Source organism: Cervus elaphus, chromosome 22 (genome assembly GCF_910594005.1).
Source record: "Cervus elaphus chromosome 22, mCerEla1.1, whole genome shotgun sequence".
Classification (NCBI taxonomy): domain Eukaryota; kingdom Metazoa; phylum Chordata; class Mammalia; order Artiodactyla; family Cervidae; genus Cervus; species Cervus elaphus.
In genome coordinates this window covers 15,904,241-16,176,835 of record NC_057836.1, presented here as the reverse complement: position 1 = coordinate 16,176,835, position 272,595 = coordinate 15,904,241, and the positions used below count along the sequence as shown (strand labels likewise).

The following is a 272,595-nucleotide window of genomic DNA, read 5'->3' as shown; positions in this document are numbered from 1 at the left end:
GCTCCTTGAAATGATCAAGGGACAACAGGAAGTTCTTAAGACTTAAAACTCCAGTGCTCATGCCAACCATTAATGTTAGCATATCTACCCAAGATGATCCAACATCTCATATCTGATAGTCGAACTAGCCTCGGGATTCCTGTATTCCTCTTGCCCTCCTCCTGCTTCAGGTGGCTCAATCTAAAGAGAAGACTGTGGGACTTCCCTAGTGGTCCAGTGGTTAAGACTGCGTTTCCAAAGCAAGGGGGCGTAGGTTTGATCCCTCATCAGGGAACTAAGATGCCATGTGCCGTGGCTTTAAAATAAAATACATAGATTAAAAAAATAATAATAAAGAGAAGACTGTCCACTCAGTTACCCTGTGTAGCCACGTGGTCAGGATCACAATTTCAGCTAGACGTAATTTCCATATGTTCTCAAGCCTGTCCTGATACAGAATGGTCATTTATTTCTCATTCAGATTGCCCAGATTAAAAAAAAACAAAAACAAACCTGGAGTCATTTAGAAATTTTGTTTGTTTTTATTTTATTTATTTTTGGCTGTGCCTCATGGCTTGTAGGGAATCTCAGTTCTCTGACGAGGGATTGAACCTGGGACCACAGTAGCGAAAGCACTGAATTCTAACTACTGGAAAGTAAAAAACGAAAGTGTTAGTCGCTCAGTTGTGTCCAACTTTTTGTCACCCCATGGTCCTGTGACGCTCCTCTGTCCTTGGGATTCTCCAGGCAAGAATACTGAAGTGGGTTGCTATGCCCTCCTCCAAGGAATCTTGCCAACTGAGGAATCGAACCCACGTCTCTTATGTTGCCTGCATTGGGAGGCGGGTTCTTTACCACTATCGCCACCTGGGAAGCCTCACACAGTAGGTATTCAATAAATATTTGTTGAGTGGACATGGATATAAAACAAACTGAAAAGCTGGACTTAAAAAACTGTTCCTAAGCCATTTTTCAATCTCATTCTGACCTGGTGTCCACTATACAACTCACTCTCTCTTCCTGGGGCAACTTAGTGCTCAATGTCAGGATTTATCTCCCTCCTCCGATACACACACACACATACACTCAGTCACACCCATTCATGTTAGCTCAAGTTGGAATCCATTGTCCCCTAAGTCCACCATCACCCCAGAAGCCAGCTGCCCTGGGATTGTTCCAGATGCCAGACCTCACATCTGACAAGGGCACTTTTCTGACCTAGATCTCCCCTCTGAGTTTCCCTAGTGGCTCAGATGGTAAAGATTCCATCTGCAATGCGGGAGACCTGGGATCAGGTTGGGAAGATCCCCTGGAAAAGGAGATGGCAACCCATTCCACTACTAGTGCCTGGAGAATCCCATGGACAGAGGAGCCTGGTGGGCTACAGCCCATGGGGTCACAATGAGTCTGACATGACTGAGCAACTAACACTTTCTTTCCCCTCTCAAGGACGTCCCAACTTTGGCTTCATCACATAAAGCAGTGAGGAGAAACTGTTTCTCTTCCTCCCAACAATGCTTATCCTGTTCAAGTTCAGCCTCACCCAGGACTGGGCACACCCTCCCTCCTACATTTTATCATCTATAGGAAACTCTGATGACTGAGGAATTTCTGTTCATCAGAGTTTACGAGACAGAGACATATTTGAGAAAGGAAAGGAAAAAAAAAAGGAAAGAAGGAGGGATGAAGGGAAGGAGGGAAAGAAGGAAGAAAGGAAGAGAAGGCAGTGAGTAGGGGAGGGAAGGGAAGGAATAGGAAGGTGACAGAGAAGGAAAACAGATACAAACTCTGTCTGGAGAAAGGTTGCTTGTAAAATTACATTCCTTCAATTCCTGGAGTGGATGGCTGCCTATATAGTCCATTGCTGGGCATACTGAGAATGAACTCTTGCATCTCCCTCTTCATCCCCACCTCTTCAAAGCTCTCTTTTTAACCTGAGAGAAAGCCTAGGTTTAGACCTTTGTGTCATAGATGGATGCTAAACTGTCATTTGTAGTTATTCTTAGGGGAGGTGATTGATTAAAAATCATGCAAAAGTAAAAATGACTGATATCAGAGTTTTCTGTTTTTTCTTTTTTTTTGCTATACCTTGTGGCATACTGGATCCTTAGTTCCCTGACCAGGGATGGAACCCATGGCCACTGCAGTGAAAGCAGAGTCTTAACCATTGGATGGCTAGTGAAGTCCCCGATATCAGATTCTTAAGTCTTGGAAGGAAGAAGAAAAAGAGCTCTAGGCACCTTCCCCCAATGGCTCAGTGGAAAGAATCTGCCTACAATACAAGAGACACTGGAGACACAGATTCAATCCCTGGGTCAGGAAGATCTCCTGGAGGAGGAAATGGCAACCCACTCCAGTATTCTTGCCTGAAAAATCCCATGGACGGAGGAGCCTGGAGGGCTACAGTCTATGGGGTTGCAAAGAGTCGGAAATGACTTAGTGACTAAACAACAACAGAGAACACCAGGTAATGGAATAAGACCAAAGGAGAAGGCTAGAAGACTAGCTGCATCTGCTATCCAACTCTGGGTAGGCTGAACATAATGAAACGGGGACAGAAATGCTGGAAGGTGAGGTCCACACTTCACTAAGTTTGGGCTGCAGAACTCTGACCAGGATAACTCTTAACCACTTGTCACACTGCTTTTGTTTGGAGGCAAGAGGAAAGGGGCACTGGCATGGTGGACTGTTCAGAGATAGAGCATTTGGAAGACAGAAGCTTTTACCAAGTCTATTCCCCAGAAATATCAATGGCAAACACATTTTCTTTTATTCTTTCTTTGGCTTTGCCAGTCTGCCAGCTTCTAATTTCTCTGTCTCTGTTACCCTCTGTTGCCACTATTGTTTTTGTTTTTTCCTCTCTTTAATAATAATCAAGTCCAAAGAAACCTGAGAAGCCCCACTCGTAACTACCTTTTCCTGAGTCACCAGGGACCAACCTCTCTTCCTCTCCAGGGAAGTGCTGGAGATGGGAACAAGTCTCTCTGGCTGTCAGGCCCACAGAGCACTAACATGGCTAGCGGCCAGTGTAAAGAACCAGGCGAGCTGGCGTCTGGATGAGTCCGGTCTAAAGTCCAGCCTGGAAAGCCCAAATCCCTGGACACCCAGGGGGAGGGCCCGTCTCTCCAGTTAAGCCGGATTTTATGCAACACATTTAGTATGTCAAAGTGTCAGCCTCTGGCCTTTCAGTCAGGTCTCCTGGGCCTGTTCGCAACTCGGCCCCTCGGTGAGTTTGGTGAACCGGGAGTTCTCTTCTCCCTTCTCCCTCGACCTACCTACCAACCTGACTGACTAGAGGCAAAAAAGATCATTGCGGACTGGGAGCTCCTGAGGATACTCAGAGAAAAGAAAGTGAAGGTTGGCATTCAGTGAAAAGATTTCAGAACTCTCTCCCCAGTCTGACTCCTCACAGCAGGGTAACTGGGGGCGGCGGGGGCGGGGGGAGTCCCCCAGAGCCCCGCCAACGCCAGATCCCCAGGGGCTGCAGTTCCAGCCCGGCCGAAGGGCGCCATCTGGCGGCCAGACCCCCAGCCTGGATCCTCCGTGCCCCAGCCCGAGTTCTCGAAGCCAGAGGAAGACCTAGGCAGCACTGTCACCTCCTCCCGCTACGTCACTCCGAGGACGCCGCCCCGGCCTGGAACGCGCCTCCTCCCGAGGGGACTGGCCCCAGCGCCTCCCCCGCAGAATTGCCGTCCATCCTCCCGCTCGGAATGAACGCTTCCCCGGTAGAAATCTGCTGAAAGCTCTCCCAGGGATCCGCCCCACCTCGTCACCCACTGGGAGCCTGCCCTGCCCGGGGGAACCTGCCCCCGTCCTCTTCCCCTCCCGGCGATGGACTCCGCTGCTCCTTCCCCCACACCCTGACAGGGAGCCTCCTCGGGGCCACAGAACCCAAATCCAGGTTACTAAGGAGGCCTCCGCTCCCCGAGTCCCGGAGGACCCCGCGGCCCCCAGCAGCTAGGCCTGGGAGCCGGCCCCGCGTGCGCCCCAAGCCCGCCGGTGGGCGGAGCTCCGCAGGCCCGGCCTGGGGTGGGCTGTCCCGTCGTGACGTCACTTCCGTCCGGGCCTGGCTGGGGTTCGGGCTCCGTGGGCCGACGGCGCGGGGGGTGCACGGAGGTGGCAGCTGTAAGAGGAGGCGGTGCGGGAGGCCGAGGAGCTCACGCCCGGACCAGTCCCGCGTCCCGGGCCGCTAGCCCCGATCCTGCCGCGCACCGAGAGGCGAGACCGGCCGGATGGGCCGCTGAGCCCGGACCGGGGACCGGTGAGGCTCGAGCGGAGCGGGCAGCCAGTTCGGGGCGGGAGCGGCCAGCCGGGCTGCAGGGTCCCCGGGAGCCTGGGATGCGGGGAGGGGAGCGGGTCAAGCCTGCCTCTCCTGCTCACCCGGCAGGAAAGCAGGGTGAGGGGTGAGGGGGCGCCGCCAGGCGCGGCGGGGACGATGAGGCCCACCCGGGGGAGGTCTGGCGGCGGCCGGGGTGTGAGAAGGGAGCGGAGTGGTTGGGGTCATTTATGGGGCGGGGGTGGGGGGCGGCACTTGAGATTCGCATCCGGAAAGGTGGCGTCGGGGGTTAGGGGAGTGTGCTTTGGCCGTGGCTTTGGGAAGAGGATGGCTCTGAGTGGGGGAGGCAGAAAACAGGCTCGGGAAAATTTTCCACGGTCCTCCTTCGGAGAGAGGGTTGAAGAGCTCTGCTCTCCCTAGAGGCTGGTGTTGAACACCTGGAGAAGGGTCTCCCTGGAGTTTGGGGGCCAGTTACAGTGTTTGGAAGGGACCACGCTCTGAGAGTCCCTGCCCTGAGCGGGTGTGCAAAAAGCCTGGCCGCTTCCAACCTTTAAGCCTCCACATCTTCACAGTGTGGAGCTCCCTGGAGCTGAAATCAGGATGTTCCGCTTCATGAGGGACGTGGAGCCCGAGGACCCCATGTTCCTGATGTGAGTATCCCCTCCCCCTCTTGCTCCAGAGCACACATCGGTCCACTTTAGTCCTTGAGTAGTTGAGACAGACACCTGGGCTCCCGTTGCCGGCTTGGATCACACCTGGGTGGCCACTCTAAGCTCCAGCTTAGACTTGGAGTCTGTGCTGCTGGTTCCCTATTGCTCTTTTCTTTGGGGGGGGTGGGGGTGGGTGGGGAGGTGCTGACCGCTGCCCCTTCTACCATCTGCTCTGTACTCTCCCTGCACAGGGACCCCTTTGCCATTCACCGTCAGCACATGAACCGGATGTTGTCAGGAGGTTTTGGATATAGCCCCTTCCTCAGCATCACAGATGGCAATCTGCCAGGGACCCGGCCTGCCAGCCGCAGGATGCAGGTAATGGTGCCGCCACAGACCTGAGATTCAAGGAAAGGTGGGAGGGTGGTTAATGCAGTGCTTTATTTTTCTTGCATGCTGGCTCACTTAGCAAGTGGCATGCCTTCTAGGAGTGGGGAAAGGGGTGTGGAAGACAGGCTTTGTGATGCTCCTTTGAGAGGAGGATGGAAAAAAGCAATGGAGGCCATGGGCTTGGTTTGGGAGGGTGAGGTCGCATGTGGCCTCTAATTTCTATTCCTGGCATGTTCCCGTAGGCTGGGGCTGTCTCCCCTTTTGGAATGCTGGGAATGGTAAGTCTTCATCTCCCTGCATCCGTCCATCTCAAACATGCTCTGTAACCCTTAGATATTAGTTCCAAATTTGCCTCTCTGAAATATAGGCTAATTGGTAACCCTAGAGTCTTCATGTGCTCACAGATCTCTGGGCCTGCTGTGTGCTGAGTCCTGTGAGCTGATGACGCTAACTTACTGACTCCTGGGCTTCTAGGAGTCATGCCCATTAGGGAGATATAATTGCCTGGCAAGATGTCTTCTTTTGAGGAGGGAGGTGCTGTTGGAGGGCCAACTAGAGATGATGTGTAGATTTTTCTACAGCTTCAGAACCAACCCCTTTATAGGTTAAACTTCAGTAACACAGACTCGCTTCCTAAAAGTAGGAGGAAATGGGTCAGGCAGGCAGGAAAAAGGTGGGATCCTAGTAGCCGCAGAGCCTGAGGAGGAGGGTGGGGTGGGTGGGAAGAGAAGCGTGGAGAGAGGCACACCTGTCCTGCTCCTGCTCACGAGGAATGAGGAAGAGCCGCTGCCAGATGTGAAGGAAGGGGAGAGAGGGACGGTGTAGCCAGGTGACCTGTGGGAGCCTGAATTCAGCAACTTGACTCGGTTTCCTTTCTGCTCCAGTCAGGCGGCTTCATGGACATGTTTGGGATGATGAACGACATGATCGGCAACATGGTAAGGGTCTTGTGTCCACCTCCCCTGGCGAGTCCCTGGTGGTGGGAGTGGGGAAGGCCGTGTTCATGGAGGCGTGCAAGCTGGATAAGATGGCCAGACCCAGAGAGTGCAGGGGTCCTGAGTGGAAAGCGGCCGGCATCTCATAAAATGGGCAGTTAAAGCTCGGTCTCTCCAGGTCCACCTGGCTTATTGTTGGACTCAGAGGGATTGGGCGGTTGCGGGGGGTGATGGTGAGTCCTCACATTTGCTCCGAGGCTGCAGGGAGGGATCCCTGCTCCAGAAGCCAGCCCCTGCTCACTCAGCCTTGACGTTCCCTTCCCTCCCCAGGAGCACATGACAGCCGGAGGCAATTGCCAGACCTTCTCCTCCTCCACTGTCATCTCCTACTCCAACACCGGCGACGGGGCCCCCAAGGTCTACCAAGAGACGTCAGAGATGCGCTCGGCCCCAGGCGGGGTGAGTTGGAGGGCTCCTCCTATCCCAGGGAGGCACGGTCGGGTGGCCTGGCTGGCTCTTTTCAAGAGGGGATCCCAGGTGGTGTTTCCGGGCTGGCATAGCCAGGTTTGGAAGGATCCAGTGAGCATGTGGCGCTCCACCTCCCCCAGATCCGGGAGACTCGGCGGACCGTGCGCGACTCCGACAGCGGGCTGGAGCAGATGTCCATCGGGCATCACATCCGGGACCGGGCTCACATCCTCCAGCGCTCCCGAAACCACCGCACGGGGGACCAGGAGGAGCGGCAGGACTACATCAACCTGGACGAGAGTAAGCCCCCTTCCAGCTCCAGCCTACCGGCTTCCTGCCACCAGCCCCCGTCTCGTGAGCTGAGAAATGGCAGCTTTTTCTCGCTGCTTCGATCCCTAGGTCGAGAAGATCCCCTGGAGAAGGAAATGGCAATCCACTCCAGTATTCTTGCCTGGGAAATCCCAGGGACAGAGGAGCCTGGTGGGCTACAGTCCATGGGGCTGCAAAGAGTCAGCCACGACTGAGCCCTCACGCATGCTCCCTAGCTCTGTACCTGTTTCTTGGGCAACATTATGGATGAGCTCCATGTTCTTCACTTACTTGGAGCCTCTTTGTCAGCTTAGGGCTAAGTCAGTGCAGGAGATGGCCTCACCAGGGAGGGCAAACTCTGTCACCTAAGTCAGATATTGATAGTAATCTACCCTATTCCGTCAGTGCCTTCCTTTCTCGTCTTTATTTCTTTCAAATTAGTCAACATTTATTAAATACTTATGGTGTGTATGGGACCATGCTCCTTAATTAAGTATCCACTCCTGATTTCCTACTCATGGCCTTGGGAAACCATGGTGAATCCAACTTCGCCTGTCCCCTCCGCACCCGCTCCCTGCCCCAAGGCCTTTCAGCCTTCTCCCTGGGTGTTGGTCTCAGAGCCTGTGGCTCAAGCCTGCATCGGGCGCGGGTCTGCCTGGGAAGTGGGGTGGTACTCAGGTGCCCCGTGTGGTCTCCTCTGTCCTCTTCAGGTGAGGCCGCGGCGTTTGATGACGAGTGGAGGAGGGAGACCTCCCGATTCCGGCAGCAGCGCCCTCTGGAATTTCGGAGGCATGAGGCTTCCGGGGGCGGAGGACGAAGGGCTGAGGGGCCTCCCCGCCTGGCTATACAGGGACCCGAGGACTCCCCATCCCGACAGTCCCGCCGCTACGACTGGTGAGGGCCCTGAGCCCTCGGCCTCTCTTGTATCTCTTGTAAGTACCACCGGGCGGGCAGGAACAGGACGGGGTGAGGCGTGTAGTATGTGAGCATCACTCAGCCTTGCAGCAGAAGCAGCCTAGGTACCCAGCAACCACCACCCTGGTTGGTAGAAGAGGTTGGTTTTTTATTTTTATTTTTTTGTATTTATTAAAAAATTTTTTTTTTAATTTTGGCTGTTACCAAGTTTTAGTTGTAGCATGTGGGATCTAATTCCCTGACCAGGATCAAACCCAGGTCTCCTGCATTGCGAGCACAGAGTCCTAGCCACTGGGCCACCAGGGAAGCCCCCAAGTAGAAGTTCTAATTGGTACAGAAAGGCAGAACTCCTGGTTTCTGTATCTTGTCTTCCTTTTAATTTGTGTGTTTCTGTTTCCCACCCCAGGTACAAGCTGAGAGGCTGAGATGTCATCCCCTGAGATAACTTTTCCCCTTCAACTCCCACTCCCAATTTAATATTAAATTAACAGGCAAGCTGGCCCCAGCCCCTCCCTGGGGGTCTCAGGGAGAACCTTTCACCGCCCTTTTTCCTTTCCTTCTTTAACCTCTTTACCACAATGACTTGATTTTTCACTTTGCTACTCCGTCTCTGAATCTCCTTCCTTTCCTCGTTCTGCTCCTGCCATGCATTGAAGGGGCTTTGAGGTGAGCTCTGGGTTTAGGGGCCCCAGTGACCCTGGCTCTCTGCCCACCTCCTCCTCATATCCCCTACTGTAGGGGCCACAGCCCTCATCCAGGGCTGTGTGTGGAGGGAAAGGACCTGTCCCCAACCCTTTTTCCCTTCCTACCTGCTTCACATCACAAAGGTCTTCCCCACACCCTCTCTGCCTTTATTTTTTGATTTGTGCAACTTGTAACTAGGTGTTTATGAAATAAAGGAGAATGGAAAAAAGACCAAGTAGGCGTCTGGCTTTACTTTTTTTTTCTTTTAATGTATTTTATTGAAGTATTGTTGATTTATGGTGTTGTGTCTGGCTTTGTTGATCTCTTCCATGTTCAGTTTCAACCCTCCTGTCTCCTAGTCACCTTGTGTTTAGTCTCTGAGTCGTGTCCAACTCTTTGCGACCCCATGAACTGTTTTCCAGGCAAGAACACTGGAGTGGGTTGCCATTTCCTTCTCTAGTCGCCTTACCTCCCTCTATCTCCATGCGTGGCCTTCTTAACTCATTCAAGCCCAACACTGCAATGGTCCCGCAGTGGGGCTGTCAATGCCTCATGAAAAGCAGCAGTGCATGTGGCCAGGCCGGGTTGGGGGTGAGACTGACAGCGACTGTCCTGCAGGCTTCCTCGCTTTTGAGGGGGTGGCAGAGCATGCATGTAGGTGTCCGACAAGTTTTCTGCCCCTTGTCGCTTGGGCATTTCTTGCCTAGACTGTAGGCAGGAACACTTGGGGTACAGAGCAGGAAGGACCCCACTCCGGTCTTCAAACGGGAGGAACTCGAGGCAGCAGCGTTCTTCAAAACCTCCAGCCCCAGTTGTTGAGAATTTGAGCCCAGGGAAGAAAACTAGCCTGGAACCTGAGCAGCTCAGGACCAGCTTGAGGAGCTCTAATTTCTCAAAACATTCGCTCCTGCTTGACCTGGCTCAGCAAATGGGTCACCCTGTCCCTCCCAGAAACTCACCAGTGATGGAGAGTGCCTATGAGAGTCTGAGGGTGGTTTCTGCTTTATAAACATCTGCTGCCCTTGTCAGTTGATAAATCAAAGGCAAAAACAGCACCGGGTCCTCTCTGGGAAGGAGATTTTCCCGTGTCCTTGACGGGCAAACAGATTCAAGTGGATTTATCCAGACACACAACGGGCAGATGAAGGTGAGCTCATCAGCAACCAAGTAGTGATGTCCTGTCCAGATCGGGTACTAAGTCTTAGTCACCCAGCCACTTTCGATGCACTTCCATGGTCAAAGGAACCAACCAGAAATCCCAGAAGTCAAACAGGAGAGAATTCATCTCCACCTGGGATGCTGAATTGTTGGAGCTCAAAGCATCCCCAGTCCTCAACTTCCAGTGTAACCTGTGCCCTGTCCAGGTCACCCCTTTCTTCCTCTGGGAGTGGAAGAATTGTCATCAATCTCCAGAGGCAGCAGGTGAAAGAGCATGGGAGGAGGCTCCCATGGGAGCCTGGAGGCGCCCCCAGGCTCCTTGGCTCAGCTCTGCCACCAGCCCAGCCATGTGGCCTTGGGCAAGACCTCCCTTCCCTGGACCGCAGCTGTGGGTGTCCCTTCTCACTCCAACATCTCAGGCTGCAGCTCAAGCCCAACCTCTCAACCTGGATTCCAGCTCCAGGGCCCACGCTCCTGGGCGCAGTTCTGAGTGGGGGCTGGAGCAGGCCAAGTGTTGCCCTGGTTTCAATCCAGGTGAGTCATCCAGGGTTTCACAAGCATTGCCGTTTGGGTCCTGGCTTCAGACGCATGAATAAATCAATTTTCACCCCTGCTCCCAACTCCTGAGTGATGACCACCCTGCAAACCCAGCTCATATTTGCAAGGCCTGTGATGGTATTCTTCAGCTAAGATACATGGTGGGAAACTAAGGACTAGCAAAATTGAATGAAATGCCCTAAAACCAGCCCCCTGGCACTTTCCTGTCCTGTCTGCTATGGCGGGTGAGGGTCAGGGAGCAGGACAGCACGCAGGAGGAATGCTGATGTTTCATTTCCAGGTCAGCTCTTTGAAATGCATCAGTCGCCATGACCCAGCCTCAACCTGCCAGGTGTCCAGAGGACGTGGCCAGACTCACTTGGACGATTTCCCCCACCCAAGAAAATGACAGGGTGGGAGAGTCTGAGACTTGGTGGGAGACTATGAATTAGAGAGAGGGGTGAAATTAGGAGTACAGACCGGCAGGAGCAAGCCCGGGGGAAGTCTTCACCTCTTAGAATCGGTGTCCTGCTTTGTAAAATGGGCCTTTTTCCAGGCCCTGTTGGCAATGGGGACACGGATTCATAGCTCAGAATTATGAGAGTGGGGTGCATGAGTACAGAGGACATGTTTGACTCAGTGCATGAGACAGACGCCTGATTTTGCCCCTGTGACCCTCCCTGCCCCTGTCCTGCACCTTTGGTCCACCATCTGGTGGCTCAGACAGTACAAAATCTGTCTGCAGTGCAGGAGACCCAGGCTCAATCTCTGAGTCAGGAAGATCCCTTGGAGAAGGAAATGGCAACTCACTCCAGTATTCTTGCCTGGAGAATCCCATGGACAGAGGAGCCTGGCGGGCTACAGTCCAGGGGGTCACAAAGAGTCAGACACCACTAAATCACTGGTTTCTCCCAGCATCCAGCCCATTCTCCTCATCTGCTCTGTTACCTGCCACCTGGATAGTGTGCAGGGTCTGAACAATTATCCCCGAGATGTCAGTTTTCTCTAGATGGAGACCAACCAAGTGTCTGAAGGTCTGAGGCTAGGACATCTGGACACAGGAAGCTGGGGGATGTGAGAAAGGGCCATGGAGTGGGGTTGGGTCTCTAAAAGAAGGAGCAGAAATACCGGGGGAAAGGTTAAGGTGACACTGATGTGGGAAATGGTTTGATGAAAGAAAACAGAGCTAGGGCTTCCCTGGTGGCTCAGTGGTAGAGAACCCACCTGACAACGCAGGACACACGTTCGATCCCTAGTCCTGGGAGATCCCACGTGCTTCAGATCAACTAACCCCGCGCACCACACCTACTGAGCCTGCACTCTAGAGCCCGGAAACGGCAACTACTGAAGCCCAAGCGTCCTAGAGCCCGTGTTCCACAACAAGAGAAGCCACTGGGATGAGAAGCCTGCACACTGCAACTGGAGAGTAGCCCCCGATCACCCCATCTAGAGAAAAAAGGCCCTCACAGAAACTAAGACCCAACACAGCCAAAAATAAATAAATGTGTGCTAAGTCACTTCAGTTGTGTCTCACTCTTTGCAACCCTATGGACTGTAGCCCGCCAGGCTCCTCCATCCATGGGATTCTCCAGGCAAGAATACTGGAGTGGGTTGCCACGCCCTCTTCCAGGGCATCTTCCCAACCCAGGGATCGAACCTGCATCTCTTTCGTCTCCTGCTTTGGCAGGCAGTTTCTTTACACTAGCGCCATCTGGGAAGCCCTATAAAATTATTTTAAAAGTTGTATCTTTAAAAAAGAAAGAAAAAAAGAAAACAAAGCTAGAGTCTAAGAAAACCACCGCTGAACTTAGATAGCCTAGATTCCGAGTGGGGGCAATTCCCAATTCACAGGGAAGGTGGCACAGATAGACCTTAATTCCAAGCAAACCCAGTATATAATATAAGTAACAGTTGTAGAGTTGAAAGAGACCTTTGAGATCACTTTCTCTGGATGTTCCCCAAAGTGGCAGCTGATCAGAACCACCACCCCAGACCCACTAAAGCAGAATCTCTAGGTTGAAGAGCATTTCAGTACAGCCTAGCAACAATTACAGATGCCCTCCAAACCCGTGCTCCTGCTTCACTGCTTAAGTAACAGGTGATTTGAACCCCATACAGCTACCTCGCAGAACTCAAGAGCCGGGACTCAAAGTCCAGACAGACACAAACTATACTAACATGCTGTGAGGCATGATTCCCCATGGGGGTCCTTTAAATAGAACGTTCCTTGATTTTTTTTTTTTTGTTTATTTCAAATTTATAACATTTACCCAAGTCAAAGCATAGTGTTTAAAATGATGGATGCCAGTGGCTCAGTATGTCTGGTTTATTTGTGGGTTTTTTTTCAATATTTTTTAACATACAATAAAATTTCTGTGCATGGGTTCTATGAGTTTGAACATGTACTGACTTGTGGAAGCACCACCACTATCAGGATCAAAATAATTCCCTCACAGGACTTCCCTGGTGGTCCAGTGGTTAAGACTCTAAGCTTCCAGTGCAGGGGACCTGGGTTCGATCCCTGGTCAGAGAAATAGATCCCACAGGCTGCAACTAAGAGTTCAAAGATCCTGCAGGCTGCAACTAAGACCCGGCATATCAAATAAATACATACATAGATATTTCTAAAAAAAGTTCTATCATCCCCAAACCCTCTTCTGCTACTCCTTTGTGGCCACCCCTCCCCCCAGTCCTAATCCTTGGCAACCACTGATATGTTCATCATTGGTACAAATGTGCCATTTCCAGAATGTCATATAATGAAATGATACACAGGCTTATGTTGTTTTATTGTGCTTTGCTTTATTTACTTCACAGATTCTGGTTTTTTGTGTTTCTTTTTTAAACAAATTGAAATATTTGTGGAAGCCCAGCACTGAGCAAGGCCACTGGTACCATTTTGTCCAACAGATTTTGCTCACTACATGTCTCTATGCCATGCTAAGTCGCTTCATTGTGCCCAACTCTTTGCTATCCTATGGACTGCAGCCTGCCAGGTATCTCTGTCCATGGGATTCTCTAGGCAAGAATACTGGAGTGGATTGCCATGCCCTCCTCCAAGGTATCTTCCCGACCCTGGGATGGAACACATGTCCCCTCTGGTTCCTGCACTGCAGGTGGATTCTTTTTTTTTTTTTTTTTTTTGGCTGTGCTGGGGCTTAGTTGAGGCATGTGGGATCTTTGTTCCCTGACCAGGGATTGAACCCAGGCCCCCTGTACTGGGACCATGGAGTCTTAGCCACTGGACTATAAGGGAAGTCCCTGCAGGTGGATTCTTTACTGCTGAACCACTGGAGAAGGTAATTCTGGCAACATTCAAACTTTCTCATTATCATTACATTTGCAAAATTCACAGATCTGTGGCCAGTGAGCTTTTTTAAGTCTTTACTGAACTTGTTACAATACTGTTTTTTATGTTTTGGTTTTTTGGCCAAGAGTCATGTGGGATCTTAGTTCCCCGACCGGGGATGAAACTCGCATTCCCTGCACTGGGAGGCGAAGCTTTAACCACTGGACTGCCTGGGAAGACCCCGATCAGTGATCTTTGATGTTACTGTTGCAAAAAGATTATGACTTGCTGGAGGCCCTGATGATGGTTAGGATTTTTTAGCGATGAAGCATTTTAAATTAAGGATGAGGCGTTTCTAAATTAAGGTATGAAGCATTTTAAACTAAAGCATTTTTAAATTAATTTTTAGACATAATGCCAGTGCACATATAATAGACTATGGTACGGCGAAAACATAATTTTTATGTGCACTGGGAAACCAAAAAATTCATCTGACTCACTCCAGAACCAAACCAGCAATAAAGGTGTTGCTATGCTATGCAACCTTTAGAGAATGACTCTTATACTCAGCATAAAGCCTTTTAGACGCACTCATGTTGTTGTGTGTATTAATAGTTCACTCCTTCCTACTGCCAAGTACTGTTTCACTGTGGGTTTATAGTTTATTCATCCATTCATCTGTCAAAGAACATTCCAGTTGTTTCCAGTTTTTGGCAATTATGAATAGAACTGCCATAAAAAATCATGTACACATGTGTGAACATGTTTTAGTTTCTTTAGGAGAGAAATGGCATGGGATTTCTAGGTCATATGGAAGTGCATATTTAACTTTGTGAGAAAATGCCAAACTGTTTCCCAGAGTGGCTGGACTGTTTTGCAATCCCACCAGCCATGTAAGAAGAGTTCCAGTTGCTTTGTATCCTTGCCAATAGTTGGTATTGTCAGTTTTTATTTTATTTTACCCATTCTATTAGGTGTGTGGGTATTCTTTTATGCACAGTGAAACGTTTATAAACATCTCACCATGGTTTTAATTTGCATTTCCCTGGTGACTAATGGTGTTGAACATCCTTTCATGTGCTTGTTTGTCATCATTATAGCCTCTTTGATGAAGTATCTAAGGCTTTCAGCTGTTTTTTCAAAATTGGGTTATTTTCTTACTGTTGAGTTTCAAGCTTTCCTTAAGTATTCTGGTTAGAAGTCGTTTGTTAGATAGGGATTTACAAGTACTTTCTCCCATTCTATAGTCTGTTTTTTCCTCTTTTTGGTGTTGTCTTTCTCAAAGCAAAATTCTAAATTTCGATGAAGTCCAACTTCTCACTTTTTTTTTTCTTTTAAGAATCAAGATTTTGGTATCATATCCAGGAACACTTTGCCAAACTCTTGGTATGTGACTAAGATTTTCTTCTGCTATTTTCTGAAAGTTTTCTGGTTGTACATTTGTATTTACATCTCTCTTCTTGGTGGCGTTTTGGTAACTTGTGACTTTCAGAGTTGGTCTGGTTCATCAAAGCTACTGGATTTGTGTGTAGAATTGTTTGTAGCATTCCCTTACTAACCTTTAATCTTTGTGGGGTTTGCAGTGATATCTCCTTTTATTCCTGATATTGGTTATCTGTACTTTCTCTTTTTTTTTTTTGTTTTTGTTCAGTATGCTGCTGCTGCTGCTAAGTCGCTTCAGTCGTGTCCGACTCTGTGCGACCCCATAGACGGCAGCCCACCAGGCTCCCCCGTCCCTGGGATTCTCCAGGCAAGAATGCTGGAGTGGGTTGCCATTTCCTTCTCCAATGCATGAAAGTGAAAAGTGAAAGTGAAGTTGCTCAGTCCTGTCCGACTCTTAGCGACCCCATGGACTGCAGCCTACCAGGCTCCTCCGTCCATGGGATTTTCCAGGCAAGAGTACTGGAGTAGGGTGCTGTTGCCTTCTCCTTTTGTTCAGTATAGCTAGAGGTTTATCAATTTTATTGATCATTTCAAAGAATCAATGTTTGTTTCACTGATTTTTTTTTTTTTTTTTTGGTTTTCATATTCATTATGTTCTGCTCTTGGGTTTTCCTCCTACTTGCCTTTGCTCATCTTTATGTACCTTCTCAAGGGAGAGAAGTACAGATTGTTGACTTTAGACCTTTCTAATGCAAGCATTTGAGACTCTAATTTTTCCTGTAATCACTGCTTTAGTGATTACATATGTTTTTAATATTTTATATCTTCCTTTTTGTTAAGTTCACAGTATTTCCTAATTTCTTTTGAGACCACCCCTTTGGACTCTAGGTTTAGAAGTGTGTTGTTTAATTTCTGAGTGTTTGGCAACTTCCTTTTTATCTTTCTGTTACTGATTTCTAGTTTTAATTATATTATGCTCAGAAAATATACTTCGTATGACCTTTTAAATTTGTTAAAGTTAATTTTATGACCCAGGATATAGTCTATCTTGGTAAACATTCTGTGTGCACTTGGAGGGGGAAAAAAGTGTATTCTACTGTCTGTGGGACTGTTCTAGAAATTTTAATTAGTTTCTGGTGTTTGATGGCATCATTCAGTTCTATGAAGTGAAATTTATGTCTGACTATTTGCAACCCCATGGACTGTAGCCTACCAGGGTCCTCCATCCATGGGATTTCCCAGGTAAGAGTACTGGAGTGGGTTGCCACATACAGCTATATATTCACTGATTTTCTGTTTACTTGTTCCATTGATTTACTAAGAGAGCAATTTTGACTTTTTTTTTTTTTTGCTGTAACTATAGACTTGTCCATTTTCTCCTTGATATGTATCAGTTTCTGCTTCATGTATTTTGAAGCTCTGTAGTTAGAAACAGAGACATTTAGAATTATGTCTTCTTGGAAAACAACTTTTTATCATTGTTCTTCAGTGTTCTTCATCCCTGGTAATTTTCTTTGCTCTAAAGTTAATTTGTCTGATATTACTACAGCCACTTCATCTTTCTTTTGATTAGTATTGCATGGTACTTCTTTTCCCATCCTTTTACTTTTTTATTTAATATTTGTTCATTTAGTTAGCTGCACTGGGCCTTAGTTGCGGCATATGGGACCTAGTTCCCCGAACAGGGACTGACCCCAGGCAATGGACGCATAAATTCTTAACCACTGGGTCACCAGGGAAGCACCCCTTCCTTTATTCTTGACACCTCAAGTCTCTTCTGTTATTTCTCTTCAGTCTCAAGACCACCCTTTAGCATTTCTTTTACAGTAGATCTGATGATACCAGATTCTCATACTTCTCCTCCACCCAAGAATGTCTTTATTCCACTCATTCCTGAGTGATATTTTCACTGGATACAGAATTCTGAGTTGACAGTGTTCTTTCAGCACTTTAAGCATTGTTCCACTTTATTCTGGCTTCTGTAATCACTAATGAGAAATCTCCTGTAATCTGAGTCATTGTTTTTGATATATGTTTTTGTATATGAAATGCATTGTCTTTCTCTGAATGGCCTTAGAATGTTTTTCTGTCTTTAATTTTCAGCAATTTGATTATGATGTGTCTGGTCATGGATTTCTTTGAGTGTATCCTGTTTGCTCTCACCAAGTTTCTTCAGTCTGTATGCTTATCTTTGAAGAAAGTAGGGAAAACCACTAGACCATTCAGGTATGACCTAAATCAAATCCTTTACAGTGGAAGTGACAAATAGATTCAAGGGATTAGATCTGATAGAGTGCCTGAAGAACTATGGACAGAGGTTTGTGACACTGTACAGGAGATAGGGATCAAGACCATCCCCAAGAAAAAGAACTGGAGGCCTTACAAATATCTGTGAAAAGAAGAGAAGCTAATGGCAAAGGAGAAAAGGAAAGATAAACCCATTTGAATGCAGAGTTCCAAAGAATAACAAGGAGAGATAAGAAAGCCTTCCTCAGTGATCAATGCAAAGATATAGAGGAAAACAACAGAATGGAAAAGACTAGAGATCTCTTCAAGAAAATTAGAGATACTAAGGGAACATTTCATACAAAGATGGGCACAATAAAGGACAGAAATAGTATGGACCTAACAGAAGCAGAAGATATTAAGAAGAGGTGGCAAGAATAGACTGAAGAACTGTACAAAAAAGATCTTCATGACCCAGATAATCACGATGGTGGAAACATTCACCTAGAGCCAGACATCCTGGAATGCAAAGTCAAGTGGGCCTTAGGAAGCATCACTACAAACAAAGCTAGTGGAGGTGATGGAATTCCAGTTGAGCTATTTCAAAACTTAAAAGATGATGTTATGAAAGTGCTGCACTCAATATGCCAGCAAATTTGGAAAACTCAGTAGTGGCCACAGGACTGGAAAAGGTCAGTTTTCATTCCAATACCAAAGAAAGGCAGTGCCAAAGAATGCTCAAACTACCACACAATTGCCCTCATCTCACACACTAGTAAAGTAATGCTCAAAATTCTCTAAGCCAGGCTTCAATAGTGCGTGAACCGTGAACTTCCAGATGTTTAAGCTGGATTTAGAAAAGGCAGAAGAACCAGAGATCAAATTGCCAACCTCCCTTGGAGGATCAAAAATCAAGAGAGTTCCAGAAAAATATCTACTTCTGCTTTATTGACTACATCAGAGCCTTTGACTGTGTGGGTCACAGAAAACTGTGGCACATTCTTCAAGAGATGGGAATGCCAGACCACCTGACCTGCCTCTTGAGAAACCTATATGCAGGTCAGGAAGCAATAGTTAGAATTGGACATGGAACAACAGACTGGTTCCAAATAGGAAAAGGAGTACATCAAGGCTGTATATTGTCACCCTGCTTATTTAAATTATATGCAGAGTACATCATGAGAAATGCTGGGCTGGATGGAGCACAAGCCAGAATCAAGATTGTCGGGAGAAATAACAATAACCTCAGATATGCAGATGACACCACCCTTATGGCAGAAAGTGAAGAAGAACTAAAGAGCCTCTTGATGAAAGTGAAAGAGGAGAGTGAAAAAGTTGGCTTAAAGCTCAACATTCAGAAAACTAAGATCATGGCATCTGTTTCCATCACTTCATGGCAAGTAGATGGGGTAACAGTGGAAACAGTGACAGACTTTATTTTTTGGGGCTCCAAAACAACTGCAGATGGTGACTGCAGCCATGAAATTAAAAGACACTTACTTCTAGGAAGAAAACTTATGACCAACCTCAAAAGCATATTAAAAAGCAGAGACATTACTTTGCCAACCGAGGGCCTCTAGTCAAAACTATGATTTTTCCAATAGTCATATATGGATGTGAGAGTTGGACTACAAAGAAAGCTGAGTGTTGAAGAAATGATGCTTTTAAACTGTGGTGTTGGAGAAGACTCTTGAGAGTCCCTTGGACAGCAAGGAGATCTAACCAGTCCATCCTAAAGGAAATCAGTCCTGAATATTCATTGGAAGGACTGATGCTGAAGCTGAAACTCCAATACTTTGGCCACCTGATGCAAAAATCTGACTCATTTGAAAAGACCCTGATGCTGGGAAAGATTGAGGGCAGGAGAAGAAGGGGACGACAGAGGATGAGATGGTTGGATGACATCAATGGACTTGAATTTGAGTAAACTCCGTGAGTTGGTGATGAATAGGGAGACCTGGCATGCTGCAGTCCAAGGGGCCGCAAAGAGTCAGACACGACTGAGCAACTGAACTGAACTGAACTCATGTTCATCTTTTGCCAAATTTGGGACATTTTTAGCTATGATTTCTTTTTTTTTATGTATATATTTTATTGAACTATAATTGACTTACAGTGTTTCAGGTGCACAGCAAGGTGATTCAGTTATACATATACACATATTATTTTTTAAATTATTTTCCATTCTAATAATTTTTCTGTTCTGTATTTTTCACCTCACCTTCTGAGAATCTGTTGACACAAATGTCAGACCTTTAATATTGTTCGACAGGCCCTGAGGCTCTGGTCGTTTTTTTTTTTTGTTTTTGCTTTTTATCTTTTTTATCTGTTTAGATTTCATAATTTTTTTCTGGCTGTGCCGCTCGGCTTGTGGGATCTTTGTTCCCTGATCAGGGCCTGAACCCAGGCCCTGGCAGTGAAAGCTCAAGTCCTAATCACTGGACCACTAGTGAATTCCCAAGATTGCATAATTTATATTGATCTACCTTCAAACTCACGCTTTTGTCTGTCATCTTCATTCTGCTATTAAAACCTACCCAGCAAAGATTTTATTTTGGTTATTCCTATTTTTTTAGTTCTAAAAATCTCCATTTACTTCTTCTTTGTACCTTTTACTTCTTTGCTGAAACTTTCTATTAATATATTTTCATTTGTTTCAAGAGCATTCTCCCTTTCTTCTTCCAGTATAGTTACACTAACTGCTTTGGAGTCTTTGCCTTCCAAAACCTCTGTCATCTCTGTCTTTTCCTGGAGAGCTCTTTATATACTGAGTAATTTCAGATCATACCCTGAAAGTCTGAATACAGTTTGGAGACTCTGGGTCTTATGAAAAAAATACTAAAGATTATATCTTGTTTCAGCAAGTGATCAACTAGGTTAGAATCAGGCAGCAACCTGCCTTTTTTGCACTGTGGTTCCAACGTCAATTTAATTTTCAGTTCGCAGTGCTATCTGGATCAGTCCTACGTGTGTGCCACCCAGTGGCCAGTCAGACCTGGACAGTGGCCTGTCTTATAGCTCAGCTGACAAGGCTTCAGGTAAGCTGTTCAGGGTCAGATTCATGCTTACACAGCTCAGAGGTGAGCCCAGGAGTTTGCACAGAGCTATCTAGGCTGCTATCTTGATTTATCTTTCTGTGATCTCCTGGTACTTTCTGGTTCTCTGGAGCTTCTCTTTCCAATCCTCTGGCCCAAAAGTCAGAGCTTTAGTTTCTCTGCTCTGCTGGACATTTTTTTTTTTTTTTTTAACATTTATTTGGCTGAGCCAGGTCTTAGTTGTGGCACTTGGATCTTCTGTTGCAGCATACTGGATCTAGTTCCCTGTCCAGGGATCAAACTTGGCCCCTTCTGTATTGGGGGTCCTAGCCACTGGACCACCAGGAAAGTCCCTCTGTTGGACATTTCTCACTATGTGTCTGAGTCAAGCAATAAGAGAAGAGAGAACGGAAAAAGAAGGGCAGATTTGCTCCACATTTTTGTGACCAGAGCTCCAGTGGTCAGAGAGAAGGGTTCTCCTTCCCAGAGTTTCCAGTGTCTGCCTGGCCACCGTTGCTGTCACTGTGCTGCCGTAGCTACCGCCACCCTGGTGTCCCGTGGGGCTGGAGGGGAGAGGGGACTTCCCCCCCACTGTCAGAGCCCCCTTCTTAGATCTGCAGCAGAGGGCTCCAAGGGGAGCCTTTCAGCTCACACCAGATGTGCACTTCTAGGTTTGGGCTGCCTTTGAGTTCATTCCGGGCGATACTGAAGGGGTGGGGGGAAGGAAAACTCACCACTGTTTTAGTGGAACTTTGAATTCTGGTGTCTTTCTCCCAACTACCATTTACTTTTTGTTTGCTTGTTTGCTTTTTGGGTTTTTCTGGTTGCACTGTGTGGCTTGCAGGATCCTAGTTCCCAAGGATCAAACCCCAGGCCCTCAGCAGTGAAAGCGCATGGGTCCCAACCGCTGGACCACCAGGGACGTCCCTGCTGTGTTTACTGTTCACCACAGATCTCAGATAACTGTTGCTGTGTGTTCTGTCCAGGACTGTCAGAGAGACAGGGTGGGGTGAGCCTACTCCATCATAATCTGTGTGACCCTAGGCAGGTTAAGACGACTTCTCTGTACCACGTCCATCATCTTTAGAAGCAGATGGTAGTGATATTAACCTCAGAAGGTTGTTGTATTAAATGAGTTTATATCCATAAAGCACTAAGAGTGCTTGATCACAGTAAGTGATTCATAAATATTACTAATAGTACTTAATAATAAATACTATTTTTCATTAGCAATTATCATAGAAAGATTGGAAAATAGAGATGGGCAAAAAAGATGAAAGTCACCCAAAATCCCAATGCTGAGAAGTATAATATATACATTATGATTTGTATTATTTCAGATTTTTCAGTCAAGATATATTTATCAATTGATTAGATACATGAACAATTGGTAGAAGCATAGGACTGTATTCCCTGTCCCACTCCCCAAACAGCACATTTCACTTTAGGGAGCCAAAGCAGGTCACAGGAAGAAAACTTTCCAGCTCTAGGCCTTCTTCTGATTCCTCCCACTCAGAATGCTCATCCTCCCATTTCTTTATCAGGTTAACTGCTACTTGGGTATCTAGTTTCAATTTAAAGGTCACATCCTCGTCAGAGGCTTCCCTGACCCCAGATGAGAAGTTGATTCTCTGGTAAGGGCTTTCGCGTCACCCTATACTTCTTAGTACTTACCACACACTTAATTATGTAATCGTATAGTTAAGAACCTCAGAGGACAGACAAGTTCTGTACTCAAGAGTTTCACATTTGCTCATTTTTCTCTCCCAGATGGTGCCCCTGGCCTCCTCATCCGTCCTCCAAGGCCCTACGGTTGAAGCCTTTTCGGCTGATCCAAGGTGGCACTAATCTGGGCAAGTCTGCTTACATAAATGGGCCATCACAGCTCCGAACTGAGCAGTGAAGTCCCATTTCCAGTCCAACTGCAGAGATCCGAATTCAGTAGGAACCGTGGTGCGAGTGGGGTTCAGCAACATGCATTTTCAAAAGCTCCCCTGATGATTCTGACACTGGTGGACCAAAAAAACACTGCTTGTGGTAGGACACCTCCGACACACCTTCCAAAGATCCTTGCCTTCTAATGATCACTAGGCTGGACTTGGTGACTGGTGAATGACGGGATGTTTCCTCCCCAATTAGGTTACAGAAGACTGGACCTTGCTGAAACGGTCTCTGGCTCTCGCTCTGACGAAGAGGGCAGCCTCTGACCTACAGTCAGCCAAGGAGTGAGGACCTCGGCCTGACCACCCAGAGGTAGGGAATCCTGCTGACAATCACTGGCTATGCCTGGAAGTAAGTCCCACACACCGGAACCCTGAGCTGAGACACCCTCACTCACAACCTGTGGTAGCCTTGGAAGTGACCCTGAAAACTCAGCAGAAAACTGTAGTGCTGAGTTGTGCAGATTTCCGGGCCGTAGAAACCGAGATAATAACCGTGTGTTGTTTTAAGCCACTAGGTTTCAGGGTAATTTGTTACACAGCAACAGAGAACTCACTCACTGCCTAGACTTGCCCCTCTCAACTACTGTCTCTCCACCGATGTTGCACTTAAGCAGAGAATTTATCACTTCTCTTTAACAGGATCTCATCAAACACGGGCTTCCCAGGTGGTGCCAGTGGTAAAGAATTTGCCTGCCAATGCAGGAGATACAAGAGACATGGGTTTGAGAAGAGGGATCTGGGAGACCTGGGTTGGGAAGATCCCCTGGAGAAGGAAATGGCAACCCACTCCAGTATTCTTGCCTGGAGAAGCCCATGGACAGAGGAGCCTGGTGGGCTACAGCCCATGGGGTCAGAAAGAGTTGGACACGACTGAGCACGCATGCACACATGCACATTAAATACTGACTGGAGACACTGTCTTTGCTTTTTTTTTTTAAATATTTATTCATTTATTTGGCTGCACCAGGTCTTAGCTGCAGCATGTGGGATCTAGTTCCCCGACCAGGGATCGAACCTGGGCCCCCATTGGGAGCTCAGAGACTTAACCACTGGGCCAGCAGGGAAGTCCCTGTCTTTGCTTTTTGTGTATAAAGGTCCACCCCCTTTTACACACTTTCATGTTTGTATAAATGCACTTTTTTTTTTTTTTTTAGTATATGTGCTGCCGAAGCGAGCACTAAATGCACTTTTTATGTCCAGAGAGTTTGGCTTAACCTTCTAAGAGTTACCTGTTTCATGTGTGTGAACTCTGAATTCACATGAAGGCAAGTTCTCTTTCCCCTCCTATCACAGTGGCCCAGCCCTAAGTTCCTCTAGCTACGGTTGCCATAGAGTTGGGATCAGCGTGTAAGAATGTACAAGTGATGAGAATTTTTGGTTGGGAGAATTTTCCTGGAACCCTAGGCTTTGTTATACATGAAATCCCTAATGTGCTAAGTCACTTCAGTCCTGACTCTGTGATCCTATGGACTGTATCCCACCAGGTTCCTCTGTCCGTGGGATTCTCCAGGCAAGAATACTGGAGTGGGTTGTCATTTCCACCTCCAGGTGATCTTCCAAACCCAGGGATTGAACCTGCATCTCTTGCATCTCCTGCATTGGCAGGCAGGTTCTTTACCACTAGCACCACCTGGGAATCCATAAATCCTGAACCAAATTCCATGGTCAAAACAGTTCACAAATAATCCATTCCCCCACCTCTAAGACTTGGGAGGCAAGTGCCCTGTCTTTGTAAGTCAAAGACAAACTGCATTTGCATGTCCTTGAGGCTGTGAATGGCCCCTTCTCCCTCTGGGTATAGGACCTGGCAGTCCAAGACCACCCGCACCACACCCTGAAGCCATTCACTGACAGTTGGAACTGCAGGGATCAGGGCAGTTATGGAGTCATAGCTGGAGGCAGCTTACAGGAAAATGAGATATTAAAGCTCAAGAAAAAAGTGGGGTATGGGCAGAGGGAGGAGACACAGGCTTGAAGCACCAGGAGTTCACAACTTCTACAGAAGTGGATGGTGTGGGAGAGCAGAGGGATTTATTTCAGAGGTAAAGACTTAGAATCAAGATGCAAAAGTCTCAACAGTCTCCAATAGTTGGCAACCATCTGATGCGAAGAGCCAACTCAATGGAAAAGACCCTGATACCGAGAAAGACTGAGGAAGGGAGAAGGGGGCGACAGAGGATGAAGTGGTTGGATGGCAACACTGACTCAATGGACATAAGTTTGAGCAAACTCTGGGAGATACTGAAGGACAGGGGAGCCTGGTGTGCTGCAGGCCATGGGGTCACAGAGCCAACTTAGAGACTGAACAACAGGCTAGTCTAACCAAAGCTAAAATGAGAGGCCAAGAGTGTCAACTGTGACGACAGGGCTCCCTGGACTTGTCTCAGTAAGTCTACACTGCCCCTCAAGACAACAGACTCACCCAGCCCACTTTTAACCAAACACTCGGGATCCACCCCTACTTCCAATTCGATTTTAACTGATACTTTTAGACCAGTAAATGATGGTCTCCCCCTAGAGGAGAGCACAAGCTAGGGAGAGCGGCTCGGTCAACACTGGGACCCTCAGGAGGCAATTGTCTCTCGTGCAGGTGGGAGACCAACTGTCCCTTACACTAGAGCACCCCGAGTTTAGGGTGTGCCAGCAGTGCACTGGGCCAAGGGGACCAAACCTCCCAGCACACCTCTCGAATGCTCTGCCATGGACAGGGGACAGGAGTCCAACTACAGCTTCTTACTGACACCTGAGAGTGCTGTGTGATTTGTTTTCATTTATGTAGTTTTTGGCTGTGCTGGGTCTTCACTGTTGCTCAGGCTTTTCGAGGGTTACTCTAATTGTGCCGTGTGGGCTTCTCATTGCGGTGGCTTCTCTTGTTGTGGAGCATGGGCTCTAGGGCGCACAGGCTTCAGTAGTTCTGGCACGTGGGCTCAGTAGTTGCAGCTCCCGGGCTCTAGAGCATGGAGTCGGTAGCTGTGGGGCACGGGCTTAGCTGCTCTGCCGCCTGTGGGATCTGCTGGATCAGGGATCGAACCTGTGTCTCCCACACTGGCAGGCAGATTCTCTACCACTGAGCCACCAGGGAAGCCCTCCTGTGTGGTTTTGATGCAAAAATCGAAGTTTACTATCAACTCTTCCCCTACAATTCTATGAGGAGGACATAAAGAGGCTGAACTCAGAGTTCCCTGAGAGCAGGGACAGTGACCATCATTTTGTATCTCCAGCCGGGCACACGCTGGTGCTCAGCAAGCGCCCTCGGCTCCTGAATGAATGCCGACATACTGAACAATCTGTCCAAGGTCCAACTGGGTGCCTAGGTCTCCAGACAGGCACCTAGTTGGCTTCGGCATAGTACCTGGTTCTCTTGTTTTTCTGGCACTTCGCTTTAGAGTGGGCAGGGAAAGAGCCTTCTTTGCGTCCACAAATACCAAAGACAGAAGACACCCCATGCAAGGCTGGTGAGATAGTTTGTAGATAGACTTCTCATAGATTTATTTCTGTGTCATGTTATATATAGATATATGTATATATACTCTTTTTATACAATCTATATCCCCTCCCGTTCCCCACCAAACTCACAGGAGGAAGTATAAATCCTTCCAGGATGGCCATCAGGCTTTTGAGGACAGCCAGGGCCAGGAAAGAACCATCTCATGACAGCTTGAGAACAGCTGTCTTGAGGCTCTGGGGTCACTGGAGCAGCAGTGCTCCCAGGACCCGACGGGGGGGAGAGAGGATGGGAACGGCTGCAGAGGGACAAGATTCTAGGCTACAAGTGTCCAGCAACTCCTAGAATGGCAGGCTGGCTCCCAGAGCTCTCCGCGTGGGAACAAAGGTGGGAGCCCTATGGCTCTTTGGATGCTGCCTGAACAGGCTGCAGGGCGGGGGCGGGGGGCAGGCGGGGAGAGGCATGCAAGGCATGGGCGGCAGGGAAGAAACTTGCAGGGGGGGGCGGGGGGGGGGTTTATGCTGGGGATGGTGGCGTGTAGTCAACAGGGGCAGATGCTGGGTCCTAAAGAAACAGGGCAAAGAGCGTGGCGGGGAGGAGGAGGGGACAATGGAACATGTAAGAAAGTCATGTGAAACAAAAAGTACCAACAAAACCATGACCCTGGAGAAGATGTGGCCTATGCTTGGGGGTGGGAGTGGAGGAGCAGGGAGGGGAGCCGGCAGGGGTGGGGGTCAGGAACCTAGATTATCAGCTGGCCAGGGGCACAGGAAGGCTGAGGACTCCTACAGGGTGGGCGGGTGGGCAGTGAGCACCCCACATCCCAAGAAGAAACGACAGTCCTTTCAGTTCGACTTGGACCAAATCTTGGCGCTCCCTCGGAGCCTGGCAAGGGGGAAAGAGAGACAGCAGGGGCTGTAGGGAACTGCTAGGCACTGCAACCCCCCATTCCTGACCCCCACAAGCGCCTGAAGGGATGAGGGAGGCAGGAGAAGGCAGCCTGGACTCGAGTGGCCCCCACACCCGCTCACCCCTTGCCCTTGGAGGCTTTTTTGCTGGGCTGGCGCTGGTTGGTGCCCGGGGCCGGCTCCCTCAGCTCAGCCAGGTGCTGCTCGGGGTCCTGAGACGTGGCCGCAGCTGCTGCGGCTGTTGTAACCTTAATGGTTTTCTTCAGGTTGGCGACCTACCCAGAGGAAAAGGAAAGGGGGGGAAACAAGGAAGGTTCAAGACCCTGACCGGCCCTGCCCAGCTGGTGTGTCTCCGCCGCCACTGTCCAAATCCCTCTGCCTGGGACAAGCGGCCCGGGCCGGAGGAGGAGCTGGGTCCGGCCGGCTGGCCCCCCAGCCGCTCACCTCGCTCTCGATCTGCTGCTTCAGGCCCAGCTGCTGCTCCTTGTGCTGGTTGGCCCGGCTCACCTGCTCCTCGATGCCTGACAGGACCACCTCGCAGCCCAGACACCTGTGGGAGTTGGCGGGGAGGCGGTCAGCACGGGAGGGCGCTGACCACAGACTCACGAGGGAAAGACTCAGGGAGAGCCCTCGGTCCTGGTGTCGGGAACCCTGTCTGAGCGAGAAGCTTCGCCAGGGCACCTGGAGACCGCCTGTGACAAAATTCCCAGGACAGAAGGACACTCAGGGAGGACATGGGAGGAGACAGGCAGTGCCTGCAGTGACATGCAAGATGGGAAAGGGAAAGGGTTAGTCGCTCAGTCGTGTCCGAGTCTCTGCGACCCCATGGACTGTAGCCCGCCAGGCTCCTCTGTCCATGTAATTCTCCAGGCACGGATACTGGAGTGGGTTGCCATTCCCTTTTCCAGGAGATCTTCCCAACCCAGGGACTGAACCCGTCTTCTGCATTGCAGGCAGGTTCTTTACCTACCATGGAAGCCCCTTCAAAATGGGAGTAGGAGCTAAAACAGAAACTGGGTGGGAAAAGTTACAGAGGGAAAAAAGGAAGGTGTGTTAACAAACTGAAGTCAGACAAGAACACGAGAAAACAGACTTGGCAGAGGCCAGTGGCCTGTGGACAGTGCTGGTCACAGATGGGGGGGCTGCATCCAGCCTGAGACAGGTGACCCACCCCTCAGGGGACTACCACTCAAGGCTACCACCCCCGCCCACACCAGGTACTCCAGGCATGCTTCCCCCTCCTCCTTCCCTTCGGAAGTCTCCTCCGTCCTCTGCCCTGCCCAGCCCTCCTCCCTCTCCAAAGCGCCCCTCCCTCTCTGGGGTCTCACCACTCCTGTAGGGTCCGGGCGATGGCCCTGAGATCCTGGCGCTGGATGTCCCGCCCAATGCTGTAGTCGACCTCCAGCCGCTGGTGGCGCTGGTCCAGGGAGCCGCGCAGCACATCGGCGTACACAGCCTCGATGACCAGGTCTTCTAGCTGCCTCACGTTGCGCAGGGCCAGCGCCTCCAGCAGCACTGCATAGGGGATACACTGGGGCCCAAGGGCGGTGGGGTCTGTGTGGGGCCGCAGCAGAGACGGGCTTCCAAGACCCCCTTCTTTCCGTCCCCCTGCCCACCCTCCACTCCTACTCCTGATCACCTCCTCTAAGAGGCTGGTTCTAAAGCAACATAAATAACAAGTATTCCTACTTGAGAAATAACAGGGTGAGGAGGACAATCTTAATAAAAGACATATGGTCCCCTGGGCTTCCCAGGTGGCGCTAGTGGTAAAGAACCCGCTGACCAATGCAGGAGACGTAAGAGACCTGGGTTCGATCCCTGGCTCGGGAGGAGCCCCTGGAGGAGGGCATGGCAACCCACTCCAGTACTCTTGCCTGGAGAATCCCATTGACAGTGGAGCTTGGTGGGCTACAGTCCAAGGGATCACAAAGAGCCTGACATGACTGCAGTGACTTAGCACATAAGCAGGCTCCCCGAGTCCTCTACTGCCTCCACCACAGGGGGACATCTGCCTAAATGTCCATCCTCCAGCTCAGCTCAGGACAGCACACGGACTGGTGAAGACAACCCTGACATCTCGGGAGGATGTGGTGTGGGGGAGGTCTGGAGTTACTCCATCTACTTCCAAAGAGGCATATCACAGGAGACATCCTGGTTTAAGTAAAACCATAAGCATGACGGAGAGTGAGGTAACAACTGGGAGATGCAGATGGGCGGGGGGATAGTCAAAAACAGGACCCAACAGGGAATACAAATATGTAACACTTCTGGGTTATAGATTTCTTTCTTTTTGGTCACATGCTATAGCTTGCAGGATCGTAGTTCCTTAGGAGGGAGGAGGGGGCTGTTGAAGGACACAGTCAGCAGCATCCTTGCTGCTATTCTGAATCCAAACACAAAAGGTGTTTTCCTTAGAACCTGAGTTGGCTGAAAAGCAAAAGAGAAAACTAGGAGAATCATATTCAGCCCCAAAGGCCGAAGGTAATGGAGTTCAGATGTAGGCCCTGGAGGGCCTTGGCAGGGAGGCAAGAAGAAGCAATACAGCGATCGTTTCCTTCCGATAGACCCTCGAGAAGGGACATACAGAAAGGTGTTCTGTGACTCAGGACCCAATGGGGACTGTCACTCACCTTGACTTTGGCAGCCAAGGTGACGACCGATAGGTGTCGAAGCTTATTCTTCTGAGCCTCTGTCAGTGGGGGAAGATTCCGGGCTTCGGCTAGAAAAAAATAAAGTGTAGGAAATCCTGATTTGCACTTTTGTGGGAAGTCCTAGCCTCCTTCCTTATTATTTTTTTTTTTTTTGAGTTTTCCATGCTAATTCAGGTCTTGACCCTGACCCTGTGTATCCAAGGGATCTACGTCAGGTACCCCAGGAATGTCTTCTAAGTCCCTCTGTAAACTGCCTTTCTCCCACCTCCAGTCTCCAGAGCTCCACCCCATCCAGTTACCTAAGTAGTCAGCGTACGTCCCGTAAGCAAACACCGTCAGCAGCCGAAACGTGGAAGCGAAGTCGCTCTCAGCCAGCTGCGGGAAGACGAGGGGAGAGAAGTGGTGACAGGAAGGGCCTCTCTCTCCACCCTCCAGACTGCCTGTTTGAACTCCAGTCTCCGGGCCCAACTTTCCCCTCCAACATTAGCTCTCCCAGCTCACCGAAAGGAATTCTCTGCCTTTCTGATTGCTCTCCCCAAGGAAGCCTCAATTTCACCTCCAGGCCTTTGTTGATTCTGTCCCCCAGACCCACAACACCCTCTTCCTCCATCTGCCTCCAATTCCTACCCTAAAGTCAGAGTTGAAAACTTTCATAGTGTTTAGTTATCTAACACATCTCACACATACACACACACCCCCAAGACATTACAAACTGTGTTGTTTCATCCTTAGAGTATATTTAGTATTTCTGAATTTGAATACCTTTAGGGAGCTGCTGTACTCCCCAATTCACCAAGGACTTCCGCCTTAGCCTCACTCCCTTGACAGCTGCAGGATCTGGGCAGGCATTAGGAGGTGCCTCTGCTTCAGACTGGCCTCAGCTGGGAGTGTGCATCACCCAAGCCAGTCCACCCAGACCTCCTCTCCTCCTACCACTGATCACCCACTTAGTCCATCAAAGCCGTTACCTAACAATGTCTTTTCAACAAGATTACAGACCTGGTTCCTGCTATCCAACTCAGGTCTAGCAGAAATGTGCATGTACTTGGCTCTGCTGATAAATACTTGCTAAATAAGTGATTTATACATGGATATCCATTCGTCTTAATTCCGCAACTGGAACGTACGTTTCAGAAGGGGAGCCCCGTGGCTTGTACTTTTCTGGTATTCCCAGATGACTAGCAGAGTGCTAAACAGGCACCCAAAACCTACCTCTTTTCCTTCCCCTTGATTCTCTTTTATTCCACTGCAGAGGAAAGCAGGGAAAGAAGGCAGCCAGTTTTCTTTGGGATGAGAAGGATCCCGAAAGGCTAACTGCATTGACTCAATCACTGGCCCTCAAAAAATTTACTCCGAGTTCACCCACCTACCACTGTCATGGTATCTCAGGGCTTGGGCTGGTGCCCACTTACTCTGGTAACCTACTTACTCTGGACTTTTAACTCTATCACTTCTGTGTGAACAGTTCTCTCCCCTGTGTTCCTAGCATCTTATTGTGTGTCTTGAAGAAAAAGATAACTTCTACCTTAGCTAACTTAAGTGAATTCGCATATGCTGTAAAGGGAAGAGAACTGGTCATGACTATTTCACAATCATTCCTTCTATTTGTACCAGACTTTACACTTTCGCATAATCTCACCGGATTTCTACGACACTGAGGGGCAGTAACAGGTCTCTTTTGTTTTGTTTTTGTGGCCATACCATGTGGCATGTGGGATTTTAGTTTCCCCACCTGGGATCAAACCTCCACCCCCTGCATTGGAAGGTGGAGTCTTAACCACTGGACTTCGAGGGAAGCCCCCATGTCCATTTTTTAAAAAGAAAATGTAGGTCCTAAAATAAAAGTGAGCTGATTAAGGTAAAAGGCTTCTCTGGTGGCTCAGCCAGTAAAAAATTTGCCTGCAATGCAGGAGACCGGGGTTTGATCCCTGCGTGGGGAAGATCCCCTGGAGTAGGAAATGCCAACCTATGCGAGTATCCTTGCCTGGAGAATCCCACGGACAGAGGAGCCTGGTGGGCTACAGTTCATGGGGTCATAACGAGTTAGACACGACTGAGCAACTAACACACACTACAATCAAGGTAATATAATTATTAAGAGCTATGACATTGATGGAGACAAGCTGGACTCAGGTCTCCTATTCTGAATCACAAGCTCTTATTCAGCTGAATGGTTATGGGGTTGCAAAATGAGCCCTGTCCACCCATTCTCAGTCTTCAGCCCCAAGCCTCCTTGGGAGCTATCCAGGTCAGGAACCCACCTCTCTAACATTAGGCATATCCAGCAGTTCCCCAAACACGTAGACACCAGGGGCCTCCAGCACCTGGTGGATGAGTGTGGCCAGCGCTGCCCCCTTGGCGGACTTGGCCAGAAGCAGAAATTGCTCCTGGTTCTGCCCTGTCACCTTGACTTCGGCACTCATGTTGGCGATGAGCTGGGGGGACCTGGGCTCAGGAAGTCTGGAGCTGCAAGGAAAGAGGATGGGAAGCTGGAAAGCACAAGGCCTAGGGGCTGGATTGCAGAGGCAATGAGCCACTTTGTAACCACAGAGCAACCCTCGTACCTTAGGAATCCTAAGATCAGCCACTTCGATGGCACCCTGGCTGATAAAGCGTTGTCACGCCCACCTCCCCCATGCCTGAGCCTATCCCCAAATCCCACCACGTGCACCCCATGGAACTCCAAGGCACAAGTCTCAGTGGGGGAAGGGATGTCACACAGTGTCCACCCCAAAGACGACGCTCCCCCAAATATCCAGTGTGCCCCGCAGGTGCCCCACACCACGTGACCTCACCCTAGAGATCCTTTCACGTGGCTCCGCCCCCTCCCTTAAAGAGGCCGCCGAGGGACCGTGGGCTCCCGCCGGCTACCCCGTCGTACTCTGGGTCAGACTCTGCGGGCCGCTACCTGGAAGCTCCGTCTTCCAGCGCACCGGGCGGGGCCACCGCTCCGTCACCTCCGGCAGCTGTTCTCAGCTTTTCCTGCCACCTCCCTTCAGGGTCACTCTGGCCCCTAAACTCTATGGCTGACTTCCGGCCGTACTTCCGCTCTTACGGGGCGGATTTCGGGCGCGACATGCTCCGCCCTCGCCTCTGACTGATGAAGCTCCCGAGAGCGACGCGGGCATTCTGCTCTCTGATTGGCTGTTGAGGAAAGACTGATGGTCGGCTCTTTTTCCTGCTTTGTTTCAATAAAACTTTATTGTTGGTCGGGTGCTAGACGCTAAATGAGGAGGGGGCTCCTAGTCTTAGGCAGTTCAGGGCTTGTTCATAGTTAGATCTAAGCTGCCTAATAGCTCGACTTCTGGCTTCATGGGGGTGCTTGAGGTGAGAGGGAAGCTGTGATCGGAAGAGAGGGTCAGAAAGAAAAAAGGAAGGTAGGATGAAGAAGGAAGGTAGAGAAGAAGACATCAGTAATAGACGTCCAGTAGCAGAGATCACCTGGGTGTAGCAACCACTCATTTTTTTGGAGGAGCAAGAGAAAAAAGTGGAAACAATAAAGGAGATAGTAATAACTAGCATATATTGAAAATTCCCTGGTGGCTCAATGGTAAAGTATCTACCTTGCAATGTAGGAGAGCCCGGTTTGATCCCTTGGTTGGGAAAATCCCCTGGAGAAGGAAATGGCAATCCATTCCAGTATTCTTGCCTGCGAAATCCCATGGACAGTGGCCCCTGACACTCTAGTCCATGGGGTCGCAAAAGAGTCTTAGCGACTAAACAACAAATTGAATATTTACTATTGATAAGACATATTTTAAAATTAAAATTGTATCCCATTGAATCCTTGTAACAGTGTCCCCTTTGTGACTCCAGGAAACCATCTTATCATGATTACAACATGTGCTTATAGAGGGATGCTTTTCTGTAATATTGACTCTTTTACTTCCTGGGGAAGGAAAAAAAGAAAGAAAGAAAAAAAAAAAAACTAAGGAGGGAAGGCATATATTGTTACTCTCACTCTACAGCTTAGAAATTTTGAGGCTCGTAAAAATTCGATTTTACGTGGAACCCATGTGTTTTCAAACCTGGGTTTTCAAAACCCATATGTTTTCAAATCTTCCCAATTCACCATGATACTTTAGGTGAAAAAAATAAACAACTAACATTTCTATAGTGTTCCATATTTCATACTGGCCTTGCAGAAGGTCAAATGAGAGCAAAGTTAATGATGTCTTGGAGCTTTTGGGTGAGGCACTGAGCTAATAGTTTTACTTATTCATTTGATACTTGAAACAATTCATTATTGTTTCTCTTTTCCAAATGGAAAAATGGCCTCGGGGAGTTCAGTAAATAGGGAAAAGAGAGAAGGAGATGAAAAAAAATGAGGAAGAGGCAGGGGAGGAGAAAGAAGGATAAATGAGTTGGCACCTGAAAGTGAGAAGGAATCAAAAGGATAAGAAACCATCCAAAGTTTGGAGGAACCAAATAATTAATCGATCTAACCATATCTATTAATATTTAAAAAGGAAAGAAAAAAAATATGAGGAAAGAATGAGAAATGAGACAATATATGTTCTATTATGTGCCAGGTCTTTATTTGTTCAATGTTTTAAAGACCACATTTTTAGAACAGTTTTAGGTTTATAATAAAATTGAGAGGAAGGTACAGAGGTTTGCCATATAGCCCCTGAGCCTACACGTGCATAGTCTCCGTTATTAACATCAGTCATGAGGGACTTCCCTGGTGGTCCATTGCTTGACATTCCATGATCCCACTGCAGGGAGCATGAGATCCATCCCTGGTTGGGAAGCTAAGATCCTACATGCCATGCAGCACAGTCAAAATTTTACCTAAGGGTTGACTCTTGGTGGTATACATTCATTGGGTTTGGAAAACTGTATAATGACATATCTATAATTATTATATATATAATATCCTTGCCCTAAAATTTCTCTATGATCTGCCTAGTTATCTCTCTCCACCTCCCACCCCTGGCAACCACTGATACTTTTGTCATCGCCATAACACTACCTTTTCTAGATTGTCATAGAGTAGAAATCATTCAGTATGTAGCCTTCTCAGATTGGTTTCTTTCACTTTAAGTTTCCTCCATGTCTTTTTGTGGCTTATTAGCTCGCTTCTTTTTAGTGCCAAATAGCATTCCATTGTCTGGATGTATCACTGTTGTTGCATTCAGCTATTGAAGGACATTGGTTGCTTCCAAGTTGAGGCAATTATGAATAAAGCAGCTATAAACATCCATGTTCAGGTTTCAGTGTGGACATAAGTTTTCTCATCCCTCAGGGAAATACCAAAGTGCACAATTCCTGGATCATATGGTGAAAGGCTACCCAGCTAGGCTGTCCAACTTGTATTCCCACCAGCAGTGAGTGAAAACTCCTGTAACTCCACACACTCACCAGCACTTGATGCTGTCAGTGTTCTAGATTTGGGCCATTCTAATAGGTGTGTGGTTGCATCTCATTGCTCTTTTATTACATATTTTGCATTTCCCTGATAATATATGATGTGGAGCTTGCCATCTGTATATCTTCTTTGGTGAAGTGTCTGTTAAGGTCTTGGTTCACTTCTTAACTGGGTTGTTTGTTTTCTTATTTGTTGAGTTTCATTGATAATCATTTTAAAAAATATATTTTGGATAACAATCCTTTATCAGACATATCTTTTGCAAATATTAATATTTTCTTCCAGTCTGTGGCTTGTCTTTTAAATCTCCTGATATTATCTACTTCAGAGCAGAAGTTTTACATTTTAATTGTTGACCTTATCAATTATTTCTTTCACATATCATGTCTTTGATGGTGTATCTAAAAACGTATCAAGTTCATCTAGGTTTTCTTCTATGTTATCTTTAGGAGTTTAATAGTTTCGCATTTTACATGTAGGCTTGTGACCTATTAATTTTTGTGAAGGGTGTAAAGTCTGTGTCTAGAGTCCTTTCTTTCTTTTTTTTTTTGTAAGTGGATGTCCAACACCATTTGTTGAAGAGGCTATCTTTGTTCCATTGCATTTCTTTTGGTTCTTTTTCAAAGATTAGTTGGCTCTATGGGAGTCTATTTCTGGGTTCTCTATTCTGTTCTGTTGATATGTTTGTCTATTTTTTCATCAATATCATACTGTCTTGATGACTAAAATGCTTTATAGTAAGTCTTGAAATCAGGTAGTGTCAGTCCTCCAACTCTGTTCTTCCCCTTTAACATTGTATTGACTATTATGGGTCTTTTTGCCTCTCCATATCAACCTTAGAATCGGTTTGTTGCTATCCATAAAATAACTTGCTGCAATTGTGGTTGTGATTTACTGAACCTATAGGCTGAGTTGGGAAGAACTGATATTTTGATGATATTGAGTTTTCCTATTCATGTACTTGGACTAATTCTCCATTTAATTAGCTCTTCTTTGATTTTTTTAATGAATTTTCTAGTTTTCCTTATAGATCTTATAAATGCTTTGCTATGCTAGATTTATACTTACGTATTTCACATTTCTGGTTACTAAATGGCATTGTTTTTAATTTCAAATTCCACTTGTTCATGGTTGGTATATAGGAAGCAACTGACTCTTGTATACCAACCTTTGTATTCTGCAACCTCACTATCTATAATTGCTCATTAGTTCCAGCAGACTTTTGTTGTTGTTGTTCTTTCAGATTTTCTACATAAATGATAGTGTCATCTGTGAACAAAGGCAATTTTATGTCTTCCTTCCCAATCTGTGTATCTTTTATTTCTTTTTCTTTATTGCATTAGCAAGGATTTCCAGTACAACAGTAATGTTGAAAAAGAATGGTGAGAGGGTATATCCTTGCCTTGTGCCTGATCTTCTTTTTTTTTTTTTTCTTTTTGGCCACACCTCACAGCATGGGTAACTTCCTTGGCCAAGGATTAAATCCACATCCTGTGCAGTGGAAGTGCAGGGTCTTAACCACTGGGTCACCAGGGAAGCCCCTGTACCTGGTCTTAGAAAGCTTTGAGTTTCTCACTATTAAGTATAATGTTAGTTGTAGGGATTTTTTGGTCTGGGTATGTTTTTGTTGTTTTTATTTAATCTTAACAACCCTTTGAGGTGCACCTTTCTATCTCAGGTAACCTGTGAGGACACTGGAGTGAGGTGAAAGTCACTCAGTCGTGTCCAACTCTTTGTGACCCCATGGACTATACAGTCTGTGGAATTCTCCAGACCAGAATACTGGAGTGGGTAGCCTTTCCCTTCTCCAGGGGATCTTCCTGACCCAGGAATCAAACCGGGGTCTCCTGCATTGCAGGCAGATTTTTTTTTTAATTTTTAATGTATGTATAATTTTTAATATTTATGTTTATTTACTTGGCTGTGCTGGTCTTAGTTGTGACATGTGGGATCTTCAGTTGCAGCATGTGGGATCTAGCTTCCTGACCAGGGATCAAACCCAGACTTCCTGTTTTGGGAGCACACAGTCTTAGCCACTGGACCACCAGGGAAGTCCCAGCAGGCAGATTCTTTACCAACTGAGCTATCACGGAAGCCCAGTGAGGGCACTGAGGATCACAGAAGTTAAATAATTTGTTGAAAATCACAAGTATAAGTGATAGAACCGAGATCCAAATGCAAGTTTGTCTGACTCCAACACTATGCTAAGAAAGAGAGGAGAAAGCAGAAATGAAAGAAGCCAAGAGGGAGAAAGAGGTAATCTGAGATCTCGTCCTGATTCTTTCAGTTTTACTCTAGCTGTGACCTTAAAGGGAATTGTGCCATCTTGTGGTGTCTCCTCTTTCATGTGTGCAAAGTGAGAGAAAATTAAAAAGTGAAAGTGAAGAGATTAAGGCCAATTCTGATTCTGATGCTCCATGGTTCCATGAGAGAAAGAGGAATAAGAGGAGAAAATGAGAGGACAATAAATAAATAGGAAAGGAAAATTTGGAGAAAGAAAGACGAGGGGATGGACTAAACAAGTGAGATTAGAAAAGACAGAGAGAGAAGAGGAGGAGGGGTAGATGTGATGGGAAAAAAAAAAAAGAAATGAAGCAAGAAGTGGGGAAAGTGGGAAGAAAAGTAAAGATCTTCGAGGGAGAGGAAGGGAGCTAATTAAACTCAAGCAAAGCCTAGGATGTAACAGTTATTTATTTGTTACTAAGTGACAGTTATGCATAAGGCCATGTGCCAGGTGCTATGTTTTTAATGGAAGGGTAGAAAACAAGATGCACTGAAATAAAGCTAGAGAAGCAGGCTGCCGTCTGAGGAGTCAGACGCTTAATAAAATATTCATCACTGATTCAAAGGAGTATATTTAGCACCTCTCATTACCAGGCATTGTTCTAACTACTAGGGATACAGAAGAAATACCTGCCCTCTTGGTATTTACATTCTTGTGGTGAGACTCGGGCCATAAATACACAGATCCACACATAAAACTGGTCAGAAGCAAATTATGAAGCAAGCATAACAAGGAAGGTGGATGGACAATGCAAGAGATATTTCCTATGATGTATATGGTGGTAAGGAAAGACCTCTCTGTTAAGGTGACAGTGGAATAGAGATTTTTAAAAAAGAAAAAGGAGCAAGTCACATGGATTTCTGTGGGGACCACATTCCAGGCATTTCAGTTCACTCATTCAGTCGTGTATGACTCTTTGTGACCCCATGGACTGCAGCATACCAGGCTTCCCTGTCCATCACCAACTCCCGAAGCTTGCTCAAACTCATGTACATTGAATCAGTGATGTCATCCAACCATCTCATCCTATATTGTCTCCTTCTCTCCCTGACTTCAATCTTTCCCAGCATCAGGGTCTCTTCCAATGGTCAGTTCTTCGCATCAGGTGGCCAAAGCACTGGAGCTTCAGCTTCAGCTACAGTCCTTCCAATGAATATTCAGGACTGATTTCCTTTAGGATTCACTGGTTGGATCTCCTTGCAGTCCAAGGGACTCTCAAGAGTCTTCTCTAACACCACAGTTCAAAAGCATCAACTCTTCAGCGTTCAGCTTTCTTTATGGTCCAACTTACATCCGTACATGACTACTGGAAAAACCATAGCTTTGACTATATGAACCTTTGTTGGTAAAGTAATGCCTCTGCTTTTTAATATGCTGTCTAGGTTTGTCATAGTTTTTCTTTCAAGGAGCAAACGTCTTTTAATTTCATGGTTGCAGTCACCATCTGCAGTTTTTGGAGCAGTTTTCTTGGGTTTTGGAACCCCAGAAAATAAAGTCTGTCATTGTTTCCATTGTTTTCCTATTTGCCATGTCGTGATGGGACCAGATGCAGGCAGAGCAGACTACAAGTGCAAAGCCTCTGTGATGAGAACATACTTGATGAGTTTGAGAAACAGCATGGGGGGACCTGTGTGGCTAGAGCTGAGTTGAGACCAGATGGGATCTGGGACCTGGGACTGCTTGCCGCAGCAATGCAATGCTTGCACCTGGACACACGTCTCCTGGAGCAAGCAACAAAATATGAAGAAACTATATGGGGCCAAAAATAAGTGGGTGCATGCACAGTTGGGGCAAATTATGAACAAAAAGATACAAAAAGACCAAAAAAACCAAATGGCCACTTCTGCAGATCTGCGAGAAAAAACCGTGTCAGGAGCAAAAGCAGGGTACTGGGAATGCCCCCTGCACTCAACACCATAAAGGGGTGGACAGACCACCTGACACCCCTCTGCCAACCCCCTGAACATACCTCTATCCTCATCCGATGTGAGAAACCAGAAACCAGCTTCCTCCTTCTCTCCCAGAGGAGGACAAGAATCTGTTCCTTGTTTTTGCTCCCTCCTGTGGCCGCAGAAACCCCAGTGAAAGCTTGCCTGAATCGCTTGTTTTGCCTTTAGTCAATTTCTATTGACTGGGGAAGGCCAAGAACCCTGGTCAGTATCAGAGTGAGCAAGGGAGAGAAGTATGGGCTGAGATGGAAGAGAGAGCATGGTGGTCAGGTCATATCAGGCCTTGTGGGCTATTGTAAGGACTTTGGTTCTTACTTTGCGTGAGATGGACAGCCTCACGCAAAGATGAGGAGGAGATGGAGGGTTTGACCTTTGACCAATGGAGGATTTGACCTTTGCTGCAGTGCTGCAATGATTGCACCTTCAGTAACAGGATCTGACCCACATGTTTAAAATATTGTGATGGTTGTGTGAACAGAAATGAGTTTATTTAGGAGCCTACTCCAATGGGTGGTTTAGTCACTAGGTCATGTCTGACTCTAGGTCCATAGACTCTAGCCTGCCAGGCTCCTCTGTCCATGGGATTTTCCAGGCAAGAATACTGGAGTCGGTTACCATTCCCTTCTCCAGGGGATCTTCCCAACCCAGGAATTGGACCTGGGTCTCCTACCTTGCAGGCAGATTCTTTACCGACTGAGCTATGAGGGAAGATCCATGACCCCTCCTAAATCTAGTCTACGGTGCCTTGTTATAACTGCTTGAACTAAGACATTCTCTTTGGATTCATGAAGAACATATCATAGACTCACAGAATGTCAAACAACTTGGAAACAGCCTCTTCCAGGCACCTCTGAATAGAGGCTCATTTCACTTCCTTGAGAGAAGCTCTTCAAATCTCTGAAGACAGGACTATATTACGTCTTCCCTTCCCCTGGCTAAACACTGCTGGCTCCTGAGATCTCTTTTCAGCTGAAGTGGTTCTGGGCCCTTTGCCCTTCAAGTTGCTCTTTTCTAAGCACGCTCCAAGTGACCTTTATTTCTTTCAAACTGTTAAGACTCAGCACTGAATAATACACAGCCCTTGATGCTGCCAATGATCTATTCATCCACACCTTTTGAATATGATCATTTGACCAGCTAAGAATATGCCTGCAGTGCAGGAGATGTACGTTCAATCCCTGGATAGGGAAGATCCCCTGGAGAAGGGCCTGGCAACCCACTCCAGTTTTCTTGCCTGGGAAATCCCATGGACCGAGGAGCCTGGTGGGCTACAGTCCATGGGGTCACAAAGAGTTGGACACGACTAAAGTCACTGAGCATGTACTCCAATGACTCAGGCGAAAAATAGTGGTGGCTTAGGTGAAGGTGGTAGCAGTGAAGGTGAGTAGTAGTTTAAAGCTGAGGTGAACAGAATTTGCAAATGGATGAGATATGAGATGTAAAAGGAAAATAGAGAGTTAAAAATTACATCCTTCATGCAAGTTGCACCAAGCTTTCAAAGTGCAGCTCATTTTAACCTTATATAGACTTGTCCAAAAATTAGGAAAAGAAAGGACACTTTATGGGGCCAGAATTACTGTGATAACTAAACCAGAAAAGGGCAATACTAGAAAAAAAATTACAGGTCAATCTCACTTATTAACATAGATACAAAGATCTTCAACAAAACACTAGCAAACTGAATCCAGCAAAGTGTAAAAAAGATAATACATCAAGACTAACTTGAGTTTATGTCAGGAATTTAAATGTAGCTTAATATTAGAAAATACTTTCATTTTATTCATTTTAGTGTATTAAAAGAATAAGTCACACAATCATCTCAATAGAAAAAGCATGTGATGAAATCAACATATATTTGTGGTAAAAAAAAAAATCTTTTAGAAAACTGGAAGGGAACTTGTGCGAGTTCCCCAGTGGCCTGGTGGCTACAATTCTGGGCTTTCATTGCCGTGGCCCAGGTTCAATTCCTGGTCAGGGAACTGAGATCTTACAAGCCACACAACATGGTCAAAAAAAAAAACTAGAAGGAAATTTGTGGCTGATAAAAGAATGCTTGGTGTCACCAATTCTATTTAAAGGAAACAAAGCAGGTATCATTTACATAAAATGTGAAATTGTGATTGCATATGTAGAAAATTCAAAAGAATCTACAAATAAATTATTAGAATAAGAGTTTGCTTAAGAAAATATAAAATCAATTAATATATTTATATATGAACAACAATTAGATGATGAATAATTTTAAACATTATCACTTGCAATACTATGAAAAATATCAAATATAAAGGTATAAATGTAACAAAATATGAGTGAGACTCACATGCTGCTGCTGCTGCTAAGTCACTTCAGTCGTGTCCGACTCTGTGCGACCCCATAGACAGCAGCCCACGAGGCTCCCCCGTCCCTGGGATTCTCCAGGCAAGAACACTGGAGTGGGTTGCCATTTCCTTCTCCAATGCATGAAAGTGAAAAGTAAAAGTGAAGATGCTCAGTCGTGTCCAACTCTTAGTGACCCCATCCCCCGTCCCTGGGATTTTCCAGGCAAGAGTACTGGAGTGGGTTGCCACTGCCTTCTCCGAGACTCACATGCAGCATATTATAATTTATTGTGAGACACTGAAGACCTCAAATATATGGAGAGGTATTTCACAGTCATAGATTAGAAGTCTCAATATCATGAAGAAGTCAGTTCTCTCTAAAGAGATTCACAGATTCAGCACAATCCTAATCAAAATCCTAACAGGCTTTTTTTTGTGGGCGTATGAAACTGACAAACCGATTCTAAAATTTACATGGAAATGCAAAAGGCCAAATATAGCCTCTTGAAGAGAACAAGGTGGAAAGACTTGCTTTACCAGATACCAGGCCATAATTACAAAGCTACAATAATTAAGATGGGCTTCCTTTGTGGCTCAGATGGTAAAGAACTAATCAGCCAGTGCAGGAGACACCGGTTCTATCCCTGGGTTGGGAAGATCCCTTGGAGAAGCAAATGGCAACCCAATCCAGTATTCTTGCCTGGGAAATCTCACGGACAGAGGAGCAAGGTGGGCTACAGTCCATGGGGTTGCAAAAGAACTGGACAAGATGGAGCAACTAAACCACCACTATCACCAAGGATTAGAATAGTATAGTGTTGACACAAGATAGATAAATTGACCACTAGAACATAAAACAGGGCTCAGAAACAAATTCACAAATATATAAATGTGATTTCTGATAGAGTTTGCACATTTGAGCAGGAAAGAAAGATACAAATTTCAATGTTGCTGTGACAACTGGATATCTATAAGAAAAAATAAAACGGAAGCCCTATCTTAAGCCGTATACAAAAATTCATTCCCCACTATGCTACATTTAGTCTTAAAGCAAAAGTTTCAGAAAATAATGTCAGGGAGTTTTCGGTCACTTAATGATTAAGATTCTGGGCTTTTTCTGCCTTGTCTTGGGTACAATCCCTGGTCCAGGAACTGATACCATCAAGCTGTGCAGCTTGGCCAAAACCAAACAAACAAACAAATTAACAAACAGATAATGTAGAAGAATTTATTCATGAATTCAAGGTAGGGAAATCTTGCTCAAGACAAATACACTAAGCATAAAGGAAAAGACTGATACTTTTGACTACATTAAAATGAAGAACATCTGTTCATCAAGACAAACTACAGAATAGAAGGAAGCATTTTAACATCATCACTGACAAAGGATGTGTCCCGGATGTGTGAAGAACTCCTACAAATGATTAAGAAAAAAATCCTAACAATAAAAATAAATGTGAACTAAAGAGTTGAACTGGGCTTCCTCAGTGGCTCAGACAGTGAAGAATCCAACTGCAAGGCAGGAGATGTAGGTTCAGTCCCTGGGTTGGAAAGATCCTCTGCAGAAGGGAATGGCTACCCACTCCAGTATTCTTGCCTGGGAAATTTCATGGACAGAGGAGCCTGGCAGGCTACAATCCATGAGGTCCCAAAAGAGTTGGATATGACTGAGGGACTAATACTTTTCACTTTTTCAAAGAGTTGAACTAGCCCTTCACAAGAGGAAATCCACAAGGTCAGTGAACATATAAATGAACATAATGGCCAACCTTATGTGTGATTAAAGAAATGGATGTTAAGACCATAATGAAATATGACTGTATACACCAAAATTGGAAAAAAAAAAAAAAAAAAAAACAGGAACAAAAGAAAGACCCAGTGCAGCCAACATTAAAAAAAGAAAAAGAAAACAAGAACAAAAGAAAGAAGCCAGCTATTATAACAACAACATTGTACTATATAAGTCCTGGCCAGCACAAGCAGAGGGAATTAAAGGCATAGCGTTGGAATGGAAAACGCAAACAGCTGTCATTTGCAGATGACATGATTGTCTTTGTAGAAACTTCCAAGCGTCTATGGAAAAGTTAGTATACATAAAAGAGAGCTTATTGATTTTGCTAGGTCTAGAAACCAACATTAAAAATCAGTTGCATTTCTATATACCAGCAAAAAGCAATTTGAAATGTAATCTTAAAAAAACACCATTTACCATAACAAAAGCAATAGAGCACCTGCTGCTAAGTCACTTCAGTCGTGTCTGACTCTGTGAGACCCCATAGCAGCTCACCAGGCCCCGTTCCTGGGATTCTCCAGGCAAGAACACTGGAGTGGGCTGCCATTTCCTTCTCCAATACATGAAAGTGAAAAGTGAAAGTGAAGTTGCTCAGTTGTGTCTGACTCTTAGAACCCCATGAACTGCAGCCTACCAGGCTCCTCTGTCCATGGGATTTTCCAGGCGAGAGTACTGGAGTGGGTTGCCATTGCCTTCTCCAATAGAGCACCTAGGAGTACATAAAACAAAAGATGGGAATTACCTGTATGTGGAAAATGATGCAAGTTCATTGAAAGACGCTGTTGTTGTCGTTCAGTAGCTAAGTCGTGTCTGACTCTTTACAACCCCATGGACTGCAATACATCTGGCTTCCCTGTCCTTCACTATCTCCTGCAGTTTGCTCAGACTCAAGGTCCACTGAGTCAGTGATGCCATCCAACCATCTCATCCTCTGTCGTTCCCTTCTCCTGCCCTCAGTCTTTCCCAGCATCAGGGTCTAAATAAATCGAGATGTATCCCAAATTCATGACAGGAAGTTTCAGTATCAAAAAAGGTATCAATTTGTCTCCAATTGGACTTTATATTCAATGAAGTTTTAATCAAATCCTGTAGAACTTGACAAGTTGATTCTCAAATAGAGCAAGAGTCAAGAAGTGTCAGGATACTCTAGAAGAGTATATTGGTAAAGTTGTGTTCACTGTAGGATATATCTAGATTTATTTTAAAGCCATAGGATTTAGGAAAGTATGCTTCATGTGCAGGTTTTTAAAAGCTGACCAGTGGAACAAAATAGTGTCTCAGAAATAAATCCGTATATATATATGGAACTTTGATATCCAACAGAGTCAGTGAAGCAGAATAGTCAGAAAAGAGAGACTATGTAATAAATAATAGTGGATAACTGATTTTCCATATTAAACAATGAAAAATAGACCCTTGTAACACACTATATACAAAAATTGATTCTAGGTAGGTTTAGAACTTAAGTATAAAGAGAAAAAGTTTAAAATCTTTTAAAGATCATGTAAGAAAATGCTTTCCTGACCAAGAGGGCAGAGAGTGATTTTTTTAAATACAAGATGCAAAAAGCTTAATGATAAAATGAAGGGTTGATAAATATGCCTTTATTAAAGTTAAGAAATTCTGATAATCAAAGTATATGGTGAAAAAAACAAAAGGACAGGTCACAAATACTTTCACAGAGGAGAAGACATTTATAACACATAAAATCGATAAAAGATTAATGTCCAGAATATATAAAGATCTTCTGCAAATCAATAAGAAAAACATAAAACCCAAGTGATCAGGCATTTTCCCAAAGAAGAAACCCAAAAGACTGTTACATATATGAAAAGATGCTCAATTACATTTTTAATTAGAGAAATGCCAAATAAACCACAAGAAGATATTACTGTACATCTGCTGGATGGGCAAGAATTACAAAGTCTAAAAATACAAATGTTGGAGAGAATGCAGATCAATGGGAACTCAAATATTGATGGTAGGGATGTAAACTAAAAGAACAATGTGGCATTCTTTTTCGAAGATAATTATTCTTACACCTCACAACCTAGCAGTTTCACTGTTATATTTATACTCTAGAGAAATTCTTGTAGCATGCAGAAGACACAGTTATGTTCACAGAAATACTGTTTATTATAGCAAGAAATGGAAACAATTCATAAATCCATCCATGGGAGAATACATGAATTATGATACATATCACATATCCACAGTGGCATAGTATATTCCAATGAAAATCTATAAGCTCCAGCAATATGCAACAATATGGACAAATCTTAGAAGCATCATATTATGTGGAAAAAATACTTGTATTAGAAAGCTACATACAATATGATATTTTTATAGAGTTTGAAAATAAGCAAGAAAGACTGGTTCCAAATAGGAAAAGGAGTACGTCAAGGCTGTATATTGTCACCCTGCTTATTTAACTTATATGCAGAGTACATCATGAGAAACGCTGGGCTGGAAGAAGCACAAGCTGGAATCAAGATTGCCGGGAGAAATATCAGTAACCTCAGATATGCAAATGACACCACCCTTATGGCAGAAAGTGAAGAAGAACTAAAGAGCCTCTTGATGAAAGTGAAAGAGGAGAGTGAAAAAGTTGGCTTAAAGCTCAACATTCAGAAAACTAAGATCATGGCATCTGGTCCCATCACTTCATGGCAAATAGATGGGGAAACAGTGGAAACAGTGGCTGACTTTATTTTTTAGGGCTCCAAAATCACTGCAGATGGTGATTGTAGCCATGAAATTAAAAGACACTTACTCCTTGGAAGGAAAGTTATGACCAACCTAGACAGCATATTAAAAAGCAGAGACATTACTTTGTCAACAAAGGTCCGTCTAGTCAAGGCTGTGGTTTTTCCAGTAGTCAAGTATGGATATGAGAGTTGGACTATAAAGAAAGCTGAGCGCCGAAGAATTGACGCTTTTGAACTGTGCTGTTGGAGAAGACTCTTGAGAGTCCCTTGGACTGCAAGGAGATCCAACCAGTCCATCCTAAAAGAGATCAGTCTTGGCTGTTCATTGGAAGGACTGATGTTGAAGCTGAAACTCCAGTAATTTGGCCACCTGATGCGAAGAGCTGACTCATTTGAAAAGACCTTGATGCTGGGAAAGATTGAAGGCAGGAGGAGAAGGGACGACAGAGGATGAGATGGTTGGATGGCATCACCGACTCAAGTTTGGGAAAACTCCGGGAGTTGGTGATGGACAGGGAGGCCTGGCGTGCTGCAGTTCATGGGGTTGCAAAGATTCGGACACAACTGAGTGACTGAACTGAAGTAACATATTGTTTAAACTTATATCCATTTGTGAGAAATGATATTTGAAAAGAGTGGAGGGAATTGCTGTCTGTCCAGTTAGGACTCTGCACTTTCACTGCCTGGTTTGATCCCTGGTCAAGCACTAAGATCCTAAGAGCTGTGCCAAAATAATTTGGACTTCCCTGATGGTCCATTGGCCAAGACTCTGAGCTCCCGATGCAGGGGGCCCAGGTTAGATCCCTGGTCAGGGAACTAGATCCCACATGCCTTGTGTCATGGACAAAAAATAAATAAATGTTTTTTAAAAAGGATGATTCCAAGATTTTTGCCCTAATCAACTGGAAGAAAGGAGATGCCATCTATTAAGAGAGAAAGTGGACTTTCCTGGTGGTCCAGAGGTTGAGAATCTGCCCGCCAATGCAGGGGACACAGGTTCCATTCCTGGTCTGGGAAGATCCCACATGCTGCAGGGCAACTAAGCCAGTTTACCACAACTAGAGCCTCTGAGCCTCAACAAGAGACGCCCGCAGTGAGAAGCTGTAGCACTGCCACTAGAGAGTATCCCCTGCTCACCACCAGTAGAGAAAGTCTGCATGCAGCAACGAAGACTCAGGGCAACCCCAAATAAAGAAACTTTTCATTTATTTATTTTTAAAAAGAGTAAAGATGTAGAACAGTGTAGACAGTATGGCAAGACTATGTCAAATATATGGGGGAATAAGAACTTTCATTATTATTTGCTTGTGTGGGAATAAAAGACTCTGGAAGAATATGTAGAAATGAGTCACACTGAAGGCAGAAGATGGGAACTGGACAAGCTAGTAGACGGGCTGAGAATGAGAACTTTCACTACACAGATTTTTGTATATTGGAAAGGTTTTTTTTGTACATGGGGAAATGTATTGCCAATTCAAAAGAATACATTACAAAAATTAAAGTTTAAGTTGATAAAAGAGAAAGAGAAGGAATGGGAAGAGACGTGAAAGAGCGTGTGAACAGAAAGCATCTTCTGTGATCTTTGCTGTAACGGGAAGCAGAGAAGGACTGATGCTGGAGGAGAAACCTGGAGCTAAGGAAGTTTTGTTTCAAGCTAAAGCTGCAAGAAGTACAGTGTGTTTACATGCTGCTGGGCATAATCAAGCAGAGAGAAGGAGGTGATAGTGCAGGAGAGGGAGAGACAATCGCTGGAGTGATAGCTTTGGGTGGTTGAAAAGAGCCTGGGATCCCCCACAGAAGGAGAGGTGCAGCTGGGATGAGGTGGTGGAAGTGGGGAAGTTCTCTTCTCCCTCTATTTTCTCAAAAAAGCAACAAGCAAGATTATCAGCTGAAAGTGAGAAGAATTCAGAAGAACTGGACATTTGAGGACAGGAAAGCGACAGCAATTTACTCTGACAAATACTGGGAAGCCCCAGTCAACCCAAAGAAGTTGATAAAGATACCAGCAGAGCCAGACACGAGGAGAGAATTTATAGACTGTGGCGTGTGGGAAGGTCCTCAAATTCATCTAAAGACACATGTATCACTTTGTGTTTCATTGTCTCCCTGGCTCCATTCTAAGTTTCATGAAGACAGTGATGGCTTTGTTCCTGCTCTCCACCATGCCCCAGGCTGTAACTCAGTACCCAGCCTATAGCAGATGTTCCAGAAATAGTCCTTGCAAGAATGAATCAATCAGGAATACCTGAAATAAGTCATAATGACCCAAAGTACTCAGCATAAAAGGCACTTAGACTGATAGTGAATATTCACTTGATAAATTTGACCCACACTCATCATATAATGAGGCCTCTTACAGCATATTCTCAGGATACAGCTGGGGCTCACTGGGGCCCAGGACACAGCATGGGTTGCACACCCAGTCTCACATGACCATGTTTACATAAAATGTGCACCATTTTTCCTGGCCACAGGGAGACACTAGGAGGAGGGCTCCCTCACTGCCTTTTGACCTCAGAATGAAGGGCTGTCAGGGACAGATGAGCAGGAGGGCAGTCACCGCAGATGCCGATCAGAACAGCAGGTTTCCTTCCGGGAGGCGAATGTGTCAGGTTAATAATAGTAATAAGGCAGGGGATGAGGGGTGAGAATCTAGAGAGGCAGGAGTGCAAGCAGAGACTTGACTGAGAGCATTCACCACAGGGCAGAGATCAGAGAGGGCAGGCAGATAGACAGAAAAGGCAGGTGAAGAGCAGGGGAGAGGATGAGTGGGCAGGAGTCCCAGGTGAAGTTCACCAAGCAACAGATATTGAGCATCTACTATGTGCCAGGCACGGAAGAAGGATACTGATGAACAAGGCAAATGAGGTCTTTGTTCTGCAGTGTATATGGGGGTGGGGTGGGGGTGGACAATAAACAGGAAACAAATATAAGATCATTTCAGAGAGTGATGAGTCGGAAAGACAGCGAAACCTTCTGAAGAGACAGAGTGGGTGGCTGAATGACAAGAGGGACCCAACAACAGGAAGATGGGGGGGTGGGCAAAGGATTCCAGGAAGTTGGAATGAAAAGTACAGGGGTGTCAAGAGGATAATTTCAGATGTTTAGAACTTTTAGAAGTCCGATCTGGCACATCATTTGAATATTGAGGAATACTAGTGGGTGGGCCTCTCCTAACAAGGAATTTTACTCTAAGTACAATGAAAAGCCCCTCAGATGTTTTAAGGAAGCAAGTGTTAGTCGCTCTGCTGTGTCTGACTCTTTGCGACCCCATGGACTGTAGCCTGCCAGGTTCCTATGTCCATGGAATTCTCCAGGCAAGAATACTGGAGTGGGTTGCCATTCCCTTCTCCAGGGGATCTTACCCACCCAGGGATTGAACCTGGGTCTCCCGCATTGCAGGCAGATTCTTTACCATCTGAGCCATCAGGGAAGCCCAAGCAGGCAAGAGAATGATATAATTTAGATTTTTCAAAACATGACTAGATATTGTGAAGACTAGTTTTTAAAGGGCAAAGGCAGAAGCAAGGAACCAGCTAGGTAATCACTTTATTATTTCAGAGAGAGCAGATGCCTTGGATCAGGGTGATAGCAACAATGACAGAGTGGATTTCCCTGGTGGTCCAGTGGTTAAGATTCTGTGCTTCCACTGCAGGGGGTCCGGGTTCTAAGATCCCACGTGACACTCAGCATGACCAAAACACAATGATGGAGAAAAGGAGATGGATTCGCGGTATATTTTGGAAGTAGAGCTCACAGAACTTGCTGGTAAATTAGATACAGGGTGGGAATCAGAGTGAAAAGGAAAAGGTGGGGAGGGTGTTTCCTCGGTTTTTAGCCTGAAAAGTGGAAGCCATCGTATTCCAGGATGGGGAACACTACTCAGACAGAAATGGACTGACCGGGGCGGAGGGTAATTCAAGACATCTATTTTAGCCACATGAGCTTTGCATGGCTATTAGACATCCAAGTGGAGATGTCAAGTAGGCTGTTGGATAAATGAGTCTGGAGCGTTGGATATAAATTTAGGACTCGCTGACATTTACATAGTATTTAAACCCTGGGACTGGATGACATCACTGGACAGAGAATGTGGAACGAGAAGGGGGCCAAGGACTAAGCCCTAGGAAGCTCTATCATTTAGAGGTCGAGCAGAAGACAGAGAAGGAAAAGCCAGTGAGAATGAACGGAAACTAGAAGAGCATGGTGTCCGCTCACAACCCAAATAAAATAGGGTAACCTGAAAGACACAGGAGGGGTAGGACAGGGTGAGATTAGGGGCCGGGGAAGCCCATTTAGCTAGAGAGGCTAGGGAAGCCCTCCTAGAAGGGGTGACATAGGAACTAAGGGAAATTTTAATGAAATGAGTGAATCACTGTGAGAAGCCAGGGGAAAACGGTCCAGGCAGTGGGAACAGCAAGTGCCAAGGCCCTGAGGCAAGTTCACCTCCTCTGATTCTAAGAACATAGATCAGGTCCAGTGTGGCTGGGACATGAAGAGCGATGGGAGGGGAAATCCGAGAGCTCCCTGATGGGCCAGGTTATGCGGGGCCTCCTAAAGCACAGTAAGGAGCTGGGATACTCTGAGTGCTAGAAAAGCTGAGTAATGCAACTCGGTCCACTTATTTGAAAGATCGTTTGGGTTGCTCTGGGAAGGATACACTGCAGCTGGGCCAGAATGGAATCAGGGGATCCAGCTGTTGGGATGATCCGAGGATGGTGCGAGGACATCACTCCCACCCTCACCCCACCTCATCCCCCAGCAGAGGCGAAACAGAGTAGGGAACCCAGAGCTTCGGGTGACTCAGAATCTCAGAAACTCACTGGGGCAACCACGGTGTCCACGGAGTTGGGGTGAGGGTGGAGAATCCCGCCCCCGGAACCTGGGGAATCGGACGGTCGCTCACCCTACGCTGCCCTCTCCCACCCTCCACCTGGGACGCGGCCGAGCGCGACTCCCGAGGCGCGGCAGTGGGAGGGTTAAACCGAGCGGGGGGAGGAGGAGAGGCGGGGACCGCGCGCTCCGAGCTTCCGCGCCGAGCCCAGCCGAGCCGAGCGCAGCCCGAGCCGAGCCGAGCCGAGCCGAGCATCTCCCGCCGCCGCCGTCGCCGCCGCCGCCGCCGCCCCGCGCCCCGGGCGCTCGCCCCCCACCCTCTCCTGCACCCCGTTGCCCGCAGAAGCCCCCGACCATGCCCCGTGCCCCACGCGTTCCCGCGACCCCCCAGGCCGGCGCAGCCCCGAGCGCCCGCAGCCGTCGCGCCGCCGCGCCAGGCATGCAGGTGAGCGTGAGGGCCCCCCACGCCCCCACCCGAGGGAGCCCGGCCCTGCCCTCCCCGACTCCGCGCCCTTCGCCCCCTAACCCTCCCGGCGCGGCCCCCCGCCCGACTCGAGCCTCCAGCCCAGAAGCTCGCCTCGTCCGCCGCGCCCCGCATCCCACCGCGGGTCCGGACTCCGTCCTGCCCTCCTGCGCAGCGGTCCCGGCGGCTGCCTGTATCCCGCCTTTGGCTCGGCCCCTCGCATCCTCCTGCCTCGGCTTCCTTTTCTGCTCTCGGCGCTCCCTCCCACGGAGCCCCTTCGCCTACCTCCTGGTCCTCGTTTCCACACCCCCCCCCCACCCCCACTCATCGTTTTCCAGCGGGGTCCAGGGAGCGCGGGCCTTCGGGAAGGGTGGGCTCGCGGCCGCGCTGGGGATGGGCCCGGCTCCCCCAGCCCCAGACTCCCGCCCCACCCCCAGCTCGTCTCCTGCGCACAACAGGTCGGTGAGGAGCGAGGGGAGGGTGGGGGTGGCGCGCCAGCCGGGCGACTGCGGGCTTCCTGGAGGGGGTGACTAAGGGGTGCGGGGTCCGGGGACTGGAGTTGACGTTGATTGGGGCGGGGGGATACACAGGCAGGAGAGGCGAGTGGGTCCCGGCGTCAGCTGGCCACAGCTGTCCCTGGGAACCCCTCTCCGCTCCACCGGCTTCCACTCCTGCCTCGGTCCCCGCAGCCTCGCTCTCTTCCTGGCTTCCTCTCGTGTCTTCCCACCAGGCCCCCTTCCCTGCCTCTCTCCGTAGCTCCGTGTCTCTTTACGTTGGAAGAAACAATTTCCAACTCCTCCATCTTTGCTGTTCCCCAGTCCCTTCCTTGTCTCATTCTGTCCTCGGTACCTTGTCGTCTCCTCCCCCCTTTCATCCTCCCCATCCCTGGTCTCCTCCGTCCCTCTTCTCCCCTCTCCTTCCGCGGTCTCCACTTCCCGTCCTGCCTGGACCTTTCTTTCCTCCTTCTCCCCGGCTCCTGCGACCCCGGAACCCTCTCAGTTTCCCTCCCTGACCTTCCTCTTATGCTCAGCATCCTACAGCTGTCCATCTTTTGTGGGCGCCCCCCACCCCAGTCCATTCTTTCAGGGACCAGCCCCCCTCACCGTCTGCCTCTTCACCTTTCTCCTCCTTTCTCACGCCTCACCAGCCTTCCATCTCTCAGCCCGTCACTCTTCACAGCTCTCTCCACAGCCCACTTTCCCAGTCCCTTCCCCAGACTCTCCCACCTTACTCCCTGTTATTCTCTGAGAGCGCTTCATGTCCAGATCTGGACCCAGAAACCAGAGGACACTGAATGTCACATCCTCATTCACTGGGGAGCCTGCTGCCTCCCCCTGGGTCTGCCACCCTCTACTCTGAGAACGTGTCCTCCTCTCTCAGAACCCTCCATCCCGATGATTCTCCCAGACTCTTTACCCCGGAGAGCGACATTTGAGGGTCCAGCTTCTCCCCAACTCCACTTTTTCTCAGAGGGCACCTATGCGTTTGGATGACTGAACACTGAGCAAAAATTACATTCTGTGGTTTTCTCCCACCCACCTCTCCCTTTCTCATCTCTTTCCTTCCATCCCTTCATCTCCGTTTCCTCTGCTCCTGAAGATGCAGATTCCTGGGGCCATTCACTCCCCAGAGAAAAGCCTCGGAGGACAAGTGGGGTGGGCAGTCTGGGATGCTCCCCTCTGTGCAGCCCCACACGTTCACACACTCAATCCGATTGACTTCCTCTTCCCTCCCCCTCTCAGACGCCCTCCCTCGTGGTAGGTGCTCAAGGAATCACAAGGTTCTTGGCTCTAAATTAAGATCCAAGAAAAGCTAGGAGCTGTGGGCAGAGGAAGTGAGAAGGAAGGAAGCCAGAGAAGAGTAGACCCTGGGGTGGGGAAGTAACAGGGACCTTGGAAGTTGCAGATAGGGACTGAGGGCTAGACAGGGGACTGGTCTGGGAGTTTCCTCTCCCCTCCGCAGGACAGTGCTAGAAAACTGAGGGTCCTGAGTGGTGGCAGCATAGATGGCAGCTGCAGCTGGGAGGGGAGATGGAGGTGAATGGGGAGGATGGATGAGCCGGGGAGGTCCTCAGAGCAAGCTTGGGATGTGACAACCCCTCTCTCTCTCAGTAAAGGCTGAAAATCTGAGTCACTGCTGAGGATCTCGGACATGGAGTCCAGGATGCGGTAAGTTTGAAGGAAGCTTAGAGGCCACTTTCCCTAGGGTTTTGACCCTTTCCCTCCTAGGCCCACCCAGGGCTTTCCATCCTGAGGGCTCGACCCTTGGAAGATGGGAAGTGAGACATGTCTTCCCAAGGCCACTTTTTGCACAGAGGAAGGAGGCAGCCCAAGATGGCCTCGGACTCATCGCTCTCTCTCCCTTTCCGCAGGCCTGCATTGCTGCTGTCCCATCTCCTCTCTCTCTGGTCACTGCTGTTGCTGCCCCTCCCACCGCCTGCTCAAGGTTCCTCCTCCTCCCCTCGAACCCCACCAGCCCCAGCCCGGCCCCCCTGTGCCCGGGGAGGCCCCTCAGCACCACGCCACGTGTGTGTGTGGGAGCGGGCACCTCCACCAAGCCGATCCCCTCGGGTCCTGAGATCACGTCGGCAAGTCCTCCCGGGCACCGCACCCCCAGCCACCCCATCAGGCTTTGAGGAGGGTCCACCCTCATCCCAGTACCCCTGGGCTATTGTGTGGGGCCCTACGGTGTCTCGAGAGGATGGGGGGGACCCCAACTCTGCCAATCCTGGATTTCTGCCCCTGGACTATGGTTTTGCAGCCCCCCACGGGCTGGCTACCCCACACCCCAACTCAGACTCCATGAGGGCTGATGGAGATGGGCTCATCCTTGGAGAAGCACCTGCCACCCTGAGGCCCTTCCTGTTTGGGGGCCGTGGTGAAGGTGAGTGGGAGAGGCTGGGAAGGGATATGGACGGGGCACTGGTTGAAGACTCTCAGGGCAGCAACAGGGGTCCTGTGTGTCAGCTGCTTCCACAAGTGTGCCGGGCCCTGGGCTAGCACAGGAGGCCGAGAGGAAGATGTGTCTGAGCCCCAGAGGAGCTCAGGTCCACTGGGGAAGACAGACGCGTAAACCCTCAGGGATGAGGCAACAGTAACACACACTTAATAGAGGTGTGCACAGCATGTTTTTAGGCAAAGAGAAGGGGGAGACTACTTCTGCCCGGGGATCAGAACACCTTCCAAGAATTGACATTTGAGCTGTACCCTGGAAACAGTGGGAGTAGTCCAGGCAGAGGAGGGCCCTTCAGGATGACACCTCTACTCAGGGCGCGCAGACAGAGGGCCAGTGGTTTGGGGGCGGGGCCAGGGCAGAGATGGACATTTCCACCCGCTAGTTTCTGTGCAGAGAGAGAGAGGTTCTGAAAGGCTCTTTCTGACCTTGGAACTCCTTCTCATGCCATATATACAGGAGATTTGGGGAAGTGGAGAAAAAAAGATTTGGGAGGGAAAGAGCTGAAAACTCTGGGGAAAGCTGATGATAAAAATAAAGCAGGGAGGCTCTAAAGAAGCAGAAAAAGAGTTGGATGATGTGGCTTCCAATGACAACACCGCTCAAGCTTCCTGAACCTACAGCCTAACCCCACCCCCAATCCCGCTTGGCTCCCCCGGCCCCAGGCCTGCCTCCCTAAGACTTTCTCCCTGCCCCCAAGCAGGTGTGGACCCTCAGCTCTATGTCACAATTACCATCTCCATCATCATTGTCCTCGTGGCCACCGGCATCATCTTCAAGTTCTGGTAAGCCAGCAGGAAGTGGATGCTGACATCCCCATGAATGGAAGGATGGAAGGATGGCTCCTTTGGCTGGAAGGAGCCTGGGTGGCAGTTTGGCTGGGGGTGGAATAGGAAGTGATGGATTAAGGCAAGACCTTGGGGAAAGGTAGGAAGGATCTGGGCAACAGAAGCTGTGAGAAATGAGCTCAGGTTCCTGCTGGGGAAATACAAGGAGAGTGGGAGAGGTAGGGAGATCACTGTGAGCACAAGTTGGGGGGTCTAGGGTAGCCATCCCTTTTTCCCATTTCCTCCAAGACCCATTCTGCAGGGCCCTTCTTAAGGCCGCCTTAAGGGGAAGAGGGAGAAAATCCCAGCTTTTTGCATGAACTTAATAGCAGCTCACTCAGTCCTTCACACTTTACTGCAAGACTCATTAGACTCAGGTGTCCAGGTCATCAGCTGACTTTGAACTAGAGCTAAACCTGCCAGGTACCTGCCGAGGAGAGAAATGGCTCTCTGGGTATGCGTGGGGGAGGGGCAGATGTGGGGGACTCTGTGTGTCCATGGGGAGGGGGTGTTCATTCTGTGGCTCTGGACCAGGTGGGAGGGTGGTTTAGATTCCCAAGCCCCCCAGGGGCGCGGGGACAGGAAGTGGTTTTGTAGACAGGGTCTCAGGATCTGGGGCTTAGGGAACAGTTAGAGGCTGGTTTCTCTGCTGTCGGATGCTGTGGGTGCCTGGGGGAGGCTGGGGGGTGACAAGCGCCTGAGGGGGCCCAGGCTGGGGACTTCTTGAATGGGTGAGAACCTCTCTCCTTCCGGGGACTGCCAGCTGGGACCGCAGTCAGAAACGGCGCAGGCCCTCGGGGCAGCAAGGGGCCCTGAGGCAAGAGGAGAGCCAGCAGCCCCTGACTGACCTGTCCCCAGCCGGGGTCACTGTGCTGGGGGCCTTCGGAGATTCGCCCACTCCCACTCCTGACCACGAGGAACCCCGAGGGGGACCCCGGCCCGGGATGCCCCAGCCCAAGGGGGCACCAGCCTTCCAGCTGAACCGGTGAGGGCAGGGCAGTGGGCAGGGAGGTGGGTAGGGGCTGTGGGTGGGGCGCTCCCCGCCGGGTGGGTGGAGAGGAGGCACACTGACCCACCCCCAGGAGACTGGACCTCTGCTGTCTGGGGGGTCCCACACGTTTCCCTGTAGATCTATGTCCTGTTCTTATGCTGCTGTTTCACTCCACCTTGCCCTCTTAACCTCCATCCCTTTTATTTCTTGAACTGCCCTCCTGATTCTGGCTTGCCCCTTGGTTCCTGACTGTGCCCTTTCCCTTTTCCCCTTAGGATTCCCCTGGTGAATCTGTGATGTCCCCCACGGTTGGGGCACCTCCAGGCAGGGGGCCAAGGGCCCGGCATAGCCCCCATCCTGCTGAGGGCACAGCGGCTGTGGGCGCTGCAGCTCTGCCTGGGCTCACACCTCGGGAACACTCGCTGGCCCACAGGCAAGCCCAGCTGCTCACCCTCCTTGAGGTGGGGGCCTCACTTATCTGTGGCTTCTGGCCCCCCGTCCCCACCCTGGCACACTCACACAAGCCTTGCACACTCACCTCTCCCCTCTCAGGCCATCGCACACTCACGCTCTTGTACAGCCAGTCTCCCCACCCACATCCCCCCTCTGAGGATCCCCCGTGTCCTCCCTTTTGTCTCACACTTTTCACTTCCTGGATTCTTACTTCCTCTCCTCCCTCGTCCTGCGCTCGGCCCATCACTCTGCGGTCAGTGGGTGTACCTCTCATGTGCATTTCCCGGCCCCTCGTGGTGGTGGTGTAAATGTCGTGCTCACACTCCACTTCGTGAACACCCACGGGTGGAGTTTCTATGTCCCCTGCATGCTGCCCCGGAGCGGGGTGGGAGATGAGCTGGGGACTCTTTGGGTCCCCATCTGTCCCGGTCCCACCCCACTCCATGTCGTGGGTTTTACCATGTCCCCCATCCCACTCTAAGGACTCCCTTGTGGAAATGGGGAGTCATGAGGCCCCCAAAACTCCTCCCTAGCCCCACTGCTAAATTCTGTTGTCTGGAAGATGGCTTTTGGGGAGCCTCCTGCTGCACTGCAGGAGAAAGGGGCCCCCATTTGCCCTCCCCTGCCTCCCAAGTCCTTCTGTCTCGTCTTGTCTGTCCTGGCTGTCTGTGCGTGTCACTCTGGAACTCAGAGCCCCCTTTCCTCCCCACCGTCCCCCCCAATCAAGTCCTCCAATTCCCAGTCCCCCTGAGGGCCTCCCTAATTCCACCTAGGCTGCCAGGGACCGGGGCCAGCTGGTTTAAGGCCATCGGGGAGCTCTGCCTCCCAACCTGCCCCTCCCTCCCTCCTTGGTTCCTCCAGCTCTCCTGCCTTTTGTTCCCTCCACCCCTCAGGTTTGTCCCAACTTCTCATGGCTTTCCCACCTTCCTTCCTTCTTTCCTCTCTTAACCTGGCTCCTATGCTGTGATATATATTTTTGTATTATCTCTTTCTTCTTGTGGTGATAATCTTGAATTCTTGTGGGATGTAAGTTTCAAAATTTTCAAATAAAGCCTTTGCAAGATACCTGAGTCCCCTGGTTCTGCCTCATGAGCCCTGCAGAGAGGAAAGGAGGAAAGGCAATGGGCAGCCAAGAGGGAGGAAAAGGAGGATGGAGGGGTGACTCTCCAGACCCGAGTGACCTGGCCTGCTCTGACCCCGAGTTGGGGTTTGGGGGCTTTGATCTGGGATGGAGCTGAAGGAAGAGACACTGACGGGAGCAGACCTGATGAGGAGCAGCTGGAGCAAACTGGAAGAGTGGCTAGTTAATTACCAGCGAAGGTCAAGAGAGACCATGAGAAAGGAGGCCGGAGCAAGGGGACACTTCTGTAGCAGCTCAGGCGATGGTGCCAGCCAGAAAAGGAAGAGGAGAGCTGATAAGGCAGGTGGAGGGTGAAGGGCAAAAGGAGAAGAAAAAATGGAGCAATGGAAGCAAGACGAGGGAGCCGCAGGAGAGAAGCTGGCTGCCCTGCTTGCTTTCTTTTCAGCCTTGCTCCCTAACCTGCCCCCACCCACAGCTGTCCCCCAGAAGCCCTGTGGTTAACTCTCATTAGCTTTTCCTGCTCTGCCCTCTTGAAGAGGCACTGCTGGGGTGTGGGGGAGGCATCGAGGGGTGTATTTGAAGGAGGGAACACAGGCTGCCCAGATGGGATCAGTCACCTCTGAGCCCCCAATTCTAGGTTTGGCTCTTGTAACAGCCCTGCAAAAGCCCACACAGCAGCCTCTCAATTGTTGCTAGGCTTTGTTGCCATGGTAACCATCCAGGTCCTATTTCTCCCCCCACCCCCATCTGCGCCCCACTTGCTCCCTGGAAATGGGGGAGCTCCAGGGAGGAGAGGAGACAGTCACAGGTAAGTGGGGACTGCCCTGGCCTCTGTTGGCCTTTGTGTATTTACTTTTGCAGCTAGAATCAGGAGTGTGTATGTGGCCATAGGTGCGTTTTAGGGGTTGGGGAGCTTTAGTGTGTAACGCCAGTGAGGTGTGGCTGAGTCTACGCGGCACACAACGGTGAGAGGGGAGGAGGGAGTGTATTTCTCAGGACCAGAGCAGTATGTGGATTCAGGGCATCAGACTCCCTAAGAGAAAGAGGCAGCAGAGCCAGGCCAAGGAGTGATGAACCAACTAAAAGCAGAGGTTCGAAGCAAACACACTGCTGAGGGAGCTCAGAGTCAATCCAGTGGGACCTGAAGAGACCCCAGCCTGCAGCTGGTTAATGGGACAGGGCTGGATGGGACCTGAAATGCAGGAAAAGGTGCTGCTGGGATGGGCTGGGGCAGCGAGGGAGGGACCCAAGGAATGGGGGAGGAGGGGAGAAGGAGGAAGGGAGAGGAAGCCTCATGAACCTTTCTCTTCCCCAAAGGAATCTAGTCCCTGTTAGGTCAGGGTTGGGGGAAGAGGAGGCACTGAAGGGGAAGAGCTGAAGTGCCTGGACAGCACTTGTCTCTTACCACCTTCCTCTTCAGAGGGACAGTGTGACCCCGAGGCTCATCCATATGCAGAAGGCATGCATAAAGGCCCCTAATGAAGAGTGAATTAATTACCGCCTGATTAGACTGCTGTTTCTCTAAATTTAAATAAATTAAAACACACCAGCGAGACACAGGAAATCCTTAACCTGTTCTTTCTCCCTAAATGCCCTCCTTCCCTAGGGAATGTCAGATGGTGGGGGAAGGACAGAGGAGAAAGATGTCTCAATCTCCTGAGTTGTCTTAAGGAATGCCAGTGGCTCAGTCATGTCTGACTCTTTGCAACCCCATGGACTGTAGCCCACCAGGCTCCTCTGTCCATGGAATTTTCCAGGCAAGAATACCAGAGTGGGTTGCCATGCCCTTCTCCAGGGGATCTTCCCAACCTGAGGATCCTCCTGACCCAGGGATGGAACCTGGGTCTCCTGCACTGCAGGCAGATTCTCTACCATCTGAGCCACCAGGGATTCCTGTCTTAAGGAATGATTCCCAAACTATATCCCATTACCAAGCTAACTGGGAAGAAGCCCTGGAGAAAATCCTAACTTTATCTCTTGTAGAGTTGAAACTGAAACTGTGGGGCCTGGGAAGGTCCTGGAGGGCTGCAAATGGCAGAGAGTCACTGCTCAGTCACAGACCAAAAACACAGAGTGGCCACACTACCCCTTTGGTTCATGGAGCCCACACATCAGTACCTACTGGGACGAGTATCTCTCATCTCTATGCTTCCTTTGCCTCCTGAGCTGTTCATCAAATGACTAAGCCAGACTTCTCTTAAGCATTTTTTCTGGAATGCTTACCATTGTGGCTCAGACCAAACCAGGGAGTGGGGAAGCCCCCAGGAGGAGGGATCTCCCAGGCAGAGCTCAGGGTGTGGAAGTGATTCAAGATGGAAACACTGTGCCAGCTGGAAAACCCCAGGCTAAAATTAACAGCCCTCCTCCCCCTACGCCCCACATTTCTTTCTAAAGCTTTTCTCTAAGGAGTTCAAAGCACTTAAAACTTGCTTCTTATACCAAGGGCAGGAGGAGCAGGGCTGACAGTTGGAGACACTGAGGCCCAAACGGGTACCAGTTATTGCAAACAGGAAAAGAACAGGAGAACCGGGACTTACAGTGACTACTGCCATTTTGCTCCCGCTTTTCTCTCAGTCCCCAAAGTCAAGGTTTCTAAAATCATCCATCTCTAACCCATAGAGCAACTAGGTCTGTTCATATCTGCACCTTTCAGACCCTTATTCTGCCAACTGTTGCTCCTGGCTTAACTCAGGCTGATTAGAGAGTCCCAAAATGTGATAAAGAGAGCACTCTAAAAAAATTTTAATTTTTTTTAACACCAAAAACATTTTATATTGGGGTATGGCTGATTAACAATGTTGGAATAGTTTCAGGTGACCAGTGAAGGGAGTCAGCCATACATATACATGGATCCATTCTCCCTCAAACCCCCTTCCCATCCAGGCTGGCACATGACATTGAGTTCCATGAACTATACAGTAAGTTTTTGTTGGTTATCCATTTTGAATATAGCAGTGAGTGCATGACCTTCCTAAAGTCCCTAACTATCCCTTCCCCTGGCAACCATGAGTTCAGTTTTCCAAGCCTGTGAGTCTCCCTCTAAGAGAGCAGACACTTTTAAAAAGATACAGTTAACAAGCCAAAAATATGTATCTTCTCTTTAAATATTTAATTGAAATTTTTATTTTTAGGTGTCTTTTGCTACTTCCTTGCTGTGACCTTGGGAAAAATCAAAAGTCTTTTTACAATCTTAGTTTCATTTTCTGTAAAATTTGGCATTATAGTTATTCCTATACAGGTTATTTTGATCTCTAGGCAAGGAACTATTACTGCTAATAGGAGGCACTTTGATTCTGTTTCACTCAAAATAGAGCTGAGCCCAGAGGGATTTGGCTCAGATCTGGGGCAGCCTGGTGGCAGCATTCATTTACTCAAATAACATGTATTTATTTAGCATCTACTGTGTGCTCAGCAAAGCAGTGGGAGAGTACCATGTATGAGACAGTTTTCCTGAGCTGCTGATAATTTTGCTGAAAAGTTACATGAAAAAAATTGAAAGTGAAAGTCACTCAGTCCTTTCCGACTCTTTGCGACCCCATGGAATATACAATCCATGGAATTCTCCAGGCCAGAATACCTGAGTGGGTAGCAGTTCCCTTCTCCAGGGGATCTTCCCCACCCAGGGATCGAACCCAACGCGGGTCACCCGCATTGCAGGCGGATTCTTTACCAGCTAAGCCACCAGGGAAGCCCCATAAATCATAATAAAAGTCAATAAATTTTGTTCATGAATGAATGAAATGGCTAAGCTGAATGACAATAAGAGGAGTGCTAATGGGGTTCTCTGCTTGGATTAACTTCTTCACAGTCCATATCTCTGAGCCACTAGGGAGGCGGGTCAGCTGGTAGAGAATCCGCCTGTCCTGCGCACGACCAGGGTTCGATCTCTGGGTTGGGAAGATCCCCTGGAGAAGGAAATGGCAACCCATTCCAGTATTCTTGCCTGGAAAATTCCATGGATAGAGAAGCCTGGTGGGCTACAATCCATGGGGTTGCAAAGAGTCAGACACGACTAAGCTTAACACACACACATACAAACATATGTGTGAGTACTAAGTCGCTTCAGTAATATCTAACTCTTTGTGACCCCATGGACTGTAGCCTCCGAAGCTCTTCTGTCCATGAGATTCTCCAGGCAAGAATACTGGAATGGGTTGCCAGTGCCCTTCTCCAGGTATGTGTATATATATATATATATATATATATATATATATATATGACTTAATTAAAAAAAAAAAGCAGGGACTAAATGCTGTTGAAATTTGGTGAACGTGGGACCCTTACAGGTTGGAACAACCAAGGAAGGCTTCCTGAGAGAGTTCACATGAATTGTTCACTGATGCAACAAACGTTTACCAACCGCTTACAAGGTGCCAGGCTCCGAGAACACAGCAGTGAACAATTCAGAGTGCTTGCTCTCGTGGGGACGATATTCCGGTGGAAAGACAACAGACAATAAAGTATCAGTGAGAGGTGACTGTTGTATTTAAAAGTAAAGCCGCGTAAGTAGGAAGTACGAGATGTGCCACAGGAACTTAGAGACCAAAGCAAAAGGTTTAAGGGCTGTGGTCAGACAGGGATCGGATTCTGATGGTTGGGAGAAGTTATTACTCTTTGGCCCTGAGGGATCTCAGAAAACTACTGGCACATTCTTTTCCTTTCCTGCATATTCAAAGCATTGAGACATCCCTGAGAGTATATAAGAAAAAAGAATGGTAAGTCCCTAAGTCAGCCTATCGCCCCTTGGGGTTAGGGAACCAGGACCGGTCTTTAAAGAGTCCATACCGCCCCTCCTACCTTGATACATAATTCATGAACCTGTCGCGTTCCCACCCTCCCACTTCCCCAGAAGTCCCTTCCGGAAGCCGAGACCGCTGTTCTGAAGGTTCGGCTCCTTTCCTTAGCAGAACCTGCCTTCACTTCCGTGGTGTCGTCACATCCCTGAAAGGTCTACCCCGTCCCCCGGGCAGAAGCTACTTCCGCCCCTACTAGTCGTAACTTCCGCCCGGGGTGTCCTGGAGCCCGGGCCGCGCCGGATGTGCTCTAGCCGCTCCCGGAAGTGACTCGACCTTTGCATTTCCCCCTCTTTCCCCATTGCCGCCCCCCCACATTGCTATTTCCCTCCCTCCCCCCTTTTCGTTTCCGGCGCTCCCGCCTTCTCTCCGCTGCGGCTCAACTCCGAGTCAGTGGGGGGAGGGAGGGAGGGGAGGGAGGGGGCGTGGAGGAATCGGGGTTCTCGGGAGCACGAGCTGCAGCACCACTTCCGGGTGAGTGTTAGGGGAGGGAGGGGGCCACCCACTGCCTCGCGCCCCCGCCCTGCGGGTGTCTCGCGCGCGATCCTTGCGTGTGAGTGTGTGGGTCTGTCTCGCGCCTAAAGTGCGTGCCCGCGCGCTCGCCTGACGCCCTCCCCCTCCCCTCGCCCCCTCCGGGTCCTCCCACCGCACTCGGCTCCCTCCTTCCCAGCAAACGCCGCCCCTCCCGCGCTCTGGCTCGGCTCCGGCGCCGCCGCAGCCGCCGCCGCCGCCTGGTGAGTCTCGCCGCCGCTGCAGCCGGCGCGCGCCGAGCTCTCTGCTCCTTCCCCCTCCCCTTTTCCTTGGGGGGGGCGGGGAAGGGGGGGGGGGTCCACGATGGGACTGTACGTGTGTCCGTCCCGGAACCGGAAGTGGTTGTGGAGGAGCGGGCGATGGGGAGGAATGGGGGGGTTTAGGGGGCGGGTGTCTGTCTGGTGGGTGGCAGAGTTCAGCTCCCTGGAGGGGAAGGAGGGGCGTCCCAAAGAAGGGTCTTTGAGGAACGGCTGGTGGGCGACCTCAGGAGAAGGCGCCCAGGGGCTGTCTCAGGGCAGAGAAGGTGTTTAGGGCACAGCCGGGGACTCCTGTAGCTAGACCACTGTGCAGGCTGAGGGAGGTACTTCTTGGCGCAGGGCCTTGGGTAGGCAGGGGCGAAGTCCTCGCAGAGTGGGGGGAGGCCAGAGGAAGTGCCTGGGCCTGAGCTGGCACTGTGCCTGACACAAGGCCTTGTGCATCCCCCCAGTCCTCAGCTTTGCCTTCTGAGTCAATCCTCGGGAGGCAGGGACCCTTCTCTTCTTCCAACTCTTCTGTTCTCTGACCCTTGGTCACCTGGGGGCCCCCCGGGAACTTAGAAGAACCAGTGTCTGAGCCCAGGGGTGGAACCCACACAGGGGTGGTAGAGTTCTTCTCAGTCGCTGGGAATTGGGTTTGTTTTCCTTGTATCCACATAGGGGGTGGCTCTGCACTCCTGTTACTGTATCCTTGCATCTCTGGATCCCTAGGTTGAGGTGGGGTGGGAGATCTGCCTGCCCTCCAGTCTTGAGTGCTGACAGGCAAAGAATTCCTGAGCTTCTCCACAGTTCCCTGGTGGCTGCATCCTCACCGGCCCCTGTAACCCCGACAATTTGTTTACAGAAAGTTCAGGAGCCCTGGAAAGGACAAGGAATAAGACGACAGGAGGAAGAGAGAGAGAGGGTAAGACAATTTGGGGGTTAATGGCTTTTCTGGTTTGGGGGAAGAAGGGGGTCATCATCAAATGGGCCTTTTTTGAACAACGTGACAGAATTTTTCAAGTAATAGCAATTGTAATCCTGGGGTTTGCTGTGGGAGAAAAATCAGCCTCTTCCTGTTATCTCTTGAGGATACCCAGGAAGTTCTGTGCAGAAAGTTGCCACTGTAACCCCCATCACCTTCCATTCCCACCAGTTCTCATCACGAATGAGTTGGGAAATGCTCAAGTGAAATCACTAAGCAGTTGCACTAAGCGTTGCACTGTTCATAAGAGATTTATTCTGCTTTGGGGACACATGGGCCCTAGTTGCCAGTGTAGCCTTTGTGGCATAGCTTATGGAATTGCCTTCATGTGTTTGGAACAAGCAGAACTGAGTTTGGAGTGGAGTTTGTGTCTTTAATATTGCATCAGTGTTTGGAGTGGATCTGGTGAGTGACTCGAGTCTGTGACAAGGAGTTATTTGAATTTGATATATGGCAGGGTGAAGTTTTGGAGGGGAAAGAACTGATTCATGGGTAGTTTGAAATAAAAATGGATAAAACAGTATGGAATGGATTCCAGAAGTAGTAGGTCTGAAAGAATTCAGAATAGGAGGCTTGATGGTGATTGGGTTTCAGGTGGTCTGAAAATGACAATATATCAACCCCCAAGAGCTTATAATTCTAGCGGTGTCTTCTGAGAACCAGTTCCAGGCTGGTTTATAAAATGTATTCCCCTGTAGGTTTCTGAGCTAAATTGATGATTAAATATTAGGTGCACATCCTCTCATCTCCAGCCTTTTTTTTCTTTCCTGCCTCATGTTGTCCAGGCCTGTCAGTTACTAGTGGAATAGGCAAGGCAAGGAGAACCTCTATGGTGTGCTTCCTGCAGGGTGTAGGTGCAGTGATCCAGTGGGGCCCAGGGTAGAAGGTTGCCAGCTTTAAGGTTCTGTTGGTCTTTCTGAGCCTGGTGTGCTGATCTTTCCAACAGAGTTGGGACAAACCTGTTCTGAATTTATTTTGTATTTGGAAGAGTTCACGGTAGCAGGGCCCCAAATCCTGTTGGGATGGCCCTTCTCCAAGGCCCTTAGGACTTGAGAAAAAGATTTGTTTCCTAACTCAAAAAAAATGGTCCTGGTGCTTCTTCACTTCAAGTTCTTACCTAATATTGCAACCTTTCTGCAGTTGTGCATCTTGGAGCAGTTAGTGGAGAGTCTGAGATCCATGTGTCATGGATCCATGTGTTTCTGTAGTTGAATTCGAGTTAGTTATTCTTTGCATCTCTCTTGTTAGTGCTTCTGGTTGGTCATTAGTAAGCTGGAGGCTATAGTTGTGATACTTTGGGATAGTTCCTTTGTAATTTTGGAACTTTTATGTAACTTCTACTAATTGTCATTACTAAGTCTTCATTAGGTGGAAGTATTTCTCTAACACTCTTCTTTTTAGGAATACTTCGAGCATTTGATTCTTTTTTGTGTTGTCTCCATCTCATCTCCATATGTCTTATGAATTTGTTTTAAGGGGGTTATACTCTTCCATCCTCCACCCAAGTAGAAACTTAGTTGAGTAGTAAATTATTCAGAGTCATCCACTGATGTGTAGGGCCAGATGTAGATTCTCGAAGCCTTGATTCCTCGGTTCATCCTCTGGCCACTAAATTTGGTTGGTGTATTTCATGATTTCCTAAAGGTTGGTTGGGTGAGAGAATGTTGTTTTCATTTCCTCGGTCTTCCAAGAGTTCTTTTAAGATTGAAAAAGGAATATGTAGTTTCCTGAACCTCTTGAAAAAAATATGCTCTCCAACTTCTCACTGGTGAACAGTGGAGGCATGGTGCAGTAGTGAAGTTTAAATTAAAGTAAAGTTGGCAAATTTTCAATCTGCCAACATCTTCTTTCCACGTATTGTGTTTTCCTTCTTTCCTGCACTTTGGGGCTGTGATAGAAGTCTTCCCCTTCCTTCCCAGTGTAGGGTCACATGTTCTGTTTGCTTTTGTTTTTAATGTATTGGCATAATCATCAAACTTAGTGCTCTATGGGGAGTTGCCTGGTGGTCTAGTGGTTAGGATTCAGCATTGTCAGTACCATGTCCCAGGTTCTATTCCTGGTCTGGGAACTGAGATCTCACCAGCTTCCTAGCACAGCCAAAATAGAAAACAAAAAATAAGCAAAAGAAACAACAACAAAAAAACCTGGCACTCTGTATGGAGATGAAGTTTCTCTGTAATATCATTACCGTCTTTGGGTTTTAAGACTGTTGACATGTGCCTGCTTGGATGTCAGGATGGTTTGGTGGAATTCCTTCGTGCAGCATAGAGAGTTGAAAGGAGAAGGGGTAAAACAACAGTTGGCAGGTATTTGAGTGACCTGGCACCTGCTGGGGCGCCCTGTGACACAACCCCAGGGGGCGCCGTTGACATGTCTTCTGGCAGCAGTTTTCCTTCTTGGTTTCTGTCTGATCTCAGTTCAAGGATACAGAGATGTAAGTCGGCCTCATCAGGACAGTGTTGACCCTTCTCAGGTGTCACCCTGCTGGCAAGTATTGCTTCTAGTTGGGTGAGCAGGGCTCCCCGTGTACCCCCTTTTTGGTCCAGTATATTTATCAGAAGCCCACAGTCAGGTTTGTCATTCTCTCCTGGGAACAGCCACGGTTCTGATCTGCAGCTTTGTTCTTTTAAGGACGAGGGCAGAGTGAACAGAGTATGAGGTGGGGGTGGAGGGGCCTGTATTCCCTTCGTCTGGTCTTTTAACTCAGACTCCATCATTCTAAAATCTCTTATTTTGGTGGCCAGGTGAATATCATCTTTCACTGCATTTTGCGTCATTGAAAGATTCATTTTGGGGTTTGTTTTTGGCTGAGCCGGGGCTTCTGGGATTTTAGTTCCCCAACCAGAGATTAAACACGCCCATGGCAGTAAAGTGCAGCGTCCTAACCACAGGACTGCCAGGGAATTCCCTGAAAACTTCATTTTTGAAAGCATTTATTGGGAACTACCTGCACAGTGTATAGCCCATCCCTGGAAATGGTCTAAATTTTGAGTCGTGAATCACCCGCAGTATGAGAGAGCACGTACTAGAGCGGGTCTCACCTAGGACCCTTTCCCAGCATGCTCTTTGGTCCTGAGTTCAGATTCCTGCTCTGCTGTTTACTGTTTGCCTCCAATTTCATCATTTGAAAAATGGGTAACGTCACATTGGAAATAACTATTTCAGTAAAAATTTTTAAGGAAAAAAAAACAGGGATTTTGGTATCCTGCTTCATAAAATTGTTGTGGGATTAAATGGTGTGATGGTTGTAAAGTGCTCTGAACAGTTCCTTGAACACAGTCGGCACTTAATTAATGGCGGTGGTGATTCCGTCCACCAGATCACTTGGCGTCCCTGTGTAAGAACCAACAGGCCATGTTTGACCCAGAGACCGCTTCTCCAGAGCCGCCGGTGGACACTATGAATGAATGTAGTTGGGAGGTACAGGGGGCCTCGTGCGCAGGAATCCTGTTGGAGGAAACCTCATTTTCAGGCTCTCAGTTCCTCCCTCCTACATTGTCACATCCATAATGAGTTGACTTCCTTGACTCTTTAGGGGGAAATTATAGTTAGAGCCTCCTTTCCTTTATTTAAAAAACTTTTTTTTTAAATTGTATGTATTTATTATTTGTTTGGCTGCATTGTTGTAGTCGAGGCACTGGGGATCTTCCTTGCGCCGTGTGGCATCTTCTGTTGCACTGCAGACTCTCTAGTTGTGGCGTGTGGGCTCAATAGTTGTGGTGTGAGCTTAGTTGCTCCGAGACATGTGGGATCTTAGTTCCCCGACCAGGGATCAAACCCACATCCCCTGCGTGCAAGGCTGATTTTTAACCACTGGACCGCCAGGAAAGTCCCAGACCCACCTTTCCTTTACACGCCAGCATAATTCTCTACTTCATTTCCAGCATAGTCACCACCTTTGTCTATTTCACCAGCCTGTCTCTTAGCCAGAAAGAAGGTGGGGGCCGAGGTTCAAGTTGGAGCCCTGGGCATGGCTTTCAAGATCCATCTGCTGTCACTGGATTCGCTAAGTACAGAATTGCTTACTAGGAGATGGGCCCTGTGTTATAGAGTCAGGAAACAAGTTCAAGATGTGGCCCCTGTCTCTCACCAAAGCTGGGCCAGATTGGATCCCCTGATGCTGTGATCTCATTGTTTCTCAACTTCCAATGCCTGCAGGGCCCTCCCTTTATAAACCAGCACGGGTGGGCAAGCGGGTAGCACCTGGGTGGAGAGTGTCCAATTTTACTGTTTATACCTCAGGGAGCTGGGTGTGCCTGTGCCTGACCCTCGAGGCATTTCAGGTTGAGCCTCTCATGTGAGGCTGTGGTTGCCACAGATTTGGTGCATTCCTGTCCTCTCCTTTCTGGGGAACGAATAGGCTGAAATTCAGTTCTGTTTCCACTCACAGGTTTTAAGAAAATGGAGAGTTTCGTTCAATTTTGAGAGCAGTAAGTGTGCTGAGACTTCTCAGAGGCTGAGGAACAGAGTTACGTCTCAGTGAGATCCTTTGGCTCCCCTCCCTTGTTGGAGCACTTTCCTGGTTTGCTTAGTCACTTCTTGGGACCCGGTTTCTGTGCCCAGTCTCCCCTCCAGCTATTGGTATCCCTGATGTCCGCCTCCAGCGTGTCCTTGGCAGGACTGTGGCTATAAGTCAGTGCCTCCTGCGAGTCTTTCACCCCTCCTGGAGCTTCATTGCTCTTGGCCCAGAGCAGGTGTTCATGTTTGTTCCTGCTTTGCTTCACATCCCTTCCCAGCGCTCTCCTCTTTCCCCTTCACCTGCTTCTGCTGGCCAGGACGTCCCCTGGTCCAGACTTTGGGGAAGCTACTGTGGACCAGCAGCCTGCAATTAAGCCTTGCCAGGCAGAGTGATCAGAGTGTGAGAGCAAGCAGTGGGTCAGCTGCACCCCAATTAAAACAATACATTTGAAAAATAAAAACAGTAACAAAAAAGAGAGTGAGTGGTGGGATCCCTTGCCTGGGTTTCAGACCCATCGGTGACTTGCAGTGTGATTCTAAGGGATTCCTTTTCTTTTTTCTTATTCCTCACTCCCAGGGTTTCACGCTCACGCGTCATCTGCACGCAGAGAACTTGAGCTCGTAGAGGCAGTGTTTGAGAACTCCAGAGGGGTCTGGTAACGTGTGTGTGTGTTCCCTGTTCTGAGCCCTTCAGGTGGCGATCCGGGGTCCTGCTGCTACTGCTGGAGCCAGCACCCCTTTTAAAACTGCATACTCCAGGGACTTGCCTGGTGGCTCAGTGGCTAAGACTCCACACTCCCATGGTTGATCCCTGGTCAGGGAACTAGATCCCACATGCTGCAACAAAGGTCCCTCCAGCCACAACTAAGACACAATGTAGACAAATAAATATATATTTACAGAGCAAATTGGTTACCACATGTTCTCGCTGCTCAGTCCAGGGTGTGTGGTACGCAGTGCAGCACTGAGTTTGTTCTTACACCTTGAGGAGATCTGGAGGGGGGCGTGGCGCCCAGATATCATATGGAGCCCCAAAATATTGTGATTCTGATTCTCATCAGTTTCATTCTTTAATTTTCTTGGGCATTTTGTGTTCTGACCAAGAACCTTTTCAAGCTGTGTGACCTATAGACATGTGGATTGGAACCCTTGGAATTTTTTTTATTTCAAGGAAGATGGGTTTGAGGGATGAAGGGAGAGGAACAAGGATAGATGCCCCGGCTCTTTTCAACCCGATCTGTGATCTGCTTTGTGTGTACATGGGCCCCTGCCTTCCTCTCTCATGGAAGGACTGCAGTTTCTTTCTCTTTCTTCTTAATTTCTAGTATACTATTTTATTTTTGTCTGCACTGGGTCTTTGTTGCTACAAGGGCTTTTCTCTAGTTGCGATGAGCGGGGGCTACTCTCTAGTTGTGGTGCGTGGGCTTCTCATTGCGGTGGCTTCTCTTATTGCGGAGCACAGGCTCTGGGGCGCATGGGCTCAGTAGTCGCGGTTCCCAGGCTCTAGAGCACAGTCTCAGTAGATGTGGTGCTCAGGCTTAGTTGCCCCGTGGCATGTGGGCTCTTCCCTTAGACCAGGAGTCAAATACGTGTTGCCTGCCTTGGCAGGTAGGTTCTTTACCACTGAGCCACCAGGGTAGCCCATGACTTCAGTTTCTCTTCTTGTCAGCAAAAGAAAGCAGTGCCAGTTCTGTTTCTTTGGGCTACAGGAAGCACTGTGTGGGTAGACAAGCTCTCTCCCCAGCATCTGATCCTGGGAGCCTCGGTTGGATGCGGATGTAGTGCCGAGGGTCCTGACTTCAGGGACCTGTGTGCCAGGTCTGAGGGCTCATTCCCAGCCCTGTGCGAAGAGATCAGGAGCTCCTCTGCTCCTCTCCCCGCTGCTGAGCTGGTTTAAGTTATTCCTGCCTGTGACATGGTGTCTCTTTCCATCTTCAGGTAGAATGGAAGAGTCTCACTTCAATTCTAACCCGTACTTCTGGCCTTCAATCCCCACGGTCTCAGGACAGGTAGGTGGTGGTTGGCTCGCTTGTGTAATTCTGTCAGCTCTGAGTAGCAAGTTCTGTGACTGTGGATGCTGAAGTAAGATAAATCCTATGCTGTCTCCCCGGGATTATATAGCGTTTCCACTCAGCTAATCTCTGGAAGCGCAGCTATTAACCACCGCCTTTTGGTCTCCACGGAGCAGGGTGCCAAGGGAGCAGGCGGGCTGGACCTTCTCTCAAAGGCTGCTCTCCCCTTCCTTTCCTTTTAGATTGAGAACACGATGTTTATCAACAAGATGAAGGATCAGCTGCTGCCAGAGAAGGGCTGTGGGCTGGCTCCGCCCCACTACCCCACCTTGCTGACAGTGCCTGCCTCGGTGTCCCTGCCCTCGGGCATCAGCATGGACACAGAGTCCAAGTCAGACCAGCTGACCCCACACAGCCAGGCGTCGGTCACCCAGAACATCACGGTTGTCCCCGTGCCGTCGACAGGACTGATGACCGCCGGTGAGCACCTCTGCTCTTCTCCACTCTGAGGTGTTGATCTTTCGCGATCAGTACCCCAGGCTGGAGGGCGCCGGGGACATGGGGAGTGGGAGACGTGTTTTGATTCCTCAATCAAATCTTTATTAAGTGCCTACTGTGTGCCTAGCAATGCGCTAGGCATTGTGGGGGAAACAAAGAAGTAGAAGATGCGGTCCCTGCCTTTGAGGAGGTGACATTCTTTCCTTCTCTGAATCAAGGCGTCTCCTGTTCTCAGAGGTGGAGAAGAGAAGGGAGTCAATCAAGGGGTAAATCTCACTGTTACCGGGGCGGGGCGGGGACAGGGGTTAGGAGACCGTTGTTTTTCTACAGGGCTTGGGGTTTCCTGTACACTCCGGGCGGGGGGATGGTGGTGAGGGGCTACATAGACAATGATCTGGGGAAAATGAAGTAGGACCAGGGTGAGGACCAGACAACATGACACCATCTCCTTTTTCTCGCAATCCTAGGTCCCGGCCTGGTTATCACGTCCCCCTCAGGCTCCCTCGTGACCACAGCCACGTCAGCTCAGACCTTCCCCATCTCGGCTCCCATGATTGTCTCAGCTCTTCCCCCTGGCTCACAAGCCCTGCAGGTGGTCCCCGACCTCTCTAAGAAGGTAGCATCGACCCTCACCGAGGAAGGCGGCGGCGGCGGTGGCGGTGGCGGCGGCACCGTGGTGGCCACTAAGCCCCCCCGGGGCCGGAAGAAGAAGCGGATGCTGGAGTCGGGGCTGCCCGAGATGAATGACCCTTATGTCCTCTCCCCTGAGGACGACGATGACCATCAGAAAGACGGCAAGACCTACAGGTAAGGGTAGAGCCGGGGGCTGGAGGGGTTGCCGCGCTCTCAGCTTCCCCACCCCATCGGGCTCGGCACTCTGGCAGCTTCCACTTCAGGTCCATGTGCATGTCAGGCATTCAGTTGAGGGGGAGGAAGACGGGGCTGCTGGCCCTTCTCTGTGGCCTCTTCCCCAGGAGGCAGACCCATTTTGCCCCTTCATTTTTGGGGGTCGTCAGCATTGACTTATTCGGGGGTGATATAATGGAATTTCTGTCTTGTTACGAGACTTTAGACTAGGTTCAAGACTCTTGTCTCCTCCTTTTTGCTTTCTACATTTTCCATTCCTTTTTTTCCAAGAAACTTTTCTGGTTAAGCAGCTAATCTTAACCTGTGTGCCATCCACCAGTTTGTGGGCCCTGTTTGAGCATTGAGCCTGCCTGACCCTGCATGGTTGGGATGATGGGATGATGGGAGGGGTCTGTATTAAAAGGTGGAGCAAATAGGATCCCTCCCCTCCCACCTGTGGAATAGTCGCTTGTTAAATGGCTGTTGGCTCACCTTCTCATTCATGGAAGTTCTTTTCATCTCCTACTTCCTTTAAGTTGCCTATTGCCAAAAAGCATTCTAAGCATATTTGCATGTGATACTATATGAAAATGGTTACATTATCTGAACTCCCTACCCTTTGAAAATTGGAAATCTTTTATTCCCCTTGAGAACCATCAAGGGCCCTAGAGGGTTCGGGGAGTTTAGCCCCAGTGTACAGAGTGGAGTAACCACTGTCGAAGCTTTGACGCAGACGGGCAGACGTGCATGGCTGGGAGACTGGGTCTGTCCTTAGTGTACCGAGATGGGCAATGTTGTTCCCATTTTAGGAGCGAAGGGAACTGCGGCACAGGAAATGGACAGAGCCTTGGGCTCATGGATTCAGTTCCCGGCTCCACCACGAACTTGCTGTGTGACCCTGGGCAAGTCCTTTCCCCCTCTCTGGGCCTCAGTTTCCTCATCTGTAAAATGGGGAGAATTCTGTTTATGCCTCCCAGTCGTTGGGAGTATATATCAGATAAGATTTGACATGTTGGGAACTTCAAAACAGATAAGAAATGGTCATCACGTAGCATTTATTTATTTTTTATGTGTTGTACATCTCTACCATGGAGAGTTCAGAGCGTTTAAAAGTCATCTTTGTAATTCAGAATGAGGGGAGTGTTGCTGTGCTCTGTAGAAAGTATTGAGCACTGCAGAATTCCAGCTCATAACCTGAAAGTTCACTGCAGCTTTATTATTGCAGGTGTACCCTACTTTATACAGTAAAAGTGTTCCTGAAAAATGTTTACATCATGTCATATCATAAAGGTACTTGACAAGCTTGATTCATTTAAAGGCATCGTTTTATGTTTTCATAAAATGAAAATCCCTTTTAAATTTATTCTGTACAAATCTGGGTTTTTATGTATTTGCTTAAAGTGAGGTCATTGTGACATGGAGCCACAGCTCAATGAATTCATTCCTTGTAGAAGTGATGGGAGGGCTCCCTGACACTGGGGGGCCCTTCACAGGGATCAGGGTCCTCTGATTCTCATGTGGTTTCTCATGTGCTTTCTGGACCCACGTGAGAGCCATTTCTGGACTTCTCACACTGCATGTGCAAAGAAGTGTGAGCTTAACAATTGGAGGGCAGCCATGACAGGACTTCCCACACCCTCAGTGTTTTTGGAATTCTTGACCAGCCCCACCTCCAGGTGGCTAAAGGGAACTCTGAATTTAAAGGGGACTAAATCCTTAGGTTGGGAATATCCCCTGGAGAAGGGAATGGCAACTCACTCCAGTATTCTTGCCTGGGAAATTCCATGGGAGAGTAGGCTGGTGGATTCTAGTCCGTGGAGTCAAAAAGAGTCAGACACAACTGAGAAACTAAACCAAGACACCTATGTTATAGGTAAATGGAATTGCTTAAGAAACTCAAACTCTGAGGTGCCAGAGGAATCTTTTTAATCATGAACAATCCCATTTGCAATCCATATGTGGGTCAACCAACCACGACCACTCCTGTGGTCCATAGCATTTGACTGGGCATTGAGGGAATTGGATTCTTTTTCTCTGGGCAAGTCAACTTATTTCTCGCTCTCTATTCCCATCTGTAAAATGGGAAGATTCATCCTGACCCTCATCTCTTGTGGAAATGTTCTGAGGAAAATCTGAGTATCCAAATGTTTTTGATCATCTTAGGGGAAAAAATAGTCGTTAATTCAAAGCTGTTCTTGTAACCAAGGCCATGGCCTTGCATGCCTCCACAGGGGCACCCTTGTGGCCTCCGGAGCTGTGTGCCCGTGACTTGGACACTGGCCTTCCTATCCTGCCCACTGCCACAGCTCTCCTAGTCAGGTTTCTCCCTCCCCCCCCCCCCCCCCCCCCACCCCCACCCCTCACACACACACCTGGCATTAGATTTGTACTTATTTGGCTTCAGAGGATTTTGGAGATGGAAGTACATTAATGGTCACCTAAGCCTCCCTATAGTTTTAGTGTTTAACTGTTTCTGGCAGATGCTGCAGTGGTCTGGCTCTCCCTCGATCCCTCTATAGAGTGAGGAGTCTTAGGTCAGGTGAGAATGAATCATGGGTTGTCCTCTGGCAAATGGCTTCACCTTTCTGAGCATTTGTGTTCCTGTCTGTAAAACAGGATAGTGCTTGCCAAATTGTTGTGAGGAGTGGAAACTGTGTGTTTAAAGGGCCTAATTCAAGGAACTTTCCTGGTGGTCCAGTGGTTAAGACTCTGTTCCCAATGCAGGGGGCCTGGGTTCGATCCCTGTTTAGAGAACTAGATCCCACATGCCTCAACTAAGACCCAGTGCAGCCAAATAAATCAATAATATGTGTTTTTGTTTTTTTTTTAAAAAGGGGGCCTAGTTCAGGCACAGCAGCAAATGGCATCTGTTAATGCCCGTTAGTATTGAGTTATTATCACAATCATCCGTATGATACTTACCCCTCTGGAGATGGCACATTTTTGATGAATTTAAGTTTGGCAGATTTCCGTAGTTTGAAAACTTTGATGAAGAGGCTTGTTTCTCTTTTTTTATAATTAATTCCAGATGAAGGGTACAGTTATGTGTTCAGCATTCACATGCAAACTAATGAGGTTTCATTGGAATTAACATGAGTGGGTGTGTCTTTCCACCTGTCTGAGAAATCTTAGTGGTGGAAGGAAATTATCTTGTAACTTTAGTGCAGTTTCTCCTCCAAGTGACAAAGTGCCTAGTTTTTAACCTTGGTCTTAGTGAAATATAGAGTAGCATAAGCTCGTCCAGCGCTGGTGCTACTAACGTTAATGCAGTTCTATTACTGGAGAACACTTGGCTTACTGTTGACCATTCTGGGTCTTTGAGGGGCAGATATTTCTCTCTCCATTTTACAGACCAGAAAATCGAGGTCTAGACTGACAAGCAGGCCTGTAACTGAACCCTGCGTAGAGCCCAGGTGTCCAGACTTCCGTTGGACCCTGCTGACTATAAACAGCAACCCCCCCCCCCCCCCATATACACACAGATATATACACACACACACACACAATGGGTGGATATCCCAGACTACAGCAAGGGGTTGGTCAGCTGGTAATTGGATTTCCTTCAGAGTTTTCAGGCAACTTGAGAATAGAAATTAGCCTTACTGGTGAGTGTTTTAGTGGAAGCATTAATACAGGAACTGTATCCCCAACTCACTAGAGTCTCATCTTCTCTGAGGAGATCAAGAGTTCTTTTTAGTCCCCATCTTGATTATTCTCTGAAGATTCTCCTGGGATCAGAAAAAAGGCAGAATCCCCCTTCACCATCCCTGAGCTCCTTTTCAAGGAGGAGGACCCAGAACAGAGGGTCCAGACTGCCCTGGCTCCCAGGCTGCGGTCCTCGCTGGCAGCCCATGTCATCTGCTGCTGAGTTGTTCAGGAGTGATAGGGTTCCAGCTCATGGAGAGACTACGTAGCTTTTTCCCAGTAAAGTCTAGATAGCTGTGACTTACCTTGCCCACAGGCCTCCTTATTTGATATCGCTGGGCACTGTAGTAGAAGGATTGCCAGCTCAGGTGGCGAGTGCAAGTTCACTTAGACGCTGCTGATGCCAGCCTGAGATGCTGGTGTTGGCGCCAGGCAAAGGTTCAGTGGGAAGCTCAGTGTTTGGCCAGTCGTCTTCTCCTGAACGTTTGAGGGGTACAACCCCCTCCAGCAGTTTCCTTGGCTCATTGCAGAGGTAGTTCTCACCTGACTGGCAAGGGGCTGGGGGTGGGGTAGTGGGTGGAGCATTGGATACAGGGTGGAGGCCAGACACAGGGTTGGGGAAGGCCCCCTCCAAGTAATCCTGCTCTTTCTCCACCCTGTCCCTCTTGGAAGGAATCTAGATTCACTGTCAAACAGGAAGTAGGAGAAAATCTGAGGAGACAGGAGAAAAGTCCTCCTGGGCAACCTAGTCAGTTTGTCCTCGTTGTCCTCTCAGGAGCTGGAGGGTTACCCGAGGAATGTCCTTTCACCATGGGATCCTGGAGGAAGGGGTGCTAAAAAGTCTGAAATCAAGTTACAGGCAGAAGGAAGACGGGTGTGAGGTGAATCCACGTCAGCTCAGGGCCAGTCATAAGGTTTTCCTGTCTCACCTGGTTGAATTCTTGTTTATGTACACACTGGGGAGTCCAGGCATTAAGCAAACACTTGAATTAAATACTCACATTGTGCCAGGCAGTGTTGGAAGCGTAGGCTGTCAGGATAGATAAAATAGAGCCCCTCCTCTGGAGGGCCCGCAGTGTGGCTGGCACAGGAGAGATCAGAGGGGTTGGCATCCCTGGCAGCGGAGGGGCGGGCTCAGCCACGCCCGCTCGGTGGACGGAGTCCTAACCGCTGCCCTCCCTTGGCCCAGGTGCCGGATGTGCTCCCTGACCTTCTACTCGAAGTCGGAGATGCAGATCCACTCCAAGTCCCACACCGAGACCAAGCCCCACAAGTGCCCACACTGCTCCAAGACCTTCGCCAACAGCTCCTACCTGGCCCAGCACATCCGTATCCACTCAGGGGCCAAGCCCTACAGTTGTAACTTCTGTGAGAAATCCTTCCGCCAGCTCTCTCATCTCCAGCAGCACACCCGGTAAGGCTGCTCTCAGTACCCACCCCCACCCCCAAGCGTGGACACTGAGGCCACGTGGCCAGCACCTCCTCCTCCTCGCTCCATATTTTTTCCTGTGTCCCTTTCCACTTTGCCCCTGGGAGCCTCGACTCTCCCATTGCTGTTTGTGAAAACTAATGACATGTCCCTGCAGCTCGGGCGGGGTGGGGCCTGGAGACTTGTGCTCTCTGGCCCCAGAGACTGGACCCATCTGTGTGGTTTCTCTCTGTGTCTGTGTCTGGAAATCTTCTGCAGAGCAGGCCCTGCTCTTACTATATACTTCAGGTCAGAGCGAAGGTGCGCGTTCAGCCTCAGGTCCATGGGCAGCAGGCGGTGGTGGTCTTTGTTCAGATTACTGTGTGGAAGCAGGGTGTCCGTGGTGAGTGTGTGACCTTGGCCCAAAGCGGAGGGCTGATGAGCCGGAATTCTTTAAGGTTACTGGAGCCAGGGGTGCCGCTCTTCATCATCTCACTGCCATTCTAGCCACCGATTTAAGATCAGCAGCAGCGTAGACGCGGGTGTCCTCTTCACCAGCCTCTCCAGGGGGGAGGGAGGCGGGGTGCTCTCGTCCATCAAGCAGCATCCTTGCACCCAGCGGAGAGCTGAGCCCGTGGTGTCGAGCCGCTCCCTCCTCCCCCTCCCTCCTCTCCTCTCCGGCAGGATCCACTCCAAGGTGCACACGGAGATCATCAAGCCCCACAAGTGCCCGCACTGCTCCAAGACCTTCGCCAACACCTCCTACCTGGCCCAGCACCTCCGTATCCACTCGGGGGCCAAGCCCTACAACTGTTCCTACTGCCAGAAGGCCTTCCGCCAGCTCTCCCACCTCCAGCAGCACACACGGTAAGGGAGAGTGGCAGGCTACTGCCCCTGCCCCGCTGGCATGCCCTCCCTACCCCCGCCCCGGACACACACAACAACCCGCATGCGGGGGGCGGGGGAGAGACCCGGCTGGAGGAGAGAGCTGGCACCGGGGAGGAAGACCACGCAAGACTGGAGACACCAGTGGACACTCAGAGATCTGCCTTTGTGGGTCAGAAGCAGTGCCGAGGAGACGCAATGACTGGGCCATTCCCTGATCTGAGGGAGGAGGAAACCTACTGAGAGCAGAGCTGACAAGTCCTTCCCTCATCCTCCTGCCTGGAAACAACCTGGCAAGTGCACATATCTGGCAAGATTTTCTCCTCGAGGACATTTGGTTGGAGAAGACCATCCCTCTAGCCCTTCGGGCACCAACTATGAACGGGAGGTAGAATGAGACTTCAGCCAGCTACCAGCCTGGCGACACCAACAGCACCTCGCAAGGCTCCCAGGGAGGCCAGGAGTACAGAACAGAACACATCCCAAATGTGCACAACGAAACGGAAAGGCTCCTACTCCATGAGGATGTGCAGTTTGTCCCATGATCCTCGAGTAGCCTGGAGGAGGTGAGCCTGCGTTTGGAAGACCTGATGACCTTCGATGGGATGTCAAGTTGAGCTGGAGTCCAGGGTCTTGCTGGCCATAGGCCTCCTCTCCTGGCTGTTTCTGGAGGTGGCAGTTCCCCTTAAAGTGGTCCCACAGCTGGCTTCTCGAAGAGGAGGAATCAGGCTTTCCTCACAAGGAGACGCATCCTGCGAGGTTTTCAGGATTTTTACACCTGTGGTCTCAAAAAGCAGCCAGTCACAGAGATGCTTCTGAAGTCCCTGCCGAGGAGCAGGGGTCTGGAGACCCTCAAGTCCTTAGCTCGCCTCAGCAGAGGGCCCTGTAGTGTTTGAAGAGGTCAGATTTTTACTAATCTGGGCATTTCCTGCTGTTCGGGCAGAACTAGGCATAACCCCAGGAACTTCCAGGGTCATGTTGCCCTTCACATTTCGCATAACTCTGTGCTCTTCTTTGACACCAGAATTTTCTCTGAGAGTGGTGCTAAGGTTGAAGTGATAGTTTCTGGCTGTGTGTTGGGGGCCACGGGAGAAGTGTCCTGTATTTCTTCTCACTGCTTTGTTTATCTTACGTTTCTGAACGTTCGTGAGGGATGATTACTGTGGGAGCTGCCTTGACTGCCAGGTTGTGGCCTGACTGTCCCTTGGCTGCCAGGCCCCCAGCCTTCCCCTCCCCGCAAAGGAGCCCAGCTTGAGCCGTGTGGCATGGGCAGCGAGCAGAAGTTGGGCCTGTGGCCTGAGCTGGTGCCTTCTGGAGACCCGCGCCGTGTTCCCCGAGGAGGCCTGTTGAGGTGCTGGTCCGTGAGCGGCCTCGCTGACGTGCTCTCCCTTTCTCCTTCTCTCATCCCATGCAGAATCCACACCGGGGACAGGCCGTACAAATGTGCACACCCAGGCTGCGAGAAAGCCTTCACACAGCTCTCCAACCTGCAGGTAACTGCTCCACCCTCCACACGGGGCCTGACGTCTGAGTCTCGGGGGTGGAGGTGCCGTGACACCAGCCAGTGGTTCTCAAACTTCTTCAAGACCCTTTACACTCTTAACAGTCATCCAGGAACCCAAGGAGCTTTTGTTGACGTGGGTAATAACACCTAACTACAGAGATTATCAAACTGAAAAACTGTTTAGTAATTTGTTTATAAAAGTAACAAACAGGGACTTCCGTGGCAGTCCAGTGGTTAAGACTGCACTGCCAATGCAGGGGGTGTGGGTTTGATCCCTGGTCAGGGAACTAACATCCCACGTACTGTGTGGCTCAGCTAAAAGATTTTTTAAAAATAATTTTTAAAATTAAAAAAATAGAAATAACAAACTCTATTGCACATCAGCATAAATATCTCTAAATCCTCCCCCCACCGCCCGCCAAAAAGAAAATTTAGAAGAATGGCATTTTATTTTTATGCTTCCTTCTCTAACGTCTGGCTCACTGGAAGATGGACGGACTTTCTTTGTGCTGCTTTTATTCTATTCCATATTAGACATCACGTTATCTCTGTACAGTCAGGAAAGAATGATCATGAAAAAGCAAACGGTGTCTTATTGCCACTATTTTGACAATACTTTTGACCTGGCAGCCCCCTGAGAGGTCTTTGTGTTCCCCAGTGATCCCCACACCTCTCTTTGAGAACCCCTGAATGAACGGCCCCAGCATTGCCGCCAGTCTCACTTTTGGGATCCTGGTGCTTGCTGCCCTAGGGGTGCTACTTCCCTTAGCTGCTGCCTCCTGAGGTTACATCTGAAGCAGTTTCTACTGTCTGTGGACAGAAGCAGAGGCCAAGAGTCCTGGCACTGAACTCAGGGCTTTCCATTAAGGTCAAGGAGGCGGGAGGGCAGAGTCTGGTGCACCCATCCTCATTCCTCCCAATTTTCTCAGTCCCACAGGCGGCAGCACAACAAAGATAAACCCTTCAAGTGCCACAATTGTCACCGGGCGTACACAGACGCGACCTCGCTGGAGGTGCACCTGTCCACGCACACAGTGAAGCATGCCAAGGTGTACACCTGCACCATCTGTAGCCGGGCGTACACGTCGGTGAGCGCTCTCCCCACCCCCCTCAAGCCACTGCACCCCACCTTTCTGATAGAGAGCTGTGACCACGCCTCCTCCCTTGCTCCAACTTGCCAGAATCAGGAAAGAGAACTGAAGTGAAAAGACACAGAGCTGAGGAATGTAGAGGATGCCTGGTCCTTTAAGCCTAGACCAACTGCTCAGCAGTGATTCTTCATTTTTCTTAGACATAAGACAAAAGAAAGCACCTTGAAATTGTGAGAGATGAGATTTCAGTTAGACCTCTTCTTTAGACTCGGGGGCTTCCCAGGTGGCGCTAGTGGTAAAGAACCCGCCTGCCAGCGCAGGCTATCCCTGGGTCGGGAAGCTCCCCTCGGGGAGGAAATGACAACCCACTCCAGTATTCTTCCCTGGAGAATCCCATGGACAGAGGAGCCTGGTGGGCTACAGTCCGTGGAGTTGCAAAGAGTTAAGACACTAAAGAGACTTAACACACACACACATATTAGACTCCAGAAAAAGGTGTTCAGGTTATTCTGTTAAGAGAGCTTGGAGAAAATGACAGCGTTCCCTGCACCAGTTGAATGCCCACAGTGACTATAAAGGTCCCCCTCTCTTGTCCACCCAGTAGTGAGCCCTGCAAGTGGCCTCGGGGAGAACCTGCAAGGTTCCAGAACACCTCTGTATCCATGTTGTTCCATTTAAAGCAAAGTAACAGCCATCCTTTCCTCCCCTCAACTCCTTTTCCATCTTCCCCAGGAAACGTACCTGATGAAACACATGCGCAAACACAACCCTCCTGATCTCCAGCAGCAGGTGCAGGCGGCGGCAGCAGCAGCAGCGGTGGCCCAGGCCCAGGCCCAAGCTCAAGCCCAGGCCCAAGCCCAGGCCCAGGCCCAGGCCCAGGCCTCTCAGGCTTCGCAGCAGCCACAGCAACAGCAGCCACAGCCACCACACTTCCAGTCCCCTGGGGCAGCCCCCCAGGGTGGGGGTGGCGGGGACAGCAACCCGAACCCTCCACCCCAGTGTTCCTTTGACCTGACCCCCTATAAGACGGCGGAGCATCACAAGGACATCTGCCTCACCGTCACCACCAGCACCATCCAGGTGGAGCACCTGGCCAGCTCGTAGAGACCTGTGCTGCCGGCCACTGGGAAGAGGGGGAGGAAGTGCCGGTCCCTCCTTTCTCCAGCTCCTCCCAGTGGGAAAAGTCCTCTTCTTCTTTGACAGGCCACAGCTCCACCTCCTTGGGCCTCAGGCGCGGCCTTCCTTCCCAGGATACCATCCTTATTCTCAGCTCCTCTTCAGAAGGAACGTCAGCCCTCCCGATGGGCAGAGGAGTACTGAGCTGGTAGCGTAATCCGGCAGCCTCCCTGCCTAAGCATAGCTTTTAAAATTGGGGGTTGGTGCTCAGGGGAGGGGTTTGCTATGACCTCATAGAGACTATTCCAGCGGGGCACTTACTCTCTCCTCACCCTCGTGATCCTCCAAGCTCGGGCTGATAAGAGGACTAGAGGTTGGCCCTCCCAGATGTCAGAGCGGAGGGAGCCCTAAATGCAACCAGCCTCCTGTTCTACTCTTGCCTGCAAAAGAACAGAGGTTCCTCCCGTGCCCCTGTCCCTGGGAGCCATTTTCTTTCCCTCATGACCTCACTTCAATCCTACCTAATACCGGAAGGAGGTCTGGGGGTGGGGGATCAAGGGCTGAGATGTGGTCCCAAAGGGGCCAGAGATCCCCAAAATGGTCAAGGTGGCTTAGAAGTGTGGGTTATGGTTTTCCTTGGAGTCTCTCCCTTTCTCTGCCAGCCGAGGCCCTGTGCTCTGTCTCCCAGTCCCCAGCCTAAGGAGCTGTGGGTTCCTTATGAAACCCCACAAGGGAGTGCTGCAGAGAAGGGAGAGTTCAGGGCAAATGCAAAGACTGGACTTAGCTCCCTAGGTGCCACGGTCAGTTGCCGGACACGGATTTATATATAAATATATATATATAAATATATATATACCCACTCATCACGGCCATCTTTGTTGTAACCATTTCTGTGTTTATAAATGCATTATCTCAGAATTTTCATATTTGATGTTTTGTTTATTTTTGTCCCCTTTTTGTTTTTCTCCACCCTGTCTCCTGGCCAGCAACATTTTTATTTTTTTGTCTTTTTTTTTTTTTTTAATCATGGCAGATTTCCGAGAAAAGAAAAAATGGAAAAAAAAAAATCAGGAAACTAAGTTGTTATAAAGCAATTTAAAATGAAGAAAAAAAAAAGAAAAAACTTATGTACAAAACCAAGGGGTGTTTTTAGAACCTTGTATAGAAATAAATTCGTGTAAAAGGATCAGAGGCAGTGGAGCTACTGATGTGAGTATAAGCATGGGGGGAAGAGCTATCTGGAGAGGCATTCAAGGCCAGGACAGAGGATTGACAGTAATGTGTGTATGGTAAGAATGAATGCTGTGCGATGGGGCTGTGTGTGTGTGTGTGTCCCTAGCCACAGAAGGCCACAGAGCCTTGAAATTTCTCAAGTGGAACTTTGGTTTACAAGGATTCCTACAGACAAATCGTGTGTTGAGGACCAAGTACCCAAGTATGTGAGAGCAGGGTATCAGTCATGTGTTAACAGGACACCATGAAGCGCCATATCCAAAAAATGGAAGCACAGTCTCCTGGAAAGACCTGTGGACACCATCACCAGGACTGAAGAATGACAGGATGGCTGTGCTGAGGCGTAGTGCATGGTTGGGAAACCTTGACTTTAGCCCTGGCTCTCCTATCAGCTCGTGTTGGGTGGTGATGCTGCTTCAGCTGTTAAATTAAGGGATTGGGCCAGATCACCTCTTAAGATTTCTTTTTGAAAATTAAAGATCTTTAAGCACTGAAAAAGCTGTGACAAAGCTCCCACGTCCAACAGTGTGGCCATTGTCTCTGGCCATTGTCTCTCGCACCCGCTAGTTACCTGGTGGGTGTGGATAATCAGTGAAGTATAAGGCCTCTTGGTTTAGGGTGCAGCATCTTGTGTGGGCATCAGAGTCTCAGTCTGTAGTGTGACAGGAATGAATGTACCACATGTGACCAGGTAGGTGGTGTCTGTTAGTTTCCTGAATATTTACTTCTTCCCCTTGTTCTCACTAACTGTTGAATTGACACTAACAAACAGCCCTACCTTCATCACAGGTATTACAACCAGAATTTACCCTCTTGAAGGATATACTCACTCATAGTAACAACCCTATATGGTCATTTTGTAGAGAAGGAACTGGGCATGGAGATTAAATTATCCAGGGGCCTGCTGTTCGCGAGGTAGGACGTCATGTAGATTATGTGGCCAGATGGTACCACCTGCTCAGTAGTATATCTGGGGTTTCACCTTGCCCTTTTTAAAACATTTTATTATGTGGCTGAAAATGTCATAACAACCTGCCATGTGACATCGATAATTAACAAGAATGTGTGGCTTAGGGGTGACAATGATCTCCAACACACTCCCGTTCTGGTCGCCGACATCTGCGTCCCCAGTGTAGTGGCCTGTATGCACTTGGTGGTTTTCCATCCTGATGAGAAGTGTATTTGTCACTGTGCTGTCGCGGGTCAGGGTGATAGCTGGCATCCATCTAGCCCAGTTGTGACAGCTCTGTGCCAGTTAACATCATACATAAGTGAGTAAAAATGGAGACAAACATGGGAGGACAAGGCCAGCAGTATTCTGTCACTGCAAGCAGGAACATCCTGGAGTGACAGAAACCCTTACAAAAAGGTGAGGAGAGTCGCAGCTTTATTGTGAGGAGTACTTTGTACTTACAAGCAGCGTTTATAAATAATGAGCTGTTTCCACGTTAAAACATAATCCTGGAGAATTGGCGTTCGCGTGAGTGAACAGAAACGGGGAGGATTTACACCTCGCACCGTGACTCTGGAGAAGGCACCTGCCCTGGTCGCCAGCTTCACATTTCCCGGCTGCTGAAAACAGCTCTTCGTGGACTAAAAGCCCAAAAAGACCTGTCTAGGTCTCCTCGCCCGCACGTACCCCTCCTGGAGGGAACGGAAGTTTGAGCGAGGACGCAAAATGGCGCCCTCAGCCAACGCCGCCGCCGGCTCCGCGCCCGGCCGCCCCGCCAGGGACGACTGTCTGTGCCGGGAGGAGGCGATTCGACTGGCGCTGTACTCAGACCGGAAATTGACCTCGTGAGGGCGGAAGTTACCCTTGAGGGCGGAAGGGCTCCAGGACGGGGGTGGAGGGCCGCTTCGGCGCCCGTTGCGTTCAGTCACTTCCGGGGCGGAGCGGAAGTTGCTTTGTTTTGCTTCAAGATGGCTGCGGGGATGTATTTGGAACATTATCTGGACAGTAAGAGCAGGCTGGAGGAGCGGGTCAGGGGTCACAGAGGGGTGGGGGTGGGGGTTCAGGCTGAGCAGCTCTATGGCCCTGAAGTCCCGATGGTTAGAAAGTCGATCGTGAAGGGTTGCGTGAGAGAAAATATTGGAGTGTGTGAAGAAATAGGGGGCGGGGCAGCGGGGTCGAGGCCTCGCTCTGAGGTGTAGAAGAGGGAGGGGCTGCACGGCGGGGCTAGGGGACGGCTCTTGAAGGGCTGGTAGGCATAGTCGGGAAGATATTTGCTGCCCCTGTCTTCAGGGTCTCCGGCGTCAGGATAATCTTTTTTTTTAAGTCGTTCTGAATCGGTCGTTTTAGTATATCATCCACTGCCATTGGAGCAGCGACAAAGATCTGCTCACGCTTCTCCGCCCAGTTCTTTCGAAGACGCGTCTTCTCATGGGGATAGGGGGTTACGAGTGACCACTGTCAGATGATGGACTGGAAGGCTTCTCCTCTTGGAGTAAAGACCAAATTCCCATCAGATGGAAATCTGGTGTTCTGTTTATGCCATTTGTGTGACCCATCCTTTCACAGAGCCTGTCACCCTATTCTCTTAGTTTTGCCTTAGCGTTGGGAGTCATTCATTCGTTTATTGAGGTCCTGCTGTGGGTCAGACATAATGGCAGGTACTGGGGGTGTACAAGAATGAATACCACACAGACCTTCCCCTCAAGGTGCTCATAGACTAGTAGGACACAGATTTTAATAAATAATTTTAAAAGTATGACAGATGAAATAACAGAAATACATTAAACGGACAGTTGGTAACATTGAAGAAAGAAAGACTAGTTTACCTGGAGGTGTAGGTAAAGCTTTACAGAGGATGTGACGAATCTTGAAGGTTGAGTGTTTATGTGCCGGTGTGGAGAGGGAGAGGGGATTGACGGTTGGGGGAAGCATCAGCAAAGGTGTTCTGATGGGTTTGTGGCTAGATCAGGGAAAGATGAGGCCAGAGTGTTTGATGTATAGGACTCTGAGGTGAAAGATTGGGAAATGACACTGGAGAATGTAGCTGGGGCTAGGCTGTGCATGGTCTTTAAAGCCAGGCTAAGAAGCTTGCACTCTAAATAGTGGGGAACCAACAGATTTTCTAAATGGAGTCATTTATTTTTAATAAAGGAAAGTAATTGATGTACGGTAAACTGGAGCATGATGGCCCTGGTAATACAAGATTAATTAGTAATAACAGTTTTGGTCAGAGATGAGGACCTGATCTCAAAGAGTGACAGAAGTATTTAGGAGGTAAATATAACAGGATTGACTGAATTAGTGGTTGAGAGAGGAGGAGGAATCTAAGGTGACTTCTCGATTTCCTGTTTGGGAAGTGAGGTAGACATATATCATCAACAAGATAGGAAATTCAGGAGTTACTAAGATACTTAATTCAACCTAGACTTAAGTGTGGGAATGATAATTGTATCTGTAAGAGTAAATGAGATGGAGATCATTCAGAGAAAGTATGAGAAAATAATAGGATTAACTTAAGTGTAAGCTCAAGAAAATAGTAACATTTAAGGGACAGGCTAAGGGAATGTCAGTGATGAAATTACTTGAAAGTGTGTGAGGAGATTTGGAATCTTAATAGGAAGTTACACATAGGCAAGAAGATGGTGAGAATGCTGCAAACATTTTTTTAGGATAGAACTAATAATTAGATTATTTGATTTGGTAAATCAGTGGCGACTTAATCTTAGTAAACTGATGGTGGACGTGAGTCTATAGGGTAAAGCAGTGGACACATTTTTAAAGTTTGAAAGTGGAGTCATGGAAAGAGAATTTTTTTTTATGAGAGAAATATAAGTATTCATGCCTTTATAGTCAATTATTTATTGAGGATCCTCTGTATGCATGTCATAGTTCTAAACACTAGGGAAATAGGAGAGAAGACGACAGACATATCCAACCCTTCTGGAGAGCTAGGGAGACATACCATATAACTAATTACATAAGATAAGTGCCCCCAAAGTGTCTACCCTGCCAAAGGGTAACCATAGAATAGCATGACAGCATAACCCAGGGCACTTGTTGGGAGTCTGCGGCAGTCAGGGTTGAGCTGAACTTTGAAGAATGAACAGAAGTTCAGTAGGCTAAGAGGGATAGTGGAAGTGGGGTGAAAGAAACGGGGCAGGGCATCCTGGGCAGAGAGAGCAGTGTGTGGAAAGCAAAGTGTCTGGAAGAGCACTGGCAAGTTCAAGGCACTCAGAGAAGGCCAGTGTGACAGAGTGGAGAGCGCAGAGACAGGGACTGACCTGAGTCAGGTCTGGTGTGCAGCAAGGGCCAGAAAGTGCAGAGTAGGACTTGGGAATATTGCAGTAGGAAGTGAGGTTGATAAACAGGAGAGTGACATGATCAGATTTACATTTTTAAAAAGAACATTCTGGCTACTGTTTGCAGAGCAGATTGGAAGTGTGTGTGTGATCAGTGGAGGGTACCAGGAGGGTGTTTATAAGTTGAGGGCAAAGAGATCTTTTTATAAAAAAAAGTATTTATTTGGGTGTGCCAGGTCTTAGTTGCAGCATGCGGGATCTTTCATTGCAGCATGTGGTATCTAGTTCCCTGAGCAGGGATTGAACCTGAGCCCCCTGCATTAGGAGCAGGGAGTCTTAGCCACTGTACCACCAGGGAACTCCCGAGGACATGGAGAGAGAAGGGCTGATTTGTAAAGTTTACTAAAGTGGCGACGGTGAGAAAGCTGTGCAGAGATGGGGAGCTAGGTGTGGAGACAGGCAGACATGGCTCCTCCTGAGAAAGGAATGATGAGTGCTGTCATAGATAATCTAACGGTTTGAAGGAGGGATAACCAAGTGCTCTTTGGACATGTTTTTTAAAAGCAGCTATTGTGTGTGTGTGAGTGTGTTGCCTGACTGTCTGCGGGGGGTGTGTGTGTGTGTTAGTCACTCAGTCGTGTCTGACTCTTTACAACCCCATGGACTGTAGCCTGCCAGGCTCCTCTGTCCATGAAGTTCTCCAGGCAAGAATCCTAGAGTGTGTTGCCATTCTCTTCTACAGGGGATCTTCCCGACCCAGGAATTGAACCCGGGCATCCCACATTCCAGGCAGATTCTTTAACATCTGAGCCACCAGGGAAGCCCCCAAAAGTAGCTATAGGGCCTAGGAAGTCCAGGGAGTCTTAGTTTTTCCTCTTCTCCCTAGGTATTGAAAACCTGCCCTTTGAACTGCAGAGAAACTTCCAGCTCATGAGGGACCTGGACCAAAGAACAGAGGGTATGTGCAGAGTAAGGAGCCCGGTGCAGAGTGACTGTGTGTGATCGTCTTTCCTCCTGTTTGGTGTTACCATATCACCTAGTCTGATCTAGATTGCTTTGTCTTCTCTTTCCCTCTCTTGCAATTCTTAAAAGGAGAGTAATGATGACCTGTGTTTCTGTGTCAGCTTTTTCATAACACGTGGAGTATTGTGACAGTGCCACCAGGATTTAGAGATGAATGCTGTGCTCTTTATATCTCCCTCAGGAAAAATGAGAAAAACCAAAGTCAACCCTGGAATCATTTCTGTTCTCCATGTTCGATAGGTTTGTAGGAAGACTAACTAGAATGTTTCTACTCCGCTGGGCTGTTAACATTACTGTCACAAAATTCAGTGTGGCTTTAGACTACAGCTCACATTGGTACACAGCAGCTTTGCTGCATGAGATGTTAAAAAGAAAGAGGGGAAAAAAAAAAGGAAAAGCAGCAATTAATATCAGAATCTCTACACTGTATTCTTCAACCTTACAGAAGCATTAGGTGCCATCTGTGGCTGTCCTTGGACATTGATTAAGGTTGGCTGCATTGAGACATTTACTTGGAGCCTGAGGCTACACTGCAGTGGGCGAGTTTGTCTCTCATAGTCGAAGGTCTCTGTTGGTGCTATCCTCCATGCTTGCTGAAGGATATGTAGGTGTATCCTTATGTATCCCTGCCCAGGGTTGTAACAAACTGGTGTTAGAATGCCTAAAGCTGTGATTTAAGTTACTCTGGGTCAGTTTACTCATGGACAAGTGAATATCATCTAAGATCCTGGACATAGGCCCCTGAGAATGCCCTGCTGAATACCAACCACCAGCTCCTTGCTTTGTAATATTGTTCTGGCTCTTGAGTTCATGCACAGAAAGACCCACTGGGAGACGACTGAACCACGTACATGCTTTTCCAGCTTCCTCCAAGGGCCTGGAATAAAGCAGAGCGTAAACCTAGTGTGCTCACAGGGCCTCGCTGTTGTTACTTGTTGCTACACTGTGTTGGGAGTCATGCTTTAGTCTCCATCCACATTTTCTGAGTGCTATATTAGGCAGTAAGCATGTATGGTCTCAGTGCTTGGGAGCATCACCAGCCTTCCCCTAGTAAAACGTTTGGAGCAATATCTAAAATGAACACACAAGAGAAAAAAGTGATGAAGAATATTTGCAAGTTGCAAATGATGAACCAAACAGGGTGGACAGTAAGCAGAAGAACTGTTCCATGAATGAACTTGGGCCCAATTTTCAATGTTGAGATGTAGATATATGGACCCTGGAAGTCAAAAGCAGTAGCAGATGATGGCCTGGTCTGCAGCTCTCAGAGCTATCCCAGGATGTTTCTGAGACGAGAAACCAAATGGCTTTTGAGACAGAGGTCATGGTTTAAGAGGCAGCAAGCTGTGCAAAGAAGCATCTTCAGACATCAACAGAAACGTACTTAATATTAGTGCAGCATGCAAAGAATCCTTCCTTGTGTTTCCAGAAGTCTAGTTCCAACTATGCTAGCAATGTTTCCAGCAATCAAAGGTGCCTTCACAATGAATGTTGTGGCCACGTTGCATCACTTGAGGAATGTTGAGTATGTTTTAGTTCAAAGGTTATGATGGCCAATGCAAAAGGTCCCAGGAGCAAGAGTAAGAAATGTGTTTAATCTTGCCACTCGGGGGCCATTGTGACCAGCCCTCTGTCTCTGTTGTAGACCTGAAGGCTGAAATTGACAAGTTGGCCAGTGAATACATGAGTAGTGCCCGCAGCCGGAGCTCCGAGGAAAAATTGGCCCTTCTGAGGCAGATCCAGGAAGCCTATGGCAAGTGTAAGGAGTTTGGTGATGACAAGGTGCAGCTTGCCATGCAGACCTATGAGATGGTATGGCCCTACCCATGGCTCCCCACTACCTCCTGTCTGTTCCTCGGGGTCCTCCACCCCTCCTTCAGCATGCTGGGATCTGTTTGGGGTCTGGGAGATACATGGATTCTGCCTTAGCCTGTTTGCTTTTACTGGAACCAACCTGGTAGCTCTTCTTCTCCTTCCTTCTTTCCCACCCAGGTGGACAAACACATTCGGCGACTGGACACAGACCTGGCCCGCTTTGAAGCTGATCTGAAGGAGAAGCAGATTGAGTCAAGTGACTATGACAGCTCTTCCAGCAAAGGCAAAAAGAGTGAGGAGGGGGGTGGGCCATGAGAGTTGGAGCGAAGATTCCGAGGGGACAGCCAGCCCATCCCTCAGCTCCAAGGGAGGACCCCCAGGTTGAAGGAGAGGAGGGGTCCTTAACCCATCTTTCTGTCCCCTTGCCTTCTGGCTGCCCCTCCCCCTCTTCCCTGGAAGGTCGGACTCAAAAGGAGAAGAAAGCTGCCCGTGCTCGTTCCAAAGGGAAAAACTCAGACGAAGAAGCCCCCAAGGCCGCCCAGAAGAAGTTAAAACTTGTGCGCACGTGAGTGAGTCAGGGAGCACCCTGCCAAGTGACAGGCTCCTCTTTGCCCCCGCCCCGCCCCTCGCCCCCTTCTCTGTCACTCTGGTATCTGCTGGATACAGAGGGGAAGCCACAGACCACTAGCCCCACAGGGATCTCCTCGTGCCACTCTGAGCGTCAAGCTGTAGCGTCCCTTCCTGCAGGTGACACTCTCTCTCCCTCTTGGCACGCAGAAGCCCTGAGTATGGGATGCCCTCAGTGACCTTTGGCAGTGTCCACCCCTCTGATGTGTTGGATATGCCTGTGGATCCCAACGAACCCACCTATTGCCTTTGTCACCAGGTCTCCTACGGGGAGATGATTGGCTGTGACAACCCTGACGTAAGAACCGGTTTGCCTCAGGGCGGGGGGCTCTGGGGGACAGGAAGGGAGTTGGGTGCCAGAAGGGGGTAAGGGCTGGAGAGTGGGACCTCAGGACAGGAGGAAGGGAGTTGGAGGTGGTTGGCCTTGGACCCTTCAGGAATCCTCCCACAGGACGGAATAAGGGAATGCTCCTGAGGACTCTCAGGTGGGGGGGTTCTTTTCTTTCCTTGGCCCCACCCTGCTCCCTGCCCTCTGCTCCTCCACCGTCTTCCTTTTCCAGTGCTCCATCGAGTGGTTCCACTTTGCCTGTGTGGGGCTGACCACCAAGCCTCGGGGGAAATGGTGAGCGCGCGCTGTGGTCGGGGCTGGATTACCCTGAGCTGAGTGACAGAGAGCATCCTCCCCTTCGCTCACCTTCTCCCCCACCTCCTCTGTCACCTTCCTTTGTAGGTTTTGCCCACGCTGCTCCCAAGAACGAAAAAAGAAATAGACAAGGGCCTTGGATTCCAACACAGTTTCTTCCACATCCCCTGACCTGGCTAGTGGGGAGTGGGATGCCTGGCTGGGCTGGGGGTCAGGGAGAGGTGGGTGGCACCAGGTTGTCATCTCCTCTCCTCCCCTCCCCACTTCCGGTGCTGAGGCTGCACCCAGCCCTGGTCCAGGGGTGCTGTGGCCACTAACAGTATGTGCTCTCATTCAGCCAGCCCCCTTCAGAGGGAAGTGGTCTTGCCCACTGTCCTTTTGCCTCCACGCCGAGGTTGGTGCTGTGTTTTTGAGGGATGGTCCTCTTTTCTCCTGTTGCTTTGTATTCAAGGACTGGGGCAGTAGCATGGGGCCCTCCCCCAGCTTCCTGATTCCCTCCCCTTGTTGGAGGGGGCCATGCGTGATAAACTTCCTTCACTTTCTCCATGCTTTTTCCAGTGGGGGGCTCCTCCGGGTCCTCTGGGCCATGGCCCTGGCTGAAGGGGCACCCCTTCCTCTGTGCCGAGAGGATTCATCCAGCCTTGTGAGTGGGAGGGGCAGGGCGGAGTGTCGGTATCTCAGTTGTAACGGAATTGAGTTGGTGAATAAAAGCTGTAAGTGTTGGCCTGCTGTGTTTATTGTAGAGACACTTTTAGCACATGTGCTGAGCATAGTTTGTATCCTCTGAGTTGGCTAAAAGGCAGGAGGATGACATGCTGGAAGTAGGACCAGACGTAGAACCCGAAGTGGTGCTGCTGCCCCAGGACCCACCACCTCTCAGCGTGGGAAGGACAGAGCTGGCTGGAACTGGGCTTCAGACAAGGGGTTTCCAAAACCTTCAAGACTGTGCATCTTTTCCCTATAAGATATCTTTCACTTAATTTCCAATAAATGTGTACTTGTGTTTTATACGTGAACTGTTATACTAAGTATTAGCCTGACTTATTTGAAACACAAAGCAAAAACTTATCACCAATGAACTGTCTCGCCTATGCCCACCTGGAACCACTTCCATAGACTAAGCCCTCTTTATGCAGGGTCTCCTCACCGGAACCCCCATCTTAACTCCCCGCTCTGGCTCACTTACCTGGAGGTGTCCTTTGTAGTTCCTACCCTCCAAGCCCCAAGTTTGTGTTGTATGTTCCATCTCTGCCCCAGTCCTTACCTGGGATTTGTTGTCCAGTCGGTCAGTCGTGTCCAGTTCTTTGCCACCCCGTGGACTGCAGTACACCAGGCTTCCCTGTCCTTCACCATCTCCCAGAGCTTCCTCAAACTCGTGCCCATTGAGTTGATGATGCCATCCAACCATCTCATCCTCTGTCGCCCCCTTCTCCTGCCCTCAATCTTTCCCAGCCTCAGGGTCTTTTCCAATGAGTTGGCTCTTCAAATCAGTTGGCCAGAGTATTGGAGATCCAGGTTCAGCATCAGTCCTTCCAATGAATATCCAGGACTGATTTCCTTTAGGACTGACTGGTTTGATCTTGCAGCCCAAGGGACTCTTAGAGTCTTTTCCAACACCACAGTTTGAGAGCATCAGTTCTTCAGTGCTCAGTCTTCTTTACGGTCCAACTCTCACATCTGGAAGGCCAGATTGTAAAGTAGGGGGAAAAACAGTGTCCAGTGTGTGGGGCCAGCTTGGAGATGGGATAGGTAATAAGGTAAAGAAAAAGGTAAAGAACAGACGGGAGCTACGCCATCCAGCCCCGGGCAGAGTCCGAGATCACTCCGGCCGTCCTTGTCCTGGAGCCGGGATGTGACACACGGGGCACCCGCCCCCGCCCTCTGGCCGAGACCAGCCACGCATCAGTTTCCCCGCCCTCACTTTGTGACGTCGACCGGTCTCGCCCCCCCCCCCCCGCCCCCCGCGGCCCCGCCCGCCCGCCTGTCTGCTCTCCCAGGCTTGGCCCGTTAGAGGCGCTCGGTCCGGGGAACGCAGGCGACCGTCTGGGGCCATGAGGCATCTCGCCGCAGGCACCTATCTCTCACTCCTGAGGGGTGAGCGCGCCTCTGTCCCGGGAGCTCTCCACCGTCTCCAAGCCGCCTTCCCCCGGGGCGCCTCCAGCCTCTCCCCATCGCCCCCCCCCCCCCGCCCCGCCCCAGCCCCACGCACACTCACCCCAGCTTGACGGCCAGACGCCTAGTCCCCGAGTGCACGCCCCGCTCTCGGGGTGGGTGTTCCCGGCCGGCCGGTGCGGAGAGGGGTCCATCGTGGTCTGTCCCCGACCCGCAGTGCTGCTCCTGCCTCTGGCACCGGCCCCTGCCCAGGACTCCGCCTCGACCTCCACGCCGGGCAGCCCCCTGTCCCCCACGGAGTATGAGCGCTTCTTCGCACTGCTGACCCCTACCTGGAAGGCGGAGACCACCTGCCGGCTCCGCGCCACCCACGGCTGCCGGAACCCCACCCTCGTCCAGCTAGACCAGTATGAAAACCACGGCCTGGTGCCGGATGGTGAGGGCCAGCCCTGTGCTCCCTCGACCCAGGGCGAGGGGACGGATGGCCCTGGGCCCTGAGCCCGGGTGCCTGGCTCTCCGGACCCCAGGAGCCCATCGCGCCCTCCCTCCTGGAGGGATTACACCCTTGTGTTCACCTGTGCCCCACCCTTCCTTAGGCGCAGTCTGCTCCGACCTCCCTTACGCCTCCTGGTTTGAGTCCTTCTGCCAGTTCACCCAGTATCGTTGCTCCAACCATGTCTACTACGCCAAGGTGAGGTCAAGACAGTTTGAACCTGGTGTCACTGAGGAGGGGCTCCAGGGCATCTTTAGGTCCTCCCTCTTGGTCACTGGCCTATTGGCACCCAGATTATATGTGCCCACCGTCTCTCCTTGGGCATTCAGACTCTCTGACCAATCCCCTTATTGCCAGAAAAGTAAGGGAGAGGGATGGGAGGAGGCAGAGAGAAGCCCTTCCTTTCCTCCCAACAGTGATGTCATTCAAGTCAAATGTAAAAGCCTGAAGGCAGGAATATGGGCCGGCAGGGCGTCTGATTTTGCAGGGGACCCTGTCACAGATCTAGAGGGTTCCACTCAGGGCCATGTCCCCTAATTTCCTCCCAGAAACTGTGAGAGAGGAGACCTGAGGGTTGGGGACGGAGGATAAGGCAGAGTGGAAATGTGCCCTTTGTGAAAGGCATTCCCACTCTGCTTCTCTCCTTGCAGAGGGTCCGGTGCTCCCAGCCAGTCTCCATCCTCTCACCCAACACCCTCAAGGAGGTGGACAGTTCACCTGAAGTGCTGTCACCCACCACGGCAACCTCCTCCATGTCCTCCCACATCACAGGTGAGACCTTGCCAGCCTCTCACCCCGGAGTCCCCAAACCCAGGGCTTAAGGTATCAACTGGAGGGACCTGGGGAGGTGAGCTGCTGGAGGTAGCCTTGGTCAGCTGTTTGCATAAGGGGAGAGACTACTTTTTTTTAATACAAGTTAGGGCTTTCCTGTATCAGGATGTTTTCTGACATTACATCCATTTCTGCCCTGAACTGATTTTTCCTTGCTCCCCAAAACACTGTTGCATTGAGAAGTCCTCTGGCACCTTTCTCAGCTCACATCTTCACTCCAGAAAGGATTGGTTGCTAGGTATTCAAAATACTTGGTGCTTCCTAAGTGAGAGGGACAAAAGGTGGTATTTGAAGTGGGTTAGGAAAGAGGACCCCTTGTGAGGGAGGTGGAAAGGGGGCCCGTAACACTGCCACCACCGTCACATAGTACTATTGTTTTGATATTTGTATTCTTGCCTGTTTTTTTTATGATTGGTTGTGTAAACATGTGTAGTTTAGGCTGCTTTCCTCTACCTTTGTGTTTATGTGTGTGTGTGCTTATGTGTTTATGAGTGTTTGTGTGTGCTTATGCGTTTATGAGTGTGTTTGTGCTTATGTGTGTGCCTATGTGTGTGTTCGTGTTTTGTATGTGCTTATGTGTTTATGTGTGTTTGTGTGTATTTATGTGTGTCTGTGTGCTTTTGTGTTTATGTGTGTGCTTCTGTGTTTGTGTGTGCTTATGTGTTTATGTGTGTGCCTGCTTATGTGTTTATGTGTGTCTGTGTGCTTATATGTTTATGTGTTGGTTTGTGTGTGCTTATGTGTTTATGTGTGTGCTTATGTGTTTGTGGGTTTTGAGTGTGCTTATGTGTGTGTTTGTGTGCATTTATGTATTTATGTGTGTCCCTCTGCAAAGACAGAATGCCAGAAGCCTAACCATCCCTTTCCCTTCTCTCTCTCGGTCCCTCGCAAACCCTGTTGCAGCCACCGAACGACAGGTCTTCCAGCCCTGGCCCGAGCGGCTGAACAGCAACGTGGAGGAGCTGCTCCAGTCGTCCTTGTCCTTGGGCGGCCAGGAGCAAGGGCAGGAGCACAAGCAGGAGCAGGGGCAGGAGCACAAGCAGGAGCTGGGGCAGGAGCACAAGCAGCAGGAAGGGCAGGAGCAAGAGGAGCAGGAGGAGGAGCAGGAGGAGGAGAAGCAGGAGGAGGGCCAGGGCACAGAGGAGGCGCTGGAGTCGGTGTCTAGGCTGCAGGCAGACCCAGAGCCCAAGTTTCCGTCTGAACTTGTGTCCTCCAACCCTTTCTCCTTCACTCCCCGGGTGCGGGAAGTGGAGTCTACTCCCATGTTGATGGAGAATCTCCAGGAGCTTATCCGATCGGCGCAGGAGATGGATGAAATGAATGATGTGTATGATGGGGAGACCATCTGGAGATCCCAGAGCCCTGGCAGGTACTGGAAGTTCTGTCTCCCCCACCAGCCCCACCCTTCCTCCTGCCTTTGGGGATGAGAAGCCCACTTGGCCAGCCTCGGCCTTAGACCCACCCAGATCTGCTTGGGCTTTAGGTGCACCCAGTGGCTGCCCACCTCACCTGCCCTGTGGCTTAAGCACTGTCCTAGATGCCCATCTCTACCTGGCGTGGGGTGAGCCCTGAAGCTAGAGCTACCAGACTTGGGTTCTGGGTTTCTCTCTGCCTCTGATGAGCACTGCAAATTTCATTTCCCCTTTGTGGGTCTCAGTTCCTCATCTGTAAAAGGAGGCGGTTGATCTGGAGGCCTTTAAGGCCACCTCCAGCATGCTGAATGCATGTGACTAAGACTAGATGGTAAGGGCAGGGGGGAGCGAGTGGGCGTGGCTGTCTGCCCTGGCCCTCCGGCCCATCCCCTGCAGCGGTGCCATCTTGGACTTTTTGCAGCCTGCTACAGCTGCCCCATGTGGAGGCCTTGCTGACCCTGTGCTACTCGATTGTGGAGAACACCTGCGTCATAACCCCGACAGCCAAGGCCTGGCAGTACTTGGAAAATGAGATCCTTGGTTTCGGGATGTCGGTATGCCCACCAAGCTGTTCACTGGCTCCAAGTTCATGGGCCTAGGGAGTAGAGGATGGGCAGGACCACAGAAAACCTGAGAAACTCTTCAAGTGAGAACCCCTTCTTGGAAAGACATTTCCAGCTCCCCTAAAAGGAGGGAGGCTCAAGACAGAGTCTGGAATGCATTCCTGGCCAGAATTCCTCCTGTGGCTCAGTTGCTAAGCTTGAGTCATGTCCAGAGCCAGTTCACCAACCGCAGGACGTGGCTGTACCTCAGATGCAGCTCTTCTTCCAGGAGGGGTCCTAGAACCCATCCCAGGGCTCTGTAGAGAGATCCCAATCTCTATGTGTCCTCAGAACCTAGCAAATTCTATCCCTAAGACGTGTAGGACTTTCCAAAAGCACAAGTTAGCAAATGTGTGCTAATAGCTGGCATGCCCTCCGTGCATCCGTCTCTTCAACAGATATTGATCTGGCTAGGTATTTGAGACACTAGCAATTCTGTCCTAGGTATTTTAGCGATGAGTGCAACAAGATCCAATCCCCTGTCCTCTTGGAGTCCACTGGGAGAGAGAGACGAAAGAGAGACCAGTGTGACAGGGATCAACGCATTGACGGATAAGTCCAAAGTGCAGAGAGCAGATGGAGAGCGCAAAAGTCATGCTGGGGCAGGATCGAGAATGCCTCTTAGAGGAACTGATGTTTAAACTGAGACCTGGAGATAAAAGAAGTTAACCAGGCAGAAGAAGGGGTTGGTAGAAGGTTCCTGCTAGAGAGACTAGTGTGTGCAAAGGTTCAGAAGCAAGAAAGAGAAGAAATTCCGGAGGGGCCAAGAATGAGCACACTGTTAACTCTTTCTCCTGCCCTCAGGGAGCTGAGATTGAGTCACATTATACAAAAGGAGTGTGAGTTGGTAGATGGTGGAAAGAGACTTATTTTTTGGCGGAGGTGGACTGAACGTAGGAAGTTCAGGACTAATGGAGAGCTCACTGGCTTTTAGGGCTTGGTTGAAAAAATAGTAAGGAGCCCATTTTACTTGGAAACAGAGTCAAAGAGGCCATGAAGTGAATAATCCCAAATGGCAGTCCGAAGCAGTTGTATTTCATTTGGTAGGAAAGGGGAATTCAGTCATGATTTGGGATTAGGGACCTGATGATGCCTCCCCCATGAGCTGTTATGAGGAGCGAGCAAGGCAGCGTAAGAGATTCTGTCACTGTGATGCGCTGAAGGGACAGCCTGGAGATCCTGCCTAGCAAGATCTTCCTGAGGAGACTTGCTCAGGGAGGAGAGCCCCGCAGGGAGATGGGCGGCTCCATATCCAAGAAGGTCCTCCAAGAACTTGGAGGCTCTGAACCCAGGTGCTCCAAGCAGAGGACCTGGGTTTTTGAGTAGGAAGCAGCCAGACCAGTGTCCCAGGTCCATCATGCACTCGATGTGTGTTTGAGCAAGTGACTCAGCCTCAGGGAGCCTCAATTTCCTGGGCAGGCAAATGGAGCTATGCTTAGTAGCTATTCTATTACTAGGAAGACCAAATAAGATGCAGGCATTTATCAGCCATGGCGCGCAGCACCGTGCCAGCTCTTTGTAAATATTAGCATTATCATTAGCAGAGAGGAAGGGAGGACTATGAGCCTTTTTCAGTTAAGAGAAGTTAGACATCTGTCAGGCACTTGGCCATGGGGATTCAGAGCTCAGGAAAGAGATCAGAATGGATGATAGAGGCTTGGGTGTCACCTGCAGGAAGATGAAGATTGTGAGGCAGTAAACCATCCTGGAGGAGGGGGAAGAAATAGCTGATGGGAGGTCCTTGAGGGGAGGACCTTGGGGAGGGGTTTAGGAAAAGCCAGAGGAGCTTCTGGAAAAGGCTTAATGTGAAGACATTCTGTGGGGGTGTGGGACTTCAGCCTCAGGCCCTCAGCTGCACCCCTCCACAGGTCTGTGACAGCCTGGGGCGGCGACACTTAGCTGCGTGTACCCTCTGTGACTTCTGCTCGCTGAAGCTGGAGCAGTGCCACTCGGAGGCTAACCTGCAGCGACAGCAGTGCGACAGCTCCCACAAAACACCCTTCGTCAGCCCCCTGCTCGCCTCCCAGAGCATGACCATCGGTACCCAGGTACCGACCCAGCCAGGCGGGCTGCAGTGGCGGCGGTGGGGATGGGGGGTAGGGCTTCAGGCAGGGCTGGGCAGCTGGAGGCTGGGGGGTGAGCAGGGTACCCACCTCTCTCCTGTGCCCCATGCCACAGATAGGGAGCCTGAAATCGGGCCGCTTTTACGGGCTGGACTTGTACGGCGGGCTGCGCATGGACTTCTGGTGTGCCCGGCTGGCCACTAAGGGCTGCGAAGACAACCGAGTGGCCAGCTGGCTCCAGACTGAGTTCCTGAGCTTCCAGGATGGAGACTTTCCCACCAGGGTCAGCCCCACCCCGCTCACCACGCTTCCTCCTGGTCCCTTGCTCTGGGGAACCCTAGAATGTGTGGCGGGGGATGTCTTAGGGCTCTGGCTTCTGAGAGCTGCTCCTCACTGAGCCTCCTGCCTATTTCCAGCAGACTCCCCTCCCCGCTCCCCAACACCCTCCACCCTACCTCTGCCTCCCCTGGGCCCCCAGGAGACCAGGATTGTGTTTAGCAAAGGACTAGGAATCCAGGAGCCCGGAGGGTACAGGACTTGGGGGCACGAGATGGGTCTGGTTCCAGCTCTGCCAGTTACCCTCGGTGGGTGGGGGTGGGAGGCCTCATTCCTAAGACAAACCTCTGGGTGATGCCTGAAGTGCTACTGACGGTGATCCAGTGCTTCCCTGCCTTAGTCTGTAGGCTCCTTCCCGAATCTTCCAGTGCTTTCCCTCTCAATGGGATCAGCTTTACCTCCTCCGGCAAAGTCACCTCCCCTGAGGGTCAACCTGTTGTAGCTAAGAGCCAGCACCGCCCCCCCACCCCACCCCCGGCCTTCTGTAGTTTAACAGAAAAAAAATCAAGACCAGGACAAGTGGAGGCCACTTAAGAAAGGGCTTTTAGCTGAGCAGAAGGGCCTCCGCCTAGCTCTTCTTCCTGAGCCCTTAGATCTGGACAATGCCTCAGACCATCTCAGCTGTTCCCCTGGGTTTATGGGTGGGGTGGCGAGGGCCACAGAGGGAAATGGCTCTCCCCAGGGTTGCACATTAGAAACACTTCCACCTCTTCCATCCTAAGCCGTCCCCAAGAGGCTCCCTGAGATGGGACTGCCACTTGGGACCCTTCCACGATCTGGAGCCTTGGTACTCCCTTCCCCGGTCCTATCCTCAGCTGCTTTCGCAGCCTGCTGACCAGTAGAGCAGCCCCTTCCTAGTTTCAGCTCCCAGCTTCTTCCCAGACACTGAGGCTGACACTGAAGGGGACAGCCCGGTGCAGAGGGTCTGGTTCTCTGCCCTGGTTTCTGCCGTGGGGGGTGCTCTGAAGGGCTCTGAGGCTTCTGAAGTCCCCCGCCTCCCATGCCCCGCTCCTGCCTTAGATCTGTGACACGGAATATATGCAGTACCCCAACTACTGTGCCTTCAAAAGCCAGCAGTGTATGATGAGAAACAGGGACCGGAAGGTGAGCCCCTCCCACTGCCCCCCCCATCAGCCCCTCCATGGGTCACTGCACGCTGACCTGTTCTGGCCACCCCTCCACCTCCCCCGCACACCCCGAGCCGTGGCTTCCATCTGAGCATGGGGGTGGGGGTGTGAGGAGCAGGTGTGTCTCCCCGGAGCTCTGTCCCTACTCCTCCAGCCAGGAGGTGAGCAGCTCTCCCAGGCCCCCAGGCCAAGGGTTCCCGGATGGGGGTGGAAAGGGGAGGCTGCTGATCAGAGGCCCTGGGGAGACACCGGGAAAGAAGAACCCCCAGCCAGGTTGGTCGGAGAGGTCTAGGTGTCAGTCCTGCCTGCTGCTCTTACTCACCGAGTCGTCTGAGCCAAGTCACTTCCTCTCCAGCCTCGGGCTCCTCATTTCTAAAAGAAGGGGGTCGGGCTATGTGGTGTCTCTGGCTGCTTTTTAAAAAAGCCACACCTGAGCTTCCGCCTTCCCTGACTTTTCCTGCACTCCCTGCAACCACGCCCACCCCCGCCCCGGGGTCTGGACTTCCGACACCTCTGGCTCCTGGCTCTCCCACTCGGACCCCGGGCAGGTGTCCCGCATGAGATGTCTGCAGAATGAGACGTACACCGTCCTGACTCAGGACAAGAGTGAGGACCTCGTGCTTCGATGGAGCCAGGAGTTTAGCACCTTGACCCTTGGCCAAGCCGGATGAGCTGGACTCTGTCCTCTCCCCGCCTGCTACCCCTTCCCACACTCTATTGCTTTCAGACCCTGGGTTGTCTCTTACTTGGCCCGAATCACATGTCCTTTGGGTTGGGGCAGCGGTCCCACAGAGGTCGGTGATGGGAACTCTGCCCACCTTAAAGGATGTCTGTACATAAAATGTTTATTTTTAACTTGTGTGGCCTGGTTTAGTTGTGATCCCCTCCTGGGCCTGCCCACCCCCTGCCCCCAGGGAGTCAGTCCTCCAATCCCTGGCACTTATGAGGCCATCTTTGGCAAGGGAACCCTGGGGGTGGTTCTCAGGGAAGCAGTCCTGTGCCAGGAGAAGACTGAGGAGACAGAAGTCATGGCCAGTGTCTTGGGGACCGTGTGGGCCATGAAGGTGTGTGTGTCTCCATTTCTGAAGCTCTGATCCCATGATCTCAGATGTGAGTGTAGGACTGTCCCTCTGGAGGGTCATCTGAATGAGACTGTGTCCCCAGGGGGCCAGCCCCAGGCAGTACAGCAGAATTTGCCATTTATAGGAAGGAGGAAGCAACTGGGCCGGAAGCCCTTGCTCTGACATCCAGTCATGGGCCCAATGGTCCAAATGTGGTGGAGCCACGTCATGACAGTGTGCATGGAGATGTGACTCCAGCATCGGCCTCTAATAACCTGGGATCAGGACTTCGCGGGTGGTCGAGTGGTTAAAACTCCATGCTTCCAATGCAGGGGGCAGGGGTTTGATCCCTGGTCGGGGAAACGAGATCCCACATGCCACGTGGCCAAAAAAAAAAAAAAGAGGAAAAAAAATTCTTGAACTGAATAAAAATGAAAATAAAACATATCAACTTTTTTTAAAAGTTTAAAAAAATAACCTGGGGGACTTCCCTCGCTGTTTAGACTTTGCCTTCCAGTGGCAGGGGGTGTGGATTCGAGCCCTGTTCGGGGAGCTAAAATCTCACATGCCAGAAAAACCAAAAACATAAAAAACAAACAATATTGTAACAAATTCAATAAAACTTTATAAAAATGATCCACATTAAAAAAAAAATCTTTCAAAAAAAAATAACGGATCTCCCAAAACGTATTCTGGAGACACACACGTGTGGGTAACTATATAGCATTTAACAGAAAATGTTAGGGAAGAGTTCAAGTGTGCACAAATATAGAGTAATGCAACCCTGGTGGCTCAGACGGTGAAGAATCTGCCTGCAACGCAGGAGACCCAGTTTCGATCCTTGGGTTGGGAAGACCCTCTGGAGAAGGGAATGGTTACCCACTCCAGTATTCTTGCCTGGAGAGTCCCATGGAAGGAGAAGTCTGGTGGGCTACAGTCCATGGGGTCGCAGAGTCAGACACGACTGAGCAACTAACAGAATCACTATGTACCATCATGCCCTCATTACCCAGCTTTTATTATCAACGTGGTCAATCTTTTAAGACCCTGAGAAACCCTGTAATCGAGAAACCTGTTCGACTTAGTGTTTCCCATACACATTCAACCACAATGTCCTTTTTTACCTAGGGCTCAAAACATGTTTTTTTTTTGTTGTTTTGTTTTTTTGCACTGAGCACAGACAACATGCCTGGCCCTATTGATCTGGAAGACAGGGGGCTCAGCCCAGGCTACTCAAGACGGTTGTCTTGAGTCCTGCTCCCCCACCCCCACAAACACACAGAGGGAGGTAAGCCACCTGTGACAAGAGCAAAACCATCTGCTGGAACCCAGAAGAGACGAGACAGCCATGGGGAACTGGCAGGAGAGCAAGAGGCTGGGGTTAGTCATTAGAAATCTGTGGTACTGGGTGTGACAGCTAGGCTTCCCGGAAACTTCAAGGGGTGTGAGAGGGATGGGTGGTGGTGGGGGCATTAGTGGGTGAGGGTTGGGGCTGCATTAGGTGCCATTATCTGCTGGGGTTTTTTCTCTGGCCGAACTGTGAAGGCATTGAGGTCACCGCTTCCTCCTCTGTCTCTCTCCCTGCCCGCTGTCTCGGGGTTGGGTGCGGGTGCGTGCAGGGTGCTGGGATCTGCTGAGATCTGCTGAGATCTGCTGAGGTGGGTGTGTCCCACCGCCGGGAGCAGGTCCTACCAGCCCAGCCCGGCCCAGAGCAGGCAGAAGCCAGCTCGGGAGAGCAGCGAGCCACACCGACGAGCACAGGTAAGCGGGCGTCACAGGTGGGATTGAACCTCAGAGGGGCACAAGGACAGCACCCCTCCTTTAGAATTGGGGGACGTGGGTGGGAGTGGAGGTGAGAGAGGGCCCTGGGCCTGGGGAAGTCTTTTTGAATAAAGAGCTCAAAGGGGCGACCTCAGGCAGGCAGACCGCAGACAGAGGACATGCTCTGGAGCATGAAGCCAGCCCCTGGGCCTGTCTGTCCTGGGGGCTGGGTCTTCCCCTTCATCTACTCTCACACTAAACTTTGGGTCCCAGGGCCCCAGAGGAATGGAGGGCCCTCTGGGGATGTTTTCCAACCCTCTCCCATTCTCAGATAAGACAATGTCCAACACCCACTCATCCAGGGCCAGGCTGGTGACAGTGACCTGACCTGATTAAACTCCCGAGCGGGTTCAAGGCACAGACCTGCTCTCATAGGGACCTTCCCAGCCAACTCCAGTGTCTTAGAGGCGCCTGAGAGACACTGCCTTCACCCAGGGCATTTTCTTTATAAGATGTTTAGGCCAGACGTCTCCAATGTCCTGCCAGGTCTGGTAGAATGTGGTCCCGGAGTGTCACGCAGTGGACAAAATTTCAGATACTAGGCACAGGGTCGGGGTGGGGGTCATATTTGAGGGTGCGCAGGGCCTTCTGTTGTTTTTGTTTTAATATTTATTTATTTATATATTTTTGGTTGTGCTGAGTTTTCTTTGCTACACACGAGCTTTTCTCTGGTTCCAGAGAGTGGGGGCTACTTTCGAGGTGTGGCGCACAGGCTTCTCATTGTGGTGGCTTCTCTTGTTTCAGAGCATGGGCTCTAGGTGCGTGGAGCTTCAGTAGTTGCAGCTCAGGGGCTTAGTTGCCACAAGGCACATGGGATCTTCCCAGATCAGGGATCAAAGCAGTGTCCTTTGCATTGCAAGGTGGATGCTTAGCCACTGGACCACCAGGGAAGTCCGAGAGCAGGGCCCCCTGACACCCGTATGTCACACCACTGAGGGCGGCTCTTCCCTGTTTGTGGGGGCCTCCCTGATGGGAAGGGGACTTCCCATCAGGTCGCATCTCTGGTCCCTTCAGGGTGAGCTGAGATTGTCGCCGAAGGGGACCTGGAGGCAAGGGTTGGGTTGAGACAGAAGCAGAAACTTTCAACCCTTGAGCTTCACCTCCTGACCACCCAGAGACCGCAGAGCCCGGCTGTGTCCCTGTCTGTGTCGATGTGCATGTCCCTCAGCATGCACCCCAGCAGCTCAGAAGCCTCCCAAGCCCAGGCCCCCGGGGAGGGACTGCAGAGGCTTCAGGGCTCCACACCACACACACTCAGTGCTGCCCAAGGGCAGGGCCAGGTCCATGAATCCAAAGGCTTCCCAAGGTTTCTGTGAGTCTGTGGGACCCAGCCAAGTCCCAAAGCAAGGACCACCTAGAGCACAGGGCTGCAGAGAGTTGATCCCATCTGAGTCCTGAGCGATCGGGACTTTGTTTCCTGTTTTTCCAGCTCTTGACAGCAGGGTGGAGAAATGTATGCAGGTGGGGAGGTGACAGCCACTCACCTGGCAACTAATCATTGAACTTTTGGCCTTTTCCTAGAAAGGAGAGATGGGGTGAGACTAGAGAGAGGGAAAAGATGCAGCCAAGGATGATGTTGGAAGAACTGGAAGAGAGGCCAAGAGGGGAAGGGTGGGGAGAGGCTGGAGCAGGATCTGGGCTACAGAAAGCAGAGCAGGCCTGGACCAGAGAAGAAGGAAGATGGAGGTTAGACAGGACACGTAGAGGGGAAGACCATGACCCCTGGGTCAGGAGGAGGCCATCCACTCAACCTGGTGATCTGGTACTATCTCCACCTTACAGACTGCCCCAATCAACCTGCAATGCGGGAGACCCAGGTTCAATCCCTGAATCAGAAAGATCCTCTGGAGAAGGGAACAGCTACCCACTCCAGTATTCTTGCCTGCAGACTTCCATGGACTGAGGAGCCTGGCAGGCTACAATCCCTGGGGTTGCAAAGAGTCAGACAAGATTGAGCAACTATCAGTCACTTTCACAGACTCCCCAGACCCAGGACAAGCTGATGGGCAGGATTCATCTGTGTTCCAGAGCAACTCTGGGACAGAGATTTTCATAAAGCCTTTAGACTTCGTCATGCTTCCTCTGGACGCTCAGTACAGTTTGCGTCAGTTTGGGGAATCTGAACATGCAGGCCTTAAGAGGCTTCATAATCACACGTGTCTGTGGGTAGAGGCTGAATCTTCTCGTGGCTGCCAGGGTGCGGCAGGAGAGGAAGTGGGTTCAGTTAGCTACCCGGGTCTGGTTGCCGGCGCACTGTGTGTGGTGAGGGTGGGGGTGGGGAGACACGTTGATGGGCTTTTGACTGCCCAAATCTAAAAGTAGGCCAGAGCTATTCAGAGCTGGTCTTCTGGGGCAAGAAGGATGAAGAGACTGAAGATTCCCACTTTCCAAATTTCCGAAGGGGTAGATTCCAAAGGAGAAGAGGTGATGAGAGCAAGGCCTTTGGTGGATGTTCAGAGAGGCGGGGAGATTGGGGGAGGAGGGGGGCAGGAAGCCCATGGGGAGAGTAGCAGACAGGAGGAAGCTGGAGGTGTCTGTCTTCCCTCCCTGCCCCCATCAGTGTCCCAAATCACCCACCCCCCTTCTGTTCAGCTCCCCTCTGCATCCCTGGTCAGGCGCCAGAAGGGTGGACGCCACGGGCCAGTTGTGTGGAGGAGAGGAAGGGAAAGATCATGATCTAGCCTCCTGTCCACTTTTATCCTCCATTCTCACTTCCTGCCAGGGCAGAAAATAGCCCTGCCCCGCTGACTTATCTCAGCAAAGCATGGTGCCCAGCCCAGCTCAGAGGGCAGTGGGGCCGGTCCCAGAGGCCCCAGGGACACAAGGCATCTGGGCCCCGGGTGTGCTTGTGGCAAGCTGAAAGACGGAGAAGGCGAGGAGGAGAGTGACCACGCATACTCTGGTCTGTGCATGGTGTGTGTGTGTGTGGGGGGGGGGAGGTGGCCAGGATGCTGGAGGGGCAGTCTCCAGGCCTCTCTTTGCCCCTCAGTGTCCTGGGGTAGGGATCTGCTTGTGACCATCTGCACTCCTGTGTGTGTGCCCCTGAAGCTACCCGTCTGTCTGTCCATCTAAGGATGTTGTCCCGAAGACAGGGGCTGGGTCTGCCCTCCTCCCCTGGCTTGGCTGTCTGAGGCTCTGTGCACACACACATGTGTTACACACGGATCTGTATGTTACTAGCGATCTTGTGTGCCCATCCCTTGGTGCACCCTTACCTGCCTGTGGCCTTGCATGTGAGTGCAGCTGTGTGCACACGTGACCTCTGGGCATGCTGAGGTTGCTGAGCCCAAGTGGGCCTCCAGATTCCCCTTCTCCCTGGTGAAATGAAGTCCCGGTGTCTCTGCTCTTCTGAGCTGCTGCTGTTTCTTTGCTTTACCGCCCCCCACCCCCAACCTGACCTCTTGCTGAAGGCAGGACAGAGGAGAGGGCCTTGCTGCCCCTCCCCCACATCCAGAGCCCTCCTTCCATTTCCTGTTTGCCTCCTTTTTGGCAGTTTTTCCCATCTCTGCCATCTGGCCTGGCACCGTGCCCATTCAGTTCCTCTGACAGGGAGCCCCAGGGAAGCAAGCGGATGGGGTGGGGGACCAGGGCAGGGGCCTGGCAGGTCTCTACGCTCAGCTTAGGCCACTCTGTGTGAGTCTGTCGGAGAGGGGTAGCTTTTTGAGACATCAACCCAAGGGCTTCTCGGCTTTGGAATGGAGGAAGGAGGGAGCATCTCTGAAGAATTCCTAACTCCACCTTTTAGTAGCAGCTCACCTAATACATTCTGGTCTCATTAACATGGCAGTGTTGTTGATGAGAGACTTGTGTGCTGTGTGCTTAGTCACCAGTCCTGTTCAAATCTCTGGTGGACTGTAGCCCACCAGGTTCCCTGTCCATGGGATTCTCCAGGCAAGAATACTGGAGTGGGTTGCTATTTGCTCCTTCAGGGGATCTTCCTGACCTAGGGATCGAACCCAGGTCTCCAGTATCTCCTGAGTTGCAGGCTGACTCTTTACCACTGAGCCACGAGGGAAGTGCTGAGAGATTTGGGATTCTTAGAAAAGAATTATCCATTCACTCATTCACTCATCCTAGTTGTAAGGAGCTATTGATTCTCCAAAGAATGGTTAAGAATGATAAAGTGTTACTGTAATTGAGCTGTGGGCTTCCCAGGTGGCTCAGTGGTAAAGAATCTGCCTGCAATACAGGCGATACTGGAGCTCTGAGTTTGATCCCTGTGTCGGGAAGATCCCCTCCCTGGATGAGGAAATGGCAACCGACTCCAGTATTCTTGCCTGGGAAATCCCATGGACAGAGGAGCCTGGCGGGCTACCGTCCATGGGGTCGCAAAGAGTCAGACATGACTTAGGGACTAAACAGCAATAAAAATTGCAGTCGTAAACTGTTACAGAAGTTTTATCACAAGCAGTTTCCAAACAAGGCTCTCCAAAGGGACATGCCTTTCACTGAGTTGCACATGTGGGAAAGATAGTCAGGAATGTGATAAGAGGTTGGAATGATACATGAAATATTATAACAGGATTACAGGCTGAATGGCCATGGCAGGGCAGAGGGAAGATTTCCTGCCAGGCAGCCAGTGAATATCACAAGGGCCTGCTAAGCGGAAAGACTGAAGTGTGAGTGAGCTTGGGAAGAAAGCTGTGAAAGGTTTAATCCCCACCCTAGGACCTTATTATCTGGTTGGGGAAATGGGACAAATACACAGGACATGACCTGAGGAGCTGAAAGCAGTAAACTGTTTCAGTAGGTAAGGGGAAATTGTCAGGAGGGCATATTTGTGTGTGTGAGAGATGAGTCCCTGGTACCAATGTTTGAAGTGGGAGAAAGAAGGAAGTGGGTTATTAAATAGCACATATTTCAATTGGACAAAGGAGGAAATAAAAGCGTTCACCTATGGCCACAGATTTCATCTAGGCAGCAATAAAAGTTAGGTGCAGCATCCAGTTCACACCCACCCACGCATTCTTGGACTTTGCAGCTTGGACTCTGGAGGTGGGATGTCCTGGGTTTGAGTCCTGATTTCACTGCTCACTGACCACTTTTGAGTAAAAATCAGGAGAAACACTGACCTCCAAGGGCTGCTGGGAGGATTAGAGCTTGCATTTAGAAGGCACCCAGGGAGATGGTGAATGATCAGTAAGGCAGCTATTATTTTTGACTCAACATTTATGGAGAGAGGGGCTGGGGCTACAAAGATGAGTAAGTCACAGTCCACAGGCCCTCTCTCAAGGAGTTCACGGGTGAGTGGGAGGAGCAGACCAAGAACAGCTCATGACAACCTGAGTAGGAAGGGTTGACCTGCGTCCAAAGTGCTGGGGAGACACCAGAGAGGGGACTATGCCTGCCTGGTGGGAGGGCAGGAGTCAGGAAAGGCATCATGGGGCCCTGAGAAGTGGCTGAGTTTACCAGTCAGAGAAGGGGAGAAAGGGCATTCCAGGTTGAAGAGACAGCACGCGAGAGGCAGAGCCCTGAAGACGTCAAGTATTTGCAGAATTATCACTAGTTTGGCATGACTGGAGCAAAGGATCATGGGAGAGGTAGGCACATTTTAGGAAGAGAACCTGGTGTTACTTGCTTTTATGCATGTTTAAGACCTATCCAGAGAGACATTACTTTGTCAACAAAGGTAAGCAAAAAAAAAAAAAAGACCTATCCAGCATTATTTTTGCTGATGAAATCGGTATTTCATAGGGGAAATGTTTCTTTATACTTGTGCTGTGCTTCTTACAAGTCTTAAACTGCTGGAGTCTACAACTGCTTGTTGGAAGGAAAACAAACAAACAAATGAAAAACACACTAGAAAATGTATGACAATTAGGTTTACAACTTTGTTCCATGTAAGGATTTAAGTGGTTCCTACTGAAAGGTGTTCAGTATTTTGGGATAATGGCTCAGGGTCTTCAGATAACTTCTTTCCTTAAGATCCCTAGATCGGCATGTGGCCACCCATGTTCACTATCATTACCCACAATATCCAAAAGATGGAAAAGCCCAAGTAACCATCAACAAATGAACGGATGAACAAAATGTGGTGTTTATATGGGAAAATATTTGTTGTTGTTGTTTAGTTGTTTAATTGTGTCCAGCTCTTTGAGACCCCATGACTATAGCCCACCAGGCTCCCTGCCCATGGGATTTTCCAGGCAAGAATACTGCAGTGGGTTGCCATTTCCTCATCCAGGGAGGGGACCTTCCCTACTCAAGAATCAAACCTGCATCTCCTGCATTGGCAGGCAGGTTCTTTACTACTGACCCACCTGGGAAGCTCAGGAAAATATTATTCAGCCATAAAAGACTGTAACTCTGATCCAGTCTATAACATGGAGGGACCTTGAAAACTTTAGGCTAGGTGAAATAACCCAGACACAAAAGGATGGAAATTCTATGCTTCCACTCAGAGGAGGGGTCTAGAACAGGCAAATTTACACAGACAGAAAGTAGAATAGAGGTTGCCAGGAGAGGAAGGGAGCAGGGATGAGCAGTTATTGCTTAATGGGTATAAAGTTGTTGTTTGGGATGATGAAAAAGTTTCAGAAATAGTGGCAATGGTTACGCAATGCTGCGATTGTACTTAATGTCACTGAATTGTACTCTTAAAGATGGTTACCATGGTAATTTTTTAAAGTTCTGTATATTTTGCAACACACACAAAATAGACAGCATGTGGGGATCACAATGGAGGGGTCGCTTCTGTGGCCTTCTGGCATTAAGGAAGGACTTGAGACCAGGTCCTGTCTTCTGACTCCGCTACCTCTGGCCACACTCTTCGTCTGCCAGCTTTTGCCTGAGGATGGCAGTGGTCTGTCCTTTCTGGCAGTCTTATCAGAGCCCACAGTATTTTCTGGCCTCATTGCCACCCTCTATGGGCTAAGCGCCCCCTTCCAGCCCTTAGGACCAAACTACCATCTCCCCCCATCATAGAATCCTCACTAGGAAACACCCCAGTCAGAGTCTGCAGGGAAGCACCCAGAGAAGTTCAACCCATAGGGCCTTCCTCCATCTGGCAGGACTGTGCTGAGGTGTGCCATCAGTGTATGGGACCCCCATTCTTTTTTTTTGGGAGCCCCATTCTATTACTGTCCCCATACAAAGGAAGAAACTGAGAGTGAACAAGGTCGAACCATCCAGCTGGACCGGGTCACTCTGACCACACAGCCAGCCCACACAGGAGCAACAGCAGAGATGAGGCTGGGATTTCGTCCTGTACTTGGGAGTTTGAACTTTATTCTTTAGATAATGGGGAACAAGCAGAACAGGCTGGTGCCAGGAGAGGGGCTCCACAGTTCTTCTCACCACCTGACATAACAGCTATTTGTGTGTGTGTGTGCTAAGTTATTCAGTCGTGTCCAATTCTTTGTGATGCTCTGGACTGGAGCCTGCCAGCCTCTTCTGTCCATGGGATTTCCCAGGCAAGAATACTGGAGTGGGCTGCCATTACTTTCTCCAGGGGATCTTCTGGACCCAGCGAATGAACCACATCTGCTATGGCTCCTGCATTGCAGGTAGATTCTTTACCCCTGAGCCATCCACCCAAGGAAGCCAATACCTATTTACCAGTTCTTTATCATCTGTCTCCTTTCAGTGGAATGGAAAATAGGTGGGGGCAAGGCCTTTGCTTTGTTCACCACTGTGAACATGCCTGAAACCGTCTAAAGTCCCAGGAAGCATTTGCAGAAGAAAGGAAGAAAGGGAGAGATATTAACAGATAATAACAGTAACCAAAGCATTTCATATATATCGACTCCTTGGGTCTAACGACCTTGTGAAGTAGGAACCCCTCTCCTTTCTTTCTTTTTTTTTCCAGGTAAGGAAAATGAGGGGTAGAGATATTAAGTCAGTTTTCTTTCCTTTTAAAAAAAACATTTATTTATTTGGCTGTGCAGGGTCTTAGTTTCGGCATGCAAACTTTTGGTTGCAGCCTGTAGGCTCTAGTTCCCTCACCAGGGATTGAACCCTGAGTTGGGAGCTCTGAATCTTAGTCACTGGACCACCAGGGAAGTGGCTAAGGCACACGAGGACAAAGGCACAGATTTATACCTAGGCAAGTCTGACTCCAGAGCCTGTGCATTTAACACTGTGCCATGGAGCCAGCTGCAGAAAGCTGTTCTGGGCACAGAAGGAAGGTAGGGGAAAGCTCTGAGGCTGAAAAAGGTCTCAAGAAGCCAGGGAGTTCAGATCCATATTTGTGTCTTCAGCCCTTCCTTGCACTATCTTGACTTCTGGCTTCCCTCCTGCTCCAGGTCTCCACTGCCCATGAGGCTGTGACCAAAGGCAACCCACTGCTCCTCACCTTCCCCCAAGCCGGCTGCCTTGCAACCACAACCCACATGCCCATGCTGAACCTCCGTTTGCTCTGGGGCTCTCTGTGCAGCCCCCAGGCCCCGGCCCCGGAGACTGGAGATGCACCGGATGCTAGGATGCGGGTGCGCCCCCTGATGCCCCCAGCCTAGCTTCTCGGCGCACAGTGGCACGATGCAAGCCAACTCCTCGGCCAACAAGTCTCTTCAGGCCGAGTGCCCGGACTACCAGCCCATCCATCATTTGCATCTGGTGGTCTACAGCGTGGTGCTGGCGGCCGGGCTCCCCCTCAACGCCCTGGCCCTCTGGGTCTTCCTGCGCGCGCTGCGCGTGCACTCGGTGGTATGCGTGTACATGTGCAACCTGGCGGCCAGCGACCTGCTCTTCACCCTTTCGCTGCCCTTGCGCCTGTCCTACTATGCGCGGCACTACTGGCCCTTCCCGGACTTTCTGTGCCAGCTGGCGGGCGCCGTCTTCCAGATGAACATGTACGGCAGCTGCATCTTCCTGACGCTCATCAACGTGGACCGCTACGCCGCCATTGTGCACCCGCTGCGGCTGCGCCACCTGCGGCGGCCCCGCGTGGCGCGGCTGCTCTGCCTGGGCGTGTGGGCGCTCATCCTGGTCTTCGCCGTGCCCATCATCCTGGCGCACCAGCCCTCGTCCTGCGCCAGAGACGGCCGCGACGTGTTCCTGTGCTTCGAGAGCTTCAGCGACAAGCTGTGGAAGGGCAGCCTCCTACCGCTCTTGCTGCTGGCCGAGGCGTTGGGCTTCCTGCTGCCCCTGGCGGCCGTGGTCTACTCGTCGGGCCGCGTCTTCTGGACCCTGGCGCGGCCCGACGCCACGCGGAGCCAGCGGCGGCGGAAGACGGTGCGCCTCCTGCTGGCGAGCCTGGTCATCTTCCTGCTGTGCTTCGTGCCCTATAACGTCACGCTGGCCGTGTACGGGCTGCTACGCGGCGAGGTGGTGTCCGCCAGCTCCGAGGCGCGCAAGAAGGTGCGCGGGGTGCTGATGGTCACGGTGCTGCTGGCCGGCGCCAACTGCGTGCTCGACCCGCTCGTCTACTACTTCAGCGCCGAGGGCTTCCGCAACACCCTGCGCGGCCTGAGCGCCCCGCTCCGGGGCAGGACCTTGGCCGCCAACGGGGCTCAGGAGGCGCTCGCCGAACCGCTCACCGAGACGGCCCAAGCCTCTACTCTGACCGCCGCCAGTCAGGGGAAGCTCCGGCCCTCCGACCCCCGGTCATCCTTCACCCCGTCCCACGAGGATTCGTCCTTCTGAACGCACAGTCGTTCGTACCAGAGCGCGGTCCCCTCGCCCCCGCTCCCGCGCCTCTGGCACTCTCAGACACGCCGGGGTGTGCACCGGGGGGCGGTAGGGTGGGCGCTGGGACTTAGGAGTGGCAGCTCCCACTCCCGGATGCAGAAGAGAACGAAGTGTGGGGCCCAGGGGCGCGCGGAAGGAAGAGCGCCGCTGGAAATGTCTTTAACTGGGGGTGATGGTGAGCCGCGGAGGACCCCTTCCCCAGCCCCTAGAAAGTGTTGCCATGAACCTGCCCGTGCAGAGGCAGGAGGCTGGATGAAATGCCATTGGCGGGCAGGAAACGCGGCCCACAGCTGGTAGATGGAGCAGAAGATGGGTGTCCTGCCTTTAGACCGACCACAGCAGACCTAGGGAGTCTTAGGAGGCTCCGCCTGCCCAGCACTGAGGCATAATATTAATAATACGAAAGCGTATTGGATGCTCACTGAATTGGTTTCCTTCTTGTCTAGTCACTTGAAACAATTTAAACCTGACGTCCAGCATGGATAGTTGGGGGCAGGGAAAAATTGAGTTAGAAGGAGTTTTCCCTCCAAGTTCTTGGTCCCTATTCCCCTTTCTGGGTCCTGCCTTCTTCCCCCTTCAAGATCTCCTCCATTCTAGGTCCTCAGTTCTTCCCCCTCTACCTGGCGCCGCATCTGCTGCTTCACCTATAATACAATAAGGAGAACATTCTTGTACTAAAGTAACAGTTCTCAGACTTGTTCGTCTCAGACCCTTTCACACTCTTAAACATGGAACATTCCAAAGAACTTTTGCTTATACTTTGTTCTTTTGATACTTAACCATACTAGAAATCAAAAAGAATAACTTTAAAAACAGAAATATACAAGCACGCATTCCAATAGCTGTGACAGCAACAGGGTTACGAAGCCTCTGGGAAATTCCATCATCTCCTTGTGAGAGAATGAGTGAAAAGGACAAGTGACAGATTAGTAGTAGTATTATGAAAATAGTTTAGACTTTCTCAAAGAGTCCATCCCGAGATCATGCTTTAGAACCATACCTGTACTGAAGTATTAGCGTTTGTGTAACTTCTTCCCGGGCTATTACATACATTGTTTTTATTAATGCCAGGGAAAGAGCAGTGCTCAAGTCAATTGTCAGTTGTAGTCTGTAAGGCTTGCAGCTTCTGGGGGTGGGGATGGGGCAAAGCAAGTAGGTGCTCTACCCCAGTGGAGCACTATCTGGGGATCCTGGAACTGCAGCAGGAGGTGGGGGGTGGAACTAGCTACACAAATACTCAGGAGGAGGTGGGGTGGGGGTTTCTCTGGGCAGGGAAAAGGGAACAGAACAAGAGCCAGGCAAGAAGTTTACATGGAAGTAAATCCGATGAATGATGGACAGGAGGGCAGGAACAGGGTGACTGCTCTTAGCAAGCTGGAAGTAAGGAAATGGAAGTCTGGTTTACCAGCCACCTACTGTTTCCTTCCTTCTTGGATGGAGTCTGGGCTGGCACTGTGTCATCCTAAGTGAAGTTGCTCAGTCGTGTCTGACTTTTTGCAACCCCATGGATTGTAGCCCCCCAGGCTCCTCCATCCATGGTACTCTCCAGGCAAGAATACTGGAGTGGGTTGCCATTTCCTTCTCCAGGGGATCTTCCCGACCCAGGGATCAAACCCAGGTCTCCCGCATTGCGGGCAGATGCTTTAACCTCTGAGCCATCAGGGAATCCCTATGTCAGCCTAAGACCCTGACATTATTAGTGAGATTAGCAAGGGAGTTGGTGACATGCTCATGTCCTGCATGCATTTCTGTGTCTCTCAGTGCTGTATGTTTCTGTGTGTGTGCGTGTGTGTGTGTCTGTGTGTGACTGTCAGAGTTTCCCAGGCTGTGCCACTGTGTGTTTTAGTTCGGACTAAGCCTTTTGTGTCTTTACCTGAGTCCTCCAGATAGTGATTTACAAGAGTAAAATGACCCCTGGTGGCCAAACCGGAGAAATGACCCAGCATCCTCCCTGAGAGCCGTGAAGCGCAGCTTTCCTCCGTCTGGTCTGAGGTTAGCAGCCTTCTGCTGCTCCAGAAGAGGCCTGGTGGTTAGCAGGTTAGCACCTGCTCCATCCCTTGCTCCATCCTTAGGGTTCAGCCCTTCCAGCCTTGGGGGCACCAAATGTCATCATCATCCAAAGTCTCAGCATTTTGCCCTATCCAAACTGAACTCAACAGCTTTTAAAAATTACTTGAATTTGTTTGCTTTGGCCACATTGCATGGCTTCCAGGATCTTAGTTCCCCAAACAGGGATCGAACCCATGTTCTTGGTAGCAAAAGCATGGAGTCTTAACCACCGCACTGCCAGGGAGTTCTCTATTTAAGTATTTTTATTATGCAGATAAGTGGATGAATTCCAAAGCAATTAAAGCTCACATAGCAAATATCTTCTAACTTACTATATAATTTACTTATTTATTTATTAATTATAACTTTTACAGTTTATTGTCTGTCTCCTCTTCACCGCCCCCCCCCCCCAAATAGAATGTAAGCTCCCTGGGGGCAGGGATCTTTGGTTCTCTGATGTATCCCCAGCATACAGAACAGTGTCTGGCACCAAAGAAGTTCCTAATAAATATTTGTTGAAATGATGAACAGTTGAATCATTTTGCTTTTTTTATTTTTTATTGAAGTACAGTTGAATTACAATGTTGTGTTAACTACTGCTGTAATGAACAATTGGGCTTCCCCGTGGCTCAGTGGTAAAGAATCCCCCTGACCAATACAGAAGATATAAGTTTGATCCCTGGGTCGGGAAGATCCTCTGGAGGAGGAAATGGCAACCCACTCCAGTATTCTTTTTTTTTTATTCGACCCCATGGACTGTAGCCTGCCAGGCTCCTCTGTCCATGGGATTCTCCAGGCGAGAATGCTGGAGTGGGTTGCCATTTCCTTCTCCACACTGCAGTATTCTTGCCTGGAGAATCCCATGAACAGAAGAGCCTGGCAGGCTACAGTCCACGGGTCACAAAGAGTTGGACGTGACTTAGCGACCCAATAACAAAATGAACAGTAGAACCTTGCTGTGAAGTAGTTTACTATCAAGCGTGGACCAAAGAACAAGTCAGCGATAGTTATTATTCAAGATGGAAGAACACAGCGGAAGGCACTGGCCATTAATTTATTGGGCACTAGACAGTCCCTGGAGGTTCTTGAGGGAAGTTCAGCCCACCCTGACACACTCTGTGGGATACACTACAGGGAAATGAGGTGGGGAAGAGTCTAAGGAGAAAGAAAGACAGGTGAGGGGGTTGATCCAGGAGGTGTGCATGCAGAGGCAGATGGAAATGAATTTTCTCCAGTGTGGACCCTCCATCGTTTAAGCTCCAGTAGACTGTTTCCCCACACTCAATGTATCCACAGGGTTTCCATGAGAACAGAGAGGCAAGAACAGACTCAGGAGGACTTCCCTGGTGGTCCAGTGGTTAAGACTCCGTGCTTCCATCGCAGGGGGCTCTGGTTTGATCTCGAGTTGGGGAACTAAGATCCCACATGCTGCACAGTGCAGAGATTAGATTCTGGAGATGTTGCAGGCAGAGGAGGAGTGAGCAGAAGCTGATACGAACAGGAAGTTTAAGGACGCCTGCAGCCACTGCTCTTTTCACAGGATCCCCCCATGACTGGGTGGGCAATGTAATGGCAGCTACATGTGGGAAATCCAGAGACCACCCTGTGTCCAGAAGTTTACTTTTTGGGGGGTTAGGAAAACCTAAAGGAGGAAAATGAGAAAATCTCAGACACAGGGAGAAGTGTGTGAACACATTGTAAAAATACTTTCTATGCAATTGGGCTTCCCCGTGGCTCAGCTGGTAGAGAATTTGCCTGCAATGCGGGAGACCTAGGTTTGATCCCTGGGTCGGGACCGGAGACAGGAAAGGCTACTCACTCCAGTATTCTTGCCTGGAGAATTCCATGGACTGTAGTATAGTCCATGGTGTCACAAAAAGTCAGACTCACCCGAGTGACTTTCACTTCACGCCAAGACCTTAGTTTTGTGCTCAAAATGCATTGTTTTATTTAATTATTACAGTAACCCTCTGAGTTAGGAATAATGATTACCCGCACTTTACAGACGAAACATCCTGGAAGAGCTGAGGTCCTAAGGTCACACAACCAGGAAGTGGGACGGTGTCTCTGAGACTCCCAAACTCCTCTACTCTTCACAGAACACCCTACTGTAATCTCCCCTTCCTTTACAGCCCACTGTCTCATCCCTGGTTCCCTTACACCCACCGCTCCTTGGCGTCCTTTCCTCTCCTTCCCTCCTCATGTAAGCCACCACTCTCTCACCTTAAGTCCACTGTGTAGGGTGAGTGAGTTAGGAGCACATGGATCTGTGTGCTCCTAACTCACTCACCCTACAACACACCAGCCCCTTCCCTCTCCATCTGCCTCCAGCCCAGTGCAGAACCCACTGTGGCTGAGTGAGCGCTGAGAACAGGGCTCATTCATGGTTCCAATGGTGTTGGGCCCCAAAACATACCCCATCAAGGGTTCGGAAGGGCGTGGCTCAAGGGCAGCACCCAAAGCTGGACACCTTAACCTTCATGCACTCCCCTCCCCCACCTGGGATGTGCCCAACATCTCCAAGACAGCACTCCTGATTGTCCACCAACTAAACCAAAGAGGACACCACTCCTTGGTTCTCCTCAAGGTCTGTATCCTCTGTAGAATGGTCCGTCCATGTGGTGAGAGAAGCTGGGGGAAGAGTAACAATCACTTGAGATAAATTCAGGAGAACAAGGACAGATGCTTGTTAGTCCTGGAGCATCTTGAGGGAAATCCCTGTGGGGTTGCCACCTGGAGTTCCCTGAAGAAAAGTGGAGGAGGAGGTTAACCTCACAGGGAGCCTTTCTTCTCCCTTCTTTCAGGAGACCCTGGAGATTGGGGAGGCTGGGGAACTGTCACCATGCGTCTTTTCCAGAGAAGCACTGAAAACATGCAAGAGTGACGCTTCTCCCAGGGGCTTGGAGAATCCCAAAGGCTCTCAGAACTCTGCCATCAAACAAACCTGGGTACTAATTTTGGCTCTGTCACTTCTTGGCAATGTGACCTTGGAAGTTGTTTAACCTCCCTGAACCTCTATTTCCCCCATGAAATGGGGATCATAGCATCTACTTATTGGGTTCTGGTGAGGGTTAATGAGGTCACCTTTGAAAGGCACCTGAGAGACATCCCATAACGGGGAGCTCTCTTTTCCAACCAGGGTCTGGGGAGGACAGACCGTTGGTGAAGTCAGCTTGTGATGCCCAAGGGGAGAGTTTCTGGAAGACAGCAAGGGTTCCAGGTGAATCCTCGCCCAGATGGAGCTCTGCCGGCAATCAGAACCAGGACCAGGGATGGGTGAGAAAGGCAGGCGGGGCCAGCTTTCACGGTGCTTGGTCAAGGAGGAGGCCCAGGCAGTGACTGGCCTGTCGCCCTCTGGGGGCACTCTCTCCTCACCGGCCCCTTGTCCATCCCACAGACAGAGAAGTGGGTGGGAAAGTGCCCAAATGGAGAGGAGAGGGGGCAAGGGATGAAGAACCTAGCAGAGGAGAAAGGGCAAAAGAGGAGGCTGGAGAGGAAGTGAGGGCCCGGGCAGGCCCGGGTGGGGCCGGGAGAGGGGCCCAGGGCAGGAGGGCGGAAGGGAGACAGCCTGGGAGGGAGAGCGCCGAGGCGGGAGGGAGGGAGGGACAGGGAGGGAGACCGGCGGCGCTGACACAGCCTCGATGTGTGGAACGGGCTGGGGTTTGGCCCACAGGTCAGGCGTCTGGCAGTATTATGGGATGGAGAGGCCTTAGGAGACAGGGAGAGTATTATGGGCTGGAGCAGCCTTAGGAGACTGGGGAATATTATGGGCTGGTGAGGCCCGGCTCCAACTGGAGGCGGGAGGAAGGGGTGCTGGGCGGGAAGGGGGGGGGGGTGGTGGAAGGGAATATTATGGGCTGGAGGCCTCCTGCGACCAGAGGCAAGAGTATTATGGGCTGGCAAGGCCTTCGGTGGCCAGAGGGGGGAGCAGCGGGGGATGGCACCGGCTGCATGTGACTGAGGGGGGGGGGGCAAGTTGGGGGGGGTGGCGAGTGGGGGGTGGGGGAGCATATTATGGGATAGCTCTTTGTACCTACTGCGGGGACTGCTTCTCCAGAAGATATTATGGGATGTCGCGTGTGGGAGGGGGAGTGGGGCTGGGGGATTATTATGGGATGGTGGTGCAGAATGGGGAGGGCCTGAGGAGAGCTTCTCCGACCCCCCCACATTTTACTCTCTTGCCATCCTCTCTAAGGTCTGCCTTCTTCCGCACATGGCCCGAGGAGAACACCTGAAGTCCACCCCCCACACTCTGGCTGTTTGAGCACCTCAACCCATCCTAGGCATCTTCCCTAACTAGCAGCCACCTCCGGGTGCGGAGGGGGAAGGGAACCCCCTGAGGATGGGGAGAAGGTCCCAAAGCAGGGTTGTGGTGGCCAGTGGGTCACAACTCCCACCTGTCCATGCCCCCTTGGCTCCCCATCCCCTTGGGTCACTCTCCTTCCCCTTGGCACTCCCTTCCACAAAGTGGGGCCCTTGATCCTCCTCTCCTTCCCCCTCCCCTCCATTTCCTCTCCGGCTCCCTACACAGCCGTAACCAGTAAAACAGGCGGCCAGCTATTATGGGATGGCTGCTCCCGGCAGCTCTGCAGGGAGGGGGCGGTCACCGCGGAATGTCTCTTGTGGGTGGCTATTATGGGATGGCCGCCTCTCTCTTTTTTTGGGGGGGTGGGGGCTAGCAAGGAGAAGGATTATTATGGGATGTGCCCAGCGCAGCTGGGTGGGGCTGTCCTGGGTAGGTGAAGCTCTGGGGAGGGGGGAGGGGGAAGGAAAGGAAGGAAGAGGGAGGGAAGGAGCTGGGGAGGGTGGGGTGAGCCCTGGAGCCAGACCTGAGGCCTGGGAAGAGTGACTGGCTGGAGAGGTTCGTCCGTGACAGCTGTTTGACGAGGGCCCCGGGGCAGACTGGAGCTAGCCGGATCTGAACCCTGGACACCTGGGTCCCTAAACAGCTTGTGAGCTACAAGGGTGGCTGAGTCCAGGCCTGCGGTGAGGAGGCCTGAGTTCTGGCTGGACTGTAGCTCAGGTAGGGGTCCGACCAGGGGAGCTGTGCCACCTTGCAGTCGCACCGGAGGAGCAAGACTGAGTTGGCTAATTGAGGACACATACTCGGTGGTTCCCCCAGCCCTGTACCATCTCCATCCTGCCTAGCCATCGGCCTGCACTGTCCCTGTGGCTTTTCTGTCCTATGTTGCTTTCCCAAACCCCCTTTTCTGACGGAGCAGGAACACTCTCAGATGTCTAGAGAACAGAGTTTCTGGGACTCACAGAACAGAGATGGAGAGAGAACTACAGCGCATATGCTGAAAACTCCATGGACAACCCACTCTGTTATTCTAGGTTCTTCTGTACCACAGGGAGGGAAGCACAATACTAAGGTAACAGGCTAGAGAGGCTGTCCCCCTGGGTGCATTAATCAGAAGATTATCCCACCCTTAGTCTCTGTGGGCCAATCTCGCTGGTGGTTTATTTATAATTTATCTGGGCGGGGAGCCTGGGGCCAGGGTAGGGAGGGGGAGCACCGAGGCGGAAAGACCACAACAGTGACAGGAACATCCTAGCCCCCTGGAACTCAAGGAGAGAAGAGCCTTTGACCTACTCCTTGTGGTGGTATCAAGGAGAGGTGGGGAGTAAGAGGAGCCGAGGGGTAAGTGGATACAACCTGCAGGATGGGGTAAAGGGCAGTGGTGGACAAAAGGGACCATGTGTGTCTCCACAGACAAGAAGCTGTCACTACCCAGTTACAAAACTCTTCTGGTTTATGAATCTCTGTATATATCTCTTGGTGTATATATGGGAAGAAAAGGGTATGGGGCAGATGTAGACATTACAGAATGAAATTTGAAGCCCAGAAGCAGGCTGGATCCCCTAAAGAAATGGGGAGGGAGGAGGGCATAATAATGCTCTGGCAGCTCTGTAGGTTAGTGAGAACTTCTTGAAAGGAGGTATATGGTACCTTAATGAAAGAGCTGCCTCCTGTCCCCTAAGTGAGGAGGGCAGGGTTTACTCTTAGTCCTCAGATAAGCATGAGGGAGGATTTGCACAAATGAATGGGGCCCAACCTTGAAGACAAGTGAATTGAATGGGAAGACTAGGCAGCCTTGCAGAATGGGGGAAATAGCCTGTGTGCCAGAGTGAATGTGCTGAAAGGGTAGTCCGGGGAGTGAAGTCAGGCAGGAGCTGGGGGAGAGACCTGTCACCATCACTGGTGTTCTGCTTGGAAGCCTTTGTTGTTGTTCAGTCGCTTAGTGGTGTCTGACCCTTCACGACCCTGTCGATGGCAGCACCAGGCTTCCTTGTCCTTCACTGTTTCCTGGAGTTTGCTCAAACTCATGTCCATTGAGTTTGTGATGTTATCCAACCATCTCATCCTCTGCTGCCCCCTTCTCCTCCTGCCTTCAGTCTTTCCCAGGATCAGGGTCTTTTCCTGTTAGTCAGTTTTTTGCATCAGGTGGCCAAAGTATTGGAGTTTTAGCTTCAGCATCAGTCTTTCCAGTGAATATTCAGGGTTGATTTCCTTTAGGATTGACTGGTTTGATCTCCTTGCAGTCCAAGAGATTTTCAAGAGTCTTCTCCAGCATCACAATTTGAAAGCATCAATTCTTCGGCGCTCAGCTTTCTTTATGTTCCAGCTCTCACATCAGTACATGACTACTGGAAAAACCATAGTATTGACTAGATGGACCTTTGTCCTTTGTCCACAAAGTGATGCTTGGAAGCATAGGGATGCTGATTTCCCGAAGCAAGTTTCTGCCTCTCCTGAATTCATCTCTCCTTGCCAACTCTTCAGTCCTGAGGTTCCCAGAGGAGGGAGGGTCATCTGGCCAGGCCCTTTCTCTAGGGAAGTGAGATTAGAAGGGCGACACACTCACTTCTGGTCAGGAAGGGCCTCTCCTAGGAGGAAGTTCCGGTTGCTCTTCAACCTGTTGTACCCGCAAGGGCCTTGGACTTGTGTGAAAAAGGCACAGGAGAGTAGAGGAACATGTTATCTGACTCTGGGGTCTGGAGTGGGGGCAGCAAGGAAGTGGTGCTGAGATACTGGTTCTCACCCAGGTTCTGGTTCTCGGACTCAGGAAGAGGAAAAAGTGATAGGCTATAGGCTCAGGTTCTCTAAGGGTCAAAGGATTTTAAGATTGGGTTCTCTGACTTTCTTAGGTTAGGTCCCCAGGGTAGCTGCAAGGTAGGTACAGGTAAGGAAGGGAATGGTATATTTCTGGAGGCTTCCTTGTGGCATTATGAATGAAAAAGCCATTCTGGGATGTTGACTTGTACATGGGAGGGGAAGATGGTGAGTATTATACAGTGATGAGGGTTTTTTTTTGGGTGGGGGGGACGAGGATGGGACTTCAACAAGATGAGGATGGAGGTAGTTGGAAGTGTTATGAGACTTCAGGATACAGAGTGAGAACATATAAATGAGAAACATGGGGCATTGGTCAGCAGGATTTGGTGTTCAAGCATGCTGTACTTAGTCGCTCAGTTGTGTCCAACTCTTTAAGACCCCATGGCTTGTAGCCTGCCAGGTTCCTCTGTTCTTGGGGATTCTCCAAGCAAGAATACTGGAGTGGGTTGTCATGCCCTTCTCCAGGGGATCTTCCCAACCCAGGGATTGAACACAGGTCTCCCACATTTCCCGTGGATTCTTTACTGTCTGAACCACTAGGGAAGCCCTTGGTGTTCAAACATAAAGATAATAATTTTGGCATGTTGATGAGTCTCTCAAGAAGGAAGCACATGATGACATTATAGGGTTTCTGCATTAGAAACACTTTGCTGGATGGATGGACAGTACTTTCCAATCAAAATCCCTTAGTGCATAGGGAGCAGAGAGATTATCTTGACCATCCGTCTACATTGTAAATCCTCTAGAAATACCTCCCACGTCTAGAAGGACCACTGAGAATCTCTACTGGGATCTGATGTCTCCTGAGACCAGTTGGGATTTGTTTTATTCCCTGTGACAGGAAATTAGGAAATAGCACTGTTTCATTGACACCAGACATTCCATCTAGCCTCAGCATTTGATTGTTTGGGCTTCTTAAATTAGGGAGGCACTATGGTGCCCAGCTCTGTGCCTTGCTAGGTACTCCCTCAACATCTGTTGCGTAAACATGAGTACAAGGAGAGCAAATCTTGGGTCTTCGTGAGCAGATAGCAAGATCCTCAGTTCACACCGTGGTGGGATGTCCATTTATAGGCATGAGAATGGACTGCTTGACCTGGGGAGGTGGTATGGGATAAGGACTGCTGGAATGTTGAGAAATAGTCTTTAGGTGTGGGTTTGTAATTGTTATGGGATGCTTTGGGGTGAGCTAAACTTTATGTGAATGTCTCATCTGGTCAGTATGGTATTCGGTTGGTCTTACTGAAAACTCACCTGAAGGTTAAGTGTCTGGAGAACACCTGGGTTTTGGTGGGACTGGGTGGGGTCCTAGGTTGACTCTCAGTTCTGGGTGTTTGGAAATGATGGATGAGGAAAGCGAGGGTCCATCTTATACATCAAGAGGCTTTGTGCCAGGACACTGCTTTGGCTCATTAAGGGATGAAGGTGTGTACAAGTTGGGGCGGGGACAGGGCAATGTGGGTAGCCCGCTTCACCCTCTCTGGTGTGGGTGTTAGAATAGACTGACAGCCTTGGAGATGGGGGAGGTATGAGTATGAATATTATGGGATGTCTGGCTGGAAAGGTATAGGGGTGGTGGAATGGAGGTGAAGCATTATGGGATGTGACTCGGGGTTGTGCTGGGAGTATTATGGTATGTCTGGTTGACCACGAGTTCTTTGCAATTATTATGGGCTGTCAGTGTGTGGGTGGAGGAGTGAAATGATGGGATAGCTTTCCAGTGTTAGAGGAAAGGAGATTAGTTGTCCATCTGTGGGGTGACGGTAGGGCTGTTGATCATTATGGGATATCTCTCTGATGGGGAGGAGTGGTTATTAAGGGCTGTGGAACTAGAATGAATGTGTGAAGTCTGGGGGTCGTGTTGTGATGATCTAGCCTGCAGGGGCTGAGGGCAGCGCCAGGGGGTGGGTTATTATGGGATGCCAGTACTGAAAGTGGGAGACTGATTATTACGGGATGTGTGTGGGAGGAGGCCGAAGTGTCCGTTGATGGGGGGGGGCGGTGAGTTTCTGACTATTATGGGATATCAAACTGGGTGTGGATGAAGAGTGGTTATTATGGGATGTCTGTGGGGGATGGGGATGAGTATTATGGGATGTGAGGCTGAAGGGCTGGGACGGGTGCTTATTATGGGATGGCCATGGGAAGAGAGAGGTGACGAATTATTATGGGATGTTAGCGTTAGGGCCAAGAGTGAAGAAGTTGGCAAAGGATAGCTATTATGGGATGTCGAGGGGTGGGGATAAAGGGTTAGTTGCAAAAGGTCTGCAATATCATGAGATGTCAACAACCCTGGCATGTATGTGTATGGTGTGTGTGTGCGTGGGGTGGTAGTGGTGGTGGGGGGGTGGTGTCCGTGTGTATTATGGGATGGCCAGGAGGTGGGTGGTTGCCCGGGTGACACGCGCGCGCGCGCTCGAAGGGGGCGTGGCCAAATGGTTGCCGGAGCGACGAGGGGGCGGGGGTTGCCCGGGAGACCTAGGGAGGAGGGTGGCGGTAGTGGAGGGGGGGTTGGAGTTGGTTGAGGTTATTATGGGCTGTCCGTGGGGGGGCGGGGCCTGTGCGGTGGGATTTCCCGGCCGGTGTTTCGGGCCCTTTAAGAGGCGACGCCGGAGCCGGAGCCATTTTCCCCCCTTCGGCCGCGGCGAGGAGGAGCCGGAGCGGGAGTGACACCGGGCCGGACCCAGCGCGACCTGCGGTGGCTCCGGGGTGAGGCGAGCTCGGGGTTCCTAAAGAGACGACCCTCTCAGCCCGACCAGCCCCGAGGGTCTTTCCTCCACCCAGCTGCTCCTCGGGTGTCCCCGGACCTGCGGACCGCCCCCTGCCCCGGGAGCCGATCCTTCCTCTCCCTGCCCCGCAGTGCGCCCAGCCCCCGCCCTCTGCCGACCCGAGTCTCGCTCCCAGCGACTCCCACCTCGGACTCGGCCTCCCACAATGCCCGGGGCCCCCCTCGCCCTCTGCTCACTTGCCCCCCGGGACACGTGGCTCTGCCCCCTGCCCGGTGGGAGCGCCGGTCCCCCACGCCCCTACCTCCAGCCCCCCGGAGCGCCGAGCCTCCACGCCCCCTCGTCCCCGCGGCTCCTCCGGAGAGCCCGAGTTGTCCCAGAGGACAGCCTTTGGAGAGCTGCCCTGTCTGGGGACTGGCCCCTCCCCGGGCGCAGGGAGGCGCCCCCCCACCCCCAAGTGACCTTGTGTCCCCGAGCGCCTCGCCGCCGACCGCCTCCCCCGGCCCCCCCCCCCCCCCCCCGCCCCGCGCCTCGGCCACTCGGACCCCCTCCCCCGTCACGCCCGGCTCCGTCCAGCGGCCTCTCCCCTCCCCACGCCGGCACCGGCCTGCCCTCGGGGGCGCCGCTCTCTCTGGTCTGGGGGGCTGCAGTCGGGGAGCCAGCTTCCGGGCCGCCCCCGGGAGTGTGGAACTAAGTTCAGCCTGAGTGGTTCGGGTGCCCCGCTCGGGTGGCTGAGGGGGGGCCGGGGTGGGCGGAAAGCGCGGCGGGGTGGGGGAGGGGGCCGTGCGCGTCACTGACTGTTCTCTTTCTCTCCCCCCTCCCCCGCACAGTGACTCGGGCCAGTGTCGAGGGCCCCAGGCCGCAGGCAGGAGCAGCTGGGCCAATTCCCTGGCCGGGAGCGGAAGGGGATGGCGTCGGGCCTGGGCTCCCCGTCCCCTTGCTCCGCGGGCAGCGAGGAGGACGACATGGATGCACTTTTGAACAACAGTCTGCCCCCACCCCACCCAGGTAACACCTTCCCCCAGGGCCCCCGGGCAGGAAGGAGCCATCTGGGCCCTCCCTAGTGACTGTGGAGAGGCAGGGTTGAGTTTCTGGGCTCCCACCGTGCAGCCTGAGGTGGAGGGCATCCGCAGGGAGTGGTTCCCTTCTGCGGAGCTCCGGCGCGAGGGGGGTGGAAGCCATGTGCCTCCTGGGCTCCGCGGACCGCGGTGCAAGCTTGCTGCACTGTCTTCGGGAACGCTCTGCGGATCCCGGTCGATGGAGCTCTCTGGGCTGGTAGGCTTTGCCTGGTGTGGGTTCCCGAAGGACTGCAGGTGGCTGGGACCCCTGGAGGTTGGGCGCGGTGGCAGCGGCGGTGAGGGGGTTGAGGATTGCTCTTGGAGGAGACCGTCAGAGCATCTTTTAGCAGGATCTTGTGGTTGCTGCTGTGGAAAAGAAAGAGGGAGTGCGGGTTACTCTCTGATTATTTTTAGCTTCTGATCAGTTACCGGCTTTCTGTGCAGTTTCAACTGTGTGAAGTTTGAATTTGCGCTCCTCAACTGGGATCTAGAGCGCTTTAAGTCACGCAGATTGCTGGAATATTAAGAGTGGGGCTGGGGTAGGATGTCATAGCCTGCAGGATACATTAGGAGGGGCAGAAAGAAGGGAGGTGATACCCTGGGCACCCCTCTTTCCCTGGCAAGTCGGTTTAATCCTGGCTTTTTTCCCAGAAGGCTCTGCCCTGCTCAGGTAGCCTGGGGTTTGGGCTGGTGGTGTGAAGTGTTTGTGTAGGTGTGTTGGGGGTTGTGCTGTCTGTGATTTGGGGTGGCTCCTTGGACTGGCCAAACCCGAATTGTTTTAATCACCCTGCCTGATTGGAATGACTCTTGTCTATCCTCAAATGATGATTGTTGTCACGTTTCTAAAGTGGATCTCTGTCTCCTCTGTCCTTTCTTCAGAGCATCTAGCTAAGTCACCTACTTGTTTCCTTCATCTTTTTGTCTACCTGCCACTTCTTCATCTTCTCTGTGTGTATTTTTAAGTTGGGATCCTGCTGTCTCTGTTTTTGTTTCCCAGCAAACATCTTTCCCTTTTGCCTTCTCTCTCCTTAGCTCCAGCTGCAAGTTGAGGTGGTCTGGGAAAGATGCTTCCACATTTGGCGCTTTCTTAGTTGGAAGTCTTCACTTCCGCCCAAGGCCACTTAGGAGAGAGGGTCAGTGTTCTTGTTGAATCTTCAGCTGCTGGGATCAGAAACTGAGGCTTGAATTCTGTCACCAAGGAGGGCATGGTGGCAGATTTCTGTGCTGTGGCCCAGGATGCGGGGGAGGGTGGTAGTGGTGAGAGGATCCTGTCCTTTTTATGGGGGGCATGAGAGGCAGCAGTGCTGTCCAGCTTGTGCTGGCTCCTCATCTGGGGCTGCCCCTTTGTTGACTGGGAACAGTGTGGGCTCCCAGGGTGAACTCTGCCCCAAGCTGTAGTGTGACCCAGTTTTTCCACTTGCCACACCCCATTCCTGCCCCTCTCCCAAATCTTCCTCTATATCAGTCAGTTTGCCTCTTGCCAGGTCAGCACATCTGCCTGAGAAGTTGGAGGGTCTTCTGTGGATGGAAGGGGGTCCCCTTTGCCTATGTGAATTGTCCCGGTCTCCACTTCCAGCTTTGATGGTGACTCTTAGAGATGTGGCTGACTGGGGACAAGGACAGTACAGGGATGACTTGGGAGAAGGGCTTAAGAAAATGGTTCTTTCTGCTGAGATCCAAGCTGGTGTTCCATTCCCAGGGGAATGGGAGGGGCTGTCTTGTGCCTGGCCTGATCCCCGGCTGAGAGGGAAAGGGGGAGGCTGATGGCGCTTTGTCCAGTGTGTCTTGCTCCCCAGTATCTGCTCCTCGCAGGAAGGGCGGAGTCAGAGGCGTTTTCGGGCCAGTTCTAGGGGGTCAGGAGCTAAGAACCTGTGTAGGAGGCTATTGTCCACTATTCTAGGCGCTGCTCCCTTTTTCTCAGCTGGTTGGATAGGTGGTGGCCTGTAACCCTGTTAGAGGTGCTTTAGGATCTGTGGCTTGCACTCTGGGTAGAGGTGATGAGGAAGCTGAGTTTCAGAGACTTCCTGTGGGCTTCCATCCCTCAAGGAAGGCCAACCTTTTGGGTGTCAGAAAGAAGGTTGTGTACTCTGACACAGTACCGCCAAACTTTTGTTAAATCTTAGCGCTGATGATTGAAATCCTAATGATTGAGGGAGTAACTCAGGCCCTCATGTGGTGTCACCCTTCAAGGTGTCTTGGGTTTCCTTGCCTAGGACATGAGAATGGCGTCTTGAGAACTGTGTCATCCCAGGGTAGTGTTAGGAGAGGTGGCGTTTGGACGTGGGACCAGGTGATCATTTGGGAAATCTATGAGGGTAGTCTTTCCCCCTCCGGCTACCTCTCTCCACCCCACCCCCCTCCCCTGCCACTTCCTGTCTGTCCTCTGTTGGCAGCTGGGTGCCCTGGGCTGGCTTCTGTGGTCAGGAGCCATTTTCCCTCTCCTCAGTGGGTGAGGCATTCCCTCCTCCTCTCCACTCCCTTCTCCACTCCCCCCTCCTTGGGCGGGGGTGGCTTGGGAAGGAGGGAGGAGGGAGCTGGTGCGCCGGTATGAATGTCTGTTACAAAGGAAGCTGCTTCCTGGCCTTCTCCTCCCCTCTCGGTGCCCCTTCCCACCTATGCCTGCCCTGGAGCTCTCAGCATTACCCCAGGCTTTGTGTGTGCTCCCAGCCGGCCGGCCGGAGGCGGAGCCAGATGGGAGGAGGAGGGGGGGGGGGGGATGGTGACAGCTGGGCTGATTTGGGCCCCTGGGGAGAAGAGGCTACTGACCCAGGAGAAGCTGGGAAGGAACAGTAGAGCTGGAGATGGGGAAGGGAAGTCCGGTTTGGGAGTGGGCATGATACTAGGCTGGCAGCTGAACCTGGGGCTTAGAGGTTCTGGTGGTTTTGAGCAGTGACGAGCCAAAGGGGCTTAGTGAAGGATGTGAAGGTTCCCGGGACCACTGAGCAGGTACTGTTCTGGAAATGTGCCAAGGGTGTCGTCTTTGGTTTTGGTCTTCTGGGTAGGATCTTTCATTCTCATTCCTGGTCACTGGAATACAGGAGGGCTGGACCTGTTTCTTTTCCTTGGTTAACTGCATGCAGCTTCATTCGGCTGCCCTGAGGAGCATATAGAGGACTTCTGCTCAGGGTCTGTGCAGCTGCCCGAGGTGGGCCCGGTTTGGCCCTGCAGGCCTGTTTCAGGGATCTCCAGCTCTCTGTTTCTGTCCTGAGTATCAGCTTCCATTGGTGGCGTGCATAGCAGCTCTCTTCGGTGGAATCTGGGACAAGAGGTGGGGGAATCAAGTCTAAAGCCTCTGGATTAGGCACTAACCTTTTGCTATTGATCTCTTCCCTGCTTACCATTCTTTGCTAAATAAATGTAGAAAACGAAGAAGACCCGGAAGAGGACTTGTCAGAAGCAGAGACTCCAAAGCTCAAGAAGAAGAAAAAGCCTAAGAAACCTCGGGACCCTAAAATCCCTAAGAGCAAGCGCCAAAAAAAGGAGGTGAGTGGGTGACTGATGTCATGGGGAGTAGGAGGAAGGCAGGAGGAGCCCTGAGAAGGACTGGAGGGCTGGGGCCTTCGCTTGCTGGCCCTGGAGTGGGGGGCCAGGTCCCAGGCGTCGCCTCGGGGCTGTCCTGAGGTCAGCATGTGTGTAGCATGTGTGTGTCTGTCTCCCTCTCCCCCCTTCCCTGCTCCAGCGTTTGCTCTTATGCCGGCAGCTGGGGGACAGCTCTGGGGAGGGGCCGGAGTTTGTGGAGGAGGAGGAAGAGGTGGCCCTGCGCTCAGACAGCGAAGGCAGCGACTATACCCCTGGGAAGAAGAAAAAGAAGAAGCTGGGCCCTAAGAAGGAGAAGAAGAGTAAATCCAAGCGGAAAGAGGAGGAGGAGGAGGATGAGGACGACGACGACTCGAAGGTGCCTGCATTTCCACCTTCTCCTCGGTCCTTTGCTTCCCAGACACTGCTGCCCCTGAGATTGAATTCTTTCCTCCTGTTTCTAATGATTTGCTCTTACCCTGGACTTGCCAGCCTTAGTTGCAACTCAGATTCCTCTGGTGAGTGTGGGCACTCGGAGTCAAGCATTGACCCTGCTCTCTCTGTAGGAGCCTAAGTCATCCGCTCAGCTCCTGGAAGACTGGGGCATGGAAGACATTGACCACGTGTTCTCTGAGGAGGATTATCGCACCCTCACCAACTACAAGGCCTTCAGCCAGTTTGTTCGGTAAACAGGAGGATCTTGGGGATGGGGTGGAGTGCACTTCTGTCATCTCTTCTTACCTCTACCCCCATCTTTTATGTTTTGTTTTTAAACTTTTCCTCTTTTCTGTTCCTGCCGTTTCTCCCCCAGGCCCCTCATTGCTGCCAAAAACCCCAAGATCGCCGTCTCCAAGATGATGATGGTTTTGGGTGCAAAGTGGCGGGAGTTCAGCACCAACAACCCCTTCAAAGGCAGTTCTGGGGCTTCTGTGGCAGCGGCGGCAGCAGCGGCAGTGGCCGTGGTTGAGAGCATGGTGACGGCCACTGAAGTGGCACCGCCTCCGCCCCCTGTGGAGGTGCCTATCCGCAAGGCCAAGACCAAGGAGGGCAAAGGTGAAAAGGGGACCCAGTGGAAGTGGGGGCTAGTGTGGTTGGCAGACGTGTGGATGTACTGTTCTGTCAGCTGAAAGATAGAAGCTAGAAGAGAGGGATGAATCTTGGATCAGGAGGGAAATTTGGGAAGCTCAGTGTAGAAATGTTTTAGGTGGGGTGTATTTTGTTGGGTTGGCCAAAAAGTTCCTTCAATTTTCCATAAGATGGCTCTAGTCTCGCTTAGTTGTCCTTCTTGTTTTTTTTTTTTTGGTTGTCTTTAACTTCATTTGAAACAGTTTTGATAGATCGTATTGTGATGGTTGTCATATGAGTGTGCATTAAGAAAAAAAAAAAACTACCAAAATTTAAGTTTTGTGTAGTCATTTTACTATTGAAGACAAAAGAAGAAAGGCAGCATTTGGCATATTATGCTTTATTATTTCAAGAACGGTGAAAAAACAACTGAAACACAAAAAAAGATTTGTGCAATATGTGGAGAAGGTGCTGTGACTGATCGAATGTGTCAAAAGTCATTTGCAAAGGTTCGGGCTGGAGGTTTCTTGCTGGACGATGCTCCATGGTTGGGTAGACCAGTTGAAGTTGATAGCTATCAAATCAAGACATTAATTGAGAACAGTCAATGTTGTATACCACATGGGAGATTGCTGACATACTCAAAAAATCCAAATCAAGTGCTGAAAATCATTTGTACTGGCCTGGTTATGTTCATCACTTTCATATTTGGGTTCCATGTAAGTTAAATGAAAAATATCTTAACTGTATTTCCATATGGAATTCTCTACTTAAACGTAACAAAAAAATTCCATTTTTAAAACAAATTGTGAAAAAAAAAACAAACAAATTGTGATGGGCAATGAAAAGCGAATGCTGTACAGTAATGTGGAACAGAAGAGATCCTGAGGCAAGTGAAATGAACCACCACCAACCACATCAAAGACTGGTCTTCATCCTAACAAAGGTGATGTTGTGTATGTGGTGGGATTGGAAGGGAGTCCTTTATTATGAGCTCCATCAGGGTAAGGCAAGATTGCACATTTCTTTGATGACAAGGCAAAAACTGTTATAACCTGGTTGGGAAGTTCCGATTCATCCACCCTATTCATCAGACATTGCACCTTCAGATTTCCATTTATTTTGATCTTTACAAAATTCTCTTACTAGAAAAAAGTTCAGTTCCCTGCAAGACTGTAAAAGGCACCTCGAACAGTTGTTTGCTCAAAAAGACAATAAGTTTTGGGAAGATAGAATTATGAAGTTGCCAGAAAAGTGGCAAAAGGTAGTTGAACAAAATGATGGATACATTGTGCAATAAAGTTCTCCAAGGTGAAAAATGTGTCTTACTTAAAAAGGCACTTTTTTGCCAACCCAGTGGAAATACTTTGGGTGGGGAATATTTCCTTTTCCCCATGTTCTGCTCTCATGGGTGTTTGGATTGCATGATCACACTTGCTTTCTCCTGATTTAGGTCCCAATGCTCGGAGGAAGCCCAAGGGCAGCCCTCGTGTTCCCGATGCCAAGAAGCCTAAACCCAAGAAAGTAGCTCCCCTGAAAATCAAACTGGGAGGTTTTGGTTCTAAGCGGAAGAGATCCTCGGTGAGAGCCCAGCCGGTCCCTATCCCCTGGTGATGGTGCTTTAGCCTATGGAGAGGATGGTGTCTTAGTTCAGGATTCACCTTTCACGGTGGCTGCTGAAGTATGTGGGGAGTTGGTCATAGAACAGGGCTCTAGGCTTGCTGTGTAAGTCCTTGCTGTGATTCCAGTGCCCCGAGTGAAAGAGGGATTTCCTTGCCTCCCTTCTCCACCACTCCTTCTCCTTGGCCTGAACCTTGAGCCGTATTTCTTCTCACCCCATTAGAGTGAGGATGACGACTTAGATGTGGAGTCTGACTTCGATGACGCCAGTATCAATAGCTATTCTGTTTCTGATGGTTCTACCAGTCGCAGTAGCCGCAGCCGCAAGAAACTGCGTACCACAAAGAAGAAAAAGAAAGGTGTGCTGCTTTTCTGTATCAATATGTGATGGGCTGAGGGAAATGATTGGGGAGGCATCTCCCTAAGGAGATGGGGCCTGGGCTTTGGGGGTGGGGGGAGGTGGTTGTTTTCTAATAACTGGGCTTTCCCTCTTCCTTGCCCAGGCGAGGAGGAGGTGACTGCTGTGGATGGTTATGAGACAGACCACCAGGACTATTGTGAGGTGTGCCAGCAAGGCGGAGAGATCATCCTGTGTGACACGTGTCCCCGCGCGTACCACATGGTCTGCCTGGACCCAGACATGGAGAAGGCGCCTGAGGGCAAGTGGAGCTGCCCACACTGTGTGAGTGCCCAGCCTTAAGGGGGGAGGGCCTGGGCAGGAGGAGACATGCTGGTGCTGCTGGCTGTGGGCTTTGGGCTTTGGGATGCTCTTGGAGGGATTCTGGGCGTGGTCCAGCTGGGCGGGTGGGGGGTGGTTGTAACCTGACTCTGTGGTCCTCGACTTCAGGAGAAGGAAGGCATCCAGTGGGAGGCAAAGGAGGACAATTCAGAGGGTGAGGAGATCCTCGAGGAGGTTGGGGGAGACCCCGAGGAAGAGGATGATCACCACATGGAGTTCTGTCGGGTCTGCAAGGATGGCGGGGAGCTGCTCTGCTGTGACACCTGTCCTTCCTCCTACCACATCCACTGCCTAAACCCCCCCCTCCCAGAGATCCCCAACGGCGAATGGCTGTGTCCCCGCTGCACGGTGAGTGCCTGGCCCCAACTGGGGTCAGCTGAGGGAGGTGTGGATCAATCCAAGGGTTCACCCCTCTTCTGTGTGGGCATCTCCAGGCTGAGGTGCAGGAGAGGCCACTGGAGGGCTGGAGGCCTTTGAGCCCCAAAACCAGGGTTTTCCTTCCTTTGTGGTCCTGGGATGCCTTTCTCCTGGGAAGCTATAGGACTGACTTCCAACAGAGCTGATGCTTTGCCGATTCTCCCAAGTGGGATGTAGCCCAGGACATCTTTTCTTGTCTTGATACCAGCCTCGAGGTCTTGGTAGCTTAGTCATGTAACAGGACCACTTACTGCTGTTACTAGGTTGGTGCAAAAGTAAATGAGGTTTAGCACTGTTGAACTTTGCCATTTGATAATTGGAATACATTCTTAAATGTGGTTGTGTTATACATCATTTTAATGCATATTTCTTGGTTTATGTTTTTTGTAACGACTAGTTATTTTATGTGTATCTTAAGCTGTGGAAATGATGTTAGACAAAAAGCAAATTCAATCAATTTTCTTATTTGAGTTCAAAATGGGTCATAAAGCAGTGGAGAAAACTCGCAACATCAACAGCACACTTGACCCAGGAACTGCTAACGAATATACAGCTGAGTGGTGGTTTAAGAAGTTTTGCAAAGGGGATGAGAACTTTGAAGATGAGTGTAGTGGCCGGTCATGGGATGTTGACAGTGACCAACTAAGAGTAATCATCGACGCTTATCCTCTTAAAACTACATAAGAAGTTGCTGAAGGACTCAACACGAACCATTCTACGGTGTTTCGGCCTTTGAAGCAAATTGGAACGGTTTTGAAGTGTCGTCTTCTCTTATTCTATGCAACAATGATGAACCATTTCTCAATCAGACTGTGATATGCAACGAAGAGTGTATTTTATACAATAACTGGCAACAACCAGCTCATGGTTGGACTGAGAAAACGCTCCAAAGCACCTCCCAAGCCAAATTTGCACCAAGAAAAGGTCACGGTCACTGTTCGGTGGTCTGCTGCCGGTGTGATCCACTACTTATCCCAGTGAAACCATTGCATTTTGGAAGTATGCTCTGCAGATCGATGAGATGCACTGTGAAAACTACAATGCCTGCAGCCAGCATTGGTCAATGAAAGTGTGTTAGGTGCTAGTGTCCGACTCTATGCAACCCCATGAACTATAGCCCACCAGGCTTGTCTGTCCGTGGGATTTCCCAGACAAGAATACTGGAGTGGGTAGCCATTTCCTTCTCCTGGGGATGTTCCCGACCCAGGGATTGAAGCCCAGTCTCTTGCATTGCAGGCAGATTCTTTACTGTCTGAGCTACCAGACCAGCAATGAAAGGGTCCGATTCTTCTCCATGACAGCACCCAACCATACATGACATAATCAACGCTTCAATCAAAAAATTGATGTTCAATCAGTGTTGAACATCATGCGGTATTCAGACAGTGTTCAATCAGAAAGTTGAACAAATTGGGCTACAAAATTTTGCCTCATCTGCCATATTCACCTGACCTCTACTTCTCTTCCTCCCGACTACTACTTCTGCAAGCAGCTTGACAACTTTTTGCAGGGAAAATGCTTCCACAATCAGCATGATGCGGAAAATGCTTTCCAAGAATTCATTGAATCCCGAAGCCTGGATTTTTACGCTACAGGAATAAACTTACTTCTCATTGGCAAAAATGTGTTTGTGCCTATTTTGATTGTTAAAAATGTGTTTGAGTCTAGTTACAATGATTAAATGTTAAGTTTCACAGTCCAAAACTGCAATTATGTGTGCACCAATCTAATAGATTAAGCGAGGAAATCTGGGCTCCAGGCCTGTGACTTCTCTGTGCCTACTTGCTCTAAGTTATTGTTGGTTTAGCTGCTGGCTCTGTTAGGCAGATAGGAGTGATAATGTCACACCAGTCCTGGACTAAGTCTAGAAACAGGGGATTCTATCTCTATCTTGAAGGGCTTAGGAATTAGACTGTAATTGAAATGAGATTTTACTAACTATGAGGTTGAAGCTGCTCTCAGGTATACATCTCCCTATGGTAGTGCTTTGGTGTTGACTCATCTCTTTTTCTCTCTTAGTGTCCAGCTCTTAAGGGCAAAGTTCAGAAGATCCTAATCTGGAAGTGGGGTCAGCCACCATCTCCCACGCCAGTGCCTCGGCCCCCAGATGCTGATCCCAACACTCCGTCCCCCAAGCCCTTGGAGGGGCGGCCAGAGCGGCAGTTCTTCGTCAAGTGGCAAGGGATGTCATACTGGCACTGCTCCTGGGTGTCTGAGCTGCAGGTGAGCCTGGGAGAGACTGGATAGGGGCGGCAGTGAGAGAACAGCGTGTGGAGAGAAGGGTGGATGTCACTCTTGGTGATGTCTTTCTTCCTGCTTGCAGTTGGAGCTGCACTGTCAAGTGATGTTCCGAAACTATCAGCGGAAGAATGACATGGATGAACCACCCTCTGGGGACTTCGGTGGTGACGAGGAGAAGAGCCGGAAGCGGAAGAATAAGGACCCTAAATTCGCTGAGATGGAGGAGCGCTTCTATCGCTATGGGATAAAGCCTGAGTGGATGATGATCCACCGAATTCTCAACCACAGGTACCGGTGGAGCCGGCCGGGCATCCTGGAGGTGGGCTGCGTATCCTCGGGGGATTCAGAAAATGGACCTCACCAGTAGCTTACAGTCGGACGAGACACTCAGTTATTTATTAACTGACTGAATCCTGGCCTTTGAGCCATAGGCTGTAGATTAGAGATCATTTTTGGTGCAAAGACTGGTACACCAGATGTATTGCTTCTGAATCCATGTGGCATTTGGCCTCCTCAGAGGTCTGGTTTGGAACATCTATTGTTGGTAGTTTTTGAGAGCAAGACTGACTGGGGAGCTGAGCAGGTGGGCCTTCTGGCTCAGTACTTTCTCCTCTTGACCTTGCAGCGTGGACAAGAAGGGCCACGTTCACTACTTGATCAAGTGGCGGGACCTACCCTATGACCAGGCATCCTGGGAGAGTGAGGATGTGGAGATTCAGGACTATGACCTGTTCAAGCAGAGCTACTGGAATCACAGGTGAGCGACCTCAGTGATCAGAGCTGCTGCTTGTTGAGAAGGACCCCTGGCAGCGCTGTGACATCTGTGTCGTCTTCAGGGAGTTGATGAGGGGTGAGGAGGGACGACCAGGCAAGAAGCTCAAGAAGGTGAAGCTGAGGAAGTTGGAGAGGCCCCCTGAAACGCCAACGGTTGACGTGAGTTGGCTGAAAAGGGCGGGCAGGGCGACGTGTCTTGTGTGCTCCCCTGACAGTGGTGGTCTAAGGCATTTAAGTCAGTGTAGCTAAAATGCTTCACACAGACCGCTTTCTGGCTTCTCCACGTCTCTGGAAACCAGGGAGAAAATACTGGGAATACTTTATTTTCTTTTCCCTCATCAGAAAAGCAAAAACATAGGTGTTAGTGTATGACTGAGGAAGTGTTAAGCATGGAGGAGTCACACACCAAGCTTTTATGAAACTTGTTTTGGAACCTTCGTCTTTTGACCCTTAATTCATGGCTCAGTTCCTTGGGGTTTTGTGTAATATATGAGTAAGGTTAAAAGTAAATTTATGGAGAACATAGAACTATTCACCTGGTAGATCCTGATTGGTAGAATTATTGTGTTGCCAGGGAGACTGTGACGTGTCTGTCTTCTGATGTCTGTGGGACCAAGACCTCCATCTTGCCTTGCTTATTGCAGGACCCTAGATAAAACACAAACTTAGAGTAGCCGTTAAGCACCTTTTCCCCCACCAGTCTTCTGTGGCTTCCTTGAGTAGGCTCTAGTGAGCATGTGTGAGGAGGAGCAGCTGCTGTTTTAGGGAAGGAAGGGAATTCCTCACCAGCTCATGACTTTCTCTTTTCCTCCTTCAGCCGACAGTGAAGTACGAGCGCCAGCCAGAGTACCTGGATGCTACAGGTGGGACCCTGCACCCCTATCAGATGGAGGGCCTGAACTGGCTGCGCTTCTCCTGGGCTCAGGGCACTGACACCATCTTGGCTGACGAGATGGGCCTTGGGAAGACGGTGCAGACGGCAGTCTTCCTGTATTCCCTCTACAAGGAGGTGCGCAAGCCGGGGCTACTGGCTTTGTGTGTGGGGGGATGTTCTGTGTTCAGGGTCTTCTCTTACACTCCAAGGAGACAGAGAAAGGAAGAAAAAACTATTCCCTGACCTGGAGAACAGTGTTGAGTGACAGTAAGAGAGACCTAAGTACCCAGAGACAGATGGGAGGGAGTGGAGCCTTGGGGAGGTTAGTGGTGGGTGCCCGGAGCCTCAGTCCTGGGGGCCAGCTGGGCACTGAGATGAGCAGAACTGTGGGTGGAGCTAGTGTGGAGAGACCAGTGTGTGAGCTCCCTGGAGGCAGGCCTGGAGCTCTGGGAAGGAGGCAGCTGGGTGTGTTTGTATCCTGGGGAGGGAAGAGGGGCAGCAGCAGTGCACAGGCCAGTCCTCCGCCCGCTGGAGGGGCCGGGGACCAGGCCGTGGACGCTGGGGTTGTGTGTGGGATCCTGAGTCCTCACTGTCCCACTGCTCTTCTTCCTCACAGGGTCATTCCAAAGGCCCCTTCCTAGTGAGCGCCCCTCTTTCCACCATCATCAACTGGGAACGGGAGTTTGAAATGTGGGCTCCAGATATGTACGTGGTGACCTACGTGGGTGACAAAGACAGCCGTGCTATCATCCGAGAGAACGAGTTTTCCTTTGAGGACAATGCCATTCGTGGTGGCAAGAAGGCTTCCCGCATGAAGGTACCTCAGGGAGGCAGGGGTAGGGGAGAGTTGTTGCTATGGCGTCCTTGAGTCTGGTCCCTGGGGTGAGGAGGAGAGAATTCCCCCACTCCCACCCCCCTGGCCAGTCCCTTGACTTGGCCTGGACACGAGTGACCAAGTCACCTTCTTGTGCAGAAAGAGGCATCTGTGAAGTTTCACGTGTTGCTGACATCCTATGAGTTGATCACCATTGACATGGCCATCTTGGGCTCTATTGACTGGGCCTGCCTCATCGTGGATGAAGCCCATCGGCTCAAGAATAATCAGTCTAAGGTGAGGGGCGGGGGAGCTGTGGCCTTCAGTTTTAGGGTTCTGGTACCAACTACTCAGGAAGGGGAGACCAAGGAGCACGGGAAAGGGAAAAAGGATCTCTGCCTTCCTTACTCATGATAGATAAGCCTTGGAGGCCAGGCCTTAGAAGAGAGATGGAGGACATTGCTGGTGGTCCAGTGGTTAGGACTCTGCACTTCTACTCTGGGGTGGGGCACGTGTTCATCGGCTAGTTGGGGAACTAAGATTTCGAAGTGTGGCTGAAAGAAAAAAGTAACTGCCAAAAGAAGATAAAGGATAATACATTTTTTTTTAAAGAGAGATGGAGGTAGGGGTGGGGGCTTAACTGCTGGGCGGTAAAATGGGAGTTTACAAAGTACTGGAGCCCTGTTTTCATTGCACTCCACTTCTCTCCATCTGCTTCACCAGTTTTTCCGGGTTTTAAACGGCTACTCGCTCCAGCACAAGCTGTTGCTGACAGGGACTCCACTGCAGAATAATCTAGAAGAGTTGTTCCACCTGCTTAACTTCCTCACCCCTGAGAGGTTCCAGTAAGTGTGTGCTTGTCCACAGTCGGCTCCTCATCCTTCCTGCTCCTTCTGCCTCCTGCACCATGTCCCTTCCCTTCCCCTCTCCAACAGCTTCTTTCCTTTTCCTTCTGAAGCAATTTGGAAGGCTTCCTGGAGGAGTTTGCAGACATAGCCAAGGAGGACCAGATTAAAAAGCTGCACGACATGCTGGGCCCTCACATGTTGCGGCGGCTCAAGGCTGATGTGTTCAAGAACATGCCGTCCAAGACAGAGCTGATCGTGCGTGTGGAGCTGAGCCCCATGCAGAAGTGAGTGTGGAGGAACGAGGCGCTGGCTCCATTTGGCAGACACAGTTAGACACGCCAGCCCATCTGCATGGTGTTTCCCAGTCCTCCCCATACTCTGATGTGAGACGGGTGGTGACCAAGCCAGTGAGGCCCAAAGGAACCTGTGGCCGGGGTGCTGGGTCCAGAGTGCTCAGCGCTTCCTTCCCTTGTTTAAAAGGATGGCAGCGGCGCTTCTTAGGTCTCCTCAGTCCCAAAGTGAGAGGTGCTGGAAGGAAGGCCCCGAACCCTGGGACCACATGGTGAGCCAGGTAACAACTCTGGAGGGTGATGTCTCTTACCCTGTCGTCTACACAGGAAATACTACAAGTACATCCTCACTCGGAATTTTGAAGCGCTCAATGCTCGAGGGGGCGGCAACCAGGTCTCTCTGCTAAACGTGGTGATGGATCTTAAGAAATGCTGCAACCACCCATATCTCTTCCCTGTGGCCGCCATGGTACGCTGTGCCACCTCTTGTTAGTCCCTGGCTGGAGACCGCGCCATGTGGTGTTTCTTTCCTTATTTTTTCTTTTTTCTCCTCTCTAGGAAGCCCCTAAGATGCCTAATGGCATGTATGACGGCAGTGCCCTCATCAGAGCATCCGGGAAATTATTGCTGCTTCAGAAGATGCTCAAGAACCTCAAGGAGGGTGGGCACCGTGTCCTCATCTTCTCCCAGGTAACTTCCGGGTAGCAGTGGACAGCTCAGAGACGTACGGGAGGACTGTTGTCTAATTAAGCCCGTAATTCAACTCTGCTCCTCTTCAGATGACCAAGATGCTGGACTTGCTAGAGGACTTCCTGGAACACGAAGGTTATAAATATGAACGTATCGATGGGGGAATCACTGGGAACATGCGGCAGGAGGCCATTGACCGCTTCAATGGTAAGATGGGAGGAGTGGCTTTGATCCTGGCATCCTCACTCAGGGCGCTCAACCCATCACTTGTTCCCTCCATCTGTTTTTCTGGGTAGTGGTTTAGGGTCTTTTGTTGACATGGAAGAGTACTTTTGAATTTCTTGATTGGAAGAATGTGTCAGATTATTCCTGGGAGATTGTTCCCTATGGAGTCTTTGTTCTCTCTGCTGAAAAGAAGGGCACTTCATTTAATCATCCTCATTGCATGCTGAGGCCTGGGAGGGACCCGGATTTATCCAGATTTACCAAGCCCAGATAGCAAGCTAGTGGCAGGCTTGTCTCAGTAGCCACTACTACCTCCTCCTCTTTTTGTTTTTTAACTTTATAACTTGAGATAGTTTTGAACACAAAAGTTCAAAAAAAATAACATAGCGAGTTCATGTATACCTTTTACCTGACTTTTCTTGATAACTTACATGACCACAGTACAACAATCAAATCCAGGGAATTAACATTGGTGTTAGTATACTACTAACCAGGTCATAGACTTGAACGTCACCACTGACCATGTGTCAGGATCCACTCACAGATCCCACATCACACGCAGTTATTGTCTCTTCTAGTTTTTCATTCTTTCTTTTTTATTCATGATATTGATGCCTTTGATGGTGACCTGGTCAGCTTCTTTATAGAATGTTTAGCTTTTCTGACATTAGTCTAGTTGATGTTTTCTCATGGTTCGATTGATGTTAGACATTTTGGGCAGGAGTCTGCAAGAGCGATGCTGTGTCCTTCTCAGTGCATCATTCCCAGGGACAGTGTGACATTGATAATGTTCCACTGCTGGTGTTGACCTTGATTACTTGGTTCAGGTGGTGTCTGCTGAATTTCTCCCTTGTAAGGTTTTCTTCATTGAGATTGATAAATTCCTTTAGGGGACAGTTGAGACCATGGTGACATCCAGTTTCTTCTTAAACTTTCAAACTCGTCTCAGTGTCTGGTGCTCTTTGCTTACGATGAATACCATTATTGATACTTCGGTGTTTGCCTAAAGAGGTGTGTGTTGGTTTTTTTTTTTCAATTCAAGTATAGTTGGTTCACAGTGTTGGGTTGATTTCTGCTGTACAGCAGAGTGATTCAGTCATACATATATACAATTCTTTTTTAAAAATATATCTTCTTTTTCATATTCTTTTCCACTGTGGTGTGTCACAAGATACTGAATACAGTTCCTTGTGCTATACACAGTAGGACCTGTTGTTTGTCCATCCTATATGTAGCATTTTGCATCTGCTAATGAGGTTTTGTATTTCTGATGCTCCTTATACATTTGTTCATTGGAATTGTGGTTCCTCTCTTAGCACCGGGTGCTCAGCAGTTTTGCTTCCTGCTTTCCACTCGAGCTGGGGGTCTTGGAATCAATCTGGCCACTGCTGACACAGTTATTATCTACGACTCTGATTGGAACCCCCATAATGACATCCAGGTGAGCAGAGGCAGCAGCCTTGGCATACAGTAACTTACTAGCAATGCAGTGTTCTCTGCAAGGGCTCCACCATCTGGAATTAGTTGTTTCAGGGGAAAACAATAGATTCTTTTTAAATGTCTTTTACCTTACTGTAAGCTGGAGAGTTTGGGTTAGCTCTGGACCTACTTAGGGTAACATGGTAGAGGATGGTGTCTGGGAGCAGGGGTGCAAAGGGAGGTTGTGTGAGGCAAGCTGCAGCTCCTGCCTCACGCTGGGTTTGGCTTACTATGTGAAAGTCAGGGCAAAAAAACATGGTGACTTCAGTTTTTGTCTTTGTTTTGTACCCCACTCCAGGCCTTTAGCAGAGCTCACCGTATTGGGCAAAATAAGAAGGTGATGATTTATCGGTTTGTGACCCGTGCATCTGTGGAAGAGCGCATCACGCAGGTGGCCAAGAAAAAGATGATGCTGACGCATCTAGTTGTTCGGCCTGGGCTGGGCTCCAAGACCGGATCCATGTCCAAACAGGAGCTTGATGATATCCTCAAGTTTGGCACTGAGGAGCTATTCAAAGATGAGGCCACAGATGGAGGTGAGCTGGTCAGGAACTTGTGATGGTGTGGGGTGTGGCTGCTTCTAAAGGGCATCTTTGATCCTGAGGGTCTTGGGACTCATACCTTGGGTCTGTGGGGCTAGCTTTCTCCACTGCAGCTGCTGATGCTAACTGGGGGTATGGACCCCTGATTCTTTATAGGAGGAGACAACAAAGAGGGAGAAGACAGCAGTGTCATCCACTATGACGATAAAGCCATTGAACGACTGCTGGACCGGAACCAGGATGAGACTGAAGACACGGAGCTACAGGGCATGAATGAATATTTGAGCTCATTCAAAGTGGCCCAGTATGTGGTGCGAGAAGAAGAAATGGGGGTGAGTATGAGTCCAATGTGGTGCTTGGTGTTTGGTCCAAAAGTTGGAGTTGAGACCACGATGGTATTTGAGACAAGAGGAAAACATCTGTAGGCAAAATAGTACAGTGATTATTTTCTCACCTCTTTGAAAAGAAATTCTGTAAGTATGAGCAAATCACATTCACTTCTTGGACGTTAACTGGCCACATTTCACACTCAAAACATTTATATTAACTGCTTTATCAGATTCTCACTTTATTTTCTCTTATGTATTTTATTAGTTGTATAAATAGACTTTGGATTGCTAGCCCAACTCTCTCCAGAGAAAAGGTAGGAGATGTGATGTGTACTTACTTAGCCTGTCTTCCTGTACTTTTTGAAACAACTGTTTTTCCTTTTTCCCTTCTGTTTCCTGGGTCTTTTAAAACAGAAAACAAAGAATACTCAGTTATGAATGTGTGGACTCTAATATTTTCCCCCTAATATAATAATAGGGTATGGAATTAAAAAAATTCTTTCTCTTCTGGCCCCCTTTGATGGTCTTTGTTATCTATTCTCATCCTTCCAACTCTGAATCATTCCCCTTGCTGTTTTTCTGATATATATATCTTAAACTCTGTTGTGTACTTGTGGCTGAAAAGTCTGACTGGTCTGCAGCCTAGTAGTCTTTGGTCAAAACTGCTCTCCTGTCAGGGTGGCCTGTGTGTGGGAGGGACCCAGGGGAGAAGGTGCTGAGTGGCTGCAAGGGAGGGCTGGTACTCTCCCTCCCACTGCTAACCTTTCCTGACATGGACCTCTAGGTGGCTGTATAAAGTTTTGCTTTTTGAATACTACATCCCTCCATATGTGTAGCTCATACATCTGCAGATTCAATTGTGGACTGTGTGGTACTGTAGTATTTACTGTTGAGAAATATCTGTGTGTAAGTGGACTCATGTAGTTCAAACCTGTGTTGTTCAGGGGTCAGCTGTAAGTCTCCAGATGGAAAATTCAGAAGCTATGGAAGTATCTCTTCCCCACCCCAGTCCTTTGGCTACCTAGCACCTTCTCTGGGGACAAGTGATATTTATTTTACAAACTATTTTATGTGTCTGTAAATCACATATATATCCATATATATGTGTATACATATATATACACGTGTATATACACAGAAACACCCTTTTCCTTTTAAGGAAAGTGGTTTTCTCTGAAGTTGAAGTATTGTTCCACAGGGAAGTCCCCAGGTCCTCTTCTAAGTGAGGTACAGCAGTAGACAAGGAGACATGGGGCTTGGCTCCTAGTGAGCAGTAAGAAGGGAGTTTCCTGGCGATCCAGTGGTTAGGACTCCACGCTTTCACTACTGAGGGCCCAGGTTCAGTCTTTGATCAGGGAACTGGGATCCTGTAAGCCCCATGGCACAGCCAAAACAAGAAGGGAGTGGTTATTCTTTTCTGCTCCTTGTGGTTAGACAGGGTCCTGAGCCAGTTGTGAGCAGTGGGTTGTTGCAGAAGCCTCACTTCGTGGCTGGAGCATTTATTTGTTGGTGTAGGGCTCTCTAGTGCTGTCTTCCTCCTCTGTCATGTGAACACATCCAGAGAGAGGAGCATGAGATCAGAGCAGTCGGAAACACTGAGCCCCCCACACTGGAGAGGTTTCTGTTCTGGAGAGTCCCCCACATCTGTAATGGACATTTTAGGAACAAGAAATAAACTTCTGTTGTGTTAAATCACACCACACAAACACACAAAAATAGGAAGAATAGTTGATTTACAGTGCTGTGTATATTTCTGCTGGGCAACCAAGTGATTCAGTTATATATATGTATATATGTACACATTTTCTTTATTCTTGTCCATTATGTTATCATAGGATATTATATATAGTTCCTTGTGCTATACAGTAGGACCTTGTTGTTTATCCGTTCTATATTTGAAAGCTTACATCTGCTAATCACAACCTCCCGCTCCAGTCCTTTCCCCTTGGCAACTACCCGTCTGTTCTCTAGGTCCATGATTCTGTTTCATAGATAGGTTTGTTTGTGTCATGCTTTCAGTTTCCATGTATAAGTGATATGGTATTTGTTTGTTTCTGACTATGATCATCTCTAGTTGCATGCACGTTGCTGTGTAAGAAAAGTGGCTTCTTCTCCATGATGTTCTGTACCTCACCTTTGTCTACCTGATCTTGGAAGATTTATTTCATCCAAATCAGTACAGAAAGAACTTCTCCTTCACCCCCCTTTTTTGCTGCATAATATGTCACCGTTTGAAAGTACCATAATTTACTTAAAAAATTGAGATATAATATAAAACACTATTATATTAAAAGTGTATGATGTGATTTTATATATTGTATCAAATCATAATGATTTGTATATATTGCAAGATGTCACCCCAGTAAGTTTAGTTCTGTCACTATATATATATATAGTATTAACTTTTTTTCTTTTTTTTTTTTTAACTTTTTTTTTTCCCTCTACATTCTTTGTGTTGTTAGTCTCTCAGTTGTGTCTGACTCTTTGCGACCCCATGGACTGCAGCCCACCAGGCTCCTCTGTCCATGAGATTTTCCAGGCAAGGATACTGGAGTGGGTTGCCATTTTCTTCTCCACTTTTTTTTTCTTTTAAGAGAGCTTTTAAGAACTGCTCTTTTTAATAGCAACTTTCAAATGTGCAGTATGGTATTAACTAGACTTTCCATGCTATATATAAAATCACCATGACTTAAATTTATACCTTTTGACTCTCTTCATCCATTTCACCCCCCCCCCCATAATTTATTCAGGTTCCCTAATGGTGGATATGTAGGTTGTTTCTTATATCAATGCTGTTAACAGCTTAATTCTAATGTAAAGGATTTGGAACTCGTGGTCCTAAACTATCTGAAAAAAAAATGTAAAGACTTTCAGAGGAGCATAAACATTATGGGGATATAAAAGGATATGTAATTTTTTTCCCACACAATTGGTAAACTTCTATGAAGTTTATGAACAACAGAAAGGGCTTGTGGCCCTTGTACTTTATTGCTTGGGAGAATCTTCTGCAGTATTTCAGAAGCTTCTCCATTCTGCCTTGTTAAGGCTCTAATCTCTTTCCTACATTTTACCGTCTCCCACTTGTTTGTGTGTCAGTAAAAGGGGTTAAAATAATGCATACTGTCTCTTCATCCTTCTGTCTTGTGATAACAGCTTGTCCTGTCAATTAAATTTCTTTCAAGTTCTTAGGTTCAAGCAGGCACATCAAGTATTTCAGAGTCCAGTCATGAGCAGCAGCTAACAGAGTGGGAACTCTGAGGACCAGGGGCAGCTGGGGGTGCAGCAGCCCTGAGTCCTGGCCCTCCCTCTGCCCCAGGAGGAAGAGGAGGTGGAACGGGAGATCATAAAACAGGAAGAAAGTGTGGATCCCGACTACTGGGAGAAATTGCTGCGGCACCATTATGAGCAGCAGCAAGAAGATCTGGCCCGAAACCTGGGCAAAGGAAAAAGAATTCGTAAACAGGTCAACTACAATGATGGCTCGCAGGAGGACCGAGGTGTGTGTGGCCGGCCCCGCCCCCCACCCATGGGCCGTTCCACTAGAGCAGTGGGCCCCGCTCATCTGCCCTCTCTCCCTCCAGATTGGCAGGACGACCAGTCCGACAACCAGTCCGATTATTCGGTGGCCTCAGAGGAAGGTGATGAAGACTTTGACGAACGTTCAGAAGGTGAGGCCCACGCCTTTCTGTTGGGTTTTTACCTGTTGCTTTGTCTAACATCTCAATCAGCATCGCTCACATGTCCTTTTCTTCTTGTAGCTCCCCGCAGGCCCAGTCGCAAGGGCCTGCGGAATGATAAAGATAAGCCATTGCCTCCTCTGTTGGCCCGTGTTGGTGGGAATATTGAAGTGAGTACCACTCAGTCCTAGGGCAGGGTGGGTGCAAGTGGCTGTCGGGTCTTGGAGTTGGGTCGCCTCCCTCTCACCTGGTTCATTCTGCCCCCCAGGTTCTTGGTTTTAATGCTCGTCAGCGAAAAGCCTTTCTTAATGCAATTATGCGCTATGGGATGCCCCCTCAGGATGCTTTCACCACGCAGTGGCTCGTGAGGGATCTGCGAGGCAAATCAGAGAAGGAGTTCAAGTAAGTCGAGTGCTTGGGTGAGCACTGTAGAGCAAGGCCTTTGAGTCCGGGTTTTTCCGCACACTGGAGCCCCCTGTGCCAGGAGGCAGTCTCTGTCTCCTGCTGAAGCTGGAAGTGCAGCTGCTAGGAATAGGGCTTTCTGTTCCCTGCTTCCCGGGAAGAGGACCTGGGGCACAGGGTGGGGTCTGGAGACCAACTCTCAGCGCCATGGCGGGCTTTACCTTACATGGAGCCACAGTCATCTCCAGGATGAGGCCTCAACTGCCCCGCCGGTGGGAAGGAGTCTGGTCTGGGAGCTGGCTGCTCTTTAACCTGTTTCTCTGTTTCTTTACCACAGGGCTTATGTCTCGCTTTTTATGCGGCATTTATGTGAGCCGGGAGCAGATGGGGCTGAGACCTTTGCTGATGGCGTCCCCCGAGAAGGCCTGTCTCGCCAGCATGTCCTTACTCGGATTGGTGTTATGTCCTTGATTCGCAAGAAGGTGAGCCCTGAGCCTCCCTCCGTGATCCAGGGCTTATAGTTGGAGCTGGAGGGCCAGCAGGGAAGGAGCCTAGTTGGACTCAGATCTTCAACCTCTTGTCCCATTGCTGCAGGTTCAGGAGTTTGAACATGTTAACGGGCGTTGGAGCATGCCTGAACTCGCAGAAGTAGAGGAAAATAAGAAGATGTCCCAGCCAGGGTCACCATCCCCAAAGACTCCTACCCCCTCCACTCCTGGGGACACACAGCCCAATACTCCAGCTCCTGCCCCGCCTGCCGGTGAGTGCTCCTGGACGGTAATCCTCTGTCCTCTTCTTGTCCTGGCCTGTGGTTTTTCTGCTCCTCTGTGCTCAGCTCTCAGGGGACTCCGGCAGGACGCACAGCAAGCTCCCTCTCAGTTTAGGAGGGCCGTCCTGAGAATAGGGCTGGCTCTTAAAGGCACGAGAGGACAGTTTAAGATGAGACAGACTGAGAGGGCATGACCGTCTCTGTGATCTGGGACCTCTTAATTAATGTCTGTTGTTGGTCTGCAGAGGATGGGATAAAAGTAGAGGAAAATAACCTCAAAGAAGAAGAGAGTGCAGAGGCAGAGAAAGAGGTGAAGTCTGCACCCCCTGAGGCTGCCCTCGAGGTGAGAGGGTGACAGATGCCACACTGGAGGCAGTGGGATTGACCCGTTCTCCCTCTGGGGGGCTGGCCCATCTGCTTCAACCTCTGTCTTCTCTCTTTTGAAGTGTACACAGCCCCCTGCCCCTGCCTCAGAGGAGGAGAAGGTCCCAGTGGAGCCTCCTGAGGGAGAGGAGAAAGTGGAAAAGGCAGAGGTCAAGGAGAGAACGGAGGAAGCGATGGAGACAGATCCCAAAGGTATGTCTATCTACACGCCCTGCAGACCCTGCGAACCAAAGGACTTTGACTTGCAGCCCGGCAGGAGGCAGTCCAGAGGAACTGACACATGGAAGACTTTCACCCCTGAGTTTAACTGTGGGCTTTTTCTCCCTAAGGACATCTTTTATGACTTTAATCATTAAGATTTAGGTTTAGGACTATTTCAGGTCTAACAGAGGTGGGGAGCACTCTTGTTTAGATATGTTCTCAATGCCGTCTGTTCCCCCCAGGTAATGCTGACGTGGAGAAGGTGGAGGAGAAGCCAGCAGTCGATCTGAATCCCATTGTGGTGGAGGACAAAGGTGGGTGTTTGGAGAAGCCAACTGTGCTGTAAAAGGACTATTGCTGAAAGGAAAAGACTTTGTCTCCCAGACACTCCTCCACCCACAGTCTCCCCATCCATACTGATAGAATCATTTTATCCCAAGCTAAAAGACTCCCCCTCTCCCCTCCTGTGACGGTCAGTGGGCTGGTGGCACCTTTTTGTGGGTTTAAGAAACAGTTACATGTGGGGATTTCCCTGGTGGTCCAGTGGTTAAGACCCTGCTCTCCCAACGCTGGGGGCCCAGGTTCGATCCCTGGTCAGAGAACTAGAGCTCACATGCTGCAACCAAGACAACAGCACAGCCAAATAAATCAATTAATTTTAAAAAAATGGAGAAAGGGTGGAGGTAGATGGGTGGTCTTGTAGCACATGGTGCTATATATATAGGTAAGGGCCATGGTGCTGTCTTCTGTTTAGAGCTGACATTTCTCTTCTGCCTGTTCTGTAGAAGAAAAGAAAGAAGAGGAGGAGAAAAAAGAGGTGATGCTTCAGAATGGAGAGACCATTAAGGATCTGAATGATGAGAAGCAGAAGAAAAATATTAAACAGCGTTTCATGTTCAACATCGCAGATGGTGGTTTTACTGGTATGAAAAAGGGGCCCACTGGAAAGATTCAAGGTGAAATTAGGGTTCTTGTCAGAAACCAAGGTACAGAAACTTTAGCTCTCCTAGAGGGAATGCCAGGCCTACAGCACACTCTTCTGGGGTCCCTGTTAGAAAGCCAAAGGCACAGTAAGTTGGTATCTGGGGTCAGGAGTAAGTAGCTGAATCCTCAGTGGCGTCTGCCTTTGTGTTTCTCCCCCTTCCACACACCCCTCTTTAGAGCTGCACTCCCTATGGCAGAATGAGGAGCGGGCAGCCACCGTCACCAAGAAGACTTATGAGATCTGGCACCGACGCCATGACTACTGGCTACTGGCTGGCATCATAAAGTATCCTTTGCCTGAGTCTGAGCCAAGGTTCTGGTGGGATTTCTGACGATCTCACAGTTGGACGTTCTTACTTTCCCTTGTTTCGTTTTTCCTGAGCGATTAATTTTCCAACAGCCATGGCTATGCCCGTTGGCAGGACATCCAGAATGACCCACGCTATGCCATCCTCAACGAACCTTTCAAGGGGGAGATGAACCGTGGCAATTTCTTAGAGATCAAGAATAAGTTTCTAGCCCGAAGGTTCAAGGTGAGCAGGAATGGGAGGAATACAGGCTTGATGGGACTGCCTTTAGAGTGCAGAAGGGACTGCAGAGGAAGTCTGGTCGTTCAGCCATACTGTATATCATGTTTTCCTGGGTACTTAGCTGTGTATCCTGTGAATGGCTTTGCTCCCAAGTATCTTAGAGATCAAGACAGACAGACTTGAAAAGTAAGCAGTTACTTAAGGGCTGAAGATGACTGCCTGACAAATGACAGAGAGCAGCACTGTGGGTGTGGGGGGACCTCTGCAGGTTGGAGTGTTCAGGAAAGACACAGGTGTGATGGAAATGGCTGTAAGGAGGTGGGGCTGTCAGTGGACTGGTCATACTTTTTTCTGAGTCTGTGCGGATGAGGGGTGGGGAGATGGAGAGATGGAGAGCTCCATTTTTAGAAATGCTGGGGCTAATATGCCCAGGACTGAAGGGGAGTCTTTGTTAGGAATGCAGCAGATTGTATTGAGGGCACCTTGTGCAGACATCAAAATGAAGACAAGGCACGTGAATCTCAAGCTAAGTATTATAATTGGGGAATGAGGAATGCATACCAGTGATCCTTGCAACATCGTGTGCCAAGTAACAGGGAGCACAGGGACAGGCCTGGTGCCTTTTCTCAAGCTTTCAGTTTAAAGTAGCGGCAAATGTGTGGTCAAGTGCGTGTCAGTCTAAGTGTTGTGATGGAGACTGCTAAATCCATAAAGAAGTTCTCCAGAGGGAATGTGGGGAATGCTCACAAATGATTCAGGGAGAAGATGGCATTGGAATGGAGGGTTTTTTCCTACAACTTTTTTTCTTTTTTTTAAATGACCATTTTTAAAGTCTTACTGAATTTGTTACAATATTGTTTGTTTTATGTTTTGGTCATTTGGCCAGGAGGCATGTGGGGTCTTAGTTCCATAACCAGGGATATAACCTACACCCCTTGCCTTGGGAAGCAGAATTGTAATCACTAGACCACCAGAGAAATCCCCTGGAATGAAGTAATAGAGATTGTTGGATAGATAGAAACAGGAGGCCTTATGATCGAAAGGCTTAGGTTGGGTATACAGGCTGTAGAGCTTTAGGTAGGGTGTTTGGAAACAGCCAATAGTCCAGGTAGGGTGTAGGAGACACTCGTGGTGGTGGTAGGAGGTAGGTTGGAGAGAGAGGGCTGGAGGCTTGACTTCACCTTAGAGTTCATGGGTAGCTATTGAGGGTTTGTGAAGGGTTTTGATAAGACCAAGGGAAACTGAAATAGAACATTCCATGAGATTACAGAACTACTGTATACTCATGAGGTAGTAAGGGCTCAACTCATACTGGCTGTGGAAAAGGATGAGATAAAGGAAATGAAACACTTGACAGTATTTCAGGCTCCTTTATAAGACAAACTGTAGTGATGTGCAAGCAGCCGTATGTGATAAACCAGTAAGTATGAATGTGTTCCAGTAAAACTTTATTGATGCTAAAATATGAACTTAATATAATTTATATGAAGTGTTATAAACTATTACTTTTTTTCCAACCATTTAAAAGTCAAAAACCCATTCTTAGTTCTTGGGTCATCCACAAATGGGTAGTGGCCCAGATTTGGCCCACAGGCCATAGTTTGCTGACCCCTGAGTTACTTGACTGGATTTGAGATACAAAAGAGTGAGACTCAACTGAGGTTTTGAGTCTGAGTTGCTGAGAAAGTTAAATTATCATCAGCAAATCAGAGAAGTGAGGAGAGCTAGCCGTTTGTAGAAGAGTGAGTTCCGTTCTAGACAAATCCTTTGGTGTTTTTGAGAAGTAAATACCCCAGCACCATCAACAAGTCGGATCAAAGCGATCAGCCATGCACAAGTAGGAACAGAACAATCCTTGCCTGAGGTACAGGTTTGAGAAGCACCACCCCATTTGCATAGAGGGGCTGGCTGATGCTAGGAGGTGAGAGAGCTCTTGAGAGAACGCTGATTCTGGAGAAAGCTTATAGTTTGGGGCAAGAGGGAGGGGAGCTGGTGAAGGAGTGTACAGGGTACAGGTAGGTGTCTGGTCTGTTTGAGCATAAATTAGTACACCTGATGTAGGCAGGTCTTGTGGAAGAAACAACAGTCCATTATTCTCATACTCTCCTTTTTCCTGATCTCTAATGGATTCATTCTTTTTAAGAACCAGAGGATCATTGAGTAAAATAAGCCTCATAACTCAAGTATCAACATTTTGTCCCTTGGAGTGTTTCAAAGGACCTTTTACACAGCTCCTTCAGGTGACATGTCAAGTGTTTGTTGCAATATGAGTTTTGGTGGTGGGGTCTGGAGGCAACCAAATATGTTTGACACTGGGTGTGTGGGTAGGTAAAATGTGGATTCACATCACAGCATTCAGCAGCAGGTAGAAGTGATAAAATACATTTCTATAACATAAATGGACCTTTTAAAAAGATACGTAATGGGGAAAGGAGGAAAATAATGTACAGAAAAACATTCTGTAAATTAGAAAACACACACGAAACAATACTATCTTCAAGAAAATCCACAAAAAGTAGATATATTAAAAGGACTGCCTATTTGAGGAAGGAAAGGAATGGGAGTGAGATATGGAGGTGAAAGAAACAATAGGAATAATTTTTTAAAGAAAAACAAGTGATAGGGTAGTTCTATCCAAAGGATGACTGCCATGCAACTGTTTAAAGTCATATTTTATTTATAAAGAGTCTTACTATGTAAGCCTTACCCTTCCTGGTGGCTCAGATGGTAAAGCGTCTGCCTGCAATGTGGGAGACCCAGGTTCGATCCCTGGGTTGGGAAGATCCTCTGGAGAAGGAAATGGCAACCCACTCCAGTACCCTTGCCTGGAAAATCCCACGGTCGGAGGAGCCTGGTAGGCTACAGTCCATGGGGTCGCAAAGAGTCTGACATGACTGAGCAACCTCACTTACTATGTAACTTTAAATGAAAGCAATATAAATACATATATAGAATCTAATTTTGTAAAAAAAAAAAATCTGTAATGAAGAACCTCTAACATCTTTTGGAGGTGGAATTGTGATTTGAATTCTTTTTATGTTATATTCTAAATTGAATATTTATCATTTTTGTATAAGGGTGAATCAGTAAAGGGTGAAGAACTTTTAAAAACACAGACCTCCTAAGAGGGGTAAAAAAGGCAGTAGTATAATGTTGGACTGCCAGATGAGGGGGAGGGAGCATCCATCCGTGAAGTTCTTTACCGGTTTCGAGAGGACTCTCAGCAGCAAGCAAGAGGAGCGTCAGTCTGACTGCTGTCTCCTCCTGTCTCCTGTCCAGCTCTTAGAACAAGCCCTGGTGATTGAGGAGCAGCTGCGGCGAGCAGCTTACCTCAACATGTCCGAGGACCCCTCTCACCCGTCCATGGCCCTCAACACCCGCTTTGCTGAGGTGGAGTGTCTAGCGGAGAGTCATCAGCACCTGTCCAAGGAGTCCATGGCAGGAAACAAGCCAGCTAATGCAGTCCTGCACAAAGGTAGCCAGTGGCTCCCCTGCCTCCTGCCAACCTGGCCTTTCTTTCTTTCTCTGCCCTTCCCCAGTACACGGTTACTCCTCCGGCCCCAGCCTTTCACCAGCTCCTTTGTCTGGGAGCTTAGGGTATGCTGGGGATCCTCGCCTTCCTCCTCAGGCAGCTGACATCTTAGAGGCAATCAAGGACAGTAGTTCTTTGCCTCTTAACTCAAATATATTGAAGTTCTTGGAGGTGGAAACTAAGCAGAATAATGTAGCTTCATCTGTGGTAGTGTAATTTCAGGTGATTTAATATCCTGTCAAATTCTAGACCGTTTTCAACATGCAGTTTCTGATTAAAGTTAAGACACTGTGAGGAGGGTGGAAGGTAAAAGGACAGAAAGAAGGCTGGTATAAAGGAAGAAGAGAGAGCTCCAAAAGGAGAGGAAAGAGAAAAGGAAACAAGGAATAACTATTCAAGAAGTGGAGGAAATAAGAGAAAATAGGGATCAAGGGACAGGTGACTTTAAAATCATAGAATCATGGGCAGCTGGAACTGGAACATGAGGAATAAGAAATATGTGGTGGAGCCAGGTCAGGTGACTCAGTGACAATGACAGTATTTCAGCACATCAGTTACTCAGTTACTGAGAAGTACTAGGGGGAAGGGATGGTCCCCATATGGGAGGACGGACCTGGGTCTTGACCACAACGGCTCACCGCCTCTTTTTCTCCCCATGCAGTTCTGAAACAGCTAGAAGAACTGCTGAGTGACATGAAAGCTGATGTGACTCGACTCCCAGCCACTATTGCCCGAATCCCCCCAGTTGCTGTGAGGCTACAGATGTCAGAGCGTAATATTCTTAGTCGCCTGGCAAACCGGGCTCCTGAACCACCTCCACAGCAGGTATAGGACCATTTTCCTCTGGTCAGCTGTTCAACAGAGCCATTACGCAACTTGGAAACTTTGCTGTCTGTCGCTAGCTTTACAGGCTGGGCAGCGGGGTGGGCTTACTAGTGAGTTCTTTTGGGATCTGGTGGGTTGCTGTGGTCTTGGAACTCTTGACTCCCTTGGCCTTCTCTTCCTGTAGGTAGCCCAGCAGCAGTGAAGACCCAGATGGAAAATACCACCTCCACCGCTGAGCAGTGACCTTCCTCACTTTCCCTTGCCCAGATTCTCCCCTGGGGGCCCGAGAGACCCTCTCCTTCCTTCTGCCCCATCTTCTAAGTTGTAGAGGAACAGCCCCCCCGAGCACTAGGGGAGGGGAGGGAGTGAGGGGCAGTGGTGCCCTTCCTGCTGGAGAGACGTGCAGCAGTAGCGCCGGGGCCATCTGCAGGGAGCTGGCGGGCTGGCCTTCTGGGCCCTGGCTTCTCCCCACTGTAACACCGTCTGTTACACACGAACTGTTGTGGGTTCCCGCCAGGCTTGAAGAAAATGATCTGAATTTCTTCCTCCTTCCGGTTTTATTTTGCTGGTTGATTTTGTGTTTTGTTTTCTCCTTTGGGGTATTCACAGCGGGCCGGGCCCCTGGGCGAGACACAGCTACCTCTGTTGGCATCTTTTTAATACCAGGAACCCAGTGGCTCCAGCCCCTGAGCGGCTAGAATGAAATAAAGTGGAAAAAAAAAAAGGAAAAGAACCAAAAGCATAAAAAAAAAAAACAAAACAGATTTCTTGATGAAAACTGAAAATAAAAGTTTCCTTGTATTTTAGTGCTCTGGTTCAGTGTGGGTGTAGGTGCAGGTGGGTGAGTGAGTGACGGGAGCCCTGGGACACGTGTAATTGGAGAATAGGGGTTTCCTTGTATCATCAGTCCACGGAAGAGTTGAGTCTCCCATCTGTACACGTGTTCCGGGCAGGACTCTGTCCCCGGTGCACAGCCGCCACCCCCACCGCCACCCGCGGTTCACAACCTGAGCCGTGCGCGAGCCTGCGAAAGCCGGCTTCTCCAAGCTGTAGAGATATCATGCATAAAATGAAAGGATCTTCCTCGCAATGTGAAGGTGGAACCAGGGCTGGAACAGTATTTTAACCAACAGAGCGCCACCTTGGTGTTTACTTGCAGAAAGGCTTAAGTCGGTTTTTCAGTTAACTTGCGTGGGTAAAATGTGGACACGAGATGTCTTCCTCCCGACCTCCAAGATGGGAACCTGGGCAGAGAGAAGCCTTACCTGAGGGGCAGCGCGGGTCCTGCGGTCAAGGAAGAGGGTTTCCGCGTCACAGGCGTGGGGGCCCCGATATCGGGGCGACGTCAGGCGGAGGGCCCAGCTCTGGCGCCAGTGTTCGAGGGGCAGGGGTGGCTTCCGGGTATAATATTTCCAACTGAACTCTACGAGTCCAAAGGCCCACGCCCGGAGTGGAGGGCAGGGAAGTCGAAGATGCCTCGTGGGCACCGCCTTCTCCGCCTGCGGGGAGAGCGGAGCTGTCCGCTCCGGAATCCTGCCCGGCCTCGTCGCCGGCCCGACGAGCAAATGTTCCGGCTTCCTCATCGGACCCGAAGGCCGGAAGAGGCGGGACCTCGGGGACCGCTGTGCGCCTGCGCGAGACGTTTCCGTGGTGTGGCGTCTGATCTCCTGGCCGAGCCGCACGTGGAGCTCCGTGCCTGCCTCTTCCAGGTGAGCCGAGGCTTCGGGCGGGTGTGAACGAAGTCGGGTGACAGAGAGACGCTGACTTGGATTGGGGCGTGTGGAGGGGCACCTGGGGCGTGGGACCCAGGGCCCGGGGCTCAGCGTGGAGTGGAGGTTTGGCTAGGCCTGGAGGGGCTAGGGGGCTGCTGAGTCCAGGTTCTGATGGAGTCACTACCCATGGCAGACCGTCTGTGGTCTGCCTTTCCCTTTCAGCACGTTTACCGTCTCCCGTTTTTATGTTCCCTAGGACCATGGGGCGCAAATTGGACCCTACGAAGAAGGAGAAGCGCGGGCCGGGCCGAAAGGCCCGGAAACAGAAAGGTGCAGAGACCGAACTCGCCAAATTCTTGCCTGCAGGTAAGGGTCAGGCGTGCTTCCGCTCCTGATACTCCCGCTTTGGGGTTATTCTTCGATTATAGCCTAACTCCTTCGTGGTTTTTTTTTTTTTTTTTTGGTCTATGTGTTCATTTTCTGTTCAAACAGAACTTTGTAATGATTTACTAGAAGACTAGTATGAATGAAATACTCTCATTAGCATTTAGAACTTAGGGAAGATGCGGCAGGGACACAAGAAGCTATGCAAGGAGAGGTGTGATTACTGTTGAGGGAGTTCCGAGGAAGGGGCAAGCCATAGAGTTAAGAGAGCTTAAAAAGATTCTGTCAAGAAGTTGGGTTTTGAAAAAATGGTGTAGCAAGTGAAAGTTGGGAAGGGGGGCAGTCCAGTCACTGTGAACTGCGTTGTGGAGGGGATGGAGATGGTAACCACAAATCTGGTTCCTGCATAACACTTGGTTGTCTACTGCATGGAAGAGAGGGCTGGAGGGGAGAAGGAGCAGGTAGTTCATGTCCATCCTTGTATAAAAGATGTGATTAATTGAGGTGTTGGCAAGTGCTCAACACTATGCTGATCCCTTTGGGCTCATATCACCTCAGTGTCCTGTGAGAGAGGTGCTGCTTAGAAAGTGGATGCTGAGAGTTTAACTTGCAGGCAATTATCAACTGTCTGTAATTGATAATTATCAAAGAGCTGAGATTTAAATATGTTAAGTTATTTAGAGAATATATGAACAGCAGCAGTTGTGGAACCTGTGGTTGGTAACTGATTGTGCTGTTATTTAGTCATCTCAGTCGTGGCTGACTTTTGGGACCACATGGACTGTAGCCCGCCAGGCTCCTTTGTCCATGGGATTTCCCAGGCAAAAATACTGGAGTGGGTTGCCATTTCCTTTGCCAGGGAACCGAGCCAGGGATTGAACTTGTGTCTGTTGCGTTGGCAGGTGGATTCTTTGCCACCGAGCCACCAGGGAATCCCTGGTAACTGATTAGTTGAGAGTAAAAGAAAGAGCAGAAGAAAGAATCTGTGTTATCAGAATGGTGATGATGCCATTGAAATCAGTCTGGAAAAAGGCCCACTTTGGATTTGGTTGGTGAACAACCAGATGGAGATCGTCTCCTTGGCATCTGTTACCCGGCTCCTGGGAGAGCACAATGGTGTGTGTGCTCTGTCGTTTCCGACTCTTCGTCACCCCATGGACTGTAGTCTGCAAGGCTCCTCTGTCCACGGGATTCTTCAGGGAAGACTGCTGGAGTGGGTTGCCATTCCCTTCTCCATCCCAACTCAGGGATCAATTCTGAGTCTCCTACACTGCTGATGCATTCTTTATGGTCTGAGCCACCAGGGAAGCCCCCAGAGCACAGTGGAGTGGGTTACAATTTATTCCCTTTAACTAGTGTTCTAGTTGTTTCTCCTTTTATTTTTTCTTCCAGTGTTCTTTTTCATTTCTTCTGTAATATTCAATTCTGATTGTTTGTTTTTTAAACAGGTGGTGATGAAAATTCAAAAAGGCTGTCCAGTCGTGCTCGAAAGAGGTGAGTGTGTCCAGACCTACATTACATGGGTTAAATCGGTCCTGCTCATCTTTCAGCATGTGATCCCATGTGATCAAGCTGATGGGAAGGGCTGTTGGGGACTGCCACATTTCCCTGCCCTGGGAGGTGGCAGAGCCTGGAGGTGTGTTCCATTTTCCACTTTTTATGTGGTTTTAGGGCAGCCAAGAGGAGGTTGGGCTCTGCTGAAGCCCCCGAGATGAAAAAGTCCCCTGGGGCTAAACCATTGCCTGGGAAGCTACCAAAAGGTCAGTGAAAATAAGAGCTGGGTGCTACGTTAGGAGTCCTCTGGGTCCTGGGGAAGGAGGAACTTCTCTGAGCATTTCTGACATGAAAGGAACAGCTAAAGGATATTCTCAAGGGTAGAGAGGGCAGGCTCCATCAGTGTGTGGCTGCCACTGGTCTAGGATTCTGCAAACCCTTTGGGGTCTCTGCAGGAGCTGTCCAGACACCTGGTAAGAAGGAAGCCTTGTCCTTATTTAATGTTGCTCGAGGCAAGAAGCGCCCAGCACCAACCCATAGCAGTGAAGAAGAGGAGGAGGAAGACTCTGAAGGGGATGATGTGATGAACCAGGGGGACCTCTGGGGCTCTGAGGACAGTGATGCCGATATGATAGATGACTATGGAGCTGACTCCAACTCAGAGGACGAAGATGAGGATGACGGTGAAGAGGTGAGTTCCATCCCTCTGGGTCTCCCAGAAGTGATCCTTGTCTTTTATTGGAGTCTTTCCATATCACTCTGACTGTCTCTCAGTGATGAGGGTAAGCCTGAGTAGAGAAAAGGGACTTTGGTGTGCCATCACTGTTTCAGAGCACTGATTACCTCCTTTCCACACATGTGCAAGTTTAGAAGAGCCATAGATAGGGATAGAGTACTTTGAAACATGAGAATGCCCAGTGCTGGTGAGGATGTGGGAAACGACACACTTAAATGGCCCCACTGATGGCAATAGAAATGTGCATACATGTTTTTAAAAGTTTTCTTAAAAATCATCTGGTATCTGAGAATCTTAAAACAGGTTTTTCCTTTTGATATAGCAGTTCCACCTTAGGAACGTGATCAAGGATGTAGACAAAGGTTTACTTGTTAAAGTATAAGAAGTTATTATGTATTATACAGTTCATATATTTGTGTTATTAGAAAAGTTCAAGCAAAATCCAGTAAAGTGTCCACTTGCACCCCTCGCCCACGAACCCCCTCCTCTCTACAAAGCTACCATTTTGAAGTTTCCAGGCACCATCTGTGTGGACCATAATGCCAAAACTCTGGAAGCTTCCAAAATGTCCAGTTTACTTAAGTGAACTAAAGTTCATTCATACATGAAATCAATGTTTGGCCAATATGTCTGTGAAAATGCTTGTGTTCTAACTGTGAATGAGAAAGGCAAGAGGCAAACTTGAAAATGCATCATGATTTTAACTGAAAAATGATGTAGAGTAAGTGTGGGGGGAAATACGGCAAAACGGGCACCCTCGGGGCAGTTTTCATCCCCACCCTGTGTACATATGGTGTGGGAAGACCAGTATAATGAACCCGTTGAATCCCTCGTTTTATTTCAACAATGGTAAATGTTGTGCCAAGCGTACAGTCACTTTTGTAGGGTCTGTATTTCTTTCTGGGAGCAAGAGTTAAACGTTTGTATTTAGGGAAGAAATAGATGGGAAGTGTTCTGTGGGCTGGTGGATGGGCCGGCTTTGCACTGCCAGCCGCTTGTCTCTCTTTTCAGTTGCTGCCCATTGAAAGGGCTGCTCGGAAGCAGAAGGCCCAGGAAGCAGTTGCTGGGTGAGTTGTGGAAACTCTTCTTCGGATGGAACGTAGGTGGCAGCTGGGGAGGAGGAAAGCTCAAGGAAGGAGGAGGTATCTCCTTTGATCTGTGAGCCGCCCTGCTCCTGGGTTTGTGTGCAGGGGCCAGTGGAGCGAGGAGGAGACTGACGAAGAGGAGGAAGAGGAGCAGGCGTCTGCAGGGTCAGGCCCCCAAGAGGACGAGGAGTCGGAGGGGGGCCTGCAGATCAATTTGGACGAGGAGGAGCCTTTTGTGCTGCCCCCTGCTGGGGAGATGGAGCAGGATATCCTTTCAGAGCAGGGTCTGGGGGGATGTGTTTGTGAGAAGGGGTTTCCAGGCCTGCTCTCCCCCCATTATGCACACACCCAGAAACAGTTCCTTAATGGGCCCACATGCCCAGGCTCCAGACTTGCAGCGTGTTCACAAACGCATCCAGGATATAGTGGGCGTGCTGCGCGACTTTGGGACTCAGCGGGAGGAGGGTCGGTCCCGCTCGGAATACCTGCAGCGGCTTCGCAAGGACCTGGCCACTTACTACTCCTACGGAGACTTCCTGCTGGGCAAGCTCATGGACCTCTTCCCTCTGTCCGAGGTACCCACTCACTCATCCCTGACGCTGTTCCTGCATGTCCTTCCTCTTCCCCCATGTAAGGAGGTAGCTGGCCTCCTGGCCCTCTGCTCTCCTGGTGGAGCTCCTTGGCCAGCCTGACCCCCTCCCCCCCGCCGTCCTCTGTCCCAGCTGGTGGAGTTCCTGGAAGCCAACGAGGTGCCTCGGCCCATCACCCTCAGGACCAACACCTTGAAGACCCGGCGCCGGGACCTTGCTCAGGTGAGGGGTGGGAAGCAGTGACTTCTGTGCATCCAGAGACTCCTGCATGCCACCCTGAGCATTTCCGGCCACAGTCCAGGGGGCGAACCTTGACAGGCCTGGTGCCAAGCTGAGTCGGTCTGCCGGCTCAGGGCCGAGGACCCCTGTGGAGTGGGAAGCTTGTCCCCTCAGCCTCTGCTTCCTATGACTGGGCGGTGATGGAAGTGCTGCCTCACAGAGAGATGGGTGGAGTTGTCTGCCTCGTCAGTCATGGGGAAGCTGGTGAGACCTTGATTCTTGCCTGCAGGAACAGACAGGACACACAGGCGCAAGCAGTACTTGAAGCTCATTGTTTCTGAGGGTTCAGGGGCTCCAGGTTAAAAAACGGGTTTAGAGGCAGTGGTGCGGCCCTGTGTGTGGTGTGTCTTCTGGTGTTAGATAACCTGACAACTGTCTTTAAAGTGCTGTCACCAGTAATGTTTAACTGATGGCAAGGGGGCTGAGGCTCTTGGAAGATTGGGTTCTGCTTCCAGGAGATGAAAGAGCAAGAGCTGGCAGTCTGCTCCATGGGGATGGAGTTCAGACCTTGAGTTAGAACCTGAGGCCCAGGAAGGGGAGATACGGGGAGAGATGGGAGAAACTGCTTCTGACAATTGTCGGGCTGTGGTGCCACAGGCCTCCGGCTTGGCCATGTCCTCATGTCTCCACCCTCTCTGAGAGTCGACTTCAAGGTTCTAAACCCTTCATCCGTCTCAACCTCTAGGCACTCATCAATCGTGGAGTTAATCTGGACCCCCTGGGCAAGTGGTCCAAGACAGGACTCGTGGTGTATGACTCCTCGGTGCCCATTGGTGAGTGCGCCGTGTCCCGGAGCCCTTCCACCCCTGCCCTCGTCCCAGCGCGTCACCTGCAGGCTCTCCTCCACAGGGGCCACGCCCGAGTACCTGGCCGGGCACTATATGCTGCAGGGGGCCTCCAGCATGTTGCCTGTCATGGCCTTGGCACCCCAGGAACACGAGCGGATCCTGGACATGTGCTGTGCCCCTGGAGGAAAGACCAGCTACATAGGTAAGAGGAGGGGCCAGCAGGGCGGGGACTCATCCTCAGGAAGCGGGGGTGGGGTCAGTGACTCGAGGGTGCTCAAGAAACAGCCCCAGGCGGCCCAGCTCTATCCCCATGGGTGCCTCTTCCTGCCCACACGACCCTGGGCAGGGCCCTGGTCCTCTGTGGTCCTCTGTAGAATGGCGAGGTGATGGTACGCAGGTTGGCTTTTATGTCTTGCTTGGATCCTGAGAGTTGCATGTGTGTGCACAAGTAACGATTACATACAGTTAGTTGTAACCATTTAATTATGCTGTTATAACTTGGAAGAAGTAACTAAGGCTGTTGAGTAACAATGGAAAAACCACCCTGGCAGGTTTGCTCATCACAGGGCCCAGCACAGACTGGGTGGACAGCAGGGAACATGGCTTCCTGGGGAAGGGCTGAGGCTTCACCAGCAGGTTCCTGGGCTGGCGGGGAGAGGGGAAGCCCAGCAGGTGTGGAGGCAGAAAAGCTGCAGCTGAGCCCTGTGCCCTTCTCCCTTCAGCCCAGCTCATGAAGAATACAGGTGTGATCCTCGCCAATGATGCCAATGCCGAGCGGCTGAAGAGCGTGGTGGGCAACCTGCACCGGCTGGGGGTCACCAACGCCATCATCAGCCACCATGATGGGCGCCAGTTCCCCAAGGTGGGGCTCCCGCTGGGTGTCTCTCCTCCCCGCTTCCTGATCTCAGGATGTTGAGACTTGCCCCTGGGAAGCTCACGGTATGGTTCCACTGCCCAAAATATCTGCTTCACCTCCCCTTTCCCCAGGTGGTGGGCGGCTTTGACCGAGTACTGCTGGACGCTCCCTGCAGTGGCACCGGCATCATCTCCAAGGACCCTGCTGTAAAGACGAACAAGGTGCAGGGGTGGGGGACCAGCTGAGAAGCCTTGGAGGGGTAGCTGGGGGAGGGGGCCCCCCAGGCAGCCAGCAGCGTGCTCCTTCCAAAGTCCCCTGTTGGGATTCCAATGCCTGGGTCTCTACTTCTTGGGGGCAGGATGAGAAGGACATCCTACGATGTGCCCACCTACAGAAGGAGCTGCTCCTGAGCGCCATCGACTCTGTCAACGCCACCTCCAAGACAGGGGGCTACCTCGTCTACTGCACCTGCTCCATCATGGTGAGGCCTGTCGGGGTGCAGGAGGGAGCTAGCCTTGGGCTGTCATGCCCTCAGCGCCCCTTCAACTCCAGCTCTGCTTTCCTTCCGTCTCCCACACACATCAGGTGGAGGAGAATGAGTGGGTGGTGGACTACGCCCTGAAAAAGAGAAACGTGCGCCTGGTGCCCACTGGCCTGGACTTCGGCCAGGAGGGCTTCACCCGCTTCCGGGAAAGGCGCTTCCACCCCACGCTACGCTCCACCCGCCGCTTCTACCCTCACACCCACAACATGGATGGCTTCTTTATTGCCAAGTTCAAGAAATTCTCCAATTCCATCCCCCAGTCCCAAACGGGTAAGCGATGTGCTCTTTGCTCTCTTCATCTCCGCCTCTGCTCTTTACCCCTCCAGAGACCTTGGAGTGTGGCTGCAGGAAATGGTGGGTCCTTGCACCCCTAGCCTAGCCTTGAATGCTGGAGTGAGAGATCCTTTTCATTCCAGCTAGAATTGGTCCCAGGCCTGAACCCCATTTGGGAATGTTAAAGGCTTCGCATGGATCGAGCCCTTTCCTCAGTTCTGCCAGGCGGCTGCAGTTGTCAGCCCTGAATGCTCTCCAGCGGGGGTGTGGTTTCTTGGCCCAGGGCGGCCTTCCTGGTAACAGATCTCAGCCTCATCAGCACTGGCTGGCACAGGACTCCTCAGAACCGTCAGTTCTCTGCAGTCTCACTAATTGCAGATGGTTTTCTTGGCTGTCTTGAGTAGTTTGGGCTGGGCTATAAAGGCCAGGGTGGGGTGTTTTGAAACAAACCCGAGAGCTCTGCCTCATGGGGTGTCACCTTAGGCTTGGTTGGACGAGGGAGAGGCCGACTTCTTTGCACACAAACTTGGTGACTTTTCTCTATAAACAGTGCCTCTTAACATGAGTCACATTTGAATGTTAACACATCTCTTCAAGAAGTAGCAAAGTACCCTGTATTTTTCTTGCTGTAACTTTAAAGATACATATTTAATACCTCAGTCTTCATTCACAAAGTACTAGCTTGTTTTTAGTTACTCCATGTGCCTTATTTTTCTGCATCTCATCAAAAGCTGCATGGAAGAAAACATCTTTTCTGATTAAAAGAGAAGCCCAGTGCTTCAAGTTTGTTCAGGAGTCACCTCCTGCTGGCCGCCAGGGGGCACAGCTTCCTCTGAAATCCTTTGGCCCATGGATGGGTAATGGTATCTTCTCTATCACAGATTCCAAATACGACTTGAGTAGAGGCTAGGTGAAACTAAGTAATCTGAATCTAGGTGATCTGCCCTTGGGTACTGCCCTTGTTGTGTGGGGCACTTGGCCAGGAGTGGCACCCAGGAAATCTCCTTACTTTAATATCTCTGCTTTTCCTGCTCCACTGATGATCATGACCCAGTGATGAGCCCTTATTTCTCAGACTATTTAATTTTAACCACAGGCAATTCTGCGACATCCACCCCCGCAAACCCAGACTTGCCCAACCTGAATGGGCAGGTGACCCCCAAGTCTGAGAGCGGCAGCACACCTGCCAAGAAGGCTGGTCAGGCAAAGCAACGGCTGCACAAACATCTGCATCCCAAGAAGTCTTCGTCCCAGAAGCAGAATGGCATCTCCAAAGGGACGGATGTAGAATTGTCCGCTGTGTCTTCTGTCACAAAGGCCAAGGCGTCCTCCAAGCTCCAGGACAGTAGTCAGCCAGCTGTAACAGCAGCAGTGGTTAGGGAAGTGAAGGAGGCTGGGAAACTAAAGCAACAGTCACCCAAACTGCAGTCCTCCAGGAAAGCTGCCTTCCGGAAGCACCGTGCTCCTCCCAAGGCCATGAACGCAGACTTGCCCGCAGCACCGTCCCTCTCCAAGACCCAAGCCACACCCAAGCCTGAGGACCGAGACCAGCTTGTTGGAAACACCACAGGGGCTGAGAAGGTTAAGCAGCAGGTGGCAGAGCAACCTTTCAAGAAAGCTGCCTTCCAGAAACAGAATGGCACCCCCAAGGGACCTAAGACTCCCACTGTGTCCTCCTGCAGTTCCAGCCGGCCCCCGCCAGCAAAGAGGAGAAAATCTCAGTCCAGAGGCAGCCGCCAGCCTCTGCTGACTTCAGTGGATGGTTGAATTAGACTGCCATTGTTACAGGGTTGGAATTCTTTCCTCTGTGAGGATGGCTTCCCAACCATGGATGTGAAATTTAATACATGTTTTACAGTCTTTGGCCACTGTGTGTTTTTTGGGGGTGGGTACTGGCTTTGCTGCTTAAAGAGCAGAGGGAGGGTGAGACAGGCATCCTCAGAAGAGGGGTCAGAGCAGCGTACTGAGAAATCAGGTCAGTTCCTGGGGACTCGGGGAAGGAGATTTATGGAGTCAGAGCTGGGTGTTTGGACGCAGGAGGGAGGAGGGCAATAGGAATGTAGATAGATTTCGTGCCACCAGAACCACGCAGTACTGGAGGACCTGGGTTTCAGTCATTGAGCAGCTGTCTGGATTCCGGGTACGGGCTGGGGTCCGCTAGGCTCAGGGCTCAGCCTCAGACCCTGAAAGGTCTGTCCAGGTGCCAGCCTTTGAGCGAGCCTTTCATTGGCTTACCCCCTGCCCTTCCCCGCCCCCATGACCTCTGCCCCTCCCGCCGAGCCGTCTGATTGGCTGTCCCGTGTCCCCCTGGCGTCTCATTGGCTCTTCTCCCTCGCCCAACATCCCTGCTCCTGCACGGGTTTCTGTCTCCCAGCAGAAGGCGCAGCCATGAATCCGTTATTCGGCCCCAACCTCTTCCTCCTCCAGCAGGAGCAGCAGGGCCTGGCCGGGCCGCTCGGGGACCCCTTGGGAGGCGACCACTTGGCCGCCGGCGGGGACGTGCCCCCGGCGCCGCTCGCCCCGGCTGGCCCGGCTCCCTACTCACCGCCGGGGCCGGGCCCGGCTCCCCCCGCCGCCATGGCGCTCCGCAATGACCTGGGCTCCAACATCAACGTGCTCAAGACCCTCAACCTCCGCTTCCGCTGCTTCCTGGCCAAGGTGCACGAGCTGGAGCGCCGCAACCGACTGCTGGAGAAGCAGCTGCAGCAGGCGCTGGAGGAGGGTAAGCAGGGCCGGCGGGGCCTGCCTCGCCGCGACCAGGCCGTGCAGACCGGCTTCGTCAGCCCCGTCCGACCCCTGGGGCTGCCCCTAGGCTCCCGGCCGGCCGCCGTTTGCACCCCGTCGGCGCGGGTCCTGGGGTCGCCCGCGCGCTCGCCGGCCGGCCCCCTCACGCCGTCCGCGGCCTGCCAGCCGGCGCCCTCCACCTCCGCCTCCACCGCCTACTCCTCGTCGGCCCGCTTCATGCCCGGCACCATCTGGTCCTTCTCTCACGCCCGCCGGCTCGGGCCGGGACTGGAGCCCACTCTGGTGCAAGGGCCTGGCCTGTCGTGGGTGCACCCCGACGGGGTGGGCGTCCAGATCGACACCATCACGCCCGAGATCCGCGCGCTCTACAACGTGCTGGCCAAAGTGAAGCGCGAGCGGGATGAGTACAAGCGGAGGTAGGGACCGGGAAGGTGGGGACGGGGCTCAGCTCAGGCCGCACTCAGCCGGGGTTACCTGTCCAGGAGCACAGAGCCTCTGGGGCCCGAGAATAAGGGAGGAGTAAGTATGAGTAAAGTTCCTGCTGTTTAAGGAGGAGCTAGGAAGTCCGCAGATGAGACTGGAATCCACAGAGAATGCAGAAGTCAGGCTCGTGACAAGGAGGAGGAGTCTAGGAGCAGAATCCTGCCGGGAACCCTTGTTTTTCATCTAGGCAGCAGCGTTTGCACCGCTGTGTTAACTGTGGGGTTTTATGATGTGTAAAAGGGACATTGTTCTGAGAAGTCGCATCTGGGCTACCACTTATATCCCCCTGCCAGCCTCAGCCCTCAGAGTGACTGTGTGATATAAGCTCCAAATACTGATCAGAAGTTAGGGGCAAAGGATGAACCTTTAATTTGGGAATCTAAGTGCCATGACAAGTGGTGGTGGGGTGGGGGGTGGTTTGCGGGTTGGGCTGAACCTTGGAGGAGGTGATCCTGACACTGCCCAGGGTTTCCAAAACAGTGTCCATAGTAGCAGCCCGTGCCTGCTCTAGTTCCACTGCCGTTGAGAGGCTCTGGGGCCCTCAAGGCATTTCTGAGAGTTGATCAAAAAAGGGGGTGTGGGGAAGAGGGAATTCCCTAGGGAAAGGTGAAAGGCCTGTTGTCGACCCAGGGCGAGTGAAAGCTGAGGGGATCTGAAAGTGCAGGAGGAGGTGTGACGAGGGTAGCAAGGACCTGAGTAGGAGGAAGCTGGAAACACGGACACACCCATGATGGACTGCCTCACAGCACAGCTGGGGCAAGCCCTGTTGCCCCGAGAATGAAGCACTGGCTCCCGGCAGGAAACCCTGCAGGGTAACCCAAGGGGCCCGAGGAGGGGATGCGATGCAGGAGTGCTGGCTGCATCCGGGGGACCCCCTGATAACCAGCCTGTGAGGACAGAAGCTTGAGTACAGCCAGCACTTTGTAGACCCTGTGCCCAAGGTGCCATGACTGAAGACCAAGGAGATGAGGGCTCAGGGGGAGGCTCTGCCTTCAGGTTTAACCTCTTAATGAGCTACTCTGACCCCTTGTGGACAGCTCTGGGAATTACCCTTCCAGCCTGGTAAAGCGGAGATTTATGTCTCGTGGGGACTGGCTGAATGTTCTGGGGAATGACTGCTGGGTCTGGCGGCGACCTTCAGGGATCTGTAACCCGCCAGAGTCTAGCAGACCACAGACCAGCGGACTTTCTGAGGTTGAGTTCTGCCCTCAGAAAGCTGGCTGGATTCTTTAGTGGCAGTCTGTGATTTAAGTGTCCTTGGGACGCTCAGCTATCCCCAAACCATCGTTTAGATCCACCCAGACCATTCTGCCCCTGCCCCACCCCCTGCCCCTGCAGCAGTTAATTGACACAGTCAGCAGTGGAACACGGACAGTTCTGGAATACATCCATAACCACAGGAACAACTGCTGTTGTTGGGGCGTTTTGTTTTTTTTCACTGACAGCGTATCCGTCCTTGGTTCAGCTGTCCAGGGCAGCAAAGAGTTATCCCTCCGGGACTGATGAGCTCATGGCTCTGCAGCACTCTGCTGTGCAGAGGGCCCCACGGCCAGGCTTGGCTGGTACGTGACACCAGCAGTCACTCCTTCTTCCACCCCAGATCCCCTTGCCCTCGTTCTGTCTCTCTACAGCAGCTCTGACTCCAGTCTGTAGCCTGGAAAACATGGGCATAGTCTGAGCACTAAACTGAAAAAGAGCTGAGGCCTCCTAAGTTCTATGTTCAGCTTTCCTGCCAAGAGTGACCTTGGGTGGGTCTCTTTTTCCCCATCTCAGTTTTTCCAACATCGCCCTTGGCCAACTACAGTGCTTCCTCATTTCACTCAAGGATGCTGTGTATTAGGAAGAAAGGTGTTCACTCAATGTAGAATACGTGGAAATTGCTCAAATTCTACCCATGCTTAGAGAACCTTATAAGTGAGCCCGGTTTTGTTTTGTTTTATTTATTTATTTTTTCACTGGGTTTTGTCATACATTGATATGAATCAGTCATAGATTTACACGTATTCCCCATCCCGATCCCCCCTCCCACCTCCCTCTCCACCCGATTCCTCTGGGTCTTCCCAGTGCACCAGGCCCGAGCACTTGTCTCAGGCATCCCACCTGGGCTGGTGATCTGTTTCACCATAGATAATATACATGCTGTTCTTTCGAAACATCCCACCCTCGCCTTCTCCCACAGAGTTCAAAAGTCTGTTCTGTACTTCTGTGTCTCTTTTTCTGTTTTGCATATAGGGTTGTCGTTACCATCTTTCTAAATTCCATATATATGTGTTAGTATGCTGTAATGTTCTTTATCTTTCTGGCTTACTTCACTCTGTATAATGGGGTGAGGCCGGTTTTGAATAGAGGTCAAAATAAACCCACTCATGGGAAAGTCTGGCTGGAGTATGAATAGAATTCTAGTGAGGTTCCAGATGGTTTATTTTCAGATTTTTTTTTTTAAACCCTGTAAGATTTTATTAATCTTCATCCTTACCTAACTTCCTTGAGTTTCTCCCTGAAACAGTTGAGTTCACAGTCCTGCCCTTCCTGGTGCATATCCTCCAGGGTTACTGTCCCCTGGTCAGTCTTGCTTGCTTCCTCCAGGGACACAAGGACCCCAGGGTCCTCAGGGTACCACATCCCATGCCCTCACGTTGTAGATGGAGAAACCAAGGCCCAGAAAAGCTGCAGGTCTTATCTAAGAAAATACATAACCTGATGCTGCTGGGGCCCTTAGCTGGCCCTAGCTGTCTGAATGGGAATGCCAGAGCGCAGGGGGAGGAGGACTGGGGGGCCGCCGGGGAAGGCTGGGCCTGGAGCCAGGAAGGCGGGAGCGGGCCTGCTGTGAGCTGGCGGGTGGAGGCCAGGCTGCCTGCCTCCTCCCCACCCAGCCACCCGGGAGGGGCAGCCGCGGTGATGTCGAGGAGTTATTATTAGGAATACTGCAGTGCGGATGTGAGTGAGGAACAGGAGAGCAAGGAGAGATGGGCCTGGAGGAGGAGCCCGGGGTAAAGAGATGGAGGCAGGGAGGAGAGGACCAGACCCCAGGCCTGAGTGTGTGTCCTCGGTATGTGTTAGGCCACTTCCTAACCACCTTTCTGGGCGTTGAAGCTTGTCTCCCAGTGCACTTCCTCTCCTTTTTCAGTCTGGAAGAAGTCCTTCCAGGATGGGGAAGAAGTGCTGGGCTGTTATGTCAGTGGGGTCCGAGGAGTCTGCTGGTGCAGCCAACATCAACCCTAAGCAGGGGTGTTGCCCCGCCACTGCCCTTCTGCCTCCATGATGCGGAGGGGAATGTGCTGGCTTGCTCCCAGCTCTGGGCAAGGGCCCTGCCTCGGCCAGGAGTGTTTTTTAGCCTACTCCTGGTCTTAGGCTCTGCCTTCTGCAGCTCTGGAGGTGGTTCTCATCCACCACTCTAACGGGGGACTTTTCTATGCTCCAGTTTCCCTCTTCCCCTGGGTGTGGGCGCCTAGTGATCCCAGCTTGTGCCCGGGCACCTCTGTGCAGCCCACCGAGGGCCTCCGGGTGGGCAGTCTCCAGAGCTCGTGGGGGTGGACTTCGAGCGCCTCCCACCAGGCTCTTGGCCAACGCCATTGATGCCCTGTGTGTCCCGCAGCTGCTTTTACAGGGTTAATGGTCCCACGGGAGGCAGGGCAGCTCTGTTCTGGTGCAGGCAGGAGAGCGGGAGCCCGGATCTGTGGACCGAAGGTGGGAGACTGGGCTGGGTGGTGCGGGCAGGAGGAGGGGTCGAGGCCGGCGGGATAGCCGGTCGGGCCGGGGGCTTGAGCGGGACGGGCCCTGCGAGGGCACAGCGCAGCCACAGTTGGGTGTGAGGCCAAAGGTTCCGGGAAGGCAGCTGGGCGCTGGGCGCTGGCCAGGAGCCTGGAGCCACATGTCCCTCCTGTGGGGGAAGCCGACCCAGGGCCTGGCCTGAGCCAGATAGGTGGGAGGTGGGGGGCGGAGGGGAGAGGGCCCCGCACCCAGGTGCTCCCCCTTCACTGTCTGCAGGTGGGAAGAGGAGTACGCGGTGCGGCTGCAGCTGCAGGAGCGCGTGAGCGAGCTCCAGGAGGTGAGGGCCGCCCCGCCCGCCCTCCCCACCGTCCCTGGCCCGCTGCTCGCTGCCTGCCTGCCGCTCACCTCGGTTGGTTTCTCCTGACCGTAGGAAGCCCAGGAGGCTGACGCCTGCCAGGAGGAGCTGGCCATGAAGGTGGAACAGCTGAAGGCCGAGCTGGTGGTCTTCAAGGGGCTCATGAGCAACGTGAGTATGGCCGGGTCATCCCTTGCCTCTCGTGCCACCCCCGCACCAGCCTGGACTCAGCCCCAAGGCTGCCTGAGGCCCAGGAGCAGGCCTTTCTAGTTTCGCCCGTTCACCACCCGGCGTCCCACTTTATGCTTCTATTTTCCCCCCCTTGCCTGCCCCCTAACTCAAGAGAAGAGGAAGGAAAATCCCGTTGGCCTCCAGGGGGACTTGGGCTTCTTTGCTCGCAGTGTGGCCCTGGTGACATCCTGACCTGCTCTGCCTTGTCGCTGGGTCTGTGGGACGGGATAGGATTGAAAGCAAGTGCTTTGCAGGATGGTTCCAAGGTCACAGTGTTTGTAGAGTCAGGACAGCAGCGGCCGAGTGTCAGCTAACATTGTCCTTATGATTCTCCAACGCTCAGAGCTCTGGCTGTGTGCTTAGTCGCTCAGTTGTGTCTGACTCTTAATGACCCCATGGACTGTCGCCCGCCAGGCTCCTCTGTCCATGGGAATTCTCCAGGCCAGAATACTGGAGTGGGTTGCCATTTCCTTCTCCAGGGGATCTTCCCAACCCAGGGATCAAACCCAGGTCTCCCGCATTGCAGGCGGATTCTTTACCGTTTGAGCCACCAAGGACTAGTTTCTCTCTCTCTCTGGGAGTCTGAGTTCCAGGAGGAGCCCCCTGCATATGCACCAGGCACTGGCCCACATCCTCCGGGGTGCCGTCTGGCCAAGGAGCCAGTCGTCCTGGGCAGACCGCTGTGAGGTACCCAGGTCAAGGGGTGCCTTCTGCCAGCAGGAGCCGTGTGACTGGGATGATGAGGGGACACTGCTCATGATGAGGTCGGCCCCCTTCACCGCTCCCTGCGCTCCCCACACAGAACCTCACTGAGCTGGACACGAAGATCCAGGAGAAGGCCATGAAGGTGGACATGGACATCTGCCGCCGCATCGACATCACTGCCAAGCTCTGCGACTTGGCTCAGCAGCGTAACTGCGAGGACATGATCAAGATGTTCCAGGTGAGGGTTGCGGGCGCCTCACCCAGGCCCCCGGTGGTCCCGCCTCGCTGGCGCCCGAGCCCCACAGGGGAGGCTGGAGCCGGGCCCTGGGGTCGAGGCTGGGGGGCGAGGGACAGCCTCTGGAGGGTCCGGAGCTGTCTCTAACGCCTTCTCCCCCTCCCCTCTCTCCTGTCTGCCTCCTCTCCTCTCCGCTTTTCATCTTTTCTTGCTTCCTCCACAGAAGAAGCTGGTTAGTTTTGCTCTCACACAAGCTTCTCAGCTCCCCGGGCCTCCTGACCCTCCGGGCTCTCAGTGCAGCGCCCCCTCCATCCTCCTGCTCTCCCCACTTCTCTCTCCCCCTCCTCTCCCCTGCCCCCTCCCTCCCCTTCCTCTCCCTGTTCTCTGCTCCCCCCTCCCTCTCCCCCCCTTCTCTCATTCTCTGGCTCCATCTCTCCCCCTCCTCTCCCCCGCCCCCTCCCTCCCATCCCCTCTTCCCCTCCTCCCCTCCCCCTTCCTCCCCCCCTCCCTCCCCCTCATCTCCTTCCCCCTCCCTCTCTCCCCCCCTCTTATTCTCTGGCTCCATCTCTCTCCCTCCTCCCTCCCTCTCTCCCTTCCCCTCCCCTCCCCTCCCCCTCCCCCCCCCCCCCCTCCCCCTCCTCCCCTCTCCCCTCCCTCTCTCCCCCCTTCTCTCATTCTCTGGCTCCATGTCTCCCCCTCCCCACCCCCCACCTTCTTTCACTCTGGCTCCATCTCTCTCCCTCCCTTTCCCCTCTGGCTTCCAGATCTGGATGTGACTCAGGTTCTGCTTTATCAACTTCATGCCCCCTTCCTCCTTGCGGCCTGAAACTTCCCTCTCAGTTCAGTCATCTCACTAGAAGACTTTTTTTAGAAAAGAACTCCTGGGGGCCATTACGCACGTCTCACTCTGGGCCCGGCCAGCCATTCCCCGATCTTACTGCTCGGTTTTCTCTGCCTTCTGTCTCCTCCTCGTCTGCAGCCCCGGCCCCACCCGCGTCTGTCTGCCTGTCTCGGTGATGCTGGTGTTTCTGTTCTCGTAACTGTGTCTTCTCTCTGTCCGCCCGCCCTTCCCGCTGGTCCCCGCTTCCCTCGCTCCCGGCCGGCGCCCCCCGCCCTTCTCCTCACGCACCCGGCCTCGTCTCTGTAGTCTCTGCACTTGTCTCCCATTAAGGTCCCGTCCATGGGGGGGCGGAAGCGGGAGCGCAAGGCCGCGGAGGAGGACACCTCCCTGGCGGAGAGTGACGGGCCGCGCCGCCCCGACGGGGACGAGGAGGAGAGCACGGCCCTCAGCATCAACGAGGAGATGCAGCGCATGCTGAACCAGCTGTGAGTCCGCCCGGCCGCCCTGCGCCTGCCTGAGGCCGGAGCCCCCGCAGCCCCCGCCCCGCCGGCCACCCTGACGCCCGGGCTCCCTGTCTCTAGGAGGGAGTATGATTTTGAGGACGACTGTGACAGCCTGACTTGGGAGGAGACGGAGGAGACCCTGCTGCTCTGGGAGGATTTCTCGGGCTATGCCTTGGCCGCCGCAGAGGCCCCGGGAGAGGTAACCAACCTCCCGGCCTTGGGCCCCGGCTCCTCCTCCCCAGGCGCCAGGCCCATCTTCCCACCCGCCGGCCCCCTCCAGCTCTGTCTTCCCTCTGTGGCCGCCATCCGTCACCTGCTTCCCCCTCGTCCTCAGTCCTTGTCCCCAGTCCTTGTCATCAGTCTCTCCAGCTTCCTTTAACCTCATTCTCTCTCTCTCTCTTCTTCCCTGGCCTTGCCCTGTGGCTCGTCCTGTCCCATCCATCCCTCCCCTCTGCTTCCCCCACCTTCCCTTTCCACTCCAGCAGCCGGAAGACAGTTTGGAGAAGGTGATTAAAGATACCGAGTCCCTCTTCAAAACCCGGGAGAAAGAATATCAGGAAACCATTGACCAGATTGAGGTAAGGCCATGAGCTGAAGCCAGGGTTTCCCGGTTCCCCCGAGGGGTTGTGAATGGTACTGCAGGACACCAGGGCTTCCCATCTGCTCCTGGCAGGAGAAGGGCGATCTCCCCACTGGGGCCCCTCTGGTGGGTCCGGAAGAACCCAGGCTGGGGAGGGGAGCGAGGCAGACAGATGTAGGTTCCAATCTCAGCTCTGTGACTTACTGCCACTCTGACTTTTAACAGGCCTCTTCTCTCTGAGCCTGCTTTTTTTTCTTTTTTTAACATCTATTTCTTCACCCATGTCAGGCCTTAGTTGCAGCACGTGGGATCTTTCATTGCGACCCATGGACCCTCCAGTTGCGGTGTGTGGGCTTAGCTGCTCTGCAGCACCTGGGACCTGAGTTCCCTGACCAGGGATCAAACCCGAGTCCCCTGCATTGCAAGGCAGATTCTTCAACACCGGAGCAGCAGGGAAGTCCGGAGCCTGCTTCTTTGTTTGTAAAGTGGGGGTCTTAACAGTACCTCCCTCAGGGTCGATTGAAGGTCAGGTGAACTACAGCGCAGGTAGAGTGTGGAGCATCTGTCTGGCAGTCAGCTCTGTCGCAGCCGCTGTGATCACGGCTGGACTTGACCTTTGCTGCAGCCTCAGCTCAGCCTTTGAGGAGTCTCCATGCTCATTCCCTCTCCTGGAGGAACTTTCCCGAGCTGGCGAGTGGAGCCGGTGCTTTAATGTAAACTCTAGGCCCTGGAGGGGCCGACAGGAAGGATTTGTGACACCTGGGATGAGGGTGCTTCAGCCAAGGCGCCACGTATTTCCTGTGACCCCCACAGCCTCAGCCTGAGGGGGTCCTTCCCATGCACTCTGACCTGGAGACGAGGCTTTGGCTTCTAGAACTTTCTGCCTCTCTCCAGGCCCACTGCCCTCCCTCACTGCGACAGTGGCCGCTGAGGAATTATCTTCCTCCTGTATCCTCATTCTCCCAGCACACAGCAGCTGCCCTGCTCCTTTAAGCAAAACCTCCCACTGTTTACTCCCAGGCAGACTGACACTCAGTTTTAAAGGCACAGCTGGGGGGACCTCTCTGGTGGTCATGTGGTTAAGACTCCATGCTTCCTCTGCAGGGGGCATAGGTTCGATCCGTGGTCAGGGAACTAAGATCCCACGTGCTGCACAGCCAAGAAAAAGGAAAAAAAAGAAAAGGTACAGCTGGATATGTACCTCCAGCCAAAGAGCTGGGAGGGGGCCTCCACTCCTCGACACACATCGACACGCATCCTGCTCTCCCCCTCCTCAATGCACCTAGGAGGTCCTGAGGGGTCGGGAGGCTGTTGCTGGCATTTTTTTATGGTGTTGCTCCTGGCCGTCCACCCGGGGCTCCAGAGGTCCTTTATCTCAGTGACCTTGGGTCTGCAGGGGCCCTGGGATGGAGGCAGGGACCACTTCCATGACTGGATGGTGAGAGAGACCCAGGCCCAGGTCTCCGCTCTCGATCTGCTCCCAGCCTCACCCCTCCGCCCTGCCCCACCGCACGTGTGCGGGCTTTTCAGTGTGGCCTTTGGGGTCGTCTCCTTCCCACAGCCCTGCTATAAATGTAGAGGCCGGGGGCCGTCCTAGCCTCGTGTTCTGCTGGGACGTGTTGGGTTCATTTTTTCCCGCTGCCCCACCGAGTGCTGGGCTCCCGAGCGCAGCCCCCAGCTCTCCCCTCTAACACCAGCTCTCCCGAGGGGCCGGGGTTGGGGTGAAGGAGGCAGCCAGTCTGGACAAGCACTGGCGGCACCCTACTTGCTTCCTGGACTGCTGCCGGGGGTGCCACCTGGGACCCCAGCTTTGGAACCAGGGCCGTGGTCCAAGTTGTGCTCACTGGGGCTTCTGACCCACCCAGGCCACCATCTCGCCCCATGTCACTGTCCTGACCATCTATTTGTCTGGCCCTGTGACTGTTTCCTTTTCTGTCTGAGTTCCCATCCTTGCGGCCCAGTTCAGATCATTCACGGGTGGCTTCTTGCCCTTTCTCCTTGCTCTCGGGTAGTCAAGCACATCACCCTGGGCAGTTTTATTCTGCCCCCACCCTCTTCTGGCCCCTGTTCTTTGTCCCCAGAACAAAGGGAGGCAGCAAGAGTGTCTGTGTCCCAGATTTTTCACAGCCTCCATGCCTGCCTCTCAGCTCCACCACAGAGCCTGCGGGCAGAGTCAGGCTCTGGGAAGGAGACTGTGTTTCCTTGACTCTGAGCCCGGTCTTCACGTAACAGTCCTTGACTCGGGCCGCAGCTCGTAGCCAGTCAGACATTCAGCGAGGCAGGCAGTCCTTTCAGTCGTCTCTGAAAAGGGTTTCCATGTGAGCGAAGTAATGAGAGGAAATCGGTGGTGAGAGCGGAGCCCCTTTCCACGGGGCCCAACCGGCCCGTGTGCCGGCAGTCTTGTAGACGCTTCTCGAAGTTGAGTAACGGCTCAACTTGAGGGTACACGCAGGGATGGGTAGGCCCCAGCTTGGAGCGGGGCCTGTCTGGGGGGGACAGTGCTGTATGGGCCAGAAGAGGCCCCGTGGGGAACCCCAGGAGGAGGCCGAGCGCCTCAGGAACATCCCGCCTCTCTAGAGCCTCTGCCCCCTCCTCACTGCTCTTGCCACGAGTCTCTTCAGAGAACTCGGGCCGCCTGCACCAGACTCCTTAGCAAAAGCCTTTTGTGGGTGAGCTTCCCCGGGGAACATGGAAGGAACGTTGGCATATCGAGTGCCTTCCGCCTCGAGCTGGTTTAGTTTTGAATCTGAGCCCTTCACCTCCTTCACGGCGTGGCGGGTTGGCCTCCTGGGAGCGCGGGCAGGGCAGCTGCTGACCTGACGGCCCGCTCCCCGCAGCTGGAGCTGGCCACGGCCAAGAACGACATGAACCGCCACCTGCACGAATACATGGAGATGTGCAGCATGAAGCGGGGCCTGGACGTGCAGATGGAGACCTGCCGCCGGCTCATCACCCAGTCCGGGGACCGGTGAGGGCCCCCCGGGCGCAGGGGGCGGGGCAGTGCCTGGCGCCCCTCGAGAATGGGCCCTGAGACCCACCCTCAGCAGATGGGGGACACGGGAGCCCATTGTGGCTGCCTGGTTGAAACCTCCCCACGCACTGCCTCTGGCGGTTCCCCTGCTTAGAAGGGCAGCTGAAGACCCGACAGTCACAAAACTGCTCCGTAGACCGGAAACTGGGGCTGCAGAGCCTCTTGGGGGCCCCAGGTTGAAGTGGTGTCCCCCCCCTTCCATGCTCCCTCACCCTGTGGTCCTCCTCTGCCTGAGACATTACTCTCCTGCCCGCCCGGGCATCATCAGGCTGGGATGGGCAGGGGTGCCAGCCCTGTCGGGACTCCTGCCTGCCCTGCCCCGAGGTTACAACCGGTGTTTTTTTCTAGAAAGTCTCCTGCTTTCACTGCGGTCCCGCTTAGCGACCTGCCGCCACCGCCGCCAAGCGAGGCTGAGGACTCCGATCGTGATATCTCCTCCGAAGGCGCCATGAGATAGGGACCTCCTCGTGCTCAGCCCGCCCACTGGGACCCGCCGCAGCAGAGGGCCGGGGGCTCACAGAAGGGAAGCCCGTGTCCTGTGGCACCAGCCTGGCCCCGGGGACTGGGTGCTGCTCCCTGGCTTCCTCCCTCGGTCCTCGGCCCCTCCAGGGCTCCGGGGCATCTGGAGTGAGGCTTGGTTGCCTTTCTCGGGCCACTCCCCGCAGAGCCGGCCCTCCTGCCTCCACGCGGCTGTCTGCTGCTTTCCCACCTCTAATGCTGCCAGAGCGCTCGTGGCCCCTCACCCTCTCCACCGAGGAAGCAGTGTGATTGTCCTTCCTTCCTTCCCTGTGGCCTGGGGCCAGCTGGCCGTCTTGATTCCATACTGGTGCTAACTGGCCCAGGCACAGGTATGAAGGGGAGGAGGCCAGACCTTCCGTGGCTTGTGCAGCAAAGGAGGAGGTCCTCCGTATCACAGGCAAGACTGAGTGGGACTGGGCAGGGTGCGCCTTTCCCCCTGTTGTCCAAGTGCTCACGGCTGGCTGCCCATCAACAGCAGTGATGTGGCTCTTCCCCTTCCCTTGTGGGAAGTGCCACACCTTATAAGGACCTTAGTGCATCTGGGCAAGGCAGCTTTTGGGCTGACTGGGTGCAGTGTTGTGGAGAGAAAGAGACAGAAGCTCCTGTTTGTCTCCGTCACCACCTGGTGGCAGAAAAGTTGAAACTGCGTGTGTGGGAGCGGGTGGACGTGCATGGATGTGTGCGTGCACACGTGTGCTCAGGGTCTCGGTTTCTTCAAGCATCAGCTGCAGGTGTCCTCCGTGTCTCACACATGGAAACCCAAAAGGCTGAATAAGAAGACGTCCCAGACTCAGAAAAGCTTGGAGAACTGGGGCGACAACAAGGTGTCCCTCTGCATCACTGCCTGAGGCAGACTGGGCAGAGCTGTTTGAGTGGAATCTAATACTAATGAAATTGGCGAGTATTTATTGAACCTGTCTTTGTCACTGTTTCCAGCACTTTTTGGTGGTGGCTACACAGTCCTCTCTGCAGTGTGTGCTAGTTCCCATCATTTCCCAACACGCAGGTGCAAGGCAGATGCAGAGATTGGAACTCCAAAGTAATGGTGCCTCAGCCCAGGTTATCAGCACCAAGTCTGTGCTGCTTCCCAGTAAGACCACATGCGTCCACAGAAAGAGCCAGAAGTAAAGCCATCCCAGCCCTCCCCCTCTGCACACCCTGGGAGCTGGGCACCTGCAGGTGGTCACCAGGGCACAGACACTGAGGCAGAGCTGGGACCTGGTTCTCCCAGGCTGGCCATGCTCCACACTGTTGCAGAGGTCAGCTAACTGGCTGGAAGCCAGGTGGACTCTGCCCAACCTGACTTCCTGTGCCAGTATCACCCCCGGGGGGGGCGGGACTGCAGACAGAATGGCTTCTGGATACACACTGCCAGGCCATTCCTGGGTTCAGAGCACCCAAAGGCCTCAGGGAGGAACCCAGGACCTGAGGCGTGTCCGCTAGACCAGGGCGGGGTTTTTGGCAACTTGGGTGCTCCACTAGTTCAACTTGACCCCAGCCCAGCCTCCCTCTCAGCAAGACAAGAAACAGCAGGCTGGGTCTAAGGTACTTTTATTGATGGTACACGACAAGGCAGGGCTCCCTAAGCCCCTCCCCTTCCTAAGGGCCTTGGGGATGGAAACTGTGGAGGTCGGGAGATTCTCCGTGTGGTGGAGGATCGAGGTGGGGCAAGGACTCCCCAGCAGCTGAGGAACTCTCTCTTCCTCTCGTGCTCCTGCTGGGGCTGGGGCTTCCGGGACCTTACTCCTTGGAGGCCATGTGGACCATGAGGTCCACCACCCTGTTGCTGTAGCCGAATTCATTGTCGTACCTGCAAGGAGAGAGTGAAGAGCTGTTTACCGAGCCAGCCACCAGGGGGCACCAGACTCAGATCACATGCTGAAGCAGCATCCCGCCCCCACCCCTACATACCAGGAAATGAGCTTGACAAAGTGGTCATTGAGGGCAATACCAGCTCCAGCATCGAAGGTAGAAGAGTGAGTGTCGCTGTTGAAGTCGCAGGAGACAACCTGGGGGAGGAGAGGGCCACATGTGGAACCCCGCCTGGCTCACGGGGGCTATGCAGACACACCAGTCCCCTGACCTGATCCTGATCATACCTGGTCCTCAGTGTAGCCTAGAATGCCCTTCAGAGGGCCCTCTGACGCCTGCTTCACCACCTTCTTGATCTCATCATACTTGGCCTGACAAGGTAAAATATGGATGGTCACAGGAGTTCCAATCTTGCAACTCCCGCCCACTGGCCCTGCAGGCCACTGAAGCTGCTCCAACCCGAACGTACAGGTTTCTCCAGGCGGCAGGTCAGATCCACAACGGACACGTTGGGGGTAGGCACACGGAAGGCCATGCCAGTGAGCTTCCTGTGGACACAAGGAAGCAGGGTCAGTCTGCACTGCTCCTCCCGGCTCCCCGGGTCCACATGGCAGAAAACAGCCAAGGGTCTCACCCGTTGAGCTCAGGGATGACCTTGCCCACGGCCTTGGCAGCGCCAGTAGAAGCAGGGATGATGTTCTGGGCAGCCCCTCGGCCATCACGCCACAGCTTCCCGGAGGGGCCATCCACGGTCTTCTGGGTGGCAGTGATGGCATGGACGGTGGTCTGCGGAACAAGGAGGGGAGTGAAGGCTGCGCCTGGTGCTCGCCAGGCCACCCCTGCCCCACCTCCTCCCCTGGGGAAGAACTAAGGGACACAGATCTGCTCTGTGGGAGGCAAAAGGGTCCTGTCCTTCCTGAGAACTGGGCATATTCAAGTTCCCCACCACTCCTACCATGAGTCCCTCCACGATGCCGAAGTGATCATGAATGACCTTGGCCAGGGGGGCCAAGCAGTTGGTGGTGCAGGAGGCATTGCTGGAAAAGAAGCAGGCAAGTCAGGGGCACGTCCACTGGGCACCAGGAGGCACCATCGGCCCGCTTCCCCACCTCTTCTCTGCTGCGCTCACCTGACAATCTTGAGGGTGTTGTTATACTTCTCGTGGTTCACGCCCATCACAAACATGGGGGCATCAGCAGAAGGCGCAGAGATGATGACCCTCTTGGCGCCACCCTTCAAGTGAGCCTGCAGCCAAGAAGCAAGTAATCGCACCCGGGCTCTCGCTTTCCTAAGTCTGCTCCCCCCCATCCTCCTGTTATACCCTCCTCTCCAGCCCCTTGCTGCTTACCCCAGCCTTCTCCATGGTAGTGAAGACCCCAGTGGACTCCACCACGTACTCAGCACCAGCATCACCCCACTTGATGTTGGCGGGATCTCGCCTGTGAGAGAAGACAGGACAAAGCTCAGGGACAGGGCACCACAGACCCCAGGTGAGCACCCCATCCCAGTGCCTCCTCCAAGGCCAAGTTCTTCCTATTCCGTCTCCCACACTTACTCCTGGAAGATGGTGATGGCCTTTCCATTGATGACGAGCTTCCCGTTCTCCGCCTTGACTGTGCCGTGGAACTTGCCGTGGGTGGAATCATACTGGAACATGTAGACCTGGGGGGGCACGAAGGAGCAGGGCATCAAGGGGCCGCACCCCAGCCAGGCTCTGACCCCACCCGCTGAGGGGCAGCACTCACCATGTAGTGAAGGTCAATGAAGGGGTCATTGATGGCGACGATGTCCACTTTGCCAGAATTAAAAGCAGCCCTGGTGACCAGGCGCCCGATGCGGCCAAATCTGAGGAGGACAAGAGACGAGAAGGGGTGAGGGGGAGGGAACTCCTCCTTGGCACAGAAGCAGCCCCTGGCCCACTCACCCTCTTTCAGAGAAGAGGACACGCTGCTACCCCCACAAAGTCTCGCGAGAACTCACTTTATTTTTCTTGAGCAAGCCTGCCAGCCCACAGAGTGAAGGCTCACAGGTAATCAGGCACAAAGGCTTGCCCACCCCTGTAGTCAGCAGCAGTCTGTTGAGTTGATGGGGTGGTGCGCAGCTGCTGCCACCTACAGGCCGGGCACGTGGCAGGCACGTGGCATTCATTACACCTACTCTGCAAATGCTGGCTCCTGTCTGGCCCAGCTTTGGGCTACACCCTCTGAACTGCAAACACTAGTCCACTCAGCATCACCAGGCTCAAAGGGCAAGAGCAGACGTCAGCATGAACTGGATGGGGAAACCTACCCTCTCCCCCACAAAAGGGGAGAGAGAGAAGACTGGTTTCTCAACCCCTCATCCTGGGGTTCTGACTTGCTCAGCACCTGTCCTTCCAAGCTCTTTTCCAAAAATCAGGACTGGGACCCAACAGATATTAGGGAGTAGGGGAAAAAGGTTGGGGGTCAGAGAGCAAGAGCCCAGGCCCCCAGCTGCAGAAAGGTCAGGCAGCTATATTTAACCCCAGCTTGGGTGGAGCGGGGATCTGGTTTCTGGAAGATGGGATGGGGAGAAGGGCAGGATTCCCGGGGCTCACAGACACTTAATCCTCCTGGTGACCTTTACAGCCTGGCCTTTAGGGTGGGGTCAGCTCCAGGCAAAGATGGGGGAAAGGAGCTTCGAGGAGAGCCGGCCTGACCACAGGGGCTGCTGCTCTGGGAGCCATTTTGTGGTGGAAAATTTCTAAGTACCCATGACTCAGCTCCCCCAAGCATGGCACCCAGCCAGGGCCACCACACCTCTCCGGAAAAGGAAAGGAGAAACACCCCCAAACTACAAGATCACTCCCACGAGCCCACGTTTTGAATCCATAAGAGAACCATCTAGGAAAAGCATCCTCTCATCCCTGGGGGTGGAGGGGGGTCCGCGGAATTTGGCTGGCGGTTTAAGTGATGGTCTGCGCTTACTAGGGTCAGAGTTGAGGTCTAGTTGCACGAACAGGAAAGCCTGGCCTCACCTGGCCTACGGGCTAAACATGGCTCCATCCCACGAGGCACGGGTAGGAGCGTTAGTCATGGGCAAGAAAGGCGAAAAGACGGCAGGGCTAAGGAAGGTTTCCTAACGGGCAGTTCATTCATTTCCTTCCTAGCAAGTTGCAACATGGCGGCTCGGTTACCGCAGATGACCCCTCCCAGCTGGTTCTGTGCGCAGCTGTGCCTCCTGCATCCCCGGGGCCGCGCCTGCTGGGGGCACGGGCTGGGGCGGGGGGGTGTCGGGTTCCTCCCCGGCACGTGACCCCGCAGGGCGCGAAAGGAAAGAAAAGAGCCTCAGCTGCGGGATTAGGGGATGCGGCCCAGGCAAGAATTGGAATCTCCTGTGTATCTGCCGCAAGGTGGTGGAACGTTCCGCAGGGGCGGAGTTACAGGAGGCGCAAGAGCTGGAGATGGGGGGCACACGAGGCCTTCGAGGGTCTCCTCCAGGTCTGAGCGCTGACCTTGAGTTCTCCTTGCGGGGGCGGTGGGTACGACCACCCCATCCAGGATCCCCCTGCGCTTGCAGAGTCCCACTAGCGCGAGACCTACCGACGCAATGCGGTGAGGACCGCAAGACTGCCTTGCCCCACCCCACTCCACCTCTGCCCGTAACTCACCCGTTCACTCCGACCTTCACCATCTTGTCTCAGAGATGCGGCTGTGGGCAGAGGAAGGTGAGCATTAGAGCGCAGGGCCAAGAGGATGGAATCCCGCGCTGACCACCTCCCCCCACCAGCCCCTCCCCTCCCCCCACCAGCCCCTCCCCTCCCCCCAGGCCTCCATCCCCGACCTGCGCTTCCGCACGTCCTTCCCAGCCCCTGCAATGAGTGGGGCCCGGCTGGGCGCGATCTGTCCACCCCAGCCCCCGCAGTCGCACACCCGGCGCGCTAACGCCCCCTCGTCCCTTTTGGGTGGGCCTATCCCCCGGCCCTTTGTGGCTCCTCTCGACCTGGCTTTTACCTGGCACAGCACGAAAGTTACGGCTATCTGTCGAACGGGCAGGAGCAGAGAGCGCAGGAGGAGGCTGCAGCCCGAATTTATAAGGGAGGTGGGGGCGGGGAGGGGGCGTGGCGACGAGGGCCCGCCTCGCCCAGTCCCAGCCCCCGGGATGCGGAGGCCTGAGCTACGTGCGCCCGTAAACTCGCGAGTAGTCGGCCCCCCGCTTTTTTTTTTTTTTTTGGGTCCGCCAGGTTCTTGAAATGTGCACGCACCGCGCGTGTGGGCTGAGGACGGCGTGGGGGAGGGGACTGAGACAGGCCCGAAGGAGGAGGGGGACCGATGATGGTGACTGGTGGGGAGGGGGGAGCACTGCGGGAGACTAGTAAACTCGGGACCGGAGGCCCTGGTGAGAAATGAGGACACCCGGGAGCCAGGGACGTTAAAGCTGCCGCAAGGATATAACGGGAGGACCTGGGGAGTCGGCTGGATGGGGAATTGGAGCCGGAGGCAGGAACAGCTCGCGGCTGCAGGCTCCCCCCTTCCCGCCCCCGCTTCCCCTGCTTTCAAAGGCTGAGAAGCCGGAAGGCTGAGGAACTTCTCGAGGCTCTTCGGTAGTGACACACGCCGTGCAAAGGAAAAGCACGGGAGGGGCTTCCAGCCCGCTGCTTCCCCGCTCCCCCACTTTCCCCACCCCCATAACTTGGCCTCGGGCCTCTCTGGGCCGGGGGGCCGATTTGGGCACTGGGCTGTGGGGGCCTGGAGCGGAAGGAGGTTCCGGAGGACGCCTGAGGCGGGGAGGTTTCTGCACTGAAGGTCACAGTGTCCTGCAGTGCGGGCCGCAGGAGACCTGAGAAACCGGGCCGTGTGGGCTCCAGCTGCTCTCCCCCAGGCTCGGGCGGGGGCCCCAGGGGCGGGACAGCATCTCTGTTGGGGGCTGGGCGGGTAGAGGCCAGAGGCCTCCCACAAAGGCGCTCCCGAGGGCTGTGCGGCCTGGGCTGGGAGACAATGCCCCTTTCACCCCGTCCAGCTCGGTCCAGCCCCCGGGCTGAGAGCTGGACGTGAGGGCGGAAGTCCCTCCCCATCCCGGGACGTGCAGGCCAGCCCTGGAGTCAGGGCCTCCCCTTCCCGTGCCTGCGTCCAGGAGATGTTGGGGGCAGGGTAAGGAGTCCAGAATAGGGGGAAAAAAATCAGGCGTCTTGGTCACTTGGTGGGACCAGGCCCCCGACTCCTCTCCACAGGTGATGTGGAGGAAGGAATCCATTCCTCTTCAAGCCCAGTCAGTCAGAAGCCGGGGACTGTGCTGGGGCTGTGAACTGAGGATGTTGGAAGGGCTGGATCTGAGGACTCAAGGGTTGAGGGTTTGTAGGGGAGGGGGGTGGAGTGGGGTAGAATGGACATTGCCCATCAGCAGGTGCTGGGGGACAGAATTGGGGCCTTTGCTGGCCCAGCGTAACATGAGACCAGCCCCCTTCTCCAGCTGAAAAGCCTGTGGCTAAGTTTAGCCCGGCTGGTGATAACCTTTGCTTAAAAGGCAGAGAGCACGCGGTCCTGCACCCCGACTGCAGCGGTCCCTTCCCTTTCTGGGACTGTCCTCCAGTGTTTGCTGTGGCGGGCGGCCATCTGCATGGTCCACGCCCCGGGCTTTGCAAGAGCAGCAAGAGCAGGGCCAGTGGGCACCTAATGGTGAGGGGAGGCGCCACACTGAGGAGTCTGCTGGGAAGTGGATGGGGCTTCCTCCCCAGGTGCCCCCAAGGACACAGTACTTTGCCTGAAGAGGGCCTTAGGAGGACCCCCCACCCCCCGCCCTCCCACACTGCCTGCAGCATGTTCCCCTTTGCCGCATGCCTGTCATTTTTCATTACTGTCCTTTGCTGAAAAGAGGGAGTTCAGTGCCCAGGGACCATGGACTGACGCAGTCTACTGTTGTCATGACAGCAGAAGACACCAGTGTAGTCATGGCAGCAGCCACACTGCCTGCGGTTCAGGTGACTCAGCAGAGAGGACCTGGGGAGTAGGATGGGGTGGACAGGGCCTCTATCTAGGGGCTGACTTCCTGCAGACCCTGTAACATTGTGAGGAACCCCTGGGGAGCTGTCTCCAGAGACACTGTCTAGAGCTGGAGGGAATCACGACCTGGTCTCCCATCAGCCCGGCCAGCTCAGTCACCTGTCTTTAGAGATGGGTGAGGGGCACGAGTGGGGGTGGGGAGAGGACAAAGAGAGCCGTTGGTCAGAGAAGGGTTTCTCAACCCCAGCTTCACTGGCTGACACACCCTTTTTGTGGTGGGACCTGTCCTGTGCATTGTCAGATATTTAGCAACATCCCTGCCCTCTCTCTGCCCACTGACTGCTGGTGGCACCCCTCTCTGCTAGCTTGTGACAAAGAAATAGTCTCTAGAGGTTGCCAGGTGTCTCCCAGAGGGTAAAGCTGCCCCCAGATTGAGAAGTGCAGCTCTGGAGTCTAGGCGCTGCGTAACTCTACGCAGGGAAGCGTCCTGCCATGTGCAGGGGGGAGGCGGGGAGGGAGAGATGAGGCACTGAGGGGCTGGACACACATCAGACCCCTGGGCTCAGCGTCTCCCTCTGGATCAATAACCCTTTGCTGCTGCCTGCCTCCGGGCTAGCGAGAAAGATGAGACAAAGACAAGCTTAGGAAAAACCTCTAAAACTATATAAAAATATTTATTCATTAGAAAACAAGAAAACTGACAAACATGTATATATATATACATTCCAAGGAAAACAGCTCAACTCGGTTCAGTTGGGCTAGTTTAAGAGCAAAGCCTTACGTTATAATGACTACTTATGCATTAAAAAACCAAGGAGACAGGCACACAAGTATTTTACAAAGAGAATGAATTCAGGGTCACTCTTTATAAGACACCTGCACAGCAGGGTTGGGATAGGCAAGGCTGCCCTTAGGACCTGTGCCTGTGAGCAGATGCCCGGCGGATGGGGGTGGTTTTCTTGGGTGTCTCATCTTCTGTCATCTCTGCTGACAGTTCTTTACAAAGAATTGGGGGAATAAGAAAAAGCTGAGTCACAAAGATGGTGAAAAATAGGTCTCAGAGAACAAATGGGACCATCCTAGACCATACTGCACAGGAAGATGATCTTGGGGTGGGGCCTACACAGCAGGACCCCATCAAAAGTCAGCCTGACCCCCACCCCCACCCCAGCACCCCCACTGGCCCCTGCCCTACTCCTTCTGGGCTGGGTCTGGAAGGGAGCACCGCACCTTCGTCGCTGGATTCATCACTCGAGAAGACAATCCTGAGTTTCTTTCTTGAAGCTTGCTGCTGGGTGTTTGGATGCTGGCGGGTAGGACGGCGGGGCTTCGGTGTGACAAAGTCGTCTGATGCTGTAGATGCCACATGCCGGTGTCGAGCGGCTACAAGAGGCAGAGGTGTGAGTCCGAAAGAAAAAAAGGAACCTCTATCAGAGAGGAGGGCCCCGCCCAGACTCTCCCAAAGGGCGGCCCCACGTACCAGCTGGCTGTTTTCTGGCTGACGGGGCTCTTTGGCTACTGCCTTGGCCAACCTCAAGTTCCTCTACTGCGTCCAAACCTCTGGTGTGACAAGCCCGAAGCTTCTGCTCAAATTCATCTATTACAGCCTGGAGGGAAAAACAGATCAGAAGCAGGCCTGGAAATTGTTATTTCTCTGAGTAAAAAGAAACAAGTCCATGAATAGAGATAGAGGAATCTTAAATGTGGATCACTGAAAGAAAGAACCCAAATGAGAAGCGCACACACTCCGTGGTTCCGACAACATGACATCCTGCGAAGCCTCCGTGACAGTAAAAGGATCAGTGGTGGCAGGGCTGGGGGTGGGGGTGGAGCGGGGAGCAGGGGACGCTCAGGGCGGGGCGTCGACTGTGAAGCACACACAGTGGTGGGCACAGTCACGATACATTGATCAGCACACACATCACCAGGAGTGAACCCCCCTGGAAATCACGCTCTCTGCGCAACGGGGATGTGTCAAGGCAGGTTCACAGATGTCCCGCGCAGCCTGTGGTGGGGGACGTGGGTAACTGGGGTTACCCACGTAATGGGGAATCCTATACTTTAATTTTGCTTTGAACCTGAAATGGCCCTTAAGAAAGTCTCCTGAAGAAAAGAAAAAAAGAAACAAAGAATAGAATTGGAGACAAAACATTGGGTCTCAGGTCACCCGGTTACTTGGTTGCAATCAGCTGGGGATTAAGTCAGAAACCCGGAGCCTCAGAACACCCGTGTGAGCTGCGGCCCGAATGCAGCAGGTGCCGCGCACCTTGCCCTCGGGCTTGGCCCCACGCCGCAACTTGCCCACGATGGACAAAAAGGCACTGAAGATGGACTCGTCTGACAGTTTATCGCCAAAGCAGTCAAAATTGTCAAGCATCTTGTGGAGACCCCGCTCCGTGAGGGGCAGCTGAGACATGCAGTAGGCCAGGTCCCGGTACTGCCGCTCAGTCCTGCAGGCAGGGAAGGTGTGGTGAGGCTCAGCAGGACCCCCGAGAGAAGGGTCTCCCCGAGCCCTGTGGAGACCCCGAGAACCCTCCAGGAAGGCAGCATACTGGGCTGTGCGGAAGCGCTGACACAGCTTCTCCACCAGGCTCTCGGTCTGCTTGTCCTTTGTGATGTAGGAGAGCAACTGCCTGCGGAGGGGAAACGGATGGACCACCTTGGGGGCGGCCCCAAGCCCACTGCTGACACCCGGCCAGGCCCTCCCCAGCTCCTGCCTTCTGTCGCCCTCCTGCCTCAGCAGCAGACTCTCCTCTGTCCTGGCCTGTCCCTCCTGCCTGCTCCCTCACCTCAGGGAAGGGTCCACCCCACCCTCCTGAGGAATTTACAGTGTGACTGGAAACTTAGAACAAAGCAGCTGCCATCCAGCGAGTCCTGTTTACGTGCTTATTGCCGTGTTAGGACTTTTATCTTACTGAATCTTCTCAAGAACTAAGGCACAAGTATTTGGGGGCCTCATTTTACACAGGAGTAAAGTACAGAGGCGGGTTGGTGCTGAAGTCCACACAGCTCAGAGCATCAGACTGGACATCACGAACAGGTCTGTGTGATTCCTAAGCCTGCTCTACAATGGAACAAATGTCCTAAGGCCCCAGGGACTCTACTTCATGATGGTGTGGAAAGGCTCTTCCTCCACCCCTCCCTCGGGGGCTGACAGGCGGCTGATGATATCTGGAAGGAGGTTATAGATGGCATTCGCCTGTAAGAGAGAGAGTCACGTCACAGAGACCAGCACACGACTGCCCGGTCCCTCGGCAGCAAGCCCTAAGCCACCCCACCTCTTACTTTGTTGGAGAGCTCGTTGAAGAAGTTCTTGGCCAGGGCAGCGATCTGAGGGGCAGGGTCGATGAGCAGCACGGCCATCTCACTCACCTGCCCCTTCACCTTCACCATATCCTTCAGGATCAGGTGGGTCATCACCAGCGCGGCTGTTTTCCGCACGTGCTGAGAGGGGTCCCGGAGGCTAGGGATGAAATCTCACAGCATTAGTACGTGGGCGTACCCAATGGCGGCAGGGAGGCCCTCAGCAGGAAGCGCGGCCTCTCTTGACAGTACCTTTCTACAGGCAGGTAGAGGCTGTCTAGAGTGGAGTTTGGGGAAGGAGGCCACGCCTGGTGCCAAGGCTTCAGATGAGAGGCATAATCCCTTTGGGTCACACCCAGCCAGGGTGTGCCCAGATGTGGGAGGGAGCCCTAAGACCAGGGGGGACACAGTTCTGGGGATTCCCACACCGACTTCCCATGACCTCCAGGGCTGGTGGGGACCGTGATGGCACTGGGAGGGGTCTCTCACCGAGCATACAGATGGGGTGTCCAGGGGTCCACCAGGTTGGGGAAGCGGATGGCCAGATCCCCAGTAGCAATCATGAGGTTAGAGCGAACGATGGGGAGCGATGACTTTTCTAACATGGTGAACAGAAGACGAAGCTGGGAGTCACAGAAAGTGGCACTAGAGGCAAAGAGAGGATCGTCAGGGAAACCGCACCAACCCCCACCCTCCTCGGGAAGGCAAGCTCCACCCTGGGGCCCACCTGATCATGCAGAACTTGCCCAGGGCGAGTGAAGCGGCAGTGGAGAGCTCCGGGTTGCTATAGAGACCAGGGTTGTTGCAGACTTTAAGCAGAAGTGGAACAAAGGCAGCCAGTGTCTGTTTGCCTGGTGAAGGAACAAATCAAGGTGTGGGACGGGCTCCCCGGCTAGGGAAAGGCTCACCCAGTAGCCCTTCTCACCTTCCAGCAGCTCCAGCTCACAGATGCCACGGATGAGTTCTGCCTCGGTGTCATCAGCTGTGGCCCCGCCCAGCCCCATCTCCTCCTCCAAGGTGGACTCAGAGTTTGAATTCTGATGGGAAAGCAGCCAGGGATCATGGGTGAGCAGACAGTTTTGATTCCAGCCTATCCGTCATTTTGCATGAATGGATCTGGGGAAGGGAACATTCTGCAAGCTGTTCACAGGCTTGTCACGTGTATCTGAAGAGGAAGGACTCGTGAATCAAACAGGAAAAATACTAGGTCCCCTCCATTTGTGTCTAAAGTGGCCAGAGCATCCCACATCTCTTCCGATTCATCCTCATAGCAGCATATAACTTCCTGGACAAAATAAACCGTTGGAACCTGCCAGACAACGGCTCAAGGTCACAGAGAAGGTCAGACTTTACCCCAATGCTGCAGGGCTGTATCTCATTTGTCTGCCAGACATCACTGCCTCTAGTGGAGAGAACACAAGGTCCCATCAAGAGCCAGGCCCAATCTCCAAGGCTGCCAGCAAGGTGGTGGGAGAAGCAGGTTCTAGCAAACACTGCCTCGGCCACAGCCTTGACTTTTTGCTGAGGTCCCTACCTCAATGCTCTGGATTTACCTAAAATGCTTCGTGGGTGATCTATGCTCTCACTAATCGTTTTCAGGAGCAAGGAGGCAGAGCCTCCATGAGCTCAACGAACAGGAGAGAAGCAGAGCTTCTGAAGGAAACAGAAGAAAGCGTGAAGGCCCTGAGGGCTGGAAGCGAGTCTGGGAAACACCTGGGGCGGGAACCCAAAAGCGCAGGCGTGCGGCTCACCTTCTCCTTGGGCTCCTTCCTCTTGTGCTCCTGCTCCTCCCGCAGCACTCGGCGCCGACAGAGCTCCCCGCTCACGGCCTGCTCCAGGTGCACCAGCTGCTGCAGAGCCACGTCCCCGGCCAGGGACAGCAGGTTCATCAACAGGAAGGTGGGGAGCACGGGGGTCTCCTCTGCAGGACGGGGGCAGGAAAGCAGGGAGAGAAAGGCCATCAAGTCTCACAGGCCCCTGCCCTGTTTTCACTGATGGGCCCCTGGCTCATGTGCTCTACACCCAGGGAAGGAGCAGGAGGGCTTCCCTGGTGGAGAACGGTAAACAATCCGCCTGCCAATGCAGCAGACACAGGTTTCCATCCCTGGTCCAGGAAGATCCCACATGCCTTGGAGCCACTGGGCCCAGGTACCACAGCTACTGAGCCTGGGCGCTAGAGCCAGGCAGCCATAGCCACTGCAGCCCTTGTGCCCTAGAGCCCACGCTCCATAGTGAGAGAAGCCATACCAGGAGAAGCCCATGCACCACAACTAGAGTCGTCCCCACTCACTGCAACTAGGGAAAAGCCTGCGCAGTGAAGACTTGGCACAGTCAAATATAAATAAAATTATTTAAAAGAAGAAGCAAGACATGAGGGTGGAGGGCATGGCAGCAGTGACTGTGCAGCCTGAGTGACAGAGAGGGGCAGGGAGGGCTGAGGGTGGCTGCAGGAGGTGGTGGTGTCAGGGGCTGCTGCCGGGGGCCCACCACCCCTCCTGCCCTCTTACGCGGGGCCTCCTGGGGGTCACTCTTCTCCTCCAGCTTCTCCAGGGCCTGCTTTGCACAGTCCTGCAACATCTGGGCGCAGATCACCTCGGGGCCCTCAGCCAGCTGGTAGATGAGGGCCACGGCCGCCTCCTTGAACGGGACCCAGAGCGGGTCTGGGTGGACGCTGCCTGCACAGGAAGAGAGGGAAGCTGCCACCGCAGACAGAGGAGCCACTTCTGCCCCAGGCCCTGTGCGGCAGCTCACCTTTCGTGACCATCTCCCGCAGTCGCTCAAACAGGCGGTGCTCCTGGGGCACCCGGAAGGGAGGGTGACGTTCGCCCATAGAAGGCTGTTGAGGGCAGGGAAGATAACGCGGGTGAGTGTTGTGTGGACAGGAGGACATCCACTCTCTCTAGTTTGGACGTTACCACCCCACACACCTTCCTCCTGTCCGAGATGTTGGCAATGGCGTGGCACACCTGCTGGGCCAACCTGTAGTCCGGTGGGAGCTTCTCGTCCAGCCCTGTATTCACCAGGGTGTCCAAGTTGCTTCCCACAATCTCTGGCTTTCCTCTAGGAGAAGAAGCCGCAGAGTTAAAGCCACTCATGGACACCTCTGTGTGGAGACCACCACCAAGGAGGGTAGGAGCCAGCACCCTAACTCAGGGCTTCGTGATCCCTGGAGCGCTACGTGCTGGGCTGGCCCTCAGCATCCCTCACGCACCGCTGACCCCACTCTGCTGGGTGGATTGGAATTGCACTGTCACTTTTTCTCCATTTAGGTAGCAACGCACACACAGAGCTCAGCTGGGTCTGAGTGCTCTCACTGGAGCAGTAATAACGGTCCTCAGGGAACCTTCCTTTCTTCGCTCACCCCTCAGCTTGTCTGATCTGAGACTCACCGTGCCATCATCCCAAGAAGCATGATGGAGGAGCAGCGCTCAAGAGGGGAGCAGGGCACCTTCTCGGTTGCCCGCTCCCACAGCACCTGGGTCACTGCTGGGCTCAATTCTTCCTTCTGTACAAACTCACAGATCTGGAGAGGAAAGCAAAAGGGCTCAGGCCCCAAAGTAACAGTTCCCCTGACACTTGGGCTGCCTCCTCTGAGGAGAACACTGAGAACCCGAAGTGGAGAGGAAGGAGGCGGCTGAAGATGTAAAGCTGGGGTCTGGGAGATACCACCACCTCTGCTACTTTCTACTCTCCTATTTCTTTAGATGTTTCTTTAGATGACGTGCTGAAACTGAACTTGCTGAGTTCATGCACATCTATAGTTTGGACAACACTTTGTGGAGATTTCTAATAGGTTTTCTCACCGCTACCACCAACTCAATATGTCCCAAATGGATACCATCATCTTTTGCTTTTTCATTTCGCCAATGACACCACCACCAACATCCATATGCTTCAAACCTCTGTCACCTAATTTTTTATGCATCGGTCGCTCATTCCCCCTTTTCTCCCTTTTAAAATTTGTCCTCCATGAAGAGCCACTCAGTAGATGTTCCTCCCACCCCCGAAGTCCAGACTCCTGTCACTGCACACCGACAGCAGCCTCCAGGAACATTCCCGGCTTCGGCTCCCACCAGCCTGCGTGCTGAGCTCTCCCAGACGTCTGCTTCATCAGGCCGCAGCCCTGCTCACCATGTACTGATAGAAACAGCTCTCTGTGGCCTGCTGTGTGGGCTCCTGGCCAGTTGCTGCCCTGCGAGATCTCGGGCCAGGCGCCTCCAGCAGGATCTTCTTTGCCGCAGTGAGGAGAAAACCTGGCCGGTGGTGCTGCTCCTCCCAGTGGAGGCTCGTGGTCAGCACCATCTCTGCCTTGAGCCCCACCACCCAAACCCTTCAAAGGAGCTCTGCCGCACTGAAATGCTGGCCCCTGACCGACAAGGTTCAAGTCCTAGATCCCACGGATCTTCCCAGCTCAGCTCCAACCCGTTTCCAGCTTCACTATCTTTTCCAGGTAATAATCTTGAGCCAGAATGCAACAGTCTTCCTTCAACAACACAGGCAGTGCTCTTGCTCGGCTCTGTCTGAAATGTTTCCCCTCCTTTCTTGAATTCTCTAAATCTGACGCATCAAGATCCAAATCAAGTCCTGCCACCTTCGGGAAGCTCTGCCCTTGACTCTTCGACCTGACACTGCTCTCTTCTCTACTCGTCAACATAACATACCAGGCAGGAGTATGTTTTCCGGAACTCTGAAGCCTGAGATTGAATCTTAAACTTTGTCACTAACTGGCTGAAGTTAGCCAAGTTCTTTAAGCTCTCTGTACCTCAAGTTTCCTATTGGAAAAAGTAGATAATAATAATGCCTCCTAGAACCATTGTGAGGATGAACATGTTAATATGAACAAAACGATTAAATTAGTGCCTGGCATAATGTGTTATACTACTGTTGCTACAATAACTGTTACCTACACCACTTAACTATCTGCTGCATTGCTCTAAAATGTTTTATGTTTTTTGGCTGCCAACTAGAGTTGAAAGCAAATAATCTTATATTTCTTTGAAGGGCTGAGTAAGTTGCTGAGCACACCATAATCTCACTAATACTTGCTGAATGAGTTAAGTGGAAGTGAGCATACTTACGATTTCCTCAAGACACTGAATGGTCCCAACTGAAGCGTCCACCAGCAGCAGAGAGAGATTGTGAATCAAAGTCTGGGCCTTGGCTCTGTGGGAACAGCAGAGATCAGGGGTCATTAAAAGACGGAGAAGCTGAACCTGGCAAATAGGTTATTAGGCAATCCCACCAGCATCAAACAAAAAACAACTATTTCAGATAAACAGACAAAGAGAACAAACTAGCAGTCGCCAGTGGGGAGAGAGGTGGGGAAGCGGCAATATATGGGTAGGGGACTAACAGGACAAACTATCGTGTATAAAATAAGCTACAAGGATGCACTGTGCAACATGGGGAATATTTTATAACTAAAAACAATATAACCTTTAAGAATTCTGAATACTACAATGTATACTTGTAACTTATATAATGTTGTATTATACTATATTTCAATAAAAAGAAACAAACCAAATAACTGCTTAGGCTGGGTTTCACTGGGAGTTCTCTCCCCCAGTCCATCACAGACCTAATGCCTCTGGGTCTAGAAGTCCCCTAGGAGGAGCCCACTCCCCCACCTCCCCTCAGGAGACTAGACACATCCTGGGAGAGGCTGACTTCAGGGAAGTTAGCAAAGGCCAATGCAGCCCGTGTACCTGGCGGAGTCCCCCTTGGGTTTGAGATAAAGTTGGCGGTAGGCATTAAGCACAGCATCCCGGACGCCAGGCTCCTTCGACCAGATGAGAGGCAGCATGCGGCGCACCCCAAACAGGGCCTGGGGTACCCCAAATTGGAACACCATCACAAAGAATTCAATCACCTCCTGCACCACTGAGAGGACAGCACAAATGTCACCTATCAGCACGGCGAAACGCCCCAACACTTAAAGACAGAATCTCTCTTAATGTAGCAACATGTGAGGGGTCACCCTCCCCATTTCTCCTGAGGACCCCACCTCCCTCCCATGCCCCGTGAAATACAATATGCACACTCCACAGGGCTACACCAGGCAAATGGAAGTAGAGAATCTGGGCCCTTCAAAGGAGCAGACGGACATCAATCAAATACAGACAAGACAGGTCCTTCCAACTGCGAGCCCTGGCCTGTGCGGTAGGGATGCCGGCACACCTGTAGTTGTGTGTTCGTACATCATCTTGCTGATGATGCCAATGGCCTTGGTGATCTGCAGGGAGAAGCTGTGGGCGTCCTGCAGGTACTGCACCAGCAACTCCTGCTTCACCAGCTCATCGCTGCAGTCCTTGGGCTCTGACCCACTGTGCTTGTCCCTACAGCCAGTCTCTCCTGGGCCCAAGCTCCCTGCAGCCGTCTGGGGATTCTCCTCCTGGGTGGGAGCTGATGGGCCTAGAGTTAGAGAATTACAGGATAGTTTTTGTTCAAGGGTATGTGGGGAAACCTAACAGTTCTAAACATCCATGAGTATGTGTTTCTACCACAGGAAAGTTTTGTTTTGCCATGCTATGCGGCTTACAGGATCTTAGTTCCCTAACCAGGGATTAAACCCACGCCCCCTGCAATGGAAATGTGAAGTCCTGACCACTGGATTGCCAGGGAACTCCCAATAGGAAAGTACAAATTTAGAATTTAGTCTAAAATATCTTGGTTCATTTCTCAGAAAAGATTTCTTGAGTCGTCTAATGGCTTGAAATACCCTCCCACTCCCTGTGACTATGGATCTCAGGCTTGTGGGTTGCTTCCATTCCCAAGCAGACACAGTGCAGACACCCCTCTGGCCTCTTTCAGTACCAGGCTGTGAGTCAGGTCAGTGTTTGACATAAAGTCAATGGGCCATAAATACTAGCTGAAGTGTGCTGTTTGCTGACTGAAGAAGGAAAAGGAATTTACCTTTGAAGATGTTTCCTAAGAGACTGAGGAACCTAGTCTCCTCTGACTCTTCCGGGTCCACATGACAGAAGGGTTCAGACTTCTGGAAGTGGCTTATGGCTTCTTGAGTGAGGATGATGGCCTGCCTGACAGAACACGGCCTGTCACCAATCCCGCCCCCTTGAGAGTGTCACTGCAGCCTGTGTCAGAGAGCCTGGTTCATGAGTCCCCCGAGAACCCAGACTGTCTGCTGGAGAACGCTGTCGCTTGTGTAAAAAGGGGTCGGGGCAGGAAATGAAGGTGCATTTGACTGTGTGACTAAACATTCTCTCTAGAAGGAGGTGCTTAACCACTACTGTTGCTGCCCTATGGGAAGGGAACTACGTGGCTAGAAAGCAGGCTTGGAAGAGATTTTTCATTTAAAAAAAAGGTATCATTAAAGAATGTATATATGTGTATAACAGTTACTCTGCTATACAGCAGAAATTAGCACAACTTGCCAATTAACTATACTTCAATTAAAAATACACACACACACACACAGTTTCCCAAAGGTGAACTCTAAACCTAATGGGTCACGAGAGAATACTGCATTCTCTCCCGTACTTGTAACTAGCTTTGGTGAGTAACCGACGGATGCGTCCTTCCACCTCCTCGGGAGTCTCTGTCTCGGCAACGCCCTCAGACATCCCCTCTCCTTCCTGGGGAAGCGTCAGCAGCTGCTGCAGGGTAGCTTTCAACTCTGGCAGCATGGCCTCCCACTCCTCGGTGGGGTCTAGCTCTGTGGCTGAATGAGAAGGTTTCACTTAGACTCTTGCCTTGAGCTCCCTGCTGTGGGGAGAAGGGTGTCGGGGTTGAAAGCTCCCCCACAGCCCCTACTCACAAGGCGCTGTGGCTCGCCTCTGGGCCCTCATCTCTTGTAATTTCTGTGTCTCCTTCTGCAGTGGTCCAGCAAGGTCAGTGTCACTAAGCTACCAAGGAACAATGAATTATCAGGGTCATTAACTCATGGAATTTCACCTGTTTCCATTTAATCCCTCTTCTGGGTGGGCCAAGGGCTACGTACCTTGCAGGAAAAGGGATTATTGGCAAGAAAGCTGGCGAGCAGCTGGATGGCGCTTTTACAGACCAGTACCGACTTGTCTGCCAGACGCCCCACAGCTAAGGCCACCACTGCCTGGAAACGCGTCAGGGGCAGAGCCTGCGGGGGGCAGGTGGAGAGGATCAGATCCCAGCCCACACTGGCCATAATGTCAAGATGACGGTGAGGTGCACTCTACATGTGCGAGCCACTCATCTGAGGAAACTTTTCTATGGGATGTGAGTAGTTCAGGAATACTGTGTGTATTAAGACGGTGTAGTTTTTTTTTTTTTCGGTGTAGTTCTTGAATGGAGCCAGAATCCTTGTCCCTGATAAAAGAGGACCTTTACTACTGGCAGTGAAATCCTGAATTCTAGACTCTTCTTTGACACAGCTGTTTTCCTTTTTCCTTCAGCCTGCATAGAGGGGTTCTGTGGATCTCTGTCACATCAACGGCCACTCACCTTCTGCTGGACGATTCGGGTGAAGAGCTGCAAGACGCGGCTGCGCACAAAGGAGTTGACGTCGTGGCAATGGGCCTGCAAGGTGTCCAGGAACTGGTCCCGGGTGTCCCGGGACGCTTCCTCCAGCTGATCCCCGCTCAGGACCTGCAGCACCATCTCTGCCATGGCCGCCAGCACAGCGTTGCGCATCGTGTAATTCTGAGGGAGAGCGAGGCTGGTGGGGCCCTGCACCTCCACACTGACGTCCTTGCCCTAAACTCTTATGCTGCTCAGCATCGGGACCTCAGTTCCCTGACCAGGGAGAGAACCTACACCCCCCTGCATTGGAAGCTGGGCATTCATCCTGAGGTCACTGGAAAAAGCTGAATGACAGAAGGGCCTTGTCTGCTCAGAAGAGAACGTAGGGACAAAACAAACAAGCGCCCAGAGCAGCACCGCGCCCCCGCACCATGCAAGGAGGTAGTCATGGTGGCAGCTGAATGTGAAGTCATATCCACTCACCAACACACGTCTGAGAAGCATTGATTACCACCTTGCTTCTGAAGCCTCAAAGCCTTTGATTCTTACTAATAACACTGCCTTCCCTCACAATCTCCTTCCCACAATTCACTGACAGAGAAACAGCAATCAGCCCTAGTGACCATGTGCACTGCAGAATCTGATGGGAGAATAGTCTAGGGTTTTTGCCACGCCAAGAACCAGAGAATGGGGTCTTGCAATATAGTTATGGTATCAGTACATCAGGTGAATAAGCAGATTCTTAACATTCACTGAGAGCTAGTGTCAGCTTGGGAAGGAGCCAGGTTAACACTGAGGACAAGAGAAGTGAGAGAGGTGATGTGGGAGCATCTGAGAGCCGGGCGGCAAGAAAGGGCTTCATCCTGAAGAATGGATGGACCCAGAACCACAGCCCAGTCCCTCACTGACTTAAGCTGTGGAACTGTCATCTCTCTACCAGGTTGGGATGAAAGTGTGATACTGACATGACCCTTTAATTCAATAAACGTCATCTGCTTCTCTACAGGAAGGAATTGTCACAGTGATAAGCCGAGACAATTTGACTTCATGTGAAAGTTATTACCTTCATGTTGAGAAACAGCATTTCAACAATGGACTCACAACCCACTGACCAAGGGACCACCTACCTCTCCATCCAGATGGTCTAGCAGAATGCACATGCTGGACATCAGGATGGCTGGGATGCGCTCTGCGAGTTCCGTCAGGAAGGCTGCAAAACCCTTTGCCCCCGTAGGGTCCCGACTCAGCTCCTGGGGACACTTCTGTCCAATCTCTCTACACAGGGGAATAAACACAGCCAGAGCAGCGTAACCTAATCACTTAGGTCCTGGCAAGAATTAAGTTGGCATCTAACATCTGAAGGGGGCTTCCCTGGTGGGTCAAGATGGTAAAGAATTGAGAGGGTTAACAGTTAGGAAGGCCAAAGGTCCCCACGCGGCAGGAGGAAATAAACTCCAAGTGGCAGACATATTTTCCCCTTTGCTACAACAAAATTAAAAGAGGCTTCTAATAACAACTGGTTCTGCCTTGAGCTAACCAAATTTTTCTTATGGAAATATTTTTCTTAAGCTATGTCAACGAAACGATGTATCTGCTTTGGAATCTGTCTTTCTTCAAAATAGTTCCGCCTAAGACTAATTTTTTTTTCTTTTCTCAAACCTTGGGTTGATAATGGCTCAACAAACCAGTATTCATGTCAATTGTTTTATGGCCGGGGATGATACACTTTGTGCCATCCTATCTCAAAAATGCATATTGTGGGAGAGGGGCCTGGTGAAACTCCCTCAGCCTTGAGGTGTCTCTCTTATCTGATCAGCAGCTTGCTAACAGACATAAAATGCCTTGCTAAAAACTAGCAATGGGCACTCTTTCTGTCCTCTTCTGATGTCTGTGTCAGAAGCTTTCTCTATTATACTTTAATAAAACTTTGCTACACAAAAAGGTCCAAGTAGTCAAGCCTCATCTCTGAGCCCGGATCGAAATCCTTTCCTCCAGAGGTCACGAATTCTGGTGTAACACACAGCGTGCAGCAGCAACCTTTCAGAATCTGCCTGCCAATGCAGGAGTTCAATTCCTGGGGTGGGAAGAACCCCTGGAGGAGGAAATGGCAACCCACTCCAGTCTCCTTGCCAGGGAAATCTTATGGACAGAGGAGTCTGGCTGGCTACAGTCCATTGGGTCGCAAGGAGTTGGACATGACTTAGCAACTAAACAACAACATCTGAAGGAATGTAGGATTAAACAGAGGATTTGTCTCCAATATTCTTCTTCTCCCTGAGGAAAATGAGAATTAGAAACGTAGAGAAGGCAGGGTCACCTTACGATCTCTCCTACAATGCTCTTCATTCCGTAATCAGTTGCCCAAAGACTCACAGCTGCCACCAGGATGGATGCCAGGTGCTCGAAGTGCTGTAGCATCTGGATGATCTTCACAGTGGCACCTGTGGAGTCCTGCACATGAGCCATGATCCTGGGCCTCAGGGAGGGGTGGGGAAAAGGAAGGGCGGACTCACTCAGCATGTGGTTATAACGTGTCAAAGCTACACCCAGTAGGTGCGTTATGGCTTCTCGGGTAGGGCGGTTCTTCTGGTGACTAATGGTGGGGTTCTCCAGGAGGCGGTAGCAGCAGCCAGTAACCAAGCTGAGAAAAGAAGATTAAGATGATGATATAAGTGGTCTGGACTCAATTATACTGCCCTTGCCTCATTCATTCTATCTCTGCTGCTGCAGTCAGGGTCTTCTAGTTTCTTCTACTCTATCACCTTCTACATCTAGTTGCTTTGCTGACCTCCATGTAGGTACTCCCTCCTTTCCACCAGTTATGATGTCTGCACAGAAGCTTAATATATGATAAAAGTTGGACAAAATCGGGACTTCCCTGGTGGTCCAGTGGCTAAGGCTCCATGCTCCCAATGGAAGGGGCCCAGGTTCCATCCCTGGTCAGGGAACTAGATCCCACATGCTGCAACTAAGACCCAGCACAGTCAAATAAATAAATAAAAATTAAAAAAAAAAAAAAAAAAAAAAGTTGGACAAAATCACTGATGACTTCTCAATGTTGAATGGTCAACTCAGTCCTTATCTTGGCTGAACTTTCGGCTGCATCTGACATAGCTGGTCACTCCCTTTCCCTTGAAGCATGCCTCATCTGGCAGCAGGAGCCCAGGCTCCTCCCTATTTCTTAGCTGGTTCCTCCTCAACTCACTCTCCTGATGCTGGAGTACCCCAAGGTACAGTCCTCTGATTTCTGCTCTCTTCTAGCTATGCTTACTGATTTACTGATCTCATTCAGTCTCATGGCTACAAACGCCATTTATATAAATGCATTACATTCCCAAATGGGTGCTTGAGCTCAGATCTCTCTCCTTTACTTCTTTGCTTTGTACATTTCACATCCGAATGTGACATTATTTGGATGTCTTAAAAGACAGCTCCAACTTTCTACATCCAAAGCAGAACTTCTACTTCACCCCCCAACACACTCCCACAGGCTTTGTTATCTCAGTTACCAGCAACTCCATTTTTTCAAATGCTCAACCCAGAACCCTAGGTGAGTCATCCTCGACCACACCCTCCCTCCAACCTCTAATGCATCTGCCAGCTCATCCTGTAGGCTCTCCTTAAGGAACAAATACAGACTGCACCCACGGCTCCCCATCTCCTCTCCCTCTTGGGTCTAAGCTATGGCCATCTCCTGCCCAAGTCACCGCCACAGCCTCCTAGCTGGTCTCCCGCTTTCCTCCTTTCCCACCAGAGTCTGTTTTGACACAACAGCCAGAGTGACCTCACTGCCGTGCTTGGAACCCCGAGGGGCCCCACCTCACGCTGATGGCAAAGTCACCGTGGTGGCCCACGGGGACCTGCAGTTGGCGTCCCCTGCTCCAACCTCATAGCCCGACCCTCACCTGTCTCGGCCGTCGCTCTGGCCTCAGTGCTCTTACATGGCCTGTTCAGCACACTCCCTCCTTGGTACCCATTTCCTGCCCATGCTCTGCCTTCAGTTCTCCTCGAGGCTCTCATTACCTCCTCGAAGACTTTGCTCAGATGCCACCACCTCAAAAAGTCTTGCTAGAGCCGCTGATACAAACTACAGGCCTTTCCCATCACACTTCCCACCCCCTCTGTTTTTCTCCATAGTAATAAACCTGAAAGCATACTACATATTTTGCTTATTTAAAAAACTGTCTTCTGCTCTAATATACAAACTCGTAAGAGGGCAGAAATGCTGGTTTTCAATACCTTTAATGATACCAGCCACGTAGTTAGGAGATTCTCTGTAAATACTGCTACGTGAGTAAATAAAGCTGTTTCTAACCTTCGTTGTCTACTTCTGAACAACTCAACATAACTGGCACACGTCTATATATTACAGATAGAACTATGGCATAAAACGAAGTATTTCAAAAGCATCTCTAACACCAGAGCCCTCATTCCTCACGGCCAGCATCCCCTGGCGCAGTCACCACCCACCTGACAAACTCCTCTTCGATTATTGAGTGGTTCCACAAGTGACGGATGTCCAACTGGAGCAGCTGTGTTAAAAGCTGAAGAATTGGTTGCCTCTCTTCCTCCCAGTCAAAGCCATGGGTTGCCTTGGCCCGGGATTTCCTACCCTAAAATAGGATATATTTAGGAAAAAATGAGGAAGAAAAGAGGGTCACAATCCGTTAGTCTGAGTGCCCAAGCTATTCAGTGTCAAGACAAGGTAGAAAGTAAGACAGAAGGATTACAAGTTCCAAACTATAAGAGCTGCTTCTCAGCGAAAGATACACTGTGATACTTCTGAGTACCTTCTCATAAACTTTAAAGGAGGACCAAGGGCAGAAAGGGAAAGGATTCTCAAAATCACTGACTTCCATCTTTTCCACCAACTCCCCCATCTCCCCAGACCCCTTATTAAGTGAGCCAGGAACACTAAATTACCTTCCCACCAAGCTCCAGGTCCATGAGACCCGTCTGGCTGCTCATGGTCTCAAAGGACTCCAAGAGGCGTATCAGAGCATAGCAGTTCATCTTGAGGGCGTTCAGGTGGGCGCTTCTGTCTGACATACTCAAAGCTGCATCATCCAAGACGGCAGGGAGTTCTTGGGAGTGGCGGGACACCACTGCAAAGGGCAGGATCTGGGGTCAGTTTCACTCACTTTCCTCACACCACCCAACTTCAAAGCCCCAGCACTTGCAGCCATCAGATTACCAAAGATCTGTGTTTCATCTCTCAGTGGCCACAGCACAGGCTAAGCCCTCTGGATCCCTGACCCTGATGTCCCGAGCATGCCCTATTCCTACTCTCTCACTCGTTACCCCACGTTCTCTCTGGCAACGGGAAGAACAGCCTCCATTGAAGAGAGGCAGCCCACAAGTAGGAAGAATATTGTCGGTCTGCCCTTACAGTGAACACACACTGCTCTGTATCGCCCACCAAGATTACAGACCTAGTAGGTCAGAGGTCCCGGGCTTAGCCAAGCCAACTGATTCACCACAGCCTTGATATCATCACATGGCTGATAAAATGCAGGGAACAGCAAACAAACAGCAACACACCCCTTCCGTCCCCTACCCCCTTCCCACAGACACCTTTTATCAGGAATTCCAGTGTGTCTTCCTTGAGGCCAGGGTCTATACTTCGAAAGTGACTATGAGGGAAAGAAAGTGCCAGGGGTGAGCCAGGAACCTGCAGAGCCCATTCTAACAGGTCAGATCAAACCCGAGGAGTCTAACTCTTACAAAAACAAGTGAAATCACTCGACTTAATAAATTTGGTGGCGAGCTGGGGTAAATGCTCATGAGCAGAAATATCAGCACCCAGAACCAGGTATCAGTGAACTATAATATGGAATATCCAGACTAACATGCAAAGTTAGGGCAAACAGTCACCAGGTCTTTTTAAAGTTACCAGAGGCGCTACTTTACTTACTGCAGAATGCTGTAGATGGTATCAAAATGCTCCAGCACAGCCAGGGGCCCCTGAGCTCGAAAGGCAGTCTGAAATGCTATAAAGGTGAAAGAAACTGATCAGTAAAGAGGGGAGAGGCATTTTTGGTTAATTCTGTTCAAGACAGAAAAAAATGGAGTTAAATGATTTTCTTGGTAGAATCACTAAAGGACACAGTTCATTTCAATGTAACCTATTATAATAACACCTGACATTTTGTCCTGTTTTATCAGAACAATTGAGTTTTACTACTCCATCTCTGAGCGAGCTGAAGCAAATAGTACTGTGTCTATTTTATGGCAAAAGAAATTAAATGTCAGAGTAGTTTTGCGACTTGTCCAACTTAATAATGAATACAAACTCAGAAATCTTTTTAGATTCTGAAATGATAAAAGTAGTAAAAACAGTATAGAGTTCCTGTATTCTTCACCCAGATAATGGTAACATCTTATATCACTATAAGGATCTATTCTAAACCAAAAAATGAACATTAACTGAACACTAATGACTAACCTACAGAGCTTGAGTTTTGCCAGCTGGTCTAATTCTATCCTTTTCCCAGGACAGGAGTCAACCTAGGACACCACAGTGCATTTAGCCATCACACCACCTTACTTTCCTCCGATCTTTGTCTTTGACACTTGAAGTGTTGCTTGCCAGTTATTCTATAGAATGTTCCTCACTCTAGGTTTGTCTGCTAGTTTCTCATGATTAGGTTGAGGCCATGCGTTTTTGGCTAGATCACTGAGAAAGGGAGGTTGCGTCCTTCAACCATTATACCCAGAAGGACATGATGCCTTATTACTGGCAATGTTAACTGATCAGTGGGTAGGGTTTGCCAGGTGTCTCCACTGCAAAGTTACTATGTTCCCCTTTGCAACTAATAAGTATTTTGTAGGGAGATACTTTGCAACTATGCAAACATCCTGTTTCTCACCACATTCTGCCCCCTAATTTAAGCAACAATGAATGACTTTTACCTGCCACAAAGATTACTTTTATTAAATGGTGATTTGTCTATTTCTATCATTCCTTTTATATTTACTAGACTTCCCTGGTGGCTCAAATGGTAAAGTGTCTGTCTACAACTCGGGAGACCCGGGTTCAATCCCTGGGTTGGGAAGATCCCCTGGAGAAGGAAATGGCAATCCACTCCAGTACTATTGCCTGGAAAATCCCATGGACAGGGGAGCCTGGTAGGCTACAGTCCATGGGGTTGCAAAGAGTCAGACACGACTGAGTGACTTCACTTTCACTTTCAATGGGAATGCCACTTTAAGTATGAGCTGTTTCTTTCCCTTCAATACATAAATTATGTATTCAATCAGAATGGGCTCATGAATGTTTTGTTTATTCTGTGTTTTAATCCATTCCTATTACTTTTTCTTTTGTTGTTCACACTGTCCCGTACTTGACCACTAGGAGGTCTTTCCACCCAGACTGCAAAATGCAGGACATATATGTGTGTAAGTATAAATGGACATACCCTTGTATCTATTTTTACCTCTCTAGTGTATATTAAAAACGTAAGTTCATTTATGTATTTGCTTAATCCTAGTATATACATGTAACAGTTTCAGAACTGCTAACCCATACCCCTTTAAAAAATAAATTTACTAACTACCTGACGCTAATTGTGTAAAGCTCTTTCGTATACAGCTCACAGTCAAAATGCTGGCTTTCCTAGTTACTTAGTTCTTCAGTCCTTTAGTGTGTTATGTCAAACATTTGCAAAATACTTAGGTTCATTTGCTACCATGGACCTGCTTTGATTCACCATGGGGCTACATTTGGAATGTGAGTGAAGTTGCTCAGTCATGTCCGACTCTTTGCAACCCCATGGACTATAGCTTACCATCTGCTATAAATTGAAAACATTGTTAAGTCAAAAATCTAATACTACCTCACCTATTGAATACCACAGCCTAGCCTAGTCTACCTTAAACATGCTCAGAACACTTACAACAGCCTACAGTTGGGGGCAAAAATCACCTAGTACAAAGCCTATTTTACAATAAAGTGGTGAATATTTCTTGTAATTTATTGAATGCTATACTTCCTCAAAGTGAAAAGCAGAATGGCTGTCTGGGTAGAGGATGGCTTTAAGTGTACAGGCTGTTTCCCGCTGCTGCTGCTGCTAAGTCGCATCAGTTGTGTCCGACTCTGTGTGACCCCATCGATGGCAGCCCACCAGGCTCCTCCGTCCCTGGGATTCTCCAGGCAAGAATACTGGGCGGGTTGCCGTTTCCTTCTCCAACGTACAGGCTGTTTACCCTTGTGATTATGTGGCTGTCCGGGAGCTCCAGTGTAGTGCGAGAGTGCTTTGTTGTTGCTGTTCAGTCGCTCAGTCATGCCTGACTCTTGCAACCCCATGGACTACAGCCTGCGAGGTTTTGTTCATGGGATCTCCCAGGCAAGAAAACTGGAATGGGTTGCCATTTCCTTCTCCAAGGGCTATTCCCCACCCAGGGATCGAACCTGAGTCTCCTGCATTGGCAGGAGGATTCTTCACTGCTGAGCCACCGGAGAAACCCCACAAACACAGCCTTGCTACCCTTGTATGGAGTTAATTTTTGAAACAACCTGTAGATCTAGCTCTTTCTGTGGGTGGGGAGGGAAAGAATTCTTGTCAAAATCTTTTCTGCGGTGCCAAGTTGGTTTGCCTGGAAAGTAAAGCTTGAACCTGTACTCCATTATCACTGCTGGCTCGCTGACCTGATTCATCATCACATTACAGTGTTATGTTGTCCAACTATGACCTGGTCCTTTGCAATGTTTAACAAACTATTTTATTTCCCCAGCTCCTACTGACTCCTTACAATATACTCACAGCACATCCTCCTCTTTATACGTTCTGACCCTTTGCCTCTCTTCCTTTAGTAGATGACTATTTTCTACTTTACCCAAAAAATGAGCCCCAAAATAATCTTGCCTCTCAGTCACAAATCATTCTGCCAACACCTTCCCACTTTGCTTCAGTCTCAAGTGAAAAGATTTTCTGTTCCAATGCTAAGCTGTTCTCACTGCCTTGCCAAAGTCTTACCTCCTTTCTCTCAACTCTGATTTCATCCTTTCCAGGGAACACTCTCTTTCTGACATGCTCAGGCCCCCACTTCTTTAAAACAAACAGTACAAAAACAATCAATGCCTTTCATTTGACTTTGCTCTCATGTCCCATTAAAATCTGTCTAATCTTTCTCAATTCCCTGAAACCTAGTTTCTGAGATTGATAAATCTAACAGCTATTCTTTCAAAGATTACCTGTTACCTACTTTCTATTACATTCAATGATTCTCTCCATTCACACCCCCCTCTACCTCTCCGAAGCATCACCCACTGACCTAGTCTAGTCACACTGCTTACATTTATATCCAGCTTGAATATTTACTAGACTAAGTTACTTAGCTTACCAAGTCTCGGTTTCTTCTTTTGTAAATTGGGAATAATAACAGATGGTATCTCTTAGGGCTTTTGAGAATTTTTTGGTAAAGATTAAGTGAGATAATCCATGTGAAGCAGCAAGGACAATACTTGGCACACAATGTAACTCAGTACTTGTAAGCCATTTCCCATTCTTACAAACCTCCTTCTGTAATCTAGAAAATACAGTAAGTGAAAATGAGAAAGAAATAAACACTGTTAACATCTGGCTAACTTTTTTTTCAGTTTATCCTCTATGCGTTGAGGTCATATCACATATTCATTTCTCTGTTCTGCTTTTTAAAACTTACGAACGTGGCTCGAGGAAACATACAACCATGCCAACTATTCTCATCCAGGACTTCAAGTAGGCCCTTAGTAAGCCTTTAACAAGTTCCCAGGCCTATTTGCTTTCTTCTAGGCATTACTGCACACCTTTTTTCTGCCCATAACAAAACAGAATCAGACAGAAGAGAACCTCCAGCTGTGCCAAACTCTGTATTACCGGCAGGCACTATCTGCATCTGGGTCCACATGTTCTACTTTCTCTTGCACTGCCGTGGATAAACCGTCCTTGCTCTAGTAAAACCATCTCCCCCCCACCCCCCATCATATACTCTCTGACCCCCTGTAGGATACTTCTCCAACAATTCTTCTTCCCTTTCCCTCCCGCATCATTAACTTTCCCCTCTCAGAGTATTCCCATTCGGCATGCATCCATGTGTGCTCAGTCACGTTCAACTCTTTGCAACCCCATGAACTGTATGTACCCTGCTGGGCTCCTCTGTCCATGCGATTTCCCCAGACAAGAATATTGGAGTGGGTTGCCATTTCCTCCTCCAGGGGATCTTCCTGGCCCAGGGATGGAAGCCAAGTCTCTTATACCTCCTGCGTAGGCAGGTGGGTTCTTTACCACTAGCGCCACCTAGGAAGCCCCACATTCAGCATAAACACATGTAGAGTTGCTCACCTTAAAAAAAAAATAAAAGTATTACTAAGTCTTTCCTTGACTCTGTTTGCCCCTCTAGCTACACCCTATTTCTCTGCTACTCCTTAAAGCAAAACAAACAAACAAACAAACAAACAGAAAGGCTTATCTAAACCTACCATCTCTAATTACCTCTCTCACCCCACTTTCTCACAAATGTATTCCGATCAGGCTTCTGACCCTACCATTCTGAAATAGTGTTCATCAAGGTTACTAGCAAAAGCCACGTTGTTAAGTCCAGGATTAAACGTGCAGCTGATCTCTCCTTTCCCTTTTCTTAATTTAGCTTCCATTTAGCATCTTTGCTCACTTTCTGCCTCAATGACTGGCCCTTAATTTCTTCTACTGGTTCTTTCTCATCTTTCCAGCCTCCAAATGTTGGACTGTCTTAGGTCTTACTTCTGAAACTGCTTTTCTTCTTCAACTCAATCTCATGGCTTTAAACACCCTCTATATGTTGAAAAGTAAATCCCAAATATGTATCAATAGTTGGCACCTCTCCCCTAAACTCCACAATCATATAACCAACAGTCTAAATCTTCTCCTTTCATACACTGCCCCATCTCAGTAGATGACAACTCCATTCTTCTAGGTGCTCAAGTCAAACAGCCTTATAATCATCCTCGATTCTTTTTCTAACCCTGTAAATCTAATCCAGTCCAACAATAATTCTGTTGACTCTACTTTCAAAATTTACTCAGAATCTAACATTTTATGATCACCTCTGCTGCTATCACCCCAAGCAAGTTCCCTGGTATTATTTCAATAGCCTCTGAATTAGCTCCTGCTTCTTCCCTTGCCCCTTACAGTCTCTGCTCAACACAATAGACATTCTTTGCGACACTATGGACTGCAGTCTGCCAGGCTCCTCTGTCCATGGAATTCTCCAAGCAAGAATATTGGAGTGGGTAGCCATTCTTTTCTCCAGGGCAATCTTCTTGACCCAGGGATTGAACCTGGGTCTCCTGCATTGCAGGCAGATTGATTATGTCTGAGCCACCAAATGTCCATCTGGGGATCTTCTTAAGAAGTGGATTTTCTGATTCAGCAGTTTGGGGATGGGTTTTTATTCTGCATTTCTAATAAGCTCGTAAATCATGATAAGCTTCTAACTAATGATACTAATGCTCCTGAAGACCACATTTTGAGGTTCAAGACTCTAGAATAATCTGTATTACTTCCCACCTGACCTCTTTTTTCCCAGCATGCTCCCCTCCAACCACACTGTCATTTCCCCACCTCAGGGGCTCAGGACTGGCTTTTCCTGTCTGCCCTTCCTTCGGAATCTGCACAGTTAATGTCCTCACTTGTAAGGTCTCTGCTTAAATGTCACCTACCAGCAAGTCTTTTCTGATCATCCAACATAAAATGCTGATCTGTAACACACACTGTATTCTTTTTTTATCTTTAAAGTTTTTTCTCTTTGGCATTTACAACCTTATTGGTTGTTGAAGGCCGTGAGAGAAACAATTTTGTCATCTGTCCGTTTACTACTGTATCCCCAGGTGACGAGAACACTTCCTGGCACACAGCATTACCACCAGTAAATACTTCAACAAATTAAACGATCTGATCATGGGTTATTTACAGAACTTACATTTAGGATTCTAAATGCCAAAAGCAATGCAATTGTTATAAAAGATAGAAAAATCCCTTTCTCTATCTCTGCTCATCAGAGCAAGGAGCTGTCATCTGGTAACAATAACGGGAAGGCCACGAAGAGACAAGCTGCAGTTTCATCATCAAGCTGCTTGATAATGAATGAACCCTACTTGCTGTGGGCGGTAACAGACTTAATCTCTATTCTCTGTAACTTTCCAAAGCAATCTAACTGATACAAGACACTTCCAACCAGTACAGTGACATTATGCGTGGGGTCTTGCTGATAATTGCAGGAACTGTCTGTGGTCATCTACAGGTTTCAGTGTGTAACTGAATTATATATATATTGTACAGTATTGCCACTGTGCACATATGCTTTTATCCATCATTGCACATTCCTGGAAATGTGAACTGGGCTCTAAAAAACTATTACCTGAAACAAGTCAGGTCAAATCTCAGACATTCTAGGAAACATTTTCTGCTGTAATTCTTAAAACTACCACGACTGTATTCTGGCATATGGTTAAGAGGTAAACATCAAAAATTAAATTCTCCCCAAAGACTAATCATATACACCAGAACTGTTTATTGCGTAACTTAGAGAAAGTGGTTAATGAATATATTCTTCATGTAACACAACACTACAAAGAAAACAGAAAGTAATAGAAAAGACATGTCCCTCACCCCCATGGAGCTTAGTCGTGTAGTGAACAGACAGACAATAGAATCAGATGCCGGCGGTTGTTCTGAAGCGCTAGTCACAGTGGCAGCTATGGAGTCTTACCTTTAAGGTGCGATGGAAGATGTCTGATGGACAGTACCTCTTGCACGACATACTGATTCACCCCTCCACTTTTCAATAACTCTTCTGGGGATAAGGGTAGATGGAATTCACATATTTGGGGAGACATCTTTCTCCCAGTGGCTCACAGGGCTGGAAGCCAAACAGCAAATAAGTCAGGGTCTACATCTAAAGGCTGTCTTTTTAATCTGCTTCTTTTACTCTCCTCCTCAAATATACATGCCGTTTAGTTTTGCATCAAGCTAATAACATTATCTTAAAAGATGTGATTAACCCTGGACTAGAATTAAACTCTAATTGTGGCTCTTTGACACTTGGTCACATCACTCACATCACAGATGAGGCCGCACTGGGCCTCATCTGTAAAACAGGATTACTGATCTCTGATTACAAAGTTGCTCTCAGGATCAAATGAGTCAAGGGATATTAAAATATTTAAAGAACTGTAAAGTGGCATATCAATCCATTAAGTTAGCACTGTTATTTCCGATTTATGGGAAAACTTCTTAAGTATATAGAGAGGTCTCATTTGAGACCAGAACAGTGACCCAGTGTGAAATGATGGGTTTCCTGTCTCCAGAATGACAGAACATTAATATTTACTATTTGTTTACTCTGTGCCAGGTTCTATTATGCTACGCAAACGTCATACCTGATCTAAGTCTCTCCAAATGCCTACTGCATGGAGTCCATAGTAATTTGACTCCATTTACAGATGAGGAAATTGAGACTAAGGAATGTTAAGCGATTTGCCCAAATTCCACTGCGGATCTATGACTGTTTCCACCACGCTGTAGCACAAGGACACACCAACTAGACCTCCAGTCTAATACCGCATCCCACTGCCGGATGCCAGATTTTCCCGGCCTCTCTTTCCCCGTTCCCCCAGAACACCACACCTTACAAGAGAGCTTCACCCGCCGTTCCTCCAACTCGCGTTGTGGGGCTGGAATGAAAAAAAAAAAAAAAACTCACGGAGGGCACAATATGCACTAATTTGCGAGGCAGCACTCCCGCGGGGAGAGAAACCGACCAATACCCGCCAGGCAGCGGAAAACACCCGCCACCGAGCTCAGCGCGGCGCGGGCAAAGCCACGAAAGTGGAGTTCAAATCTCAACGGCCGCAAGGGACCCAATCGCGACGCTCGCTGCAGAGACCGGCCAATCAGAGCGCGGGAGCCGGAATGCCCGAGGAGGGCGGGACTTAGATTCCAGCTCCCTCCCCCACACCCCCGCCCTCGCGGCCGCCTCCTTCCCTACAAGGTCCACTTTTTCCGCGGTGCTTGCCGGAGGTGTCGAGTTCCTAGCTGAGCAGTGGCCGTGCCCCTGGGACAGTGACCCACTCAGTCACCCCCAGGACAGGAGCCGACAGTTAGAAGGCTTAGGCTCTAGTCCAGCTTCGGCCATCTCCTCTGCTATGTGACGTCCAGCAGCTCACTTCACTCCCTCAGCCTCAGATTTCCTCCCCGGTCGAATAGGGGGAATAAAAACAGCTATAGCGCAAAACTGCTGTGGGGCACAGAGAAAGGAAGCTCTGGGCTCCAGGTTCTGGACCTTCATGCCCCTCAGTCGAGGGACGCCCAAGGAAACAAGAATGGGTGAATTTTCTTGCTTGAAGTTCATTTTTGGGACTCCCTAAACAAGCAGACGACACCATCCGCTCTTCTAGCGCATTAACAACTTCCGGCGGGCAGAACGGAAGCGGCGGGGCGGGGCTTGTGGCTGGGAAAGGCGGGGCTGGGGCGGGCCTTGAGCCCAGAGTTACCTGGGTAAAATCCAAGATGGCTGCGTGCAGTTAGTACCCGTGTGACCCCAGCGGAGAAGGTTCTGTTATCTCCCGGAAGGCCACGTCTAGCCCTCCCTCTAGTGCTCGTGCGGTGTTGCAGGGGAGAGACGAGAGCAATGGCAGGGAGCCTCTCTTGGGTGGTAGGCAGGGGCTTATGGGGCCAGGTGCCGCTGGCCTGCAGAAGTTTCTTTCTGGGTAAGTGGCTGATGCAGGACACCCCGAGAGCTGCTTCTCGTAAGCGGCTCAGATTCATTCTCTTTCTTTCCCATCCATAGGTGTTCCCAGATTGTTTCATGTAAGGGTCACCCTCCCGCCCCCCAAAGTGGTTGATCGTTGGAACGAGAAGAGGGCAATGTTCGGGGTATATGACAACATCGGGATCCTGGGTAAGACTTGACTCCGTGGTGCAGAATTTCAGAATCGCAGTTACGCTGTAACGACTGTTTTTTCACCTGCGTGGAAATGGTACCTTGTTGAATAGTAAGAACAAACACTTATCTGGCAGTTTACCTGGCACTCCTCTGTGTCCCCTGCATGCATTTAACACATTTAATCCTCATAACCTTTCTCCTTTGCAGGTAAGGAACTTCAGGCACAGGGAGGTTAGGTAGTTTTTACAAAGCTAGTACGCGGCAGTGCCAGAATTTGTACCCCAAGCAGTCTTGCTCCAGAATCTGTGCTCTTTATACTGTAGCCTGACTGTCGTGTCTGTAGGTGCTGCTGAGGGAAATGCAGCTGTTGGTGAGGGCTTAGCTGGTGGAGGTTGGGTTCTCTCAGATTGGAACTAATGCCTTCTGTCACATTACACAGGAAACTTTGAAAAGCACCCCAAAGAATTGATCAAGGGCCCTGTGTGGCTTCGAGGCTGGAAGGGGAATGAACTGCAGCGTTGTATTCGAAAGAAGAGAATGGTAGGAAATCGGATGTTCATTGATGACCTGCACAACCTGAACAAACGCATCAGCTTTCTCTACAAACGCTTTAATCGACATGGGAAGCACCGGTAGAAGAAAAAGCTGGGAGCTGTGGAAGAGGCATGTCTATAACCAGAGAGAAGGGAAAAGGACTTTTCCTTATGAGGAAGGGGGTTTGGATGCTGTCAGTGATAATGCAGGATTCCTTTGTAATCCATTATCCACAACTTTAGTTTCCTGTAAATGCTGGTTGTACTCATTCATGCAAGGAGGAGGTGGAACTCATCCCTAAGTCTTACAGTTTTAGCTTTGGACTTCATCACTTGCCCTTGCAGTCTAGCCATACCTGTAGTGTTTAAAAAGTAAAAAAATCATTGTTGGCCCTTTTGATGTTTGGCCTTGAAAGTGGTCATTTTAAACTGTCCCATGGGGACTTCCCTGGTGGTCCAATGGCTAAGACTCTGCACTCCCAACACAGGGAGCTCCAGGTTTGATCCCTGGTCAGGGAACTAGATCCCACATGCTGCAATTTAGACCCAGACCAGTTAATAAACATTAAAAAAAACCCCAAAAAACCTTAAAAAAAAAATAAACTGTCCCATGATGACATGTTAAATGTATTTTTAAAAACTTTTCTGCACCGGAATGAAATGTCATAGAAAAATAGTTGTACTTTTCACTATTCTTGTCAAAAAAATTTATCGAGTACCTTTTCTGAGATGAGAACTATAGGAAAAACAGTATAAAATATTCTCCCCCCATGTTTTTCTAGTTACGGGTATAAAGTTATAGTCTCATATGTACACTTTAATATGAGGCCTTAAGTACCATATGAGTGGTTCCTAAGCCTTATTGATCATCAGAATCTCTGCATAGTTAAACAGTTTAAAAAGTAGTCCCTGCCCCCAAAGACTCTGATCTTTAGAACTGAGCTGAGTCTTAAGTCTTTTTTTTTTTTTTTTAATAATTAAAATGTATCCATCTATATAGGCAGATAGTTCAAAATTGTAAAATTACAAGAGTAAGATGAAAAGTTTTCTCACAGCTGGGTTTTTTTTTGTGTGCTTCGTTTCAAGGCAATCATGCATGAAATTCTTTTTAATCCTTCTGGATATTAATATATACTGTGTGTGTACAAGATTGTTTTATCTATCTACCTATCTTCTTTCTGAAAAAGTAGATTCCATGCACATTAAGTTACATTTTCACTTAATGTAACTTAGATCAGTTTTTTGTCCTCACATTTTATGCCATAATGATTTAACCAACTCCATTTTGATAGACATTTAGATTGTTTATCCGGTGGTGCAGTGATAAAGAATCTGCCTGCCAATGTAGGAGACACAAAAGACAGGAGTTCGATCCCTGGGTCGGGAAGATCCCTGAAATATGAAATGGCAACCCATTCCAGTATTGCCTAAAAAATCCCACAGATAAAGGAGCCTGGTGGGCTATAGTCCACAGGGTCACAAAGAGTTGGATGCAACTAAGCATGCATGCACAATAGTTTCTAGGCCTTTGCTTTGTCAAAGTATGTCTTCTCTGATTTTAGGGCATTCTCATTTTAACAGCCAGTTTATTTTAATGAGCTGTGTTTGGAAACCACCGATGTGGGTGATATATAATCTAGATAAGAGAATGCTTTTGGCCTAATCAGGAGTGGCCCCATACAAGAGGATGGATTTTAGTAAGCAGAGAAAGAAGTAGAACATTGCCAGTGAGGAAGAGAAGAGTGGTCGGTGGTACATGGTGAGGGAACACAATTTGTTGGGAGATGGCTGGGTAGGTCTAGCTGTAATGAACCTTAGTATGACACTAGCTGCTTTTTTGTGTTTTAGATAACTTGCTCAGCTATAAATCAACTTAAATGTTTGACATTACTCAATTGAGAGGAGAAAAATATGCTACAGTTTCTAGAATTGTGTATTGATTAGGGTTAAATTGAGTGTCATCAGTGCCTAGTGCATGTGAAGTGAAAGAAATTGTGAAAGTGTTAGTCACTCAGTCGTGTTCAACTCTTTCTGACCACATGGACCATAGCCCACCAGGCTCCTGTGTCCATCGGATTCTCCAGGTAAGAAGACTGGGATGGGTAACCATTATGTTCTCCAGGGGAATCTTCCCATCCCAGGGATTAAACCTGGGTCTCCTGCATTGGAGGCAGATTCTTTACCGTCTGAGCCACCAGGGAAGCCCAGTGTTTGTGAAGCTCTCAGTAAATATTTGCAAAATGAAATAAGGAAAGTATTTGATATATTGTTTTTAAAGAGATCTTTTATGTGGGTTATAAGTGCTATTTGTGTTTCTTAGAAGGATGTTTTAGGTTGATATGAGTAGTATAGTATAGTTTGGGGAGGGGCATATAGGGTAGCTCAGACGGTAAAGCGTCTGCCTACAATGCAGGAGACCCGGGTTCGATCCCCGGGTGGGGAAGATCCCCTGGAGAAGAAAATGGCAACCCACTCCAGTATTCTTGCCTGGAAAATCCCATGGACTGAGGATCCTGGTGTAGGCTACAGTCCATAGGGTTGCAAAGAGTCAGACACAACTGAGCGACTTCACTATATAGTATAGAAACTATTGATTAAGAACATGGCCTTTGGGGTCAGACAGATCTGGGCTTAAACTCAAGCTGGAACACTCTGTGGCCCTGGGCAAAGGAATTAATTTCTATAAGACTTAGTTTGTTTTAGTCTGTCTGTTAGGAGCAGTACAATACTTTTCTCGTAGAGTTGTGTGAAGAATAAATGAAATTATGCACATAAAATATTTAACACAATTTGGCAAGTGTAAATGGTAATGGCAGTCCTCTGGAGTGTGTGTAGGGCTTTGGAAAAATGGAAGAAGACAAGGGAAGACTTTTTACGGTCCCTTTACTTTGAGTCATCCGAGCCCCTGAGCTCACATGTTTGCTTTTTGATCTTGCTTGGTTTTATCTGTCTCTGTGTCCATCTTCCCCATTGACTAGGGCTCATCTTCATTCAGGGCAGGGACTGTCTTGCACACATTTGTTCACTGTTACTAGTCTCATATCTGGTCTCTTTGTATACTGGCTCTTAATAGATCCTTGGTAAATATCTGTAGAAGTCACACATTCAACAGCCATTTATTGAAGGCTACCAGTAGGTTCGAGGGATACAAAGGAAAAAAAAAACCCAACAACTGCATTTAAAGAACTCTTCCTAGTGCAGGCGGTAGACAAAGAAGCATAGTTACAGGGGGAGACAGGGAGGGAAAGGGATGACTGAGAGTTTGGGGATGGTAGATACAAACTCTTAACACTTCAACACATTTAGGATGGATAAACAAGGTCCTATTGTGTAGCACACGGAACTATACCTAACCTCCTGGGATAAATCATCATGAAAAAGAATGTGTATAACTGAATCACTTTGATGTACAGCAACTAGACTTCAATAAAACAGAGGGCAAAAAAGCATAATTGTAAAATCTGTTATGGCATTCAAAGCATGTTAATTACCTGCTGTATAGGTACAGAGAAGAGGGACCCTTACCTCATCCTAGGGGAGCAGGAATGAAGACAGGGAAGGCTTTCTGGAGGAGGCAGTTAACCGAGATACGATATGGAGGTTAGCCTGCTTTCCAGGCAGATGAAACTGAAACAAAGGTCAGAGGTGAGAAACAGCCTGGCACATACGGGAAAGCTGTGAATGGCATTTGTTGGCAGAGCTAATGAGAAATTGGGCAGGAGATGGAGGCCAGAATCAGATTATGAAGAAGACTAAAGAACTAAGGGGACTTCCCTGGTGATCCACTGGCTAAGACTCCACGGTCCCAGTGCAGGGGTCTTGGGTTCAATCCCTGGACAGGGAGCTAGATCCCATGTGCTGCAACTAAGACCTGGCACAGTCAAATGAATAAAAATACTTTTTAAAAATAAAATATATTAAAAAATAAAGAACCATTAAGACTTAATCTTTAGTAAAATGATGCAACCATTTAGGAAAACTGGCACTTCCACAAAAAGTTATATAGAGAGTTACCATATGATCCAGCAATTCCTCTCCTAGGTATACACCCAAGAGAACTGATAACATAGTCACACAAAAACTTGTAGACATGTTCATAGCAGCATTATTCAGAATAGCCAAAAAGAAGAAACAACCCAAATCTCCATCAACTGACGAATGGATAAACAAAGTGTGGTCTATGTATACAATGAAATATTACTCAGCTATAAAAATGAATGAGGGGGCTTCCCTTGTTAGTAAAGAATCCACCTGCCAATGCAGGGGACATGGGTTTGATCCCTGGGCCAAGAAGATCCCACTTGCTGTGGAGCAACTAAGCCTGAGTACCACAACTACTGTGCCCATGCTCTGGAGCCCATGTGCTGCAACTACGGAAGCCTGCATGCCCTGAAACTTGTGCTCTGCAATGAGAAGCCTGTGTACTGCAACTAGAGAGCAGCCCCCAATCACTGCAACTAGAGAAAAGCCTAAGCAGCGGTGAAGACCCAGCACAGCTGAAAATAAATACAATCATTAAAAAAAAAATGAGGTACTGCTGTAACATTGAGGAACTTTGAAAGATAAAAGTAGCCAGTCATAAAGGCTACATATTGTATGGTTCGATTTATATGAAGTGTTCAGAATAGGCAGATGACAATAGACAGAAAGTAGATGAGTTGTTGCCAGGGGATGAGGTAAGGAGCGAGGGATGGGAGATGACTACCAACAGGTACGCTGGTTCTTTTTGGGTTGATGTAAGTGTTCTGGAATTAGTAGTGATAATTGCACAGCCTTATGAATATACTAAAAACCGTGTGATTGTATACTAAATGTGTAGGTTCATATGGTCCATGAATCTTATCTCACTTTATGGCTAAATTAAGCTTTCTTTTTTTAAAAAAAAATCAGAGTAATACATGTATATATAGTTAATCAAAAAGAAAGGAAAGTTATACGACAAAAACAGCAATCTCCTGCCTTACCCATCTATCTTCCAAACTAGCTTCCCAGAATGAAAGGCTTTTACTTTTTTGAACTATTCTGTTATTTGTCATCATAATTTGAAATAAACTGCCCTCCTGCTCTTCATGGTTTAGCAGCTTTAGACATCTATTAGCTTCCTGTTTTGAAAGATGAAGGTTTAGTTCTTTGTGATGATCTTAGTCGATATAGAAAGGGGAAGTTACGTAATTCAGCTCCTATTTATAATTTTAAAAACCCAAAGAACAGAAGGACATTTCCTTAATTTGGTAAAGGTGACATCCTGGAGACCCACACCAAATATTGAGTGGATATATATTTCCTTAAGAGTGGGCTTCCCAGGTAGCTCAGTGGTAAAGAACCCATCTGCAATGCAGGAGACAAGGGTTCCCTTCCTGGGTTGGGAAGACCCCCTGGAGAAGAAAATGGCAACCCACTCCAGTGTTCTTGCATGGAGAATCCCATGGACAGAGGAGCCTGGCAGGCTAGTCAATGGAGTTGCAAACAGTCAGACATGACTTAGTGACTAAACAATTTCCTTATGATCAGCAACAAGACTAGAATGCCCTCTATTGCTGCTGCACTTTAATTTACCACTGAAGGTCCTAGTTAGTGTTATACAAAAAAAAAGAAAAGGAGGAAGGGAGGAAAGAACAGAGGAGGGATGGAATTAAATGGATGTGAGAATTGGAAGGAAAGAGCAAACCGTTCATTTACAAATTGTACAATTTTCCTCTTTAAAACTTCCAGCTGAGTGGAAAAACACAATGAGATTTAAAACATGATACCATTTATATAAATTAAAAATACACACATAGAAGACAGTACCCATTTTGCAAAAACACAAAATTATAAATATCAGACAATTTATAATGCTGTCTATGGCTGGGAAGGAGAATAAGGAAAAAGAACAAAAAATGAAACAAAATCTTTTTATGCATAGGTAGAGATCATGTGTCATGAACTGAAGAGTAGGATTAACTCTGCCTTCTGTACCTAAAGGTCCCCCAGAAGAAACGATGTTCTATTTTTGTCTTCAGGGTGATTCATGGTCTAAGAAACACTTGGATTTGTTTACTCCTGTTGGTTTCTTAAACTTATCAGTATTCATAACAAGTCAATCCCTTCTGGTATTTTTATCACGTGTATGTGATATATATATATATATGTACAAAATTTGTTGATTGTTTTGGGAATCCAACATATGTACTAGTTCAAGACAGATGTATGAGTTTTCTGGGACTGCTGAATACAAAGTACCATTAGTTGGGTGCTTAAACAACAGAAATGTATCCACTTGCTTTCCTAAGGCTAGAAGTCTTGAGACCAGGCATCACCAGGGTTGTGTGGGTGCATCTATTCCCTGCCTCTCTCCTGGCCTCTAGTGGTTTGTTGGCTGTATCTGGTGTTCCTTGGCTTATAGACATATCAGGCAGATACCTGCCTGAATGTGAATAAGGCATTCTCCCCGTGCATGTCTCTCCAAGCTTCCCCACTCTATAAGGACAGCAGTCATAGTGGAGTAGGGGCCCATTTTACACCAATATGACCTCATCTCAATTAATTATCTCTGCAACAACCTGGATCCAAATAAGGTCATATTCTAAGATCTGAGTGTTAGGACTTCCACATAAAAATTTTTGGGAGGAATGCAATTCAACACACAACTATAGCCTTGAATCTCCCCAAGGCATTCTTATGATTTTCTTTTAAAAATAATATTTAGGGACTTCCCTGGTGGTCCTGTGGCTAAGATTCCATGCTACCAGTGCAGGGGACCCGGGTTCAATCCCTGGTCAGGGAACTAGATCCCACATGCCACAACTAAAGAGTTTGTATGCTGCAAGTAAAGACCTGGTGCAAATAAATAAATATTTTAAAAAATAATATTTATTATTTGTTTATTTTTGGCTGTGCTGGGTCTTTGTTGCTGGGCAGGCTTTTCTCTAGTTTCGGTGCTCCGGCTTCTCACTGCAGTTGCATCTGTTGTTCCAGAGCACAGGCTCCAGAGCTCAGGCTCGGTAGTGGTAACACACCAGCTTAGCTGCTCTGAGGGATGTGGAATCAAACTCAAATCTCCTGCATTGGCAGGTGGATTCTTATCCACTGGACCACCAGGGAAGTCCCTCTCCCCCTCTCTCTTCTTGAAATCTTTTAGGATCTTCTCTTTTCCCCTAATATTCTGAGATTTCACAAAGATGTGTCTTGACCTGATTCTTTTTCTTCCAGTATGCTAGGCACATGGTGTACTATTTAATCCAGAAAGACTTGTTCAATTCAGATTTTTCTCCTTTGTATTTCTTTTGTAATATTTCTCCCTCATATCCTGTTTTCTCTTTGCAGAAGGCCTATTAATCAGATGTTGAACTATTTGGCTTGATTTTCTAATTTTCTTACTTCCTATCTCCATCTTTGTTGGCTCTTGCTCCTGGTTCTTTGTTCCTTATTTGTTTCCAATTTTTGACCATGATTTATTTTTCTTGGAACTGTATCTGTGGAAATTCCCCAAGGCCTAGATCGAAGATAAACTCATCCAGAGAGAGGACTTGCATTGCTACAGCCGGTGCTTGATGGCACTGTCGACCTGGAACCATTTTAAGTTCTTGCTATTTTGTTTTTAGGACCAATAAGGAATTCAGACAGAAAAACCACAGCATTGATTATAAAGTGTCTGCATATATTTATAAATATGTTTTTTTAATAATTTATTTATCATTTATTTATTTTGGGCTGTGCTGGATCTTTGTTGCTGCTCGGGCTTTTTCTCTAGTATGGCAAGTGGGGGCTACTCTCTAGTTGCGGTGTGTTGGCTTCGCACTGCGGTGACTTCTCTTGTTGCAGAGCATGGGCTCTCGGGTGCTCGGGCTTTGGCAGTTGTGGCATGTGGGCTCAGTCGTCGCGGTTCCCGGGCTCTGGAGCACAGGCTCAGTAGTTGTGGCACAAGCTTAGTTGCTCCGTGGCATGTGGGATCTTCCCAGATTAGGGATGGAACTCATGTCTCCAGCATTGGCAGATATACTGTTTACCAGCGAGCCACTGGGGAAGCCCTGTCTGCATATATTTAAAAGAAAAAAGAAAAGTTCTCTAGTAGCTACCTAGGTTTCAGATGAGCAGATTTTCTATGTAGTCCCATAGGGGCAGTTCAGATATAGCATATTTTAAATTCACTCTTAGGTGAGAATATAGTCCTTTGGGGTTCTGACTTTATGGTAGGGCCTTCTATTAGATCTCCAACCCTACAGAGACCCTGGGTTCTGTCTCCTATGCCACGGTGGCACCCTATGAGGCCACCATGCCTAAATTAAACCTTTAAGCAAATGCCCTCAAGGCAAACCAGGCTTCAGGGCCCAGTTACCTCTCCAGGCCCAGGGTTCACCTAGTCTTTTGGTCCTTAAATAGTCTACTTTCTTGCCAGCTTACCTAAATGCCTTTTTAAAATGATCTTTTAGGCAAAGGATCTAGAATAGCTAAACCAACTTTGGAAGAGCACAATAAAATGGGAGAAATAGTTCTACTTGATATTAAGGCTTACTGTTGCTACAATAATTAAGACAGTGTGTCATTGGCAGAAGGACAGACACATAGGTCAATGGAACCAGATAGAAAACCCAGAAACAGACCTGCACAAATACACCCAGCTGGTTTTCCTTTGTCTTTTTTTTTTTTTTAATTTTGGTGGCTCTTCTCTTCCCCGGCCAGGGATTGAGCCTGAGCTTGCAGCAATGAAAGTGCTGAATCCTAACCACAGGACAGCCAGGGAATTCCCAGCCCAACTGATTTTTGACAAAGATGCAAAAGCAATTTAATGGAGAAAGGGTTGCTTTTTCAACAAACAGTCCTGGAGCAATTGGACATCCATTGAAAAAAAAAAAGGAACCCCGACCTAAATGTCACACCTCATACAGCAATTAACTTGAAATGGATTACGAAACAAAACTATCTAACTCTTGGAAAATAAGATATGAGAAAACTATGCGACTCTAGGGCTAGGCAAAGTGTGACACAGAAAGTGATGCATTAAAGGACAAGTTCATAAATGGGAACTTAACAAAATTAAAAATGTTTGCCCTATGAAAGTTCCAGTTAAGAGGATGAAAAGACAAAGAAAGACTGGGAGAAACTTTTTAGCTGATAAAGTACTTTATCTAGAATGTTTAAATAATTCTTAAAATTCAAAGGCAAAAAAATAACCTAATTTAAAAATGGGCAAAAGACATGAATAGATCTTTCAACAAAGAGGATATTTAGATGGCAGATAAACACATTAAAATATGTTCAACATCATTAGCCTTTAGGGAAACAAAAATTTAATCCACAATAATATATCACTATATACCTATCAGAATGGCTAATTTTTTTTTTTTTAAGTGACAACACCAAATGCTGATGAGGATGTGGAAAAACTGGATCCTTCACATATTGCTGGTGGGAATCTAAAATGGTATAGCCATTCTGAAAAACAGTTTGGTAGTTTCTTACAAAACTAAACATGTGTTTACTTTACCACCCAGCAATTGCACTCTTGGGCATTTATCTCAGAGCAATGAAAATTTATGTTCGTGCACACCTGCACTGGGCTTTCCTGGCAGCACTAGTGGTAAAGAACCTGCCTACCGAGGAGTCTGCAAGGGTAGTAGACGACGAACTGCTAGAGGCCAGCAGCTGTAGTTTCAGCCGTTTTGTGTTCAACCTCAGGATGTTTCCTTTGGCCAAAAACGCGCTAAGTCGTCTGAGAGTTTAAACCATTCAGCAAGCAGTGGCAAGGCAGATCCACCAGAAGCGGGCACCTGATTTCCATGACAAATATGGTAATGCCGTATTAGCTAGTGGAGCCACTTTCTGTGTTGCTGTATGGGTATATATGGCAACACAAATTGGAATAGAGTGGAACCCATCGCCTGTTGGCAGAGTCACCCCAAAGGAATGGAGAGAACAGTAATCATCCTAGCTGGTTTAATATGAATTGTTTCAAAATCAACTCATAATTGATGCCAAGTAAAAGTACTATGTACCCATTAAAATATGGCATGTTTGAAGAAATAAAGTATACTTGAAACCTTCAAAAAAAAAAAAAAAAAAAAAAGAACCTGCCTACCAATGCAGGAGACATTAGAAACTCGGGTTTGATCCCTGGGTTGGGAAGATCCCCTGGAGGAGGGCATGGCAACCCACTCCAGTATTCTTGCTTGGAGAATTCCATGGACAGAGGAGCCTGGTGGGCTACAGTCCATAGGGTCACAGAGTTGGACACGACTGACGTGACTTGGCACGATGCATGGCACAAACTGCACATGAATGTTCGTGGCAGCTTTATCTGTAATAAGCCTAAACTAGAACCTCTCTGTATTTCTTTTTTTGCAACCTCATATGAATCTGGTGGGCATATTTAGCCATTCATGCTGTCAGGACCAATTTCTTCCATTCTATTTGTCTTTAAGGGTTTATAATTTGTTTTCAATTTTTACAAATTTTCATTTTGATGTAGTTTCAGAAGTGGGGCGGGATAAACACATATGATCAATGCATTATGTTTCTAATTGTTTAAAGTTTTTAAACAGGGTTGTGACATTTGGGTAGATCACCCTGGTGGTTTCTTAGAGGATGGTTATAACTGAGGGGTTAAGATGAAACAGGAAGATATTGTATTTCATTAATTTTAAGAGGCCACTTGGCACTTGTTCTTTTTTTTTTTTTTTGATTTGAACATATAAATTGGGATGTTTGACCAGAACTATTAGCCAGAACAGTCATACTGTATTTGTCATACTGGCTCATAAGAATCAAAATTTGCCAAATAGGTGTCTGAGGCTTGGAAGAAAATTCCAGAGACAGAAAAGGAACATTCCTTTAATAAATGCTGCATCACCAGGCCCTTGATGGCATGCAAAGAGGACTACATTGTGTGGAAATCATGCACATCTGAGTCAAAAAAATGAATCATAAAATTTGCTGTCTGTGAGGTTTCAGGAACACTGTTACCGTGTTGCTCTTTTCTGTTTTCCTTCTTATGTTTTTCCACGGGAGTGAAGTATAAAAAAACCTATACCCATAGAAACATACACTTTCAATAAATATAAAAAAATCGAAGTGATAAGAAAGCATTATGTCACAGTTTACTTGCTACCTTTTTACTCATAGGGACATAAAGTAATAGTTTTACAACTGATGGCATCCAGGTAAGAGATAATAATCTGAAGTGGGACAGGGAGACAAGGGAAGAGATACTTGAAATACTAAGAAGGAGAACTTGGTAAACTGTTAGAAGACAGGTGAAGATGAACGGGGAGGCAATCTAAGATAGTTTCCAGGTTTCTGGTTTGGGTAACGGAGTCGACGTGGTAAACTACCTGGGATGGATAGGAGGCGTAGGTTTGGGGAAGAGGGAGTCAAATTTACGTTGCGTGAGGGGCTTGTTGGTTGTGTAGATCGGATGACAGGAGCTCTGGTATTTACTTTGGCGCCGGGAGCCTGCGGCTCTGCCTTGATGAATTCAGCCTCCTCAGAGCTGTCTGTCAAAGGCAAGGAGATGAGGTGTAGATCGGCAGGGTGCGGGTACCTGGGCCCTGCCTTGATCGCCGAACACCCGCAGCTCCCAGGGCTTGGGAGTCCTGGTCCTGGGAGAGCCGGGGGCCCGCCCATCGCTGTCGGAGGAAGCTGCGTGATTGGCTGGAGGCCGGGCCGTGGGCGGTCCCGGACGCGAGGAACTGCTCAGCGATTGGCTGGGAGGCACCAAAATAAGGTCCAATTCAAACTACTGGAGCCGCCTTTCCAAAGGGTTGGCGCCGAGTTCCACCCCACCCCTTCGCTTAGTTAGACAGGTAAGCAAGCCAGAGTCGTATTGGTCAGATCCTCCCGGTGCAGCTCCTTTCCCGAATCAGAATGAGAAGAGAGCTGCGATTGGCTAATGTTAAGGGGCGGGCACTCTAGGCCTTGTCCGGCCTTCGCTTCGGGGACTAGCGCCCGTCCTGGGCATGGATTGGACTGCAGGGTTGTCAGCTTGATCCGGGGGGCGTGGCCAGCACTGATAAAGACTGGGGCCGGCGCGGCAACTGCAGTAAGTTCCACCGCAGTTAGAGCTCTGGTGGGCAGCCAGACGCGGAGCTCGAAGGTGCGGGCGGCTTCACCGCAGCGTTTCCCGATCGGGTGTCTACCCGCAGCCTCCGGAGAGGAAACGGTCCTCTCATCCTTCTCTCGGTGACATGTGAGTTGACTCTGATGTGGGGGGCGCGACACCTCGTTGGCACCTCTCACCCCAGCGCCGGACTTTGCGGGACCGAAAATGGCGCATTGCAGCAGCTGCGGCGGCGCGGGGAACCACCGCTGCGCGCCGCCCCCGGGCCGGGCCATCCCCCCGGGAGGGGAGGCAGCACCCCATTCCTGCACTAGCCGCAGCCGGCACCGCACGGGCGCGGCCGGGGAGCGGGGGTCCCACATTCACTGCCCCCTCTCCTCTCGCCTGCGGGACTCCTCAGCCGGGTCTCCGGCGAAGGTGGGGCGTGGAGACACCCGAGAGGGGCTCGAGGCTCTTTCTTGTCACTGATCAAGGCGGCACTTAGGGCTTCTGGAAGGACAGAAGTGCACCTGCCAGTTAGTTGCTTGGGTTGCTCTGCAGCGTCTGCATTTGGGTACACCCCTCAACCCGATCGCGATGAGCAGCCGCCTCTTGGTAGTGAGCAAAGCTCCAGAAACTTGTCTGCCAGTTCTCTGGTGAGCAGCTCACAAGGACTCCAGGGGCAGTGGTATGCGATTCCGAGCAGCCATTCATCCCAAAGCCACCCGTAGAGGAGCTGTTTTCCTGTCAGTGAGCCTTAGCCAAGTATTCGGAAGAGAAACAGAGCTGAGGACCACCCCTGCACCTCCACCTTCCCTTAACACATTATGTTTAGTCTCTAATAATCAATTTAGTCATCTGGTCATGGTCATCCCCATCTCAAGATCCTAAGGGAGAGCTATATAGCTAGACAAGTGGAAGAACTTCGGTTCTTGCACAGAGTCCTGCCCTGGTCCTAGATGTATTCATGTTGCTTCTCTTGGTGACAAAAAAAGGGAAAGATGTACTTATGTTACATAAGGCTTATAATTAGCCTTGGATATGTTACTCCTGCGTGTTCCCAACTCCCAACAAGTAGTAAGTGAAATGGTCCCTTCCAAAGCTTTGTAACTATTTGTGTTTGATTTCTACAGTTTTAACTGTATCTGGTAGTTTACGTGTTTTGGCCAAGCCCCAGGATGCTCTGGGTTTTCATTTTGGGCAGGGGGAGCCTTCTTTGCTGACTGGTTCCCAGTAGCATCCATGTGGGATGAAGGAAGGAGGTGAGGAAAGCATAGTGACTAGAAGGGTGTCACGAGGTCTCTGACCTTAATCTTGTCATTGGTGCCACCAGCCTGGACCACTTCCAAGACCAAACACCGGCTGCTTCCTACTCACTGAATTTTCCACTTTCATCAGAGAACTAGATTGCTTAGCTCAGTAGTAGCAGAGGAGTCTAGTGGCTTCCAGAGCTCCGTATCTTTCCTTTGCCTCTTTTGTGCCTTAAAGGGAAATGGGAAAACACTTCTTTTAACTGGGATGAGTCAGGTGTAATCTGCTAAAATAACCTTTCTGAGGGGTTATTCTCTGTCTCTTTAGACTGAAATTTACTTAGAGAGGAGGAACTTCTGGGTATTAGTTCTATTGTGAATAGTCAAGGCTTTTCCTTTTTGGTGACTTTGTGATGGTTCATCCATAGTACATTTACTCTTGGACTGCTTTGATGAGGTGTGCTTTGTGAGATTCTGCTTCTGTTTGAGGAGTTCTTGTAATTTCTCTTCTCCAACAAATTTGAGCAATTTCTCTCCTACCTGTGAGTTCTTCCTTGGCAGAGAACAGCTCACGCCTTAAGTTAGACTTTTGAAAATTCTTTAGGACGTGAATTTAGCTTCCATGTGTTGGGAGACATGGAGCGGGATTTATTTGGAGGACTCCATGCTTGATGAGGCTTCCTTGGTGGCTCAGATGGTAAAGAGTCTGCCTGCAATGCAGGAGACCTGGGTTCGATCCCTGATTTGGGAAGATCCCCTGGAGAAAGGAATGGCAACCCACTCCAGTATTCTTGCCTGGGAAATCCCATGGAGAGAGAAGCCTGGAGGGCTACAATCCATGGGGTTGCAAAGAGTTGGATACAACTGAGTGACTAACACTTTCACTTTTTTCATGCTAGATTATTCCCCCACCCTAAGGCTAAGGGAGAAAGAGAATGGTCTCTGTATATATTCAATGTAAACCAAGATTTCTCTTTGGGACATAAAGAACTAGGAGAGTTTCCTAGACTTGATGCCAAATCTAGAAAAAGAAGGAACAGAACGTCCCTGATGCCTATACACTGAGGACTGTGTCTAGTATTTTTGTTTCCTGCCTAGGCTCTTGGAACAGTCTCACAATTAACACAATTGCTTTGGGCCCCGGTTCTAAGTGAACCCCCAACCTTCTCTGCCAAAAAATGAAGCAAGCAAACAGTTCTGACTCACTCCAACTACGGAGGCCTTTGGTGATTCTCCAAGTCGTCCTACAGTGGCCATGACATACTGTAATCACTATGTGAAACATACCAATAACTGACTCCCCTTCAACAGAGTCTGTCTGCTTGGCCTTTATTTTTATATTCAGCCTTTGCAAAAAAAAAGGAAAGAGCTGTTAGTCTGTATGCTTGTCCTGACTGCTAGTTCAGTCGCTCAGTGATGTCTGACTCTTTGCAACCCCATGGACTGTAGCCCACCAGGCTCCTCTGTCCATGGAATTTTCCAGGCAAGGCTACTGGAGTGGGTTGCCATTTCCTTCTCCAAAGCTTGTCCTGAAGGTTTAGTTTTTTTGCATATAATTCTCCTAACCTGGATTGGAGTTTTCCAGGTTGAGTTCTGGGAAGCAGAGAAATAACATTTAGGCTACGGCTGGTCCATTTGTCCCTGTAGCCATCGTGCCAGAGTATGCGTTTGAGTTTGGGTCAGAGGACAGCCCAGATGAGAGCTCTTAATGCCACCCTCCACCCAGCGTGTCACTGGGCCCCATCAGTTGCAAGATCTTTCATTTTTTGCCTTGTGTCTCTGTATCGTGTCTCCCCACTTGGCATTGCCAAGGAGCTAGACCCCTCCTATTTGCCTATAACCTTATTATTACCACCGCCTTGGTGCTGTGTGGTGAGAATGCTCGGGATTCCTTTCTTGTCTCATGCACTCTGTGCCCTTCTCTCCAAAGGTCTGCTCCAGCTCAGCCACCCACTGAAGGGGCAGAAGGGGCTGCCCCAGGTGGGGGTCCCCCTGGCCCTCCTCCTAATATGACCAGTAACAGACGACTACAGCAGACCCAGGCACAAGTGGAGGAGGTAGGTGGATAGATTTTTCTCCGAGAGTTTCCAAATCATGGGAGTCTGGAAACTTCTCTTTATGTAGAGGGGCAGCTCACGGCTCTGGGAGGCAGGGCAGCCTTGGAGTGCTCTCCCCAGCTCGGGGGGAGCTTAGCCGCTCTGTGTTCCCATGCCCTGCTCAGGTGGTGGACATCATGCGTGTAAACGTGGACAAGGTCCTAGAGAGGGACCAGAAGCTGTCAGAGCTGGATGACCGAGCCGACGCCCTGCAGGCAGGTGCATCACAATTTGAGAGCAGCGCTGCCAAGCTAAAGAGGAAGTACTGGTGGAAAAACTGCAAGGTGAATGTCCCCGTCCCCTCCCCATAATATTTCCCCATTATTTCAACGCACAGGAGGCAGGAAAACCCTCAGGTTCCACATCCTCTGTGGAATGTAGAATGATTCCACATCCTCTGCTGGCTCCTCTCCTGGGAGGAAATCTGGAAGCCGCCTTACTAAGCTGCATTACCTGAGCTGGCCACCAGGGTACGCTAGAGTACTCAGAACCACTCACTGGGGGCCCTGGAGACCTTGAGGAGTCTGGAGGGGTTAGTCAAGCTGCTTTTTCCCAGAGGACCCCTGCAAAATTCTTACCTGTCCCTTCCGGAGACACACCAATGTTGACACAATGGCTGGGGTAGATACATATTTAAACACCTGCAGCTCTTGGGGAATGAGCTGAACACTTTATGATGAACAATGAACCAGATGACTAAAGGTTCAAAGTTTGCATCTCCTATGATGTTCCGTTGAAAGCCTCCAAGTTACAGGAAGAGGGGAAAAGGAGAAGGCTGCAGATGATCTGACGTTTTCGAGAAGCTCCAGCTGTGGTGGAGGGGCTACTGTCTGATGGGGGGGTGGGGTGGTACACAGGGTGTTGGGAGGCTTCCAGCTGTCCTGGGGGCCATGTGGCTTCTTCCACTGTTCCCCAGGACTGGGACGGTGTTGCTCTCGTGTCCCCAGCCCTGGGCTCCTTCCCTCCTTCCCCGAACCCAAGGGCTCACTCTTTGTCCATGTTCCCCCACCAGATGATGATCATGCTGGGAGCCATCTGCGCCATCATCGTGGTAGTTATTGTAAGTAAGTATCGCTGAGGTTGCTGGTGGGGTGAAGAGGTGGGAAGGTCCTGGAGTCTCCTCCCAGCCCTGCCTGCCTGCCTGCCTGCCTGGGGAGTGGGGCTGCTCTGACTGAGGTACGGAGATCAGATCGCTGCCAGGGCGGCGGGGAGGGTCATCATTGGGTGTGGGAGGGCAGAAGGGGCTTCCTGGGTGGACAAGCCTTCCCTCTGCAGGACTGTGGGGGACAGTGGTCCCTCCTGTTCTGAGGAAGTGGGGCTGTGCTCTTGTCACCGGCATGGGTTGGAGGGTGACCGTGGGGATGGGACTCCTGCAGCCACACGTGGTGTCTAGTAACCTGATGTCATGTGCCCTCTTGTTGTCTCCTGTCTCTCTCTCTTTGCCATCCGGGACCTCCCGATTCCTGTGTCCAGTCTACTTTTTTGCTTGAGAACGTGCCGCCCCGTCCCTGTTCCCCCCGGCCATCTGAACTCATGTCCCTCTCTCCCTCCGTCTCTCCCCGGCGCTACCCCATCCGCCTTCCTCCACCCCAGCCCTGCTTCGCCATTGCCCACTCCTCCTCTTTTGTTGCTTTCATTTGCACGCGGTCCCACGACACTGGAAATGCTGCTCATGGTGCAGTCTTGAGGTAACTGCCTGGTAAACAACAGCAGGCATCTCCTTCCTCCCCCGTCACGCTCTCTCAAGTTCCCCAGAGGGTTGGAGGCGGAGGGCCGAGGAAGGGACGGAGCTGAGGTGACCTGCCCAAGAAGGGGCCAGAACTGGGGGGAGGAGAAGAGGCTTCTGCTGGTGGTGTTGCCAGGAAAGGCCAGGCCGCTGGCAGGAGGAGGCTGGGGACAGCTGGGAGAATGTCCCTCACCTGGAGTTCTTCTCTTGGGCCAGGCCTTGGAGGGGAGCCTGGACCGGGCCTGCAGTCCAGCCTGGGCCTGGTGCAGGATGCCTTAAGAAAGTCAAGCCTGTTTTTCAGAGGGATGTCCCATCCGTTAGTCTTAATATTTTCTGTCTTCAGGGATCTTACCACCTTTTACTTTGTCCTCCAGCGACCTGGAGGATACATATTCATAGCGAAAAAATGCCAGGACTCCCATTCCCATCCTGGAAGCAGTCCCGCCAGCTCACACCTGGAGGGGGCACTTGTCCATGTTTTCTGCATCCTTCTGTGTTGTTCATGAGGGCGTCAAATAATTTCATTAGCCAGAGTTTGAGACTGTCACTGAATTTTACTGGCATAGATAAAGAGAGGATGCCTGTGGGTTATAGAGACACAGCAAGTCCAGGGCCTAACCTGAAAATAATAAGCCTGGAGGAAGTCACTTCTCACCCTCTTGTTCTGAGGTTCCTGTTGCTCTCTCCTGTTGATGGAGGAGGAGGGGCTGGAGGTGAGGAGCCCTGGACCCTTGGGGAGTCCTTACCCCCCAGTGCACCCCCAGTGAACTTGCTAAAGACAAAGGGGGCCCGGCCGTGCCTTGAGTGCTGAGGGAGCCCAGTGCCTGCAGCAACCCAGCCCCAGGGTTGAGGTGGATGTCAACAGACAGGCCTGCTTGTGGGTCCTGTGCTGCCTCGGGGCCTCCCCACCTAGAGTGGCCTCTGTTCTTGCCACAGTTCGTTCCCCTCCCAGAGCACCCCGTCCACCTGGACTCCACGCTGCCTCCTCCCCTCCCCACTTCTCTGTGTGATCCCACAGACAGTGGGACCTGAGGACAGGGTTGCGCGGCCTGTCTCAGGGGCTAGGGCTGGGCCTCAGGAAAGGCACTGAGTGGGCCAGACCAGCTGTGAGAGGCGGAGGGCCCACCAGGTCCCCTCATGCCTCCCGTCCAGCCGTCTGCCAGCGGGAGGCGGCAGGGGGCCAGGCTGGGCTGGCTGGCCCTCCATGCAGTAGCATTTCACTATGCACAACCTCCCTGCCTCTCCCTCCGCCCCGACCCCACCTTCCCCTCGTCCTGCCCCAGGGTGGGACGGAAGAGCTGGATGAAGGCAGTCAGTGTGCCCTCCTCACGGCCCCCCTCGAAGGCCTCCACTCTCCCCTGGGCTCCCCTTGCCTAACGCAGGGGGTCACCGCCGGAGAAGAACCACCACTGGCCTCGCTGTGTCCCAAGCCTGGAGCAAACCCGCCCTCCTGGGCCGCCCCGTCACAGGAAATCACTTCTGGGTTCTGCCTGTCTGTCCCAGAGGTAGTTGGCTCTGTGCTTCTGGGGACGCAGCCCTCCTACTCTCTTTCTCACCCCGCCTGTCCCCTCTTCTGTGTCTTCGCTGTCCCCACCCCCGCACCCCACACCCATGTGTATGGGCACGTATGCAGCTGGGGCTTGGCGGCCACGTGAAGCCGAAGCCCACAGCCCCTCCTCGGTTTGCCGTGAGACGGTGCGGGGTCTCCACTGTGTGTGTGTCATCACCTCTCTGTCTTTTTTCCTAACCCCACTCTCCTCCACGTACAGAATAATCACAGATGTACTTCCATCAAAGGCATGTGGCATATTCACCAATTTCCTGTATTCTGAACAAAGGCCAAAAAATACAGCTTCCTACCACTGAAGCGACTCGACTGTTGTTTGGGCTTGGAGTGACCTCGGCGGGGCGGAGGGTGGTGTTTCTCTTTGGTTCCCTTCCCACGGTGCTTTGGGCCGGAAGGATGGCTGACGTGTGCCATCGTCTTCTCGAGATGAAAGGTCTGGGCGTTGGCAGAGGAAGTGGTCTCTGCTCTCAGCCTTCATGCCTGATGCCACCCGGCGGCTCTTCCGGGTGTGAGTGACAGGAACCCGTGGCAGGAAGCTGAGTGGCATCTCACCGACAGACACCTGCAGGTCTTCTCAGACAGCTGCCACCATCTCCCCCTAGGTCCTGAGCCAGGCCCTGGGGGACGCGCTCTGCTCCCCACGACCCTCACGCACAGCCATCTGCTGTCAAGTCCAGTGTACTGACCAGACCCGTTTTAGAAATGACTAAAAGGAGCAATCTCTCCCCTGCAGCTGAGGGGGTGAGTGGCATGTAGAGTCCTAAAATATCCAGCAGCCATCCAAAGGGGCAGGAGCTTAACCACAGCTCAGCGTTACACAGAGCAGCTGAGACAGGGCCCTGGGGGCCACCTCTGAGGGTCTCTGTTTCACATCTCGGACACTTGGCAGGTACAGTAGCAAGCCTGGGAGGCGGGGCCCCAAGTGGGAAAAGACAGGGAAGTGGAGAAGCTTTGCTTCCAAGGACACGAGGGGCTTTTATTTGGACAGAGTTCAGTGACTGTGTGTTTGTCCAATTCCCACCCTGTCCCATTGTCCTTCCCCTGATCCTTTCTGAATTTTTTTTTCTGGCATCTTTTCCAGCACCACACGTCTAACCTCCAAGCTGGCTCAGGTCTCAAGCTCCATCCAGACCTCTGCCTTCCTGCCACCCTGCCACCTCTCCACGCTCTCTGCCTTGGTATATCAGTCCAGGGTGCACAGTGAAGGAGGGCAGGGGCCTGCAGAAATCCAGAGTCAGTGATCTGTGCCTTCTTTTTAGTTTACTTGGGGCCTTTTGGAGTCTGGGACTCGGCTCAGAGTCCTTCTGGGAGAATGTGAATCTTTTACATTTAAGGCAGGAGAGCAGCTACCCAGAGTGCCTCAAGGTTTGGGGAGACCTTGGTGAGGTAGCTAGGAGGAAACAGGAGGGAACGAGATTGCTGTCAGTGGGGTAACCCCAAGAGCTGGGGTTGGGCTGGCTTTATTCCTGGTCTGGGCTTGGCGATGCTCAGAGCATTTGATCTCTGAGGGCAGTCAGGGATGGAACCTATGGTGCCCAGGCGCTTTCTTACCTTGGCGTCTCTGCAGCCCGAGGAACAGCAGGGTCAGGAAGAAGAGGATGCTGGCCAGAAGGACTCCCAGGGCTGACTTCTGCTCTGCAGCTGACAGAGGTGTGGAGGGAAATCAGTGGCAAGAAGCATCCTGAACCCTCACCCACAGCGTGTGCATACAGGAAGGACAGAGCATGCTCTGTGTGTGTGTGTGTGTGTGTCCCTGGCTGAGGAGCTCCTATCAGCTGCTCTCGTGCCCTCACCCAGGGACCAGGCACATGGGGCGCTAGGAACTGCAGGGGGTGGATGTCCACCTGTTATTCCACACAGAATCCTCTATCTCTTCCTACCTCGTGACAACAGTTTTCCAAACTGTCTTACAAGAGAGATTTAGTTTAGGTTAGCAGTTGACCCTGATGCTGGGAAAGATGGAGCGCGGGAGGAGAAGGGGGTGACAGAGGATAAGATGGTTGGATGGCATCACCGACTCGATGGACATTGAGTTTGAGCAAGCTCCGGGAGTTGCTGATGGACAGGGAAGCCTGGTGTGCTGCAGTCCATGGGGTCACAAAGAGTCGGACACAACCTAGCGACTGAACAAAGCTGTTGACAGTTAAGCTGCAATTTTGTAAATAACTGGGGAGCGATGTTCAGTTCAGTTCAGTCTCTCAGTCGTGTCTGACTCTTTGCGACCCCATGAATCGCAGCACGCCAGGCGTCCCTGTCCTTCACAAACTCCTGGAGTTTTCCAGTCGGTGATGCCATCCAGCCATCTCATCCTCTGTCGTCCCCTTCTCCTCCTGCCCCCAATCCCTCCCAGCATCAGGGTCTTTTCCAATGAGTCAACTCTTCACATGAGGTGGCCAAAGTATTGGAGTTTCAGCTTCAGCATCAGTCCTTCCAATGAACACCCAGGACTTATCTTCTTCAGGATGGACTGGTTGGATCTCCTTGCAATCCAAGGGACTCTCAAGAGTGATGTAAGCTGAGGTAAAATCCCATAAACTTCAGGGAAGCTTATGGCCTCGCAAGCCACCAAGTAATGCATTTCAAGATGCAAACTCTTTATGGCATAAGACCTTTCCATGTGACATTGTAAAGCAATTTTCCTCCAGTTAAAAAATAAAAGTATCAATGTTCAAAAAATAAACTTTTCAATATCCCCAAACATTAAAAACAAAAAAGACCTTTCGATGACATTCTGTGGCTTCAGGATAAAGTTCAGCTGGAAGCCTGTTGTTATTTGCCCACCAATAGCAGCAGGGGGGTTAGAGCTATAGAGAAACCAGGCGATCTATTGTTCATGTTTTCGGTTTTACCATTTCCTAGGCAACAACCTTGACTAGACATCTGTAAGTGCCCGTTATGTCTGTGCGCTATGTCGCTTCAGTTGTGTCCGACTCTTTGCGACCCTCTGGACTGTAGTCCGTTACTCATCTCTAAAATGGGAGCCGTGAGAATGTGTGCTGGCTCATGTCTGAGTGCTCAGCGCAGTGCTGGCTCAGTCCTGAATAAATACAAGCACCTCTCAAGCTTCGTGGCCACAGCCCCCTTCCCCACACGCCTTTGCCCCTAGCCGTGCAGGCCCCCGGGTTCTTTTAGGCTGTTCTATAATGAGGCCGTCACATGTGCGTTCCTTCTGTCCTGGCGTTCCTGGCCCTCTGAGCCTCGAAGGCCTCCCCCTACCCCCGGGGGGGTCATCTGCCCTGATGGCCTAGTCTGTCCCTCCAGCTCCTCGAGGGCAGGATGAGGGACTGCTCAGCCCTGGTCTCCAGCTCTCAGCAGTGCCTGCTACCCCAGGACTCAGGGGATAATAAAAGACTCGGGGGACATGTGGTTGGACCTCTGGAGGCTGCCACCTTGGGAAAGCAGCAGCTGAGACCGTGGGAAGCAGAACTAGACCAGAGGACAGGAGACCTGAGCACAGGTGTGGAGGTGGGGAAAGGAGAGCACTATCATACCTGGTGGGGCAACCCAGGTGTGGGCCCCCAGGGGTTCCTCCAGGGAGACATGGGTGACCTGGCAGGTGTAAGTGGCTCCCGCAGGGCCAGGCTCTGCCATCAGGGAGGAGGAGATGCTGTAGGTGCCGGCTGGGCTCTGCCGGAGGCTGGAGAGGGAGGCGCCAGAGACGGGGGCCGGGGATCCACCCTGCTCCTCCCGGGTCCAGGTCACAGACACATCCAGGGGGTAGTAGCCAGCAACACTGCAGATGAGGATGGCTGGTGGGGCTGCGTTCACCAAGCTCAGTCGTACTTTGGGGGGAGCTGGAAGAAAGGAGGAGCGATCAAATCCCACAGGGATCACCGGGACAGCAGAGGAGCCTGGCGCCTTCTCTTCCTGCTGAGCATGAGAGCAGGTTGTGGGGGTGGAAGGTTTCTACGCAGTGAGGTGCGGGGTACATCCTGGAGGCAGGACATAAAGGGGCATGATTCCCACAGGTCACTGAAAAACAACAGCAAAACCAGCTAGAGGTTGGCTTGCTTCTTAGCATCACTGTCAGCCAGTGATTTTATTTTTTTAATTTTTTTTTTTTTTAGTTTTCTTTTTTTTTTTTTCATTTATTTTTATTAGTTGGAGGCTAATTACTTTACAATATTATAGTGGTTTTTGTCATACATTGACATGAATCAGCCATGGATTTACATGTATTCCCCATACCTCCTTCTCTACCCGATTCCTCTGGGTCTTCCCAGTGCACCAGGCCCGAGCACTTGTCTCATGCATCCAGCCTGGGCTGGTGATCTGTTTCACCATAGATAATATACATGTTTTGATGCTGTTCTCTCGAAACATCCCACCCTCGCCTTTTCCCACAGAGTCCAAAAGTCTGTTCTGTATATCTGTGTCTCTTTTTCTGTTTTGCATATAGGGTTATCGTTACCATCTTTCTAAATTCCATATATATGTGTTAGTATACTGTATTGGTCTTTATCTTTCTGGCTTACTTCACTCTGTATAATGGGCTCCAGTTTCTTCCATCTCATTAGAACTGATTCAAATGAATTCTTTTTAATGGCTGAGTAATATTCCATGGTGTATGTGTACCACAGCTTCCTTATCCATTCGTCTACTGATGGGCATCTAGGTTGCTTCCGTGTCCTGGCTATTATAAACAGTGCTGTGATGAATGCTGGGGTGCACGTGTCTCTTTCAGATCTGGTTTCCTCAGTGTGTATGCCCAGAAGTGGGATTGCCAGTGATTTTAAATGCGAATGTAAGGTAATGTAACTGATTCTTTGCGACTCCATGGACTATACAGTCCATGGAATTCTCCAGGCCAGAATATTGGAGTGGGTGGCCTATCCCTTCTCTAGCAGATCTTCCCGACCCAGGAATCGAACTGGGGCCTCCTGTGTTGAAGGTGGATTCTTTACCAGCTGAGCTACGAGGGAGGCTTTGAAACAGTCCTCCCTGGGGGCAGGGGGGGCACCCTCTCTGGTGGGTCAGTGGTAAAGAATCCACCTGCCAATGCAGGAGACACGGGTTCGATCCCTAGTCTGGAAAGATCCCCCATGCCACGGAGCAACTAAGCCCATGAGCCACATCTAGTGAGCTCTTGCTCTAGAGCCTGGGAACCACAACTATTGAGCCCACAAGCTACAACTACTGAAGTTCGCATGCCCTGGAGCCTGTGCTCTGCAACAAGAGAAGCCACCACAAAGAGAGACCTGTGGAGGGCAACTAGAGGAAAGCCCAGGGACCCAGCACAGCCATCAATAATAAATAAAAAGAAACAAAAATTTTTAAAAATTAATAAAAAGAAAAAGAAACAATCCTTCCTGTCAAGACCACTCCCACAGCCCCTCCTGGGTTTGCTGCTGCTCCTCCTTAGGACGTGGTCCAGAAGGACTGGGGTGACCGGAGATAGCCAGCTGGGGCAGGGCAGCAGGGTCTTGGGCCGGGACACTTCTCAGTGGAATTATCCTAGAGCCTGATGGGAAACTGAATGGAATTCTCCGAGAGCCTGATGGGAAACTCAATCTGATGCCATCCATGCTTCTAGGATGGAGAAGGCACTCAGGTTGTGGGAATGCAGTCCGCCTCTCAGCAAAGTGCCCTTGTGTTTGATCCCATTCGGGAAAATACTCTCATAGGCATATTCCTTTCCCTCTCTGCAGCGTCACTGACCCTGGCCTTACCTTGGATGTAGAGCTGGATGACCTGTTGAGCTCGGAACAGGGAGGTGGTGATCTGGCAGATGTAGGCCCCCTCATCCTGTAGAGTGAGGCTGGGCAGTGTGAGGGAGGCATCTCCAGCTGTGAGCAGCTGCTCGGGCTCCAGGGTGGCACCCTCCCGCTTGGCCTGCCCCTGCCCCGTGGTCCAGTGGTATACCAGCCGGCCACTGCCCTTATGCTGCAGCCGCCACTCCACGCTGGTAACGTCCAAACCAGGTGCCACGGAGTAGCCACAGTGTAGGGAGGCTGTGGACCCCAGCAGGAAATTCAGGGATGGCGTCTGTGTGGTCACCTGGAACTCCACTGTGGGAGAAAGTGAAAAGTGTTAGTCACTCAGTCGTGTCTGACTCTTTGAGACCCCATGGACTATAAGCCTGCTAGACTCCTCTGTCCATGGGATTCTCCAGGCAAGAATACTGGAATGGGTTGCCATTCCCTTCTCTGGGGGATCTTCCTGACCCAGGGATCAAACCCTGGTCTCCTGCATTGCAGGTGGATTCTTTACCATCTGAGCTACCAGGGAGAAAGAGGGGTGATTGTGGGCTGCTCCCTCCTTGAGGCCACCTGACCCCTGAGCTGTGGCACACCCGGGGCGTGTTGAGAGGCAGCGTGCACATGTGGTACTCTTCACCATTTTGGAGTCACTTACCCCCTGCACAATCTGATGAAAGTTATGGACTAGACAAATTACACATGCAAAAGTATGGGTTACCGTGGAGCCTCAGGTAGGAAGGAACTCCTGGAGCAGCCAGCAAAGCTTTTGGAAGCCTGGTTCTTCCACTTACTGGCTCTGTGACCTAGGGCAAGCTACTCAGTGTTGCCATGTTCATGTGCTTAGGGCAAGGCTGCTGAGAAGACTAAAGAAGTCAGAGCTTAAAAAAGCACATGGTGGTGAAATCTGAGCCAAACATGCTGAACTTCAGTCTAATGAGGAAAAAAAAGACAACTCCAAGTGGTGGGACATCTACAAGACAGCAGCCAGGACTCAGAAACATCCAGGGGGACTTCCCTGGTGGTCCAGTGGGTTCGACTCCACACTCTCAATGCAGGGGGCCTGGGTTCCATCCCTGATTGGGGAACTAGGTCCTACATGCCGCAACTAAGACCTGGCACAGCCAAATAAATAAATTAAAAGAGAGAGAGATAATGAACAAATTCTGTGGGCCTGTGTTCCACTCTCATCTTGAAGCACCAGATCAGGCTAGCTGCTCCCTGGGAGAGGCTGGTACTCAGCTCACGAAGGCAGCTGTGGACAGCACATGTGAATAGAGTATCACATGTCTTAAGTCCTCAGGTCACCCGACCAGGTGAAAATCATCCCCCTTTGGGGTCTTTGGGAAGAACAGACTGAGGCCTAGGGAACCCCCTGAGATGACCGATGTGCATGGAGGTGGTCTTGTCCCCTCCCTTCTCCTACTAGTCCCCCATCTCTGGCCCCTTTAAAAAAAATCAAAACTTTCTGCTACTTTTCATTTTCTCACCTGCAGTCCGCACCGTCCCCTGGGGGCTTAGGGGCAGTTTCAGTGTGGGATGCAAGATAGCCTCATTCTCAGCATCCTCAAGAGTCTTCATCACCATGGAGACACCAGGTCCCCCTCCAGATACCTGCACGTTGGTGATGAACCAGGCTGCCATCTCCATGGTGGCCTCTGGCCTGGCCTGGAGGAAATAGCGGGAGATCTCACAGGTCACCTCCTTCCCGCTGCAGTCGGCGTGGAGCAGGGCCTCGGCCTGGGGAATCTGTACCCGGTTCACTGTGGAGAGAAGAGGGCAGCACAGATACGGAGTTGGGTAGAGAATACCTGGGCTGATGGGAAGCCAGTGTGGGCGGGTCTACTTGGGAACCAGACTCAGGAACTGGAGGGAGCCCAGAAGGACTGGGGCACAGGGTGGAGGGCTAGTACCTGAGGCCTCGAAAGTAATGAGTGGGTCGTCCTTGGCCAGTGTATCCACTTGGAAATTCGTGAGGCCTTCCAGGGAGCCATCATCTGGCACTGGTACCTGCCTCAGCACCAGCACGGCCTTCACCATGTTCTCACTGCTGGCAAACCCTCCATGGTGCCCACCTTCTTGCATCAGGAAGCAGTCCAGGACCACGTCCACTGCCTGCCATTGCCTTTCTGCTGCAGGGAACAGGCTGGTGTGAGCACCCTCTTGCTCAGAAAGTTACTCCTATACTTACTCCCTGCTCAAAACTGCCAAGTCATCAAGGGTTAATCTTACTGGTCCCTAGCTACTCTCCTGTTTTACCCTAAAGCAGCTTTCTGAGCAGCACCTGCTCTCCAGGTACGCACTTCTTGGTGTAAATTATTTCAAGTCCTGGATTTCCCTTGCTCCAGAGGGATTTATGAAACTCTTATTTCCAACAACCCATGAAAAGCTCTCTCTTCCATCAAAGGAACTCTCAGCAAAAGGAAACGAATGAGCAAAGCTGCCTTGGGAGAGAAGATGAACCCGATTGTTGGACGTTGGCAGCCTCTCAACTTCCCAGTTAGTCCCCAGGGTCTGTTGGTTTTGCGGTATTACCGAGAAGGCCCCTCGTTCCTTGGTTTGGCCCTTTCCGCGGAGTTCTTAGCCTCCCTCCCCAGCAAAATTGGTTCTCTCCGTTACCAGCCGCCGAACCTTCCTCTTGTTGGGCTTAGAGGGCCCTTGGAAGCCATTCCTGGCCCCTTACTCTCTCTGGGACCTCGGGGAGGGTGACTACCTGATGCTTCTTGAGCCCAACGCACCCTACCAGCCTGTCCACCGGACTCACCGACGTTTGCCGCGCTGGAGAAAGCCAAGCACAGCAATAGGCACCACCCCTCGGCGCCCATGGGGGCTGCTCTCGGGCCCTCCTCCCCGCCGCCCTTCTTCAGTCCCCGCGCTGGTCAGGGGTCGGCTGGAGAAGGGGCTCCAAACACCCCAGCCTGGTCGGCCGCCTGGCCCCTCAGTCCTCTCCGCCTACTCGACTTTCGCTTTCACTTTGAGAAAGTGTCATCGCGGCTGCCTTAGCCGCTGGCTGAAGCCATTGGTGCTGGAGCCAGAGTCTGGTCACTGTTCTTCCTTTTCACCTTCTCGCCCGCAAAAGAAATCCCCTGGTGATTTCAGGACCTGACTCTGCTGCGTGTGCCCCTTTGCCCTTTTGCTTCCGATCAGCCCCAAGAAAGCGGAGAGAGAGTACGGGAACGGAGGCAGGTCGGAGGAGGGAAGGGACTGATGGGAAGGCTCCTCAGCAGCTGGGACCTTCTCCCTCTTCCCGTCGGTGCCCTACCTGCCAGCCCCGCCACCCCCGCCCCGCCCCGGGGCTCCAGCGCGTCTGCGCCGAAGAAAGCTCCGCCCTCAGATCGTAGGGTGGGCGTAACATGCGCTCAGGGTGGGCGGGGCCGCTCGCAGGTTGGGCGGGGCTGCGCGGGGAGTGGGCGTGGCCTGTGTTGGGAGATTGAGTTCAGAGCTGGAGAGCTACCCACGCTGTGTTTTGTCATTTTTTTTTTTTTTTTTAAATTGTAGTGGCTTTTACCATACATTGATATGAGTCAGCCATGGATTTACATGTGTTCCCCATCCTGAACCCCCCCTCCCACCTCCCTCCCCATCCCATCCCTCTGGGTCATCCCAGTGCACCAGCCCCGAGCACTTGTCTCATGCATCCAACCTGGACTGGCGATCTGTTTCACACTTGATAATGTACATGTTTCGATGCTGTTCTCTCAGCATTATTTCACCAGATTTCTGGACCAAAGGTACAGCACGTGGGCCTTATGAAGGCGGAATGCTTTCTGCCTGGAGCCCCAGCCCCATTGCAGCTCAGGGCTGCAGCTGACCCACCCTGTCTGGAAAAGGCACACAGGATAGATTCCCACTACTCGTCCCTCTTGAATGCAGAGTTCCAGAGAATAGCAAGGAGAGATAAGAAAGCCTTAGGTGAACAATGCGAAGAAATGGAGGAAAACTATAGAATGGGAAACACTAGAGATCTGTTCAAGAAAAATGGAGATAACAAGGGAACATTTCATGCAAAGATGGGCACAATAAAGGACAGAAATGGCAAGGACCTAACAAACAGAAGCAGAAGAGATTAAGAAGAGGTGGCAAGAATACACAAAAGAACTGTACAGAAAAGGTCTTAAGGACTTGGATCACCACAATGACGTGGTCACTCTCCTAAAGCCAGACATTCTGGAGTGTGAAGCCAAGTGGGCCTTAGTAAGCATTAGTATGAGCAAAAACTAGGGGGGAGGTGATGGAATTCCAGCTGAGCTGTTTAAAATCCTAAAAAGATGATGCTGTTAAAGTGCTGCACTCAATATGCCAGAAGATTTGAAAAACTTAGCAATGTCCACAGGACTAGAAAAGATCAGTTTAACTTCAATCTAGAAGAAAGGCAATGCCAAAGAATGTTCATACTACTGTACAATTGTACTCATTTCGCATGCTAGCAAGGTAATGCTCAAAATCCTTCAAGTGAAGTTTCAGCAGTACGTGAACCAAGAACTTCCAGATGTGTGAGGTAGATTTAGAAAAGGTAGAGGAACCAGAGAACAAATTGCCAACATCTGTTGGATCATAGAAAAAAGCAAGGGAATTCCAGAAAAGCATCTACTTCTTCTTCATTGACTATGCTAAAGCCTTTGACTGTGTGGATTACAACAAACTGTGGAAAATTCTTAAAGAGATGGGAATGCCAGACTGCCTTACCTGTCTCCTGAGAAATCTGTATGCAGGTCAGGAAGTTAGACAACAGTAGCAGTTAGAACGGAACATAGAACAATGGGCTGGTTCAAAGTTGGGAAAGGAGTACATCAAGGCTGTATATTGTCACCCTGCTTATTTAACTTCTATGCAGAGTACATCATGTGAAGTGCAAGGTTGGATGAATCACAAGCTGGAATCAAGATTGCCAGGAGAAGTATCAACAGGTATGCATATTGATACCTCAGGTATGCATGTGATAACACCCTAATGGAAGAAAGTGAAGAGGAACTAAACCTCTTGATGAAGGTAAAAAGGAGAGTGAAAAAGCTGGCTTAAAACTCAGCATTCAAAAAACAAAGATCATGGCATCTGGTCCTATCACTTCATAGGTGGGGAAAAAATGGAAACAGGAGCAGATTTTATTTTCTTGGGCTCCAAAATCTTTGTGAACAGTGACTGCAGCCTTGAAATTAAAAGATGCTTGCTTCTTGGAAGGAAAGTGAAAGTGAAATTGTGAAAGTGTTAGTCACTCTGTTGTGTCCCACTGTTTGTGACCCCTGGACTGTAGCTCACCAGGCTCTTCCATCCATGGAATTCTCCAGGCAAGAATAGTGGAGTGGGTGGCCATTCCTTTCTCCAGGGGATCTTCCTGACCCAGCAATCGAACCCGGGTCTCTCACATTGCAGGCAGACTCTTTACCATCTGAGCCACTAGGGACAATAGCAAACAGTGACAAATCTAGACATTGTATTAAAAAGCAGAGACATCACTTTGTCAACAAAGTTCTGTATAGTCAGAGCTATGGTTTTTCTAATAGTCATGTACAGTTTTGAGAGTTGGATTATAAAGAAGGTTGAGCACTGAAGAATTGATGCTTTCGACTTGTGGTGCTAGAGAAGACTCTTGAGAGTCCCTTGGACAGCAAGGAGATCAAATCAGTAGGTCCTAAAGGAAATCAACCCTAAATATTCATTGGAAGGACGGATGCTGAAGCACCAATACTTTGGCCACTTGATGTGAAGAGCCGACTCACTGGAAAAGATCCTGATGCTGGGAAAGATTGAGGGTAGGAGGAGAAGTGGGTGACAGAAGATGAGATAGTTGGATAGCATCACCGGCTCAATGGACATGAATTGAGCAAACTCCAGGAGATAGTGAAGGACAGGGGAGCCTGGTGTGCTGCAGTCGGTGGGGTCACAAAGAATTGGACATGACTTAGCGACTGAGCAGCAATAGTTTCTCAAGTCTGCACACAGGAAAGGGTCCGGATGAGAGGGTGGTGCTGAAATTCGAGGTGTCCTGTCTTGATCTCCTTGGATGGTCAGTGGGGTGAGGTGGAGGCTAGGACTTGATTGCAGTGATGGCCTTCTCTGAGGAGCACTGGCTCAGAAGTAGGAAGTAGGCTCTGGTTTTCGGTAATCCTCCTGAATGGGGATGGCACTGCCCTCTTCCTCGCTGGGACAGGTGTAAGGACAAGGCTCTGCGGGTGCCACTGGACTTCCTCCTGCATCTGCAGAGGAGAATCAGAGGAGAGGTGAAGGGAGAAGGGGTGAGTGAAGGCAGGCTGTCAGGAGGGCCCCAACAGAGTAGAGGGGAAGAGAGGCGACAGGCTGGTAAAGATAGAGCTGGAGAGGCCCAGAGGTTCCTCTGGGATTGGGTGGCAAAGCTGAGATGGTGGGGCGGGGTGGGGTGCAGGACCTGTATTTTGTCTCTTACTTAATCTCTTACTTAATTTTCTTTGTTGATGGAGGAACAGGGCTCCGACTATGGTGAAAGCAAGAAACATTCCAGAGAGGAGCACAAAGATGCGGATGCAGTTCACGCTGCACAGGGACCTTTGGGCTGTGATGGGGTAGGCAGGGGTCACGAAGGGGCTTGGGGGAGGGCCTAGCCCTTGATTCCCCTCAGCCCAGCCCTCCTGCCCCCTTCTCTCCCCTTCCCCATCTTCTTCCCCTACCCCCACCATTGGACGATGTCCTTTCCCAATCTCTGGACTCTGCTTCTGTTTCTTCTTTTTATTTATTTCTGGCTATGTCAGATCTTGGTTGCCCCGTGGCTTGTGGGATCTTAGTTCTCCCACCAGGGATCGGGCCCGAGTCCCCTGTATTAGAAGCGAGGATTCTTTACCACTCAACTTCCAGGGAAGTCCTTTCTTCCTCTTCTTGCCCCCGCTCCTAGGAGCTTTGTGGCTGGCTTCCCTTCTGAGGGCTTCCCTGGGGGCTCAGACAGTAAAGAATCTGTCTGCCATGTGGGAGACCTGAGTTTGATCCCTGGATTGGGAAGATCCCCTGGAGAAGGGAATGGTTCCACACTCCAGTGTTCTTGCCTGGAGAATTCCATGGACAGAGGAGCCTGGCGGGCTACAGTCCATGGGGCTGCAAACAGTTGGACGGGACTGAGCAACTTTCCCTTTCCCTTCTGAACCCTCCTGCATGCATTCTCCTCTCTCTCTTGGGGTGGGGAGTGGGGAGAAAACTCACGTGACCAGTGGGTCGAGAGGGTTGGGGCCGGCAACCACCTGGAGTTGGCCAGAGTCTGAGTGTGCCGATCTGTCCTGGCCTCTGGGATCTCTGGAAAAGCAGACGAGTTGGGTAACAGCCAGGGGCCCCGGAGGACACAGGGCAAGGCTGAAGGCCTGAGAGGCCCTGGGGGAAATGGGAAGGTGGAGACAGGGTGATAGGAGGCAGCTTATGTGAGGCTGGGTATAGGAGAGGGGGTGCTGGTTGGGGTGTGAGCAGACCAAGGGTTACCTGGAATTTACCTTCAGCATAAGGTGAGTGGGAGGGTTTTGGGTGTGGGCCTGGGGCCTGGGCTGGACCATCACACTCCATACAGTCCTTGTCCCTGCACTGCTGGCCCTCGGGACAGGCACACTCCGAGTTAGCCGTGAGGGTGCAGTTTCGAATGAGAAGACCTGGTGACAGAGGAGGGGGAAGGAACACACAGGGTCCACTGGCTTACTCCCCGCTCCAGCCCCATCCCAGGCCCACCTCTAGGGATGTGTTACCCTTCGCATTCCTGCCTCCCTGCCCCATCCCACCCAGGCCTGCCCCTCCTCCACCGTCACCCAGTGTCTTTGCCGATAGTGTCATGGTTATTCAAGAACACCTCGAACCTTTTAGAAACTTCATGGTTCAGAAGTTGAAATAGCTTGCATGATTTTCCCTCGCACCCACCGATGCTTTTGTAACTCCTTACTGAAGTATACTGACCGAGAGGTATTCAGGTCACAAACATCTCATATGAGAACTGGGGCAAATTGGACTCTCTGGTGTAACTAGCACCATATTAAGAAACAAGATGACCAGTCTTGTTCGTTTCTAGTCACTAAAACTATCACTATCCTTCCCACCAAGAATAGCCACTGACTTCCGGACCTCTTAACACCAGGAGTTAATTTTGCCAGTTTCTGAACTCTGTACGTGGAAGGAAGCCTGTGCGTGTGCTCATCTGTGCCTGCTTTTACTCAGCTCTTGGCGGGACTGAGCCATAGTGTTGAGTGTGACTGCAAATCATTCATTCTCACCATCACATAGTTTTCCATGGTGTGGCTACACCATGACATATCCATCCCTCTACTGTTAACAAGCGTTTGGGTAGTTTATAGTTGCTAGCAATTGGGAACTGCTGTGATCTCAGATTGGTGTTTTACCTGTACTGACATCCTCTGCCTTTAAAATAGAGATTGTAGTCAAGTGTAGAGGTCAGGTGCTAAGTGACTGCCAATGAGTGATCCTGGGGCAGGAGGGTAGGAAGGGCACTGCGTGGGCTAGGCTCCCAGGTGGTTGGGGGTAAGAAAAGAAGGGTGATTCTGGGGAAGGTGGCACCCGGATGTGGGCCAGGCCTGAGTGGGAGTCTCTGGGGGGGTGTTGCTTAGGGCAGTGCACTCATGGGGACCCAGGGAAAGCCGCCCTCACAGGCGAGAGGGGGCTACGGAAAGGGATGTCTGAGGATGCTGGAGACTACCATCAGCAGTTTCCTTAGCACATGCCTTTGGTCAGGAAAGGGTATGAATTTCTTCTTATCCTTACTCCTTCTCATCTTTATGCCCCTGTGGCATCTCCTTTCTGAATTCTGACTCGTAGTCACTACTACAACTTGCTTTCCTTGTGGCTTACTAGGAATTGTAAGCCAGCCGGGACAAGGATCTGCAAGGGAAGAGCATTGAAGGGGAAAGGGGGATGGTGGTGGTAGACATGGGGAAGGGTGGGAAAGGTGAAGGAGATACAGGAGGGTGCCTGCCAAAAGGGGTGGGAAGGGTTAAAGAAAGGGGGCTGGGATTGGTCGAAGTGAGTGAAGTGCCACTGTTTTCAGTGAAGCCTTCAGGAGCCTGGGAGTTCTCTTCGCCGTGTATAACCTGTGCACAGAACCCCACGCTGATTGCAGGCACTCGTCCATCTTACAGATGGAAATACTGAGGTTCAAGGGGACCAAACACAGTCAACTTCTTTCCAGCGCCCCTGAGTCCTGCAGCCAGTCCTGCCTGGGTGCTTTGGGGCTCTAAGGGCTGAACCTCACCGAGGAGGATCGTGGGTTGCACTGGGCGGGAGAGTAGTGAAGGGGGCTAGACTGGCTCAGTACTGGGAAGAGGCCTTCCAGTGGGGCCTGCAGAGTGAGCTGGGGGACTTTGGCTGAAAAAACCAAAACCCAATATTGCTGGGGGTTTAGGCCAAGAAGAGAGACACACCCATGTACAGTCCTATTTGTAAGTAGACTGAGGAATACCTCTTGTGTTTTACAGATGTTACCACTTGACTGTTTTGCAGTGGCAAAACCTTGTATTTATTTTAAAGAAAACAGTATTGAAAAAGCTAATCAGACTCAGTGCATTTACAGGCAAGTAATATCGTACTTGAGTTAAATAGCCCCCAAGCATGTCCTACTGGAGAATATCTGCTCAAAGGAACCACTTTCAAGCTACTGATCTAAGTACACTGGCACATACGTCATTTCAAACATTCTAGCTAAAATGGAGAAAGCATGAAAGTGTTCACAACGCAGCTGCTATTTCATTTCTTAATTGTAAAAATGATGAAATCACAAAATAAAACTCAAGCTGCATACACATTCTCTTTCCTAAATTGGCTTTTGGAGGGAAAAAAAAAAAAAGGTTGTGGCCCACTAGCTTGTACTGTTAAGTCCTTAGGAAGATGTATTCCAAGTTCCAGAACAAATGTGCCCTCTGAGAACACCACCAATTCATCAGTGGGGGAGCGGGTAGGAATGGGGGGTGAGTTGCTCATCTGAAATCTAGGGTCTCAAAGCCACTTCCTGTTTTGCATTGATCGTAGTCATTGACCCCCTCCTCATCAGCCCATCAAACTCTGCTCACTCCTGCCCTGAACCACTTCATCGCAGCGTTCCCTGTACATCAACGCACCTTGCCCAGGGCACCCCAGTTCCCACCATGGGCTCCCCTGAAGCCACAGAAGCTCGGACTTCCCCCCTCACCCCAGCCTTCTTGCTTCTGCACACCCAGCTCTACGTCTTGCTCCCCCAAACACTGGCCCACCTCACCAGAGTTACAGTGCCGGCAGCTCTCACAGTGGGGCCGGCTGTGATGGTCCGGCGTGAAGGAGACCCCCGGTGTACACGGATTGCATTGAGCTGCTTTTCCAGGCTGCTCGCAGTCTTTGACCAGGAACGTTCCTGTGAGCAGAGTACCAGGGTCAAGGCCGCAGGAAAGCCACTCCCCCGCCCTCTCCAAGGGGCTGCCTCTGGGCCTCTGCAGCGTTCCTCCCTGCTTCCCTCTGGTCCCAGGCCTGGTCCTGTCTCTCCCCAAGGAGCTGGCCCCTGGCAAGGCTCCCTCTTACCTGGTTCACACGTCTGGCAACACCATCCTTCTTGAGTCCAGTAGTGCTTCTCCGGACAGCTCTTGGGGCCTGGGGTTGCTGAGAGTCCCGCCAGGGTCCCTAGAACCCACAGCCAGAAGGGAAGTGGCCGGGCCATGACTCCTGCCCTGGGGGGAGCTCTTCCTGCACCCCAACTGCTGACTGCGGGCCTCGGGGGGGGGCAGCAGGCAGGGTGGGGGGAGCTGGCACCTTCCCAGCTGGGCGCTGGTGTCTCTTCTTAGCGCCTCCAGGGCAGGTCTTCTCGGAGTCGTCCCGAGCTGGTGGCGGGCTGACCTTTGATGCTGTTGAAGCTCTATCGTAGCTGTTTTTCGCTCAGGCAGTCACTGCCACCCCTCCCCCTTTCCTGTGCTGGGTGCTGGGTGCTGGGTGCGGGGCAGGCTCTGACAGAAGACCTGCTATCTTCAGAGATGCCCCTGATGCCCTAGCCTCTCGTGGTCTCTGTCTCTCTTCTGAATTGAATCGTCTCTGCTTGCCGATGTTACCAGGTGTTGGATGTTCACAGGGATCTGCTTCCCGTATTCACACGTCTGTACACAAAAATGCCCACCTTTGCCCCCCTGTTCACAGCTGCGTGTCCCCACGCCTACCCCACGTTGCTTCCTACACAGATGTCATCAGTTTATAGAGAAGGGAAACCAGAACTGAATACAGGTGTGCACGCTGTCCTCTGAAACTCTTGGGGGGCGGGGAGGTCACATAATGCTCAGAAATTTTCAGATTTGGGGAAGAAACCAGCCCTATATGACAAATTCATGGGGCTGGGGCATCGCTTACTACCAAGCACAATATTCCTGCCCCCAGACTATCCACTGTTTTGGTGGATGGATAACGACTATAACCAGCCTCACGTCAACTGATGTCTGGTTTTACGGTCGAAAGAGTTTGCTTTGGGATTGTTCAGAATCGCACAAAAGAGACTTGAACCTGAGTCTGGGCCCTGCTGGGTTGTGTGCCAGGAGCTCACGCATGGTCACTTAACCTTCCTGCCAGGCCTCCCACCCCTTCTACCATCTGTATCCTCCCCTGCCACCACCGGCTGTGTCTGCCCTTGGTCCTAGAGCACCTGAGGGTCTGCTCGCCCAGCTTAGGGCACTTGGGATTAAAGGCCGATCGCTGTTTCCCCTGTATCTGTGGTTCTCCTGGGGAGGCTGATTTGGGGATGTCAGAAACAGTGGAACTTTCCTCTCTTTGAGTCCCAGGAGCACATTGGTCATAGCCTTGTTTCTCCAGGCTATTATTTTCACTCAGGGTCTTTGCGTTGTTTCCATTCTGCTCATGAAACCTCACACCCCTGTGGGCTCCTTGGTCAGATCTGTTCTCTGTGTCGCTCTTTGGTTTCCTTTCTCTTCATTTTTTCCATCCCCCTGCCTTTCCCCAACCTCCTCTACTCTTCAGGAGGGTCCTCTTGAGTGGGAAGCCACACAGGGGTGTGATTTGAAGAGTTGCTTGTGCAAAACCATCCCACTGGCTATATCCAACCAAGTGCCTGAATTCCCCCGTCAGAGAGCCCTGGGGACCTGAGGATTCTGCTGTCACCAGTTACCTGCATTCCCAGATTATGGTCTGTATCTTCACTGTTAGTCTTTTTTTTCTTTCCTGTGTGGCTTGCCAGATCTTAGTTCTGAGAACAGGGATTGAAACCTGGGGCCTCAGCAGTGAAAACAAGGAGTCCTAACAACTGGCGTGCCTGCTAATTGCATATCCAGTCATATCCAGCTCTTCAGTCACGTCCAATGGACTGTAGCCAGCCAGGCTCCTCTGTCCATGGGGATTCTCCAGGTAAGAATACTGAAGTGGGTTGCCATGCCTTCCTCCAGGGGATCCTCCTGACCCAGATGTCGAACCTGCATATCTTACTGTTCTTTACCACTAGCACCACCTGGGAGGCCCCCTAACTACTGGACCACTAGGGAATTACCTTCCCTGTTGGTCTTAAACTTAAAGGCGGCCTCGGAGAGAGATGTAGGGATGGAGGAGATCCTGAAGAATGAGGAGGAGTTGGGGACCTTTAGAGAGAAACTTACCAAAGGGGGAACTGAGGATGCTGAGCACTAACCGCCTCCGCTAGACCCTGGGCTCCCCCCCAGGAGGCCTCCTTTCTCTGGGTCAAGGCCTGTCTGTTCCTCTACTCTTCACTCTCTGGGGGTGGCAGGGAGGGGCAGGGAGGGCAGGAGCAGAGTCTGCCTGGCTCTGTTGGAGAACCCCTGGCCAGGAGTCAGATTTCTGGCCCTGGCTCCACTGGAAGAATGGAATGACTTCGTCTGCCTTCTGTGCTATTTGCACCAACTTCCGATAGGCCTCGCCTGTCCTGGATCTTGCCCTGGACTGGACAGTCCTTCCTCTTCTCCACTCACCTGTGGGTGCAGCCCGCTGACCTCTCCCCCTCGAGTCCTCCACCACCACTTTCTCTTTTGGGATTCAGCTTCTCCCCACCCCTCAGCTGGTGCCAAGATGCATGGTCTTTTCCCAGCAAGGTCCCTCCCGTTCTTGCATCTCCGGAGACAGAAGTCCTTCACCTCTGATGACTCTCATCACTCTGGGGAAGGTAATCTGGAGCAAGGGCGGTAGCCTGGCCATCAACTGAGGTTCCCCTTGCTCCGTATCCCTAAATAGGACACCCTGTGTCTTCTGGTATCTTCCGGTGTATTCCGGTAAGGGCTGGTCGCGCTTAGAGAGGGAGGAACAGTGCCATGGACTTGCAGGGATTCCTGTGGGTCAGATGTGAAGGTTACTCCTGCTTCTGCTTCCTCTTTTAGCTGAAGCCTTGTTCCTGCCTGTCTGCTCCTGGGTGTTCCCGTACCTCTGCCCTGCCACAGGCCCCAGGACACAAGGCCATCTTGGATTTTCCTCCGGACCGTCTCTAAGCAGAAGGCTGTTAGATTTAAAGCTTTCCTGAATCTTAGATCTCGTGAAGGTACAAGTTAAAATTGCATTTGGATACTCTGGCTCTTGAATGTGGGAAGCCTCTAGAAACTAGAAAGCGCAAGGAGGGACTTCCCTGGTGGCCCAGTGGTTAAAAATCCGCCTTGTAATTCAAGGGATGCAGCTTTGATCCCTGGTCTGGGATCTAAAATCCCTGATCTCACATGCCTTGGGGCAACTAAGACTGCACATGGCGACTACTGAGCCCTAGCGCCACAATGAAGATCTGACTCAGCCAAATAAATAAATATTAAAAAAGGAAAGGAAAAACAAAACAAAAAAAACAAGGGAACAGAGTCTCCCCTAAAGCCTCCGGAAAGAAACAGCCTATGATACTTTGATTTTAGCCAAGTGATATCCATTTCTGGCTTTTGACCTTCAGAACTCTGATAGTAAACTTGTGCTCTTTTCAGCTACTGAGTTTGTGGTGATATGTTACAGCAGCCACAGAAAACTACAGCATATAGATCCTCTGGCATTTGTTTGAGATTTACTAGGTGGCCTAGTTGTTGTTGTTCAGTTGCTAAGTCATGTCTGACTCTTTTCAACTCTAGGGATTGTAGCATGCCAGGTTCCTCTGTCCTCTACCATCTCCCAGAGTTGGCTCAGATTCAGGTCCATTGAGTCGGTGATGCTATCTAGCCATCTCATCCTCTGCCACCCACTTCTCCTTCTGCCTTCAATCTTTCCCAGCATCAGGATCTTTTCCAATGAGTCAGCTCTTCTCATCAGGTGGCCAAAGTATTGGAGGTTCAGCTTTAGCATCGGTCATTCCAATGAATATTCAGGGTTGGTTTCCTCTAGGACTGACTGGTTGGAACTCCTTGCAGTCCAAGGGACTCTCAAGAGTCTTCTCCAACACCACAGTTCAAAAGCTTCAATTCTTCGGCCCTCAGCTTTCTTTATAGTTCAACTCTCAAAGCTACACATGACTACTGGAAAAACCATAGCCTTGACTATATGAACCTTTGTTGACAAGGTGGTGTCTCTGCTTTTTAACACGCTGTCTAGGCTTGTCATAGCTTTCCTTCCAGGGAGCAAGCGTCTTTTTAATTTCTTGGCTACAGTCAACATCTGCAGTGATTCTGGAGCCCAAGAAAAGAAAATCTGTCACTGCCTGTGACCCTCCATACCCACCTAGATAGGAGGATCCCAGGATAAGTGGAGCAAGTGTCTCTTTCAGAATCTCAGACTGGTGGTCTAAAAGCTTCTCTGTCAGCTACTACCTGGATCATCTCAGGCGAGTCCCAGAACCTCTCTGAACTGAGTCTGTATCTGCTTGGTGATAATGTCATGTTGGGAGAATTAATCTTGACAACATGAATGAAAGGGGCTTCCCAGGTGGTACAGTGATAAAGAATCCACCTGTGATGCAGGAGGTGCAGGAGATGTGGGTTTGATGGGTTGGGAAGATCTCCTGGAGTAGGAAATGGCAACCTGCTCCAGTATTCTTGCCAGGAAAATTACATGACAGAGCCCGGCGGGCTATAGCCCATGGGGTCCCAAAGAGTTGGACACAACTGAGAGAGAGCACAGCAGCATATGAATGAAATGCCTTGCCCCAACTCTAGAAACGTTCATTCCTTGCCTTCCTTTCTTGGTGTTTGAGGCTGCGAGTCCCAAGACACGGGATTGAGAGAACAGCCCTTTAACCTGGGAATGAACCGAAGACGCATGAAAGAGATGAAGACTCACTGGATGAGCCGGCCATTCGGAGTGGCATATGTGCTCCATGTGGTTCACTCAGATGGCTCTTGTTATGCTAAAAAGTGATGCTGCAAGGAGGTGGGGGCCACTTCGCCTCCCAGAGGCTGCTGCACCCTGGTATTTCCTGATTTCTCTTGCCCACCCAAATGAGTGACGACTGTACACACACCAGTCTAGGCAGCTCTGTGATTTCCCCAAACTTTCACTGAGTCTAGGAAGTAGCACGGTAAGTCTTGTCCATAACTTGCCTTCATTCCCCACTCCTGGCCTGTGGTGTGTCCTCTGAGCCTTTACCTCTCACGGCCAGATCACCTCCTAGTGATGTGCTGCAGCCAGCCAGCACTGTCCAGTCAAAGCCCGACTGTTAAATTGTCAAGCATCTTGTGAGCTGATTAAGCGTTAGTAGCTTGAAATTGGCCACAGTGGGAGTACTCACAACCACATAAGTCAGAAAATGCTACAAGTCGAGAGAGCTACTGTTAAACGGTTACCACCACATGGCTTCTAAAAGTGAAACTGGCTCAGTCATGTCCAACTCTTTGCCACCCCCATGGACTATACAGTCTGTGGAATTCTCCGGACCAGAATACTGGAGTGGGTAGCCGTTCCCTTCTCCCGGGGATCTTCCCAAACCTGCTAAGGCTGGGCTCAATCCTTGTCTTTATCCTGTTTTAGATCCTGGGAAGGCAGAGTTCTTTCATCAGGGCCCCAGGCGCATTCTTTCTAACTTCTACTTAGAACTGCTAGAGATGAGCCCCTGTCTTACTACTCCATCCTCCGATGGCTCAGTGGTAAAAAGTCTGCCTGCCAATGCAGGAGACACAGGAAACATGGGTTCGATCCCTTGGGGTAGGAAGTGGCAACCCACTCCAGTATTCTTGCCTGGGAAATCCTATGGACAGAGCATGGGGGGGCCACAGTCCATGGGTTCACAAAGAATTGGACACGACTGAGCGTGAGCACAAGAGAACTGCCCTAATGCTCCAACCTGCTCAGACTCCCAGACTAGCAGAGCTGGAAGGGAGGTTTCTTTTTCTTTTCGTTTTTTGGCTGCGTGGGATGTGGGATCTTAATTCCCCCACCAAGGATCCAACCCACACCTCCTGCAGTGGAAGGAAGTTCGGACTCTTAATTGCTGGATCCCCAGGGAAGCTGAAGGAGGTTTCTGATCCTGTGTGTCCATCCCCTTATGTTACAGACATCAGAACCAGGGGCCCAAGAGGCAGGATGACCAGTTCTTTGTGGCAGAGTCAGGAGGTCATACAGGGGTCCTGAACCCCGGCCCACTGCTGATGGCAGCACTTACAGAGCCGGCACATACTGCTCTGTGCACAAGCCGGACTGAGTTCTCGGAGGCAGATACTCTCAGCCTGCAGACCTGCCCGGCTACTTTCCCTGAACCTTTCTGCTGCCTGTCTCACAGACACTGTTCTCTGCCTTTTTGCTCTTTGAAAGCACCTCAGTTTCTTTCTCTAAATTGAAATTTAATTATATGAGTAATATATTTATGTGTGCTGTGTGCTAAGTCACTTCAGTCGTGTCCGACTCTTTGCGACCCTGTGGATTGTAGCCTGCCATGTGAATATATTCATATATTCATAGCATCTCTTTATAGAAAATTCATAGGTATTCATATTCATATGCATTCATATATGAATATATTCATAGCATCTCTTTATAGAAAATTAAACCAGTAAAATCTGTCAATTCCACCAGAAATTAAATGCACTAAAGATTCTTGTACATATGCTCCGGGAGATACGTGCCAGAATTTTCAAGCACTACTATGGGTAATAGCAAAAGAAAAAGAAAAGAACCCATCGGTCTTTAAGTGATTGAATAATAAATGAGTTTTACTTGAATAATAAATGATTAATAAATGATAGATTCCCCTAACAGAGTATTCACCCAATGGAGTACTTTCAAGGAGTGGAAATGAGTGACCTACATGGAGCCACATACAATAATATGGATGAGTCTTAAAAACATAATATTGAATGACAATGTGAATGCATTCCTTCATGCCAGCATATCATATGCTTAAAAATGGTTTTAATGGTGAATTTTAGGGAACTCCCTGACGGTCTAGTGGTTAGGAATCCGCACTTATATTGCAGTGGGCTGGATCCCTGGTCAGGGAACTAAGATCCCATAAGCCGTGCAGCCAAAAAATAAAGTTAATTTTATGTTATGTATATTGACTGAGAGAAGCAAGACACAGAAAAGAACATAAGACTCCAGATATATGAGGTATAAAACCAGGCAAGACTAACCAATTTTGTTGTTAGTATACATACACACATAGGAGGTAGGACTAGAAAGAAAAGTAAGGGAGTCGAGACACTGCGCCCCCTGCTGGGGAATAAGGGTATGACTAGGAAACGTCTAAGTTTCTGGGGAGGTCCTGGTCTCAGCGTGGCTTTTCATGTTGTGATTTCTATATACGATTTTGTATATTTGGTATAGTTCACAATATAAATCTTAAAAATAAAAATATATTTATATATTCATATACATATATAAATAAGACAACTGATAAAATCAACTTCAAAACCACTTTGAAGGGCGGTGCCCTTGGCACCCGGGCATGGCATAAGAAAATGCACCTGAAACAGTTTGACTTAGGGCACCTATTTCCACCTGGGACAGTCATTAAAATCAAATATTTGAACCTATATCTAGAGCTCCTAGTCACTTTATATGAAATATTGTAGCAGGATTTAAAAAAATAATGAAACACACTAAATCCCATTGCTCTTACTAAATATATTATTGCTAAATATTGTTACATTGTATAAGATTTCATCATATATCAATGTTTTAGTGAGAGTAAGAGAGATCTTTCATGTTGTAAATAAGTAAAAATAATATTATTTCTAAATGTTGTTTTCCCCAATTTAATTTTCATTTTGGCCACACAGTGCTTGTGAGATCTTAGTTCCCAACCAGGGATTGAACCCTGGCTCACTGGACCACCAGGGAAGTCCCTCAAAATTTGCCAATTAAAAAAAAAAAATTTTTTTTTTTGGTGGTGCCACGTGACTTTTGGGATCTCAGTTCCCTGATCAGGAATTGAAACTGGGCCATGGCAGTGAAAAACCCAGAGTCCTAACCACTAGACCACCAGGGAGCTTGTTTTCCTCAACTTTCTGTCATCCTTTTTTATTTAAAAAATTAGGAGTGAAGATGGAAAAAATACTGAACAATTATAGATAAGACTCAAATTCCCTTTGACTGACCTCCTCCTGTCAGCCCCTATCTGGTCCTCTCTCTGCCCCCTCAGGGGTAATCATCGTTTAAGATTAGTGAGGATTCTTGCAGAACTTTCTCTAAGCAAACAAATTCTACGTGTGTGTTTTTATTTTAGGAATGTTCATGGCCCCAAATGAGGAAAGGTGCCTTTCCCTTTCCCTTGTTAGGCTGTGGTTGATAAGCAGGTTATTTTTATACAGCAGGGAATGAAAGTCCAAAACTGCCGGAGACAGATGCCTACCAGCAGAAAACCAGACGAATTTTTCCAGTAAAGTGTGTTTTCTTTCCTACTTAAAATATTATTCAGCAAAACTCAAATATTTCTCATTCTGATCTTAGCCCCTCTCCTACTGAGGACCTTCTGCTAGACGTTCCCGGAGGAGGGAAGGTGTCCTGTCTCCAGTGTGTGTTCAGTTGCTCTGTCGTGTCTGACTCTTTGCAAGCCTGTGGACTGTAGCCCGCCAGGCTCCTCTGTGCATGGAATTTTCCCGGCAAGAGTATTGGTGGTGGGATGCTATGCCCTCCTCCAGGGGATCATCCCAACCCAGGGATTGAACCTGTGTCTCTCAGGTGCAGCTGGATTCTTGACCACTGAACCACTGCGGGAGGCCTCCCGTCTCCAGTTCAGTTCAGTTCAGTTGCTCAGTCGTGTGCCATTCTTTGCAGGAGTCGGGAGGTGACAAAGGGAGCCCCTTCGTCTCCAGGGAGGTGAGCAAAAAGCCGCTCATACAGCCTGTGGTCACTACTTCTCCCTGGCAAGGGGCTTACCCCTCCTGCCTTTGTACCGAGATAGTTGAACGCACCTTCCCTTTCTTATTGGAAATGGTAGGTTACCTCTGTTCCCAAGGGGAAATACTACGCAAGCCTGCCGTAATTCTCCTAGCTCAGAGCCAGAAAGACAGCCTATGGAACCAATTATGCATTGAGTCTCTGTACTCATTAAAAATGATCTCTTGGAAATGAAACAGCCCAAGACTGGCAGGTCCATGTTCTCCTTGGGTTGATTTTTAAAAGTCCATCTTTTGGACCTAGAGACTGGCATACAGAGTGAAATAAGTGAGAAAGAGAAAAGCAAATATCTTCTATTAATGCATATATGTGACATCTAGAAAAATGGTATAGCTGAACCTACTTGCAAAGCAGAAATAGAGACACAGACGTAGAGAACAAACTTATGGACCCTGGTGCAGGCTGGGGAGGGGGCGGGATAGGGAGTGGAATGAATTGGGAGATTGGGATTGACATATATACAGCTATACTTTATGCATACTTTATACTATGTATACAATAGATAACTAATGAAAACCTACTGTATAGCTCAGGGAACTGTACTCAGAGCTCTGTGGTGAGAGGGTGGATATATATAGACTGATTTGCATTGCTGTACAGTAGAAAATAACACAACATTATAAAGCAATTTAACTCCAATAAAAATTTTAAAAATAAACAAAGGTCCATCTTTTTCAGCTTCTCTGGTGGCTCAGTGGTAAAGAATCCATTGGCAATGCAGGAACCTCAGGAGATGTGGGTTTGATCTGGAAAGATCCCCTGGAGGAGGGCATGACAACCCACTCCAATGTTCTTGCCTGGAGAATCCTACAGACAGAGGAGCCTGGCAGGCTACAGTCCATGGGGTCGCAGAGTTGGACAGGACCGAAGCGACTTAGCATGCACGTACCATCTTTTCCAAGATAAAGAAAGGATTGTTAATTAGCCTCATACCCCAGCCTGCCGGGCAGAATTCTCCAAGGGCCTAGCACACTTGTGTTTTGTGCCGGGAGCCAACACACGAGACCCTACCCCTAAAAAGGCCGTAAGGGAGAAAACCTGACGGGCAAGGCGAATCAGGTTTTCAGGGGTTTCGAAAAGGCCAGCTCACGAGATCCCACCCATGACAAGGTCACGAGGAGAAAGCCTGACAGGCAAGGCAGATCAGGTTTTCAGGGATTTCGAAAAGCTGCCCCCAGCGCTCACCTTAAAGATGATATCTGTCTTTCTGATGCCTGCCTCAATGGACTACTCCCTAATTTCTCTGACACAGGCAGGAAGGCCTTCCCCGATCTCTTCCCAAATAAGAATCAATTTAAAACTTTAATCAGTAAGTTTCCCAGGTGGTGGTATTTTATGAGATTATTCAGGGTGAAAGGAGTGTTTTAATTTAAACTCCTTTGCTGGTAGTTTGTTAGCCAAACGCATTTATGCCCTTGGTACTAATATGCATGATTGCTTATAATATCCTAATCATAAAATAGCATAAAGAACCTGATTATATAAAAGCCCTAATAGATATAGAGCCCTTTTAAGGGGTAAAGGAGTCCTATTAGAAAACATAAGAAAAATTATTCTATAGGTGGTTATTGGGTTGTGATTCGCTTGCTGTGTTTTTGCTTGCTGTATTTTTGCCTTTAATGTGCTAAGGTTGTGTTATAAAAACCATTGTTAATATAGTTAAAGATCTAGAGAAATAAGAACTTAGCCCTAGTGTGGTAACAATGAGATGGTTGTTAATTGTCAGTCAGGAGTGCTAGGCAGAAGCTGCCTCACCAAAGTCGCAGAGTCTGTATGGGGTAAACTTCTTAGATAAACGCAACCAACAACTTTTGCAGAAAGATTAATTTTTGTATTAACAAGAATATAATTCTACAGATCACCAGCCCAGGTGGGATGCATGAGACAAGTGCTCGGGCCTGGTGCACTGGGAAGACCCAGAGGAGTCGGGTGAAGAGGGAGGTGGGAGGGGGGATCGGGATGGGGAATAAGTGTAAATCTATGGCTGATTCATATCAATGTATGACAAAACCCACTGAAATGTTGTGAAGTAATTAGCCTCCAACTAATAAAAAAATTAAAAAAAAAAAAAAAAAGAATATAATTCTACTCTGTACTATTTCCCTATGACACTGTTACCTTTCAGTTAAGGTCACCATAAAAACGGAAAATAGGTTTACAATCACCTGACCTGCGTAAAATGTTAATAGCCCCAAGGCCAGAAGATCATGTGCTAAGAATTGCTATAGAATTAGAAAGCAAAAAAATCCTGCTTTTCCTAAAAATCAAAGTGATGTAATGCTAATCCTGTGTAATCTTGAGTAAGCATCTTGTACCTTGAAAACGTTCTGTGAAAGGGTATAAAACCAATTGTCAAAAAGTAAAACACAGACTTGGCCCTATCAAGGCTAGTCTCACGTGTCTTCTATCTCTCGCCGATGCCGTTCATCCTGAGGGTACCCCCTGGATCCTGCCGAGGCTGGACCCCGGCAGTTTTGGGTTTTGCTTTGTTTTCTTATGGGGGTTCCCTGGTGGCTCAGATGGTAAAGCGTCTGCCTGCAATGTGGGAAACCTGGGTTCCATCCGTGGGTTGGGAAGATCCCCTGAAGAAGGAAATGGCAACCCACTCCAGTACTCGTGCCTGGAAAGTTCCATGGATGGAGGAGCCTGTGGGCTGCAGTCCATGGGGTCACAAACAGCTGGACACAACTGAGTGGCTTCATTTTCCTTTTGTTTTCTTATACATGATACACAGTACACATCCTTCTAAAATTTGCCTTTTCAATCCAATAATATGTCTAAGAGATCATTCCATGTTATATATGTAGAACTACTAGTTTGGATAGAGAATGGATATATGCAGGCTTTTTAGCCATTTTCCTTTTTAGGAAATATTTAGTTTAGAATATTTAGTTTTCCCCCTAACATCTCATTATTACAAATGGTGTCGCATAAACATCTGAAGCATCTGTATGTCTGTGGGAGTGTTTCTTTAGAGTAGATTCTGGGCACTGGAATCGCTGAGTCATGGGGTGTGCACATTTTTCACTTTAATAGATACTGGCAAATTGCTTTCCAAAGTGGCTCTACAATTCACACGCCCACTAGCTGTGGGATGAGAGCATGCCTCCTCACACCCTGCTCACTTTTCATTTTAGCAAAGCACTGTGGACAATCGAATTGGGGGAAATGTCATGTTGTTTCAGCGTTCATCCCCTGATTACCAGCAAGGTCCAGCATCCTTCCGTGATCGTCGGCCGTTGTATTTTCTCTTTGTTTTTGACATCTTTTTATCTTTGGGTCACCACAGGTGTCTTCAAGACCAGTCTTGGTTCTTCCCTGTGAAAATCCTGTTTTAACCTCAAATTGCAGGGCCTCCACCAGTCCCGTGGATCCCTTCAGATTGTTGTTTCTTTTTTTAAGTCATGGCGAATCATTTATTGTGGCATGTGGGATCTAGTTCCCTGACCAGGGGTCAAACCCAGGCTTCCTGCATTGGAAGCACGGAACCTTAACTGCAGGACCACTGGGGAAGTCCGCCTTTAGATGTTTGCCCTCATCCTAGGTGCTCAATGTCCCTGTGGCAGTGGAGGTCATTCCTGCCTCCCCTACAAACCTCCAGAAACTTCAGACCTGCATGGAGGTGGTGTGCCTTTCCTCATTTGTAAAATTCCAGTAGGACTTGGGGGAACCCCAGACTGCTCCACCTCAGCACTAAATGCCTCCCTAAGACTGCACAGTCTTCTGGTCCAGACTGAAGAGCAACAAGGTGCATGCGACCGTTTTTAAAATTGAGATAAAATTCAATATTTTAACCATTTTATAATGTACAATTCAGTGGATTTTAGGATTTTTCCTAATGTTGTGCAGATAACACCACTTCCTGATTCCAGAACATTCCCATCTCCCCTAAGAGAAACCTCATGCCCACTAGCAGTCAGTCCCACTTCCCCCCTCCCCCATCTCCCAGCAACAACAAATCTATTTTTGGTCAATATGGATTTGCCTATTCTTAACACACAAGCTGGAATCAAGATTGCTGGAAGAAATATCAATAACCTCAGATATGCAGATGACACCACCCTTATGGCAGAGAGTGAAGAGGAACTAAAAAGCCTCTTGATGAAAGTGAAAGAGGAGAGTGAAAAAGTTGGCTTAAAGCTTAACATTCAGAAAACTAAGATCATGGCATCTGGTCCCATCATCTCATGGGAAATAGATGGGGAGACAGTGGAAACAGTGGCTGACTTTATTTTTTGGGGCTCCAAAATCACTGCAGATGGTGACTGCAGCCATGAAATTAAAAGACGCTTACTCCTTGGAAGGAAAGTTATGACCAACCTAGATAGCATATTAAAAAGCAGAGACATTACTTTGCCAACATAGGTCCATCTGGTCAAGGCTATGGTTTTTCCAGTGGTCATGTATGGATGTGAGAGTTGGACTGTGAAGAAAGCTGAGCGCCAAAAAATTGATGCTTTTGAACTGTGGTGTTGGAGAAGATTCTTGAGAGTCCCTTGGACTGCAAGGAGATCCAACCAGTCCATCCTAAAGGAGACCAGTCCTGGGTGTTCATTGGAAGGACTGATGCTGAAGCTGAAACTCCAATACTTTGACCACCTCATGCGAAGGGTTGACTCATTAGAAAAGACCCTGATGCTGGGAGGGATTGGGGGCAGGAGGAGAAGGGGACGACAGAGGATGAGATGGCTGGATGGCATCACTGACTCGATGGGCATGAATCTGAGTAAACTCCGGGAGCTGGTGATGGACAGGGAGGCCTGGCGTGCTGCGATTCATGGGGTTGCAAAGAGTCGGACACGACTGAGCAACTGAACTGAACTGACTAAACTGAACATTTCATATATATGGAGTCATATAATGTATGGTCATTTGTGTCTGGCTTCTTTCACTTTAGCAAAATATCTTCAAAGTTTATCCACGTTGCTGCATGACTTCAGTTCATAATTCTTTTTTATGGCTGAATAATATTCCATTGTGTGGGTATCTCACATTTTACCTATCCATTTATTAGCTGATGAACATTTGGGTTGTTTCCACTTTTTGGCTGTTTTGAAAGAAGCTTCTGTCAACATTCACGTATAGATTTTAATTGAACATGTGTTTTGAGTTCTCTTGAGTATATACCTACAATTGGAATGGCTGGGTCGTATGTTAAGTCTATGTTTAGCTTCTCAAGGAACTGCCAAACTTTTTTCCACAGTAACTGAACCATTTTGCATCCCCCGTAGTGGTACACGTACTTACTGTACAAGCTTACCATCATCTGTCAATTTCCGTTAAAAAATTATAGCTACCCCGGTTATATATTCTTTTCATGTTCTTTTTGGACATTTATATTCTTCTTTAAGAAATGTCTGTTCAAATCCATTGCCCATGTTGAAATTGGATTAGTCATCCTTTTTGTTTGGTTAGAGGAATTCTTTATATATCCTGGATATTGGATTCATCAAATATGTGACTTGCAAATATTTTTTCTTTTCTATGAATGTTTTTTTCACTTTCTTAGTAGTGTCTTTTGATACACAAACATGTTTAATTTTGATAAAGTCCAGTTTTTTTTTCTTTCATTGCTTGTGATCTTGGTGTCATATTTAAGACATCCTTGCATAACCCAGTGTCACACGGATTTACACCTATTTCTAACAGTTTTATTTCTTTGATCTATTTCAACTTAATTTTTGTATATGATTTGGGGTAAGAGTTCAACATCATTCTTTTGCCTGTGAATATGCACTGTCCCAGAACTAGCTGTTAAAAAAAGACAATTCATTTTGCATTGAGTGATCATAATGCCTTTGTCAAAATTAATTGGCCATAGATATATGAATTGATTCCTGGACTCTTGAGTTTATTCCATGGATCTGTATGTCTGTCTTTATGCCAGTACCACACTGTTTTGATTACCATAACTTTGTAATAAGTATTGAAATTGGGAAGTATGAGTCCTCCAATTTTGTTCTTTTTCAAGATAATTTTGGTTATTCTATATCTCTTGTATTTCTGTATGAACTTTAAGATTAGCTTGCCTATTTTTGCAAAACAATGCAGTTTGAATTTTGATAAGGGTTGCACTGGATCTGTAAATGAATTTGGGGAGTATTGTCATCTTAAAAAATGTGAAGTCCTGGGACTTCCCTGACAATCCAGTGGTTAAGATTTTATGCTTCCACTGCAGGGGGCACAGGTTCAATCCCTGGTCAGGATTCCACATACCTTATGGATGAAAAAAAAAAAAGCAGAAAATCAGAGTTCTCCAATCTATGAGAAGATAGGCTATTTTTCCATTTATTTAGATTTTCCTTGATGTCTTTCAACATTGCTTTGTAGTTTTCATTGTACAGTCTTGCACTGTCTTCATTAAATTTATTCCTAAGTATTTTATTCTGTTTGATGCTACTGTGCATGGAACTGTTTTCTTAGTTTCATTTTCGAACTGTTCATTGTTCGTGTAACACTTTGACTTTCAGAGGAGGTCATTGTTTTCTCCACAGAGTTAGAACTTGGTGTTTTGGGGATAAATGTGTTATGATTACATCCGGTGGGCTGTGGCTTGGGTTACCTGTGACTTATCTGAAGTCACTGATGGAGCATTTGATTCTGTGACGTAAAGGGAAACTTATCTGACTCATCTTCCCCACACTTCCTTTTCTTTTGTCTCCCTCTACTGGGAGAGGAAGAGGGTGGTTTGGTGGCGGGGGCTTCCCCATCTCTCACGGTTGCTTTCCCTGACCTTGGGATGCCTCTGAGGCATTTCTGAAGGTCGAGGGTTGTGGCAGCCATCCCTATTACGTGTGAGTTGGACCAGAATCCTCCCTTCTTTGATGAGTGTCTTGCCCACAGAGGAACAGAGAGGGTGCCTAACCTAAGGTCACACAGATTTACACTTGGTTCTAAAAGTTTGATTTCTTTGATCTATTTCGACCTAATTTTTGTATATGATTTGAGGTAAGAGTTCAACATCATTCTTTTGCCTGTGAATATGCATCGTACCAGCACCAGTTGTTAAAAAGACTACTCATTTCATGTTGAGTGGTCATGGTGCCCTTGTCAAAATCAATTGGCCATAGATGTATGAATTGATTTCTGGACTCTTGAGTTTATTCCATGGATCTGTATGTCTGTCTTTATGCCAGTGCCACACTGTTTTGATTACCAAAACTTTGTAGTAAGTATTGAAATTGGGAAGCGTGAGTCCTTCAATTTTGGCGTGAGTTCCTTCAGGAAGGGTCCTGGAGGTGGTTGCGATCAGAGCAGTCAGGGGAGGGTGAAAATCTGGTAAATGGGATGACACATTTCACCTGCACTAGAGCTCAGAGACAGCAATGAGAGCTTTAGGATGGGCAATGGGGTGGGGAGGGGTTCTGTGGCTGAGGAGACCCCATCGTATGTTCATGCTAAAACAATGGGATAGGCTGGCTAGGTACAGCTGTAGGAAGCAGGATATTTGCAAGTTTGTGTGTTTTGATAGTCGAGTACACAGAAAAAAAAAGTCTATGCATAGTTACTGGAATTTTAAAGATCAAGTAATTTTACTTATTAAAGTAATAAATTTCAAACCTTATTTTCCTTAGGCTCTTTAGGTTCAAATAAGTTTTGTTATTCTGTTAAAAATACAATAAAAATGTAAAATCTTATTATTTTTCTTTTCTTTTATTATTATTATTTTTTTTTCTTTAATTTCAACCTATAGGTTTTGTTTAACTCTTTACAATAGAGTAAAACAAAGACAGTGATCTTCCCTTTTATTGAGCATTTTTTTTTATGGTGGTAAAGTACACATAAAAATTACCATCTCAACAGTTAAGTATATAGTCCAGTATAGGTATAAGTGCAGGGCTTCCTTGGTGGCTCAGACGGTAAAGAATCTGCCTGCAATGATAGAGACCCGGGTTCGATTCCTGGGTCGGAAAGATCCCCTGGAAAAAGGGAATGGCTACCTACTCCACTATTCTTGCCGGGAGAATTTCATGGACAGCGGAGCCTGGTGGGCCACCGTCCATGGGGTTGCAAAGAGTCAGACACAACTGAGTGACTAACTAACATACAGGCCAGTGATATTAAATATATTCACCTTGTTGTGAAGTCATCGCCATCATCCACCCCCCCCCCCAAACTCTTCTTAACCTGTAAAACTGAAAATCTACATATATTAAACAAAAATTCCATTTTCTCCTCCTCCTAGCCCCTCTCAACCTCCATCTTAACTTTCTGACATTATGATCTTGACTATTCTAAGTACCTCAGATAAATGAAATGAATAGTTTTCTCACGATGCCCTCAAGGTTCGCCCTTGTTGTAGCGTATTGCAGAATTTTCTTCCTTTTTAAGGCTGAACAATATTCCACTTTATGCATATACACATTATGCTTATTCATTCATCTGTCAATGGACATATGAGTTGCTTTCACATTTTAGCTATTGAGAATAGTGCTGTTGCAAACATAGTAAACCAAACTCTTCTACACCCTGCTTTCAATTCTTTTCTGCATATAGCCAGAAATGCAATTGCTGGATCATGTGATAATTCTATTTTTAATCTTTTAGGCACCACTGTTTTCCAGTAGCTGCACAGTGTTTACATTCCCATCAACAGTGCATGAGGTTTCCAATTGCTCCACGTTTTCGCCATCACTTATTTTCTGTTTTTTTTTTTTTTGATAGCACCCATGCTAATGTGTATAAGGTGATATCTCACTGTAGTTATGTTTCACACTTCTCTAATGATTAGTAATGCTGAACAATCTTTCCATGTGCTTATGGGCAATTTATCTGTCTTCTTTGGAAAAATGTCTATTCAACTTCTTAGCACTTTTTTTTTTGGCCCTGCTGCAGAGCGTGTGGGATCTTAGTTCCCTGACCGGAAATTGAACCCCTGCCCCTGGCCGTGGAAGCACTGAAACTTAACCACTGGACTGCCAGGGAATTCCCTCTTTGCACATTTTTGAGGGTTTTGTTGTTGCTGTTATTTTTTAATTTTGCTATTGAGTTATTAGAGTTCTCTCTATAATCTGGATATCAATCCCTGATCAGATATATGATTTGCACATATTTTCTCCCATTCTCAGGGTTGCCCTTTTACTGTGTTGATAGCATCTTTTGGTACACAAATTCTGAAAATTTTCATGAAGTTCAATGTGTCTTATACATATACATATATTCAGATTATTTTCCATTATAGGTTATTATAAGATATTGAATATAGTTTCCTGCTCTGTACAGTAGGTCTTTATTTTACATTTTATGTATGTTAGTGTGTATGTTAATCCACACCCCAGTTTACCCCTCCCCACCCTTTCTCCTTTAGTAACATAAGTTTTCTGTCTGTGAGTCTGTTTCTGTTTTATATATAGATTCATTCGTATTATTTTTTAGATTTCTGCATATAAGTGATATATAATATTTGTCTTTGACTTATTTCACTAAGTATAATATGTTTTAGGTCTATCCATGTTGCTGCAAATGGCAATATTTCATTCTTTTATATGGCTGATCAATATTCTATCATATATACACATATATACACACCACATCTTCTTATGTCAGTTGTCTGTTGATGGGCACTTACGTTGTTTCCATGTCTTGGCTATTGTACACAGTGCAGCTTGCTGAGAGATTTTTTAAAAATTAATTAACATTTAATTTGTGGCTGTGCCGGATTTCCGTTGCCGCGTGGGCTCTCCAGCTGTGGCCAGCAGGGGCTATTCTGTTGTGGTGCGCGGGCTTCTCATTGTGGTGACGTCTCTTGTTTCAGAACACAGGCTCTAGGTCACAGGGCTTCAGCAGTCGTGGCTCACGGGCTTAGCTGGCACACGGCATGTGGAATCTTCCTGGAGCAGGGATTGAACCCATGTCTCCTGCACTGGCAGGCAGATTCTTTACCACTGAGCTATGAGAGAAGCCTGCTGAGAGATTTTTGATTACTGATTTAGTTTCCTAACTAGTTACAGGTCTATTCAAATTTTCTGTTTGTGATGCAGTCTTTGAAGGTTTTGTGTCTCTAAGAATTCATTCATTTCATTTAGGTTATCCAGTTTTTTGGTGTACAGTTCGCAGTACTCTCTTATAATCCTTTTCATTTCTTTTTTTTTTTTAAAATCCTTTTCATTTCTGTAGAATGAGTAGTAATGTGTATTTAATTTGCTTTTATTATTTTTGGCCGCCCCTCACAGCTTGCAGGATCTTAGCTGCTCAGGCAGGGATCGAACTCGTGCCCCTTGTAGGGGAAATGTAGAATTCTAACCGCTGGACCCCCAGGGAATTCCCTCATTTCTGATTTTAGTAATTTGTCTTCTCTCTTTTTCTCTTAGTTCATCTAACTAAAAGTTTGCTGATTTTCTTGATCTTTTCAAAGAACCAATTTTTTGTTTCAGTGATTTTCTCTGTAGTTTTCCTGTTCTCTATTTTGTTTATCTTTGCCCTAATCTGTGTTATTTACTTCCTTCTGCCAGCTTTGGGTTTAGCTTGTTCTTCTTTTTCTAGTTCCTTAAGTTGTAAAGTTAGGCTGTTGATTTGAAATCTTGCTTTTTTTAATGTAGGAAAATTTGCTATAAAATTTCCACTTAGTTACCACAATCACTACATCCCCAAAGTTTTAGTATGTTGTGTTTTCATTTGCCTGTAACTATTTTATAATTTCCTGTGTGCTTTCTTCTTTGATCCATTAGTTGTTTAAAATGTAAAAGTGTTGTAAAAATGTGTTGTTTAATTTCCATGATATTGTGAATTTTACAGTCTTCGTTTTGTTATTAATTTCTAACTTCATTCTATTGATCAGAGAAGATACTTTTTATGATATCTGTCTTTTAAAATCTACTGAGGGACTTCCATGGCGGTCCAGTGGTTAAGGCTCTGAGCTTCCACTGCAAGGGGCGTGGGTTTGACCCCTGGTCAGGAAGCTAAAATTCTGCATTGCCATGTGATGCTGCCAAAAAAAAAAAAAAAAAGAAACCAAAACAAACTCAAATATATGTGAAACAGCATGAGTCTGATTTCAACTTTATCACTTCTTGTTGGATTCAGTTAAGGTTTGACTGGAGAAGCAAAACAGCTGTGAGTGACATGGATTAGAGGACTGATGAAGGGTCTGTCTGTGGTGGGCCTGAGATCACCATAGATCAGTCGGGAAGAAATGCTGGCTGTGAAGTGGGGAAGGGCTTGGAAGGACCACGTGGAACCTGCGTCTGTCCCTCATAGCTCCAACCTGGATGATGTGGGTTGTCTGCAGAAGTACTTGGCACCCTCTGCCATGGAGAGGCACACACTCCTGGCCCAGGAGCTGGTGTAGCTGAAGGGGGAGGTCTGACAGGAGCAGGAGGCTCTGCAGGACTGGTTGTTGCTCCCTGGGCTGAAAAAGTGAACTGTCAGAGCAGCTGCGATAGGTGGGGGCTGCCGCACCCAAGCACCCACGCTGACCCTCAGGGCAGTGGTTGCTGCTTCACTTCTGCCTTTCCACCTTTCAGACCCCACACACACTTCTCTCATAGCCAGCCCTAATCTGGAACCACACAGAGAGGGAATTTCAAGAAATGTGCTTCATCTTAGCTATGCTGACAATGCCACTGCTTTGATCACAAACATTCCTGGAGTTAAAAGGACACTGTCCACCGAGGGAACAGTGTTACTATCTCAAGTGGACAATATATGACCGTGATCTGTGATGACTACCTCAAGAAGGCTTAAGTTATCTATTTGCCAGAGATTTGAAGCTAGAATGCCAGACCTGGGGCCAATGTACAACTAGGTGAATCTTCTCGATTGGATACAGTAAGTTCCCTGAAATATTTTAACCTCCACTTATAAATTTAATATTTTTGATTTTGTCTAAGTCCATAACCTTCCAATGGGTTTAGATTTGCATCCTGCCTTCTGGGTCCAAATTACACCCTCTCTACAGTACATGGCGGCCTGGGACCCCACCCAAGCCTCAGCTAATTCTTGATAACTCTTTCCTTCAGCCTCAGTGAGTATTGGATGTTTTCCTTATCCTGTCTGCTGCTGTTGCTGTTCAGTCGCTCAGTCGTGTCTGACTCTTTGCGACCCCATGGACTGCATCATGCCAGGCTTCCCTGTCCATCACTGGAGTTTGCTCAAACTCATGTCCATTGAGCTGGTGATGCCATTCAACCATCTCACCCTCTGTTGTCCCCCTCACCCCCTGCCTTCAAACTTTCCCAGCACCAGGGTCTTTTCCAATGAGTCAGTTCTTCACATCAGGTGGCCAAAGTATTGGAGCTTCAGCTTCAGCATCAGTCCTTCCAATGAATATTCAGGGTTGGTATCCTACAGGATTGACTGGTTTGATCTTGCTGTCCAAGGAACTCTCAAGAGTCTTCTCCAGCACCGTAGTTTGAAAGCATCAGCCTTTTAAACATTTTGTCTGAATAGGTCACAACTCTCTAGAGATGTGACACTCTCATGACATCCCACCAGCATCTGCAGACCTCTGCTCACAGCCGTGAACTCACCCTAAAGATAGTGCCCTGAATGATGACCCTGCAGGCCCAGGAGTAACCCGGGGAGTGGAGAGACAAGCATGTGCTACATTCACCTCTGATCAGGATCTTCACAATTCAAGTTATGTGATCCAGGGAGACCCCGGGATGAAGGTGGGGTCCAGGGTCACCTCTAGGAAAAGAACTGAAGCCAGCAAAAACATACACAAACTTTGTACGGAAAGGAGTGACTAGGCCTACCCCGGGGACACTGGGCGTGGGTAGAAGGGCTTTGTGGGCGGATTGGATAACCAGAAGCTTTGGCTCAGAGCTTGAGAAGCTTCTCTGAGCAAGAGGCAAGAGGTTCATGGTCCCATCTGTCTGGGTGTTGGGTGCCCCCTTGTGGCAGAATAATGTTTCTGTCTTCAGCGAGTCCCAAGCTACCTAGAAACCCAATACCCCAATCATCTGGCTCCAAGGCCATCCCGCCCCCACCCTCCCCAAAGCTTCCCCGCATCTGCAGAGCAGGTTGGGTTTCAGCAAGACCCAGGGATTTGGAGGAACCCCTCAGGGAGGGCTGCTGATGGGTGGACGGACTCGGTTCCAAGGACTCCAGCCTGGGGCTACTGAGGCATCTGTCTTTGGTATGATCCCAGAGAGTATTGTTGAGTATTGTTATTGCTGTTCAGTCACTAAGTCGTGTCAAACTCTTTGTGACCCCATGGACTGTAGCCCACCAGGCTCCTCTGTCCATAGCATTCTCCAGGCAAAAGTACTGGAGTGGGTTGCCTTGCCCTTCTCCAGGGGATCTTCCTGACCCAGGGATCAAACCTGGGTCTTCTCCATGGCAGGCAGATTCTTTACTATCTGAGCCACCAGGGAAGAGCCTCTTATCTGAACTTAAAAACCCCTGTACTTCCCAGTCTATTTTAGCCCAGACTCTAGACCAGTGGTTCTTACTCTGCTTTTTTGGGTCAAGGGGCTCCTTTGAGAATTTGAAAAAGACCCTTATCTCTTTTTGGAAAATGCACACAATACTGTAACTAGACTCAGCGAGTTACTGGACTCTTTGGGGAACCGGGGAATAGTCTGTAAAAGCCCCTACTCTAGACCTTCTGCCTCTGTTAGCTTCTCAGAGGCTTGATGCTCTGGAATGACTTGCTGCCTTTTTGGGGAGACTGACAAAGTCTACTTAAGAACGATATCTCTGATGAGGGAGGAAGGATTCAGGGTAAAATGTTCTCTCATGAGAGAAGGAACATTTGCTTCAAAGAGGCTAAAGAGCTGCCCTGTGTAGAGAAATGATCATTCCTTTTGGGACAGTATCTGAGAAAGATCAATAACAGAAATAGTTGACGCACACAGTGAGATGAAAGGCAATGTACTCTCTGGAAGAGCTTCATAAAGCAGTTCCTCTTAAACTCTATTTCGAATAGTCTGAAATGTCTCTGAAAGGTCTCAGCAGCAAGATAAAATATGTAGGAGATTTAAAAAACACAATAACTTGCTTCTAGAATAGAACTTAGATACAACTCACTGCTTCTAGAACAGAACTTAAACAAACTGACCCACATCCCTTTGAGTTGCACCTTCAAAGGGATTTTATTTTGGCTGGATTCTATTCATTTGCTCACCAGCCATTTACATAATGCATATTGAAAAGGGAATTCTAGAGTTGGTAAGAAATTCAGGCATCTCTCTCTCTCTCTCTCTTTTTTTTTTTTTTGGCTATGTCCCATGGCATGTGGAATCTTAGTTCCCCAACCAGGAATCAAACCCATGCTCCCTGGATTGAAAGCACAGCATCTTAACCACTGGATCACAAGGGAAGTCCAGGTATCCCTTATTCTGATTCCTATATTCTAAGACAAGCATCATGAGGACCAGAAAATTAAAATGTCACTCATTCATTCATTCATTCAAGTTTAGGGGTCACTTCCTATGTGTTAGGAACTGGCCTTTGTGTGAAGAATAAGAGAAACAAGCATTGAGACTAATCTAAAGGGGGTAGAGAGGTATGTAGACAAGCAACCATAATTCAATAACGACCATTGCTCTAACGGAGGCTACTTCAAAAAAAGAGGAAGCTTAAACCCCAAACCCAACAACATCTGCTGGAAGAAGATGATGTCACAGGGGAGGCAGTGGTTGAGCTGATACTTGGTGGATGAGTAGGGGGTTGCTGGGCAGGCTAGCTGTGTTTGCTCCAGGCTTCAGAAATGGTGTGCAGGGGCTCCATACAGTTTGGGGCCAGGCCAAGGGCTGAGAGGGGCCTGCAACCCAGCCTGCACTCCACTGGCATGAGGAGGTACTTTTTCCTAATTTTCACAAAGGTAAGAATACTTGTAAAATACTTCACTGGTAGTATGAACTACCAGTCCTGAGATGTGGGCACAGGTGGAGAAACACCCAAAAGCAAGCGATGTTTTGAGAACTGTTAGTTCTGAGAACCATTGTCTCAGAAGGGCTAGCGTAAAAGCAGAGGGCAAAGTCATGAGTTTGGCCAGGTGAGTGAAGCCGGGTCATGAAGAGCTTTCTCCAAAGTCATGAGGATTGTAATGGTGATGTTGGGAGTGGAACCTGGCAGGTGTTTCCCTGCCAGACCATTACTCTTCCTGCAACACCAAATGAACTGCCTCTGATTAGATGCTGAGCTCTGCGCTGGTGGCCAGCAAGGGCACTGTGAGCAATACACGCAAGGCCTTGCCCTCGGGGTTTACGATCACGGAAAAGCACGAGACCAGTGGCCCAACAGTAAAATGCGGTAAGTGGCAAATAGAGGGAGAAAAGCAAAATCAGCACCCACAAGTGATTTGCCTAAGGCCTGTGCCACAAGCCAAAAAAAAAAAAAAAGAGAGAGAGAAAACTTGCAGTCTAGTGAAAAACCAACTAACAAACCAACATTGTATGGTCTAGCGGTTTGTGAAGCACATGCTCTGTCACATTTACTTTTCATTACAGCTCTGCTGTTTCCCCGCCTTACAGATGTGGAAGCGCTGTGAGCACAGCCCCCGGTTCTTTCCCAACTGCTCCCCCTGTGTCTGCTCTTCACTGGGAGCTGCCGGTCCACAGCCTCCTCGGTTTCCAGCCATCAGCTCCCTCCCTCCATTCTCACTTCCCTTTCTGTACTTTTTAGATCCTACCCTATTTCTGTCTCTCTTGTCAATATTATAAAATCCTTTGTCTCTCTCTTTTTTTGGCTGGGTTGTACGGGCTGCGAGATCTTAGTTCCCTGAAGAGGCAAAGAACTCGAGCCCTCTTCAATGGGATTGTGACGTTTTAGCCGCTGGACCACCAGGGAAGTCCCTCCCTTACCTCTCTGACTTTTAACCACACCTTCGTAGGAACACCCTACTCCTGCATGAGCAGAAGTATTTCCTCCTTCACATGTGCCACTCGGTCTCTGAGCACACTCAGGCAGTAGCACCCCCATATCAGCATAGACCAGGACTTCAGTTTATGACCAACTGAACCCCCAGCTCTGCCTGATGAGCCTGCTACGTCCTTCTGGTCAACCTGCTCTTTCCCTCCTTGCAGTGACCATTCATGCTTCCTCTAGTCAGACTTCCAAGCGCTATTTCATTCACTTCACAGATGACTTGGCTTCCCTCTTTGCCCCAAATCTGAACACTCCCAAATTGACAGATACACCTGCATTTGCCCCCGTCGTCACCCTTCTTGCTTTACAACAGACCAAGGTCCCTCCTCCAGTCTAAGGCCGGTTCCTGCACATGCATTCTGAACCCCATTTCTTTCAGCTTGCTTAGGAGCCTTCTGCTTTTGATTATTCCTTCCACTCTGAGGCTTCAATCATTTCTTCTCTATTGGCTCCTCCCCCCAAACTTTAAAATATGCTCAAGTTTCTCTTCATCTTAAAAAAAAAAACAACAAAACTTCCAGTCAATGTTGTTAAGATGTCAGTGCTGCCCAACCTTATCTGTAGAATCAACACAATTGCAATCACAATTTGGTGTATATTGACAAGTTATTTTTTGTATATTGACAAACTGATTTTAAAATTTGTATGAGGAACTTCCCTGGTGGTCCAGTGGTTAAGAATCCACCTTGCAATGCAGAGGATGGGGGTTTGATCCCTGGTCAGGGAACTAAAATGCCACATGCTTCAGGGCAACTAAGCCCATGTGCCCCAACTACTGAGCCCTACCACCACAATGAAAGATCCTGCATGATGCAACTAAGACCTGACAGAGCCAAATAAATAAGTAAATAAAATAAACAAATGTTTTTTAAAAATTTATATGAGAGGGAAAAAGACTCAGAATAGCCAACTCATTATCATAGAAGAACAAAGTCACAAAACCGATACTAAAGCTACATGTAATCAACATTTTTTACTATTTACTGTATTACTACATTTTAGTATTGTATTTTATATTAAATTGTATAAATATGCTCCAGTTGTATAAATATTCTGTTTATATGGCTTTCACCTTTTCAACTACTAAAAAACAATGCCCATATCAACATCCTCCTGAATGTCTCTTTATTCCTGTGAACAAGAATTTCTCTACGCCTAGAAATAAAATGCGCATCACATGTAAGAAACTGTGTCTTCTGTTTTGCAAACTATAGCCAGTTTGCTCTCCAAAATGATCTTATTCATTTACAGTCCCATTAACAATGCATGAGAGCTCTATATGCTCCAGAATGAAAGTGTTAGTCACTTAGTCCTGTTTGACTCTTTGCGACCCAATGGACTGTAGCCTCCCAGGCTCCTCTGTCCATGGGATTCTCTAAGGCAAGACTGTTGGAGTGGGTTGCCATTCCTTTCTCCAGGGGATGTTTGACCCAGGGGTTGAACCTGGATCTCCCACATTGCAGGCAGATCCCTTATCGTCCGAGCCACCAGGGAACCAAATCCTTACCAGTTCTTGGTCTCATCAGATTTCTTAATTTTTGCTAGTTCTGATGTGTGAAATAGTATTTGTTATTTTAATATGGATTTGCATGACTACTGATGAAGCTGAATGTTTTTCGAAATATTTTTTGGCATTCTTTATGAGTGATTTGCTGGTTTATACTTTGTCTGCTTTTCTGTCTGATGTTCTGGTTCTCACTGATTTTTTTTTTTTAATATGCCTGAAAATAATTCTTTGTCAGTTGTATGAGTTGTTAATATCTTCTGCTAGTCTGTCCTTTGTTTATGGTGTCTTTTAAAGCACAAAGGTTTACTTTTTTGTTGTTGCCCTGGGTCTTCTGCCTGGAGAATCCCAGGGACGGCGGAGCCTGGTGGGCTGCCATCTATGGGGTTGCACAGAGTCGGACAAGACTGAAGTGACTTAGCAGCAGCAGCAACAGGGTCTTCATTGCTGTGTGGGCTTTCTGTAGCGTCAGTGCTTGGGCATCTCATTTGGTGGCTTCTCTTGAAGCGGAGCACAGGCTCTGGGCGCATGGTTTCAGTGGTTGCAGCACGTGGGCTTGGTAGTTCTGGTTCTAAGGCTTCCGTTGTTGGGGCTCAAGGGCTGAGTTGCTCTGAGGCATGTAGAATCTTCCCGGACCAGGGGTCGAACCTGTGACCCCTGCATTGGCAGGTGGATTCTTATCCACTGTATCACCAAGGAAGTCCAAGTTTTACGTTTTGATATATTCGAGCGTACTAACCCTTCACAGTGTTCTAGCTCAGCAAATGACATCCTTACTCATTCAGTGCTCAGGCCACAGTTTTGGGAGTCATCCTGTCTGCTCAATTCTCCCTTACTTCCCACATCCAACCTGTTAGCCAGTTCTATTTACTCTACTTCCCAAGTATCTCTAGAATCTATCTTTTTTTTGGTAATTAAAAATTTTAAAAACGTATTTTTTGTCTGCATCACACAGCACGTGGTATCTTAGTTTCCAGACCAGTGACCAAACCTGTGCCCCCTGCAGTGGAAGCACAGAGTCTTAACCTCTGGACCACCGGGGAAGTCTCAGAATCCATCTTCTTTTCATTCCTACTGCC

At 49.9% G+C, this 272,595-nt stretch overlaps 17 protein-coding genes, 1 long non-coding RNA gene, 2 other non-coding genes and 1 pseudogene across 67 annotated transcripts; 13 read left to right on the top strand and 8 right to left on the bottom strand.

Annotated features, from left to right (window-relative positions):
• Positions 1-3,670: 3,670 nt before the first annotated feature.
• MLF2 (myeloid leukemia factor 2) lies at positions 3,671-8,837 on the top strand. 2 transcript variants are annotated; one of them, XM_043881983.1, is made up of 9 exons: positions 3,678-4,240; positions 4,828-4,905; positions 5,157-5,283; positions 5,538-5,573; positions 6,180-6,233; positions 6,561-6,689; positions 6,839-6,998; positions 7,718-7,939; positions 8,329-8,837. In XM_043881983.1, the coding sequence occupies exons 2-8, from the start codon at positions 4,856-4,858 to the stop codon at positions 7,903-7,905; spliced, it is 744 nt and encodes a 247-aa protein (XP_043737918.1). In that variant the 5' UTR covers positions 3,678-4,240; positions 4,828-4,855; the 3' UTR covers positions 7,906-7,939; positions 8,329-8,837. The 2 variants fall into 2 exon arrangements, with proteins under 2 accessions (XP_043737919.1, XP_043737918.1); XM_043881984.1 differs by lacking the exon at positions 5,538-5,573 and having other exon boundaries at positions 3,671-4,240.
• Positions 8,838-25,638: 16,801 nt separating this feature from the next.
• Positions 25,639-32,244, bottom strand: COPS7A (COP9 signalosome subunit 7A). Of its 3 annotated transcripts, none has more exons than XM_043882104.1 (8): positions 32,090-32,244; positions 31,443-31,647; positions 29,481-29,556; positions 29,161-29,249; positions 27,859-28,061; positions 26,975-27,080; positions 26,654-26,805; positions 25,639-26,507 (listed from the first exon to the last, which is right to left on the bottom strand). In XM_043882104.1, exons 2-8 carry the CDS (start codon positions 31,602-31,604, stop codon positions 26,468-26,470), a joined length of 828 nt encoding a protein of 275 aa, XP_043738039.1. In that variant the 5' UTR covers positions 31,605-31,647; positions 32,090-32,244; the 3' UTR covers positions 25,639-26,467. The 3 variants fall into 3 exon arrangements, with proteins under 3 accessions (XP_043738039.1, XP_043738038.1, XP_043738040.1); XM_043882103.1 differs by having other exon boundaries at positions 31,977-32,138; XM_043882105.1 differs by lacking the exon at positions 32,090-32,244 and adding an exon at positions 31,746-31,931.
• Positions 32,245-50,681: 18,437 nt separating this feature from the next.
• Positions 50,682-57,187, top strand: LOC122680763 (PILR alpha associated neural protein). 3 transcript variants are annotated; one of them, XM_043882435.1, is made up of 6 exons: positions 50,682-50,881; positions 53,011-53,067; positions 53,271-53,782; positions 54,555-54,636; positions 55,442-55,663; positions 55,945-57,187. In XM_043882435.1, the coding sequence occupies exons 2-6, from the start codon at positions 53,051-53,053 to the stop codon at positions 55,964-55,966; spliced, it is 855 nt and encodes a 284-aa protein (XP_043738370.1). In that variant the 5' UTR covers positions 50,682-50,881; positions 53,011-53,050; the 3' UTR covers positions 55,967-57,187. The 3 variants fall into 3 exon arrangements, with proteins under 3 accessions (XP_043738370.1, XP_043738372.1, XP_043738371.1); XM_043882437.1 differs by lacking the exon at positions 50,682-50,881 and adding an exon at positions 51,075-51,357; XM_043882436.1 differs by lacking the exon at positions 50,682-50,881 and adding an exon at positions 52,783-52,935.
• A 5,065-nt stretch (positions 57,188-62,252) lies between these two features.
• ZNF384 (zinc finger protein 384) lies at positions 62,253-82,394 on the top strand. Of its 16 annotated transcripts, XM_043881127.1 has the most exons (13): positions 62,267-62,470; positions 62,667-62,730; positions 63,626-63,685; positions 70,142-70,212; positions 70,458-70,695; positions 70,932-70,979; positions 71,181-71,520; positions 72,369-72,461; positions 76,394-76,618; positions 77,297-77,479; positions 78,912-78,990; positions 79,931-80,089; positions 80,825-82,394. In XM_043881127.1, exons 4-13 carry the CDS (start codon positions 70,147-70,149, stop codon positions 81,194-81,196), a joined length of 1,803 nt encoding a protein of 600 aa, XP_043737062.1. In that variant the 5' UTR covers positions 62,267-62,470; positions 62,667-62,730; positions 63,626-63,685; positions 70,142-70,146; the 3' UTR covers positions 81,197-82,394. The 16 variants fall into 16 exon arrangements, with proteins under 16 accessions (XP_043737060.1, XP_043737065.1, XP_043737070.1 ...); XM_043881125.1 differs by lacking the exon at positions 62,667-62,730 and having other exon boundaries at positions 62,253-62,470; XM_043881128.1 differs by lacking the exons at positions 62,267-62,470; positions 62,667-62,730 and adding an exon at positions 62,901-63,131.
• A 1,260-nt stretch (positions 82,395-83,654) lies between these two features.
• ING4 (inhibitor of growth family member 4) lies at positions 83,655-91,523 on the top strand. 2 transcript variants are annotated; one of them, XM_043881143.1, is made up of 8 exons: positions 83,655-84,398; positions 87,579-87,650; positions 89,361-89,527; positions 89,708-89,813; positions 89,990-90,095; positions 90,308-90,455; positions 90,718-90,779; positions 90,888-91,523. In XM_043881143.1, exons 1-8 carry the CDS (start codon positions 84,362-84,364, stop codon positions 90,925-90,927), a joined length of 738 nt encoding a protein of 245 aa, XP_043737078.1. In that variant the 5' UTR covers positions 83,655-84,361; the 3' UTR covers positions 90,928-91,523. The 2 variants fall into 2 exon arrangements, with proteins under 2 accessions (XP_043737078.1, XP_043737077.1); XM_043881142.1 differs by having other exon boundaries at positions 89,708-89,822.
• Positions 91,524-92,793: 1,270 nt separating this feature from the next.
• On the top strand, positions 92,794-100,631 carry LOC122680742 (acrosin binding protein). 2 transcript variants are annotated; one of them, XM_043882407.1, is made up of 10 exons: positions 92,794-92,894; positions 93,130-93,348; positions 93,509-93,603; positions 94,056-94,176; positions 95,140-95,605; positions 96,070-96,202; positions 98,119-98,298; positions 98,429-98,596; positions 99,670-99,753; positions 100,325-100,631. In XM_043882407.1, exons 1-10 carry the CDS (start codon positions 92,852-92,854, stop codon positions 100,445-100,447), a joined length of 1,632 nt encoding a protein of 543 aa, XP_043738342.1. In that variant the 5' UTR covers positions 92,794-92,851; the 3' UTR covers positions 100,448-100,631. The 2 variants fall into 2 exon arrangements, with proteins under 2 accessions (XP_043738342.1, XP_043738343.1); XM_043882408.1 differs by lacking the exon at positions 98,429-98,596.
• A 1,584-nt stretch (positions 100,632-102,215) lies between these two features.
• On the top strand, positions 102,216-114,862 carry LPAR5 (lysophosphatidic acid receptor 5). Of its 3 annotated transcripts, none has more exons than XM_043882174.1 (2): positions 102,216-102,598; positions 110,902-114,862. In XM_043882174.1, exon 2 carries the CDS (start codon positions 111,134-111,136, stop codon positions 112,238-112,240), a length of 1,107 nt encoding a protein of 368 aa, XP_043738109.1. In that variant the 5' UTR covers positions 102,216-102,598; positions 110,902-111,133; the 3' UTR covers positions 112,241-114,862. The 3 variants fall into 3 exon arrangements, with proteins under 3 accessions (XP_043738109.1, XP_043738110.1, XP_043738111.1); XM_043882175.1 differs by lacking the exon at positions 102,216-102,598 and adding an exon at positions 104,991-105,560; XM_043882176.1 differs by lacking the exon at positions 102,216-102,598 and adding an exon at positions 110,094-110,163.
• Positions 114,863-124,008: 9,146 nt separating this feature from the next.
• On the top strand, positions 124,009-153,811 carry CHD4 (chromodomain helicase DNA binding protein 4). Of its 7 annotated transcripts, none has more exons than XM_043881223.1 (40): positions 124,009-124,163; positions 125,011-125,188; positions 128,600-128,721; positions 128,939-129,133; positions 129,321-129,439; positions 129,566-129,807; positions 131,273-131,400; positions 131,663-131,798; positions 131,943-132,121; positions 132,287-132,526; positions 134,615-134,818; positions 134,919-135,124; positions 135,462-135,593; positions 135,673-135,769; positions 136,428-136,619; positions 137,101-137,301; positions 137,458-137,595; positions 138,022-138,143; positions 138,257-138,430; positions 138,764-138,905; positions 138,995-139,126; positions 139,216-139,333; positions 140,668-140,792; positions 141,129-141,366; positions 141,529-141,704; positions 145,018-145,198; positions 145,283-145,369; positions 145,460-145,548; positions 145,647-145,780; positions 146,118-146,262; positions 146,375-146,540; positions 146,795-146,892; positions 146,996-147,125; positions 147,377-147,448; positions 147,920-148,057; positions 148,296-148,404; positions 148,519-148,651; positions 151,928-152,123; positions 152,842-153,005; positions 153,190-153,811. In XM_043881223.1, the coding sequence occupies exons 2-40, from the start codon at positions 125,089-125,091 to the stop codon at positions 153,205-153,207; spliced, it is 5,718 nt and encodes a 1,905-aa protein (XP_043737158.1). In that variant the 5' UTR covers positions 124,009-124,163; positions 125,011-125,088; the 3' UTR covers positions 153,208-153,811. The 7 variants fall into 7 exon arrangements, with proteins under 7 accessions (XP_043737158.1, XP_043737157.1, XP_043737160.1 ...); XM_043881222.1 differs by having other exon boundaries at positions 151,928-152,126; XM_043881225.1 differs by having other exon boundaries at positions 128,918-129,133; positions 131,982-132,121; positions 151,928-152,126.
• Positions 141,667-144,086, bottom strand: LOC122680172. The gene is made up of 3 exons (XR_006336651.1): positions 143,185-144,086; positions 142,040-142,103; positions 141,667-141,791 (listed from the first exon to the last, which is right to left on the bottom strand). It is a non-coding gene; the product is annotated as an uncharacterized LOC122680172 (long non-coding RNA).
• On the top strand, positions 146,577-146,714 carry LOC122680913. Its single transcript, XR_006336828.1, has one exon.
• Positions 153,655-154,979, bottom strand: LOC122679933. The gene is made up of 3 exons (XM_043880794.1): positions 154,949-154,979; positions 154,271-154,725; positions 153,655-154,052 (listed from the first exon to the last, which is right to left on the bottom strand). The coding sequence occupies exons 1-3, from the start codon at positions 154,977-154,979 to the stop codon at positions 153,909-153,911; spliced, it is 630 nt and encodes a 209-aa protein (XP_043736729.1). The 3' UTR covers positions 153,655-153,908.
• Positions 154,582-163,610, top strand: NOP2 (NOP2 nucleolar protein). Its single transcript, XM_043881229.1, has 16 exons — positions 154,582-154,714; positions 154,974-155,083; positions 156,550-156,595; positions 156,773-156,861; positions 157,051-157,286; positions 158,343-158,398; positions 158,522-158,682; positions 158,792-158,991; positions 159,139-159,228; positions 159,971-160,058; positions 160,135-160,275; positions 160,796-160,935; positions 161,061-161,150; positions 161,288-161,410; positions 161,515-161,743; positions 162,843-163,610. The coding sequence occupies exons 2-16, from the start codon at positions 154,978-154,980 to the stop codon at positions 163,511-163,513; spliced, it is 2,466 nt and encodes an 821-aa protein (XP_043737164.1). The 5' UTR covers positions 154,582-154,714; positions 154,974-154,977; the 3' UTR covers positions 163,514-163,610.
• A 486-nt stretch (positions 163,611-164,096) lies between these two features.
• On the top strand, positions 164,097-176,598 carry IFFO1 (intermediate filament family orphan 1). 8 transcript variants are annotated; one of them, XM_043881230.1, is made up of 10 exons: positions 164,097-164,907; positions 168,962-169,022; positions 169,116-169,211; positions 170,074-170,214; positions 170,435-170,443; positions 171,383-171,537; positions 171,634-171,754; positions 172,038-172,133; positions 174,973-175,103; positions 175,515-176,598. In XM_043881230.1, the coding sequence occupies exons 1-10, from the start codon at positions 164,135-164,137 to the stop codon at positions 175,621-175,623; spliced, it is 1,692 nt and encodes a 563-aa protein (XP_043737165.1). In that variant the 5' UTR covers positions 164,097-164,134; the 3' UTR covers positions 175,624-176,598. The 8 variants fall into 8 exon arrangements, with proteins under 8 accessions (XP_043737165.1, XP_043737168.1, XP_043737167.1 ...); XM_043881233.1 differs by having other exon boundaries at positions 164,117-164,907; positions 170,438-170,443; positions 172,041-172,133; XM_043881232.1 differs by having other exon boundaries at positions 164,117-164,907; positions 170,438-170,443.
• A 622-nt stretch (positions 176,599-177,220) lies between these two features.
• GAPDH (glyceraldehyde-3-phosphate dehydrogenase) lies at positions 177,221-181,545 on the bottom strand. 2 transcript variants are annotated; one of them, XM_043881239.1, is made up of 12 exons: positions 181,469-181,545; positions 181,126-181,166; positions 179,243-179,342; positions 179,053-179,159; positions 178,846-178,936; positions 178,627-178,742; positions 178,453-178,534; positions 178,132-178,283; positions 177,967-178,045; positions 177,785-177,868; positions 177,597-177,694; positions 177,221-177,495 (listed from the first exon to the last, which is right to left on the bottom strand). In XM_043881239.1, the coding sequence occupies exons 2-12, from the start codon at positions 181,146-181,148 to the stop codon at positions 177,426-177,428; spliced, it is 1,002 nt and encodes a 333-aa protein (XP_043737174.1). In that variant the 5' UTR covers positions 181,149-181,166; positions 181,469-181,545; the 3' UTR covers positions 177,221-177,425. The 2 variants fall into 2 exon arrangements, with proteins under 2 accessions (XP_043737174.1, XP_043737175.1); XM_043881240.1 differs by lacking the exons at positions 181,126-181,166; positions 181,469-181,545 and adding an exon at positions 179,478-179,496.
• A 2,564-nt stretch (positions 181,546-184,109) lies between these two features.
• NCAPD2 (non-SMC condensin I complex subunit D2) lies at positions 184,110-209,639 on the bottom strand. Of its 3 annotated transcripts, none has more exons than XM_043881226.1 (33): positions 209,510-209,639; positions 208,855-208,901; positions 207,938-208,087; positions 201,126-201,201; positions 200,786-200,844; positions 200,135-200,316; positions 199,682-199,824; positions 197,725-197,852; positions 197,529-197,652; positions 196,339-196,486; positions 195,194-195,391; positions 194,715-194,849; positions 194,532-194,619; positions 194,255-194,435; positions 193,670-193,794; positions 192,935-193,168; positions 192,463-192,637; positions 191,836-191,920; positions 190,147-190,280; positions 189,685-189,817; positions 189,509-189,593; positions 189,265-189,432; positions 188,509-188,678; positions 187,683-187,794; positions 187,485-187,608; positions 187,247-187,402; positions 186,740-186,917; positions 186,559-186,653; positions 186,007-186,087; positions 185,721-185,904; positions 184,935-185,061; positions 184,685-184,837; positions 184,110-184,450 (listed from the first exon to the last, which is right to left on the bottom strand). In XM_043881226.1, the coding sequence occupies exons 3-33, from the start codon at positions 208,062-208,064 to the stop codon at positions 184,365-184,367; spliced, it is 4,194 nt and encodes a 1,397-aa protein (XP_043737161.1). In that variant the 5' UTR covers positions 208,065-208,087; positions 208,855-208,901; positions 209,510-209,639; the 3' UTR covers positions 184,110-184,364. The 3 variants fall into 3 exon arrangements, with proteins under 3 accessions (XP_043737161.1, XP_043737162.1, XP_043737163.1); XM_043881227.1 differs by having other exon boundaries at positions 209,216-209,600; XM_043881228.1 differs by having other exon boundaries at positions 209,243-209,600.
• Positions 200,392-200,713, bottom strand: LOC122680923. The gene has a single exon (XR_006336835.1). It is a non-coding gene; the product is annotated as a small nucleolar RNA U85 (small nucleolar RNA).
• A 71-nt stretch (positions 209,640-209,710) lies between the features above and the next one.
• MRPL51 (mitochondrial ribosomal protein L51) lies at positions 209,711-211,037 on the top strand. Its single transcript, XM_043881241.1, has 3 exons — positions 209,711-209,936; positions 210,017-210,127; positions 210,552-211,037. Exons 1-3 carry the CDS (start codon positions 209,858-209,860, stop codon positions 210,746-210,748), a joined length of 387 nt encoding a protein of 128 aa, XP_043737176.1. The 5' UTR covers positions 209,711-209,857; the 3' UTR covers positions 210,749-211,037.
• Positions 211,038-220,288: 9,251 nt separating this feature from the next.
• On the top strand, positions 220,289-220,693 carry LOC122680254 (annotated as a pseudogene). The gene has a single exon (XR_006336670.1). The product of XR_006336670.1 is annotated as a cytochrome c oxidase subunit 7B, mitochondrial-like (transcript).
• A 1,945-nt stretch (positions 220,694-222,638) lies between these two features.
• Positions 222,639-229,597, top strand: VAMP1 (vesicle associated membrane protein 1). Its single transcript, XM_043881421.1, has 5 exons — positions 222,639-222,808; positions 225,839-225,965; positions 226,130-226,288; positions 227,017-227,068; positions 227,478-229,597. Coding segments are annotated over exons 1-5 (357 nt in total). The 5' UTR covers positions 222,639-222,806; the 3' UTR covers positions 227,495-229,597.
• On the bottom strand, positions 229,533-238,290 carry TAPBPL (TAP binding protein like). Of its 2 annotated transcripts, none has more exons than XM_043881419.1 (7): positions 237,758-238,290; positions 236,907-237,125; positions 236,484-236,756; positions 234,967-235,305; positions 232,789-233,091; positions 230,849-230,938; positions 229,533-230,687 (listed from the first exon to the last, which is right to left on the bottom strand). In XM_043881419.1, exons 1-7 carry the CDS (start codon positions 237,816-237,818, stop codon positions 230,644-230,646), a joined length of 1,329 nt encoding a protein of 442 aa, XP_043737354.1. In that variant the 5' UTR covers positions 237,819-238,290; the 3' UTR covers positions 229,533-230,643. The 2 variants fall into 2 exon arrangements, with proteins under 2 accessions (XP_043737354.1, XP_043737355.1); XM_043881420.1 differs by having other exon boundaries at positions 236,907-237,122.
• Positions 238,291-240,407: 2,117 nt separating this feature from the next.
• On the bottom strand, positions 240,408-246,093 carry CD27 (CD27 molecule). Of its 6 annotated transcripts, none has more exons than XM_043882549.1 (6): positions 245,491-246,093; positions 245,195-245,326; positions 242,439-242,591; positions 242,158-242,247; positions 241,406-241,519; positions 240,408-241,187 (listed from the first exon to the last, which is right to left on the bottom strand). In XM_043882549.1, exons 1-6 carry the CDS (start codon positions 245,624-245,626, stop codon positions 241,063-241,065), a joined length of 750 nt encoding a protein of 249 aa, XP_043738484.1. In that variant the 5' UTR covers positions 245,627-246,093; the 3' UTR covers positions 240,408-241,062. The 6 variants fall into 6 exon arrangements, with proteins under 6 accessions (XP_043738484.1, XP_043738481.1, XP_043738483.1 ...); XM_043882546.1 differs by having other exon boundaries at positions 240,784-241,187; positions 241,394-241,519; XM_043882548.1 differs by having other exon boundaries at positions 240,784-241,181; positions 241,394-241,519.
• Positions 246,094-272,595: the final 26,502 nt, after the last annotated feature.

Bases quoted from the DNA above. Each gene is read 5' to 3' on its own strand.
- MRPL51 (XM_043881241.1), top strand. From the start codon at position 209,858: ATGGCAGGGAGCCTCTCTTGGGTGGTAGGCAGGGGCTTATGGGGCCAG. The intron at 209,937-210,016 runs GTAAGTGGCTGA...TCCCATCCATAG, and splicing joins CTGCAGAAGTTTCTTTCTGG to GTGTTCCCAGATTGTTTCAT. The intron at 210,128-210,551 runs GTAAGACTTGAC...CACATTACACAG, and splicing joins TGACAACATCGGGATCCTGG to GAAACTTTGAAAAGCACCCC.
- LOC122680742 (XM_043882407.1), top strand. From the start codon at position 92,852: ATGAGGCATCTCGCCGCAGGCACCTATCTCTCACTCCTGAGGG. The intron at 92,895-93,129 runs GTGAGCGCGCCT...CCCGACCCGCAG, and splicing joins CTATCTCTCACTCCTGAGGG to TGCTGCTCCTGCCTCTGGCA. The intron at 98,299-98,428 runs GTACCGACCCAG...CCCATGCCACAG, and splicing joins GCATGACCATCGGTACCCAG to ATAGGGAGCCTGAAATCGGG.
- TAPBPL (XM_043881419.1), bottom strand. From the start codon at position 237,818: ATGGGCGCCGAGGGGTGGTGCCTATTGCTGTGCTTGGCTTTCTCCAGC. The intron at 233,092-234,966 runs GTAAGGCCAGGG...CCTTTCTTCCAG, and splicing joins CATCCAGCTCTACATCCAAG to CTCCCCCCAAAGTACGACTG. The intron at 230,939-232,788 runs GTATGATAGTGC...CACCTCTGTCAG, and splicing joins CACCTGGGTTGCCCCACCAG to CTGCAGAGCAGAAGTCAGCC.
- ING4 (XM_043881142.1), top strand. From the start codon at position 84,362: ATGGCTGCGGGGATGTATTTGGAACATTATCTGGACA. The intron at 87,651-89,360 runs GTATGTGCAGAG...TCTCTGTTGTAG, and splicing joins CCTGGACCAAAGAACAGAGG to ACCTGAAGGCTGAAATTGAC. The intron at 90,096-90,307 runs GTGAGTGAGTCA...CTTGGCACGCAG, and splicing joins AAGTTAAAACTTGTGCGCAC to AAGCCCTGAGTATGGGATGC.
- LOC122680763 (XM_043882435.1), top strand. The intron at 53,783-54,554 runs GTGAGTGGGAGA...GCCCCCAAGCAG, and splicing joins GTTTGGGGGCCGTGGTGAAG to GTGTGGACCCTCAGCTCTAT. The intron at 54,637-55,441 runs GTAAGCCAGCAG...GGGGACTGCCAG, and splicing joins GGCATCATCTTCAAGTTCTG to CTGGGACCGCAGTCAGAAAC.
- LOC122679933 (XM_043880794.1), bottom strand. From the start codon at position 154,979: ATGGTCCTAGGGAACATAAAAACGGGAGACG. The intron at 154,726-154,948 runs GTAAACGTGCTG...ACCCGCCCGAAG, and splicing joins GAACATAAAAACGGGAGACG to CCTCGGCTCACCTGGAAGAG. The intron at 154,053-154,270 runs GTAAGGCTTCTC...ATATCTCTACAG, and splicing joins GGACCCGCGCTGCCCCTCAG to CTTGGAGAAGCCGGCTTTCG.
- IFFO1 (XM_043881237.1), top strand. From the start codon at position 164,135: ATGAATCCGTTATTCGGCCCCAACCTCTTCCTCCTCCAGCAGGAGCAG. The intron at 171,755-172,037 runs GTAACCAACCTC...TTTCCACTCCAG, and splicing joins CCGCAGAGGCCCCGGGAGAG to CAGCCGGAAGACAGTTTGGA. The intron at 175,104-175,514 runs GTGAGGGCCCCC...GTTTTTTTCTAG, and splicing joins ATCACCCAGTCCGGGGACCG to AAAGTCTCCTGCTTTCACTG.
- GAPDH (XM_043881239.1), bottom strand. From the start codon at position 181,148: ATGGTGAAGGTCGGAGTGAACGG. The intron at 178,535-178,626 runs GTGAGCGCAGCA...CTTCTTTTCCAG, and splicing joins AACACCCTCAAGATTGTCAG to CAATGCCTCCTGCACCACCA. The intron at 178,046-178,131 runs GTGAGACCCTTG...TTGTGTCCACAG, and splicing joins GTCATCCCTGAGCTCAACGG to GAAGCTCACTGGCATGGCCT.
- NOP2 (XM_043881229.1), top strand. From the start codon at position 154,978: ATGGGGCGCAAATTGGACCCTACGAAGAAGGAGAAGCGCGGGCCGGGC. The intron at 158,683-158,791 runs ATATCCTTTCAG...TAATGGGCCCAC, and splicing joins TGCTGGGGAGATGGAGCAGG to ATGCCCAGGCTCCAGACTTG. The intron at 161,151-161,287 runs GTGCAGGGGTGG...TCTTGGGGGCAG, and splicing joins CTGCTGTAAAGACGAACAAG to GATGAGAAGGACATCCTACG.
- CHD4 (XM_043881218.1), top strand. From the start codon at position 125,089: ATGGCGTCGGGCCTGGGCTCCCCGTCCCCTTGCTCCGCGGGCAGCGAG. The intron at 139,334-140,667 runs GTAAGATGGGAG...TTCCTCTCTTAG, and splicing joins GGCCATTGACCGCTTCAATG to CACCGGGTGCTCAGCAGTTT. The intron at 141,705-145,017 runs GTGAGTATGAGT...CCTCTGCCCCAG, and splicing joins TGCGAGAAGAAGAAATGGGG to GAGGAAGAGGAGGTGGAACG.
- LPAR5 (XM_043882174.1), top strand. From the start codon at position 111,134: ATGCAAGCCAACTCCTCGGCCAACAAGTCTCTTCAGGCCGAGTGCCCG.
- VAMP1 (XM_043881421.1), top strand. The intron at 225,966-226,129 runs GTAGGTGGATAG...TGCCCTGCTCAG, and splicing joins CCCAGGCACAAGTGGAGGAG to GTGGTGGACATCATGCGTGT. The intron at 226,289-227,016 runs GTGAATGTCCCC...TTCCCCCACCAG, and splicing joins ACTGGTGGAAAAACTGCAAG to ATGATGATCATGCTGGGAGC.
- NCAPD2 (XM_043881226.1), bottom strand. From the start codon at position 208,064: ATGTCTCCCCAAATATGTGAATTCCATCTACCCTTATCCCCAGAAGAG. The intron at 188,679-189,264 runs GTAAGAGGGCAG...CCCGTCCTGCAG, and splicing joins TGACCCCCAGGAGGCCCCGC to AGGAGACCCCCGTGCTCCCC. The intron at 187,403-187,484 runs GTGGGCCCCAGG...CTTTGCCTCTAG, and splicing joins GGCAAGTTCTGCATGATCAG to TGCCACTTTCTGTGACTCCC.
- CD27 (XM_043882546.1), bottom strand. From the start codon at position 245,626: ATGGCCCGGCCACTTCCCTTCTGGCTGTGGGTTCTAGGGACCCTGGCG. The intron at 242,592-245,194 runs GTGAGGTGGGCC...CTCTGTCACCAG, and splicing joins CTGCCGGCACTGTAACTCTG to GTCTTCTCATTCGAAACTGC. The intron at 241,520-242,157 runs GTGAGTTTTCTC...ACCCCATCACAG, and splicing joins CCTCTCGACCCACTGGTCAC to CCCAAAGGTCCCTGTGCAGC.
- ZNF384 (XM_043881125.1), top strand. From the start codon at position 70,147: ATGGAAGAGTCTCACTTCAATTCTAACCCGTACTTCTGGCCTTCAATC. The intron at 70,213-70,457 runs GTAGGTGGTGGT...CTTTCCTTTTAG, and splicing joins TCCCCACGGTCTCAGGACAG to ATTGAGAACACGATGTTTAT. The intron at 72,462-76,393 runs GCAAGTCCTTTC...CCCTTGGCCCAG, and splicing joins AACTTGCTGTGTGACCCTGG to GTGCCGGATGTGCTCCCTGA.
- COPS7A (XM_043882104.1), bottom strand. From the start codon at position 31,604: ATGAGTGCCGAAGTCAAGGTGACAGGGCAGAACCAGGAGCAATTTCTG. The intron at 29,557-31,442 runs GTGGGTTCCTGA...GTCTTCCCGCAG, and splicing joins ATATGCCTAATGTTAGAGAG to CTGGCTGAGAGCGACTTCGC. The intron at 26,508-26,653 runs GTGAGCGGGTGT...CCCCCTTGCCAG, and splicing joins AAAGCCTCCAAGGGCAAGGG to GCTCCGAGGGAGCGCCAAGA.
- MLF2 (XM_043881983.1), top strand. From the start codon at position 4,856: ATGTTCCGCTTCATGAGGGACGTGGAGCCCGAGGACCCCATGTTCCTG. The intron at 6,234-6,560 runs GTAAGGGTCTTG...TTCCCTCCCCAG, and splicing joins ACGACATGATCGGCAACATG to GAGCACATGACAGCCGGAGG. The intron at 6,999-7,717 runs GTAAGCCCCCTT...TGTCCTCTTCAG, and splicing joins CTACATCAACCTGGACGAGA to GTGAGGCCGCGGCGTTTGAT.